This window comes from Meriones unguiculatus, chromosome 4 (genome assembly GCF_030254825.1).
Source record: "Meriones unguiculatus strain TT.TT164.6M chromosome 4, Bangor_MerUng_6.1, whole genome shotgun sequence".
NCBI lineage: Eukaryota > Metazoa > Chordata > Mammalia > Rodentia > Muridae > Meriones > Meriones unguiculatus.
Window position 1 is genome coordinate 17,585,766 of NC_083352.1, and position 245,537 is coordinate 17,831,302.

Consider the following 245,537-nt stretch of genomic DNA (forward strand, 5'->3'; position numbering starts at 1 on the left):
GGACTATGATCCTCCTGGCTGCATGTCCCCAGTGCTGGGGTTGAACCCAGGGCTATGTGCATGCTCGGCCATCACTCTACTGTATCTTCTGCTCCATCTCCTACTTTAAGCTCTCCTCTTCAGCTCCACCTCTCCCAACAGCACCATACTTTCTTAGCCACCTAGCAGAAATGGTTTGCAACTTGGATGGAATCCACTTCAAAGTTCAATCCCCAAGTGTCTTAGTCTGAGCCTGAATCTTTGATCTTTGTCCCCAGGCATAGCAGAAGCCTTAGAACTGGGCCCCCTCACAAACCTTCAGGCTTCTCAGAAATGCAAATTGTTTGCTCTGTCACCTCTCTGGTCTCCTGGCCTTGGATGAATTGTTGGCTTTCACTGGGAAAGGTTTGTTAAGTTGGAGGAAGGGAAACTTTGGAGAGTCCTAAAGAAAAACAAGAGGACAAAAGGCCAACTTGCCTTCAGCTAGCATTCTGAAGGGAGTTGGAAAACCAGCCCAGAGACCAAGGTTGTATAGATATGCCAAGGTTTTTATAAAAGTCTTTAGCTTTTCCATACATGTTTTTGTTTTCTTGTTTCACAGAAAGAAAAGAAAAAAAAAACTATAACAAAAGGGGCTGCTTATCTTGGGGTGCCAAAAGGAAGGGGAGATAAGTGTGGAAAATATCTTTTTCTCAGCTGGTGTTGGAGAAAGGAATTTCAAGCAGGGCTGGAGGGTAGAGGGTGGAGAGTGAAGCCACACAGAACCTAGAAAGTAGTCTCCAGAAGAAATGGCTTGTGCCTAAAGAAAGTTCCTGGGCTAACATTAACAATGGCTGTGTTTATATAGCGCCTACAGTGCACTCCACGCCACGCCAGCTACTTTGTTGTAGTCGCTCATTTAGTCCTTTCAACAGTCCTAAGAAATTACCCTTGAGATCTTCAAGGTACCATTGTGATGGGGGTTGATCTGACGGAAGGAAATTGGCATGGAACCCACAGGCAGGAAGGAGATTTGAGACCCACACTCAAAAGTGACCCAGTGTCAACCTAACCCATCATGCCTTCATGACTCTCGGGGCCTGCTCTCCTCAACCACTCCAGGATAAGTCTGGGTGGTGCTCGCTTGGTCTATTATCTCTCAAGGTTTGAGCCGTCTCTTCCCGAGCCATCCCCATTCCTAATCTGTTCTTTTGGAGGCTGTGCCCAGCAGAGTTTGACACACAGGTCTCCCTCCTGAGGCAGACACAAGCCCAGGAGAATGAATGCGGCAGCTCCCTTTCCCACTCCCAGCATACAGAATGAACCGAAAGTTATTTACGAACGCATTAGGTCAAACAACCTCTCACCGTATCCCCCAAAACACACACACACACACACACACACACACACACACACACACACTAATGCTAGGAACAGCCAGGGGTCACCAAATGGCGGCCAGATGGTAACTGGCTGCTGTCCCTAACTCCAGGAGCCCGAGGCAAAAGGCACAAGCGTCCCACCTGCTACCCAGGGCCTGCGGACCAGCCACTTTTTACGGAAAGCCGGGGCAGTTCCCTGCTCTTGCATCACCCTCCTTGGAAGGTTCCCCTAGCTAGCCTGGCCAGTTCCCACCCTGGGGATGAGCGTAGGGTAGGGGGGAGGCTACAGCTCGTCCGCTTCTTCATCTCTTCCTACCCGGGAGCACTAATGGCTGGAGCAGGAGTGGGTGCTCCGCCCTGGTGGGCATGGTTGCTTCCTAAGTTTACAGAGAGAGCCTGGCTACAGAATTCCTGCCTTCCTGCTAGAACCGCCGAGGCAGAGGGGAAGGGATCTGCAGGCTTGTTCCAAAACAAAGAAGGCAGCCGGCACTTTTGGGAGAGCTCCGTTTCCCTCACTTGCATTCAGCACCACTCCCCTCCTCCCACAGATCCCAGAGGCCGCAGGCCCCCTTGGTTATCTCTGGTCCTAGAGCGCAAGGGCTTTTGTCTCCCCCTCTGCCGACCCACCGACAAGGCGAGGGGCCTACGAACCCTTCCTGACCCTCCCAGCTCTTTGTTATCTCAGAGGGAAGATTACATTTCCCCGTAAAGAGACAACTGCCAGGCGCCCTCGCCCTCCGAGCAGGCCCCGGGCCTGCCGCGGTCGCCCCACCCTGTGGCCTGCGGCGCCCCAGAGCTGCCCCGGGAGCGCCGGCTCCGAGCTGGGCCGCGGCTCTGCAGCAGCCGAGCGGAGAGCTGCGGGAGAGTGGCGCTGCAGGGAAAAGGCAGGCGCCCTGGCTGGATCTGGGGACACCACTGCCTCCTCTGGGTCTGTCACCTTCTCCAGTCCAGCCTCCCTAGCTGTTTCCGGGGGAGCAGGTGGGTGGTCGGACAGCCAGCAAGTTGGCTACTCATCGTTATTCCCACTCCCCTAAACGCATAAAGGAATCACTTTGCCTCATCACCCAGTTGTCAGTGTGGATATTTTTTCAACTTTTACCTTCTACGTGCTCTTCAGGAAAAATAAGAAAAGAAAGGACTAGATTATAAAAATTATTATAATATCTTTATTTAATAAATCTAATTATGCGCAACATACACATACATACACACACTCAGAGAGAATGAATTCTCCCTAGGCATGCTTATCACTGAGCCACGTCCTTAGCCCAGTGCTGTGCTGAAAACCTCTTCTTCAAAACAGGCATGGTGGCACACGCCTTTAATCCCAGCAGCATTCTGAGGCAGAGGCAGGACTCTTTCTGAGTTCCAGCTCACCTGGTCTACAAAGAGAGTTCCAGGCCAGCCAGGGCTGTTACACAGAGGAACCCTGTGTCGAAGAGCCGAAGCAAAGCAAGCAGCCACAACAACAAACAACAGCAAAAACCCTCTTGTCCAGAATTGTCTGGAAGGGCCAGAGGCTGATGCAGAAGTTAGATGCTAGTCTGGCTGCGTGGTGAGATCTTGTCTCTAAATGAATAAAGATCTTTGCCAGAAGAACTGCTGAGATGAACTGCAATGCCCTGCCCTTAGGAAACAGCGAGCGAATGTGCTCGGCCCTCAGCGGTCTGTCCTTAGATCAAGTGGGAGGTGTCTTCCCCTGGTCTCTCTGGGGTTCCCCAGTCCCCAAACAACAGGTGTCTAGATCTCAAGAGAACCCTCTTGAGAGAGATGAGATGCCCTGCCGGAAAGCTTGCTGGAGAGGAAACACAAAGTAGAAGAGACAACCAGCAAAACGATGTTAGATAGCAAATCAGCAGATACAGCAGGAGGCAGCAGCGTCTCCAGGTGGCTGAGGGTGGCGGGGAAGGCTGTCGGGCGGCTTCTGTGAGAGAATAATTGGGCCTGACTAGGAACAGAGGGTTAGAGAGTGCGGGGATGTGCTTATAGGATATGCTTAAATATTGACAGGCGTTCATTTATTCCAGAGTCATGTCTGTTTTTTTATTTAGTTTTTTAAAATCATTCATTTGTTCAGAAAGGACTTACCGGATATTTACTTCTTAGTCAGTCGATAAATATATTCTCTCTGTACCCCACACCCCAAATTTGAACCCAGATCATCTGTGTATGCTAAGCACAAGAACTACCACCGAGCTAAACATCTGGCTTTGTTAGACATGGTGGTGGCGTATAAGCCGTTGCCTCAGTCCTCAAGAGGCAAAGCTTGGAAGATTGCCTTGAGTTTGAAGCTATATGGTGATTTATAGGCTACCCTGGGCTACAGCATAAGACTATCTCTAAAAACAAAACCCTCCCCCCCACAAAAAAATGACCCTGAAAGTCAATAAAGCAATAAACTCATCAATAGCTCTTCTTCCCACTCTTCACTGGAGATAAACAAATGTGACCGATATCTTGTAGCTTACTGCTTTGTCACCTGGTGGTCACAAAGAAAACTGTCTTAGACACTCCTCTTCAGTGGGAAGGGAGTAGTCGGATAGTTGGAGCTGTCACAGCTTGCTGTGTTGAACAGTCGGCTCACAGTGGCTTTCACATGAATAACCCTTTCGGTGTGCTTACCTTCATGACTCAGGCTGATGCTCATGGGGGAGCCACAGAGAGGCTTGGTTTTCACCAGAGGGGCGGCATGCCGGAAGTCTTTGAATGGTGGAGAAGGTGAAAGCATCCTTCACACCTGGTGTGGCATGCTTCTCTCCCTTCCAGTGGTCCCCAGCTAGACATCACATCACTGTCACCACGAACCCTCAGGAAAATTTGCAGAGCTTCACCCCCCCCCCAATTGCTAGGTGGCAAATCTACAGACATCCACCAACTAATGTAGGGTTTTGGGTGTGCTGGAATCCAGGCTCTAGGAGTGCAAGCGTATGTCGTCACTTTTGACTTACTCAGTGCTGGACGTTGAGCTCCTGCAGGCTAGGCAACGGCCCTACCAAATGTCTCACAGTCCGTAGCGTGCTTCATTGGGATATCGTGATTCCTGATGTCCAAGTAGGACCAAGAATTTGCATTTTTCAACCTTCTCCACACGATTCATGTCCACCGGATTAAACAAAGCACAGATTAAATAAATACTCTGTGGATGTATCTGGTAGGAAGGGGATTCCAGCCATTTTCCTTCAGCTTCATACCATACTGTGGGGGTTCTGGGTTGACTCTGATTAATTCCTAAGCCCAAAAAACAAAAACAAAACAAAACAAAACAAAAACCCTCCTCTCCTTTCACCACTCACTCCTTGCTTGCTTCCTGAACATTCACTGAAAGCTGGTGATTTCTGAGGCACTGTAGAATTTGCAGGGTCCATTCCAGAGTGAACCACAAAACCTAAATTATGTGGCTGGGGAAAGTTGAGATCCAAGAAAGGGGTCTGAAGGGGAAGGATGACCCATCCATCAATATGTGAGGGTCCTTCCTATTTCTCCGCATGAGTATTGTTATCTCCCTTCTACTGACGGGAAAAGTGAGGTTTAGGGCACGAAAATCATACCCCAAGGCACACAGATAACCAAACACCGAGTTGCCAAGTACAGCCTCAAAGCTATAGCCAGGCTTCCGCCCCTCCCCATGCTCTGCTCCCGTCTCCAAATTGCTGATCTCTCCACGGCCTGAAATTCGGGCGCCCTCCAGGCGATGCTCAAACCAGATCAGGCTGTTAAAGCAGTTCTGCTCGCTCCGGGCTTCTCCCGGAGAACTACAAGGCCCAGCAGGCAACTGCAGGGGGAGGAGGAGGAGGAGGGACTAGCGCCGGGTGGGAGTGAGAGAGCGAGCCCTCGCGCCTCGCCGGCGCACAGCGCTCGGAGCGCTCCTGCGGGTTCCGTTGCGGGGCGCTCGGCCGCGGGTGGCGCCGAACGGGGAGCCGGAGCGCCGGGGCAGCCTCTGCGTGCCGAGGACCCGGGCTGCGCAGGGAGCTGGGCCGCAGCGTCGGGACTGGACGGAGACCGTGCTTAGCGCATTGCGGCGACCTCGCCTCTCCCGGCCGCGAGCGCGCGCCGCAGCTGGAAGGAGCCGCGGAGACCGAGGACTTTTCTCCGGTCCCAGGGGCGCACCACAGCAGTGCTGCAGTCAGTGCACTCCGGGGCCCCGGGAGGGGCGATGGAAGCCGGGCTGCCAGAAGCGTGAGGCACCGCCGCCGCCGCCGCCTCCGCCGCCGCGTCCTGGAGAGCTGGGGGCGCAGGACCTGGGGACCCCCGGCGGCGGACCCGAGCCCTCCCGCCCGCCCCGCCTCCGGGGCACCAGCTCCGGCTCCATTGTTCCCGCCCGGGCTGGAGGCGCCCGGCTCCGAGCGCCGCCGGGAGTCTTGGCTCGGCCCCGGAGCCCTCGCGACCCCGCCGGGACCTGAACGGAGCCCGGGAACGAGCGGCCGGGGCGCGGGACACGGACACCCGCCGCGCCACGGCGAGCTCTCCAGAGGCGGGACCGCAGCGCCGAGGGAGGTAAGAGTCGCCGGCGCCCGCGGGACCGGCCGGCCCGGGCGGCCCCCGCGCTTCGCCCGCCGCGGCCCGCGCCTCCCTCCCTCCCCCGACCCCCCCCACCTCCGCTCCCTCCCCGGCGCCCCCGTCCCTCCTCCCTCGGCCGGCGTCGCCGCCCGCGCCCCCTCCTCGCGCGGGGCCCCGCCGCCGCCGCTGCCCAACTTTTCCGCCAACTCGCGCTCCGGAGCTGGCGAGGCGGCGGCGGCGGCTGCGCCCCGACTCCAGACCCCGACCCTCCCTCGCCGCCGGGGAGAAGGCGGCCGAGGCCGCGGGTTTCCCGGACTGGGGAGGAGGGCGGGGGTGGGCTGCGAGGCGGAGGGCGTGAGTGTGTGTGAGTGTGTGTGCGTGCACTCCATCTCTTTGGCTCCTCTTTTGATTTACCCCGGTCCAGCCGGTGGCTCTGGGCGCGACGCCCTGCATCTGGGATCTTTTCAAGCGTTTTTCCACCTCTGGGCAAGTCTGGGGTCCGGGATGGGGGGCTCACGGAGGAGAGGAAGTGGCGGGGAAGGCGAGCTGGTCTTGGAAGAGGCTTGAAGGAGGTGTCGTCACCAAATGGCTGATTCGGCTTTAGCGGGGAGCGAGCACAGATCTCCCCCCTTCCTGAGGGCTGCTGGGGGGGGGATGTTCCGTTTAGTCTCAGACCTGGAGGGCCCTCGGGGTCGGGCTCGTTCTGGGCGGCGGGGGAAGGGGTGAGGGCTTGTCCGGTGCGGGTGCCGAGCCCCCCTCTGCCCGCTTGTTGCTTCTCCGGCGCAGACCCCCTCCCCGCGCTTCCCGCGCCTCCCCCGGAGGTGTCTCTGGCGGAGTAAGACAGCCCAGTACCCGTAATTTTGGAGGAATTCACTGACTTTTTTTTTTTTTTTAATGGATGGGGTTTGTAATAGACATTTACCCTCCGTGAGGCAGCTGGACACCTTGGGAGTACAGGAGGGAGTTAGTTCTCTTCTTCTGGGCCTAGGAGCTATTAACTCATTTGCAAAGCATTTCGGACGGCGTTTTTCTCCCCCACCCCACCCCCCATTTCCCAGATGTAGCTGCCGCATCTGGTTCCGTTTCACCCTACACGGGTACACCGCAGCCACGTTATTAAACATCCCTCTTCCTCCCCTCCCCCTCCTAAATTAAAACTGAGATTCTTCGCCTGGTCTTCGCCGCCGCCACCACCACCACAACCCCTTCACATTTCTGGAGACATGGAGAGGAGGCTCTGGGATTGGAAGAAAGTTGTGGGTCGCCAGTGAGCTTGGATTCCTCCGCACTGGTCTCGAGTGCTGGTGGCCAGCGATGGTTTGGGGGGGGGGCGGTGAGGAGGGGGTGTTGTGTCGAAGTATCCTCTTGGGAGATGCGGGCCACAGCCCTCTGGACCCACTTGGGAGCGGCTTTCTTACCAGAGGTGGCTCCTGGGTCTGGCCCAGAATTAGCCCTGACGTGGACTGGAACCAAAGGTTCGCCTCTCCCTTTAATCGTAGCTGGAATGTCCGTCCCGTGTGGGTGGACGCTGTGGACCCACCTATCGCCACGCGCTCAGATCCCTCTCGCGGGTCCGTCCTCTGTGCGGGGAGCAGGGTGGGGCGCCTGAGGCTGGGGCAGCCGGAGACACCTTGTGTTTTCAGGGGCTTTCCTGGGGTTGCAGCTCTCAGAAGCCTAAAATGGAGTGGGGTTTGCTGTTTGAACAATGAGACAGGGCCAGGCATGGAATGGCCACTTTTTAACAACACTCATGGGGATTGGGGGTCAGCAAAGAGTCCGAAGGGTCCAGAGTTGGAGATAGGGTGGGGGGAGCCTGTCTGCGCCTCCCGCCCTTTCCAGGTTTTTTTTTTTGTTTTTTTTTTTTTTTTTTAAATTGAAAACACTTCTCTGGTTTCCTTCTTGGGGCGGTAGTTTTGGAGGCTGTAATGAAATCGCACTTTCTCTAGACATGGTAATTAAGGTGACTGTTTCCTTCGCAGATGTGCTCTGGCCTTCGCACCTCCGGGCCAGTGCTTTTTTTGGAATAGCATCTAAATTGTAGAGCCACTGCCCCGAGACGGTTGAGCAGAAAGTGGCTGTGTTCTTTCCTTGGCCAGGCTCCGGGTTTCCTCTCTGGGGCTAAGCGTCAGGGCCTCTGGGACCAGCGTGGTCTAGCCAATTACCCCCACACCGGGGTGGTGTCTCTTCCTTTCTGTGACCAAAGGCCAACAAGCTCAACCAATACCCGCCAACTGTGCGGATGGCTTGCCTCCCTCCTCCCTAAAGCCTTGTTTATGTATTTCCCCAGTTGGGACACACTCCTGAGACCCCGCTGACCCCAGAGTGCTGGGTGTTTTGGGGACTGAGATGCTCCCTGGGGCTTGGTTCCAGCAGGGACAGTTCTGTACTTCATCAGTGATAAGCTACTTGAAATATGTTGCATTTACTCGTGGTCAGAGCTGAGTGTCAGCTTCTCGATGAGCAGCCAGGACTGAGAGCCACGCGTATTTCCAGCACCAGTTTCAAAGGTATGTTCACCACGGGAGGCTGGAGGAGCGCGGCTATCACCTCGGTTGGGTCCAAGGCATCCAGTCTTAGGTTGTTTTTTTCCCTGGCCTCAGGCCAGGAAGCGAATAGGAAGGCTAAGTTGGTACCCTCTGAATGGCAACTGACAGAAGGAGCAGAGGGGTATCACAGACGCTGTTGCTGTCTCCTTACGGGAGAAGATTAGAACATATATATAGAAACTCTAAACCAGAGCCGCCTTTCTTCAGGACAAACTTCAGATGAGAAAACCGAATGGAGCATTGGTCTTGGAGACCACGACAATCTGCGGACACTGCTGTTAGTGATCACTTCTTGCTTATTTGTGATACGGACCTCATGCAAGACTCTTAATATAGATTAGTTCGTGTGAACTCGGGGCTCAGCAGCTAGCGTCTCTGAAAGCCCTTTTTCTCTCACATTTATTAAAATTGCATTTATTTGTTTATTTATGTGTGTGCACATTTATGTGGGTGCCACCACAGTGTTCCAGTAGAGATCAGATAATAGGTTGCAAGCAGTGGTTTCCCCAGAGGAGCCGGGTTCAATTCCCAGCGTGCCCATCAGGCAGTTCTCAGGAAATGTACTGTCCCTGAAGACACCTGCGCTGGAACGCACATGTCCACACATATATGTGTAATTGAAAATAAAATCTTTTTTGAAAGGGAAAAGAACCTGGCTCTCTCCTACCACATGGGTTCGAGGGATCTAACTCAAGTTTAGCAACAAACCTCCCTCCCCCAACCTCTCCCTTAACTGCTGGCCCTCCCTCCCAAAGGCCCTTTTCTGACTTTTGCAATCACTTTCATCAAAATGGCTGTTGAAGAGCTTCCTAGGAAATGTGGTAACACTTGTCATCCCAGATGACATTCAGTCCTCTGGTGGTAGAAGCATGAGGATCAGGAGTTCAAGGCCATCCTGCATGCTGAGTTTGAGGCCAGTGTGGGCCTCAGGGAGGACCCTGTCTCCTCCCTGGATAGGTCAGGTCTGTGCTGCAGGAGGAAGAGGAGTTCACTCCCAATTGAACTCACTTGAGAGGAGTTTAATTTCCTCTTGGGAAATTCCTCTTGCCATTTCTCTTCCCTGGGGCTCTGGGAAAGGTCTAGATGCCCCGGGGAGTGCAGATGCGGATCTTCAGAAAAGGTGCCTGTGTTTCCAGCGGGATTAAATGCCTCGTTTGTGGGAAGGCTAATTGCTCCCCCTTCAAGTTTGCATTGTCCTTAAATAGGAGTTCTTCGCCCCTTTGTGCCCCACCCCTCAAGCCTGGAAATAAGTAGTGTTCACCTGGGTAAGGAATTCCAAGAACATGGTGACATTCCGCTTCTGTGTCCTCTTCAACAGCTAAGCTTCCTGCATTGTTTCACTTGCTGGGTTTTTGTTAGTGTGTGTGTGCGTGTGTGTGTGTGTGTGTGTGTGTGTGTGTGTGTGTGTGTTTGAGTGTTTTGTCTGTCTGTCTGTCTGTATATATGTAAATGTAAGACTTGCATTTCTGGTCCCTCAGGCGGTTAGAAGGGGGAATTAGACGCACTGAAACTGACGGTACAGGTAGCTGTGAGCCACCTTGTGTCGTTGGTAATGAGACCCAGATTATCTTTCAGAGCAACAAGTGCTGGAAACTGCGGAGACATTTCTCCAGAGCCTGGTTGGTTTTCATAGCACCCTGGCCTCAGCCTTGAGGTACGCCTGCCTCAGCCTCCTGAGTGTGAGGTGATAGATGCGTACCCCACCCCCACACAACCATTACTAATTTTTCCAATATAAAATACATTTGTGCGCACACACACACACACACGCACACACACGAGTTTGCTTTGTTTCAGCAGTGTTGGGGATTGAACCCAGGGCCTTGCACTTGCCAGGCAAGCAGTTTTACCACTGAGCTAAACCCTGAGCCCTGTTGCCAACCATTTGGATATTTGAACAGAGATGCAAAATAAACTAGGCCGCCCTTTTAGAGAGACCCACACCCATAACCTTGGGTGTGTCTTTATTTCTGAAAGCCTGTTTCCTTCTCTCAATCCCCATGCTTAAAATATTTTTAATAAACGGAACTTCTTCATCAAAGACACACGCAAAGCATTGCACTTCTTTTTATTTTTATCTCTGTACTTAAGTATGTGTCTGTGTGTAAATGTGAGCATGCACCACAGAACTCAGAACCGAACACATTGGAACCCAGTGATTGTCTTCAGCTACAGCGGCGAGCAGAGTTATTGCCAGCCCCGCTTGCAATTCTGTAAGCAAAACTACCCCGTCGTTTAAAAATGTTGATCAAAGTGATGTAAGGGGAAAGTTCCCTCCGTTCTTACTCAAAAGGGGTTCATGCTTCTGTACCATTGTCCTCAGTTGTGGGAGTCCAGTACGCTTAGAGAATTCCTCTGTTGGTATCCAGGCTGGTTGGCCACCGGGGAATTGCCTGTGGCTCCCCCCACACTCCCCACCCCGAAAGCCTGTTCTTTTTTTCTTGCAGGTTGAGAAACCTGGACTCCCAGATTTACATGTCATGTTGGCAGTCAAGGAGTTTCAGCCTGTAAAACATTTGGGAGCTCACATTTGGATCTTACTGGCAAAGCCTAACCAAAGCCAAACAACTTCCAAATCTGAAATGTAGATGGTTCCCGACAGTTCACAGAGAGGGTCCTAGACTAGGTTTGCTTTTCTTCAGTCTGGATTGATTTCTTTTATTCCATGTTAACATAGATGCCCCCACCTCCCATGCTGAGGACTGCCTGTATTGTGAAAGGCAGTTAGGCACCCATCTTGCTTGGAAGCCTGCAGTTCCTTGGTGTCTGTTGCTTCTGTTACTGTGATTGAAACACTATAACCAAAAGTAACTTGGGGAGGAAAGGGTTTATGTCATCTTACCCTTTCAGGTAACTATGCATTGCTGAGGGAAGTAAGGGCAGGGACCTGGAACCCAGGGACTGATGGAGTCACAGAGGGGTGCTGCTTATTGGCTTGCTCAGCCTGCTTTCTTATAGAACCCAGGACCACCAGCCCGTAGTAAGCTGGGCCCTCCCCCATTAGTCAAAAAAATACACCATAGCCTTGTCCACAGGCCATTCTGGTGGGGATTTTTCTCGATTGAGGTTCCCTCTTCCAAAATGACTCTAGTTTGTGTCAAGTTGACGTAAAGTGAGGCAGCACACTTGGGGAGAGAAGAGGGCGGGGTGCATGAGTAGCAGTCCAGGAAGTTGACATGTCCAGGAGCACCATGGGAGTGTGGCCTGGAATTTACTGGGAAATCAGCCGGGTGGGCCCAGGAGCTAGGCTTGTGGAAGAGGAGCTTTATGAGATGAGGTTCATTGATTAGGTCAGACCTGACCTAATTGTTGATGGCAGAGGGACACTTGCACAGACAACCCCCCCCCAAAATACAATGGGAGCCTCCTTAAGTTTCGGGGTGGTGGTATCCTCATTTGAAAGTATATGAGAAGAAACAGGCGGAATCCACTTTAAACTGTTTGTTTAGATTTTAAGAATACTTGTATTTGTGTTTATTACTTATATTATCACATTATTGATATTTCTAAAATATCCTTTTACGTGTCCAACTTACTATGAGCAGGGCCACCCCGGGGCTGGTGGTCTTTGATTCTATAAGAAAGCAGGCTGAGCAAGGCAGTAAATATTAAAATTTGGAAGTACTGACAGTTGAACTCAGAGCTTCAAGCATGCTAAAGTGTACATGGTATGTAGTCTCAATATATATATAAAAAAATGGGTAAGATATTTTATTTATTTTTTTCCTGCTAAATGTTCACGAACCCTTTCTGTTTTTCACTTTTAGCACAGTTGGCAGGAGCCATATTTCAATAGCTCAACAGCTGCAGTATGGCCAGGAGCCACCAGATTTGCCCACTAGGTTTAGAATGTTAAGGGTGTGAGGATGGAGGGTACAAAATACCTGTGGAAAAAGAGGAGGTTTGTGTCCTATAGGAGAGTGTTGTCAAGGAGTGGCTGGGGTACAAAGAGTTTGGGGTCTTCGGAGGTGGCTGCTCTTTTGGAGAATCTGGGTTTGGTTCCCAGCACCCCTACAGGTGGCTCGCAATCTTTAACTTCAGTTTTAGGGAGATCTGATGCTCTCTTCTGGCCCCTGCAGGCACATATGTGGTACACAGATGTGCAAGCAGGGAAAAACACCTATACACATAAAATAGGTAAATCTAAGAATAATTATTTTAAAGCTGGCCAGTCGTGGTGCAGGCCTCTAATCCTAGTGCTCCGGGAGATAGAAGTAGGTGGATCTGAGTTCCGGGCCAGCCTGGTCTACAGATCGAGTTCTAGGACAGTCAGAGCTACACAGAGAAACTGTGTTCCCCACCCCCACAAAAAAAAAATAAAATAAAGATGAGGAGGAGGGGGAGGAGGAGGAGGAGGAGGAGGAAGAGACAATACTCCTGAATGCATCAGCTAGTTTTCTTTCGTCATTTTTAGACAAAGAGATTTGATGTCAATAGACTTTTTAATACCTTTAGAATTACAGGTACGAGTACTGCCCATTGCATGTTCTTTAGAAGTTACACTCCCACTTCCACACTGTCCAATTTGGTCCTTGTAACCACCCAGATATAGCCAGGACAGATATGTTAGCCTTCCCACAAGTGTGAAAACTGAGGCCGTGTGGTTGAAGACCTCTTCGCCTAGGCGACCGGGCTTTGGGATCTGGGAGCCTCCCCCGGCAGTGTGTTCATGGAGGGGGGGGCTGATGTAGAAACAGATGTAGCACTACAGGCAAACCGCTGCGCACAGCTGCCAGGCTACGGGGCACATCGTCAAGCAGTGAAGGCGGGAGGCCGTTCCTAAGGGCCCAGGTGCCCGTCTCGGGGGTTCCGCAACAGCATTTGGATTCAGCATTGGTTTGTGTCACAGCATGTCCTGCAGGTGTGCAGGGCTGTGCGTGCGTGTGTGCGCCCAGCAGCCTTTTCATTCCTGGAGTTGGTACCGGGTGTCTACAGCGTACTTTTGTTGTGCAGCTTGAGGCCCAGAGGGTAGAAGAGGGCCAGGCAGGAGGAACTCTTGTACCTCTTTTGGGCGTGGTCTGAGGGAAGAAGGTGCCAGAATAGTCTCAGAATAGTGTCAAGTGTCTGAAGCGTGTCCATCACCGGGGACGAAAGGCCGAGAGGAGGTAGGTGGGCAGACATCTCAGGGGACGGGGGGACAGGTGGAAGCCGAGGTCTGCTGCAGTCTAATCGGTCAGCTCAGGGTGACACCACCCCCTCCCACCCACCCTTTGTTGACACTAAAGGTAAAGGCTTAGTGGTCAGGGTTACTGTGGACTTAGGTTTTTGCTGTCAAGTGTACCTTTCCGGGTAACAGGCCTATACTGATTAGATTCATCTTTGGAATGTGAGGTGTGGGTTCAGAGGTGTCTTCAGGCCTGAGGTGGTGTCTGACCCCGGGACCCTGAGTGATTTGTTTCTAAAGATCTTTCTGTCCATCAGAGAAACAGAGAGTCGGGAACTTGCAATTTCTAGCATTAACTTGGATTTGTCCTTATCCTCTTGTGTATGGGAATCCACCTGTGTCCGCACCAGATGGAGAAGTAGTCTTTTTTCTTTTTTTTTTTTTTTTTTTTCGTCTTTTCTGTGTTGGAGATGAACGCAGAGCCTCCGTGTACTAGCTAACAATTGTTCTTCTGGGCCGTACCCCAGTTACGTGTGGTCACATTATTTACCATCCCCCACCTTGAATTAACAGCCCCCGAACCCCGAGTGATCGAGTTCTAGTGTCACCATTTCCTTGGGCAGATTACCTAAGTTCTTTGGCCCTTCAGTTTATGTCTTAGCAGAGGCTGGTACTGTCCCTTAGAAACAGAGCAGGAAGAAAAAGGAAGTTCCGTGTGTCGGCTCCACTGAGTGCTCAGCAAATATTCCTTCCATTTCTAGTCCCTTTCCTAAATTCAGGGGGAAAGAAGAATACGGAAGAGAAATATTTACTTCACTTTTGGTTTGAAATTATTCACTTTTTCTTTTTTCTTTTTCTTTTTGGTAAGCCTTTGGAGGCAGCTAGTGGCAGTGCATACATACTCCGCTGGCCAAGAATTTGGGGGTTTTCTGCCAGCCAAGGACTGACTCACTAGAGAGGGGCCCCTCCTGGCTTGGGGAGGCCGGGCAGAAACACCACATTAGGGCATGTTCCGGAAGCAGATTCTCCGAATAGCTTGGATGGTTTCCTGGAGCCCTGAGGACAGAAAACACCTGGAAAAGAGAGGTGGTCACCCCCATGCACAGGGCCCCGTGAGTTCTTGTCACTTGGTGGGTGTTTGTGCAGGCAGTCAATCTTTCCTTAGGACCCTTGGAAGTTTTTACATTCCACCACCACAGGCCCAGTGAGATGATGGCTTGTGGGGTGAAGGTGCTTGCCTGCCAACCTGACTTTGGTCCCCATAACCAACATAGGGGAGAGAACTGACCCCATGGAGTTGTCCTTTGACTTTTGCATGAGTGTTGTGACACAGTCATATCCCCCCCCACACACACATACAACAGTAATAAATAAAGCATTTGCAGTATCAACAAATCACCATCACAAACCCGAAAAGGTCAAGGGCTGCAGAATGCTTGGCTTTAGCTAGGGCTGGGTAAGCCACCTTTGAGTTAGCTTCTTCAGCGGCCCTTGACTCTGCCTGGGTAGGGCCTTCCTCTTCCACCTCACCCTGACTTCTCCACCCACTGCTGTCAGCCATCAGCCATCCGTAATAGCTGGAGCTGCCTCACAGCGTCCTGCTCTGTCTTCACGCCAAGTAGCCGAGAAGCATGTATGCTCTGGGAGCGAGTCTTGTAGAACTGGAGGATCCTGTGAGTCTTATCATTTTAGAGGCACAAAGAAAGACCCCGGAGAGCTGGGGGTGGATCTCTGTGGAAGAGCACTTGCTCGGCCTCTGAAAGGCCCTGGATTCCATCCCTGGCATCTTCTTATGTATGTCCAGGGAGGTGTCTCAGGATCTCCACATTCCATGTGACCTGAAGCTGTGATCTAGCACCTGCCACCTGTTTCTGTTTCTTTTCCTATCTTTTCATTCCTTCTCCTCCTTCTCTGTCTCCCTCCTTCCCTCTTCTCCCTCCCTCCCTCCTTCACTCCTTCCCTCCCTCCTTCCCTCCCTCCCTCCCTCCCTCCCTCCCTCCCTTCCTTCCTTCCTTCCTTCCTTCCTCTTCTTGTTGTTATTGTTTGGTTTTGTTTTTTAATTTTCATAGGACAACAACTGTCTATAAATAGCACATGTATGTGACAGAGGTTGAGGGGCGGGGCTCACACCAGTCCATCTACTTTCACATTGAGAGATAAAGGCCTTTTCTCGGGCCTTCACAGGGGCCTAGATACCTCTGGGAGCCTGAGCTGCAGCTGCAGCCTTGGTTGGGCCTTAGCCTTTGGTTGGCACAGCCTGCAATCCTTGGCCGTGCAGCCACGAATCCATTTCCTAGGCTTGGGATAGATGGTAAAAGCAAGTCTGGCTGCCTTGTGCTTGGGACTCTTTGGCATCTTGGGCTTAACCTCCTTAGGCTGCAGAAAGCCCTTAATGGCTTCAGCACGGTTCTCATTGCCATTGTGTTGTTTGTCTGATCTTGAGAGATTCATATCTTTGTGCTCGGGTGTCTTGGGAGTTTGAGACAGGGTTCCTCTGTGTAGCACTGGCTATCCTGGGATGTTCCGTCTCGAAGTCGAGACCTGCGTGCTTCTACTTCCCAAGTGTTGGGACTAGGGGAGTGCTCCATCACACCCAGCTTTCTTGATGCCATTTTGGGGACAGCTTGGATGTGGTGGTCCTTGGGCTTGGCCACGTCTACATCACTAACCCACCTCGCCAAAGGTACTTGGGACCTGAAACTGCCCAACATTTTTCTCAACCCTTGATCGCAGTATGGCTTTTTGGGACTTTCGAGACTTCCTTCACTTCTTCTCATATGAGTGGGGCTTTTATCTCGAAGGATGTTGTGGTGGCCTTCCCAGCCAGCTTGGCTCAAAACGTAGCTGTAGAACTGAAGGGTAGAATCCAGCTTCCCAATACTGTAACAAAATACCTGAGGCCATCAAGTGAAGAAGAGAAAAAGGGTTACTTACCTCTCGGTTTTGTAGGTTTCCGTGTATGGCTGACCGTTGCTTTTGAGCACACGTGTGATGAGAGCCAGTGTGCCGAGTTTGCTTGGTTGTGGAGAAATCCCATTCAGAGAGGCTGGATGTGAGACTGGGCTTCTGTGATCCTCTGCAAGGGCATGCCCCCAACTGACTCTTAAAGAGCTCATCACCTCCCAAAAGTGTCCCATTGGGGGAGCAGGCATATCATGGACTTAAGCCTCATTAAGACCTGTTACCTCTGATTTGGCATTGGGATAGGCTCAATTCTCTTTTGCACCTTCTGGGATTGTTAGGAGCGGGGGGGGGGGGGTGTCAAGGGCACTGCAAGAAAACCCATAGAATCAACAAGCCTGGACTCACAGGGGCTCACTGAGTCTGAACTAACAAGGAGGATCCCTGCATGGCTCTGACCTAGGCCCTGTGTATGTGTGTTATAGTTGAGTAGCTTGATGTTTTTTGTGGGACCCCTGACAGAGGGTGTGGGGCACTGTTTCTGATGCTGTTGCCTGCGTTGGGGGACCCTTTTCATCCTGCTGGGATGCCTCATCCAGCCTTAATAGGAGGGGAGGTGCCTAATCTTATTGCAATTTGATATGCCGTGTTTGGTTGAGAGGCCTGCCCTTTTCTGAAGGGAATGGAGGAGTGGATGGGGAGGGAGGAGGTGGGGAGGGAGGAGGAGGAGAAGGGAGGAAGGAAACTTCAGTCAGGATGTAATATATGAGAGAATAAATTAAATTTTTTTAAAAAGTATCATTGTAGGCAGGTTGACACAGACACGGCGCGCTTTCGTTTTCCTTTGCCCCTCTCCGGTCCAGTTTCTATAGCTGCTGTTTCTCTCCCCAGAGTCAGCTTGCGGAGGCAGATCCGGCGAAGGTGGATTATCCATGGGGGTGTGGAGCCTTGTCACCGACCTCTAACCGCAGAACTGGGATGTGGGGCTGGAGGTGCCTCCTCTTCTGGGCTGTGCTGGTCACAGCCACACTCTGCACTGCCAGGCCAGCCCCGACCTTGCCGGAACAAGGTAAGACCCCTGAACTGAGGAGCCAGGGAGGGCTACTGACATGGAGGTGATGTGGTCAACTGGAAAGACTTCCTCCTTTGGAGGAGCCAAGGGCTCCTTCGCCATCAGAGAAATGCCTAAGATACCCGGGCCGATTTGGACTTGGTTACATATACCTAAACAACTTCATCAGAGGTTGCCTGCCAGAGGAGAGGTCCTTAGGAATGCTTCCTTTCTGGGGAAACCATGTAATCAGGTCTTTTAACTCAGATGATCATGAAAAGGGTGTGTGTTGCAGTGGGGAAGAGTGACATGAATACAGACTTGGAGCAGGCATTCTCGGAGCAATGGCCTCTGGCTTCCAGAAAGCTCTTCCAGTGATACGTCTCCTGAAAGGGCGAGCAGTCACGAGCACATGCCTTTTTTGGACTTTGTCTCTCAGGTCTTATCTGGGGGGCCTAAGGAGCAGTTTGCTTTGGAGATGGCCTGTTTGAAGAACGTGGAAGAAGCACAATGGGGCAAGGGAGCATAATGAGGCCCTGCTGCCCTACGGTGTGTTATAGGCTGTCAGAAGTTGTTACTGCTTCCAAGATGCCCATGGCTTCGAAGGGACTTGGAGGATAAATGCTGGGACCTTTCTGCTATCAAAAGGCTTGAGAGTTTGGTGCCTGGTGGCAGAGAAGGTCACTGATAGAGGGGGTTAAAGGCTTGGGGTGTGCATGACAACAGTGGCTGGAATTACAAGGCTGTCCTTCTGAGCTGTCAGGGACCTGCTTGATGATCAGTAGACGGTACTGAGAAAGCTGGCAGGAGTCTATGAAGCTTTCTAAATGGTGCGGCGGCTGAAATAGGCGTGTTGTGTTCAGTGGCAGAGCCAAAGACAGGTATGAGCTAGAACATGCCAGAGACTCACCTATGGGGCTATAGGTGTGGGTATGTAGGTGCACAGTTACCACCAAGCAGTGAAGAGACAACAGACATGAAGCAGACTGTATTTACTTATATATTAAAGATTTGTTTATTTTTTATCTCATGTGTATGAGTGTTTTGTCTGCATGCATGTATGAGTGCTGCATATGTGCTTGGAGACTGCAGAGACCAGGAGTCATGAATCTTCTGGGAACTGGAGTTAGGAATGATTGTGAGTGATGAGCAGTTGTGGTGGCACACACCTTTAATCCTAGCACTCTGAGGCAGAGGCAGGTGGATCTCTGTGAGTTCTGAGGCCAGCCTGGGCTACAGAGTGAGTTCCAGGGCAGCCAGAGCTGTTACACAGAGAAACCCTATCTCAAAAAACAAAACAGTAATGATTTTGAGCTTCCATGTGGGTGCTGGGATCTCACTTCCCCCTGAAAGAACAGCAAGTGCTTGTAACAGCTCAGCTATCCCTCCAGCCCCAACAGACCGTAGTTCAACTGCACGGTGAAGTTATAACAGAATGCAAGGGGGATGGCATGCACAGAACTGAATGAAGTATATGTGGGAAGTCAGGATCCTGCTGTCCACGGGGGCACATGCCTTTAATCCCAACACTTGGAACATATCTCTGAGTCTGAGGCCAATTTGGCCTGTATAGCCAGCCAGTGCTTCACAGAGAGATTCTGTCTCAAAAGAACAAAAAGGAAAGAAAGTACAGGTCTTTTATCTTTTTGTTTTTGACATAGGATCTTGCAGTGTAGCCCTAGCCGGTCTCACGATCCTCCTCCTACAGCCTTCTGAGTGCTGGGATTACAGGTATTTACCTGTAATCTTACCTCAGGGTTAGCAAGGTACAGGTCTCCAAGGGGGTTAATGAGTGGCATTGGTGAAGTTGAGAGGTTTAAGATGTATACACAGTGGTATTGCTCATTGAGTAAATAGCTGTGGAAAGTAACACCTGGAAAAACTGGATTCAGCCGGCATGTGGAAGGCTCGTGGCTGGCTGAAGAACTTCGCATATATTGAAATGGCTCTTGCTGAGAAAGTTTACGGATGTGATCCAGTTTTCAGAAAACTGACTTGTAATATGTGGCACCAGAAACAATAGTAAAGGCTTAAATGTCACCATACAGATAAAATGTTTCCATGCAAAGTGTAAATGGTCTCATGGCATCTGCCACTGATGTCACAAAGAGAGATGGAAGTTTCTGCTGAATGTCAGTCAGAGGTATTGAGACTGGGAACCCAGGAAAGCCACTGCACTCCAGAAAGAGAACCCATGGGTTTAAGTAGTTGGATGCCAGCCCTTCTTCCTGCCACCTCCGATCCTCTCTCTCCTTTTCATCCTCATCCTCCACCCTTTCTTTCTTTCTCTAATAAACTCTTTGCAGCCCCAGGAGGAAAGGCAGGCAGCTCAGATCACACCTGAAGGACTTGTACACCGGTTCTGAGAGGCCCTCACACAAGGAGTTGTAAATGATTTTATTTTTATCATTTTTCACGTGCATTGGTGGTTTGTCTGTGTGGGGGTGTCAGATCCCCTGGGACTGGAGTTACAAACAATTGTGGGCTGCCATGTGAGTGCTAGGTATTGAACCTGGGTTGTCCTAAAGAGTAGCCAGTGCTCTTAGCTGCTGAGCTAATTCCGGTTGAGGAATTTTAAGTGGACAGGAAAAGGGTCATTGAAGCTGCAGAGCATGGATCCAACATGAGAAAGAAAGCAGAGGCAATAATGGACATTGGAGCTAGGGGTCCTAAGATCTTTTTGTTTGTTTGTTATTGAGACAGGGTTTCTCTGTGTAGCCCTGGCTGTTCTGGTGCTTTATAGACCAGGCTGGCCTCCAAGCGATCCTCCTGCCTCTGCCTCCCGAGAACAGGATTAAAGGCTCGGGAATGGAAGAGGAAGGAGTTGGGGGGAGGGGGGCACTTCAAGGCTGAAGTCAGTTAATTGAAATATAATTAATGTAGTATAAAATGTGCCAGTTTTAGACAGGCAGCTCAGTGAGTTTTCACAAACGTTACACTCTGTATAACTACCACTCCAGCCAAGAGGTTTGTTCATCCTTCTAAAAGCTTTCCCCATGCTTCCTGCAGTCTGACCTGCCTCCTGTCACTTTAATTTTGCTTGCTTGTTCTAGGATTTCATGTAATGGAAGAAGTCTTCTGGTGACTATGAATCGATTCACCTGTGATGCCCACTTGGGTCACTGTATAATTTCATTTCTCTTCTTAACTTTATTTGTCTCTGTGTGTAGCTCTGGCTGTCCTGGAACTTACTACATAGACCAGGCTGGCCTCGAACTCTTAACGAGATCCACCTGCCTCTGCCTCCAGATGCTGGGATTAAAGGCTCATGCCACCACACCCTGCTCCTGGGGTCGCTTTTGAGAACCACTGTAACTGTGAGTGGAATCGTTTCTGTTCGTGCAGTGTAAACTCTGCTGGAACCTCACAGGCATGCAGCATATTGTAGTCTCGGCCACGCCGATTATTAAGTAATGCTGCTATTGTCTTCGAAAACAATTGCAGTCTCTGTGACGAAGACTGGTCCAGAAGTTAGAAACAAGCCACCCCAGACCTTACTTGCACCGAGAGCTTTGGGGAGGCTTTGGGGGACAGGGAGGGGAGGTGGCAGCCCCTCCCTGGACTGAGCACAATCCTGGCAGTCTCTGCAAACGCCCCTGAGGGACCTGGAGGCCTGCAGTTTCTGGCTGTCCTAAAGAGTTGATTTAATAAGGGTTCCAGGAAAACCAGTCCACCACCCCTCACCCCCCCACACACACACATCCCATCTCTCCCTCTCCTTCCTTCTCCCGTTTGCCACATCTGAGTTTGTTTCAGATCAGGCTCTGAGGTTTGGGGGTTAAAGTGAAACTGGGACACAGGCCCAGGGGCAGAATACCCCCTTTTGAGAGATAAGGGCCACTTTAGGAGCTGATTTGAGCTTGAGGAAGGGCTGTTTCCGTGTATTTTTCTCTGAGATTGGGACTTGAGGGATCAGCGAGTGGTTATGTCCGAAGCTTTGCAAGGTGGTTGGGAATGGTAACCCTCCCTTCCCTGTGTCCTGGGCACCTTGGATGGAGCAGGGAGAGCGAGACTTGCAGGCTTGCGAGACTTTCCCTCCCTCCACACAAACCTGCAGCTCATAAGCGATTTAATGGCTGAGGTTTTGCAGCCCCTGCCGCCCACCCAGATTTGAGGGAGTCTGGTGGCTGGTGGAAGGGAGGAGAGGTTACATATAATGGAAAAGCTGCTGGCCACGGGCTGCCTGTGCACCACAAAGCTGGGCTTTGTCCTTCTCCTGCAGAAACCTGTGCCTGTGGGGAAAGGCTGGGGGTGCTGCCAAAATCTGGCCCTGGCCTCAGCTGCAGTTCCCTGGTAGCCCTCCCACCCCAACCCCACTGGGGGTCCTGAGCTGCCTTTTGGTCCAGAAGGGTGTGCATTTCAGCCTACTGCTGGGGAGCCTAGCTAGGTGTCAGGGTGTTTCAGTAATTGGCACCGTGTAGTCCTGCTGCTTCAGCCTGTTGGTGTGTCCTGAGGAGCAGCGTCATGGAACTGGCCTGAAACTCATGGGGGAATACACCCCCCTCACCCCACCATCCCATACACCTCCCTCCATCCCACCCCCAGCAAAACTTCTTGTGTTAAGACCCTGTTTGTTTCCAACTGGATGGTAGAGGGTTCCAGAATGAGAGTGATTTCTATGAAGCAAAAGGTATTGAATGACTCTCTCTCTCTCTCTCTCTCTCTCTCTCTCTCTCCCCCACCTCTGCCTTGCTCAAGCAAGGGCAGATGGTTTAGGTCTGTGAAGTCTGAGTTGTGATCTAAGTTGCCAGGTTTCCCTGAAGAACCCATGTTGTCACACACTTCCTCCCCAAAGGTGGCTCCCAGTGCCTCTGTAAGGTGCTCGCTAGTGGAGGCGGGTGGGAGGAAGGGAGGGGAGGGGAGGAGGGGGCTGGAGGGGCAGTGCTCGGCCTGGGAGAGAATGTGAGGGCACTCACGTGTCCCGCTCGGCAGCGAGGCCAGGGGCAGCAGAGCCGCTCAAGGCTGTGTTCTTGGCTCAGGCTTCTGCATTGCTACACCATTAGCCTCACTGATTTTCCACTCTGGCTTTGCCAGCCGCTCCCCAAAGTCAGGCAGGAGGAATTTCTCAGGGAAGAAAGAACAAACGGCTGTCCGGAGGACTTGCTTGTGGGTGGGGGCAGGGAGGGAGCCCCATACAAAGAATCAAGCCAGGATCCTGTCGAATGGTGTCTGGGACTACCTGCGGGGAGGGCAGAAGTGGAGGGAGATGGACTCTGGAGGGAGGGAGGGGGGACAGGCCGTCCGCTGCACCGAGGTGGGCAGCAGGACCTGAGCAAGCAGTCACTGCTAGGGAGGAGCAGGCTGACTCTGGGATGGGATAGATGGCCTTGGAGAAGTGAGTTCTAGGGAATCATTATCCAGGAGGTGAGGGCCAGGTCAGAGAGCCTGACCAGCAACTCACAGGGCCTCATTCCTCTAGGCTATTGGGAAGGAAGTCTGGCCCCCCCCACACACACACACATACACCTTTACTTTTCTCTTCTCCAGAACCTGGACGTGAGACAACTGTCCCTAACAGAGAGAGACCCGGCTGCTCTCCTCAGCTTTTTTGTTTAGCTGCCCCTGTTTTCTGCTTCTAGGCCATTCCCAGACTCATCTCAAACACTGTCTCTTGTCTGCCTACCCTAACCTACCCTCTTCTCTGGGTTTCAAGTAATTTAGCAACTGCCTTACCTGGGTTCCTAAGGGCCCTAGGGGCAAACTCCAAGTAATTCCATTAGGTCACAGTGGTTCTCAACCTATGGGTCATGACCCCCACGGATCTTACCCACCCCCCTTTTTTCCCATGTTTTCCATGGTGACTGCTAGACTCTGGCTAATTACCATTCCTTCACTGATTTCCATCCATGTATCCAAATATGTTCTCATTTTTTTTCCTTGAATGTACTATGTACCTTGTATATAACCATTGCATGTCCATTACACAGCAGATCTCCTGCATAGCAGGTTCTTTACATTATGATTCCTAACGGTAGCAGAAATACAGTTATGAAGTAGCAACAGAACAATTTTATCGTTGGGGGTCACCACAACATGAGGAACTGAATTCAAGGGCCGCAGCATTAGGAAGGCTGAGAACCACGGCCTTAGGAGAAGCCTTTTGGTGTCCAGGGCTGCCTCCAACTTTTTAGTTTGCTCTGTCCGGCCTAGGGTGTGACCAGGAGGGAAACAGTCGTCATCCCGACCTGGTTTTCGGCTAGCAGCAGGGTCCGTCTATACCCTTACCACAGCATGGTCCCCGCTGTCTTTGTTCGGGACCCATGCCCTGCACGCTGAGCAAGGCTTGGGTGAGAGCTGAAACTCGGTACGCTGCCCTTATCCACTGGGCCGCTGCGCTCCGGAGCCTCCTGGGATGGCTTGTGTAAGAGGTGATTCAGGGCCAGTGGCCCTCTTGGTTAGGCAGAAAGCAGCTGTTTTCCCAGATCCTGAATGTGTAGGCAAAGTGGATGAGAGGGCCTCGGAGCTCAGCAAAATGTCGACTTGCTGCCTGCGAGTCCGGATAGAGGAAAACATCAATGCTGAAATTTCAAATGGTTAATTAGCAACGAAAATTGAGTCCAGATCTTACCCCTTCCTCTGTCCTCCACAGTGGCTGCCAGACTTTGGCTGGTTACTGGCCATTCCTTCACTAATTCCCACCCATCCATCCAAACAGGTTTCTGTTTTTTTCCTGTAATGTAACAGACACCTCATATATGATGATTGCATGTCCAGCTCCTTTAGCATGAAATGCCCACCCTACCCACATTTTGTAATTCCTTGATAACATATACCTAATTATTATTTTAAGATTTAGTTTGGGTTCACACTAAGGTTTCATTTAAGAGGCTGCCTCTTTCTTGAGATTTCTCTTGTTTCCACGTTATTTTATGTGTATGGGTGCTCACGACACGCACTCAGTGTTTGCAGTTTCTGAAAAGGCCAGAAGAGGGCGTCTTCCCCTGTAACTGAAGTTTTAGATGGTTGTTAAGTCACTGTGCGGGTGCTAGGAAATTGAACCATTGAGCCATCTCTCCAGCCCCGTGTCTCCACATTGTTAATGAATCTCAGGCCCCCCTTTTTTTCAGCTTATAGTGGAATGCTTATTTTTATTCTGCTGTACAGTGTATGGTTTGTTTGTTGGCGTGTCACGCCGCCCCACCCTAGTGCCCAGGGCTTCGTGTATACCACGGTAAACGATCCTATTTATTCCACTAAAACAAAGATACGCGCAGTTGAAAAGACTTTCTTTACTGTTTGTTTGTTGTTGTTGTTGTTTTATGATGGAGGGTTCTCATGTAGCCCAGGCTGATCTTGAACTCAGTATGTAGCAAAGGCTAGTCCTACTTTCACCCCCCTAGTACTACGATTACCGGTGTGATACCATCAGTCTTTAAGAACACTGTTTTGATGAGGTATGGTGATATGTACCCTTAGTTCTAGCACTCCGGAGGCAGAGGCAGATGGATTTCTGCGTGTTAGAGGCCAGCATGATCTGTATATAGCAAGTTCCAGGATAGCTATGGCTACAGAGAAACCTTTTTTCAAAACAAACAAGTAAATAAAAAGTCAAAATGAGCAAAACAAGAAAACCTCTAACACGTTATCTTGATATGTGTTTATAATAGGAAATACAGAAACTGCAGACCCAGATAAGCAGAAAGGTAGTTTCTTAGATCCTCAGTGTTCAACAGTAATCACTGAATCTTGGTTTGTTTGATTTTTTTGTTTTTTGTTTTTTTTAGATTTTCTTTTTTCATTTCTATTAGAGAAATGGAATTTATACTCCATATATTGGCTTGTAGCTTAAGTCTGTGTTTCTACACAGATTTCTTTTTTGGTGGTAACTGCAGAGTATTGCATTGTGTGGGTTACAGAATTTTTACCCACTCTGCTATCCTGATGGCATTTATGTTTAGTAATTTGCACTGTGGCCAGTTTTTCCCCCCTCCCCCAAGACAGGTTTCTCTGTGGAGCCCTGGCTGTCCTGAAACTTGCTTTCTCAACCAAGCTGTCTTGAACTCAGCTGTTTGTTTGTTTGTTTGTTTGTGAGGATTGCCTTATAACCCTTGCTAACCTCCTGGACCTGCTGCGTAAACTATGGTGGGATAAAGTCAAGTGCCATCACTCTGGGACTAGGAAGTTGGCCTTTTGACTGAAGTTCTTACACTACAGCCCAGGCTGGCCTAGAATTCACTGTGTGACCCAAACTCGCTCCACTTCTGTGGCTCCGTTCTCCTGAGTTCTATAGTTTCACCACACCCAACTAAACACATTCTTACAAATAAAATTTGCCTCTACACAGAAGGGTATGCACACATAAGGGTGGGTACATTAAAAAATGGGTTGTGTGGAGGAGGGTGCTGTGTGCACACATGCTTCTGTGCGTATGCTCACATGCACGCATCGGGGCACAGAGGCCAGAGGTCTCTTCTGGTGTTTTGCCCATTTTGAGGCATTATCTCTCTATTGAACCTGGAGCTTATCACCAGTTAGACTTGGCCCAACCTTCCTGGTGCAGGCCTCACTGCCATGCCCTGCTTTTTACATACAGGTGTTGGGGGTTGGAGTTTATGTGACAAGCATTTCTCCAACCTGAGCCATCTCCCTTGCCTTCATTTTAAAAGTTTTTAACTTCATCACTGCATCAATTTAGTCCCCAGAAGTCACACAAGTAAAAAAAAAAAAAAAAAAAAGGCTTATTTATTATTTATACAGCATGCCAGAAGAGGGCACCAGATCTCATTATAAATGGTTGGGAGCCACCATGTGGTTGCTGGGAATTGAACTCAGGACCTTTGGAAGAGGAGCCCGTGCTCTTAACTTCTGAGCCATCTCTCCAGCCCCCAAGTTCTTTTAAGATAATATTTAGTGCTACTTGTGGCACCTGCACACCTTGCACACTTCACATCTTTACATCTTTATGATGAGCCCATGGACCATTTTTAGTCCCGTAATCAAAGGGGCATATCGAGGTTTGAGAAGTCCGGTAACTTGCCCAAAGTTGGACATTTGGTGAAGCGGAGAATTAGGATTGAAAGTGGGGCCTTACTATAATGTTTTGTTTACTTCGGTACTGTATTGTGCTATATCTTTATAGAAAACTGAAAAAAAAAAGTGAATTCTTCCTCTTTCCTTGAGATACCCGCCTAGCGTTGACTTTGTTGTGACGTTCCGAGCTTCTTCACACTGACCTTAAACCAGTGAACCCGCTGCCTCAGCCTCCCCAGATACTTTTCATCAGTCACAGGTCTGTGAGGGGCCACAAGGAAAGTGTTTCCCAAGCCCACAGCCAACCTTAGAACTAAACTTGCCTTTTGTGTACTAATCGGAAACTTCAGACTTGGGAGAGGGATAGTCAGGGATCCCCAGAGAACTAGCTGGTACAATAGAGTTTTTCCGTAGGTCATGCCTTTTTAAATGCCTTTTTAAAGTTTTTCTTTTTTTTTCCCCCCTTCTTTGGTCTTTCGAGACAGGGTTTCTCTGTGTAGCCTTGGCTGTTCTGGACTCTTGTTTTGTAAACCAGGCTGGTCTTGAACCCACAGCGATCCACGTCCATTTGCCTCCCTGAGTACTTGGTTTAAAGGTGTGTGCCACCATGCCTAGCTGCAGTTGTTTTTTTTCTCTTATTTTCTGGGAATGAGTGCTTTGCCTGTGTGTAGGTAAGCGTACCACATGCATGCTGGGTACCCTCAGAGGCCAGCTCCCTGGAACTGGAGCTTCGAACAGTTAGCTATCATGGGGATTCCGGGAACAGAACCCAGGTACTCTGCAAGAATGGCAAGTGCTGAGCCATCCCTCTCTGTCTCCTAACCAGTGTAAAAACTGGGTTGGGAGAAGGGAGGCAGAGGATTCCATAGGAAGTTTTAGACCGAATATCAAGACCCGTCTCAAAACCTAGTCGAAGCCGGGTATGATGTAGCGTGCCTTTAATCCTAGAATGCAGGTGGATTGTGCGGCCTTTCAGTGAGACCCTGTCAAAAAGAAAAAAGAGAAAAAGAAAAAAGAAACCAAGGTCGACCCTGGCATCACCGCAATCCCAGCAGAGGCGTGTGGGTCTCTGTGAGTCCTAGGTCAGCCAGGACTACATGGTAAGACTCTGTCTTTAAAAAGCAAGGACCAGGGCTGGAGAGGTAGCCCAGAGAACCGGCAGCTCTTACGGAGGACCCAGGTTCTAGTTCCACACCCACACGTGGCTCGGCACCAGCCGTAACTCTAGTTCCAAGGGACCTGATTCCTTTTCTTACCTCCTACACTGCACACATGTGGTAAGCACTCAGACTCAGGCGCACACATATACACATTAAAAACAAACAAACAAACAAGGATCAGTGAAATGGTGGGAGGGGCTATGGTAATTTAATAACCGGCTTTCCCCTCTTTTGCACACTTAGACTGTCTGTGTAACCTTTGAAAAGGAAAAGTGAAAGTCTAGGGTCCCTTCATTAATGCCTGAGTGGGTCACATCATGGTCAGGCTTAATTTTGACCAGGGTTAACTTTTTTATTGTTCTGTTCAGTCTTTCCTTTCCCCCCATCAAGACAGGGTTTCTCTCTGCAGCCCTCCTGGCTATCTTGGAACTCACAGATATCCATCCGCCTGCCTCTCTGTCTCCCGAGTGCTGGGATTAAAGGCAAGTACCACCGCTGCCTGGATTGGTTTTGGGTTCTTGAAACAAGGTCTATTAATGTAGTCCTACTTCTCTTGGAACTTGCTTTGCAGACCAGGTTGGCTTCAAACTCAGAGATTCTCCTGCCTCTCTGTCTCTGGAGTGCCGAGATTAAAGTAATTCACCACCATACCCGGCAGTACTACGTTTAACAGGCTTACAGATAGAAGTAAATAATTCATTTGGGAAGTGCTAAATTGAAGCCCATATCAAATGAAGACATTAAACCAGTGGCTAGAGAGATGGCTCAGTGGTTAAGAGCCGCTGTCTTCTCTTCCAAAGGACCCAGGTTCAATTCCCACCACCCACATGGGAGCTCACAACTGTCTGTAACGGATCTGACACCTTTACCCTAATGTACATAAAATAAAAATTAAATAAATTATTTTAAAAAGTTGACTTTATTAAAAAAAAAGACATTAAACCAGATTATATAAGGATATCTCACACTGCATAAGACGTCCCTCTGCTCAAAGTAAAGGGGTAAATTGCTCATCTGTAGGCTATATCTGATCATTTCTTTCATTATGGTTGAATATATATAGAGAGAGATTTATATTTATGAGTTGCCTTAACGATATACGGAGAAATGTATCATGAGGAGATTTTTGTCATCATGCAAACAAAATAGTGTTCTTTCAAACTTACTAGTGTGTTCTTACAAACATGCCTAGGCCATGTAGTGTGTACCTCTGTGTATATGGTATACTGCACCTTGGTCCCAGGCCACAGTAAGCCAATACAAGTTTAAATCAAGTACGAGAGAGCCTGACGCAGCTAAGGTGGACCAAGGCTGACTGGATGGGGCTGTTGCTGGTGTAACGTGAAACACTGCCTTATAGTGAGCTCTTTTTTTTTTTTTTTTTTTTTTAAGATGGGCTTACATCTACACCAGGCTGGCTTTGAACCCCCGACCCTCTTGCCTCCACCTCTCGAGTGCTGAGGTTACGCCACTACACCTGATCTTACGTCGAAATTTAAAAATGTGTATGGATGGAGGTCAGGGGATAAATGGCTGGAGTTGGTTTTTCTTCTTCTGCCATGTGAGTCCCAGGGGTTGAACTCAAGAGTAAGACCGTTCGTGTGTAATAACGGGTGACATTCTAAAATAATGATGAAAAGTGTAACACAGTCGAAGCAGGAAAAACTACATGTGATGCACAAGCCCTGGGGAACCACTTGCTGCCTGAACTCAATCCCCAGAACTTCTGTAAAGGTAGAGAAAAAGAACCGCAAAATTGCCTTTTGGCTCGCACAGGCAAAGGGGGCACTGTGCACAAACAGAATAATAATAAATAGTTTTTTTTAATGCTTTAGTACGGTGTCTAACCTACTCTGTATCACAGTTTAGCCTACTTTACCTTAACCTTGAAGCTTGGCAAAATCATAAAACCCAAAGCCTCATTGTAGCCATATCTCTGTAATTGCCTGTGATCCTAGCTACTTGGGTGCTTGAGGCAGGGGCTTGCAAGTTAGAGGCCACTGAAGGTAGAGGGTGTACCTTAGTGGCTGGGTGCTTGCTTAACCTATGTGAGGGTCCTGGCCTGAGCTACAGCTAATGCCCAACATGGCAAGAAAGACTGTGTGGGCTGGAGAGCTGGTTCAGGCTTACAACCATAAATATAAGAAAGACTGTGTGGCCTCTGAGGAGCCTAGAATATGGTCCACATTTAAAGTACTGTCTCTGCTTTCCTACCATGTTATAATTAAAAGTTTTTTTAAGCTTTATTTTTAATTGTATGTATGTATGTGCATGTGACAGCAGCCCACAGAAGTCAGAAGCAGGTGTTGGATCCCCTGAAGTTGGTGTTATAGGTTGTGGTTATAGGTTGTGGTTGTGAACTGCCAGGTGTGGGTGCTGGGAACCCAGCTCAGGTCTTCTGGAAGAGCCGTATTCATTCTAATAGCAGAGCTATCTCGCCAGCCCCTACTTGAAAGACCTTAAGTTGAATCGCCTTACGTTGGAGAGTACATGTATTTATTACATGCAATCATCTCTTCCTAGCTGGTGCGTGTTAATCCTTTTCAAATGAAGCTCCATCCTGGGCATCTGTGGTTTCTAAAACTATAAGGGTCTTTTAGAGACATTGCCCCCCCTCACTTTTTTTTTTAGTTAGGTCCAAATATATGTAGCTTAAAGCTTATCACTTTAATCATTGTTGGTTTTTTGTTTTTTTTTTTTTTTTTTTTTTTTTGAGACAGGGTCTCTAGGTAGCCCTAACTGTTCTGGAGCTTGCTTTGTAGTCTAGGCTGTCCTTGAACCTTTGTCAGTGCTCTTGCCTCAGTGTCATACATGCTGGGCTTACAGGGCATGAGCCACCACACCCACATTCACCTTTCTGTCCAGCAATCGCTAGAGCTTTCACCTTCTCTGACTGACACTGCCTGTTGACCAGCTTTTTATGTGTTATTTCATCTTAAGGGGTTTCATTGTGCTTATTTTCATAATGTAAAAATAAGGCCCTATAATTGTTGTTGTATAGCCTGGCTGGCCTGGAAATTGCTATGTAAACCAGTCTTGGTCATGTGCCCAACTCTGGGTGCACATATTTTATACATGGTGGTGGGATTTAAGGTGTGTGTGTGTGTGTCCCCAAAAGATCCCCACTCCCCTCCCTTTCTGTGTGGGTAAAGGTGGTAGGGGGATTGAGCTGGAGCCTCAAGAATTACTTGGGTAAGCGACCCACCAGTATGATGTTTTCCCCAGCCGTGGGCATTTCTTTATGGCAAAAATGGCATGCCACTTTGTTTTTATTTTGTTTTGCTTGGCTGTCCTGGATTGGATTTGCCATGTAGACCAGGCTAGCCTGGAACTCACAGAGCTAGATCCTCCTGCCTCTGCCTCCCCAAGTGCAGAGGGATCCCTCCCCAAGGGGTCTCACCAGCTCTTTAGGAGAGAGCCATTTCCCCACCCTGAAGTGGGTGGTCTGATAATGTGGGATGGGGAGGTCTCTCTGACTTTAAACACCCCCAGACTCGTGGGCTCGGTGCAAACAGACAGCAGGCACCAGTGGTAGCCTCTGTGCTCCAGCAGTGGCTGTGGTTTTGGGGGGCAGAAGGCACATCCCCAAACAGCTGATGCTGCTACTGAATGAATGAATGGATCAGCAAGTTTGGGGGACTGCAACTTTTCCTACCCAACTGCCGGCCCTTTCCTTCTCCAAACTGGAGTTTCTGAGCCTGGGGGAGGGGCGGCCCTGGGAGGCTGGGGCGTTTGGGGGCAGGGCAGTGCATTCCTTTCTTTAAGGAACCTGACGAGACTTTAAGGTCAGGGCCCAGAGAGGAGTGGGACTGTGGAGTTACCTCTTCCCTGTAGGGTCCTCCCTCTCTCTCCCCTCCCTCCCCCACACTTAATGATCTTTCCATTACAGAACCCAGACCAGGAAGTGTATGACAGGTCGCAGCTGCAGACACATGGCTGGGAGGCCTGGGCTCCCAGCCAGTAGTGGGAGGGCCCAAGCTACCGCCCTAGCAACAGGACCACCACCCTGTGTCCCCCACCGCCCGGCCGACCACTTAGCAGAGATGTTTTCTAGGCGGTCTATTACTTGGTGACCAGTTGTGGTTTTGATGCGAATTTGGGAAGTGACTTCCGGTGAAGGAGAATCTTACTGAGATTCTTAATCCTTCAACAGACGCCAGCTACTCTAACCCAGAACTGAAGCCACCCTGTATGGCCATAGAAGCTTCCGAATGGTTGGGTTGGATGCGCACGCGTGTGTCGGGAGAGGGCGTTGCTCGGCAATCTCAGCACTTCCACAAACTCCTTTCTTGCTTTGTCGAGATTCAGGCCGCGCTGGATGGATGTGGACGTGGAGCGGAGGACTTTAGCCTCAAAAGCGCAGGCTTGGCAAGCCCACGGGCCCAGGTTTCAGGCACGGCAGAGCCAAAGCCACTCCTCTCCACCGGGGATGGCTCTTCCCATTTAAAGTTGCTCAGGAAATGCTAGTGAACCCTGAACTGCCCTAGGAGGCAGTTGTCACACAGAAGTTTGTCTCCGCTGCCAGCTGTGTTGTTGGCTTTCTTCCCCGAATCTGCCATGGCTGCATTCTTCTGGTGCCAAGTGAGACATGGTGACTCCGCCCTTCCTGGAGCTGCAGGGCATCCCGCTCCTCTTCTTGGGTTCTTTTTGGCCAGTGAGCTAGGAGGGAGAGGAACAAAGTGTGTTAAGGACCCAGCTGGGGGAAGGGTTACAGAAGAAAAAATAATTTTTTTTTTCCTGCTTGGTCCAGGGTTTTATCAGCAGAGCCAGGACTTTTGCTGGGGGAAGAGGAGATATTTGGTTCCTTTGTTAATAATCACTTAGTTTCAATCCTTCCAGCTGAACTGGGCTCCAGTGGGAGGGACAGGGGACACCAGGGCTTGGGTACCATATTCCGAGGTGAACTCGAAGCCCTGACTGAACACAATTCTGATGCCCACCTTTGATAAGGTTGAAACAAAACTCTTGGCCTGAGACTCCCCAAGTAAAGTTCTGCCTGTTACCTCTTCCTCTTCCCCATCTCCTGGGGAGCTGATTTGGGGGGGGTGTCATGTGGTGGACACAAGGACCCTAGCTGTGGCTCTGGGCCATCACAGGCAGCTTCCACACTAAATTACAGTGATGAGGTGTGACGCACAAAAGACAGAAATCTTTTTTTTTTTTAATAAAAACAAAACAAAACTCCAACCCCCAAGCTCCTGGGCTCCTGAATGGCGATGGCTTCCTGTCAGGATTAGCTCGGCTGCCTGGGCATGTGTGTGCTGCCTTTCTCCTCAGGAAATACCTTTAGTAAGCCCCGGTGGAGTCCCCATGGCAACCAGAGAGGGGACCTGCTGACAGAGGCCATTCAGCCCTCCTTGTTCCTTGGCCCCTTTGTAGTGCAGCCCCTGTGGCAAGCACCGTACTTTGCACCATTTTGTCAGCTGAATGTGAAGTTTTACATTTTAATGGGCTGTTCTGGCAGCGGCCCATTTGCATGCAAAATGTTCCTTCTTGCTCCTTTCCCTTTTCTATTAAAAAAAAAAAAAAAACCCTGTCCAAACCCCCAGGTCTGGGCCCTGAAGGCTGCTGATCCAGGAGACAGGCCCGGTAATTGATTGGTGCTCCTGTTTACCCTGCCACACACCTATGCTCCCCCACTTTTTTGCAGCATCCTGTGTGCTGAGGGCATCTCTAGGGCTCCTCCTCTGTGCCCGATCCCTCGTAGAGTGATGGAGATCGGCTGGGATTCCACCGCGATTGCTTGCTCAGGTCTTGGTCTTGCTAGGCTAAAGTAAGTTTTCGGTTCTATTTCAAAGTCAAAATAACGTAATAAAAACCCTCTGCCGAGGGCCCGTGGAGTCCCGCCGTGCTGTTCTTAGTCCCTTTTAAGTTGCTTTCAAAGCCACCCCAAATTCCTCCCACATCCACAATTGCTCCCTCATTTATCTCTGGGAGCTTGTGCCAAGACTGTAAACACTCCTGGACCACCATATCCCTCATGTTACTGAGATGCAATGCCTTCTCCCTCCATTTTCTTAACCCTAAAATCCCAACCGAAGGCGTTCGACAGGGATGACCCTGAGTCTGGATTTAGTGGAGGGGAGTCCATTGGTGCCTCAGATGGCTTTACCGGTTCTGACCTTTGAGAGATGGGACACTGTATGGACCATCTTAGCAGTCAGGTAACGGGGTTAATGTAATGTACAAATGAAACCAAGTCCGGTGTGGGGGTACGTGAAAAGCCTAACGAAGGCCAGGCTTAGCGTACACATGGAGGCAGAGGCAGCATGGGGGAAGGCAGCGTCTCTAAAAGGAACCCACCAAAGTGGGGCTCTTTACCAGGTTTGGTGGCCCACACCTTTAATCCCAGCACTTGGGAGGCAGAGGCAGAAGGATCTTTTTTGAGTTTGAGGCTAGCCTGGCCTACACTGAGTTTCCGGCCAGCTAGGGATATATAGTAATAAGACCCTTTCCAAAAGTCCAAAAACAGCAAACAAGCTCTCCTGGGGCTGCTGGAGGGGTAGCTCAGTTGAGAGGGCGCTTGCTTGCCTGTGTTGTGTGAGGCCCCTTGTTCGGTCCTTAGCGCCAGGTGACGCGGCCGTGGTGGTAAACACTGGAATGTCAACGACCCTATTGAGTGTTCAACACTGGCTTGGGGGTCCCTGGATCACAGGGAAAGAAGGAAGGAGTGAGAAATGTAGGACTTCAACTATCTACCTCAGGAGTCATTTGAAGTGGTGGAGATGATTTTTGTCGGTGGTCGTGTTGTCGTCAGAGAAAGACATTTACGAGATGCAGAGTCCCAGAGTGGCAAATAGGAGACTGGGCCGCCGAGGCAGAGGCAAGGGTGATAACTAAAAGACTCTAGATTTTTTTTTTTTTTCTTTTTCCAGACAGGGTTTCTTTGTGTAGCCCAGGCTGGCCTTGAACTCAGGGACCCACCTGCCTGTGCCTCCGGGTGTGCGCCACCAATGCCCGGCTGTTATGACATAAATTACGCACTGTGCAACAGATTGTGGTTACGAAAAGCTTTGTGATGGGAAAGGGGAAACTGAGACAGTGGGAGAGCTTAGAAGAGAGAGGAGAATAGAGGGGGGAGGGAGATAGATAGAGAATCAGAGGGACAGGCAGAGAGAGAGGGGAGAAGAGAGGCTGAGGAAGTTGGCCAGGTGGGCAGGTGATGACATAGGACACGGGTGGTGACATAAGACATTGTCACGACACCCCCCCCCCCAAGAGCAGCCCAGTTGCCAGCAACTTGAGGTGGGAATAACCTGGGGATCTCATAGTGTGAGGGGACGGGAAACAGCAGGTTGTCCGAGGTCTTGAGCCAGGATCTCTCTGATGACCTCTGACCTGAGACACTGGGACAAGGAGAGGTATGACCAGCCCCCTTTGTGCCAAGTTCCTCTTCGTACTGGAGGGTGTGTGTGTGTGGGGGGGGGGTGTTATGGGCTGTAAACTGTAACTGAAGGGTGGGAAGACAGCTGTCTGCAGTGGTGACCGCTAAGAAGGACAGCAGGGAGGGCTCCCACGCTCCCTGGGTTCAGGACATTGCTGCGCTTAGGTGTGACCAGTGGATCATACATACTTGGTTTAGAACACACTTGGGATGAGAAGCATTGGGGGCGGGGGGGGGGGGTGCAGACACCTTAGGAACACGTCACAGAGAAGGGTACATCCCATCCCCCAGGCTGTCAATTGGAGGGGTTCCTTCTCGCTAAAAGCACTGTTTTTGTTTTTGCTTTCTGTTTGGTTGTTTTGAGACACGGTTTCACGATGTAGCCCCGGCTGCTCTTGACTCACAGGGATGTGCCTGACTCTGCCTTCCGAGGGCTGGGATTGGAGTTGTGAGATAGGCTGTGGGGTTCAGGAGAGGTAGCAGGAAGGAAAGAGACTAAGCCTAGAGCAGCCAATTCTAGAACCCTATCCAGGAAGGTAGGAGACGCTGGGAGCTGCTGGTTGGTGACTTTGCCACACTCTGAAAGGCAAGGAGTCTAAAGATATGGTGAAACTAAGCTGTGTGCGGTAGCTCATGTTTGTCCCAGCATTCCAGAGGCAGAGGCACCAAAAAGCTTGCCGTAAATTTGAGGTCACCGTGAGCCTCCTAATAAATGTAAGGCCAGCCTGAACCGTTCTGTCTCCAAACACAAACAAATAAACAAACAAAACAAATGCACAGTGAAGTAAACAGGTGAGCTGGACCATGAACCCTGAACCGTGGAGAGGTTATGTGTCATAAAGAACCTGGGTTCGAATCCCCAGTTCTGCTACCACTTCTACCCAGGTGGGTTGACCCAGTAAATCCTATACCTCTCTGTGCCTTGGTTTCCCTCTCTGGACTGAGGGCACCATTTACCTCGCTGTGATTGGTTGCTGTGGAGATTTGATGAGGTGCCACACAAAGAGAACTGTCCAGGGCAGATAGTACATCCCCATCCACAGGTGGAGAAGAGCGTGGTGGGCTTGGTAAGGCTGCTGTGCCGCCGACACGGTGGCCTGCAGAGCAGCTTGGCGCTGTTGTGCGTGGCTGTCTTGTGGGCGCAGCTGTGACGAAGAAGCTTCACCCAGGGCAAACATGTTGTCTCTTCTGTTGGAGTCACATGAAGATGTGGGGTTTGGGCGTGCCTTGCCTTTAGTCCAAGTTGGTTTTTATAGAACCAAAGCTGGGGAAGGACATGGTATGTTTTAATAGATTGAAATGAATCTATTATAGAATAGATTTATAATATATAATAAATGCATTTATTTATTTTTACTGGCATATACATGTGTGTATGTGCGTGCGTGAGTGCATGTGTGTGTGTGCTTGTACATCTGTGCCATGGTGTACCTGGAGTGGTCAGAGAGAAGCCTGTAGGAGTCAGTTCCCTCCACCATGTAAGTCCTTTAATAGAACTCGGGGCGGGCTTTATAGCCAGCTTTCTTGCCAACTGAGCCATTCTGCCTTCCCAGAAAGTGGTGTTCTAACACAGGATGCTTTTCTAGTTCTGCTAATTCCTGTGGTACCAGTGGGCTGCACGTACAGCCTCCACACAGGTGGCCCCCACCCCCACCCCACACCCCAGGGATTTCTTTAATGGCTGTCTCCTATTGACCGCCGTCCAGGCCGAATCGTAACAAGATTTATATGGATTTGGGCCTCAAGCCTCCCATCTTCCGCTTACACAGGGCTCCTGTCAGAAAACAGATTTAGAGTTCAGGAGATGTATCTGATCGACATACTCAGACGAGAATTACCTGCTAAATGACTGCAGCGCTTCCGGCCAGCTCCGCCATAAGCGAAATGCCACTCCTCTTGGCTTGTTGGGAAGTTAACAACCGGAGCCAAAGTACTGGAGGTACAAATAGGAAGGGTGGGACAGTAGGGCTTCAGTCACAGTGACCATGTTCTTTGGCGTAAAGGCATTATGAAGATCTTCTCCCGCCCTTGGTGGCTAACTTCTTGCAAATTGCTGAAGCATGGTATCCCTTCTCTCCCTTCTGCTCCTCGAGGCTCTGATTGAGAAGCAGGATAGGGTTGGCATATATTTTCCCCCTCCTTCTAAGGCAGTGGTTCCCGGCCGTCCCAATACCATGATCCTTGAATACACTTTCTCATGTTATGGTGACTCTTATCCATAAAACTATTTTCATGGATACCTCATAGCTGTAATTTTGCTACTGTTCACGAATCGTAATGTGAACATCTGTGTTTTCTGTCGGTCTTAGGTGACCCTTGTGAAAGGATCATTTCACCCCAGAGGGGTCGCCACCTACAGGTTGAGAGCTGCTGCTCTAAAGGGACCAGTGGTCCAGCTTGTTTTCACAGTCCATCCGTGCTTCTTCGTCAACATCAAACTTGCCTTCAGCAGGTCTCAGCAACCGAGTCGTTCTTTCCTTTCCCTGCCAGCCTCCCTCCTTTCTTCCTCCCTTTCCTGTGTGTTGCTGGTGTCACCCAAGTTGGCATCTACTCCTTCAGCTTCCCTGTTGCTGGGACACCTGGCAGTCCCCTTCTGTGTTGTAGACAGTTGTACATACAGTCTCAAGATGCAGGGTTGCAACTTGAGCCCTTTATAAGGATGCTCACAGCAAGTTCTGTCTAACCTGTCTACTCCTGGAGATGATAATGGGGACTCCGTTCAGTAGCGGCTGAAGCACGCCCAATGATTTTGTTGTTTTCTGCAACTTGCTCCCTAGCACCCCACAGACAGGGTGAGCATTGTTAGCTGACTCACAGTCAAACGTTATCAGTCTCACCAGATCACTGATGATCTAGACGCCATGCGCCTCCAGACACAGCCCTGTCTCATCTTTCGGGATGCGATGCAAGAAGAGGAGGTTTGATTTGCCATTTACTCATAGCATCCCCACCCACTGTCCAGACTAAGGACCGCCTTTGTATTTGATTCTTAGAAGTATTTTTCATTTATTTATTTTTACGTGTACTGGTGTTTTGCTTACACGCATGTATGGCCAGAAGGGGTCATTAGATCTCTGGGAACTGGCACTAGAGGTGGTTGTGAGCTGCCATGTGGGTGCTGGGACTTGAATCTGGGACCTCTGGAAGAGCACTCTTACCACTGAGCCATCACGCCAGTGCCCTAATGTTTTCAGTAAGCCTGGAGGGATATACCTTTGAGCTCAGTACTTAGGAAGTAGAGACAAGCAGGCAGATCTCTTGTGAATTTGAGGCCAGCTGCATACTGAGGCCAGATAGAACTACATAGTGAGATCCTGTCTCAAAAAAACAAAAAAAATTTTTTTAGAAGATATTTATATTTGTTTGCTGTGTATATGTTAAGGTCAGGGAACAACTTTCAGGAGTTTGTTCTCCTCGCCTGCCATGTGGGTTCTACGGATTCAACTTGGGTCACCAGGCTTGGCAACAAGTGCCTTGACCCTGAACCATCTGGCTGGTTGGTCCCATACCTTATTCTAACAGGTCACATATCAAGGGTTGGAATGCTGGCTTTAGCAGCTGAGCGATCGGATGGCCCCCGATCCTTTATCCTCCACAGCCAGTTTAGTAAAAGCAGCAGCTAGCTGGTCTCTCACAGGCTGATAGACCTGCCACTCTACCAGACAGTAACACAGGTTCCTGTCCGAATGGTTACCTTCCCATCACCTCCTGCAGCAAAGTAGCTTTCTTGATCTCTGCTCTGTAAGTGGAGAATCCATACATACATCTAAGAGCTAAATCTAAGAGTCGGTTCTGTTCTAGGTTGCTTGCTAGTTCTTAGGAGAGGAAACGTATGGCCATTTGTCGTCACTGAGAGACATTGCTCCCTGGTGTCCCTGGAATGTGATAGATCCTACACCTTAATACTGTTCAGCCACTAAAAAGAAAGAAGTATGGAGACAAACTATGACAGAGAAGGACCTTCCCACATGACACAGTCACATATAGTGTGATCATAAGACACAAGACCATATAGCGTGATCCCATTGAACAGAAAGGAGACCGGTCGTGGCTAAGATGGGCAAGAGCTGGTTGTAATGGCGCACACCTCTAATCCCAGCACTCGGGAGGCAGAGCAGAAAGATCTCTGCAAGTTCATGGTCCAGCCTGGGCTCATAGTGAATGAATTTCAGGACAGCCAGGGCTATAGAGAAAAACTGTGTGTGAGAGAGAGACCGACAGACAGAGAGATGGGGGGGGGGAGTCACTTCTGTGTATGGATTTTTCTTGATGCAGGGAGATTAAATAGTCTAAAATTAGATTTTTTGAATGATTTTTCTAACTCTGAATCAGCCCTCCATGTCTATATAGAATCTATGGATTCTATCCTTACTAATTCAATCAACCATGGATGGAGAACTTTCAGGAAGAATTTTTTTTTAATCTGTTGAATATGTATGAAAAATTAAACACTACATAGACTTACATGTGCTGGGGTTTCTGGCAGTAGACTTTGACTTACCTGAGGCAGGAGAACACCCCAGGTAATGACTGGTGTCGTCAGGAATCTGATTCCTGTGTAGGGTGGTGATACAGTGCCATGGCTGGATTCCCATGGAAAACAGGAACAAGATCGGGTGAAGTGGGAAGACAGGATTGGTAGTAGCCTTGGAGGCCAGGAGAGGTTTGGGTTAGGTGCCTCCCAGAACTCAGGAGGCGGAGGCAAGCAGATCTCTGTGAGGTTGAGGCCAGCTGGTCTACAGAGCAAGTTCTGGGATGGCTGCGTCCACACAGAGAAACTCCGTCCTGAGAAACAAAACAAAAAACGAAGGATTTGGGTCTTGCTTTCTATCCAGGGTAAGATTTTGATTAGGTCAGCCATGTGACGATGTAACCCAGAGTGTGGGCTGGGAAGAGTGTGAACTTAACATAGGTTGTACCAAGATGGCTCTAGGCAACCCAGAAACAAGAAAGCTGGTTTCTGTGGCTTCGTAGATTTCAGGAGTGAGTTTCTATTCCACGTTGGTCACGTTGGTCAGCACTGGCTGGAAATTATGGTCATGGGAAAGGGCAGGCCGCTGGCTGTTTCCCTTGGGAGCAATGCCTGTCTGACGTTCTCCTTGCTGAGTTTCTTTGGGAGCTACTTTTTGTCTCTGGGACCTGTGTGAGTAAGCTCTATGGTGCCTGAGTCTGAGAATCTGAGTTCACTGTTGACCCACGGCTGGTACAGATCATGAGCAGCAAAATATTTAACCTGTGAGATCACTTGAGGGAAACGACATTAGATCAATAGGAGGAACATTCACTGTTTTCCTTCAGGGTCAAGTCCAAGTTCTCTTGGCAAAACTGTAAACCATTAAAAGTGGAAAGAATAGTCCACAGCGGCTATTTTTAACCAGCTGTGTGTTCTGCTTCCCCTCTGTGGTGCTCTCCTTGACCAGAACACAACAAACGTGTTAGCCTAGTATCCAGACTGTACTTGCGATGGTCCCGTATTGTGAGAGAGTCCTTAGGCTGATAAACAACACTGTGGGAGCTCCTTGGAAGAAAAACCACGTTCAGCCTCCAGTGTACCCAAGGTTTCTAGTGCAGACCAATGGAGCACTTCCGAAAGAGTCATTAAAATGGTGGTGCACGCCTTTAATCCCAGTTCTTGGAAGGCAGAGAGGCAGGCCAATCTTTGAGTTTGAGGCCAGCCAGTGGTACACAAAAAACCCTGTTTTGGGGGAACGGGGAAGGGGGGAATTGAGAAGCCGGAGTGATGGCCGAGTGCTACAGAGGATCACAGTGTGGAGGGTCCCAGCTGGGCACCACATCAGGCGGCTCACAACCACCTGGCATGACATGACACCTGTGTCCTCCCCAGAGCCCCACGCTCCCACAGACACATAGTTACAAAGAAAACAAATCTGAAATAGAGAGGGGCGAGAAGCGGTGCTGTAGCTTTAGTGGCACAGCATTTGCCTAGCACATTGCAGAGTACCGGATCCCACCCCCAGCACTGCAGAAAAGGGCCAGGGGGGTCAGTTTTGGTGAGGGCCAGCCTGTTCTGTACAGTGGGCTCAAGACACTGTGGGCCAGATAGTCAGACTCTGTCAGGAAACAGAAGTCCTGGTGTAAGTAAAGGTTGGTAGGGGAAGAAGTAGGTGGATCTCTGTGAGTTCCAGGTCAGCCAGGGCTACGAAGGGAGCTGCTGGGAGGCCTGGGTGTGGTAGCACACACTTGTAATCCCTAAATGGCCAAGGCGGAAGCAGGGTGATCACACGAGCCCGCAGAGACTCTAGGATACAGGGTAAGTCTCTGACTCAGAGGACCCGAGTAAATAAATGGGTGGGGTTTAAACGGCAAAGGAGGTTCAGGAAGAAAGACAGTGAGGAGACTGTCCACGTCATTAGATCCACAAGGGGTTAACTGGGCACCTCATGGTAGCAAGCCACCACACACTCTCTCCCCAGATGATGGTGAGAACTGGCTGTCAGGAGGGTACCGAACACTGGTGAGCGCCGAGGGAGAGTGTGCTGGCCCTCAGGCAGCAGGCGGGTGGCAGGCAGAAGGAGCACCTGGGGCTAGTCCTTCGGAGGAGGAGGCCAGTCATTCATTTGAACATCCAAAAAAGAACAGAAACTTCTTTGCTTTCTGATGTGTTGGGCCAGTGTGGCTGACTGCCAGGAAAGCCAAGAGTGCGGGTCTTCCTGATGACTTGAGTGAGTGAGCGCAGCCCCACCAAAGATGCAGAAGCAGGTGCCTAGGCCTGTGTGTGGGTCTTAGTTACTTTTCCGTTGCTGTGAAGAGACACCGGGACCAAGGCAAGTTATAAAAGCAAGGCAGCGAATTGGGGGCTTGCTGACGGTTCAGAGGGTGAGTCCAGGAGCATCTTGGCGGGAAGCATGGCGGCAGGCAGGCAGGCATGGCACCGGAGCCGCAGCTCTGAGCCAGCGTGTTTTCTACAAATCGGAGGGAACGAGGGAGGAAAAGAGACAGACAGACAGAGAGATGGACTGATTGGCTGACTGGGTATGACATGGGCTTTTGAAACCCCAAAGCTCACCCCCAGTGACATACCCGGTCCAACAAGGTTTTACCTCCAAATCCATGCCAGCTAGGGAATCAAACATTGACCTATATGAACTCAAGGGAGCCGTTCTCAGCCACGCCACCCAAGTGTGGCACTACCTCGAAAAGAGGAAGGCGGGGCACGGGAGAGAGCGCGCCCCGGCCTCGGAGGAGAGAGGGTTTATGCGTGCTGGGTGTGCTGCCAGAGCAAATGGGCTGTTGTGGCAGCTGCAGGCCTGGGGCCTAACACCTGTTGGCTGGAGGCTCCCCTGAGCTGACCTCTCCTTGGCTGGCCCTCCCACAAATGCATCTGTGTTGCTGCTGGAGGGCCAGGCCCCCCCCCCCTCGCTGAGTCATGTGTACCCAGAGTCCCTGTTGACCAAATGCCTGCTGTCATCTTGGGCTTGGGGGCTGCTGGGTTTGTGAGGGGGTTGGGTGTATTTGCTAGGGAAGGAGGTGAGGCTGACAGGGCTGGAAAAGGGTGTTCCGGTGGGAAGTGTCCGTTTGGCAAAGGACTTAGCAGCATATGGGGACGGGGGCCATTGCAGACACGGGAAGACCTTTCCAGCTTAGAATGGAGGGCGTTCAGACACTGCTTAATGCTGCTGCGGCTGCTTCCTAACTTTGCCTCTTTCTTCTTTGACTTCACGGAGAAGTGGGGTGGAGGAGAAGAGCTGGGGATCTCAACTTGCCCATCATCTGTAACTGGTACATATTCCAATGCCCAGCTCTGCTGCCTGGCCCCCGACAGTGCAGTGCCCTGCGGCTCACCTAACTCCCTTTCTCTCTCCTCCTCCTTTCCCCACTTGGCTCTTCTTCCTGGCTCCCGTGGGTGGCTGCAGCCCAGCCCTGGGGAGTCCCTGTGGAAGTGGAGTCACTCCTGGTCCACCCCGGTGACCCGCTACAGCTTCGCTGTCGGCTTCGCGATGACGTGCAGAGCATCAACTGGCTGCGGGACGGGGTGCAGCTGGCGGAGAGCAACCGCACCCGCATCACGGGGGAGGAGGTGGAGGTGCGGGATTCCATCCCCGCTGACTCTGGCCTCTACGCTTGTGTGACCAGCAGCCCCTCTGGCAGCGACACCACCTACTTCTCCGTCAATGTCTCAGGTTGGTAGCAATGCCCTGCCTCCCCACTCCTCCGACTTCATTTGCTAGTTTGAAAGGGAGGCGAACCTCCTTCCCTCCTCTGCTTCAGAACGGCCGCCCACTAACATTGCTCCCTGCCCGCTGCGTGGCTTAGCTCTCAAGAGGTTGACCAGGTAGCAAAGACCTACTCCAGAGGTGCTTATGGATGCTTTAGGGGTGTGAAGAGCCTGTGATTTGCCCAGCACAGCATGCCCAGATCGTGCTAAGTGGGCCTTAGCCAGCCTCATCTTGTCAAGGCCTAGGCTTAGTGACTGGACCATCAGTCAGGTTCCTGCTGTCTTGGGAAGGGCTCAGGTACACTGCCATGTTCAAGGCTTTGTGGGGGGAAAAACCTGTTGTCTGGCTTATGGAACGTTATGAGTGCAGCCAGGCAAGCCTAGAACTCTTGATGCTAGGAATAAGCTTCCTTAGAGTGTGGCTCTCCCAAAAGCAGGATCCAAGGAAGGAAAGCTGCAGCTTCCTTTACGCCAAGATGGGGGCTTGGTACCTTCCCCCAGGCATCATTTACAACTTGTCGCCAGTTAAGGAACATGTTTCCTAGTCCCCAAGAGAGACCTGATAAATATTTGGTTAGCTGCTTCTTCTTTCTTCTTCTTCTTCCTTCTTCCTTTTCCTCCTTCTCCATCTTCTTCCTTCTCCTCCTCCTCTGTAGCCCAGTAGCCTGGTCTCAAACTCAGAGAGATCTGCTTGCTTCTACCTCCCAAGTGCTGGAATTAAAGGTGTGTGCCACCAAATATGGCCTTTTTTTTAAGTGGGATGCATCCCAGTCAGGGAGTGAAGGTAGCTATAGCTGGGCATAGTGGTCTACAACTTTAACACCAGCATTTCAGAGGATCTGAAATGAGTTCGAAGCTAGCCTGGTCTATTTCTCTACAGCGGGAGATCCTGTCTTAAAAGAACTTCGGAGGAAAAAAAAAAAAGGCAGCTCTGGGGTGAGAAATGGCCCAGCTGTTAAGAGCACTTCATTCTCATGTAGACAACCTGGATTTGGTTTGCAGGATTCAATGTGCTCAAAGTTGCCTGTGACTCCAAAATGGGGCGGGGTGGGGGGAGCGGGAGGAGTAGGCAGTTCCTAGACCTCGGGAGATCCATATTAGATTGCAGGTTGTGCATCCGACAGTTTAAGAAGTAACTTCAAGGCCCAGCATGTCTAGATCTGCCTGGGCTTCTCAAAGGCTGACATCCAAGGGGCACCGATTCCTCGGCTGCCGTGGTGGGTAGCCCGGGTGGTACTGGCTGGAATTAAATAAATGTGGGAAAAGGTAGCTGGTCCTGCTAGAGCCATCTGGACTTGTAGGCAGAAGGCAGTGCATTGGGCCAGCCAGGATGAGCACTGGGGCATGTAGTTCTTAAACTCAGACTGTCACAGAGGCAAAAATTAGAGAGAGTTGGGAGTCCTTACAGGGTGGATGGTTGTGTTGTCTGTGACTACCCCGAGGTGTTTGGATGGCAGTCTAGGGTTGCTCAGACGTGCCTCAGCGCCCCTCCTTCTTCCTCACAGATTCGCTCCCCTCCTCGGAGGATGACGATGATGACGACGACTCCTCTTCGGAGGAGAAAGAGACAGACAACACCAAACCAAACCGTAGGCGTGAGACACTGTTTTCTACCTTATTTCTTGCCTTTGAGACCCAGGAATTGAGACTTAGGGGAAGGGCCCACCGAGAGTGGGAGGAGACAGGCTCAGAGGGCCTGTGGGCCATGGTGTCTGGCCGATGCCCCTGTAGATGGCCTGAGGTACTGAACAGGTAGACGGGGGTCCTGCCTTCTGCCCGGGCCCTTGCCCCTGGGCCTGACCACTCCTGCTACCCTCATCTGTCTCCTTTGATTTTTCCTGGACAGCTGTAGCTCCGTACTGGACATCCCCAGAAAAGATGGAAAAGAAACTGCATGCGGTGCCGGCTGCCAAGACGGTAAAGTTCAAATGCCCGTCCAGTGGGACACCCAACCCCACTTTGCGCTGGTTGAAAAATGGCAAAGAATTCAAACCTGACCACCGGATTGGAGGCTACAAGGTGTGTGTGTGTGCATATCAAAGAAGAAGTAGAATAAGACACTAGATAGGGGCCTGGATAGAAAATGTGTTTTATGCCTTTATTAATTTGGTTTTGTTGTTGCTTTGATTGCCTTTTAAAAGGTGGGATTTTTTTGCTGCTTTTTTTTTTAATTTAAAAGTTTATTTAATCATTATTTCACCTGTATGTATGTATGTATGTATGTATGTATGTATGTATGTATGTATGTGCGTGCACCACAATGACCCTAGTGCCTGCAGAGGTCTGAAGAGGGTGTCAGGTTCCTGGGAACTGCAGCGTTTTGGTTTTTACTACTTTAAAAATGTTTTATTTGTGGGAGAAGGTCAGAGGAAAACCTGGAGGAGTCAGTGTGGGTTCCGAAAACCAGTCTGAGGTCGTCAGGCTTGGTCACACGTCCCTTTACCCTCCGAGTCATCTTGCCAGCCACTGCCAGCCCCTCCCTCTCTCCCTCCCTCCTTTCTTTGGTTTTTGACACAGCGTCTCTCTACTTAGCCCTAGCTGGCCTGGAACTCACTATGAAGAACAGGCTGCCCTCAAACTCACAGAGATCAGACTGCCTCTGTGTCCCGAGTACTGGGATTAAAGAAAGGCATGTGCCTGGCCCTCTTTAACACTTTTGTTATGTTGTTATTTTTCTTTTTGGCTTTTTGAGACAGGGTATCTCTGTGTAGCCTTGGCTGTCCTAGACTCACTTTGTAGACAGGCTGGCCTCAAACTCACATCGATCTGCCTGCCTCTGCCTCCCCAAGTGCTGGGATCACAGGTGTGTGCCACAACACACGTCTGTTTTTTTGTTTTTGTTTGTTTTGTTTTGTTTTGTTTTAAGATGCCTGTTCATTTTCTTTCTTTCTTTTGCACTTTTAAGGACCTTTCTCAGGACAGATTACTGGAAATGAAATTATCAGATAAGAGAGTATAAATATGTTTTAATACATAGAAACCCCCCCCCCTTGCCCATCTCCTTTCCTCATCCTTCTGCTCCTCCATTGTGCTTACTAAGCTTGCACCATTGAGTTAGGTCTTCAGCTCCCAAGTCCTAAAAGGGAAAACCAGTCGCCTTCCTATAAGAGAATATGAAGTGGACAAACTCAGCAGACATTTGCCAGGAAATCAACAGGTGAAAGTGTCTAGCTTATTGATACCATTAGGCATTTCCTGTACTGACAAGCTACTTCCTTTCCCTTCTGGGCCAAGTCCTTTGTATTTGTAGGAAGAACATTTTTAGAGTCCCTTTTCTCTTACCTTCTTGGCTTTTTTTGTGAGACTACTTTTCTTCTCTTTATACCCCAGACCGTACTGGAACTCCCAACCCCCTTTCTTGTCTTAGCCTTCCAAGAGATGAGATCACAGGCATGTGCCACCATGCATAGATTCTTGTTGCTCTTGTATAAGAAAAGTAGGAGGAGCAACTAGCCAGAGAGACGGCTTAGTGGCTAAGCGTGTACTGCTCTTCGAGATGACCAGACTCCTGTTCCCCAGCACTCACATCAGGCAACTCACAACCACCTATAACTCCAGCTCCAGGGCTTGTGTGGGCGCCTATGCGCGCACATGCACACACACACTTAAGTAAAAATAGATCTTTCTCTTTATTGTTTATTATTCAGTTTGTTTTTGTTTTGAGCCAGGTTTTCTATGTGTAGCCTTAGCTGTCCTGAAACTCCATCTGTAGACCAGGGTGGCCTTGAACTCACAAAGATCCACCTGCCTCTGCCTCCCGAGTGCTATAGGCATGTGCCATCACTCCAAGTTCTCTTTCTTTCTTCCTTTTTTCCTTCCTTCCTTCCTTTCTTCCTTCCTTTTTTTCTTCCTTCCTTCCTTCCTTCCTTCCTTCCTTCCTTTCTTTCTTTCTTTCTTTCTTTCTTTCTTTCTTTCTTTCTTTCTTTCCTCCTTCCTTCCTTCCTTCCTTCCTTCCTTCCTTCCTTCCTTCTCTCTTTTTCTTCTTCTTTCTTCCTTCCTTCTCTCTTTTCTTTCTTTTTCTTCCTTCTTTCTCCTTTCTTCCTTCTCTCTCTTTCTTTTCTTTTTTTCCCCTTTCTTCCTTCCTTCCTTCCTTCCTTTCTTCCTTTCTTTCTCTTTCTCTTTTTCTCTCTCTCTTTCTTTCTTAGAAAGAATATGGGAAAGGGTGACCTCAACCTACCAAGTACTTTTGTTTGCAAATTACAGTGCTTTAGCTAGGACAAGGCAGCATTCTATCCCATAAAGACTTTGTAACCTCGTGAGAAGACAAATGTCAAAGGGCAACTGTGCTGAACAGCTTGTCACAGTTCCTCGGTGGTTGAGTACAGATTTGACCAGAGTCATCCAGAAGAAGAGGCAGGGTTTTTGTTGTTATGTTGTTGTTGTTATGTTTTGTTGTCATTTATTTTGTGTGTACATGTGGAAGCCATGATGGAGATCATGGGAGGATTGTGGGAATAATTGGTTGTCTCCTTCCACCATCTGGGTCCTAAGATTCAGGCTTGGTGGCAAGTACCTTTATCCACTGAGCCATCTTGTCCAGTGTCTTCATACCATGCTAGTTTAGTTTGCAGGATGTGTTCAGAGTGTAAGCGAACCGAGAGCCAGTCCTACTGTGCTTTGCTTTGGCTAATGGTACAGCACTGCTTGCCTCTGCTGCTCCCATACACATCCTCCCCCAGACCCTCAGCAAAGCCCCTCGTCCGTGTCCTACAGGTCCGTTACGCTACCTGGAGCATCATAATGGACTCCGTGGTGCCTTCTGACAAGGGCAACTACACGTGCATCGTGGAGAATGAGTATGGCAGTATTAACCACACCTACCAGCTTGATGTTGTAGGTAAGGCTAGGGCCAAGGGGGCAAGAGTCAGTTAGAGGAAAGGGCAGGGTGGGAAAAGGCAGTTGAGGAGTCTGAGGCCTTAGGATGGATCACAGGAGGATTGTAGGAATAATTGGTTGTCTCCTTCCACCATGTGGGCCCTAAGATTTAGGCTTGGTGGCAAGTACCTTTATTCAGTGGGCCATCTCGTCAACCCTGAGGAGGTAGCTTTTGAAACTTGCCAGCAATGAAATTGATGAACACTGATGTAGTTCAGGAAGAAGATTCTGGTCTGGGAGATCTGGGGAGGGTCTAAGATGCTGGAATCTGGGGGTGCATCTCTGTGTAGACAAGAGACTTAGCTGTGACTGAAAATGTGTGTGTGCAGGGCTGGAAGAAGTGGCATCCCTTCCCCCAGATCAGGTTGGAGGAGCTGGAGTTTAGCAGAGGCAGCAGGAAGGGTGCTGGGGAATCAGACAGGGTAGGTCCTACCTCTGTCAGCAGTCGAGGCAGGACCAGGCCACTGAAGATTCTTAACATGTCCATCCTTTCCTCCATAGAGCGGTCTCCTCACCGGCCCATCCTTCAGGCAGGGTTACCTGCCAACAAGACTGTGGCCTTGGGCAGCAACGTGGAGTTCATGTGTAAAGTGTACAGCGACCCACAGCCTCACATCCAGTGGCTGAAGCACATCGAGGTGAACGGAAGTAAGATTGGGCCAGACAACCTGCCGTACGTCCAGATCCTGAAGGTAATTTTCACCTCATTCTTGGCTAGTCTCCTGGGAAGGGGACCAGCTGTCTCCCCGGGGCTCGGTGTCTGGGATTAGGCACTCAGCCTTACCCAGAAGGCACATACTCCATCTTGGTAGGAATCTAGCCACAGGCTGGTGACAGCGGAAGATGGGGTGACCTGGGAACAGAGGGTGGAGTGGGTGACGCCGATTGCTGGTTCCTAAAGAGCCTGGAGAGTGACTCGGGATCTTGGGTCAGCTACTCAAGGAAAGCATTAAAACTCCTGTTTGCTCGAGGCCTGGGACCACAGCCTTCCAACAGCAAATGTTTCCCAGTGTCAGTCCTGCTTGTTGCCTAAGTTACAGTCTTTTGGCGAACGAGGTAATTGATAAGGGTGTTGCTGGAATAGCTGGAAAAGCAAATGCCACCTGTAAATTCTAAGCCGCCTGAGGAGTAATGGCATTCTCTTCCTTTTTCCTCTCACTCCCAGCCTCTCATTGTCCCTGAATGCTCCATTAATCCAGGGAGGCAATTGGCTAAGTCTCCAGTGGATCTGGCTGCAGGAATAACCAGAAGTTAGACCTCATCCTCCCCTGCCTTGGCTGTCCTGCAGATTTACTGGCTGTCCCTTCTCTTTGCCACTGGTGCTGAAAACATTCTGGAACAAAGGGGGCAGCTCTAGCTTTGGGCCTTGGAGCTCTTTCTCCGATTACAAGTTCCCACCCCAGTCTTGGTGGGGGGTGGGGGGTGGAGTTTAACACACAGCGAATATTTGCTTTGGGACAGTGACCCCTCTCCTCCCTCCCACACCCTCCCCTTCCCTTCCTTTCCTTTTTCTCCCCCCCCTTCCATTGCCCTTTTTCTTCTCGGTTCTCCCTCCCCCTTTCCCTTCTGTTTTACTGTTTCAGCCTTCCCTCTCCATCCACACTTATTTAGCAGTTTCCTTTTGTTCCACTCAGAAGACTGTAGCTCTCAGCATCTCCCTTGCCTTGAAGGCTCCTTGGGCCCTGACAGAAAGTTACCCAGGAGCCCAGCGTGGCCACATCTCAGTGTTTGCCCAACTGACTGGTGTGTCATTGGTTTGTTCCAGCATTCGGGGATTAATAGCTCGGATGCAGAGGTGCTGACCCTGTTCAATGTGACAGAGGCCCAGAGCGGGGAGTATGTGTGTAAGGTTTCCAATTATATCGGTGAAGCTAACCAGTCTGCGTGGCTCACTGTCACCAGACCTGTGGCAAAAGGTAACGGGGAGATGGACGGGGCCCTATACCGGGTACTTGATTTAGGCCCCACACTGCTGGGGCAGGTTGGGAAGTCAGCCCTTCCTCCTACTGCGTTCCTAATGCCCAGAGCCATGGAAAAATCCCTGGCTTGGGGGGCCTGGTTTGGTTTGGTACTGTGTGCTTCCCTCTGTGCCTTATGGATATGTGGTGTGTGTGTATGTGTGTGTACTTGTGCCTATCATGGACTTGTATGATGTTACAAATGATACTTCAGACTGAAGTTTTCAATGGTGGCTAAGAGGAGGTATCTTTCAAACCAGTATCTGCAGGTCCTGTGTGTCTGGTGCGTGCGTGTGCATGTGTGTTGGGGGTGGGGTGAGATTGCCTTTCTTTTCCTGCCGTCTGACTGTCTTTATGTAAAACCAAACAGCCCCCCACCTGCCAGGTCCCATTTCTCCATGCTGCCCACCGCCCGCATGCTTGGCTGGGCCAGCGGCTGCCAGCGTCTGGTGAAGGGTAACCACGCCGTCGTCTCCCGAGGTCTGCGGAGCGCCTCCCTCAGGGCCTCACTCTTTTCCTCTAACAGGTTTCGCTGCCTGGTGGTTTTATTTTTGCCTTGTTGCAGGGAGATGCTGGGGATCATTTCTTCCTGTGGTTTCGGTTCCCTTCTCTGTCCCCTCTGCTCCTCCGCCTCTCTGAGGTCTCATGTCTCTGTGCTTGTCCATTTTGCTTCCGTCGTCTCTTCTAGACTGCTGGAGTTAATACCACCGACAAGGAAATGGAGGTGCTTCATCTGCGGAATGTCTCCTTTGAGGATGCGGGGGAGTATACGTGCTTGGCGGGTAACTCTATCGGACTCTCCCATCACTCTGCATGGTTGACCGTTCTGGAAGGTATACACTGCACCGATCCTTTCCATGTCCTGCCTTTGCCACGGTGCCACGGGCGCGGCGCATCCATTACAGGGCCGGGGAGAGCCACAAAGGGACAGCTCCCATCTGCTGCATGCCCCTTTTGCTCCAGCTTTGAGGCACATGGGGGGTGGGGAGTGTGGTCTTGGATTTTCAGACACAACTGTCTGGCTCTCCCTGATCAGTGTAATGAATGCATGAGCTCTGGGTTTACCTTGCAGCAGGGCTGCCTAGCGCAGGCTCCTTCCATCCTTGAGGAGAGCATCCATTTTGGTACTGAGGGTTTGAATTACGGGGTCTTCTTTAGCCATTCCCAAATGTGTCAGCAAGAAAGGCCCTGGACCTCTTCTCCTTGAATACAGGTCCTTGGCCAGTAGGAGCATATGGCTTCATGGAGTGTTGCTGGCCCACTCTTCACTCTGCTGCACTTTGATTGGCATACCTGGATGGCATATTTGGGCTACCTTAAGAAAGGCCTGTCTTAGCCACCTAGGAGGCCTAATGGTGTCCATTTGACTTCTCTGACCCACCTCTCCCGGCCTTCCCCTCCCAAGTGGGGAGGTCTGTGTCTGCCTACCAGCCAGGAAGGAAGGAGCCCTGTAGCCTTGCCGGGTGGTGGGCTGGTGACCACAGGGCCAGGTTGGTTTGTGCCTGCATGTGGCCTGAGCGCTGTTCTTCTGTGGCCGCTAAGTGCGTTCCCTCTCTGCTCCTCCTTTTGCCTTGGCTTGGCCCGAAGTCTCACTCACCACCGCTAGCAGAGACGCAGCCTGTCTTTATTATTGTCGTTCAGTCTGTGCTCCCTGAGTCTTCATTTCCTGACGTTGGGGGAAAGGACAAACAGGACACTTTCCCTGTCATCAGCTCTGTCGTTTCCTTGTGGGGCCGGGAGGACTCCCAGAGTGTCACTTTTTCTTTGGCTGACTGAGGTTTTGAAAGGGGTGGGGACTGGCGGGGGGGGGGGGTGTTTCCGTGCGGGGCCAGGAGCTTCCGGTAGGCAGACACTGTTTCTTGTGCTGAAGGGAAAGGAGACTGACCGGCCAGTTGGAACTGGGATATGTCATAGTTAGGATTACTGTTACTGTGGTGGTGAGACCCATGCAAGTTGGGAAGGAAAGGGTTTATTCTGCTCTTCCATATCACAGTTCATCATCCAAGGCAGAAACCCGGAGCCAGGAGCTGATGCAGAGGCCGTGAAAGGGTGCTGCCTACTGGCTTGCTCAACCTGCTTTTGTGTAGCGCCCAGCACCACGGGATGGCACACCCACAGTGGGCTGGGCTCCTCTGCCATCAGTCAGTAATTAAGAAAGTGCTCCACAGGCTTGCCGAGAGCCCATTCTGATAGAGGCATCTTCTCATCTTAGCTTGTGTCGAGTTGACATAAAACTAGCCAGCACAATAGGAATTCTACACAGAGGTGAAAGAACGAATTAAAATGATGCCCCCCTACCCCATCTCACATTTCCTTTTATCTAGAGACATAGCTAGGCTTTAAATTTATTTTGCCTACGTGTCATCCATTTACTCGTCTGATCTAACAGAGGTGACAGGTGTTTAGAAGGACACAGGATGGCTACCATGAGCATTCATGAGGCGTCACTCTGAGGGCCACTCCATGTTTTGTGCTTTGAGGACTGTCCCAGTCCCTAGGACATGACAGCCTGTCTCTGTGTGATATATATGCACAGCATTGAGGTTCTGGTACCCGTCTAGCCCAGGAGCAAGCCAAGCAAGGAGGTCCTGGAATTAATGAGTACTAGGCTCGTATAGCGGGATAGTCTAGGCTTTACCTTCTCTGGGCTTAAAGATGCCTCCGAGGTCCCAAAATGTCTGGTCCTTTTGGATGCCAGAATCCCAGTCTTAGCTGGGAGCCAACCAGATTCTCTCAGGGGAAAGGAGCAGGCTTTGGGTTTCTCACGGGACATCCCTCTCTGAGCAAAGCACTGTGACCTGCTGACCCCCTGTCCACTGACTCAGCCCTGGAAGAGAGACCGGCCGTGATGACGTCACCGCTCTACCTGGAGATCATTATCTATTGCACCGGGGCCTTCCTGATCTCCTGCATGGTGGGCTCTGTCATCATCTACAAGATGCGGAGCGGCACCAAGAAGAGCGACTTCCATAGCCAGATGGCTGTGCACAAGCTGGCCAAGAGCATCCCTCTGCGCAGACAGGTAACAGAAAGTAGATGGGGGATCTGCACGCTGACCACTGCCTCGCCTCCGGGGCCTGGTCCGTTTCCTCCCCTCCCAGCTCTTCGTCATCCACTCCTTTGGTTGGACTTTGCTCCATCCTGGACCGGACACAGGGGAACATTATAAACTAACTCTGGCTCTGTGCCTGCCCACCCTGTACCCCGGCCACAGAGGCCTCATTCTAACACCTGAGACATGGTGAGAGGAAGTGGGTTAGAAGGTCCAGGTGTGCGACTGAGTAACTGTTCCTCAGAACACTGCTGACCCAGAAAGTGTCTTAGAGATCAGGAACCCCTTGGAGGGAGAGTTTTTATAGAGCACTGAGACAAGAAAAGAGCTGTTATATGGTGCACACCTGTAGTCCCAACACAGGAGGCAGAGGCAGGTGGATCTCTGTGTGTTTGAGGCCAGCCTGGTCTACAGAGTGGGTCCAGGACAGCCAAGGCTACACAGAAAAACTGTGTCTCAAAAAACCAAAATAAATAAATAATAATAATGAAAATGCAAAAGCCATTATAATATTATAAATCAGCAAGCTGGAAGAGGTATAGGTGGGTAAAATGGAGCCCAGAAAGACTTTTGGTTTTTTGGGACAAGATTTCTCTGTGTAACCCCAGGAGCCTTGGAACCCGCTCTGTAGACCAGCCTGGCCTCAAACTCAGAGATCACCCACCTTTGCCTCCCAAGTGCCGGGACTAAAGGTGTGCGCCACCACCGCCTGGCTCCAGAAAGACTTTCTGATGATAGAAATTACTTAGTCATGGAGCACCTGCGCTTACGGGTGGTTTGGTTTTGTTGTGTTGTGTTTTTCTCACCACACTGTTTAAGTGAGAGCAGCAAGTCTATGGCAAAAAGCTGGGGATCTGGGAGGAGCCAGTGACCGCTTCACCCTCTCCTTGCTAGAAGGGTGACCCCACTCTTTCTTACAGGTGTCAGCTGACTCCAGTGCATCCATGAACTCTGGGGTTCTCCTGGTTCGGCCTTCGAGACTGTCCTCCAGCGGGACCCCCATGCTCGCTGGAGTCTCTGAGTATGAACTTCCTGAAGATCCGCGCTGGGAGCTGCCTCGAGACAGGTAACAACACCACTGTCATATTCTGCTGAGGGCCCCCACACTTGTTCTAGGTGTAGAAACTGTGTATGCTGAGGCCTTCTAGGTACTTGCTACTTCCTGCTCTTGGTTGAGTGAAATACCAGGAAAATGGGGGATGAGCTTGGCCTATAAAAGTTTGACCTTCCTGGGTGGTGGTGCCAGCACATGCCTCTAATAGCAGCACTGGGGAGGCAGAGGCAGGTGGATCTCTGTGAGTTCGAGACCAGTCTGATCTGGTGTGATCCAGAGTGAGTTTAAGCTAGCCAAGGCTACACAGAGAAACCCTGTGTCAGAAAATCCAGGAGGAAGGGGTAGTTTGACCTTTACCAGCGCCGCCTCTCCCTGTTTGTCCAGCCCTGACTGTCACTATTTGTTTCCCACTCAAGACTGGTCTTAGGCAAGCCCCTTGGAGAGGGCTGCTTTGGGCAGGTGGTGTTGGCAGAGGCCATCGGGCTGGACAAAGACAAACCCAACCGCGTGACCAAAGTGGCTGTGAAGATGCTGAAGTGTGAGTGATGATTCTGATTCCTGTCAGGGTAGTCTCTCCTTTCTGAGCAAAGTAGGTCTGGACCAAGTAGAGGACATCCTGTGCTGCTGTCATCACTCGCACCAGCTACACTGCCTGAAGGGCTAATCTGGGAGTGGGGGAGGGGCGGTGGCGCACCCAGCATTTAAATCTCTTGTTTCTTGGTGTTGCCCTGGGCTCCGGTGCTCATCTTAGTCCCATAACTGGCTGCCTTTACTCACAGTTATCTCTAGCCGCATTTCAGTACCACGGGGTGGTAGTCTTGGCTCCTGGGTGGGAAGTAGTAGGAGGGAAAAAGCAAGTCCTGGAGAAAGGGGCTTTCCTCCTGCATCTGCACCCCTCCCCCACTGCCCCCACCGTCCCAGTCCTTAGCTGTCCTTCCCATCTCCTTCACCTCCCTCTTTGCTCTGTATGCGAAGCCGACGCAACGGAGAAGGACTTGTCGGATCTGATCTCAGAGATGGAGATGATGAAGATGATTGGGAAGCACAAGAATATCATCAACCTGCTGGGAGCGTGCACACAGGATGGTAGGTGGCTGCTAGGGTCAGGTCTGGGCTCTGGGCATCGGCTGAGACACTGGCTTGGTGGGGCGGCGGGAGGTGGGGGAGGGGCGTTCATGTGTTTCTAAGGGGCCGGTCTGGCCTGATTGGCATTCACCTAGATTGAGTGTGTGAATCGGAATAAGGATATTGGAGTCTACTATTAAGGCTCCTGTCCTTGGCTTTCTGGACAACACTGGGAAGAATCCTTTCTCTGGCCTTGGGCAGAATGACTTCTCTGTCCCCCTCCGGTGGAGGCAGGAAAGAGGGTTTATGCTAGGCATGGGACACACGTGGACTGTGACAGTAGGCGAGCCTTCCGTTGGTGTAGCTGCACTTGGGAGCCTATTGCCTGACCTGTGGTCTTTGTGCTCTCAGGTCCTCTTTACGTCATCGTAGAGTACGCCTCCAAAGGCAACCTTCGGGAGTACCTGCAGGCCCGGAGGCCTCCTGGGCTGGAATATTGCTACAACCCCAGCCACAATCCTGAGGAACAGCTGTCTTCCAAAGATCTGGTGTCCTGTGCCTATCAGGTGGCCCGGGGCATGGAGTATCTTGCCTCTAAGAAGGTACCGAGCCGAATGCATCCCTTCCCACAAAGGCAGGGTGGGGCTGAACCCACTTAGCACTCCAGTTTATGTCTCCATGGTCCACAGCTGGCCGGGAGCTCCTGGTCCTTCTGCCTCTGGGTGCCTTTCCATAGCTGGCTCTGGCTTAGGAATGTTAATCCCTTAGAGCTGTGGGTGCCTGACTGTCTGTGTCTGTCTGTCTGTGTGTCTGTGTGTATCTTGTTAGGCTCTCAAAAAGCTGGGAGAGCCCTTGTAGCCTTGGGGTCAGAATGATTTAGGTTGGAGAGGTTGCAGTCAATGTAAACACTTACTGTATAGACTCAGACACCTTTGTTTTGTTTTGTTTTGTTTTGTTTTGTTTTTCGAGACAGGGTTTCTCTGTGTAGCCTTGGCTTTCCTGGACTGGCTTTATAGACCAGGCTAGCCTCAAACTGAGAGATCTCCTTGCCTCTGCCTCCCTGAGTGTTGGGATTGCAAGTACGTGCAGGCAGCTATTTTGCTATTTTTCATTTATGTTTTTCTTTTTGAAATTAAGGTGCTGTTTTTAACAGAGGCCAACCTTAGATTCATCATGTAGCATAGGCTGGCCTTAAGTTTGTAATTATCTCGCCTCAGTCTCTCAAGTCCTGGTATTATAGGCATATGCCACTGAACCCAGCTTTATATTTATTTGTTTGTTTATTTGTTTGTTTGTTTATTTAAGATTTATTTATCTGCTAGGCATTGGTGTGTTAAATCCTTTAATCCCAGCATTCAGGGGTCAGAGACAGGCGGATCTTTCCAAGTTTGAGGCCAGCCTGGTCTGTAGAGAGCAAATTTCAAATCTATACAGAGAAACCCTGTTTCGAAAAACAAAAACAAAACAAGTTTATTTATATGAGTGCTCTACCTGCGTGTACGCTTTTATGACAGAAGAGGGCATCAGATCCCACTATAGATGGTTGTGAGCCTCCATGCGGTTTCTGGGACTTGAACTCAGGAGCTCTGGGAGAGCAGCCAGTGCTCTTCATCTCTCAAGCACCTGTATTTCCTCAGCTACAAAACAAGAGTGTTTATTCCTGTGTAGTAGCATTACTGTGAGGATAAGATGAACTACGCCTGTGAAAGTGCCCGTCACAGAAAGTGCTCACTGTATCTTTGTTTGAACTCCCTTCCCACTGCAGACATGCTCTGCAGGACAGGCTCGGCACCCATATCTCCACAGACCTAGCCTAAGCCCAAAGGGTCTGTTTTGCGGTTGTAATTCTCAAGGTTAGAGGTTAGGATGAAGAGAGAAGGCTTTGGAGGCTTTGCTAAAAGACTGCAAAGGCTGCAGTTGAAGGTGTCTGGAATTAACGAATACTTGGGGGGGGTTCTAGAGGGTATGGGGGTGTCTACAGGGTCTGGGGCGTGACCAGAGGGCATGTGTGTGGGCTAGAGGACCTGTGAGGCAAAGTGGTCCTGCCGCCTGCTACACAGTAAGTGCTGGAGTTGAGGGTGCTAGGTGGCTGAGTGGCAGTTCGGGGTGGTCACCCCTCCCTGCTCTTCCCTCTACAGTGCATACACCGAGACCTGGCTGCTAGGAATGTCCTGGTGACCGAGGACAATGTAATGAAGATCGCAGACTTCGGCCTGGCTCGGGACATTCACCATATCGACTACTATAAGAAAACCACCAACGTAAGGGTCTCGCGTGGCCTGGGCCCCACGCCGCTAGGCTCCTGCCCACTTCAGTGCCTCTGCTCTACTCACCTAGGGTTCCGTGGTCTAAGAAAAGGGGCTGGAGGGTGGGCTGAGAGTGTCTGTTCCATGCCCGGGGTCCTACCTACCTGTCCCCTCACCGCCTGGAGCCATCATCTTCAGTTCATCCCATGAGTCATGTGTGTCAGTACCCCCCACACACACACACACATGCAATGCTGCATTGCAGGGCCGGCTGCCTGTGAAATGGATGGCACCTGAGGCATTGTTTGACCGGATCTACACCCACCAGAGCGATGTGTGAGTTGGAGAGGCACACTTATCTGGGATACACCGGGGAAACAATCCTAACAGCCCTGCATCCCTAGGCTGATGAGAATCTCATTGGGTGGTTCAGAGTGGGGGGCGGGGGGAAGCAATATTGTTCCATCGACGACATGGTCCCGCCTTCCTTGCCCCTTGCCGCCCCCTTGTCTCCTGTGTCCCTCCACCACCACCACCCCTGAACTTAAGGGCTGTGTTGAAGCAGGAGAGGTTCAAGATAAGCACCTCCTATGCTGACTTTTCAAGAGGACTTGTGAAAGAACCCCCAAGGGCAGCCTCACCCCGTGTTGTGACAGTGGCACTGTGCTCTCCTGTAGGTGGTCTTTTGGGGTGCTCTTGTGGGAGATCTTCACTCTGGGTGGCTCCCCGTACCCCGGCGTGCCCGTGGAAGAACTTTTTAAGCTGCTGAAGGAGGGTCACCGAATGGACAAGCCCAGCAACTGCACCAATGAGCTGTAAGTGTGGATTTGTGGGAAGGTTGGGAAGGGTTGGTAGTTGGCGGCCATTTTCGTCCATGGTTGGCAAGCTGGGTTGGAGGCTGGGGCAGACAGGGTTCCTTGGGCAGCGGCTCATGGGCGGTTCCTGAGGTTCGAAGCTGGGCCCAGAAGGAAGCAGGAGCACGGTGGGCAGGGGGTGAGAGAATGCTCTGTGTTTGGAGGAGGTGGTCTTCCTGACCATCCCTCCCCAAGCCCCCTGGCCCACTCTGCTGTTGCCCTCCCCATGTGACCATGCTGTCCTGCCTCAGGTATATGATGATGCGGGACTGCTGGCATGCGGTGCCCTCTCAGAGGCCTACTTTCAAGCAGCTGGTGGAAGACCTGGACCGCATTGTGGCCTTGACCTCTAACCAGGTAGGGCTTGCCCTGGGCTGGAACTTGGGCCATCGTCACCCAGGCACCTAAGGGGACAGTGTCGTAGGAAGGGCCGCTCACCCTTCTCTCCTGTCACAGGAGTATCTGGACCTGTCGATGCCTCTGGACCAGTACTCCCCCAGCTTCCCTGACACACGGAGCTCCACCTGCTCTTCAGGGGAGGACTCTGTCTTCTCTCACGAGCCGTTACCTGAGGAACCCTGTCTGCCCCGACACCCGACCACCCAGCTTGCCAATGGAGGACTCAAACGGCGCTGACTGCCAACCCTCTCCCAGCTTCGTCGTCACCCCCGTGTCCCTTGTCCACAGTTCCCTGCTGGACACACTGCCTTTCTCCTTTGCTGCTGGCAAGAGCCAGTGCCTAACTGAGGCCTTCCTGTGTGGCCGACCCCACCATCACCCCCCTGGCACCCCTCTTCCTCCTCTTAGCCTGCTGTGTGTGAGAGGGGCCAAGAGGCGGGTGCTTGATGGTAGCCACGTCCTCCTTCCCAAGTGTTGGACCAAGACCCACCCTGCTGCCTGGCACTGCCTCGAGGTCTGGGGAGTGGAAGCAAGTGGAATGGGCGTGCACTCGGGAGCTTACAGAGTGTTCTTCTTGGCCCATTGGCCCCGTGCGATCTGGTGGCAGGGGCCTTGGGCCTGCTGAAGCAGTGAGCTTTCTGGTCAGGCCTTAACCGAAGGCGACCTCTGCTGCAGATGGATGGTACCAGTGGCTTCTTAATTCCAATATTAATTTGCTTTGCTGACCAAATACCTGGTACCAGAAGGCAGGGAGGCCGAGATTGGGAGCAGTGATGCCCTTGGGCTGAGCCCTGGACTTGGGGCTCTGTACATAGCTATGAAGAAAACACAAAGTGTATAAATCTGAGTATATATTTACATGTCTTTTTAAAAGGGTCCTTACTAGAGATTTACCCATTGGGTGAGATGCTCCTGGTGGCTGGGACGCATCAGTCGCTATATATTAAAAACAAAAACAAAAAAAAAAAAAAAAAAGGAAAATGTTTTTTAAAAGGTCATATATTTTTTGCTACTTTTGCTGTTTTATTTTTTTAAATTATGTTTTAAACCTATTTTCAGTTTAGGTCCCTCAATAAAAAAATTGCTGCTGCTTCATTTTTATCCTGGGTGTGTGAAAAGGGAGCAGATATCCACTGCAAAGGAAGGAGACAGGGACTGAGGGGCCATGACTGTTGGCACTGCGTGCTTCATTTCCTCATGACCACCTCTTCCTTCTGGAATCATGCGTGAAGACCTCCCAGACAACCCTTCTATCTCTGATGCTTTGGGAAAGAAGATAGGTACTGAAGGCCGAAGGCCAACAACCACAGGCTTGTTTTCCTCAGGATGAGACCAGCCAGAGAATAGAACGGAACAGAACCCCAGACGCCGTGCGAGTGAGCCTGTGCATCCGTGACAGAAAATTTGTCACCCAAAGCTAGTTCTGTATTCGGGTGTTTTGACTTTCCCAACCGACTTTTTTATTTTCCTCTCCCATGTGTCTCTTCCTCCCTGGGTCCCTGCCTGCTAATCAGGTTGCATCTATAGTTTTTCCATCCCTCCACGAAAGGGAAAACTCATTTCTTTTGGTTTGGGTCTGCTTGGAAACTTACTTCTGCCACCTGCTGGTTGTTAGCGGTACCTTATTCAAACCAGCATCACTCTGTCCTTAGCGCTTTTTGCTGGGTTGTTGCTGAATAACAAACAGCTCAATAAGCTTGCATCCTGTAGGGGTTAGGCTGCTACTTTAAATACGTTCTGAACTGGGCAGCTTTGGTAGCTGTGGTTGGGTCATCATCCTAGAGTTCTTACCACTGTTTGTCTCTGTGCACATGTAACTAACTGTCCAACAAAATATTACAGGTGGTTTTTATGCTGAAAGAGAGTATAATTTGGCAAAGAGGGCCAGGAAATGAATTTTAGCTCAAACTCATTTGCTTGGAGACCCTATCATAGTGTCTGTCTTTGTTAAAATAGTGACCAGAATTTCTCCCTCAGCTCTGCCTGACTCAGTATTGTGTGGATGGATGGGAGAGTCTATAAGGGATGTACATGACTCGAGGAAAGGGACTAGGAACTATACAGCACTGAAGTTCTTGCTGTTACTATTCAAATTGCCCACAAATATCCCCAGAGACAGGGACGGCTATCAAATAAAAGACAGTGAAATTGACCTGAAAGAAAATGAAATGGCTGTTTTACTTAGATGACCAGACTGAGTCTCCTGGGAAAGGGAATCAGCGCATATAATGAAGATGTGCCCTTAGAGCACTGCATCTTCAGTCTGGTTTCCCAGGGGTTAAAATATGGCCGAGGCATCGATCGATACTGCCTTTCCATCTTTTCTAATTGCCACAGGCTAAAGATCATCAGTCCCTTGGCTCTGTTAATGTAATATATTGATTTCAGGTAAGTAAGATTGAACACAGATGAAGGAATCTGCCTTAATGGTAATGAACTCTCCGTGTTGATCAGCTGCCACTGGGTGGAGCCAGCAAGCTAAAATCTCTCTCAGTATTAGGGAATGAGCCAGTCTGCTCCGAAGTAACAGACCTAACCTGCAAATGGGAGTCTTTGGCCTGGGTGGAGCATTGTGAAACCCTGGGCATGACCAAGATGGCTTGTACGGGACTAGACCAGACACAGGTGCAGAGCTATACTATTATAAATGCCAACAGCAACTACTGTAGCAGGATTCTGGGTAAGACGTGAGCCGTGTCTGATGTCACTACAGGTGCATGTTGGGGCCAAAAGATGCTCGCAGTGAGATTGCTAGCAGCTGGTGGAGCCAGAGCATCTGCAGCTGCAGGGGAGGGGCGAGCAGTGAGGGAGAAAAGAGGGCTATGAGGCAACACTGTGTGGCCGTCCATCCCCTTAGCTGGTAGAAACCAAGAAGGGAGAAGACCAGCAAGAACCCTGAAGTTGTCTGGACCTGTGACGAATGCCTTTAATCCCAGCACTCAGAAGGCAGAGGCAGGCAGATCTGAGTTCAAGGCCAGCCTGGTCTACGTTGTAAGTTCAAGGCTTGCCAAAAATGCACAGTGGGACTCCTGTCTAAAAGAAAATTAAACGAACAATAATACTGACGTTTTGAAGGACTGGAACAGGTTCCCTCTGACATGTCAGAGCCTTCAGAATTGTCTTTACTGTACTGCCTCCCAGACACATGCGTGTTCCAGTACATAAAAGTCGTGCATTCAGTGGCCATGCCACCACACACTCCAGGGTGTGCCAGAGCTGTGTGCTGCTCTGCCTGGAACTCATCCATGGGGGAGCATTCCCATCCTTGGAATCTGCAACTGTGGCTACTAATCATTGGCCAGAGCATTGCCGGTGAGGTTTCAGCCTGTGGTTATGACCAGGTGCCCCAAGTGTTAAAGACAGAAATGTTGATGCCATCTCTAAAGATGGGTAGAAAGATGTATCAAGTGTCTCACTAGCCTAGAAGTTAACAGAAACAGCGAGTTTGAGGCCAGTCTGGGCTACATGAAGCTATCTTAAAACACACACACATGCCTTTAATCCAAGTGTGCTGGGGCAGGGAGGCAGGAGCATGTGAATCTATGATCAAGGCCAGCGTGGTCTATCTACACAGAGAAACCTTGTCTGGGAAAACAAAACCCCGCAAATGAACAAGAGGAAAAGTACCGGACTTGGTAGCACACCTTTAATCCAGAACTCAGGAGGCACAAGCAGGTAGATCTCTGTTAAGTTCAAGGCCAGCCTGGTCTACATAGTGAGTTCTAGGCCACCCAAGATTGCATAACACACGGGTTCATTAGCCTGCAAAAATCAGTTAAGGGGCAACACAGAGTAGGACGTCCTCCATGACGGGAGCATTGTGAGGTACGTGTTCTGCCCTGGGCCCTAGTTCAATTGCTATCATATGAGACTAAGCATGAGGACTAACCAGCACTGGGTGGCCAGTGGTAGGCCACACCTTTAATCGCAGCACCCTGAGTTCAAGGCCAGCCAGGTCTACAGAGAAAGTTCTGGGACAGCCAGGGCTACGCAAAGAAACCTTGTCTTGGGGGGTGGGAATCTGACTTAACTGCTTGGTAACAAGTAGCAAGGGAATGTATCAAGCCTTACTACCAGCCTCTGTGACAGGCTGACCAGCAAAAACGTGCCCAGCCCAAATGGTGACGCCTTGATTATGTGCTAGAACAAGTCCACCTTCCAAGTTCCTGTGGCCTCTACGGGCACAGGATTATTTTGTGTTTTTTCAAGACAGGGTCTCACTAGGCAATCCTGGCTGTCCTGGAACTTCCTATGTAGACCAAGCTGGATTTGAACCCACAGAAACCCAGCAGCCTGTTCCCTGAGTGCCAGAGTCAAAGGCGTACACCAGCAGCAGCCACCAGCAGGTGTGTGAGTGCTTCACTTGCATGCATGTGCACCGTGTGTTGGCTGTTCCCGTGAAGTTCGGAAGAGGGGGCTGGGTTCTGAGGAACTGGAGTTAGAAGTGGTTGTGGGCCACCATGTGGGTGCTGAGAACCAAACCTGACCCTCTGTGGGAAGTAGACCCATCCTGGCCCACTGGCACTCAGGGCACGGTTCTGCTGAAGAGTCCCCCTGCAAAGGCTGGTCAGGTGCTCTTAAAGGTAGTTTGGGAAATCTCCAAGTTCTGACTAGGGATTCCAAGGCACATGAGGCAGAGATGTCCAAGGTGCCAAGCTGACTCCATTGTGGAATACATTTCCTCTTAAAAGGTCCGCACCCAACTGAGCCTAGTGGCATAGGTCTATAATCCCAGCTATTCGGGAGTTTGAGGAGAGGGAGGCTGAAAACTCAAAGCTAGCCTGGGCAACTTAGACCTTACCTTGAAATTTATTAAAAGTAAAAGGGTGAGGGATACAGTCCAGTGCTAGAGCACTTGCCTAGAAACCACAGGGCCCTGACCTCAGTCCCCAACACTGGACCCCTCCCCAAGGGCACACAGGCAGGAAGCCATTCAAGACAACATGGTAGGAGTGGTTTTACACAATGTTTAGTAAGATGACACAATTATACAGTATAGACTGCAATTAAGCTTCTCTAAATGGCTTGAACTTGGTGTCACAGCTCGCATCTCTGGAATGGTCACGAGGCCTCCAACGACCTAATGGCTGATCCTATCTCAAGCCAGATGGTCTTAGCTAGAATTCCTTCATGGACACCACTGCTGAGGGGCAGTGACTGGAGAGAGTGGGCTCCACCTCCACAGGGTCCTTAGGCTCCTTTTGAATTCGCCTTGCTGTTCTTTGAGGTCTTCTGGGACTTGGCCTGGAGGATCTAGATACAAGGCAGGACTTCAGGCTTTGGTCACAAGCTGCTTACATTCTTCAGGCATCCCCTTTTACCTTCTTGGCCAAGCTAATGGCCACATGCCTGTGGTCCCCCGCCTGACTGTAATCCCTGTCCCCAGGCTGTCAAGGTAGGAGAAAAGGCCTGAGTTCCAGGAAAGCTTAAGCTTCAGAGTGAACATCCTGTACCCCCAGCCCTCCCCAAAGGAAACAAAGAAACAACTAGACAGTGTGGCCACGAAATCAGATGTGTGTCAACTGCTTTGGTAATAAAGGTGAAGACACAAACAAGCATGGGCCTCGGGCTCATTCTCCGAATGCCTACCCAGCACAGGCTCACAGGCTGTCATACACAGCTCATCTGTCCCCCAGCCAGCCCCTTCCACTGGGTGACCTTCCTGCTGCTCGCCAGTGCCATGCTTTCTCCCCCAAACTACTTCACCCAAATGGGAGAAGTGGGCACAGATAGTTCTTATTTACATGTATTTTTCTAAAACTAATTGCTTTCCTGCTAGTATTTCCTCACATTAGGAGCCTCTGTAAACTACATAACATGTGGAAACTATTAGCATTTAGCACATACACACACAGAGAAAAAAAAAGGCCTGCCTATAGCATAGCTTCTAGAGTTTACATGTCACCGCTACATCGGCGGTGAGGTTTGGGGGTTTTTGTTTTGTTTTGTTTCCTTTACTTTGGGTAACAGGTAAAAAGATAGCAATTAGGAGATGACTGGAGTCCAGCCTACAACTTCCTGTTTGGATGACAGGAAGAACTGTACAGTGTTCTGTGGTACTTATGACTCTGGTGTCTTGGGGCCCTTACAGATAACTGGGGAGAGCAGTTTCTCTGAAGATTACTTACTGCTTCTTTGGAAACAGTTGCTGGTGGTGTTTTGGCTGATGGTGGTGCTGGGGGCACTTGTGTAAATTCTTCATCCTGAAACAGTAGAACTGAGAGATTAGTGATTGAAACCAATGCAAGCTAGGATATCTACCGTGAATACCAGGAACTTTTAACAACTAGGGTTTGAAAGGTAAAAACCTGAAACTTACATGTCATCAAATAGTTGATTTAAAACATTATTTTTGGCAGTGCTAGGGATGGGAGCTGTGGTTTCACGTTTTCCACAAGGCGGGTGCCAATGAGCAACATGCTCTGTCCCATAGATTGAACTTTCTGAAACTAGATTCATCATCCTAAGAGATGTTCTTTATTACCAAGTAGCACTGCACCGAACACAGTGAATTTCTGCTCTACTGGGAGGATTAGAAATGCAGATAATTGGCTGGTGTGTGCACCTGTCATCTTGGCACTTGGGAGGCTGAGGCAGGGATCCTTAGCTACAGTCAGTTTCCTTTGAGGAAAACAAAGTCAACATTGAAAACTTTTTTTCTTTAAAGCTTAATCAAGTAGAAAGAAAGTAACTAACCTTAGTTTCCTTTAGTTGAGGGGCCGGATCCTCAATATTCTCCTTTGACTCAGGGGGACTAGATGACATCATGAGAAGCTTTGCCTTTGGAGCCTGGGGAAATATTGTGCAAGTGTGAACTGTTCTGCCGAGAAACTCTTGTAAGGAATTATGTGCCTTTAAGCAACCTGCCTTCTTGCCTGCCTCTCTCTCTCTCTCTCTCTCTGTCTCTCTCTCTCTGTGTATGTCTGTGTGTGTGTGTGTGTGTGTGTGTGTGTGTGTGAGACAGAGGCCGACAGGGTCTCGCTATGTAGATCTACATGGTCTAGAACTCACCTCTGACAGGATTAAAGGTGTGTGCCCGATTACATATTTCTCTATTTTGTTGTTTTGAGATGCATTTCATGGTGAAGCCTGGCCTGGAACTCACTAACTCTATAGACCAGGCTGGTCTTGAATTCACAGAGACTGCCCCTGCCGCTATCTCCTGAGTGCTGGGATTAAAAGTGTGTGCCACCATGCCTGCTAGATTTTTTTTTTTGGGGGGGGGGTTACATGGTATATGCTCCTGCAATAGCAAGTTAGTTTCTGAATTCTGAGCACCCTATATACAAAAGCTGAACACTATATAGATTCTAGGACTTGAAATATTTAGTTCTAGGCCAGCCAGGGCTATATGGTGAGACTGTCTTTAAAAAAAGAAAAAAGAAAGAAAGAAAGAGGGAGAGAGAAAGAAGGAAGAGAAAAGGCAAAAACAGTGGCCCATGCCTTTACCCCAGCACTTAGAAGTTATAGTCAGGGGAGCTCTATGAATATGAAACCAAGTTGGTCGCCACAGTGAGCTCCAAGTCTATCAGGGCTTCTCAGTGACTTACAAACCAAAACAAACAAACCCCCCAAAACATAAAACAATTCAGCAATTCTGATCTTAATGTCAGTCAGAAAAAAAAAAAAAAGGTCAATGGTGGCATGCACATTTAATCCCAGCACTCAAGAGGCAGAGGCAGAGGCAGGAGGATCTCTGAGTCCAGCCTGGTCTACAGAGTGAGTTCTAGTACAGCTAGGGCTACACAGAGAAACCCTGTCTCAAAAAAAAAAAAACAAAAAACAAAAAACAAAAACAAAAACAAAACCAACCAACCAACCAAGCAAACAAACAAAAACCCTACAGATGAGAAAAATACTGATTTGAAAGAAGGGGGGGGAAGTTAACATTTTAAGTTAGCCCTTATTTGCTTTAGAATTTATAGAAATTTGGACAAATGAAAGGAACGAAAAATAGGAACAAATGGGAAGGAAAAGGGACCATTATATTAAGAGAAGTGTACTGGGGTTGCTGATGAGAAGTACTAGACGTCAAAGCCATTAACCTAAGTTCCCAAGGTCTTCTGCCCTGCCTGGAAGACACTGGCGGAGAGGCCTGTCATGAGGCGAATCCAGCTTCCGCATCAGTTTACTCACCTCTATACTAGGCGGTAGTTCAATAGGCTTTGGCTTCACATCTATCAGGTAGAAGGTACGTGACAGGAGCAGAAGAGAAGGAGGGACATTCTCCTTCAAGTGGAGGTCCAGCCACTGGGGAATGGGAGATAACCAAATATGGAGTGAGACCGCTGTAGCCAGAAAGGACTTGTGGTCATCTATTGCTTCCCTTGTGGCTTTTCTCAAAGCACACTGATAACCTGCCGCACGACAATAAAGACACCAAGCTGGGAGAGGTGGCGCAAGCCATCAGTCCCACCATTCAGTGAGGCAGAGTCAGGTGGATCTCTGTGAGGCCAGCCTGGTCTGCAAAGCAAGTCTACGACAGCCAAGGCTACACAGAGAAACCCTGCCTCTAGAAAAAAACAAAATAAAGAAAAAACCCCATCAGTCTTCTGGCTTCTAGTCCTGGGCAGGTACCTGGTGAACACTCAAATTCTCCATCCAATTCTGGATCCAAATAGCCCAGTTTTTTCTCAGCAAAAATGGTGTGTGTGAAAGGATAAACCAGAAGCCTGCAATCTAGACATGGGAGGCTGAGGCAGGATGTTGAGTTCAAGGCCAGCCTGCACTACATGGCGAGAGCCTGTCTCAGAATAATAAGCAACCTTATTAACCAAAGAGGTCAACATTGGAATAAAGACGTGATATAAATTTTAAAGCATGAACTTGCCCAAGTTTTTTGTTTTGTTTTGCTGTTGTTTTTGGTTTTTTGTGACAGGGTTTCTTTGTGTAGCCTTGTCTGCCTGGACTCACTTTGTAGACTCACAGAGATCCACCTGCCCCTGCCTTCCAGAGTGCTCGGATCACAGGTGTGTGCCACCTCGCCCAGCTGTTTGTTGTTTTTTTTTATTTTTGCTTTGCAGCCCAGGCCTTTCACTTGAGTCAAGTCTCCTAAGTGCTGGGATTGCAGGCCTGGGCCACTATGTCACAACTGTCTTGTAAAATCCTGACATAATGAGCAATGCTGTTTCCTACTGTGTGTGTAGTGTGGATATGAGCGTGAAGGTCAGAGGATATACTTTGAAAAGTATTCTTTCCTTCCAGCATTGGTTCTGGAAACTGAACCCAGGCATCAGGCTTCTTTCTTTCTTTCTTTCTTTCTTTCTTTCTTTCTTTCTTTCTTTCTTTCTTTCTTTTTAGTGTTACAGTTTATTAACTTTGAAAAATATGGAACGCTTCACATATTTGTGTGTCATCCTTGCTCAGGGGCCATGCTAATCTTCTCTGTATCATTCCAATTTTTAGTATATGTGCTGCTGAAGTGAGCACGGCATCAGGCTTTTCTGACAAGCGTTTTTATCCTCATTGAAATACTCTGAAAGTGATTCGTTGTCTGTAGGTGCAATACTGCCCCCTTAAACATTTGGACGTGTTTCCATTGTGTAAAAATGCCATATTTTATTTGATAATCTTATTAATAATCTCTGGAATAACTCTAATCGTTAAAAATGGTGCTGCACAGAAAAGCATTTAATCCCAGCACTCAGGAAGTAGAGGTAGGTAGATCTCTGAGCTCAAGGGCAGCCTGGCCTACATAGTGCTTTCTAGGTCAGCCAGGCGAACATAGTGAGATCTGTGTCTAAACAAACAAAACAGAACAAAATATAGGCTAGGTGCAGGAGAGGTGGCTCGGCGGTTAAGAGTGTGCACTGTTCCTGCAGAGGACCTGGGTTCAGCCAGCACCCATGCCAGGCAGCTCCCAGCAGTCTCTACCTCCAGCTCCAGGTGGCCATCAGATGCTCTGGTCTCCATGTTTCCTGCTGTTTTTCGGGACAAGAGCCTCATGCCCTCTACGACCCAGGCTGCCCTTGAACTCTTGGTGAAGCTTATAGCTCAGCTTCTGGAACACTAGGATTGCAGATATCAGCTACCAAGTCAGGCAGTGTATGTGATTTTACCTTTAGAAAGATGATGTAGTTTGTCTCCATGGAGTTTTTATTTTTTAACTAGCAACGCCTAAAGCGAAGTCTGAATTTTGCCATGAATGTGGCTTGTCTTTGTTTTCTTTTCTTTCTTTCTTTTTGTTTTTTCAAGACAGGGTTTCTCTGTGTAGCCTTGGCTGTCTTGTAGACCAGGCTGGCCTCGAACTCACAGAGATCCACCTGCCTTTGTCTGCCTGAGTGCTGGGATTAAAGGTGTGTGCCACCACTCCTGCTCCAATCTTCTTTTTCTTTTTGTTTGTTTCTTTGTTTTCATTTATCTTATGAGTCAGGTTAAAAAGTATCTTTCTTTTTTTTTTTTTTATGACAAGGTCTCATTCTGAAGCCCATACTGTCCTAAAACTTACTACATAGACCAAACTAACCTCAATTCATGGGACTTCCTCTGCCTCAGCTTCCCACCACTGGGGCTACCCTCTATAAATGTTCATTCTCCAGTTACAGCTCAGCAGATAAAATGAACAAGGCTTCTCTGCTGTGCAAGGTATAACTGTGCTGGCAGGGGACCACAGAACTGGCGCCAAGCACCTATCAGTTGGAAGCACAGATGCTGTCTCCCCTCCTTCACATGCATTTTGTCCCGTCAGTGGGCTTGCAAAGCAGACATCAGCACATGAGGTCTGTGAGTGGAAGGGGAGAAGGCCTCGGTGAGGAGGGCTGGAGTGCTGCTTGCCTCTGTGAGCTGCTGCCGCAGTTGTTCCTCTGTGAGACCCAGGGACCTCATCCCCCGGGCCCGGCATGCAGACTGGAGCTCTGACACCATCAAAGCCTTCACCCCTTCCTTGGCAATTATCTGAAAGAAGTGTAAAGATCATTATATCTTTGGATTTCAATTTTACTTAATCCCTATATTCCAGAACAATGGAAAGAACCCCCAAATCTGATGCTTTGGTCCTCTGTCCCCCTGCACTGAGTGCCGCAAACCAGCAACTTAGGAAGGTGACAACTGAGACACCACTGATACTGCTCATGGACAGACTGTTATATAACCACTCCCAGCATTTTTATCAGTAAAGTATGTCCCGTCTTGGTCTGGTTCTTGTATGGTTGTAATGTCTACTTTTCCTTTTAATTTTTAGGGCTTGTTTGGAAAAGAAAAAAGAAAAAAAAAATCCTGTTGTGAAAAGCTTCCCGATACCATTTATCCTGTATCTCAGTGCTGTCTCCTCTACCCTCACCCCCAAAATGGCCTGAGTTTTCTGGTTCACAAGATCCCCAATAAATCACAATTTCTGCATGGTGTGATCCCAAACTACAGTTCTCCTGGGACCAGTATAGTTCATACCAAAGCTCTGAAAGCAACATCCTAAATCTAAATAGGGCCAATGCCCTTGTGCCTTCCCTGCTTTGGGAAACCTGCTTCCCCAAGCAGAATGCCACAGCAGCTGATTCAGATTCAGGAAACAATCTTTCTATCTTTTAAAAGAGCCTAATTAGTAGTTACCTCCCAAGCAATGCCTTCTGCAAGATGGCTGGACCTTGGTTTTCCTCCTAGCACGATGCTCTGCCACCCTCTTTTTACCAGACCAACTCACCCTGCAGAATATTCACTTTGGTACCAGTTCCTCTGTAGAACAGAGGTGTGGTGTGTGTGTGTGTGTGTGTACACACTCTCGCATGTGTTAAAGAGATGAAAGTTGCTGCCAATAATCCACTGAGCCGATATTTCCTTCTAACTACTTCAGATTAGTCCTAGCTAATACATCCAAGATTACTGGATGCTTACAGTGGCCTTCTCAAGAAAACAGATCCTGATACAACAAACAAATAGTAAAATGAGTAGTGAAAGTTGAAGTTGTCAAAGCAATGCTTTTGTAAACCATTCATTTTACCAGAATGACTCTATGACAGACAGAACATAACCCATGCCACCCAGGCACCCTCAGAGGCCTCCTGGGGCCCCTGTTGCTGTGGTTGGGTTCTTACTTCATCGTCTGCTTTTATAGACTTCAGTGTCATCAGGAGCTGGAATCGGAGCAAGTTGTTTGTTCCAAAGGCCTGCAATTCTAGCAGCTTGCACAGGGCAACCAGCTGGGGCCGATCTAACTGTTCCAGTGCTAGCTGGTCCTCGAAGAGTTTGGAGAAGCCAACTATCTCCTTAGTGCTGGGCTTGTGGCCTGTTTGGAGCTGCGCAATGGGACAGAGGCTAATTACAATGAGCTTCTTACCTAACAAAACCTCCTAACAAACTATTTGAAAGGGATGTCAAGACTCTCTGTGTTGCACAGAAGTAGATCCAGTGGTTCACTGAGAATAAAGAAATGCCTAGTTGTGGAGTGTAGCTTAGTGGGAGGCTGGGTACTTGCCTTGCATGCATGCTAGGTTCAACACCCGATCCAATAACTACCCCCCCCCATCTTTCTAGAGTCAAACTTAGTCACTAGGAAAATCAGGAGTATTTCAGCTTGTACTCATCTTTCTTTCTTTCTTTTTTGTTTTTTTTTTTTCTTTCAAACTACTCTAAATGTTTAAGCATTGTATATTTATAATTTAGATATGTGGCATTTCAAAGATTCTGAACAATCTGGATGATCTATGATGAACCTCCAGCCCAGAAGTCACTGGCCTGGGATGAGGCCCCGACACCTGTTTTACATAGGAGGAAAGCTTCGAAGAGGCATCTCCCAGCTTGGCTCGGTTCCTCTTTGCCATTTCTTTCATTGTTTCTTGAAGGAATTTTGCTATTTCCAGTTTGGCGGCCATCTTCTTCTTCTGTTTTTCTTCCTTAACAGAAGAGGAAAAAGGTTAATTGTAACTGTGGGTTGGTAATGAGAAAAAAGTAACTCCCACCTTGCTGTTGTGCATCCCCATAACGCATCCTGCATTAACACTATCAGCAGACAGGCCTGATTAAGTAAGTTTGTAAGAACCAGAACACTTTCAAGGAGCTTCTCTTTAACTTGTCTCCTTAATCTTGCATTTTCTCTCTCATTAATACCATGATGATAAGCTTCAAGGAGAGGCTCTGTTATTAAGTGCCGTTACGACCTCCCAACCTCATCTAGGCTGCTACTTAAGCCAAACTCTAGTACACAGCCCCAGATTTTGCTCTACAAAACATACTCAGAAGCTAATTCTACGCTAATCAAACTTGCAGAAAATGTGTAATATTGTGTTACGTTCAATAAGAGATTTGAAAAAAAGCACTATACAGAAGAGAATAAAATACATTGTTTGTTTGTTTGTTTTGAGAGAGGGTCTCTCTATAGATCCCTGGCTGTCCTAGAACCTGCTATCTAGTCCAAGATGACCTGAAACTATAGTCCACCTGTCCCTGCCTCCTGAGTCCCTGCCTGCCTGATTTAATGTACATTCCTAAGACAGTAGTTGACCAGTAGTTGCTGATTCAGAAATGCGGTGGCAGAATTTTGGAATGATCATGGTCAAAATGCTGGGTACAGGATAGAGAGAAGCAGATATCCCCCCCCCAGCCCTATCTTCTTGTATTCAAGAACACTTTCATTGGAATGCTGTGGGTTGTTTCTAGATCCTGATTATTTGAAATGTGAAGAAATTAAGGCCTGCAATTCTAGCAGCTTGCAAAGGGTATCCAACTAGAGTTTAAGTAAATTAAACCATCTTCAGGCAGTTAAATATTATAATTTGATTTTCTGCTTTAACCTCAAATTAAGGTCTACGGGGATAGCTCAGTGGTAGAGCTCTTTCGAAACATGCCCAAGGCCCTGGATTCTATTCCTAACATCACTAAAAGAAAAAAAGGAGGAGCCAGGTGTGGTGCACACCTTTAATCTGTGAGTTCAAGACCAGCCTGGTCTACATAAGAAGTTCCAGGACAGCCAGGGCTGCATAGAGAGAGAGCCTGTCTCAAAGAAAACAAGAGGTAAGCACAAAATAGAAAAAAAAGGAACTTTATCTCAGCTCTACCTTCAATTGCTTATTCTTATTGTCGACTTCATGATTTAGGCTCTGTTTACTTCCTTCTTTTGGCTCTGTCCCTTTCAGTCCTTCTGCCAGCAAAATTATGTTCCTAAAACACAGATCTAATCACCCACTACTGCTTAAGTTTTAGCTTATTATTCACATTGCCAGAGGTGAAGTTCAAATTCCTTAGAGAGGGTGAGGCTCTCCCACCTGACGACATCTTTTGCTTGTGTCAGGTGGCTAGGTCCCTGACCAGACAGACTTCTGCCAGACCTACAGACGGTGGTAACATTTCACCCACTCACTGAGCCTCAGCTCCAAAACTCCTTCATGAAACATTTTCTTTCTTGTGTTTTAGACAGCATTGTCTAGTACACTGACTGAAAGACTGCATTGTCCCTCAGACGCCTTTATGATGTTGTTGAGTAGAAACACAGAGCAGCAAGAGTAGGAGAGCTTCTCTTCCAGGTTAACCCCTTTGTGGTCACTAAGGCACCTTCCCTTGCTCTCATGGCACTGAAGATCTGTTTGGCTGAATAAATCATAGCTAGTGCTCATTAACCAAAGTAACAGTAGATGTTTATTTCCATTATTATTAGCATTTATTTATTTGGTTTTACAAGACAAGGTTTCTTTGTGTAGTCTTGGCTATTCTGAACTCCATTTGTAGAGTAGGCTGGCTTGGAACTCACAACAATCTGCCTGCCTCTGGCTCCGAGTGCTGGGATTAAAGGCGTGTGCCATTATGCCCACTCATTGTTATAATTATTTTAAATAAACCTTTTAAAGTATTTTTAGTTTATGTGTATGGGCATTTTACCTGCATATATGTCTGTTCAAATGGACCAGAGGGCATGAAATATCTTGGAGCTGAAGTTAAGCATGGTTGAACCACCATAAGGGTGCTAGGACTTGAACCTGGGTCCTCAGCAAGCTCTTAAAACTCTGAGCCAAATCTTCAGCTCTTTCTTTGTCTTTTATTTTTTTATTTTGGAATTTACTATGTAGACCAGGTTGACCTTGGACTCAGAGCTCCTTTCTACCTTCCTTTCTTCCTTTTCTCACTCCCTCTCTTTTTTCAGCAGTTAAAATACCTGTAGAAATTGCGCACACCTTTGATCTCAGCACATGGGAGGCAGAGGCAGGCAGACCTATGTGAATTACCGGACAGGCTGGTCTACGTAGTGAGACCCTATCTCAAAAACACCAAGACAGAACAAATATATAACAAAATATAGTAGAGATAAGACATTTAATAAACAATAATGGAAAAAATAGATATCTACATAAAAATCCTGACACCGGTACTACAAATTTTCATTAAAACAAAGTAGGTTATATTTCTGAAAACAAAATGCAAAGCATTTTAAAACTTCAAAAAAAAAATGGTAGAAATATTTAACTTGCAGCTGATGAAATGGCTCAGGAGTTAAGGGCACTGACTTGCAGAGGACCCAGGTTCAGTTCCCGACACCTACATCACCTGCTGTAATACCTTCTGGTCTCCTCAGGCACCAGGTATGCATGCGGTACACAGATATACATGCATGTCAAACACCTTTACCCATAAAACAGAAGTGGCCTCCAGTCTGTTAATCAGTTTTCAGCTGTAACTCTAAAGACTTGGTCATTTTAAGTGTTTGTCCTATGAAATGATGAACCACAGGTATGGGATGTGGTTTCATCATTTGCCCATCACAGGCAAAGACTTGGGATTTATTCATAGAAATGAAAAGAAACACAGAAAAAAAAAATCTAGCTCCATTCCCAGGAATTAGGGGTTGGGAGAAAGGACACAGATTTGGGAGAAAATATTTATAAAGTATATATTTGATAAAGGACTTGTATACAAACACAGAAAAAAGCAGCCAGGAAATGGTGTAGGCCTTTATTCCCAGCACTTGGGAAGCAGAGGCAGGAGGATCTCTGTAGGGTCCGGGACAGTCTAGTCTACATACTGAGTTCCAGGACAGCCAGGGCTACACAGAGAAACCCTGTCTCAAAACAACAACAAACAAAAATGTAAAACAAGTAACCAAACACACAATTATAAAGTGGGCACAAAGGGGCCATGGAGATAGAGTAGTGGCTAAGGTTCCTGCTCACACAGGCACAGGGACCAGAGTTCCACCTGCCTGTAGTCCTTCTCTGTGGGACATAGCAGCAAAATGGCTAGCTACACTAGCCAAATCAGCAAGTTGTGGGCTTAAGGGAAAGACCCTGACTCAATATACAAGGTGGAGAGCTGATAGATATAAATCATAGCCCTATATAAGGTGAACACACTTGGGTACACACACAGGTACACCACACACACATATTTTCACACACATACACACACATACCACCAACGGGGGTTAAAATAAATGTGCACCTCCACAAAGAAGTTATGGAGCTGACGAAGAACCTAACCACTGCACACCAATGAGAATTGTTAATACCCAACATATATTATAACATGCTGGGGATGTCAGGGAACAGCATTCGTAGGTGGAATGCAGAATGCATGGCTGCTCTAAAAGACAATTTAGCAAATTCTTATGATGTTAGATATAGTCTGTGTGCAATAACTCTTGCTCAGTATTAAAAAAAAAAACCTGAACACAAATACTAATAGCATTTTTATTTATAACTGCCCAAATTAGAAGCAACCAATTTCCAAAAGGTGAAAGGATAAAAACAAACAAACAAAAACCACAAATACTTGTAGTGTATCTTCTCATAGAACTTCAGTATTCATTTCTTTAATGCAATGAATCCTGAAAGTGGGTTACACGTGGCTGTGAACTGCCGCATGGGTGCTAGGAACAGGAACAGGCTCCTCTGCCAAGAGCAGTTAAGTGCTCTTACCCACTGAGCCATCTCTCTAGTCCCTCATGGCAGAACAGTAAATGCATCCTGCTACGTGGAAGAATGCAGGCTGGAAAGTGTATGGTTCCGATTACACGGGATTCCGGAAAAGGCAAAGCTACAGAGCCAAACAGCTACAGCTGCCGCACTGAGAAGAGAAACAGCAGACACGAACAGGTGGAGGGCATGTCAGTTTCAGAACAGCGAGAGTATTCCGTGTGGCACTGGGATAGTAGACAGGACAGTGCCACAGAGTGCCAGAACTGCACGCCACACAGAGCGAGCCCTAATGTCACTTACGTGTTTCCGTTCATAACAGCGTACCAAGTATTAACGTGCACCACACTGAAGCAAGCTGTCACTAACATGGGGACCCGGGAGAGATGGGATATGGGTGGGTGAATCCCAACTTTGGACTTTTGCCCAGTCTTCCTATGAACCTAACAAACTGTTCTAAAACCAAAATCTGTTTGTTTGTTTGTTTATTTATTTATTTATTTATTTTTTAAGTTTTAAAATCCTGTATACCTTTTTCGATTCACTTTCAAAAGTTGATGGCAACATGTCTGGGAAGAACTTCAGGAACACTGGTATCAAGAATTCCATAAAAGGTACAATTATGAACACCACAAATGGGACCAAGCGGAAGACATCAGCACAAGTTCTCAACAGCTGAAGAGACAAACACACAAGCAACGTTACATATGCAGGACATGCCCAGACTGATCCAACAAGAACCACCACCAAAACACAGTGTGTGAAAACGAAGGTTTTCCACAGCTGGAAAGCTGGAGTTTTCTCTTCAGTGTAGCTCTAAATGTTGTATCTATGGGTTATCCTCAAAGAAACCTGACAATCAATATGCATTAATGTATTTGTTATGGGTCCATATTTTGATAACACAGCATTAGTTAAAATTAAATTTTTCCTTTTTGAGATTAGGGGTATTTACTATATTGCCCTGGATGAACTTAAACTTTTGAGCTCAACTGATGATCCTTCTGCCTCAGCATTCCTAGTACCTATGATTAATAGTACATTCTAGATTAATAGTTTAATTAATTCTAGATTAATTAAACTATTAATCTATAGTTAATTAAACAGGGGCCTGGTGGCACATGTCTATAATCCCAGCACTCGGTGGGGGGGAAAGGGGGGAGGCAGCGGCAGGCATATTGCTGTGAGTTCAAGGCCAGTCTCATCTACAAAGCCAGGATACCAGGACAGTCAAGGCTACACACAGAAACCCTGTCTCAAAAACAAAAACAAACAAACAAAACCAAACTAACCCAAAACAACAAAAAACCCAGTGTGTTCTATTGTACTGTTTTAAAAATGTACATTTTTACATTTATTTAATATATTAAATATATATGGGGGGTTGAGTCAGGATTTCTCTGTGTAGCCTTGACTATCCTGGAACTCAGGTCTAACTCTGTAGACCTGGGTTTGAACTTGGAGATCTTACTGCCTCTGTCTCCTGAGTGCTGGGATTAAACGTTGTGCCACCACTGCCCAGCTAGAGCCCTTGCTTAGATGCTCAAGGCCCTGGGTCTTACTCAACATGGCATGAAGCTTTGGTTTCCAATCAGTAGTTATAATTTCTACTTTAGGAGGGTGGGAAGCCTCTGCATCAAACCCAGCATGCTAAGAAAGTTACTTAAGGATTTTTAAAAATGATTTTATTACTTATTTCTGTGTGTCTGTGGATATGCCCAAGAAAATGAGAAAGGTGTTAAGTTTCCTGAAGGTGGAATCCCAGACAGTTGTGAGCTGCCAGACGGGGTGCTGGGAACTGAACTCAGGTCCTTTGCAAGAACAGTATGTGCTCTTCACCACTGAGCCATTTCTCCAGCCCCAGTTAAGGATTTTTAAGATGAAGTTTTAGTTCATTTCCCATTTCCAATATGATTCTTGCCTACCCGTCGCCTCTCTCTTCTGCTTAGCACCTGTCCATGCAGCAGCCTCCAAACTATTCTGGCAGCAACTTTGGTGTCAATCCAAAGTAAATAGAATCCTCTGTAATAGTATTTAAGTTCATCCATGATTTTTTGTCTCAATGACCGCTTTTCTTCTGTAATCTCTGTCTCTGCTTCTTTGGTAGGCTCAGGGCTTGTCACTTTGGGCTTTTCTGGGGTTTTCTCCAGCTGAGGTTGTAGCCAGCGAGTTGATGTGTGCAGTTTTTGTGTTAGTCTAGTTCGTAAAGGATGGACTTTGTTGCCTGGCAGACTGGGATAGGAGTACTTCCTGCTTCCATAGTTTTTCATACAGGTTGTACGTAAATGAGAATCTGGCAAGTGGAGAAATGCAAGTGATGGGGAATGAGAGCAGGAAGGATAGACAAAATGGGTAGGCAATCTGGAAAAAAGGATAACATTCTTTCAGTGGGATTTATTATTACAAACAACAACAAAAAAGATATTTTATCTGGTTAAAACAATAAGCCTATAAGCAACTGATACTTATTAGTGGATGAGATCCATTTGTGTGTGTGTACATGCATACTTGTGTTTTGCTGCGGGTCAACCTTACACATCCCAAGAATGTGCTCTACCTCTGAGATACAAGCCCCCCACCCCAGCCCCCACACCCGCTCTAGCCAGAAATACAATTTTTTTTTCTTTCTTAAACTGACATTGAGACAGAGTTTCTCTGTGTAGCCCTGGCTTTCCTGGAACTCCCTCTGTAGATGAGGCTAACCTGGAATTCAGGGATCCGCCTGCCTCTGCCTCCCAGATGCAGATTAAAGGAGTGGACCACTAAGAAGACATTGCTGGGAACTGAAGCTAAAAGTAGTCCACACATGCTAGGCAAGTGTGGACCACTGACCTGGATCTATACACAAACACTTCACTTTTTAAACAGCTGAACTGTGTTCAATCATTGAACATGTTCTTATGAAAAATATTAATAAGCTAATTCTGAAGAGTAATTTGCTACAGCAAGTTAGAAGTTCTGCTACTATTAATTTAAACATCTAGGGGCCAGTGAGATAGTTCAAAGGTATAAAGGCACTTGCTGTCAAACCCTGGTTAAGTCCTTGGGATCCTGAGGGTGGAAGGATAGATATAACCGACTCCTCCTACAAGTTGTCCAAAAGGGTGCCAGGGGATATGCCCTTTTTAGCAATTAAATAACAAAAAACTTAAAGCATCTTATTAGAAAAAAAATCTACTTGAAAACATTTCTTTCAGGACTGATGTCTAATAGTATTCTCTATCTACTCTCATAAAGAAAATGAAAAAGATCTGACTTGTGCTATTGGCTACTCTAACAAAGAGTGTTTGAGTGAAACATCTTCATGTCTCTGTGAGGATTAATTAATCATGTTAATACTGCATCATCCATGTGTCTACAGACTCCCACAAAGTGATGCAAAATAATTCCCCTAAAATTCCTCGAGAGCACTTAAAAATAAGAACTAGAATTAAGCACCCTAACCAATGTTTTTTTTTAAAGATTTATTATTATATATTTTATATATATACAATGTTCTGTCTGCGTGTACACCTGCATGCCAGAAGAGGGCATCAGATCTCATTATAGATGGTTGTGGGCCACCATGTGGTTGATGGGAACTGAACTCAGGACCTCTGGAAGAGGTGCTCTTAACCTCTGAGCCATCTCTCCAGCGCCAACCAACCAATGGTTTTTATACTCTAATACTGTTAAACTAGAACAGAAGATCTTAATAGGTAGCAACAGGCAGCCAGTCAGTCAGAAGTCAAGAGGCAGAAGCAAGTGGATCTCTGTGAATTGGAGGCCACCCTGGTCTCCATAGTAAGTTCCAGGACAAAGTTACCAAGTGAGACCCTGTCCCAGGAACAACAACAACACCTCCACTCCCCTCCCCACAAAAAACAAAACAAACAAAACAAAACAAAACAGGAAAGAATGCTATTGACAAGGAATTGGTTGGTTTTTGTTCTTGGCTAAAAGATAGCTTTTCCCCATTTTTTAATACAATTTTTGAAACATATCAGTGTATACATATATTCTTTAAATCGCCAAAAGGGAAAATGCAGAATGAATGTGCAAGCGGTGGGTTTTCAGTCATATTCTTCTGAATACGTAAGTGACATGACAAGAGGAGTTAGGCAGAAACATGTCCTGAGCTGAGCTTGTTCATGAGCCAGTCACCTCCTTTTTACGTCTGAGGTCCTCATGTAATATTCATCAACAACAGAAATGCCACCCTAAAACTGCTTCATCTATTTTTCCTTTATCACAATCTACAAAAATTACTCAGTTTGCGCTCTAAAGCAGTTTAATTTTAAATGTGCTCTTCCTAAGAATGTATTTAAAATTCAGCAAGGTTTTGTGTATGACACCAATCCTTTTGTTGGTTTCTTTTTTTTTTTTTTCCCCCTTTGTCTTTTTTTTGAGACAGGGTCTCAGTATGTACCCCTAGCTGGCCTTGAACTCAGAGAGCAGCCTGCCTCTCCCTCCTGAGAACCGAGACTAAAAGCATGCAGCACCACATCTGGCCAAAAGCCAATTCTTTCACAACACATATTTTCCAGATAGATGCATGAGTTCATATACATACTTGTGGGAAATTCCAAGCCTTACCTTGTCCAGAAAATAGCTAAGAATGAATTATAACTGTAGAAGGCCATATTTATTTTTTGTTTCATCTAACCAAGACAGAGACCTGGGCAAAAGAAGTAAACAATTTAGTATTTTTAAAAGGCATCGATTAAATACCAGAATTTGGGTGTTTCTTAACTAATGAAAGGGCAAAAATTTGCATATTCAAGGTGTAAAATTTCATTCTAGTTCATCTTCAACAGCCACAGTATTTTCTTAGCTCTGGGTTTGAAAATGGTACTTTTGCGATCCCAACGCACAGAAATGATTTCTAAAATGATCGTGAGGACGATATGGCCTCCAAAGGCTTTTTTATTTCTGGTCAATAGTGTCTAGGAATCTGCTACGACAGTTAAGAGGAGAAAGACATCTTTATCTGTAACCAGAAAATACAAGTAGAAAAGTACACATATTGGATTCATTTACTACCGACCTAAAAGCCTAGAAGTGTTCACTAATTTCATGTGTGAACAGCGAAGACTTACTAGCAGTACCTAGCCAGGGCTCAAAAGCAGCTGAAAACGGATGCCATCCTAGTGTGACTGGCTCTTCAGAGCCCGAAATAAGCTCTGTCCCTTTAATGAAAACCGTTCTCCAGCCCGAGCCTTCAGCTACTAGCAGCGACTCTGCTACCTCGCAGTCGCGCCGAAAGGAGGTCCCTCCTAACTTCCCCCGTCCCACAGAAACCTCCGCCACAAAGCTGACGTCGCCAACCGGGCGCAGCACCTCGGAAACCGGCCCCGCCGCGGACGCCGCTCCTCCGGAGGGGCCCGGGCCTGTCGCGTAGGCTCCCCAGCCCTCGGGCCCCGGCTACCGGCCGCTCCCAGGCAGGCGGGCCGGCGTTCTGGGGGACCCCACGCTCGGCGCTGCGGGGTTACCTCTGCACCCCGCGCTCGCTGCACCGGTGCAAAAGGCGCCCTCGGCCGGCGGCCTCAGCGGTACATGGGGAGGGCTGCTGTGGGTCTGGGGGTTGCTGGGGTGGGGTTAGGTACACCGTAGGGGCGAACGTCGGCAGGGGTCGGAGTTCGGGGTCAGGTCGGGGAGGGGGTGACGGGGGACGCCCGAGGCAGCGGGAGCCGGCTGCAGGACGGCTGGAACCCCCAACCCTACCTTCCCAGTTCCTCCCCGCCCCCGAGCTGGAGGGGCCGGAAGCTCAGTCTCCATGGTCCCACCTCCTGCGCCCCGCCTTGTGACGTCACTCCGAGTGACGCCACCGCCACCCAATGAGCTCTCAAGTTCTGGGACGGGCTCCCGTCCTTCAGGGCAGCCCCTGCTGGGTTGGAGTTGGTTTGGGGAGCTCAAGCTGCGCCTCCCCCCGTCTGCCCACGTTCTGTGGACTGTGGCCAGCTCTCTGAGAACTCCTTGAAGGAGAGCTCTACCGGACTAACGTCTGAGAGTCGCCGCGGTAACCCGGCTCGGGGTCACCCTTCAGTCTCCGAAACCGTCTGGAGGTCTCTGGTTGGCCGAGGAGATCGTGGGGTCCTGGTGGCAGAAGGGGCAGCACGGAGAAGGAGGAAACCTTTCTTTCACCGGGCCGAAGGCTGGAATGCTGCTGAAATCTTCATACGGAATTGGAATTTTACTAAAGGAATTGGTTTCATAACGTTGTCGCTTATCATTAGTTTCTGTGTAAATTTCAACATTTAAAATATATCCTACAGTAGTTAAGATAGGCATTGCGGGTTTTTAGTTCCTAGGGTGGGCAACTATGCCATCTTTGGAAAGTGAAACTTCTGAACTCATTCCTTTTTTTTCTCAACTTCTATTTATCTTTTGAGACTCTTACGTAGCACAGGCTGGTCTGGAACTCAATAGGTAGCAGAAAGTGTTCTTGAACCCCTGAGCCTCCTGTCCTCCTTCCCAGTGCTTGCATTACAAGTGTGCACTACTACAGAAACCAACTTTGGCTCTTCATTTTTTTTGAGACAGTGTTTCACTATGTAGGCCTGGCTGGCCTGGAGCTTAGTATGTGCATTAGGCTCGCCTTGAATTCACAGAGATCTGCTTGCCTGGGCCTCTCGACTGCTTGAATTTAAGGATGTGTACCACCATATCCGGCTCAAGCTTTCTTCTTTTCTCTCTTTGGGAACTGTGATGGTAAAATTATGAGCTGTACAAAATAGAATAACTTTTGAGGGCCGGGCATGGTAGCGCATGCCTTTTATCTTAGTACTTGAGAGGCAGACGGGCAGATCTCTGATTTCAAGGTCAGCGTGGTCTACAGAGTGAGTTTAAAGACATCCAGGGCTACACAGTGGGATCCTGTTTCAAAAGAACCAAAAAAGAAAAGAAAAGAGAAATGCAGGCCGCTTTTAATCCCCAAAAGTATATTTCAACTAAACCAAACGAACTGCTTAAAATAAGCAAAACTTTTCCGTTTGGCCGCTAGGGGTCCCTTTGTGCATGTCTGACAATTTTCCACATAGGGGTTTCCTTTCACAGTCGCTCTTTAAGAAGAATTAAAATATTACAAAACATAACCCACTCCTTCTATGCCTTGAGACAGGGTCTCATTATGTTGCCCTGGCTAGCCAGGAACTCACTATGTAAACTAGGCTAGCCTCGAACTCACTGAGCTTCTCCTGCCTCTTTAAAGAAGTGTGCCACCGTGCCAGGCTAAAGCTTTCCTCTCATTTTTTTTTTCCCTGAAAATTCTGATGGCTAAATTATGAGTTCTACAATAATTATTTTAACATTGATTGCATGCAGAAACCTCATTCACAGTGAGGTATTTTATACTGGAAAAATTCTAATCTGTGTATTATATTCACATATTAGGCACAGTAAAATTTATTAAATATTAATAATCCAGATGAACTATCCCATACCCAATATTTAAAACATAAAGTAGATTTTCTAGTATGGTCACAAGTTAGCAATCTAATTCTTTTTTTTTTTTTTTTTTTTTTTAAGGCACAGGCCACCATGCCCAGCTAAGAATTTATTTATTTATTTTATTTCTTTATTTTACATATGAGTGCTCTATTTTGCATATACATCTGCATGACAGAAGAGGGCACCGAATCTCATTATAGATGGTTGTGAGCCACCATGTGGTTGCTGGGAATTGAACTCAGGACCTCCGGAAGAGCAGACAGTGCTCTTAACCTCTGAGCCATCTCTCCAGCCCAGCAATCTAATTCTTAAAAAAAATAAAATAAAATGAATGTTAAGAACCCTTCTTGTGTGCCCATTGTGGTGGCTTATGCCTTTAACCCCAGCACTCAGGAAAGAGAGGCAGGCAGAGCTCTGTGAGTTCCAGGACAGCCCTGGCTACTTATGAAACCCATTTGTTTCAAGCAATGTATGCTTTTTCCAGTTTTGTATATTTTATCTATAGAATTTGACAATTTGGTGTTCAGGATATCTCTATTTATCTATATATCTATATATAATTTTTCCCAGAAGAGAAGCCCCCCCCAAATTTTACCACCATATTTTGGAGACCTAGTCTGTTCCTGTCTTGATAAGCTGTTTGTTCACTTACTACTGAAAAGAGTAAGCATGTGTTGAACCTCAGATATATTAGATGCTGATAACATAAAGCATTATGTGGGCCTATTTCCCAAAATAAAATCTCTAAGGACATAAATGGAAAATTCAAATGCCTGATCAAAAAAGCAAGAGCAATATTAGGAGGTGGAGAGTGGAAAGGACTGGGGCAGAGCATGCTAGGTTCCAGTCACACCTTTGTTTACCTTTTTTATGTTATAGATTTGCCTATTTATGATGCAATCTTGGCTTCTTTAAATTGTAGTGACCACAAAGGATAGGCTTAAATAGTGAAGAGCCTGGTCCGGCAGTCCTTGTCTGTAATCTCAGCTACTGGGTATGTTGAGGGAGGAGGATTGCTAGAATCCAGTTGTAGCCTGGGCAACATAGCAAGCCCCATCTCAAAACAAATGAGTAAAATTAAATAGAAAATGGTTACAGATTAGCTAGGAGTGGTAGTTTATGCTTATAATCCCAGTACTCCGGAGGCCGAGGATGAAAGATTGTCTTGAGCTCAAGGCCACCCTGAGTTAAACAAGACTTTACAGATGAACAGTAAAGTGGGCTAAGGAGCTGGCTAGGCTAAAAAGGTCCTTGTAGTGGCACCAATGACCCAGAGTCCAAGGCCTGTAACATGTCTGGAACCAGCTCCTAAAAGTTTGTTTGTTTGTTTTGTTTTTATTTTTCTAGATAAGGTCTTTCTGTGTATCAGAGCCCTGACTGTCCTGGAACAGGCTGGCCTCGAACTTAGAGATCAGCCTGCCTCTGCCTCAGGTGCTAGGATTAAAGGCATGCACCACTGTGCCGGGCTAGTCCTTTGATATTAACAAAGGCAAAATAACACAAAAAATATGAACGTACTGGCCCCCTGAACGGTGGCACACACCTTAATTACAGCACTTGGGAGGCAGAGGCAGGAAGTATGTGAATTTGAGGGTCAATCTGGTCTTTAAAAAATTCCAGGATAGCCAAGTATCCTGTCTCAAAAATCTTGTCTCAAAAATCTAAGAAAAAATATCAATGGAATATTTTCAGTACTGCCCTTGGTGTTAATAGTTATGTTAATAACACATTTAGTGCCCATTAAAATCACTGAACTGTAGAGATTTTTAAAAAACTCTTAGGTGGTGGGCTGGAGAGATGGTTCAGTGGTTAAGAGCACTGGTTCTTGCAAAGAACAAGTTCCAGCAGACCTGACACCTCTTCTTACCTCCCTGGTGTCCCAGAATGCAGAAGGGGCACATATGCACTTGAGCAACATATTAATAAACATAAAATTATAAAATCTTTTAAAAAATTCTGAGGTGGCATTTGAATAGAAAACACACCAGGAATTCCTAATAATAGCCAATAGCTCAAGCACTGTAGTCTCCATGGCGAGCACGACACTTTGCAGTGACAGGGTTCTGTAATTCTCAGAACAGAAAGCAAGAGTGTGTCGGTTTCCTCATCTGATCGTTAGGCATGTCTCCTTTGTAAGTTCTTGTTTCTGATTGAACGTTCTAAGTCGTTTCCACCAGGCCCCAGGAAACTACATCTGCACGCCCCTTCAAGACTGTTTCCCGGGTCCTGTCATTGTTTTACTCGTATTTCCTAGAATGGGTGGGTGGGGGGTGGGGGGTTGCGGAGCACGGCCTCCTTCCTCTCGCTCTCGGGTGATCGCTCTGGGACAACTACCCCCACGTCACTCGGTGCGGAGGTCTGGCCCGGAGCAGCGCCGGGCCCCGGCACGTGACCCGCCCGCAGTCCTCGCTGTGGCCCGCGGCCCGGGATGCAGTCGCGCTGACGTCCTCCTGGTTACCCACAAGCCTCTGTGCCCCGGTGCGGGCAGGAAGAGGGCAGCCGGGTCCAGTGCCTGCCCGGGAGGTCGGGGTGCCTTCCGAGCCGGACGCGGACGCTGCCTGGCACCCCCCCGCCGTGCTTGCAAACTGGCAGCCTCCCGTCTCTCACCGCGGCAGAAAGGGAGACTGGCCCGGCTCAGGCTCTCGTCCTAAAAGTGCTGCCCCGCGTCGGGACGCGGGGGGCCAGGGCGCTGTGCTGACAGCTGTCAGGCTGTCGGCGCCTCGCGAGCCTCGGCCCTCCCCGGCCTGCGTAATCGCGTGCGGGGCAATCTTCCCGACACCTAGGAATCGTAGAGCAGGGCCACTCGAGTACCATATGGCGTCTAGTACGCGCCGCCGCTTAGTAAGTATTAGCCTCGCAGGCCCGACCTGGCCGCCCCTCCGCACCAGCCCTTCCTGTCCCTCTGCCTCATCGCCTGCGGTCTCGCGTCGGCTCCAGACTCTCGCGCGCCCCTCCTCTCCGCGGCCGAGGAGCCTCTTCCTCCTTCGCTCTCGGCGCCCGGCCCCGGACTGCATTTCCCGGCAGGCGCCGCGGCCCGTGGCCAATGGGGAGCCTAGGATTTGGCGGCGGCGGCGCCGAACGGGGCGGGGGGGCTTTGTGCGCGGAGGCGGCGGCGGCGGCGGCGGCAGCGGCGGCAGCGGCAGCGGCGGCGGGAGCTGGCGGCGCGGAGGTCCGGACGGAGGCCGAGGCCAGGGCTGCGTGCTGGGCGCCTGGGAGAGGTGTGCAGCTTCCGATTGGAGTCCCGGGACCCCGCTGCCTTTCGGGGCCGCCAGCCTCCGACTCGTCTCCGGCACCAGCAGCTACGCGGCGACCCCCGTCCGGCCGCCTCCCCTGCGCTCCGCGTCGCCCGCAGCCTTCCGTCTGCCCGCAGACGAGCCCGGCCGGCCGGGCCGTGGCCCTCCTCAGTGCCGGCCGCCATGGCAGGGGTGCTCGGCGCGGGGGAAATCTAGTCCGAGGATTTCATGCGGCCTAGCTCGGTTCCCTCTCCTGCGCCCGCCGTCCCGGCAGCTGCCGGCAACCCAGCCCCACTTCGGGCCTCCGTGTCTCTCCTGTGATCCTACTGACACGGCCGGGGGGTTAGAATGGAACAAACTGAAGGTAAAGTGCTTGTGTGTGTATGTGTGTGTGTGTGTGTTGCGCGTCAGGGTTGAGGAGGATCCTTGGGTGGGGGGCGACTTGAGACCCAGCACCCGAAAGGAGTGAGACCCTGTAAGGGGAGGGGCCGCGGATGACCTGAAGGGGTTGGAGGAAGGAAGAGCAGATGGTAAGGTGGGTGTGGAAGGAATTGGGAGGTGGGGCAGGTAGGCTTGGGATATGTATGATGTAGTGGTGCTGAGCTGGGAATTGGGAGTAGAGGTGGGATGGGGGCGGGGATAAGGATGGAAACGGGGGAGGGGGAGGGAGAGAGAAGAGTTAGATTTGAACATTAGCGACCTGATGCAAATTAGTGTAGGTCTGGAATGGACTCTGGAAACTAGGAGAGTTGGGGGAAAGAGATAGGGTTGATGGGAAAGGGAGGTATCTTCTGGGAATCAAGGGAGAAACAAGTGAATCAAAGTGGAGGAAAAGGTAAGATCAGGAAATAGGGATGAAAAATGATTGTGTCAGGGTGCAATAGGAGGATAGGAAATAGACGCAGGAAACTGAAAGACGTACGATTGGGCTAGGAAAGGACATTAGCTGAGTGTTGGAAGGGATGAGAATTATCGACCAGGCTACACAGAGTGTGAGGAAAAGGATGGGAATTATTGAAGTGTTAGAAGGGAAAGCCTTTTGTTCCTATATTTGTGTGTATTCTGCCTTGTATTTCAAGGCTAGAGAAATAGAGAAGCTAGTGGTTATGGGGTTGTGATTGTTGTGAAACGAGGGAGGTGTGGGTGTTACTGTTCTGAGAGATGTGTTTGTGTTATGGTAGGGAGGCAGGGAGAGACATGGCCATAATTTGATGGTTTTGGTGAGGGAGTGAAGACTATTCAGATTTAAAGGGGGCAGGGGCAGCCATGTTTGCTACCAGGCACTGCAGTGTAAATAAATTCCTTTTCCTCTCCGACATATGCGTGAATCTGGAAGCGACCAGTTCACACTGTTACACCTCCCCTTCTATTCATGAACTTCTCTTACCTCTTGGGTCATTTACAATTACTCATAACCACCAAAGGACATAGGGATGTTTTCCATCTTGTGTGTTCTGTTGCTTCTTTCTTGTTCCTTTTCCGCCTGGTAGCAAAAGAAGGCATACTGATAAATTGCACTGTAAAATTTAACCCTTTTTATAAATTTAAAATTAGATATTTTTTAAAACTAACTGAAAAAGTCATTGCTATCGTATTTCAAGCATGATTGTGAAAAGTCTTAAATGTTGATTGGTTTCAGACACCTCAGAAAGCAAGTCAACATTTTTTTTTTCCAATTCTTTAAGTAAACAAGGAAATTGCCTTGGTTATTTTACTTGGAAAGGGGTGGGGAAGATCAGCCTGTTGTAGATTATCTGCTAGCTGAATTTAGAATTTTGGAAAATTAGAAATGTTCGTGGTGATAGGTGACATGCATTTGTTAAAAATACTGCATTTATTTAGCTTTCCCCCACCTCTTCCCTTTGCTTTCATGTAGCTAGCTCAATACAATCTCCAAATGCCAGGTTAGCACAGCACTGTGATCTGTGCAGTAGGCATGTAATCCTTAGTTGCCAGCGTTTGGGGGGATGGGTGGATGAGAAGTTCTGTCACTCTCAGGAACGCTCCAGTAATTCTTTAATGTATTCAAATATATCTACTTGTATGAGCTGAATAGTTTCCAAGGGTCTAACAAAGTAGATAAATTAGGTGAAATCTATTTTCTATTAATATTGAAAAGGATTCCATATGTGTCTTACTTAAAATAATTTTAACTGTGGTAATCCATACGTTAGCCCATGTGTTAGTATTGAAACTGTTTTCTAGTAGCAGCAAGTTCTGTTAACTATATGATGGGCTCAGTCCATTTGTCCTTCATATTGATTCAACAAATCTTAATAGTAATGTTCTCTCAGTTTTTATTGTTTGGTAGAAAATTTACATTTAATATTGTTGGAGTGGTGCTTTCCTAGGTTAGATTGGCATAAATGTCAGATTTTAACTTGGGGTATTTTGATTGACAAGTATATACTCTGATTACTTTTTTAATTCCAAAGACAAGTTCCATTCAAAAAAGCCATTCTTCATGTACTCGGAATTTATTTGTTTTGATGGAGGTATTTTATTTGTATTTCTCTCTTGGTTGACATATTATTTGTAATTAGTAAACTTGACATGCATGAACTATTAGTGCCTCCACTTTTAGGAAAATGAGCAATTGTATATTACAATAGAATACATCTGTTTGGAAGTTTGAATGAGCCCTCTTAGAGTGTTCTGTTCTGGGTTCCTTGGACAGGTATCCATTCAGTGAAGAAGGCTACTGTATTTATCAAACACCTGAAATCCAAATCTGCGTTGATTACTACTGTGCTCTTCATCAGCCCACTTGGTACTTACAAATTTTTTAATTATTTTGTTTTTTGTGTATGAGTGTTTTTATCTGTATGTATGTATGTATGTATGTATGTATGTATGTATGTTTGTAAACCACATGCATGCCTGGTGTCCACAGAGGCCAGAAGGGGGTATCAGGTCCATTGGAATTGAAATTATAGATAGTTGTAAGCTGCCATATGGGTTCTGGGAATTGAACCAGAGTTCTCTGGAAGAGCAGTCAGTCAGTGCTTTTAACCACTGAGCTGTCTCTCTGACCCTGATGCCTTTTATTTATTTACTTATTGAGACAGAGTCTCATCATATATACCAGTCTGGTCTCAAACTTTTAATATAGCTGAGGCTGACCTTGAACTTTGTTCTTCCATCTATCTCCTAAGCATGCTGATAGTATAGACATGTGCTAGCATATCTGGTTTATGAAGTGCTGGGAGTCCCACCTAGGGACCAACTAAACTATATCTCCCCCTTTTTTTTTGGAGTGACAAATTAACAGATAGTTTCTGGAGTTTTAAAATAATAATCATAATGTACAGTGACAGCTAGTAGTTATGCTAATGCAGGGTGCTATGCTAAGTGCCCTGAATGTATGATTTCCTTTTATCCTTCCAACCATGGACAGTCAGGGCTGCACAGAGAAACCCTGTCTCAAATAACAAAAACAAAACAAAACAGAATTCAAAAGAACAGAATTCAAAAAAGTGCCCTAGTTATCACTATAACTGCTTAGACATGTCTTCAGTGGCCTAGACCGTTTCTGTGGTTTCACCTGACATACATGAGATGGGCTCACAATCCTAATCCTAGAACCCAGGCCTCTACTGAGCTATACCTTGGCCTTTTCTTATTTAATTTTAGTCGCTCAGGCTGGCCTCAAACTTGATATTTTCCTGGTTCGGTCTTCCATGTATCTGAGGTGATGTGTACACAGCACTGGTTGCTGTTTTGGTTTACTCAGTTAACAGGCATATGGACCTACAACTTTGTTTGAGAGTCCAAGTAGTGAACCATTATTTGGAATACTACCACTTAGGCTAACGTGTTTGTTTGGTTGGTTGGTTTTGGAGACAGAGTCTATTATGTAGTTCTGGGTGGCCTGGAACTCCGTATGTAGGCCAGCCTGGCCTCGAATGCACAGCCACTCACCTGCCTCTTCCTCCTGAGTGCTGGGGTTAAAGGCATTCAGCATCAGGTCCTGGTCCAGCTAAATTAAACCCCCCCTTTTTTGCATTATAAGAATAGAATTGCTTCATAACAGTCTGTGTGAATGGAAGATAAATGCTCTAGCCTACGTTATTTTACAGGAGAAAAAACTGAGGCCTATAGAAGTTAAGGCCAAGGCTTTGGTGACAAACCGGTGACTTGGAACTCAAGACCACATTACTTCACTTCCTTACTAAGGAAGCATTTGACTGTTCTTTAAAGCTCAAGGTGAGAGGGAATGTGCTGAGGTCAGGCAGCAGTTAGTGTAATGAATTCCAGGGACTTGCAGTGAGGCAAGGGGTCATGCTTATGTTTTGTTTTTTTTTTCATACTTTGGCAAAAGCAGACGAATAAAATGTTTTAATGTGTAAAAAAATTATATCCAGGCTATCTTGAAGTTTGTGCTTTGTGTAATCAAATAGGTTTTGACAGAATTTTCTCTTGTAATAAGATTGTCAATGAAATAGTTAGCAATGAGGGCAAAAAACATAAGTTCAGTCCTGGTCCTAAGTAAAATTGGGACACTGGTCATATTTTTTCTTCCTTCCTTCCTTCCTTCCTTCCTTCCTTCCTTCCTTCCTAACTTCCTTCCTTCCTTCCTTCCTTCCTTCCTTCCTCCTTTCTTTTCTTCCTAATGAGCTGAAAATACTCAATTAAAAAACAGTTTTTAAAACAACGCAGGCTGGTTATGGTGGCCCATGCTTTTAATTCCAGTGCTCAGGAGGCAGAGGTAGGTGGATCTCTGTGAGTTCAAGACTAGCCTGGTCTACATAGTGAGTTCCATGATAGCTAGGGCTAGAGAGTGAGAGCCTGCCTCAATAAAATACATACATACATACATTCATACATTTATCTCAGGAAATACTGGTTTTCTTTTTTTAATTTGTTTTCTATTGAAAAAGTAGGTGACCATGAATTGATATTAATGAACTCCCTTGAACTCACTGTGTAGCCTAACTCATGCCTTTTTCTACCTTGGCCTCTCAACTGCTAAAATTAATTACAGCCCAACTTACTAAGTCTCTTAAAACAGTCTTACCTGTTGTAGATACTAAAATGAAAATTATTATTTTTAAAGGGTTTCTTGAGGTTTTTATTTGTTTTTATGTGTATGAATATTTGCTTGAATCTGTGCACTGTGTGTGCAGTACCCCTGGAGGCTAGAAGGTGTTGGATGTCTTGGGAGTGGAGTGTCAGACACTTGTTAGTTCTCATGGGTGCTGGGAACTAAACCAGTCCTCTGGATCAGCAGCTAGTGCTCTTAACTGCTGAGCCATCTCTTCAGCCTGGACTCATGCTACCATTTCTTTTCTTTTCTTTTTTAAAAGATTTATTTATCATTTATACAACATTCTGCCTGCACACCAGATCTTACTGTAGCTGGTTATGAGCCACCATGTGGTTGCTGGGAATTGAACTCAGGACCCTTGAAAGAACAGCGAGTGTTCTTAACCTCTGAGCCAGCTCTCCAGCCCATGCTACCATTTCTTAAAGTTTATAAAGCCACAGTGATTATGTTTTATTGGCATAAAGTTAGATCACTGGACTCTAGTCCAGAAATACAGAATTATCAAGAAGAGTTGTCAAATATGAAGCCAAAAGTGATAAAAACACTTAGAATCCCAATACTCAGGAGGATCTCAAGTTTGAGGCCAACCAGATCTAAACAGTTAGAGTTTATCTTAACAATAACACACACACAAAGAGTTAATTCGTGTTACTTAGATACAGTGTTACATACACTGGTCATAAAAGGGAATAAGTGATAGATATAACGTGGATGAGTGAATCTAGACCAAAAAAGAAAATATATTCTTTGATTCCAAACAAAAGTCAAATGTACACTACCCCATCCTGATAAGCACATCAGTCCCAAGAAATTAAAATTGTTAAAGCTTTAAAATGATTTAGAACTTGGTATTCATAAAAATCTGTTTTATAATGCAATGATGTTTTTAGTTTAACTTTAGAGAAAAAAACAGTATTTTTGAAGCAACTCAAATGATTTAATTTTTGTTAATAAAAACACATCTGACATTTGAGTTTTTAAATAACTAATGAACTTTATTTCTTTAGGCTAATCTTTTCATCAATATTAATAAGAAGGGGCCTGTGGATGAAATGGCTCAGCAGGTAAAGGCACTTGCCACCAAGCCTGACAGCCTGAGTTAGATCCCTGGGACCTAAATGGTGGAAAGAGCTGATTCCTGCAAGCTATCCTCTGACTTACACTGACACGCACACAAATGAATTTAAGTTTTAAAAAATAAAAGGAATAAATTTACCAGCCAGATGTACTAATATGACCTAACACAAAAAAATTTGGTGTGTGTGTATGTGTGCATGTGTGTGCATGTGTGTATGTGTGGGTGTATGTGGAGGTCAGAGGAACACTTGTGGGGTTGCTATTTTCCTGTTCTGAGTTCCAGGCATCAAACTCAGGCAGTCATGCTGTCTGGGCAGGCATTTGACCCCTGCACAATATGCCTCGTCCTGTCTAGTATTTTTTAAAAGCTTACAGTTTCATTTTCATTTTTACTATTAAACTTAGGAAATATGTAGTAAGGCTTTAAAATACTACTATAGCATGTATAATACCTATGTAGTATGACATGGAAAAGTAAAAACCAGATTTTAAATTGTGTGAATTAGAAAATGCAGTTTTTACTGGATGTGTGTTGTTACTCCTGCAGTACATTTGCCGTTGTCAAGATTCTTGAAAACGCTCCCTGAAAGAGGATTCCAGCTTACTTAAAAATTATAGATGTGGCTTTGTTTTTCTGTTTTTGTTTTTGTAAGATGGGGTCTTCAGTAGCCCAGGCTGGCCTTCAGTGAGCTCCCTCTGTAACTGGGAGTAGCCTTGAACAGGTCACCCTTTTGCCTCTATTTTCCAAGTGCTGAGATATGGGGATGTGACACTATACTGCACTAGATAGGATTTTTTTTTCTTTGAGATGGTCTGTCCTCAGCCTGTTATGTTGAGGAGGCTGGTCTTGAACTCCCGATTTTACGACCTTCATCTTCCAGACACGCATCATCACGCTGCACTAGATGCGGATCTCAGTCATCAATGTTGAGGAGAAAGCCAATGGGAAAATGAGAAAAAAAATCATATACATCGTAGTTTGCATTTAATCTATAGAATAACATTTTTATGTTGCCTTCTTGGGTTGTTTTATAAATACCAAAACAATAACTGCATATTTTGAATGAATTTGAAAGCACAATAATTATTTAACTCACTAGTGGGATGGTTTGAAATTTCCTAGATGCCTCAGACCAAAAAGACTATCATGTAATATAGAATAAGTTTTCAGATTTCACTCTACTTCAAAATAACTATTTTTTCAAAATTTATTTGTTTTTATTGTATGTGCATTCATGTTTTGCCTGTATATGTCTGTGTATGAGTGTAGGGTCCCTTAGAACTGAAGTTATAGACAGTTGTGAGCTACTATGTGGGGGCTGGGAATTGAGCCCTTGTCCTCTGGAAGAGCAGCTGAGCCATCTCTCCAGCCCCAAATTGTTGTTTTTTTTTTTTAAATGAGCCAATTTTTTTTTATTTGTTTGTTTCTTGTATTTGGAATGTTCTTCGGTGACATACTGGGCCTGATACTGTGTTTGCCATAGCCCTTCAAAGAATATGACATTCAATTTACTTTTTCAAGATGAAGTTCTTAGAATCAGTCAACTTTTACTTTGAAGTCTTAATACCTGTTCAACATTGCAATATTATAGCCAATGTTGAGGGTCTTAAATATTTGCCCTCAAGGGCAAGCACTATCAGCAGCGGCACCGTCAGCTTTTTCTAAATGTCTGCAGAATGCATTCAGGTAAGTAGGCCAGTTGGCTGGCTTTTACTTCAGCTAGTTTATCTGTCGGCCTTCGTGCCTGCCTGCCTGCCTGCCTGCCTCCCTGCCTACCTGTCTGTCTATCTGTCTGTCTGTCTAGTTTTTCTTTTCATTTCTTTTGAGACAGGATTTCTCTATAGCACTGGCTGTCCCGGAAGTGGCTCAGTAGTCCAGGCTGGCCTCAAACTCAGAGATTCTCCTGCCTTTGCCTCCCAGGTACGGGGATTAAAGGCATGTGCCACTGCTGCCATTTATTTATTTATTTTTAAAATTTATTTATTTTATATACATGAGTGTTCTGTTTTCATGCACACCATGCACACCAGAAGAGGGAATCAGATCCCATGACAGTTGATCAGGAGCTACAATGTAGTTGCTGGAAATTGAACTCAGGACCTCTGGAAGAGCAGCCAGTGCTCTTAACTGCTGAGCCATCTCTTTAGCCCTGTTTATTTTTTGAGACAGGATTTCTTTGTGTAGCCCTGGCTGTCCTGAACTCTGAGCTCTCAAATGCAGGGGAAATAGTGTCTGCCATAGTTCTAGATACTTTGAAGTCAAAGACAAAGACCGGAGGTCCCGTGACTACATACAGAAGTCTGAGGCCAGCTTGAGCATCTTAGGAAGAGTACATCTTAAACAAAAGGAATGCTGGCGAGGCATAATGGTGCACACTTTTTTTTTTTTTTTTTTTTTGTTTCTCTGTGTAGCCTTGGCTATCCTCTCACTCTGTAGACCAGGCTGGCCTCAGATTTGCAGAAATCTTCCTGCCTCTGCCTCCCAAGTGCTGGAACTAAAAGTGTACGTGTGCTGGGTGATGGGGGCATGCTCAGGAAGCAGAGGCATGCAGATCACTGTGAGCTGGAGGCTAGCAGTTTGGTCTACACACAATGAGCTCAGACCAGCAAGGACTACACACTGAGACTGTGTCTCATGGGGAAAAAAGCCTGAGTAGATGGCTCATTGGGTAAAGGTATTTTCCACTCAAGGATAACTTGACTTTAATCCCTGTAGTCCACATTGTGGAAAGGAAAGAACTGATTTCCTTGAGTCCTCCTGTGTCACAAGTTCTGCCTCCAACACACACATAAATAAATGCAGTTTAATGAGTAAAGCAAAATGTTTTGATTCAGATTTGATTTATAAACACCTTATTAAAAAAACATACATGGACAGTGTGTTCTACTCACCGTACGCAGTGTAAGAGATTTGCTTTGATCTGACTGACCTTTATCCCAGTAGTTGTTGTGCAGTTATGTTTGCTTTAAGCCACTCTAGCAGAACCGCGTGTGTATTGGGGGGTTGGTATACGCACTATTATACGTGTACCTGTGCGCACACGCACAGAGGTTGGGCGCCCTTCTCTACCGCTCCCTGCCTGTTTCCTCGGAAGCAGGGCCTCTCCCCCTACCTGGAGCTTGCATTCTTTTTCTGGCTGTTAGCCAGCAAGCTTTCGACATCTCCCTGCTTCTGCCTCCACAGTACTGGGGGTTACAGACGCGCATCTGTGAGGTCATGCCTCACTTGTTACTTGGGCTCTGAATTGGATCCTCAAGGTTGTGCGGCAAGTGTTGTCACAGCGCCCTCTCTGAGGGCAGCTCTTCAACTGGGGCAGTGGAGTTGAAGGCCCAAGTTGAGGTCTGAGTTCTTACCCCCATTTTCCCCTACCATTGAAGGTGAATGCTCTTGTTGGGTAGAGATGGCTACGTGGAGTTGTGGATCCCCAATTTGAAGTGCTCAGGTGCCAGACTATGGCAGGCAGGTGGGGAAACACTTCTTAAAAACGAAGTATTGGAGGCTGAGGGTGCAATGCTTTTCTGTGCATAAAGAGGCCTTAGATGTGATTTTCAGCATTTCAAAAGAAAGAAGATATCTGCAAACGAGGTTGTCTCTAATCACACGTTTAGTGGATAAAGAAATGAACTCACTTGGCCACCTGAACAGAAGTTGAAAATGTCGGAGCAGCGTCTGCACTGGCTGTGTGGGTGTTCTCAGTGAGAGAGTTCATGTTGGTACAAGTATGAACAAGAAGTTAACTTTCCAGTCCAAATTCACCTCCACTGTTTTTACTGTAGCATCTGCGTCTTTAACTGCACCAGTGCTGAGTGTTGTGATGAAACAAATAAGCTTTGTCAATTTTGAATATAATTGAGCCTAAAATTGTGAAGAGGTAAAACTAGTGAAACAAAACAAAACAAAAAGCTTTTGCTTTATAAAACTATGGAAAATACCCAAACATCTTTATAGGAAGTTAAAAACTTAGTTATAACTTTTAGTTTGATACATTGCTTAGTACTTTAAAACACCTGTTATTTTTATCCTAATTTTTTTGACTTGAGGCTAACAGAGAATCCAAGGTATAAGAAAGTAAAATTTGAATATTTATAAAAATTTAAGAACCAACTTGAAGTGGTGACTCATGCTTTTAATCCCCTAGCAGGGGGATCTCTGTGAGTTTAAGGTCTACATAATTCCAGGAGAGCCAAGGCTACATAGTATAAAATATACTATTTATATTTTGTGTACAAATATAAAAATAAAAATAATAAATCTATAAGAATTTTAGAAACTCTTACTATTTTAAGAGTTTTCAGAGAAAATCAAGAAAATATGCAAATGGACTTCTTGATTTAAAAAGAATAGACAAGATGGCTGATAGAAGTCGCTTGGCGTGGGGCTGGAGAGATGGCTCAGGGCTTGAGTGCCTACTGCTCTTGGAGAAACCTAGGTTTGCTTTCTGACATCTACCGGGCTACAGATGCCTGCGAGCCCGTTCTAGGGCATGCTGTGCCCATCTGTTACACGTGCAGTGTACCTGACACACTCAGGCACATGCACACATAAAGCAGATATTTTAAAAAGCTGTTGCTTCGTTTGTAGTAATTTCCATATGAGTCAGTGCTCTTGTGGGAAGAAGCTGGACAAAAATTCAATGTATATTCTCAAGTGGTAACCATGTTTGTTATTATTTGTGTAGTCAAAAACAAAGCAAGGACCACGCAGGTGGAACTGAATAGACAAGGGAAACTGTCTAATCAGTAACTGGACCGTCACAAGGTAGTCAGACAGTATCGTCGTTTAGTCAGAAAAAAATCCGAACTCTAATCCCGAATGTTGAGTGGAATCATAATCAAGTGAAAACAGATTGAATTTAATAACAGGGTTTATGGTTAAGTGAAATAAGATATAGATTTAAATTTTTTTCTCATTAACTAATTATGTTCCACTTCATGCAGGTCACTTCTGATACAGGATATTTTAATCTGTTAAAAATCAGTTTCTCGGGTGCTGGAGAAATGGCTCAGAGGATAAGAGCACTGATTGCTCTTGCCAAAGGTCCTGAGTTCAATTCCCAGCAACCACATGGTGGCTCACAACCATCTAAACATGAAATCTGGTTCCCTCTTCTGGCGTGCATGTGTACATGCTAACACACATTGCATAAGTAATAAATAAATCTTTAAAAAAAAATCAGTTTCTCTTCTAGCAGCACTTTGGTCTGTTTGGGATGGGGTTGGGGACCCACACCGTGTAGTCCAGGCTACTCTAGATTCTGAGCGTTACATTCCAGGGCTGCAGCACACTGTAAGTAGGAGATTTCAAGCGCAAGTTTCAGGAACTATTTAAGGCGACAGCAACAAAGCTAACCAGATAATGGAGTATCATAGTTATAACTTAAAAATAATATTTTTGCTCTGTTTTTGAAAATATAAAAAGAAAAATTAGAAAAAAATGTAGAACTTTGGACATGTTTTGCTTAAATTTTATGAAGCAGTAGTCATGCTGATCTTATACTTCTGAAAGTTTATGTAGATAAGCATTAGATGTAAATTGCATTTAATGTTTGATATTACAAATGAAAGTCACTAAATAATGCCATATATGTCCATGTCAAAATAAAAGCCCAAGCTATACATTTGTATATAGACATCTAGGAGGAATGGCATCTCCTTCCATTCTTTGGAGTCATTTCATATACTACATCACGTGGTTTAATCCTCACATATCAAACATGAAATGGGATAGCGCCATGGTTAAGGACCTGGGTTTGATCCCCAGCACCCACATGGTGACCCACAGATATCTGTAACTCCAGTTCCAGGGGACCCAACACCTTCTGGACTCTGAGGGCAGCAGGCATGCAGTGGATGCAGAGTCATCCATACAGGCAGATCACCCAAGTAAAATTAAAAAAAAAGTCTTCTCCTGACTATACAATTCAAGTCAGTATTAATAGTGCAATAAGGCCAGTATTAATAGTGCATGCTTTTACTCTGTGGACAGTCTGCTTGTTTCTGTGTTTACCTGACATTTTATTCTAGCACATAGTATGATTGCTTAAACGTTCGTGTATGTGATTTCTTTCTTTTCTTTTCCCTTTTTTTGTTCTTTTGAAAAAGGGTGTTTCTGTGTAGACCAGGATGCCTTTGAACTCACAGAGATTCACTTGCCTCTGCTTCCTTAGTGCTGAGATTAAAGGTATGTGGCACCATTCCTGGCTGATTTCTTTCTTGCATCACGGTATTTGCCCATTTCTTCAGAGAGTTCACAACTAACTTCATCTCTATAAGCATATGAGGGTGTTTTTGTGAGGTTGGCTGAAGAACAGCACTGTGCGGTAGAGCTTTGGGGTGGTGGAAAGAACTGAATTTTCTTTTGAGATAGGGTCTCCAACCCAGGCTGCCCAGACTTGCTGTGTGTGTACTTCTGACTATGGTCATGTACCACCAGGAGCAGCTAGGGACTGGCTTCTTTGCCCACCCTCCCCCTAGATTTTTGAAAAACTGTAAAAATGGATATTATGTGTGTAATGTGTCTTTGTGCATGAAGATGCCTGAATAGGCTGGATGGGGGCATCTGGAGCTTGAGTTACAGGCAATTGTGAGTCACCTGACATGGCTGCTGGAATCTGAACTCTGCTTTTTTGCAAGAGTAATGAACTCTTAACCACCGAGCCACCTCTCCAGCCCAGGGTCTTTTGCTTTGGCGTTTTTTGTTTTATTGAGACAGGGTACCACTGGCTGTCCTGAATTCACCCTGTAGACCAGACTGGCCTTCAACTCACAGAGCTCTTCCTGCCTCTGCCTCTGTTGGGGTTAAAGGTGTGCACCACCATGCCCAGCTACACTGGAACTTTTTCATCTTCTTAAACTGAAACTCTAGGTTCATTAAGTAGTGCCTTTGTTGTCCAGCTTAATCCCCTTCCCTCACTTTTTTTTCCAGACAGGGTCTGTATCTTGAAGGCTGGCATCAAACTTGTGATCCTCTTGTCCCTGTCTCCCATATGCTTTGGTGACTATTGGCCTTTACAATCATATATGGCAGATAAAACTCTTATTTGTAAAAGATAATTTTGTTTATTTATTTACTGTGTGTTATGTGTTGGTGTGCACATGTCATGGCATATGTGTAGAAGCCAGGAAATAATTTGGGAGTCTGTTTTCTTCTGCCATGTGTATTATGGGAGTTGGACTCAGGTTATTAGGCATGCTAACAATTGCCCTTATCTGTAGAGTTATCTTATGGGTCCCCTAAAATTCTTTATTTTGAAACTTACTTATTTTATGCTTAGGTGTGTTGCCTATATGTATGTTTGTGTGCTCTAAGCATGCCTGGTGCCTGCAGAGGTCAGGAGAAGGCATCGGATCCCCCGGAACTGTAGCTACAGGTGGTTGTAAGCAGCCACCATGTAGGTGCTGGGAATTGAACCTTGGCCTCATCTAGCACAACCAATGCTCTTAACCACTAAGCCAACTATCCAGCTCCCCTACATTTCTGTTAGTCAATGGAATTAATAACAGCATATAGACTGCTGAGCAATAAAATGGTTTGTTTGTCTGTCTGTCTGTTTATTTGAGACAGAGTTTTTCTGTGTTGCCCTGAGTGTCTTGGAACTTGCTTTCTAGAACAAGCTGTCCTCAAACTCAGATCCCTCAGTAAAATGTTTGAAGTGTAAAATGCTTGCCTTATGTCTGTATATTTTGGACTAGTGTGTACTTATAACCCCTGTACTTAGGAAGTAGAGGCAGGAGGATCTGGAATTTAAGTTCATCTTTAGTTTTACATTGTGTTGGTTACATGAGACCTTTTCTTAAAACAATTTTAAAAACAAACCAAACAAAAAGCCAGCATGATCTGTGTGAAAAGGATTTTGTTTCTATTTATTCATATACACATTTTTTTCTCCCTCCCTCTGCTCCCCCATCCCATTTCTTTCTTTCAAGAGAGTCTCATGTAGCCCAGGCTGGTCTGGAACTCACTTTGTAGACAAGGATGACATGGAACTTCTGGTCCTTCTGTCTACCTCCCAGTGTTAGGATAATCAGTATATGCCACCACTCCCAGTTTTATAGGTTGCTGAGGTTCAAAACTAGAGTTTCCTGTATGCTAGTCAAGAACTACCTATTGAGGCAACTATCTTGTTTCCCATACAATTTTTTTTAAAAGTTTTTTTATATGTGTAAGTATTTTGTCTGCACACACATATGTGTGTATGTATATGTATGTATGTATGTATGTATTGTCTGTCTACTGTGTGCTTGCTCGTGGAATTCAGAAGAGCGTGTCAGACCCATGGGGTTGGAGTTACAGATGTTGTGAGTCTCCATGTGGGTGCTAGAAATTGAACCTAGATCTTTTACAAAACAGTGCTCTTAGCCACTGAGCCAACTCTCCAGCCCCTGTACATTCTTGAATGATGAGGCAGTTATCTAAAATGTGAATGAAAGCCTTTTTATTTCGGGAACATAATTGTATGTCTGTGGGTGTGTGCTCATGTGTGTCAGTTGCACTCACCTGTAGAGGCCAGAGAATAGTGCTATAGTGCCTTCCATCATTTCTCCACCTTATGTTTTTGAAGATGTAATTTATGTATGTGAGTATCTGCATGTCAGCACCACCTGTGCTCAGTGCCAGAGGAGGTAAGAAGAGTGTGGGTCTGGCCCCTTAGAGCTAGAGTTGTAGATGGTAGAGAGCCCCTTTGTAGAGGCTGGAGCTAAACCAGGCTCCTGTGCAAAACCAGCAAGTGCTCTTAACCCATGAGCTGTCTATCTAGGCCTCCCTTCCCCACTTTATTTTTCTAGACAAGGTGTTTTTATGTAGCCGTGACAGGCCTGCATTTCCCAGAGATCTGCCTGCTTCTGTCTCCATCTGCGGAGATCCTTCCTCCATTTTCAAAGTAAGCAGCATAGTCACCTTCCATAGTTCTCTTCCATGTACTGCTTTATTCACGGGATCCTTGGGTTATTTTAGGCCCCATGGAGTAATACAGGATTAGTGTGTTTGCACGATTATGCTTTCTGCTCTCTGTGAATTCATTCAGCAGCAGCAGCTTCTGTATTCATGTATGGTACTAGGCAGAGGATGTGGAAATAAGTGCAGCCTGAGTACTAGAACTCACAGAGATCTGCTTGCTGCTGCCTTCCCCTTCTGAGTGCTGGGCTTGAGAGGATATGCTACCTTGTGTAGCTCTTACCAAGAGTTGCTTCTCTTCCATATCCGAAGATGGTACTACCACACTTTGCTTTTCATGATAAAGACATCAAAATTTGCTGCTTGTGGTGATAAAAACCTTTAATCCGTGTTCTTGGGAGGGGAAAGCAGAGACAGGCAGATCTCTGAGACACTGTCTTGGAAATAAACAAACAAACATGAATTTTAGATGTATGAACTGGCTAGTCTGTCAACAGTGAAGCTCTACAAAAGACACTGCAAACACGTATGATTTTTAGTGTTTAGGACAGAGCTTGTATTAATCTGTAATTAATACAAAAAGTCATTTTTATTTTTTGGGAGGAGTCATTTTTACTAGAGGTCAAGATTCTGATATTTTTATCAGTGAAAGCATGACAGTTTCTTCTAATCCCATTAATAGAGACTCATTTTAATATACTGATATAAAAGACAGAACCGCATAATTACCCAGTATGAATTGTAGCACACTGTCAGTAGTTCCTATATGCTTGAGAATTATTAGAGTCATGTTAGAGTAGAGAAATTATGTAAGATTATATAAATAGTTAATATTTCTTAAAGGATATTTTTTAGTCAGTGACTCTGATCTGACATATTTTTGTTGTGTATCTTCAGCATTATTTTTTTTCATTTCTTCATTCATGTGTGCATGCATCGTACACAAGTAGAGATGATAAGATAACTTTTGGTAGTTGATTGTCTCTTCCCTGTGGCTTATGGGAACTAGAGCTGAGGTCATCAGATTGGAGGTGAGCACTTTCTCACTTTCCCTATTTTCAGCATTTAATAAAATGCCTTCTAGTTTTTTTTTTTTTTTTTAATGAACGTATTATCAGCTAAAGTAAAATTGTATATTAAAACCATAGAAAAGGTTTAAAAGTAATTGGGGTAAAGTTTTTTGGTTGTTTTTGTAGTGATCTGATTCTTGCTGATAGGCTTTGTGCTGGGCATAGAAGTAATGCTGCAGATGCTTTCCAAGCTTTCTGCACAAGTTCTTTTAGGAAGAAAGCAAATCTCCCTGGGCATGGTGGCGCGTGCCTTTAATTCCACACTCAGGAGGCAGGAGCAGGTGGATCTCTGTGAGTTCAAAGCCAGCCTACTCTACATAGTAGATTCTAGGCTAGCCAGAGCTACATAGTGAGACCCTGTCTCAAATAAACAACAACAACAAGCAAATACAGTGTTAGATCCGTTGGTAAAGCATTTGCCATACAAGTATGAAATCTTGAGTTTGCATCTCCAGTACTGACATAAAAACCAAACCAAACCAAACCAAACAACCCCAACAATTTCAGCAGTTTCACCTGTGACGGGTGTAGGATTCCTGGGAGCTCACCGGCCAGCTAGGTTCAGTGAGAGACCCTGTGTCAATAGATAAAAGGGAGAATGATGTAGGAAAGCCTCTAGTGTCTGCAGGCATGTGCAGAGCGTGTACCATCTCACAGGTGCACACAGTTAATCTGTAGAGCCAGTTCTAATTTATGTTAACAAATATCTGGTGGCATCTCAGTAACACTTATACTTCATGGTAATAAAATAGTTTGATGGTTAACCCAGGCCTGTGTCCCTAACATACTTTTCTATTAGAATTGATTTATTGGTGATATGGCAGGTACTGTAGTTAGTTGTGGGTCTTCAAAGAGAATTTATTCCAGTGTTTTTAATAATGCACTTCATTTTCCACTTAGTTTCTTGTACCTACCCTTCCACTCCCAGTTATGTGATATGTTTTCATTAAATGCATCTAACTTGATTTCACAGCATTTAAAGAAAAAAATTTCAAAAATTCAGCTCACTTCATACTTACAATATTGAGAAGCTCAGGAAGTTCTTTTTTTTTTTAGCCTTGGCTGTCCTGGACTCCAGGCTGGCCTTGAACTCACAGAAATCTGCCTGCCTCTGCCTCCCTGAGTTCTGGGATTTTGGTGTGTGCCACCATTCCCAGCTGCTCAGAAACTCTTTGAGGTGCTATCTACTGTCAGCCTTCAGAGAACCGTTGAGTTCTTCTGAGCCTGTAAATGTCTGCTATCCCACATTTCACTTTCTTAGCCCTGGATATTTCCTGCCAGGAGGGGTGGACTCTGTCTTGTTTATCTTTTTATCTCTAGTGCTCAGGACCTGACAAAATGCTGCCTGCTCTTCCAGGAAGTGATGTGCTCTCCTCAGGACTGGTCTTTAAGCTCCCCCTCAGAGTTTCCCTTTACTGCCTTTCTCCCCAATAGTGTAAGCTGTAGGAGAATAGGGCCTTGTCTGAACCTTCAGCCCTCTAATGTTAGACCTTCGCTCAGTGTCTAACCAGTAGACACTTGTTTTCTTAGAGAAGTCTGAATTGGGTGGGGGTGGGGGAATACCCGGGCTGTGATGCTTGCTTTCTTTCCCATTTTGGCAGCAGCAACATGGGAAGGAAGGTGGAGCTGACATGAGCCTTCACTGCACCTTCTATCAGACTATAGAGGGTAATTGACAGCAGCTGGTGTCCAGAATTGATGTAGTGAGGTATTTTACAGTTCTTTCTTAGGGAAATGTTTTGAGATCATGCTCACTTTAGCGCGCGTGTGCGCGCACACACACACACACACCTCTTCCCTTTACTTCAAGATAACTAGGTACTTGGTGTTGTGGTGGAATGGAGGAGACACTTGACTTGGCTTTAGAGGGTATGTGATGTCTAATATAGCCTCAGTGGCTCTAAAATGCATGAATGGAACCCTGAGACTGAGTGGTAGATGAGAAGGAAAATGGCAGCATGGTGGAGGACAGAATGGGAGGCCTGGAGCACCAGCAAAGGTGGCTGGAGCTGTTTAGGCAGGTGCCACAATATGATGTGGCTTCAACTGTTTGGATATGTTCTGAGGCATAGAGAGTCTTATTACGGTTAAATGCTGCTTTGTTTGTTTTATTGAGATAATACGTGTGTGTGTGTGTGTGTTGCCTGCATGTATGTGTGTGTGCAATGTGTATTCTTTGAATTCATTGAGGTCAGAAGAACAAAAGGAGATACGGACAGTTGTGAGCCACCACGTGGATACTGGGATCCAAACGACCTACTCTAGGTCCTCTGCAAGAGCAGCAAATGCACATAACCTCTGAGCCACATCTTTCCAGTCCCAACTTACTTTTTTTTTCCTGTAATAAAATACTATGGCCAAAGGTAACATGGCAGAGTTTATTTTTGGCTTAGTTCCAGGGGCTAGCTATCCATAGTGGCTCGAAAAGCATGGACGTAAAAGTGGGAATCTGGTTGATTACATTATATCCCCAGACAGGAAACAGAGAGAACAAGCAGGAAGTAGGACAAGGCTTTAATCCTCAAAGTCCACCCCAGTGATGTCCTTTCTTTAGCAATGTTCTATACCCTAAAGTGCTATAACCTCCCCTAATGCCACCTACTGGAGGGCGAGTGAGTGCTCAGATATGTGAGCCTTTGGGGAACATTTCTTATTCAAACCACACATGTCTTTTTGTTTTTAAGTACTGTTTATGCTGTAAATAATGGATTAGCCATGGAGAGTGCTGGAAACAGGCTCGTGAATTAGGAAACGTGTTCTAATTAAGACAAGGAATCATAAAGCATATGCAGTGAGTGGGAGAAAGCAGGAGGGTAGAACCCAGCTCTGACCTGGAACTTAAAGCCTGTGGGTGTTGTTTATTGTCACACAGTCAAAACTTACTGATTCAGACAGTCATATGTTTTACACTCTCTTTGCTTTTGTTTTTTGAGACAGTGTCATTCTATGCATTGCTGGCTGGCCTGAACTAGCTATGTAGACCAGGCTGGCTTTAGAGATCTGCCGCCTCACCTCCTGAGTACTGGGATTCAGGTGTTTAACACCATTCTCCTCTGGCCTTGAACTCTAGATCCTAATGTCTCAAGCCTTCAGAAAGTGCTGCGATTACATGTGTACCACCATCCCAGCAGGGATTCTTAGTAATGTGTAAAGAATGAAAAGTCATCTGGGTTAGTACTCAAGCTCAGGAGGCAAAGGCAAGTGGATGTCTGAGTGTAAGGCCAGCTTGGTCTACATGGGGAGTTCAAGCCAGTCAGGCCACATATTGAGACCCTGTCCAATAAAACAAAGAAATACAATAAAAAGAAAAAATAGAAATCCTTTCCAGTCCTCACTAATAGAGATCTCCTGTGGTGAGTGTGCTTTTTCTAAGTATTATTTTTTACCTTTGAAAATTATTTTATGTGTATGAGTATTCTGCCTTCCTGTGCATCTAGGCGTCACATGGTATCCAGGGAGGTGGTGAGCCTCCATGTGGGTTCTGGGAATCAAACCCAGGTCTTTGACAAGTGCACTTAACCACAGAGCCAGGTCTCCAGACCTTGTTTCACCTTTTATAATAGCTCTATAATCTCCATGGCGTAGCGTGTGTATGCTGAGGAGCTCCCATCTGTCTGTCAGTCTATTGAAACTGTCTCTCTCTCTCTCTCTGTAGCCTTGGGTGTCCTGGAGCTCCTTGTGTAGACTGGGCTGGCCTGGAATTCATAAAGATCCTCTTGCCTCTGCCTTCTAAGTGCTAGGACTGTGAGCACCATTTCGGGCTCAGTGCTGCCTGTTTTTATCTACATTGTGAACATTTATGTCAGCACTGTTTCCTAACTGGTTCATCTCTTGCTGTCCTGTTGCGTGTATGCAGGGTCTGTGACTGCTCTGATTCCATTTTCTATCTATCCCCTTCTGCTACTTCACCTTTTTTAATTACTGGGACTCAACGATAAGTATAAAGCATTTAAAACACATTTACCATATACATTGGAATTATACTGTGTTCTGTCTCCATGTACACCTGCAGGACTGAAGAGGGCACCAGATCTCATTATAGATGGTTATGAGCCACCATGTGGTTGCTGGGAATTGAACTCAGGATCTTTGGAAGAGCAGCCAGTGCTCTTAACCTCTGAGCCATGTCTCTAGACCCCTGTAGGAGGTTTTTTGAGATGTAATAATGCTTATTAAAACCCACTCTTTTAAAATTTTAATTAATTTTGTTTTAGACATGGTCTCGCCATATAGTTAGCCTGGAGCTTGCTTTGTAGACCAGACTGGCTTTGAACTCACAGACATCTTTTTTTTTTTCTTTATTAATTACACTTTATTCACTTTGTATCCCCCCTGTGGTTCCCTCCCTCCTCCCATCCCAATCCCTCCCTTCCTCCGCCCTCTGCATGCATGCCCCTCCCCAAGTTCACTGATAGGGGAGGTCTTCTTTTCCTTCCTTCTGATCCTAGTCAATTAGGTCTCATCAGGAGTGGCTGCAGTGTCTTCTTCTATGGCCTGGTAATGCTGCTTCCCCCTCAGGGGGAGGTAATTAAAGAGCAGGCCAATCAGTTCATGTCAGAGACAGTCCCTGTTCCTATTACAATGGAACCCACTTGGATACTGAACTGCCAAGGGCTACATCTGCGCAGGGGTCTTAGATTATCTTCATGCATAGTCCTTGGTTGGAGTATCAGTCTCAGGAAAGACCCCTGTGCTCAGATTTTTTGGTTCTGTTGCTCTCCTTGTGGAGTTCCTGTCCTCTCCAGATCTTACTGTTTCCCACTTCTTTCCTAAGATTCCCTGCACTCTGCCCAAAGGTTGCTCATAAGTCTCAGCATCTGCATTGATAGTCTGCAGGGCAGAGCCTTTCAGAGGTCCTCTGTGTCAGGCTCCTGACTTATTCCCTCTTTTCTCCTTCTGATGTTCATCCTCTTTGCCTTTCTGAATAGGAATTGAGCATTTTAGCAAGAGTCCTCCCTCTTGATTAGTTTCTTTAGGTGTACAGATTTTAGTAGGTTTATCCTATATTACATGTCTATATGAGTGAGTATATACCATGTGTATCTTTCTGCTTCTGGGATAGCTCACTCAAGATGATCTTTTCCAAAACCCAGCATTTACCTGCAAATTTCATGATTTTCTTGTGTTTTTTATTGCTGAGTAATATTCCATTGTGTAGATATACCACAATTTGTGCATCTATTCCTCCACTGAGGGGCATCTGGGCTGTTTCCAGCTTCTGGCTTTTACAAATAAGGCTGCTATAAACATGGTTGAGCAAATGTCCTTATTGTGTACTTGAGACTCTTTTGGGTATATGCCTAGGAGAGGTATAGCTGGATCTTGAGGAAGCGCTATTCCTCAAGTTGTCTGAGAGATCGCCAGATTGCTTTCCAGAGTGGTTGTACAAGTTTACGTTCCCACCAGCAGTGGAGGAGAGTTCCCCTTTCTCCACAACCTCTCCAGCATGTGTAGTCTCTTGAGTTTTTGATCTTAGCCATTCTGATGGATGTAAGGTGAAATCTTAGGGTCGTTTTAATTTGCATTTCCCTGATGGCTAATGAGGTTGAGCATTTCTTTAAGTGTTTCTCTGCCATTAGATATTCCTTTATTGAGAATTCTCTGTTTAGCTCTGTACTCCATTTTTTAATTGGATTACTTGATTTTTTGCTGTTTAACTTCTTTAGTTCTTTATATATACCGGATATTAGTCCTCTGTCAGAGATAGGGTTGGTGAAGATCCTTTCCCAATCTGTAGGTTGTCGTTTTGTTCTGATGACAGTGTCCTTTGCTTTACAGAAGCTTTTCAGTTTCATAAGGTCCCTATTGATTGTTGCTCTTAGAGCCTGTGCTGTTGGTGTTCTGTTCAGGAAGTTGTCTCCTGTGACAATGAGTTCAAGGCGCTTCCCCACTTTTTCTTCTAAGCGGTTTAATGTGCACAGACATCTTTTTCTCTCTGCCTTTCCAGTCTCTCACAGACCTCTTCCTCTAAAGCACTCACCATCATGCCTGGCTAAAACTCACTCTTTCTAAGTGTACAGTGGGGTGACTTTTAGTGTATTTACAGGCTGTACAACCATCATTTCTATATCCTGGGCATCACCCACCTAGAGGCCCGATTTCCATTACACATAAGATAAAAAACTTAAACAAAAACCTCTTTCAAAATACGAGGCCTAGTGCTGTGTGTAGTCTGGCTACCTGAGGCTGAACTGGGAGGAGAGCTTGTGCCTAGAATCAGGAGACCCTAGAAACTTCAGGAACTAGACATGATTTGCTTCTTTTGTTGGTGGAAAGTCAGTAAAGTCACATAAGACTACAAAGTGAATATATCTTTCCTTACTTATTTATTTCTATTAAAAAACTTAATTCCATTTATTTGTGTGTGTGCATGTAGTCAGGGGATATCAGGTAGGAATTGGTTCTCTACCCCAACCTGGACTGAACTCAGGTGGTCAGCCGAGCCATCTTTCCAATCCAGCTATTATTTTTATTGTTTTTTCAATTGTTTATTTTTCAGTCAAGTAGGTTTTCCACTTAAACTCAGAAATCAGTCTTCAGCTTAGATTTCTTTTTAAAGCTACTTGGAAAGTACCTTTGGTGAAGATCCACAGATAAGGTTACTAATAAAGAACTTAAGTTCTCATAGAAAAAGGCCTTGGTTTCTTTGTGGGATAATAATGTTTTATTAGTATGATTGCTAGAAAGTCATTCAGGGAAAGGTTTCCTATTAATCATAGCCTTTAACTTTCAGAGTTAGCCTCAACCAAAATGGTAGCCATTCATCCTTCCCTCCTTCCCTTCCTTACTTTATCCTTCCTTCCTTCCTTCCTTCTTCCTTTTTTCAAGATGGAGTCTCACTATATAGCTCCTGCTGTCCTGGAACTCACTATGTAGACTATAATGGTCTGGAACTCACAGAGATCAACCTGCCTCCTCCCAATTGCTGGGATTAAAAACGTGTGCACTAAATCTGCTTGATAGAAGTTCCTTTTAAACCACAATTTTTAATGTCCTCAAATCGTCATTTAAAAAGCCACAGGCAAACTAAACAATTGTAAAGTTTATGGATAGATAAATGCCTATAGAGATAATACCATTATATAATGGTCTGAACGCATATGTGTTTGCACTGCCATGAGTTTAACAAATTGAGAGAAAGTACTCAAATTTTAGGCAGAAATTAGATATTTTTATCCAGATTTTTATGTATGTATACATAAAATGTCATTGAAAGCAGTTCGTTTTGTTTGTTGGCAAACAAACAAAAGCATTTTGTTTTGTCTGTTCTCTCAGGGGGTAGGATGATCTAAAGACAAATGGAACAACCACTTCCATTTGTTTGTAGTTCTCCACAAATATTTCAAGCAAGATCCATTTTGTTTCAAAGGTTGGTCTTCTATTGAAGTTACTGTGCCAAATTCCGGTATTGCCTTTCATCTCTGGGAAGTAGATGAGATGCTTATCAATTCTAGCTATTTTTTTGTGGAGGTAAACATGGTTATTCATTTCCTTTTTGGTGATGCAGAGGTGTGGTCACATTCTTAGAATCCTGTGGGTTTTCTTTCTTTCTTTTTTTTTTTTTAAGGTTTCACTGCCATTTGTAATGATTTATGACATTAAATTATGAGTAGAAACGAAGACCCATAAGATCTTCACATGGGGGAGGCTGAGGCAGGTGGATCTCTGTTCAAGGTCGTCCTGATTTACATGTTAAGTTCTTGGACAGCCAGGGCTACATAGTGAGAACCTGCCTTAAGATGAAACATAACTGAAAAAAAAAAAAATCTGCATGAGTTATAGAGGAAGAATGTTAGTTTTTAGTATAATTTGGACCCGATGCAGGGTGCAGAACTTGACTTTTCTCCTTCTGTTCTTATTTAATAGCTGCTGAGTGGCTTACAGTTTTAAAATAGGTATAAAGCAAAATAACACACTTCCATTATTCTACATGCACATTTGTTATGTTACTGAAAGTTAATTTTAAATTATGAAATCAAAGTGGGCAATACTGAAATTGTTTATTATTATTATTAGCAGCCCTGGCTGCTGTGGCACTCATTCTGTCGACCATGCTTGCCTTGAACTCAGAGATCTGTCTGCCTCCACCTCCTGAGCCCTGGGATTAAAGGCATGTCCGACAATGATGTTGATGATGAAGTTTTTTTTTTTTTTTTTTTTTTTAAGATTTATTTACTTATTTATATGCTATTCTGTCTGCAGGTCAGAAGAGAACACAGTATCTCATTATAGATGGGTTATGAGCTACCATGTAGTTGCTGGGAATTGAACTCAGGACCTTTGGAAGAACAGCCAGTGCTTAACCTCTGAGCCATCTCTCCAGCCCTATTTTTATTTGTTTGTTTGTTTGTTTTGTTTTTGAGGCAGGATCTCACCTTATAACTCTGGCTGTCCTGGAACTCAAAGAAATCCTCCTGCTAGAGCTGTGGTATCAAGGGTGCGAGTCACTACACCTCCTTCAAAATTTGTAGTTTAAGGTCTAAGCATGTGACCCTGTAAGGTAGAACACAGCAAATGTACATCCTCCCAGAGAAGATTGTTGTCCTAACTATATGTTTAGCAAGCTGTTAATGCTTAGATTGTATTCTTATCTTAAAGCTATTCACCTAGAATACATAATATGGTTATTTTCTGTTTCTGTGGATTGATTTAAGAATCTGATCACTTCCTCCCTTCCTTCCTTCCTTCCTTCCTTCCTTCCTTCCTTCCTTCCTTCCTTCCTCCCTCCCTCCCTCCCTTCCTTTCTTCCTTCCTTCCTTCTTCCCTCCCTCCCTCCCTCCCTCCCTCCCTTCTTCCTTCTTCTTTCTTTCTTTCTTTCTTTCTTTCTTTCTTTCTTTCTTTCTTTCTCTCTTCCTCTCTTTCTTTCTCTCTTTTCTCTCTTTCTTCTCTCTTCTTTCTTTCTTTCTTTCTTTCTTTCTCTTTTTCTTTCTCTTTTCTCTCTTTCTTTCTCTTTTTCTTTCTCTCTTTTCTCTCTTTCTTTCTTTCTCTCTCTCTTTCTCTCTCTCTCTCTTTCTTTTGAGACAGGGTCTTACTCTGTAGCCCTGTCTGGCTTGGAATTTACTTTGTAAACCAGGCTAGTCTGGAACTCAGAGAGATCCACTTGCCTCTGCACCCTGAGTGCTGATTAAAGATGTTATCATGCTCAGCTTGATAATTCTTTTTAAAATTATTACCCTTCTCATGAATAAATTGAGAGAAAAATAAGAGTCTACAACTTTAGTTGATAATTTTCAATTTTCTCCTCCTCCCTTCCCTTTCTTTCTTTTCTCCTCTTCTACCTTGAAACTGAATGGACAGCTGCAACATAATTTTAAAAAGCATTCATCAGGCTTATCTCTAGTGCAAGTACATGTGTTTGTGTATATGTGCATGTTTGTTCATTGTATTCACACATAGTAGCCAAAGGTCAACGTCAGTTTCATCCTTTGAGGAAGGTTCCTCAAAGAAACAGGGTGTCTCCTAGAGCTCGAAGCTCACCCATTTGGGTAGGTTTGTAGGCCAGCAATCCCTCGGTGTCTACCTGTGTCCTTCCTAGTACACCTGTGCTCTGCTTTTTACATGGGTCCGCATGTTTGCCCAGCAAGCTTTTTACTGACTGAGCTATCTTTCTAGCACCTTGCCTTTTTTAAAAAAATATTATATTTATCTGTTTAGCATGTGTATGTGCATGAGCACATGTGCATATGCATGAGCACATAAGTGTTTAGTATGTGTATGTGTGTAGTATACATGCAGAGCCTAGGGCCAAAGGACAACTTGTAGTTGTCAGTTTTCTTCATCCACCACGTGTTCCAGGAATTGAAACTGGTGTCATTAGGCTTGGCAGGAATGCCTTTACCATCTCACTCGCCTCTGTCTGTCTGTCTGTCTCTTTTTAACTTTCGAACATTAATAAGAGAAATAATTTTTCAGAAATTGTGTAGCAATTTTACTTACTTAAAAGTACAGATTACAGGATTAGAGATGTAAATTCTTAGTAGTACTTGCTTAACATGCACAAAGTATGAGGTTTGATACCCACCTCAGCATAAAATTAGGCTGTGGTGGCCCATGTATGTAATACTGTCACTGAGGAGGTGGGGGCAGGAGGATTGGAAGTTTAAGGTTTTCCTTGACTGCAAAGCATGTGTGAGGTTAGCCTGGGCTATGTGAGACCCGTCCTCAAAAGGAAGTATAGATGACAACGGGCAGAAGATGTAAGCACAACTATTTAGTTTCCTATAAAATTGTTGTCTCAAGGAAGGGGAGTGTGGAAATGTTCAGTACGTGGAGTGCTTGGTTTCTTGTTGGATTTTACTTCAGATATTTAGGAAATGGGAAATACAATTTCTCTTAAGAAGCTGATATTATGCAAAGTGTGTATTTGAAACCTGTTTTCACTGTATATGGGACTGTGGTTTTAGCTTTTCATTTGAAAAGTGAAAAGCCAGGCTTGGTGGTGTATGCCTTTAATGCCAGCACTCAGGGAGGCAGAGGCAGGTAGATCACTGAGTTTGAGGACAGCCAAGGCTACACAGAGAAGCCCTGTCGAGAGAGAGAGAGAGAGAGAGAGAGAGAGAGAGAGAGAGGATAATAATAGTATTTTTATAGAGAAATATTGGGGAGGACTTAAAGTAACAGATGTGAAACGTTTAGGTCATATTGATACATAGTAAATTATTGGTGATAGGTGATATTAACTGTTTGGTAAAAATTTAAAAATACTCACTTTATGTGTCTGAATGTTTTGATTACATGTATGTATGCAAACTAACTAAATGTATATATACATATACACACACACGCGCACACACACACACACAGTGCTGGGATCAAACCTGTGGCTTTGTACACATCAGGCGAACATTCCACCACTAGGATACAGCCCTGTTTTAGGTGCACTGTCCTTCCCTGGGTTTATTTAGGTCACAAAGATGTCAGAATTTTAAACTGTTTGTATAGAGTGGTTTTAATACAGTGGATAAAAAACTCCCTAAGTTCCCAGCCTGCCTTTCATAGCCTTGGTGCCTCTTTGCGTCACATTGTTTCTTCCTCAAATGTCTTTTTTTTTTTTTCTCTCACAACAATGGCAATACAATTTGATTCTTGGTCACCTTCTGTTTCACACTACTTCCTCTATTTTATAAGTCTTACTCATGAGTCTTACTAAAGACATTGCAGTGCCTGCAGAGATGGCTCAGTGATTAGGAGCACTTGTTGCTCTTGCAAAAGATCTGGGTGCGGTTCCCAGCACCCACATGGTGGCTTCCAGTGGTCTGTAACTCCAGTTCTCAGGGATCTGAAACCCTCTTCTGACCTCCATGGGCACCAGGCTTGCATATGATGCATATACATTCATGCAAATATTCATGCACCTAAAAATTTTAAAAATACATTGTAAAATGCTTTAGGTCAAATTTTTTTTTCAAGACTTTTAATGTATCCTTGGCCATCCTGGAACTCACTCTGTAGATCAGACTGGCCTCAAACTCACAGAAATCTGCCTGCCTCTGCCTCATGAGTACTGGGATTAAAGGCGTGCAATGTGATCACTGCCCCATCTCCTCCTCCTCCTCCTCCTGTTTTTTTTGTATACAGTGTTGTACCAAATAACAGTGAAGAGCTGCTGAAGGCTAACTATTCCAGGTACTGTCCTAAGCATTCTTTATGGGTTAAGTGTCATTTCTTCCAACAACACTGAACAAGGTAAACCCACAGTTCTAGGAAAAAAAAAAAAACCTGAAAGGTTAAGGGTCTGGGAAACGTGGCCTAAAATCATAGGCCCACATGCCTTAGAGTTGGGCATTGAGCCCAGCAGTGTGTGCCAGTCAACACAGGTGGTTTCTCTTTCGTGAGGTTCTAATCCTGGCATCAGTCCATATGCCTGCTGTTGGCAGGTTGCTGCCTGGCTCTTCTGTGTATAAAAACTACTATAGAGTGACATGTGTAGTTCCAAAATACCTCCGAAAAAGAAATTATCAAAAAAACTGACTTTATTCTGGGTGTACTAGCACATGCTTTTAATCCCAACACTAGGAAGGCAGAGGCAGGTGGATGTCTGTGAGTTTGAGGCCAGTGAGAGCTACATAATAATGCCCTGTCTAAACAAAATGAAACAAAACCTGGTTCATGGACTGGCAAGATAGCTCAGCAGGTAAAGGCACTTGTTACGAGTCTTGACTTGAGTTTGATCTGTGGACCCACAGAGTGGAAGGGCAGTACCAACTGGAGAAAGTGGTTCTCTGACCTCTGTATGTGTGCATACAAAATAAAACTGTAAAAATCCAACTGTTTTCTCAATTTTTACTTTTAAGAAATTTAAAACTTTTTTTTTTTTGTGGCATCAGCCTTTAATCTCAGCACCCTGGAGGCAGAAGCAAGGGGATCTCTGAGTTCAAGACTAGCCTGATCTACATAGTGAGTTAGAGGCCAATCAGGACCACATAGTAGGACCCTGTCTTGAATTAATTAAGAAAGAGGAAAGAAAGGAAGGGAGGAATGAATGAATGAATGAATGACTTTTTAGCCAGTTAAACTGAGCAGGTCCCTTTTTTGATGGGGCCTGGTATGCAGTGGCTGCAACAGCAGCGACTTTGGTAGTGCTTATGTCTGTTGCCTGTATGGGCTGCCCTAAGGGATCTTGGAGACATTGGTCATTTTGTCTGATTTCAGTGCTGTCATTAAACTAAGCTCCAGACAGGTATGTGTGGTGCCTTTGGGGAGCCCCAAGGCACAATGGCCAGCTCATCATGTGCTTCCACACCAGACTGCAGAGTAAGGAACATGTGATAGAACCGAGTTCCAGTTGTCCCTGGCTGCAGGGTCAAATCTAAACCCACTCATGGTGCCCTTGACACACCTGACTCTCCTCGGCTTTAATGTGCTGTCCTGTATCCCACCAAATTGTGTTGGTAGTAAATCTCATATACAGTTTGTCTGAAAACAAACAAAAAAGCAAAAATAATGACATGGCTTTTCTAAGAATAAGGAAATCTCTTATAAGGTTAGTGTTGTTATTATACTTCTGAAAATTATTAGCTGCCATTGGGGGTGTAGATAGAGTAAGTTATATGGCATGTGTAAGGCCTTATGTTCAACTCCAGCACCACAAACAAAATTACAAACGAAAAAGATTGTGTCTCATAAAAATGACAAGGAAGCTGTACCACAATAGCACAGTAATATGGGTGCCTAAAGAAGACTTGCATAATGACATACTGATAGGTATGTTAACTGGCAGGGGACATTCTCAAAGGGTCCTGTTTTTAGACTATCTGCAGGCAAATAATAACTGCTGAGAGATGCAGAATTATTTTTCCCAGAGATGAGCCTCTATTTGGTTACCCAGCATCTGTCTCTATATCTGTTACATGTCTATGTATGTATATATAATCACAGGTTTAGAGATGAGAAGAAAACTTAGTGGAGTCAGTTTTCTCCTTCACGTTTATGTGGATTCTGGAGATCATACTCAGGTTGTCAGGTTTACACAGCCAGTGCGTTTAATTTCTGAGCCATCTTACAGGCTCCATGTTTTATTTATTCTTAGATTTGGGAAAAAATACTTCAAAGTTTATGCTGTGCTGGCATATCGCATTCTGAGCCACGTAATCATTGATATCTCACTGTGGTTAATATTTGCTAGTAACTCATTTAAAGTAGTCATTTAAGATGTCCCTCATAAGTCTTGGCCATTTAAATTCTTGGTCCTTGGTTGGTGTGACTGTTTGGGAATGATAAGGAGTTGTGGCCTTATTGAATGAGGTTCGTCACTGGAGTTGGGCTTTGATGTTTAAAAAAACTCCATGCTGCTCTCTCTGCCTCCTGCTTGTGGATCTAGATGTTAGCTGTCAACTGTTCCTGTCGTCATGCCTTTACTCCATAATAATGCACTCTAAACTTATGAAACCATAATCTCAATTAAATGCCTTTTTTTTTTTTTAAGTAAGGTGTCTTGGTTGTGGTGTTTTGCCAAATAATAGAAAAGTAACAAAGACAACCTCCATTATATTTTTATATATGTATATATTTCTATTTTATATTTTTAATATGTAATCTAGGGTGACATTTAAACTGCTGTCTCAGTTGAAGAGTCTTTCGTGAGCTCTTAAGTCTTAGAGTAGTTGGAGTTGTTTCCAGTCGTGGTGGCACATGGCTGGAGTCCTGGCATTTGCAGCCTGCGGGCTGCATGTCCCTGCAGTTGGAGGCAAGCCTGTATAGCCAACAGCGTGAACTTCGTTTCTCTTGAGCGCATGGCTTCCACCAAACCTAAAACTAGCTCCTGAGAGAAAGCCTTTGTCTAACTGCTTCGACAGAATGCTCTCCTTGCCTGTCATTCACCTCTTTGCTTCTTAACGATCTTGAAGTTCATGTTATGTGTCCTTTTCTTTCCTAGGCCATGGGGTTTGTGTCTTTTGCCCAACATTTTCTCAAGTATTTTTCTGAAAGTTATACAGTTTTAACTTCGATGTTTTAGTTTGTGTCATTTTAATTCCTTCTGTTTATTATAAACATAAAGATTGAGGTTCACAACACATCAAGGGAGTTGAGTTAGTCCCTTTTGTTGAAATTGTTGTTCTTTCTCATTGAATTACCTGGGGCCAAGCGCAAGAGCCACAGCTGTCAGTTGTTTTAATTATTTTCCTATTGCAGAGAGCATTTCACATTTTTATCATTCAGTTGGCTTCTGGGCAAGTGAAGTCATGTTGAAGGCTAGTATACTCAGGAAGTTGGCAAGCAAGTGGATAACAGTTACATTATTATTATTATTATTATTATTTTTGATTTATTTATTTATTTTCTGTGCATGAGTGTTTTGCCTGAATGTATGTCTGTGTACGACATGTGTTCCTAGTGCCCTTGGGGGACAGAGATGTTGGATCCCCTGGAGTTCATGGATGTTTGCAAACCACTCTGTGCGTGCTGGGACCCAAGCCTGGGTCCTCTGCAAGAGCCCTCATGACCCTTAAACTATTTTTCTAGCTCCTTTAATTCATTTACTTATTGAACCTTCAGAATGACATTGACTGACACTTTAGAGTGTGCAGCTCAGCAAATGTGGGCAGGTTATTATTAGGAGACTCCTTATAGAGTATCCCCATCCTTGTATACTGTATGACATGGTAAGGGCCATAAAGGGGAAAGAGCAGGCTTTATGAGAGAGTGTGATGGACTTTGGAAGGCCCCACTGAGGGATGATGTGTGGTCCAGACAGATAAAACATTGTGGTTACAGGTTGGGACAGTGTTCAGCCAGTAAAGTGTTTGTGGCACGTGCGAGAGCCTGAGTTCAGATCTACAACACCTATATGAAAAGCCAGGCACAGCAGCACATACCTGTAATCCTGGTGCTAAGGTGGCAGAGACGGAGTTGCTTTTGCTTACTGTCCAACTAGTCTGCCTAAATGTATGAGCTCTATCTGTCTCGAAAAATAAGTTGTAAGAAATTAAGGAAGACATCAGATGTTGACTTTTTATCTCCATACGTATGTGTGAGCTTATGTCTGCACACACATGTACCTGCATACACAAATATGTATAAACAACTAAAAATTTTAAAAGTCTAATTACAAGTCTGGCATACTGCTGCATTCATATATCTCAGCTCCCAGGAGGCTGAGCCAGGAGGACAAGTTTCAAGCCCACTCTGGGCTGTCTCAAAAGAAATGGGAGTAGGGGGAGGCTGGAGAGGTGGCTCACTGGTTAAGAGCACTCGGTACTTTTCCAGAGGACCCAGTTTCGGTTCCCTGCACCCACATGGCAGCTAACAACCTTCTATAACTACAGTTTCAGAGGATCCAAAGCCCTCTTCTAGTCTCCAAGGGCATTGCATGCTTGTAGTTCATGGACACACTCAGGCAAACACCCATGCACCTTAAAAATAAATAAGTAAATCTTAAAAAAAAAAAAAATCCGGATTGCAAGAATGAACATGGCACATTTGAAACACCAAAAAGAAGCCAGCAGGTGTAACAGTAGGGGGTCTTGGTAAATGCTGAGGCTTCTGGGCTATTGATCATGTTGTTATTGCTCTATATGGCAGTAATACTGTTCACTGAAGTAAGCAACAGCAACAGAAACATGGCAGGTGTGGTGATCCATCCTTTGCATCTCAGCACTTGGGAGGCAGAAGCAGGTAGATTTCTGTGAGTCTGGTCTACACGATGAGTTTCACCATCCAAGACTATACAGTGGGACTTGTCTCAAAACAGGAAAAACCTAAACAGAATAAAATACGTTCATCTCCTTCCCACTGTACCTCGTGTGACACATAGCTAGAATGCAGAGTCTTGTGTGTGCTAGGTGTGCTGACTGCATACTCACACCTCTCAAATGGTGTACTAACTGAGCTACACCCACAGCCTTCAGCGTGGCATTTTTGAGGGTCTTCCTCGTTGACTATAGTAATTGTTCATTTTCCTTGTGTGGGTTTAGTTAGTTTTCCTTGTTGCTGTGACCGAATGCCTGACATGAAGCAACATAAGGAAAGGAAGGTTTGCTCTGGCTCATAGTTTCAAAGGGTACATTCATCATGGTGGGGAGAACATGCAGCAGCTGTGGAAGGAGAGGTACTCGGGAGGACCAGGCAGGGATGACTAGGGAAGGGATGGAGGGGGGAGAGAGAGAGAGAGAGACTCATCCTCCCCAAAATGGCTTTCTCCAGGTAGCCTGCACCTTCCAAAAGTGACATAACTTACTAAAACAAGGCCACCTAGAACGAACCAAGGATTTAAACATGTGAGCATTTGGGGGATTTCACATTGAACCCATAGCAGCAGGTATGGAATAAGAAAGCCGAGTGCTCTCTCAAGAAGAGATGCAATGACCGGACAGTCAGGAGTTACATATGTAGGAAATAAAACTCAGTGATGTGCCATGATTCTTGGGCGTCTTGCTTGAACAGCTAACAGATGTGCTTTCTATTGGAAAGACACATTTAGATAGAGTACAAACTGAGAGTTTCAGATGTGATGAGTGCCTTTCTGCTGGCATTTGTATTACATGTGGAGTATGGGGGGTGGGTGAGAAGTTTCTACGGTAGGAACATCAAAGCCACTTTCAGTCAGGGATGGTACCGTGGAGGAGATCTCAACTTTACCAAGTTTCAGCCAGCTTCTGTTGGCTGCACTGACTAAGAACAAATCACTCAATTTTAAAAAATCCTTTCTCATGTGAAATGGAAACATTATTTGCTTTGTAGAGTTAAGTACGTGCCATGTGATAGTGAGTCCACGGTTTAAAGCTGTTTGGCTCTGTGGATGCTCAGAAAAGTTGGTTCACACGCATGCAGTTTGGATTGAGAGGAACAGGTTGTGGAAACCCATGAAAGGCATGGAGGAGATTTGCTCTGTTAGGAAGCTGTAGTGTTTCTGTTTGCAAGTTAGACTTAGAGAAGTCTCATTTCAAGAACTGTTTTCTAACTGCTGTGAAGAAAGAAGTTAGAGGGAAGACATCTCATCTCCATAGCCAGGTGCGGCAGCTCTTGCCTTCAGTCTCAGCATTTGGGAGGCCAAGGCAAAAAGATTGCCATGACCTCAGCCCCGGTCATCTTGGACTACATTCAAAATAAAACCAAAGAAGTATCTAGAAAAATCAGTGGTCATAGTTTAGGATAAGGTGCTGAGGGCTGTTTTGGGTTTTGAAATTAGTATAGAAGTCAAAGAATAAATAAAAAAAAAAAAAAAAAAGAAAGAAACTGCCAGGTGTGTTGATGCAGGCCTTTACTTTTAGCACTCTGGAGGCAGTGGCAGTTAGATATCTGAGTTCAAGGCCAGCCTAGGCATAGCAAGTTCCAGGCTCGCCAGTGCTACACAGGGAGATCCTGTTTTAGAAAAGAAAACATAACAAAATAAGAAACTATAGGATTTGTTCAAACTGTTTTTTATGACTTAACAGTGAAGGAAGAATAAGTCACATGTGAGTCTATGAATTGTTATCTGGGAAGCTATAAAACAGGCAGAAGCCGTGACAGATATGATCAAGAAGCAAAGTTGAGTCAGAGAAAGACTTCCTTTCAGTCCTGAGAGTGTAACTCCTGGGGTTAAAGTATGGCTGTCCTCATGTCATCAGTTTCTATATGGCAAAGAACTGTGAAAAAGAATACAAGATTAGAAACAGGAATTTTAGTCCTCAATCCAAATCATTGATTAGCTTGTGGCCCTGGTAATACCTGCATCTCTGGTATTCACTGGAGTTATCCAATAAGAGAAGCCAATGCTCATCTGCCTCAGCAGACTTCCAGAGTTGTTCTACAGATCAAATACGGATACATATCAGGGCTGGAGAGATGATGGAGAGGTTAAGTGTACATGCTGCTCTTGTGGAGGATCCAGGTTTGGTTCCCAGCACCCATCTTAGACAGCTTACAGACCCCTGTAATTTCAGCTCCAGGGTTTCTGGATGCCTTCATGGGCACCTGAGTCACATGTATATGTGTGTACACACACACACTTTTAAGAAATGCTTTACAGATCTGGGAGTGTAGCTCAGTAGTAGAGCAAATGTTTAGCATGTACAAGGCCTTGGGTGTGATCTCTAGCACCCTCAGTACATTAAAAATACTATTGTGATTGCAACTCCCCATGTAATTATAAGATGGTTATGCCACTTCTCAGTTCAAACTAAAACAAAAATAATTGTATTTAGGGCCAGAGAAGGGAAAATAAGAAAAATGTCGAAATTTTTAACTTTTGTTTGGTGTTAATGAGATACATGTATCTGGAAACTTGGTAGACTGATTTGGGAGACTCATTTGGAAGCTTATGTCATCTATGACAGAGATCACAGCTAAAAATGCAGGTTGCATCTTGTTGGATGTGAATATTTAACATGATTTTAGGTTGAAGAATCAACGATAGGGTTTTACTTCCATCTCTGTGGTGCTCTATGTGTAGTAGCAGAATTCAAAGGCACCCTGTAAGTTTAGTCTACTGCTACCCTTTGCTTTGTGGTTTTGGCAGTAGCCCCTCACTCAGGCCTTCACACTCTTTTATGGGAATCACAATACCTAACTACCTAGCAGGTTGTTACAAAGGGTAATGAAATAAGGTAAAATACCTAGCCCAGAGGAGATACCAAGTGACAATGCTTACGCTGCACCCTTACTGCACCCTTATTGCCTCAGTGGAGAGCAGTTCTGGGAATTTGATTTTGTTGTCCCACATGGTTTTTTGTTTTCTTAATCTTAATCTTTACTTTTTTTTTTTTGGCTCTGGTTGTCCTAGAACTCATTGTGTAGACCAGGCTGATCTTGAACTCATAGAGATCTGCCTGCCTCTTCTCCAGATGCTGAGATTAAAGGTGTGTGCTACCACATCTGGCCAACATTTGCCTTCTTATTAATTGTTAGCAATTAAAAAAAAATGTCTCTAGTTATTTGTTTGCTGAGTAGAACAAACAGCTGTAAAAGTGGATGGTTATAGCTCAAAAAGAATATTGTTAGGTTTTATTTCCCTCTGATTTACTGTTTTGAGTTTGGTGTTAGATACTACTTGAACCGAGATGCTAGACACTGTTAATTAATCATTGAATTGAACTAGTCTATATGCCTCAGAAGCCTTCACAATATTCCGAACAGCTAAAATCATCTCATCAGAGTTCATATAGTAATAAAAACCTGTTTGTTCTGTAGATGAAAATGTAAAAGTAGTATATGAACTATTCATTAATCCTTTATCTGGGTGTGGACTTGTCCAACCTTCTGACAAGACAGGGTGGTCTTATTGCAGACGCTACATTATAACATTGTTACACGGTGTGGGTATGTCTAAATACCTTGTAGTACATTGTATTATTGTGTAATAAACATATTGATGAGCAGCAGTGGTCTAACAAAGGACTTGCATCAAAATCGGGGATGTGGTCTTAAAATACTCATACTTTAACCCCTTAACACACATACTTATTAAGCTGGAATCTTAAGAATAAGACACTGACATATGCATTTTATAATGATTCTGCTACGTATGCCACTTTTAAAACAAGTAGATAATGTACGAGTGTAGAGAATTAGACATCTTTACACTGTTAATATGATTTTAAATTGATATAGTATGGCCAGTAGAACACTTTGCAGCTAGATAAAGTTTTTAAACCTGCCCTGTATGAATACACACATGCCCAGATTTAGAGTTTGAATTTTTTTTCTTCAAGACAGGGTCTTCTTCTATACAGCTCAGTTTGGCCTTCAACTCAAGATCCTTCTCTCTACTGCCTCAATCTTGGGATGACAGGTATATGATAGTGTACCCCACCGAAGGAAACATTCTTCAATTGCTGCATGTGCTAGTACATGCCTATATATCCTACTACTCAGAGGCAGAAGTAGGAGGCTCTTGAGTTTAAGGACAGTTTAGACCACATAGTGATACCCTGTCTCAAAAAGTGTTTTTTTTGTTTTGTGGACATGTTTGTATGCTGAAAACTTGTAAGCAGTTAATTGGTTTCTAGTACACATGTGGTTGACTGCTACAGTTTACTGCATAACCATTTCTAGAAGGAAGTAGAATTCTGCAGTGGTGGCTTATGCATTTACTTCCAGCACTCAGAGGCAGGGGCAGAGGCAGAAAGATCTCCCTGAGGTTGAGGCCAGCCTGGTCTTCAGAGTGAGTTTCAGGAAAGCCAGGACTATACAGAGAAACCCTGTCTCAAAAAAGCAAAAGACAAAACAAAAAAAATGAAAATGTTTTAAATTTGTTAAAGTTGCTATGAAACTAAGCAGGACTTTTGCTGTGTGTGATGGTGTGTTTCTATAAACCCAGTACCTGGGAGGATGAATCAGGAAGCTCCCCGGGTTAAGGACAGCCCAGGCTCCATGGCCTATCCTATTTGCTTTATGTCTGAATTATATAGGTTTAATGCCTGCATATCTGAATGTGAAAATTAGGTATAAAACGCTTGTGTAATCTTTATCAACTGGTTGACTTCTTGCCTATTAGAATTTTAATACTTTTTAAATCCTCTTTTCAATTTTAGGCTCGATGAGAGAAAGGGAAAGTTAAGGATGCTGGAGCAGAACAATGGATTTCTCTTTCTCTTTCATGCAAGGGATCATGGGAAACACAATTCAGCAACCACCTCAACTCATTGACTCCGCCAACATCCGTCAGGAGGATGCCTTTGAGAACAACAGTGACATTGTTGAAGATGGTGGCCAGACACCCTTCGAAGCTACTGTGCAACAAGGTTTTCAGTACCCACCTACAGCAGAAGACCTTCCTCCACTCACAAATGGCTACCCACCGTCAATCAGCTTGTATGAGACGCAAACCAAATACCCACCATATAATCAGTATCCCAATGGGTCAGCCAACGGTTTTGGTGCAGTTAGAAACTTTAGCCCTACTGACTATTACCATTCAGAAATTCCAAACACGAGACCACATGAAATTCTGGAAAAACCTTCTCCTCCACAGCCTCCTCCTCCTCCTTCGGTACCACAGACTGTGATTCCAAAGAAGACAGGCTCACCTGAGATTAAACTAAAAATAACCAAAACCATCCAGAATGGCAGGGAATTGTTTGAGTCTTCCCTCTGTGGAGACCTTCTAAATGAAGTACAGGCAAGTGAGCACACAAAGTCAAAGCACGAAAGCAGAAAGGAAAAGAGGAAAAAAAGCAACAAGCATGAGTCGTCCAGGTCCGAAGAGCGCAGGTCACACAAAACCCCCAAGGTAGAGCCAGAGGGACAGAATGTAAGTTGAAACGTTATGTGTTAACTTTTATGATCTTTCCTGTGTACTGGAAATTGGAAGTCTTTTTATGTTTTTCTCTTCAAATATAAATATTTGTAGTGTGTTCTTGTGATCATTGGTTAACTAAGGTGCTTGGAAATATAATGAATAAATATTTGGTGAGTAGATAAAGAGAATTATTAGTGAGGAAATATTTTTAAAGTGTTTAACAGCAAGAATCTTATCTCCCCCTCCCCATTTGGGAGTTGGTTTCCAAAACAGGGTTTCTCTGTGTAGCCCTGGCTGTTCTGAAACTCATTCTGTAAACTGGGTTGGCCTGGAACTTGAGAAATCCACCTGCCTCCGCCTTCTGCTTATTTATTTATTTTTTATTTTGAGAGGCTCAGTTATTTTTACTTGTTTATACTAATCTCTTGGTTTTGGAAAATTGAGACAAAAAGCAAAGAGAAAGGGGATTTTATTTTAGGCCAAATTGGCTGGAAAAGCTTAGATTTAACACTTGTTTTCCAAGTGTTTGCTGCTAACTAAGCAGAGGTAGGAGAGCTCTGTACAGTAGAACATCCCCTGGGCTGTGGCTCGCACCGTTAATTCTGATACTCAAGACAGATGCAGTGGGTTGGTCTCTGTGGATTAAAGGCTAACCGATCTACATAGCCAGTTCCAGGCCCGCCTCAAAAATAAAATACAATAAGGTCAGATGCTGATTAGGTCTTCAGGTAGAGTTTTTATAAAACCCCACACGTACTGGTGTTTCTATCTATTTATCTGTCTATCTATATCTATGTTTTTTTGAGGCAGGGTTTCTCTGTGTAGTCCTGGCTTGTCCTGGACTCACTGTGTAGATCAGGCAGGCCTCAGACTCGGATCTGCCTGCCTCTGCCTCCCAGTGCTGGAATCAAAGGCGCTTGTCACCATGTCTGGCAGGAAGATTTGTTGTTATTTGTCTATTAATTTATTTTTTGGTTTTTTAATTGAAAGGCATGAGCCACGATATTATTAAAGATTATTTTCATATCTGAGATTGATTGTGAATTTCATGGGCAATAAGAGAATAATAGCAGGTACATAACAGATCAGTTCTAACTTGAATGAAGAGTTTATAATACAAACTACAGATATTTCCTAGATATGCATTTAGAAAGAAACTAATAGATGTTTATTTTGTGATAGCTGTCTGCTTTTATAGTTCATATATTTGAATAAGTTAACTTATTTTGTTTGGTTCAAAGAAAGAATACTTGGTAATTGAACATTCCTTGGATTGCTAGATTCTATTTCATATGACTCAAATGTGATTTTCTTTCCTTTTTTTTTTTTTTTTCTGGGTAAAGGTTGCAGACGGTCTAGGTTATCACGAGTCCAAAGTGTGGTATTTCACATATTTTCCAATTTTCTTATTCATTTAATACATATTAATTGAATATCACATGTCAGACCCTGTTCTAAGAATTGAAGGTGTGACTGTGAAAGCAAAGCAAAAGATGTCTGCTCGCAGGTGCTTATATTCCAGTTAATTTATATGTATATATGTATGTTTGTGGGTGTGGGTGTTTGCTGCCAAGTCTGCATACATATAAGCAGATAAGTAGTATATGTATATACATACCACCACACACATGCATATATATGTTTATATATCTATGTATGTATACACACATTAAACGTGCACACAAAGGTTTAGAGTTTGTCACATGTTATGAGAGAAATAGAATGAGAAATTAAGAGTAATCAGAGACACTCTAGTTCTATATCTGTGAGAATGAAGGTTTTAGAATGAAATGCTTTCTTTAATAAAAAATATTTTTTAAGTTTATGATTGTTTTGCTTGTATGTATGTCTATGTACCAACTTAATACACTGCCTATGGAACCAGAAAAGGGCGTTGGATTCCCTGGAACTGGAGTTACCAACAGTGGTGTGCCATCATGTGGGTGCTGGGAATCAAACCTGGGTCCTCTCGAAGAGCAGCCAGTCCTCTTCACCACTGGACTATCTCTCTGGCCTCTATTTCCATCCCTCTCTCTCTTTCTCTCTCTTTTTTAAAAAAAAAATTTATATATGAGTGCTCTGTCTGTGTGTATACTTGCACGCCGGAAGAGGGCATCAGATCCCATTAGAGATGTTGTAAGCCTCCATGTGGGTGCTGGAAATTGAACTCAGAACCTCTAAAAGACCAGACAGTGCTCGTAACCACTAAGCCATCTCTTCAGCCCCCCCCCCATTTCTTTCTCCTTCTCTCACTGCTTACAGTGTTGCTCTCTAGAATGCTCTGTTTTTCAAGCATTTGGTGTGGGGTGAGGGCAGGGGTGTGCGTGCACGTGGCCTGCCGTGCTGCACGTGGGGAAGTCAGAGGATACTTAGGGAGTAGCTTCTCCTCCGCTTCCGTGTTGCTCCCAGGAGTTGAGCTTAATTTGTCTGGCTTGGCAGCTGTTTGACCAGTCCTCTCGTGTGTTCTTGGGTCTATTCATGCATGTGTATACAGGTGCCCTTGGAGCCAGAAGAGGGCCTTGATCTCCTGGAGTTAGAGTTAGAGGTTGTTGAACTTGGGCTCTCTGGGCAAGCAGCAAATACTCTTAACCAGTGAGCCATGTCTCTGACCCCCTTATGAGGTTCTGTAGTGTCTTACATGACTTTTTTGTTGAGTTAACAAGTGGAAGGATAGAAGTTAATTGTGCAGCCCAGACACACACTGTAGCATTGCTTTTTAGCCTAGCCTTGCACAGGGTAGGCACAGCTGTATCAGTGAGCAGTATTCCCAACCCCACTGTAACGTTTCTTGCCTAGACATTGTGAAGAGACATGGTAACACAGTGGCTTTGGGGAATCACAAACTTTCAGAAGATCTGAATTTGCCTTTTTTGTGTATTAGTTTTTGAGAACTGCCGTACTGGCCTTGAGAACATTAGGATTTTTTGTTGTTCTTTTGGGGAATCTGATTTTGCTTATATCTTTGAAATTTATTTAGCTAATGTTGTGAAAAGCTTAAATTCTGCCAGAATTTTCTTATTTATTTATTTGCTTTTTCGTTTGTTTTTAATTTCTTTATGTTGTGTATGTGTTGATTGCACGTTTCAGCTACTTAGAATAATCTTGATATGAACATAACTGAACAGTATTGATATGAACATAGCTATCTCTCTGACATCGGTCTTTCTATTTGAGGGTACAACGAAAAATGGAATTATTAGATCATGGAAGAATTTTGTTTATTTTTTCATATAATTAAAAAGAAAGAAAAGAAATTTTACTCCGATTCTTTCCTGAAAAATAAATAGATCTTCCCGTGTAGGATCAACTATGAATATTTTAAAAGCATATATACCCATAACCTCACAAGTTTCAGATGAAGGTGAACAAGATGTAACGAAGAGCTAAGTCAGTTATCCTTTACTTTGCTGCTTTCCTCTTACTTGGTTGTTGGCCTTTCACAGCTGAAGGAAGACGTCCTCTATTCTCAGAAGCTATCTGATGGCATTTTCTAAATTCTTTCTTTTCTTGACTCAGAGTATTTGACTTCATCATTCTTTTGAGCAGAGTCTCTTCTTGGTTGCTGTGTAACTCACTGTGTAGATCAGGCTGGCTAGATAAAAGTGTGTGCCACCATACCGAGCTTTGACTTAAAAAAAAAAAAAGACCTATTAATTTTTATTTTAGATGTGAATGTTTTGCCTGCATGTATGTCTATGTACCATGTGCATGCAGCGCCCAAGAAAGCCAGAAAAATTTGTTGGTTCCTCTGGAACTAGAGTTAAGGTACAGGTGGTTTTCCATCCTGTGGATACCGGGAACTGAACCCAAATAAGAGCAACAAGTGCCTTTAACTGCGGAGCCCTGCATTTGACTTTTATTGGCCATTTCTCCACATAAGCCTGTCACTCTTAACCCTTACCTCCTCCCAGTCTCCCTTTTCCTTCTAAAATGCGGTCTGTCTATTCCAGGTTGCACTGCTCTTGAATGACTGTAGCCCTCCTTCCTCTTGGCCGTATGTGCGGGTGTTAAGGCTTGCCCCAGCACAAGTGGAGAACAGCTTTTCTTAATTAAGTCTGTGATACTGTGCATCAAGTTGACCCACTTCATCTTATTAGCCCAGAGATCTCTAAATTCCTGCTGGCTTTCTGTTTTGCTCCCAGGTGAGCACATTTGTGCGGAGTTTCCTCTGTTAGTGCGGCATCATTTCATGGAGTAAGGGAATTTAGAGTAAATCCTGGGCTTTCTTTTCTCTTGCCACATCTTTCTTTTGAAAATGACTGAAACTTTCAAATGTTTGTAAGTGATTTTGACATTGTATCAAAACAGCCTGAAAGAACTGCCAACAACTGAGTCAACTGTTTCTCTGTGTAACCCTGGCTGTCCTGGAACTCACACTGTAGACCAGGCTGGCCTCAGACTCAGAGCTCTGCCTTCCTCTGCCTCCTGAGTGCTGGGACTAAAGGTGTGCGCCACCATGCCCTCTTTTTACTCACTTGCATGTGCTCATGGCAACACCACAGAAGCATCTCACAACTAACTTGGGCTTGGATTACTGCAGTGTTCTAGTTAAGCAGGTCCTGCTCCCCTCCTGCTTCCTTCCAAAGTATTCTCAACATGTTAGCCAACAGCATCTTTTAAACAAAAATGACTTACTAGTTGTCTACCTAAACCTCTCCAGTGGCTTTTCATTGCACTTAAGATGAAATATAAATACTTCGCCATGGCTTACAAGGCTCTTGCAATCTAGCCTGCCCTTCCATTCCAATGAGCGTCACTCCTCCTTGAGCAGTGGGTTAGTGGGTGTGGCCTTTTAAAAACATTAACTAATTAGTTAATTATGTTAGAGTGCATAGGTGTTTTGACTACATGTGTGTCTGCACTATGTGTAAGCCCAGTGCCTGCAGAGGTCAGAAAAGGGTGTTGAATCTCCTGGAATTGGAGTTACAGACACTTGTCAACTGCCATATGGGTGTTACACATCAAATCTGGTCACGAGCATCCAGTGCTCTTAACCACTAAGCCATCTCGGTAGCCCCAATTGTTGTGACCTTCAGATGTCTACCTTTTAATCTTGGGTCTTTATTATTGTTGTGTTGCTGTGAAGAGACACCACAACCAAGGCAACTCTTATGAAAGAAAACATTTAGTTGGGGGCTTGCTTACGGTTTTAGAGTTAGTCAGTGATAATCATGGTAGGGTGCAGACAGGATGGTGCTAGGGGAGTAGCTGAGAGCTTTATGTCCTGATCAGCGGGCAGTAGGCAGAGAGAGAGAGAGAGAGAGAGAGAGAGAGAGAGAGAGAGAGAGAAACATTGGGCTTGGCATGGGCATTTGGAACCTCAAAGCCCACCCTAGCAACACACTTCTTCCAACAAGGCCACACCCATTCCCCAAAGGCCACTCCTCCTTAATCCTTCTCAAATGGTTCATTAGCAGGCGATGGAACATAGGAGTTTATGGGAGCTGATTGTATGCAGATCACCACACCCCTTGCTATTTCTTCTTTTTTGCATTCTTACCCCACTTTTTACTAAGCCAACTCCTCTTCCATTGCTTCTCAAATTATAGCCTCCTTTCTTAGAGAGGCCTTGAGGTCAGAGCTATCTCTTTTTATAAGTATATGGCCTTATGTAAGCCATCTGAATTTTATTCTCTGAAAAGAAGTTAAAACAAAAGCCAAAACTACCAGGTATGGTAGTGCACTGCTTAAATTCCAGCACATGGGAGACAAAGACAGGCAGATCTCTTTGAGGCCAGCCTGGTCCACAGTGTGAGTTCCATGACAGCAGGGCTACATAGAGAGACCAAAATAAATATATAAATAAACAAATACACATAAAAGACCCCAAATTAATAGATAAACCTTTTACTTATAAAAATTATTTACTTTTTTTTTTTTAAGGCAGCATCTCATTAGCCCTGGGTGGCCTGAGAAAATTTGCTTTTTATAGAAAATGCAAGTAATACAAAAGTATAGATTTTTCTTTTAGCATCTCTTAACGTCACTGCCAGAGCAGATAATTAATCTTATACATTTGTGTCAAAGCTTTTTAAGGTGCACATATATATGTATAGATTGCTTTTATACCACAATTTAATCACATTTATTTTTGTGTAACTATATTAAAGGTTTATTCATTCATTTAGTCATGCTTGTGTTTGTTTGTATCTATATGGGCCATGTGCACATGAGTGCCTTTAGAGGTTGGAGGCCTTGGCTCCCTTGGAGCTGGAGCTCCAGGCAGCGTGAGCCTCCAGATGTGGGAGCTGGAACTGAACTCTGTAGGAGCAGGTGCTCTTAACTGCCGAACCATCTTCAGCCCCATCTACGTTGTCTCCTTGTGTTGCTTTTATAAGCAGGACTGCTATGCATATCTTCACACATTTTTTTCTTCTCAGCGCCTTTCAGAAACTATTTTAGAAAATTTCCTGGACAAGAGTCTGAAAATTTAAGACTCTCCATACATATTACCAAAGTACTTTCCAGAAAATTCCAGGTTTACCTCATGAGCTGTTTTTAGTGTCCTACTTTTCCTTCGATCTGATAAATTTAAAAAAGAAAACGGCTGGTGAGATCTCATTGAGTAAAGGTGCTTTCTGAGAAAGTCTTGATTCCTGTGTTCAATCCCTGGAACCCACATGAAGGAGAGAAACAACCCCCAAGTTATCCTCTGACCTCTGCACACACATCATGGAGTAATGGGTGGGGCAGGCAAGAGAAGTAGAGTTTTTAAAAAGGGAGAAGCCAGTTTGCTTGCAACATTGCTGTTGAGGTGATAGCGGAAGCACCGAGAGCTCTCCTGTGGTATGGAATGGAAAAGTGCCTGTTGACACAAGGCACCGTGCACGGAGTAATCTGTCTTACTCCATCAGTAGTTACATCCTTCATGCTCTTTAACATTTGGTTTCCTTTGATTTTTTTTCATATAGCTCAGTTCTTAGGTTTACTGCCTCTTTATTCTATCCCCTACATTTTTCTGCCTAGAGACCAAATGAGAGGGTGGACACTGCACCAGAAAAGCCAAGAGAAGAGCCAGTTCTCAAAGAGGCCGTCCCGGTGAGTGGCTCGTTGAATACTGTGACCAGGTATGGCGTCAGAAAAAGGTGGCAGGGCTGGAGAGATGGCTTAGTGATTATGAGCCCTGGAGGCTCCTTAGAGGACCCAGGTTCGATTCCCAGCACCGACATGCTATCTCCAATACCAGGGGACCCAACACTCTCTTCTGACCTAAGGAGGCATTGAGCACATTTATTACACTTATGTGTATGTTGCTCGTATGCAGGCAAAATATTCATTCATACAAAGTAAGATAAGTAAATCTTAAAACAACAAAAAAGACACGACAGCACAGCGACTGATTCTTAGCAGAGTGCCATTACAGCTCCACAGCTTATCTTTATGTCAGAAAATGCACTGAAAAAAATCTTTGAGCCTTTTAGGAATAGATGCTTTCTATGAATTATTTTCCTTATAAAAACCCTGATCATTTTGTTTTACTGAACTCTCAAGACGCGTTCTTATTAATTTGGCAACAGAAACCAGTAGTCCTGTTTTCAGCATTGAGGATGAGCTTATTATTTTTTCCTCATTCTTCTTTTTTGCTAGTTATAGACAGCGATATCAGAGAGGATATAATTGAAGATGACTTTTACATTGTAAGCACTTAGTGTGTTCATGGTCATGAGTGTGGATGTGTGTATGCCGCAGCTTAGAGCTTGGATGTCAGAGGGCAACCTTGGTGTCCTTCCACCTTGTTATGGATGTTGTTTCCCCCCCTCTTCACCCCAACCCCCGGGTGTTTGCTAGGCTGTCTGGCTACCTCTCATCTCCATAGGAACACTGGGACCTGCTTTACGTGGGTTCTGACTCAGCTCCTCATGCTTGAGTAGCAAGCCCTTTACCCTCCGAGCCATCGCCCCAGCCCTGGAAGCGCTTTGAATGTCCTTGATGCATAGTTCTCTCCCTTTCCCTCCCTTGCTACCTTTCTTCCTCTCTCTATCCTCCCTCTTCTTGCTTTCCTTTCTTCCCCTGCCCCTTTTTTCTTTTGTAATGGAATTTTGTGACATTTTTCTGTAGGTTCCTTCCTTCTTTCTCTCATTCTTTTCTGATGGAGTTTTGTGACCTTTTCCTGTAGGTTCAGCCAATACTGTCTTCTGTTCCAACAACAGAAACGTCCACTGGTGTTAAGTTCCAGGTCGGTGATCTTGTTTGGTCCAAGGTGGGAACCTATCCTTGGTGGCCTTGTATGGTTTCAAGTGATCCCCAGCTTGAGGTCCATACCAAAATTAACACAAGAGGTAAGACAAGTAATAAATAGACATTAAGTAACAAATTTGCAATAAAGAAAAGTGAACATTCAGTGTTGTATGTGAATGTAAGAATATACATATATATTATCTGACATAAGAATATGAATCTTTATCAGATTTTTATTTTTTACTGTGATGTGGTTTTGATCCAGGGTCTTATACTGTAGACAAGGGTGATCTCAACCAGATAGTACCATCTAACAATCCTGCTTCTGCTCCTCAGGGTTTTCTCAGTTTTTAATGACAAATGAAATAATTTTGGTCATTTTAAACTGGCAGAGAACTTCCGTACCTAATGTCTTTATTATCTCACCATATAGCCTGGCTAGTCTGGAATTGGATTCATATAGTTCAGGCTGGCCTGGAACCCAGATGCCCATCTCCATCTTCTGAGTGATGAGAAATGCATGTGTCATCATATCTAGCTCTTTTCATAACTTGAAAAAAAATTGTGTGTGTGTTTACATTTGTATATGCTGGTGCCACAGAGACCAGAGGAAGACATTAGATCCTCTGGAGTTGGAATTGCAAGTGATTTTGAACTGCTTAGCATGGGCACTGGGAATCAAACTTGTGTCCTCTGAAAGAGTAGCAAGTGCTCTTTGGTGTTGTTTGAGACAGGGTTTCTCTGTGTAGCCTTGGCTATGCTGGACTTGCTTTGTAGACCAGGCTGGCCTGGTACTCAGTGACCTGCCAGCCTCTGCCTTCCTGACCGCTGGGATCAAAGACATGTGCCCCAGCTCCCAGCAAAGCAAGTGCTCCTCAGCACTGAGCCAACTCTCCAGCCCCCAGTAACTGTTTCCGCCTTAGGACAAGGGGTTGAAGTACACACAGGAGGTGAGCATTCTACCACCAGGTTTTAGCACCAGCCTTTTGGTTTGTTTGGGTTTTATTTATTTATTTATTTTTTATAAAGTTATTTTTTTAAAGATTTATTTATTTGTTATGTATACAATATTCTGTCTGCATGTACACCTGCATGCCAGAGGAGGGCAGATTTCATTGTAGATGGTTGGGAGCCACCATGTGGGTGCTGGGAATTGAACTCAGGACCTCTGAAAGAGCAGCCGGTGCTTTTAACCTCTGAGCCATCTCTCCAGTCCCCCTTGTTTGTTTTTTAAAGATTTGTTTTTATTTTAGATTATTTTGGGGGTATGTGCACCATGTACCCACATAGGCCAGAACAGGGTATATTAGTTCCATTGGAGCTGGAGGTACAGGCAGTCGAGAGCTGCCTGCTGTTGGTGCAGAGAACCAAACCTCTGTCCTCTCTATGAGCATTATGTACTCTTAACTGCTGAGCCCTTTCTCCCACCCCTACACCACAGACCTTTTCATTTGTTTTTAAAAATTTGTGTTTTTGTCCCCTGGGAGATGAACTTCTGAGAATACCTGAGGGATTATCTTAATTACGTTAGTTGATGTCAGAATAGATGTGTGCAGTGTCAGTTCCCTGGGCATAGTATCCATGACTATATATAAAAAAAAAAGTTTCTCAAGAAAAAAGAAAAAAACCTCAAAGTAGGGTGTGGCATGGTCCATACTTTTAATCCCAGCATTGTGGGAGCAGATGTAGGCAGACATCTCCAGTGACTGCCAGGCCAGCCAGAGCTGTCTCCTAGTAAGACTGTCTCAAAAATAAGTAAAGTAAGTAAGTAAATAAACCTAAAACAAAAATGGAGAATGTGAGCTGGGCTGTAGCATGCATTACTTCATTATTTTCTGCTCAGTGTGGCTGTACTGTGAGCAGGTCTCCAAAGCTGCTCTGAGTTGCTTGATATGCTGGACTGTAACTGCCTGGGCTTGAACTCACTGTGTAGTCCAGTGCTTGAGCTTGCAGTCTTCTTGCCCCAGTCCTTCTAATCTAAGGTCCATTGTATGTGTCTCCTGACGTTGTTTATAATTTCTTTCATGCTTCCTTGCCTTTTTTTTTTTTTTTAAGATTTATTTATTTATTATTGGCGCAGCATTCTGCCTGCATGTGGGCCTGCGGACCACAAGGAGGCAGCAGATCTCACTATAGATGGTTGTGAGCCGCCATGTGATTGCTGGGAATTGAACTCAGGACCTTTGGAAGAATAGCCAGTGTTCTTAACCTCTGAGCCATCTCTCCAGCCACCTGCCTTGTCTTAAGGACCCTAATCTTACTGGCTTTCATACATCATTATTTTAAAAAGCATATTAGTAAGTGATTAGAAATTTTATATGAGTTTAATGTATAGGCTAAACCTATTTTGAACTATGCTGTGTTTTGTTTGATTTTGTTTTGATACAGAGACTCATTCTGTATAGTCCAGGCTGTTCCCAACCTCATTACCCTTCTGCCTCATAATTCTGAGCTCGGGGATTACAGATTGGACTCATCATGCATAACTTGGGTGAAGATGAGTTCACTCTGGATTCCTATGAGAATCATTTTCACCCAAATAAGTACTTTTCATTGAATTAAATTTCACACTGCGTTTATCTTCTTCTGTTTCATTCATGACTCTGTAAATAGACTTGGAAAGCCTTATGTATTTGATACAAGTATGACTTAGATCTAGTTATAGTGAATAATCTGACCTTAGGAATGTTGCAAATTAAGAAAAGTTATATTCTGTGTGTACTTTGTCTAGACATGTTTGGTTTTGACCAAAACATGGTATGTAGTAGATTCCTCAGATTCTTCCACCTGAAAGTGATTTACTGAGTTCTGTAACTGTTTAAGTTGTCTAATATTTACACCAATAAGGATATGGGAGGTGTAAGCTGAGGTAAAAACCTGTTAGCTCAGTGAAGTAACTTGACTTTATACAGAACTATATACAGAATATGTCTTTACAAGCCTGCTTCTATAGCTAAACTGCTAGCTCCGCAGAAATCTTTCTGTCTGTGTTATTCTTCCGTCCTAATCTACCTTTCTCTTGAGCTCCTCCAACCCCAAAAGGGCTCCTCTTTTTCCTAGAATTGTTTTACCCGTGTCCTGCCAGCTGATTCTCTGTTGTCCCTGCAAGACCAGAGAGAGAATTCCTATCTCTTAACTGAGAGCTCAAAGGTCCTATTGCTATATTAGAGGTTTCTAGCTCCGCCCCCAATCCCTGGGCAGGCTGAACCATGTCACCATCATGGTGGGAGCCACCAAGCCAAGTCAGTAAGGCCGAACCATTTCACCTATATGGTGGGACAGATCAAGACCACCCAGCTGACTTTGCCATAGAGCAAAGACCACAGACCTCTCCCAAGCAACTTGCCTTAAATAGCAGGGACTTTCCATTCTTTACTTTGTTTGTTTGTTTGTTTGTTTGGAGGCTTTCAGAGACACACCCAAACTGGTTCTCTTCAGGACACACCTAACGGTATCGGACATCTATTTAAGTTTTTATATTTTGCTAACACTTAGGTTTTGAATGTAAGATAATTAGATATCCTGAAGTTGAAAGAAATTTTGGCGTATACTTAATTCTGTGTACTTGTTTTATGAACACACCCTTGTCATGTATTGAATTTTTCATTATCTGAGACAATTTTTTACCTTATCTATTTTTTGACATTACACTTCCTTCTTGATACCGGTTCACTATCATTGGGAAGAGAAAAGTATGTGTTTAGGTCTTGTAGGTTTGTGGGCTTTACCCTCCTGGCGACGCTGGCTATGTAGCCAAGAATCTCTAAGCACAGCAGGCAGTGTTATTCATCATCTTTCATCCTGGTAACAAGTGCCATTCAAGGATGAGGGTGGGGCGTGGGGGTGGTTTTGTTTGTTTGTTTGTTTGTTTGTTTTGGGGGGTACTGTATTAGGTGGCTCTGTGAAATATTTTTTTTAAGTCTCTTTCTCTTGAGGCAGAGTCTCCTGTAGCCTAGGCTGGCCTCAAGCTTGCTATGTAGCTGAAGATTATGTTGAACTTCTGATTCTCCGTCTCAGCCTTCTACTGGAATTGCAGTCATGTACCCCCACACTTGCCTTATTGGGTCTGAGAATGGGACTCAGGGTTTTTTTTTTGTTTTTTTTTTTGCATTCAAAACAAGCACTTTACCAACTGAGCTACATCTGTAGCCTACCTATTGAGTATTTTCTTCTGTGATGCTCACAGCAGCTGTGCATGAGGTATATCCTCTGTCTCAGAAAATAATAAAAAACCACCTTATTTTATAACCCTTGCTCTACAGCTCTTACCAGTTGAATCCCTGCTCTGTAACTAAGAGAAGCATTTATAGAAAAAGGGTGTTAGGTCAGAGCTCGTGAAGTACCTTGGAACTCTCATGACTATGCAGAGAGAACATGGCGGCTTATCCAAGAAGACTAAATCTTCTGAAATAACTCCTGTCCATATCCAGGGCTCAAGAGTTTTCCAAATGGTACCATGTAAGAGTCATGGCTCTCTGTTGTAACCTGTAGTGGTGTAAATAAAGACACAGAGGCTTTTTAGTATTTTAAAGCTTAGGCCTTTTGGCTAGAGCAGTCTCCTAACCAGCTGTCTAGACTAACCCGACTAATCCTAGGACTGCATCCTGCCACATGGCTAGTGCTACCTCTGCTCTGCTCTGCTCTGTTCATTCACCTGTGTATGCTGGGAAATTTCCCTCCTTTGTTTTCTTCCTCCCAGCATCATTGTCTATTTGTAGCAGTTCTGCCCCCACTTCCTGCCCAGAAACTGGCCATCAGCTCTTTATTGCAACAACCATTAGGCAAGTGAGGAAGGACAAATATTTACAAAATATAAGACTAGTGATGAACCACAGAAATAGCATTACCAATATCCAGCTGGTACTTAGCTCTCTGGCTGGTAAGCCGTCTGCCAGTTTAGTCGTCAGCAATTTAATATGCAGAGACACAGCTTCACACAGTGTATGCCACCAGCAACCTTTTGAGATTAAGGAGTTTTTACATTTTTCTTTAAAGGTTTATTGAATTTTTAAATTCTTGTATGTGTGTGTTGGGGTACGTGCGCATGCCTACAGGTGCCCTTGGAGGCTCATGTCCCCTGGAGCTGAAGTTAGAGGCAAGTTGTGAGCTCCCTGAGGAGCGTTGGGAACTGAACTTGGGTCTGCTATGAAAGCAGGTGCATTCTTCACTACTCAGTCATCTCTGCAACCCCAGGGGTTTACACATTTAATTCATTAATTCCTCTGCTAGTCAGACAAATTCATCTACGAAATGTTTTACTTTAGTGCTAGAAAATTTGTTTATATTACTCTTAGTAATTTGAGAATCTAGAATTTAAAAATCATTCATGTTTTGATTAAAAGCATAAATTTTTTTAATCTTAATCTTTCTTAATGTTTTAAAACCTAATAGCTTTACTGAAATATTCATATAGTATAAAATTTAATCATGTATTTGTTTGTTACTTAAGGCAGGATCTCACTGTGGAGTTCTGTCTGGCCTAGAACTCCCTGTATAGACCAGGCTGGTTTAGAACTTCCTGCCTCTGCCTGCTGATAGTAAAGGTGTGTGTACTGCTAAGCCTAGCTCAAATTTATCATTTTATTTAAATGCCAAAATTTAGTGATATATTTTTTTTAAGATTTATTTACTTTTTTATGTACAAGAGTGTTCTATCTGCATGTACACTTGTATGCCAGAAGAGGGCATCAGATCCCAGTATAGATAGTTGTGAGCCACCATGTGATTCTGGGTATTGGACTCAGGACCTCAGGAAGAGCAGAAAATGCTCTTTAACTGCTGAGCCATCTCTCCAGCTCGAATTTAGTGATTTTTAAAAGTCCATTCAGAGTTGTGCTACTATCACCACAATCTAATTTATGGATTTTACCATTTCTTCCCCCCCCCCCAAGAAATTTTATGCCCAACAGACATCAGTTGGAATCCTCATACACCCCGAGGCTGAGCTGTCAGTACCTTTCTGCCTCTATAGCTTTACCAGTCTAGTGGCTTCTTTCTCTTAGCATGGTTTAGAAGTCCATCCATGTTTTAACATGTACTTTATCACTTTCTCTTGCCAAATACTATCCTGTTACAGCATACAGTACAGTTTTAAATGAAACAGTTTTCTCAGGTTTCAACCAAGACTCAGATTCTGTTGGGCACGTGGTTCCTGTGAAACACTCCGTGCTGCTTCACAGCTAAGCCATTTTGTACAGTATATCTTGATCATACATCGTGGTGGTTGTTTTCTGTTTTTAGTCAGATTATTGCCTTGGACAATGTGGTTAACAATCCTCACACCATTAATAATAAGAACTCTTTACAAGTATGTGTTAAAAGATGTTTAGACCACATTTCTATTTTAAATTGTATTTCATTGTTTAGTTCTCGTTGTAACTTGAAATTAAATGCTTCTTTTACTTTAAAAATATTGTGTGTTATTGGGAAGAGCAAAACTGAGTATAAATGACAGAACCCAAAAGGTGTCCATAATCTCATCCTCCATCTGAGTAAATACTATTAAAATCTGAGGTGGGCTGGAGAAGTTAGGAGCAGTTAGTAGCACTGATTGCTCTTCCAGAGGACCCTGGTTTACTTCCCAGCACCCACATGGCATCATTAACTCCTGTTCCTGGGAATCTGATGTTCTCTGTAGGCCTCCTTGAGTACTAAGAAGTGGTGCATAGACATACATGCAGACAAAAAACCCTCACACCATATCTTAAAATAAAAACAAATTTTAAAAAATTTGAGGTTATTTTTCTCACTGTATATTTGTAATTAACAGACATTTAAGTGAAGGTTTTTGTTATGAGGTGTTTTCCTGAAAGGGAGTTGTTTTTGTTTTTTGAAATGTCTCATTATATTGCCTAGGCTGGCCTGCAACTTTTGGTCCTCATGCCTTCTGAGTCCTATACCGTGTAACACATACTTTGACTCTGTATGTATGTATGTAGGTATTTACCTGTGTGAATGCACCAAGTTGGAAGAGATTGTTGGCTTCTTACTCTATCACTGTCTACACTATTTCCTTTGAGTCAGGGTCTCTCACTGAAGTTGTAGCTTATCTGATGACCAGAAAGCTCTCCCTCTCCCCCGAGTCCTCCTGTCTCAATTTGCTGCTGCACAGGTTCACAGGCGCATGAGGTCATGCCTGGACTGCTCACTGGGTGCTGAGGAGATGACTCACATCCTCATGTTTTAGCAGAAATGTGCTTATCTGCTGAGCCATCTTCTCTTCTCTCAGCCTCAGACCTCATGCGCACTTTCCTCCCTCCCCTCCCCTCTGTCCCCTTCCCTTCTTCCTTTCTTTGTGACAGGGTCTCATTATATAGCCCTGGCTGGCCTGGAATTTGTTATGTAGACCAAGCTAGCCCGCAGCTCACAGAGACTTGTCTGTCCCTGCTTCCTCGGTGTTAGGAAGAAAGCATGTGTCACCCACCAGCCTGTTTACTTTTACCACGGCAGTATTGTTAGAGTTTTATCTCCGCATTATTTTACTTAGAAATGTTATATGTATGGGTGTTTCGCTTGCGTGTATGTATGTACACCATCTGTGTGCCTGGGGCGCCGAAAAGAATATTGCATCCTTGGAGTTGGTTGAGTCTCTATGTGAGTGCTGAAAACAGGGCAACGCTCTTAACTGAATCGCCATCTTTACAGCCCCTACTTTAAAAAAGGATTTTTATTTTATTTTATTTTATTTTATTTTATTTTATTTTATTTTATTTTATTAACTTTGGAGTTTTATTTGGTGGGTCTCTGTGTCTAGAAGAAGGTTTTGGGTCTTGGTGGTGGTGACGCGTGGCTTGTGTGGCACGACAACACGGTGGGGCAACAGGAATTTGATTAATCTTGGAACGGCTTGCTAGCGGGTCAGTGCAGCACAGCCAGGCATTCAGGTTGTTCACGCATGGTGGTGACTTCTCAAACACCTGCCCACAGGACACTCCCTCCCCCGTGACGCCCTCATCTTCTTTAGCGACGCCCGATGCCGGGTGAGGTCGCCGCATGGCCAGGTGCAGTGATGTACATTCAGTCATGGCGTGTGGCACTTTGGGGTGGACAAACAGCGCCCCACCACCTTGTACTCCTGAAGTGTGCCCAAGACTTTCCTGGCAGCCATCCTCTCATGCCACCATTCACAAAAGGTTTCTTAAAAACCTTTAAAAAACATTTTAAAATTTGGGGTATGGTATGTGCACTTCAGTACAGGTGGCCACCAAGGCTAGAGGCGTGAGATTCCCCCCTGGAGCTGCCTGACATGGGTGCTGGGGACAGACTCGGGTCCTCTTGGAAGAGCAGTAAATGCTGTCCACCACTGAGCCATCTATCTCCTGCATTATTTCTCGTATGTAAAAACAGTTCTTCTACAAATATAACTTTTGACAGAAAGCCTAGAAAATTTAGTCAACTATTCAGAGATGTACACATTTGCTTCTTCAGTCTCCATGTCTTAAGGATTTATTTTATTTTGTTTTTCTTTTGCCTTTTAGACTTGTGGGTGGAAAGAACTGAGGATTGAACCCAGGCCACTCTATAAGTGCTCTAACAATGAGCCACACCCCTAGTCTTTTTTAAATTGTGTTTTAAAAAAATGATTCGTTTATGTGTTTATGTGTTCGCCTGCATGTGTGTATAATATGCACCACATGTGTGGCTGGCGCTCGACAAGTCCAAAGATGGTTGTCAGATCCCCTGGAGCTTGTTATAATTGTGAGCTGTGGTGTTGGGATCTGAATCCAGGTCCCCTGCAAGAACAGCAAATGCTCTTAACTGCAGGGTCATTTCTCTAGCCCCTTATTCTTTCTCTTGAGACCGAGTCGCACTAAACTTACAAAGCTGACCTCAGATTCTTAACCTTTCTGCCTCTGCTTCCAGAGTAGCTAGTATTACAGGTGTATCTATCATCTTTACACACACACACACACACACAAAGTTTTTTTTTATATAATAGTCTTTAATTAAAAACTTTTTTGAGATTTATTATGTGTAGTAGTGTTTTGCCTGCATATGTACCATATGCATGACTGGTTCCTGCAGAGATCAGCAATCATAGGATGCCCTGGAACTGGAGATTGCATGGTCTCCAGCCATCATTTGGGTGTTGAGAACCCAGGTCCTCTGCAAGAGCCACAAGTGCTCTTAACCACTGAGCCATCTCTCTAGATCCTTTACAGTAATTAAATATTTATTTTAGATTTAGTTTATGTATATGAGTGTTTTGCTTGAGTGTATATATGTTCACTGTGTGAGTACATTGCCCACAAGGCCAGAGAAGGCATTGGATACCCTGAAACTGGAGTTACGTGTGGTTGTGAACTGCCAGTTGATGCTGGGATTCCAACCTGGGTCCTCTGGAAGAGCAGCCACTGCTCTTAACCACAGAGCCACCTCTTCACTACAGTTCCCACATTTTTTTATTGATCTGATGCTTTTTCTGAAAGATAGTATTTTAAAAATTATCTTTGGTAAAGGAGCTACTTTTGTTTTTAAAAAGTGAAAGCCCTTTTCTAAATGCAAAGTACAAGATCACTTAGTATCTTTCTAGATGTCGTAATAGTGTCATGTTGTCATACTAGTTTTAAATCCTTCTTTCAGTTTGCATGTTTTTTTAATATTTATTTTTCACTTTGTGTGTGTGTGTGTTTGTGTCTGTTTAAGAGAGATGGAAGGAGGGAGAGAAAAAGAGAAAGAGAGAAAACCAGCAGAGGGCATCAGTTTCCCTGGAGTTACATGTGGTTCTGAACCTCCCTTCCTGGGTGCCAGGAGTATACTCTGGAAGAGCAGCCAGAGCTCTTGACCTCTGTCTGAGCCATCTCCAGCCTTACTTTGTACTAGTCCATCCTGTTCTGTAATGGTGGGCTCAGAGTGCATTATCTTAAGCAGTTGATGATTTGGTTCCAGGACCTCTCTTCGTTTTAATAAACTAAGGACTCCAAGAGACATTTGCAAGAGGGTATAGTGGCATATACCTTTAATCCAGGAAATACTCAGTAGAATAAGGTAGGACATCAAGTTTGAAGTCAGCCTGAGCTAAGTAACTAGGCCCCATAATCTCAAATGAAGAGCTTTCATAGTTTTCGTAGGTTATATCTAATACTATTTAATTTAGAAATTAACTTTTAGTCACTTAAATTATTTTATGTAATCATTAATTATGTTGTTCTGGAAAATTATTTTTTAAAAAAGATCAATGGGTGCTGGAGAGATGTCTTAGAAATTAAGAGTACACGGTATTCTTAGGAGGCCCTGAGTTTCCGGCCCGTCGTCAGGCAGCTCACAACTGACCAGCTCCAGGAGGATCTGTGTCCTTTGACCTCCAAGGGCACCTGCACTCACAGGCACGTATCGCCACCACACACACAAGTAAACATACTTCAAAATAAAATCTGAAAAGTAGTAGTTAGGGGCCAGTAAGATGGCTCAGCACTTGCTGCCAGGCCTGGGAACCTGGTCAGTACACAGAACCAACATAGTGGAAAGAGAGAGCCAACTCCCAAAAGCTGTACATGCGCGTACACACGAGTTAATAGAAGAATGATAGTGATTTAAAATATTTACAGATTTTTAATGTCTGGCTTGAATGATGGCACTGAATTTTCATATTCATCCTACATTTAGTTTGTTATGCTTTGTTATTTTGGTTGCAAACTGTGAAGATATGCATAATAGAAAAAGGGAAGAATGATTGAACAGTCTGTTCAGATCATTGAAAATATTTTTCTTTGCTACACCAAAACTGAACAGGTAAAAGGTACGTTGCAGTGTACAATTTGAAATTATTTCAGTGAACATTTGTACTTTGTTACATTAAAATCTGTTGGTTCAGCATGGGTGCAGTGGTGCACACCTGTGATCTTGGCACTCAGGGAGACAGAGGCAGGTGGGTCTCTGTGAGTTTGAGGCCAGCCTGGTCTACAAAGCAAGTCCAGGAAAGCTAGGGTTACACAGAGGAACCCTGCCTCAAAAAAAAAAAAAAAAAAAAAAAAAAAAAAAAAAAAAAAAAAAAAAACAAAAGAAAAAAAGAGAAAAAGGAAGGAAAAGAAAAGAAATCTCTTGGTTCAGTCAGGTGTGATGGTAACACTTTTAACCCCAGCTCTTGGGAAGCTGAGACAAGTATCTGTGAGTTTGAGTCCAGCCTTGTCCATATTGAGTTCCAAGCCAGTCAAGAGTACATTAGACCCTGTCTCAAAACAAAACAAAACAAAAAAACTAGTTTTATATTGTCCTTTGGGTCTTTCACCTCAGTGATTTTGTGTGCCTGCACTGGCCATTCAAAACACTGCTCAAGTGAGGTCTTTCGTGTGCTAGGCGCTCCTTTGTAGCTGTTCTTTAAAGTGAAGGACCTGCTCACACCTGCTCCCTATCCGGGAACTCAAAGTGCACACCACTGCGTCTGGCTAGACAGGCCTTTCCTTTTAAGATACTCATCATGTAGATGGCGTTCTGCCTACAGACACGCCTGCTCTCCAGAGGACACCAGATCCCGTTATACATGGTGGTGCTGGGAGCTGAACTCAGAACCTTTAGAAGAGCAGCCGGTGTTCTTAACCTCTGAGCCATCTCTCCAGCCCTGGCTAGATAGTCTTTTAAATTTTTTTTTTAAATTGGGAATAAAGTAGATTCAAAGAGACAATGACAGGTTTTCCAGAATTTCAATAGTACTTGAAAGATCAAACTGTATCATTGATAACAAATCATGTTTTTCTTGGAATAGAAGCTCATTCCTGAGAGATCCTTACCACCTGTTCACATTTGAACAGCTGCAGAGAGGCCCATTTTCTCGCAACTGATTCTCCCAGCGCACCACCAGATGACCATCCTTAGTGCTTCTCTCCAGGCAGCCTTCACTGTCCTGGATGCAGAGGTGTCTCACTTGTTTCTATTCTTTTCTTATTGCAGAGTATTAAAGAGACACAGACTCAAGGCTAAAATTTAGGAAAATTGATAGTTTTTGCTGCTTTATTAAGGACATTGCATAAAACCATTATTCTTTTTAAGTCACCAGTGTATATGACAGTGAAGTCCCCTGTAGCTGAGTGTAGTTTTGTGCAGTGTTTGTATAATGCCAGATTTTTTTTTTCTGTTGTTGCTTTTGCACCTGAAATGTAAAGAGAAATTATGGTGGTATTGTTAGGACATTACTATAGGGGTCACAGGACCCCTAAAACAATCACATGTTTTTAGAGCTGGAAAAGTGATCTGATCAGTACTTGGCCCTTAAAAGCCCAAAGAAACATGTAAGGTTGTAGAAGGAAACGTGTTTATATTCCAACTTGTGAAAATTTTGGAGACAAGTAAAAAATAAATTATGTAATCAAAGTAATAAGTGGAGCAATTAGCAGAATTTCACATTTTTTTCTCTTAAAACTTGCTTCTCTAATTTTAATCATCTGGAATGATTTTATAGTAGCCATTAGTTGTGAGTTTACTGAGTGTTGTAATATATCTTTGGGCAGTTTGAAATTAATGTCCAAGTTTTAATGGGAAAAATACAGAAAACTGTATTTCAAGGTCCCTTTGGCAAAGTATATGTGGATTTTTATGTCCTAACATAATGAATATAAATTTTTACTTACAGGTGCCCGGGAATATCATGTCCAGTTTTTTAGCAACCAGCCAGAGAGGGCGTGGGTCCACGAGAAACGGGTACGGGAGTACAAAGGTCATGAACAGTATGAAGAGTTATTAGCTGAGGCAGCCAAACAAGCCAGCAATCACTCTGAAAAGCAAAAGGTAATGAGCTAATACTTGATAGTTTGTTTTGTTTGTTAGAATCAAGATGGAACCCAGGGACTTCCCCATGGAGGCAAGCAGTCTGCTGCTCAACTGTCCTCACTGTCCACTGATCCATTGTATAGCTGGCCATAGTGGTGTGTGCCTACAGTCCAATCTCTCATTAGTGAAGCAGAAGTATCACTTCAAAGTTTGAGGCCAGCCTGGTCTACATAGCAAGTTCCAGGCCAGTCAGAGGCCCTGTCTCTAAAAACATAGTGAATAAATGGTTGTATGTGTCGTGTGACATTATGGTACTATTAAAAACTGTGGGAACTGAGTTGTAGGTCATTTGGTATGTGCTTGCCAGTGCACATAAAGCTCTGGATTAGGCTTTGTTCCCAGTAAACTGGGCATGGCTGCACATCCAGTAGAGGCAGATCAGAGCTTCAACTTTTGCTGCACAGAGTTTAGCACTAGCCTGGGATACACGGGATCCTGTCTCAAAAAACAAAGACCAGTTTTATAATCTATTGTGAATTTATGTTCACCGACCCAGTAGATATTAGTGATGCTTATTTCGCTAAGGATTGTAAATAATTGTTTTGTATTTGTGTCTCCTTTATTCTATTAACAGTTATATTTATTAGAGATTTTTAAATACTTGATATGAGCCTGGAGTTTGCAGCATGCATAATGCCAGCATTTAGGAGGCTAACATAGGAGAATCCAGAGTTAAGTCAGTTTAGGCTAGCAGTGAGACGAATGCAAAACCCAAAGCCAAATCAAAGAAAGGTTTATCTAGTACCTTATATGAAATAGTATCGTTTAAAGTATTAATATGTTATCTAAATCTTCATGATAATCCAAATAAGGTATACATTTTCTTTTCTACAGATCAGGAACTAAAGTGCAGAAGGCTTAAGTTACTGGTTCATCTCAGACCACAAGAGTTATAGATCCAGGAAATGTATTTGAAGTGAAATGGATTCTTAATTATATATACTTTATGGATTTTTATTTATTGTTTTGATATGGTTATATTTTATTTATCTTATGTTACTGGCATATTTATTATAACCAGTGCTAGGCTTCATAAAGATAATTTTTTTCAAGTATATTGTGCAATTAATATAGGTTCTTAGAATTCTGAATTTCTAATTTTTACACCTGCTATATATTGGCTAGGAGTGAGGTCATGTGTTATTAATCTCAGCATAGATGAGGCAGGAACAGGCAAGTCTCTGAGTTCATGTCTGGCCTGGTCTGAATAGTGAGTCTTAACTACCCAAAAATACCAACTAAGTTTTATCAGGGGATTAAAAGAATAATAATAAAAAGGAATTGTAATTATTATATTTGTTTATTTATTTAAAACAGAACAAAACAAACCACAATCCAGAAGCATTTGGAGCCAGAGTGATAGTTGTGAGCTGCCTGCTTTGGGTGCTGAGAAGCAAACTCTGGTCTTCTGGAAGAGCAGTATATGCTCTTTCCTTTTTTCGGGGGGAGGGGTGCAGGGTCTCCCTTTGTATTCTTGGCTGTCCTGAAACTATCAGGCCGACCTCAAACTCACAGAAATCTGCCTGCCTCTGCTTCTGCCTCTGCCTCCCAAGTGATGGTAATAAAGGCTTCAATACATACTGTTAATGCTGAGCCATCTCTTCATCCCCACACAAAGGATTTTAATTAATTTTATCAGACTTTATTTTAAAGATTTAGACATCAATATCTACCATCTCGTAGTCTACCTTCTTTTAAAAAAATGTATTATCACCCTTTTTTTTTTGAGATTGGGTCTCACTATGTAACTCTGCCTGGCCTGGAACTTGCTTTGTAGTTCAGGCTAGCCTTGAACTCCCACAGATCTGCCTTTCTCTGCCTCCTGAGTCCTGGCATCAAGGGTGTGTGCCATTCTGCCCAGCTCTATCATCTTTATTTTGTGTATGTATGTATAGCTCACCTTCCATGATGTGTATGCGGATGTGGGGGATTTGTTTCTCCAGTGTGGGGGAATTGTTTCTCTTCTGCCTCGTGGGTTTCAGGGATGGGTAGGGAGGCTTGGAGGCAAGTACCTCTTCTGAGCCATTTCACTGGCCCCTATCTAAACAGCTCTGAGTTGCTTTGCTCTTCAGTTTCAGTTAGCTTCTTTGGTCATCTCACATGTCAAAGCTTTCTTACCCCCCTGCCAACCCTGAACCTTAGAAAGAGTCAACCTCTGTGGAAAGGCATTCAGGGTTTGTGTAACACTCCCCATAACCTATCCCTCCACCCCCCCTACAGACTCTTTCCTTTGTTTTGTTGTTTCCTTGGATTTTTGCCCTCTTCAGAGACTGACCACACCTCCAAATGTAGGCTGGCAGCAAGCTTTGCTGTGATCTGCACAGTATCTGACTTAGTTGACTCCATATGGAAGGAAACAGCAACTCTGCAGTAGTATTTAATGTTAAGTGTTATTGGCCCCTGAAAACAAGTTGTTTCTGTAGTCTTTCTTCTCTCCCAAATATGATGCAGGATGACAACTCCTTTTTGGAGGTGTTTGCTCAACAGAGTAGTCAATAAAGGAGGTAATAAATAAAAGAACAGTCCCTCATGCCATTTAATAGAGTAATACTAGTTTATAATAGCATGAGATCAGCACATTGCATTTATTTGTTTGGAGAATCTGAAAATATTTATGTGTGCTTGAAAAAAATTGCAGGGTGTTTGGAAAACGCATGCTGATTTTAATGTGCCTGTTGGACTAAAGCATTTCACATAATGCCTCTATCTTTTATAAAGATTCGGAAACCCCGGCCTCAGAGGGAACGTGCCCAATGGGATATTGGCATTGCTCATGCAGAGAAAGCATTGAAAATGACCCGAGAAGAAAGAGTAGAACAGTACACTTTCATCTATATCGATAAGCAGCCAGAAGAGGCTTCATCCCAAGCAAAGAAGAACGTTACCTCCAAGACTGAAGTCAAGAAACCCCGAAGACCAAGATCTGTGAACAGTCAGGCAGAACAGACCAGTGCTGGGGAGGTGGCCTCCTCACAGCCAAGTACTGACCTTCGAAGACAGAGCCAGAGGCGGCACACCAGCTTGGAAGAGGAAGAGCCACCTCCTGTTAAAATAGCCTGGAAAACAGCAGCCGCGAGGAAATCCTTACCAGCTTCCATCACAATGCACAAGGGGAGCCTAGATTTGCAGAAGTGCAATATGTCTCCAGTTGTGAAAATTGAACAAGTGTTTGCTCTCCAGAATGCGACAGGAGATGGGAAGTTTATTGATCAGTTTGTTTATTCAACGAAGGTACCTCCTGTTCTATAGGGGCTTGGGGAATGGCTCTAAAAACCACTTAAGAATGTAATTTAAATACCCCTTGGATCCACTGCATTTGAAGCATCCAGTCTCGTTTACTGTGGGTAAAAAGCTATGTTCTTCCCCATTTCCCTCTTGTAATATTTCCATCTGTAGTAGATTAATCTTGAGCAATGCAGCCAAAATTGATCTTAGCTCCTGAAAGTCATGGAAAAAAAACTGGGCAGTTTGCCTGTTTCTAATTTGTAGAGTTAGTTTTCCTTTGTTGTAAAGTATGATTTTTATTAAAATTTTTCTTTTATCTGAATTAACCGTTGTTATAAAAAAAAAAACTACTCGAATAATTGTGCCTGCTGATCTGTTTGATTGTACCAGCAGTAGTTCTTTGTTTTGTTTTGTTTTGTTTTAATTTTAACTACACAGTTCATTTAACTCAATGTCCCTAAACATTATTTCAATATGTAGTCAGTGCACAGTGTTTGGTGAACTGTTTTTTACTTTTTTGTTTTTGTTTTTGGTCATCTAAGTCTTTGGAATTGACTGTATAGCCTCCTCCACCCACCTCGCTCGGGTTTTGTATAGTCCAGGCTAGCCTAAAACTGTGTAGTTGAGTATGACCTTGTAGTTCTGATTCCCTTGCCTCTACCTCCCAAATGGGATTATAGAGATGCAGCATGCAGCAGTGTTAGGGATGTAGCCCAGTGCTTCACACTCATTCGACAATCTTTGTACCAACTGAGCTGTATCTGCCAGCTCGTATTTTACATCTTAATGGAGACTAACCACTCTGCAGGTCAGCCACATGTGCCTACTGTGTTGGACCGTGCAGGTTTAATGAGTATTTCTTGCATATTCTTGAATGTACACATTGTGATTTTTTATCAATAGTGTGTTCCTCTGGCATGGCTTGGTAGCACATGCTTGTCATCCCAACACTCTGAAGGAAGAGGCACAAGGAATTAAGGCCAGCCTGAGCTACATAGCAAGACCTTGTCTCAAAAAATATAAATATGGCTGGCCATGCCTCCGCCAGGACTCCTAACAACTGTACCTATTCCTTGCTCAGGACTTCTCTTAATCCAGCTTGAAGCTATCTGAGAAAAGGCCACATTTAGCTTGGCATTGTTCTGCCGGCAGTTTTGTTAGATTTCTGTTAGCTTGGGATATCTTGTTGAGTTTTCATTACTATGGTGGGCCAGTAATGAATTATGGTGTGGAAAGGGTAGTTAATAGTCTAGATAGGCTACTAAAGACCTTTCCATTTAAGGCAGTTAGTCTTTGGCTTTAAGGTGTCAGACTTCTTTATAACACTGGAATATGTACACACCTTCTAGCCCACTCCGTAATTTGGGGTTTGGGGTTTTGATTTAGTTGCATCTTGTGCGTGTGTCTATTAAGGAGTTCTGTGCTTTTTTTCCCCCTATTAGTATAGACATACACACATTAAAGTAATTGATTAAATATATAGGGATGCTTCATTCTTAGAGACTGTCTTAGAAATGTTGAGAGTCCTCTAGTATCTCTTTCTGCCTGTAGGTTTATAGTAATCTCAGTAGCACTAAGTTCCATGGAGAAGCTTAAACTACAGTCTCTACTTCGTTCCATTTTCCTTTTCCTTTACTTTCTCCTTTCCCCTCCTTTCTCGTGTTCCCTACTTTCCTCTTTCCCATTTTCTTTCCTTGGCCAGAAGAGGGTGTCGGATCCCTTGGGGCAGTTGTGAGCTCCACAACATTGGTGTGGGGACCAGAACTCACTCCCCCAGAAGATCAGCAAGTGCTCTTTACCACTGAGCCATCTGCCCAGCCCTAATGTATTTTGTTGCTTTTGTTGTTGTTTTAGTTTTTTGTGACAGGGTTTCTCTGTGTAGCCATGGCTATCCTAAACTCGCTTTGTAGACCATGCTGTCCTTGAACTCACAGTGATCCACCAGCCTCTGCCAGTGTGATTATTTTGATAGCAGCATTTGCATATTGTTTGAATACAAATTGCCTTTATTCTTAGCGCTAGTTTTATTTGCTTCTGTATGAAAAAGTACACCCGAAACCCTAATACTAGTAAAGGAAGCTCAAGATAAAACGTCATCTTTTGGGCTAGAGAGATGACTCAGCCCTGAAGAACACTTGATGCTGTTGCACAGTTCTGGGTTTGCTTGCCAGTGCCCACGTGGCGACTCACAACTATAACTCCAGTACAGAGAGGATCCATGGCCCACATCCTAGTCTGCAGGCACTAGGCATGCGTGTGGTACTCACATGCAGGAAGAACACTCATACACATAAAATGAAAATAAATCTTTAAAAACAAATCGTCTTTTGAAAAAAATAAACATAACACTCTTAAATTACTCTTATTTCATTACATTAAAAATATCTAAATTAAGATCTAAATTACCTGTACCTACTGTCTGTCTGCTCCACATTACTTACTTTTTCTAAGTATAAATGGCATTTTTCTTAGCTAAAGGTAATCTCATCTCAAGATACATTGACCTTTCTGCCTTTGTAGTAGATGACTTTACCAAATGACAGTGGTGTAAAGAAAGAACTTATTTAGTCTAGGAATTAATTTGTATTTGACAGAAAATGGGGGGGGATGCAGGTTTATTTATTAAGGATATTTATCACCTGGACATAAGGCAAACAGTTTTTATTTTTCTTTCAAGTGATCTCATTGTATAATTAAAAATCTGTCCTGATGACTTAATAAAATTTTTCTGATAATGACTAATCGTAATTGACAATACACATTTGAGCAAATTATGATCATGTTAAACCATCTTTATAAGCTCATGATACTATGTATCTGCTAATCACTTGTTTTTTATTCTGCCTCATTTTAAAGGGAATTGGTAACAAAACAGAAATAAGTGTCAGGGGGCAAGACAGGCTTATAATCTCTTCACCAAGTCAGAGAAGTGAGAAGCCAACTCAGAACACATCATCCCCTGAGACGACATCTGGTTCTGCAGGTGGGTATGACTGAGGGCTCCCAGATCCATCCTGAAAGGTTCCTAAGAAACTTTCATTGTCACAGGGAAATGGTGGTGAATGGAAGCCGGTCATAATGACACACTCGTAACTATTTCATAGTGAGAATTGTTGCTTTGTGTGCTAACTGTAACTCTAGTCCCAGGGGATCTGATGCCCTCTTCTGGCCTCCATGGGCACCAGGTATGGTGCACAAACATACATGTAGGCAGAATATTCATAATTTTGATTTTTTTTTTCTTTGAGACAGGGTTTCCCGGTGTAGCGTTGGCTGTCGTAGACGCCTTTTATAGATCAGGCTAGCCTTGAACTCACAGTGATCCATCTGCTTCTGCCTCCCAGACTACTGTGATTATAGGTGTGGGCTACCATCCCCAGCTCATTTGATTTTTAAAAGCAATTACTTTAGTAGGAAATAATGAATCAGAGCTAGAGAGCTTTAGTCATAGTTCTTTTCCCTACAGGAATTTAAATATTAGCGCAGTTCTATAATTAAGAGTATAGCTGTAAATTGTATGCTGAGTATGGCGATGTGCATGTAATCCCAGCCAAAAGAAACCAGCAGCATCCTAGCACAAAAAAAAAAAAAAAAAAAAAGGTGGGGATGGGGCAGGGCTGTGAATTATGAACATGTCTGAGTGCTTTCTCTCTCTCAGTGTAGGACAGCAGCTTACCCTTCAGCAGTGGTGGGCGTTCTCATCCTCACCATTTGCTGCTTCAGCCTCTGTTGGGAACAGAATTGTTGGTAGATGTGTGCAGTGTTAGTAGCTCTGAGACTCAGGATCCAGCTACTCCAATGTAACGTTCTCCGACTCGCCGATACCCTGATTCGAAAACTGAACAGTATTATTCTTCCTTAAAAGAGAAATTGCCTCAAGTAGGAAGTGGGTAGCAGAAGCAGGTAGATCTCTGGAAGTTTGACACCAGTCTTGTCTACATGGCAAGTTCCAGGCCTGCCAGGGATTACAAAACAAAGTGAAAGGAAACAACAACAAAAAACAGGAAGAAAAATGCCTTTATTTAGTAACGTTATGCATGTGGAAGATTTAATTGTGCGTGTATGTGCGTGCATGCATGTGTGCTTGCACACACGCCATGGCATGCCCGTGGACCTCAGAGGACTACTTCTGGGAGTCAGTCTCTGAATGTGGCTCCTGGGGATCAAACTGAAGCCAGACCTGACAGCAAGCACCTGTATTCACCTGATCAGCCAAAAGCTGTTTTTAGAACGACTTAAAAAAATGCATCTTAGTTTTAACTGATTGTTACAGTTGTATCATAACAACAATGTTATATGAATGATAGGTGAATATTCTGTGTGGTGCTTCATATAACCAGTAAAAATAGAGAGCTGTAATCTCATCTGGAGAGGCTTTCACGATCATCCCAGTTCTAAGGCCAGTGTAGGTAGCGTAGTGAACCTTGTACCAAAATAAAAAGCTACGCTGGGGAGGGAGCCATGTGGTGGCTCTGCTTTTTCTCCAGCACTCAGAAGGCCAGGCAAGAGGATCGCTGTCAGCTAAAGTCAGCTTGGGCTATTCCAGGACTGCGTGGCCTACAGAACGAGAACCTACCTTAACACGTCTCTCCCACCCCTGTAGGCTGTTCTATAGGTCAGTGGTAGAGTGCTTGCCTGGCGTGCAGACACCGGCCTACGGTCAGTATTTAACTAAAAAAGAACATCTTAATTAGCTTGGTCATTTGGAATCTTATCTTAGAAATAAGAGCTTATTTCATTTTGTTCTTTAAATGATTTTGAGTTCTAAGAAATGATTTTGTAATATAGGAAGAAAAAAAACAACAAACTGTTTCAGATCTGCCATACATTGGCCATTTTGCACACTCCTGTGACCTAGACGAGTGGATTATTTTCCCCCACACTGACCAGTTCTTAGTCACCTGCTGAGCAACCTTTTTGTTTGTTTTTGCTTAGTTTGAGACAGGGTCTTTCTACATAGCCCTGGCTGTCCTGGAACCCACTCTGTAGACCAGGCTGACCCTGAACTCACAGAGATTGCTCTCAGTGTCAGACCCTTCAGGTTTAAGCTTCCCTGCTTCTGGTTTCTTAGAGGTAGAGTGTCCTGGGAAACCCAGTCTGCTGGGACTCACTACCCTTTGTCCCACAACCCAGGTTGGGCATGGATGCCAGATGGCTATAGGACTTGGGGTTTGTGAGACAGGATTCTCCCACTGTTGCCCAGGCTGGCTTTGGATTCCAGATCCTTTGGCCTTAACCGCCAGGCCTACCTGTCTACAGAGTTGCTACTGCTCCCTCCTCTGGTTGAGACATTTGCTGGACTCGGGTGAGCACTTCATTGAAGCTTACCAATTTGTTACTAACGACATCCCAGATGTGCAAACAAAGTACTGTATAGTTTCTCTGCCCTCCTTAGGTCTCTGTCCTTCCGGGCTCTTTCTGTTTCCTCATCTGGATGTTCTCCTACTGCCATAGTTGAGAGGGTTTTAGGAGGCTTCAGTGCATACAGACGATCTGTCATTCATTTAGGCTCCAGCCTGTCTCTACTTCTTGGGCTTTGTCCTTGTTGCCACTATCCTCTGCCTAGCAGCCCATCAGAAGTTGTCTCATCAGAGTAAAGGAGAGATCTGCTAGCATGTGCTTGGAATCTCTGTGCCAGGAACAAACACAGCAAATATACAGTCATACCACTTAGAGAATTAGAAAAGATTTAGGAATGAAAGGCAGAGATCAAATACATACTTCTTCCTTTATAAAAAGGTGACATTTATTTATTTGTTTGTGTTGTGCGTGTGTGCCACTGTGTGCACAGAGGTCAGAAAAACTCCTTGGGTCTGTCTTTTCACACTGCGGGTGTTGGGACGGGATTGAACTCAGTCCTGGGGGCAAGTGCCTTTACCCACTGAGCCATCTCACTGACCTAGTATACTTCTTGCTATATTGTAATAATATAAAAGAATAATATAGTATGAATATAATAAATATAAATATATTTATAAATATAATCATATAAAAGAATTAATATAAAGAATAAAATAATATAAGATGTACTAATATCAAAGACTCTTCTGGAAGAGTCAGGGTCTGGAAAGTCAAAGTAAAGATATCTTGAATCAGTGGTAATCCTGGCAGATCTGTGATGGGGGAGAGAGTTATTTTTGTGAGTCAAATCTAAGTAAAATATAAACTGTTATAAAAACTGTCTTAACAGCCACCATTCAGAAAAGATTTGGGCCAGGCAATGGTGACATATGCCTTTAATCCCATATACAGCAGTCAGAGGCAGGTGTGTCTCTGTGAATTTGAAACCAACCTGGTCTACAGAGTTTTGGGACAGCCAGGCTACACAGAGAAACCCTGTTTTAAAAAACAAAAGAAAACAGGGAGGCGGAGATCATGGAAAAAAGACTAGGACTAGTTCTCTAAAAATAGGAGATGCGGGATACAGGTCAGGGAACTATCATTTATGGGCACTGGGCATGGGCTGAATCAGGCACAAGAGCAGAGGGAGCTGAGCTGGGAACTGAGGGAGTAGCCTGTGGCAGCAGGTCCGCTGTTTGCATCCTGTCAGCAAGTGACTTAGGCTTTGCATTGATTGGCCAGAATGTAATGTTTGCTTTGTTTGACTATAACAACAACACAAAACCTTTTAGGCTCAACTGTTCAAATAGGCATATCAGTTCTTAGAGCAATTTTGTTAATTTGTCTTACTGTAAGTGGGCTATCTAGATCCTTATGGACACACTTACAGTTTCTCGAGAAGGGAAAAAATACATTCTTCATTTAATACTGGATACTTCTTAAGTGTCACAGCTTTTATTAATGGGTCGTTTTTCTTCCCTTTAGCGATTAAACATTCTGTCTTTGTATAATCTGTTCATTATAAGATTGAAGTTCTGCTATGAACTTTTTAATTTTTTTAAGTAGAATGTTCTTATTTTTTGAACTTAGAGAAGAGCTATCTGATTTCTTCTAAACACATTGAAGTTAGTCTTTAAGTCCTTCAGGGATGGCTGCTACAGCTTTGAATTTGGCTTTGGTTTGTCACCAGTGGTAGTTCATCAGCATATTGTCTTCTTAAATGATCACCTCGTTTTTCTGTAAAGGTAATATTTAATAGTTTTAGGGTCAGAAACAAGATTTGTTTCCCATAGAAACCATCGTGTCATCATCTTAGCTGCAAGCGGAAAGTTCTTGAGCTTTTATTTTAAAACTTAAGTACATAAACTGTGTGCCACTGACATATTTCTGTGGCTTAAAGAATGATATTCATGCTAGGTTACTACATTGTTTTCCAAATCTTCATCTCCTACCCCTTTAGAAAATAAGTAGAAAAATTGTTAAGTGTTTTCTCTGAGTAGCCTTGGCTGTCCTAGAACTCCCTCTGTAGACCAGGCTGGCCTTGAACTCAGAGCTCTGCCTACCTCTGCTTCTCAAGTGCCAGGTGGTGTGCACCACTACCACCACCTGGCGAGAATAATCTTAAGTCATGTTGCTTCAGCCTCATACAGGTCAGGGTTGGGGCTGTGGCTCAGTTGGTAGAGTGTCGGCCTAGCACACGTAAAGCCGGGGTTCAGTCTCCGACACCACATAAACTAGCATGTTGGCTCATGCCTGTGCTCACGTGGTGCTCAAGCCCACCACTTGAGAGGTAGGAGCAGAGAGGTCAAGAATTCATGATCACCTTGACTGTGGCGTGTTGTCAAGGCTAGTCTACTGTACGTGAGAGTCTATCTCAAGACAGATAGATGCGTAGCTACATGGGTGATGCATAGATCCTGTCAGCAGTGAGACAGTCCAGTGACTGTGGTGTTTAGTCCGCACTGTTTACCAGCCTCCGTGAAGTCGCTCTAGAAACAAGTAGGTTGGTTGGTTTGTTTGCTACTGCTTCTAGGTTGTTTTCATTTTTGTTTTTCTAGGTAGTACTTGAGTATTGATTATGTACTAAGGCATGGATCTCTGAAATCCTCAGCTGGTTTTTGAGGGCAGGCTCTCTCTTGCTTTAGTGAACATTTTTATCAGTTTAAGGACAGGAGTCGAGAGTAAAGAATGGTTCCAGAACCTTCATTGACTTCTGTAACTGGATTGTGACTTTGGTGCTAGAAGCAGATTAACTATAGCTCTAAAATATACTGTTGCCACGATGCAACTAAAGCACTTGCCAGCAAGCAAGAGGACTGGAATTCAGATTCCTTGAACCCACATAAGTGCCAGCTGAACATGGAAGCCTGCCTGTAATTCCAGCCTTGAAAGGTGGGTAGAGAGACCAGCTGTATTCGTGAGCCTGGGTGTGACTGGTTCCTGACAGTGCCTTTACCTGCATGTGCACAAATGTGCACATACACACCTGTGTGAACATACCCCATACACATACACATGAAAAGAAAAATGGCTGGTAAGATATTCAGTGGGTACCTGAGTTTAAGTACCAAGTTCCGCATGGTGGAAGGAGAGAACCTCCTTCCACAAGTTGTGCTGTGATCTCACACTGGCACTGTGGCATGTGCACACACACCCACTCCCACAGGTACACGAAATAAATAAAATGTGGTTCTTTTTTAAAGGGGGAAAAAACCATAGTATTGCCAAACTACCAATACTTTTAAAACTTAAGTAGTGGGACTTTTGTTTTTTTAAACAATTGTACTGTTAAAAAATCTTAGATCAGGCATGGTGCCTCAAGCCTTTAACCCCAGCACTTAGGAGGCAGAGACAAGGAGTTACAAGCTACATAGTGAGCGCGACCCTCTCTCAACACAAAAAAACAAAACCTTAAGCTTATTATGCTGTTTAGCATGAAAAATATCAATAATTTACTCTATAGTTGTTTGTTTGTCTTCCCTTTTCCTTTTTTGAGATTAGCCTCACATGACCCAGCTGGCCTCAAATTCACAATGTAGCTAAGAATGACCTTAACTTCTGACCCTCATGACTCCATCTATAAGTCTCCTGGTTTGTGTTGTCTGGGAATCTTATGGGAGGCTTTGTGCATGCTAAGCAAACACTCAACCAACTGAGCAGTCATTTCCAAGGCACAGCAAAGGCTCCATGTGATAGTCAAATTAATAGTTGTGTTTGATCACATTTTTGTGCCGTCCTGTTTTTTGTTTTTTGTTTTTGTTTTTTTTCCTGGCTTTTTTTTCCTAGTTGTTGTAGCAGTAAAATAACTTACACAAGTGTACCAAATGCTGTTGCTGTTTATATATAAAATCTGTTCAACTCACTTACGGTGGAAAATGTGTGCTATAGAATGAATTTTTAACCAGTTGTGTATGTGTGTGTGTGTGTGTGTGTGTGTGTAGGGTAGAGGGTATTTCTCTCAATTGATTTTTGATAAAGGTCTCTTGGCTAGACTGGCTGGCAGCAAGGGACCATTCTCCGCTCCCTCAGCACTAGGATTGCTGGGGCTCTGCACTCACTGCCTGTGTTTGGCAGGGAAGGCCTGTGTGCTGATCCATTCAGCCTCTTCACCCCAAGTTACACTTTCCATCTGTGTTTAACCGCCTTCAGTAGTGTACTGTGCCTCTGCTGCTTTGGCCTGACTTTAAAACTACACTAAACTAAAATTCCCCCTTATCTGTGTAACTAGGATCCTTTTAGAGCCCATTCTCAACTTATTTGAGCTATTAAATAATTTTGGTTCCCAAGTATATAAAAATTTTTTTTAATGACTTCTAATTAAAATTCTGTAAGTAATGTTTTTTTTTTGTTTGTTTGGTTGGTTGGTTGGTTTTTTTGTTTTAAAGGTCAAGAATCTGGTCAGATCTTAGCCAAATGAGTCTAACAGTTCTTAAATATGTTTTTGTTTTTTGTGTGCTTAAATCATCTCTTAGGCCCAGTAGAAAAGAAGCAGCAGAGAAGATCAATCAGGACTCGATCTGAATCAGAGAAATCCACCGAGGTTGTGCCAAAGAAGAAGATCAAAAAGGAGCAGGTTGGCTTCCTACATGTAGAGAGTTAAAGCGTGTCTGTAATGTGGTGGCTTACCTCTTGTCACCAAAGAAAGATTCTCCCCACCTTGGCCTCCTTCCTGAACTACTCTTGCCATCTGTCCTGGTGGGTTGCAGTGGCGGCTTCTCCAGCAGCTGTCCTGTGATGGTGCTTCAAGCATTCTCACAGAAAGCAGGGCTGGGAGAGGGAAGCCAGCGATGAGAGACCCTTACATTCATTTTGATATTTCTGTTGTAAGCACAATGAGTTCATGTTTTCATGATTTTACTTGGAACCACCATCATCGAGTTCCCTTTTTAAAACTTTGATTTTTGGTTTAAGCTGCTGGTATATATTGTTTTTATTTTTTAAACAAATCAAATTAATTTAATTTATATTCTTATATTTAAGAAGCAGGTAATCATAGATGATCTGGTTTTTCTGTTGGTATCACAGATCTTTTGAAATGTTATTTTTCCCATGGAATGGCACTCATCTGGAATCAAACTGTCAGATAAACAATATTCAAGTAAAATGTGTGTGGGGAGGGGACTACATTTTGATCGACTGTGTTCAACTAATGTAATCAATGTAGTAATATACATGTTAATCACCTTTTCAAAGAATTCTGAGAAGTGATTCTATAAATTAAAAACTCACAGAATTTTTTTTTAATTAAATAAATGAATATCCATCTTTAGGTAAGCACGTTGCCACTGAGCTGTGTCCCCAGAATATTTTTTTCTTTCTTAGTTTTTTGAGACAGGGTCTCACTGTGTAGCCCTGGCTGGCCTGGAACTCAATATATAGATGAGGTTGGCCAGGTATTCACAGAGACCCCCTGCCTTGGCCTCCCCGTTTGCTGGGATTACAGGTGTCTGACACCACAACCAGCTGTAGAGTATTTATTTTTATAGCCCAATCACCTAGTATTAAAAAAAATCCAGAATTAGTTCCAGTAAGTTCAATATTTTAAAGCAATTTACCCTGGAAGAGTATGTACTTTTTTATTTAAAATCTTCATAATTTAAAATTTTCAAATTTAAAAGCTAACTTTGTGGGTGCTCTATGGTATCACAAGCATATAAAACATTTTTTGAGAATATTTAGCTAAAATTTCAGTAATATTTGTTATTTATCATATAATTTCCGTACCTAGGAAATTAAAAAATACAATCCAAGTCTGACATCTATAGTATTTGTTACCAAAATGAAGTTGTGACTTTGCCACCTGGTTCCCAAATTCAGTCTGTGACCAGTTAGCTTAAAATTAATAAAAGATCGAGCAAAACTAATGGGACAAATTGTTACTGCCACTGTGTTATATATAGTCAGTAGTAGAATAATACCAGTGATTGTTTAGAAGATTTTATATTTGTACAACTAATTGTATCGTACAAAAAACATTTCTGTTGTATGTTTTTTTACCTGTTGTAAAAAAAAATAAAAAATTTTTAAAAAGCTTAGAACAATCCTTAAATATTTACAAAATGTGTTTCAACATGCATATTTCACATCTTAAGGAAACATAAATTCCATCCCAGCCTAAACAGGAACTTCTGCAAACAGCATCTTTTCCCTATTCCCTTGGTTCAGTCTTCCAGTACCACGTGTTTTACATAGACATTGGCAGAATAACTTCTGATCTCGCTCTCCTAATGTAGGATCAAGACACTGTTCATAAGACACTCAAGAAAGTGCTATTGCAATATCACAAACTTATTAAGTTTGTTCTAGCTGCACAAGTATTGAGCTTCCAGCTGTATGGAGCCATGTAGCACTCTCTACAGAGAGGGTCCTGATTCCCAGCAACTTAGCTGTGAGTGCAGGCGCGGAAGGGTCTTAAAGTGGCGTGAGTTACATTAACCTGAGTATCATAGTAAGTAAAAATTTATCCTAATGTCTTTGGGGCGGGAGGGGTGCATAGGAACGTTGGGGCTGGTCGCAGAAACAGCCCCTCTCCTGCCTCCCAGACACTGAGGAAAATACTCTCATTCTCTTCAAGTACCAAGGGAGTGGTGGGAAGTCTTTGCTGAAGAGCATGTGGCTGTGTGTCTCACTCGGTATTCAGCACAGGCAGCTAGGATTTAAGCCCCCTGACCTTGAGACAGAGAGCTTGACCCAGAAGATGGGACTGGATTCAGATTTTCAATAACATGGATCACTCATTACTACTTAGATTGATGAAAATGTCATTTTTTTCCCTCTTTCTTTTAAAAGTGAAAACTTCTTGTTAATGCTGTGTTTTTCTGTTCAAACAGGTTGAAACAGCTCCCCAGGCTGCCCTGAAGACTGGATTACAGAAAGGTGAGTTACTGTTAATGACACTGCTTTGCAGTCCTTGATTAAACCAATTTTTAAGAATAATTTATATGTGCTTCATGTATTTTTGTCTGTCTCTGTAAATCATTGTTGCTATTCAATGTGAAATTTACCATCTGTGTGTGTGTGCGCATGTGTGTGAAAGAGAGAGAGAGAGAGAGAGAGAGAAACTTTTAGAGTTGATTCTATTCTGTACCTCCACATGACAAGACTTTCTTGTTTGGTAAATTAGAGGACACCATGTAGGCGATACTGTTTTCAACTTTCTCCGTGAGGTTTTGGGATTTCACTGGCTTATCAACTAGGGATGTGACGAATCCACTTTTTTGGTATTCGACTGAATACCGAATAGTAGCTATTAATATTTGTCAAAAATGGACGGGCAAATCAGACAGGACAGCTTGACTGGGGAAAAATGTTGCCACACTTATTTTTTACAGTGCTGTACAATCCTTTTGTAAATTTACCCATAGCATAACTATGGCCACTATCAGATGACCATATGTGAATCTCTTTGAGATATGCACAAAGTTTAAGAAGCCTTAAACTTCTATATGTGTTTTCTGTGTGCAATTTGAGTATAGTACAAACTCCATAGCATGACTCATGCGATTTTGGTGAGCTCAAACTGTGTTTAATACCTGTAGTTTACTCTGGGCAAATTGCATTATTTTAAAATAAATAAAATAAAACACCAGCCTCTCTGCATTCTCGGGGAGAAGTCTGCAGCGATGGTCTCCGTGGAGATCCTCAGCAGAACTGAACGCCTCTCGGAGGGAACACTGCTTGGCGGAGCTCCAAGAAAAGACATCGCGATCGCTGCGAGATTAGGAGGCCTGATTGCGTTGTGTTTCCACCATTCCACAGGGTCGGCGGACCGAGGAGTGCAGGGCTCTGTCAGATTCAGTGACAGCTCCGTCTCCGAAGCGAATGAGGAAACTGTGGACTGAGATTCCTGTACAATTTCATCCCAGAAACTCCAGACTTGTAGTCTCCGTCCGTGCAAGATTTCTTTGTCGGCGGCTCGATAAAGTTCCTTTTGTTTTGATTTTGCCAATCATCATTATTGGCATTCTCTGGCCTGGTTTCTTCTTCAAGACTGAACAATTACTTTAACATTCAGATGATTTCTCTTTTTTTTTTTTTTTTTTTCTTTTTTCTTTTTTTGTCTGAGCTGGATGGGTACAGCTTAAATCATGGGTCCAGCCTAAAAACCACCATTAACTTACCCTGATCAATTCCAACATGGACTGTTTTGTTTTTTGTTTTAAAATAAAGCGTCATTAATACACATCTGCAGGGTTTTGCCAAATGGCCCAAACTGTATACATTGCAATCATTAAAAGCTCTTATTATTTTTTTTAATATTAGTGCCGTTATCATGGAGAACAGCATGACAGCTGTCTTCAGCGGTCTGTCATTTTTCTAGCGTTTTCAGAAACTCATCGGAATTGGCGGTACCTGTGTTTCCCTTCGAAAGCTTCTCAATACAGCACTCCTGTTCCTCTGTTAAAACTCCTTGTTAATTCAGTGATCTTTTAGGCCAAGGAAATACTTTGTGGTGGTGTTCTGGTTCCACACACCAGCAATGAAAGAGATAGATTTGTGTACTTGTGTTTTCTAATCCGCGTTAACACGGGCAGGCACCCTTATTTGTAGCTGTCAGGAAGCAGTCAGCGCAAACTTAGTAGGCCGGGATGTGCTCACAAGGTTCCAGTAACCCGAGCAGTCTCCTGAGGCCCACAGCTTCCACCTCAGAACATGGCTATACACCAAGCGCTGCTCCCACTCAGCCTGTTGCGGATCTTCATGGCCTCGGGAGACTTGTTTCTCCGGTCTCTCCTGGACTGCACACTTCACCATAGCTTGCGGGGCTGATCTAGATGTCTGTCTGTTGTATGGAAAGTTTGGGGGGAAATCTAAGACACAAACTGTGGGTGGAAATATTAACCGTCTCCTTGGTTCCTTGGTTTTCACCGTGCCTGACCTGCACATTTCATCGTGGCTGTCTCTGTATAGCCTACCGCATTAGCCCAAGAGATTGTTGCTTTGTAACTTTTTGCACTATTGTTTTGGCTGGATTTGTATTACACGCAGTTTTAAAAAAAATTTTCCACACTATTCTCTGCCTTTTTTTTCCAAATATGTTTATTCCTTCCCTTACAAAGTCCAGAGTTCTGCAGCTCCTCGTGAGCTGTTGCACGTGAACACTGATTGTCCATTACAGCCCTCAGTAATGTGCCTCGCACACGTCACGCCGTGTGCGTGTGCTGCAGCACTTGTTAATGGCCACAATAAACGCCGCTTTACCGAGAAAGAGCAATTATGAAAATCCAAAATTTATTCGGGGACAATAATCAACTGAATTGCAAAATTGGGGGGGTTGGAATGGCACTATCCGTGTACGAATCGAATACAAATCAAAGATTTGTCACATCCCTAATAAAACAAGATGGAGATGTCTCTACAACCATATCTGTAAACTACGCTGTGTTGGGTTTCATGTCTTCCCCTTACAAAATTGAATGGTTCTCTGAATTGCTCCAAATCAATTGGCTGTCCTTCAGTTTTGATAAAATTGATGTCTAGATTGGAACTTGGGCTCTGTTGGTGAAAATAGTGATAGAGCAGAACTGAATTTAATGTTTCATAGAGCAGCTGTAAATTAAATCACTACCAGGAAGTCAGAAGCTTGCAAAGTTTTGGCTGGCAACTTCAGTGCTACAGAGAGCTGTGAATTCCCCCCCCCCCCCCCAACACACTTAAGATGAGTTTGGGGAAAGAAAATACTCTTCCTACAAAAAAAAAAAAAGAAAAAAGAAAGCAGTAACCCTAAGTACTATTTTAGGATTAATTTCAGTGTGTTGTGTTAAGGTGCCAGCGAGATTTCAGATTCCTGTAAACCTCTAAAGAAGAGGAGTCGCGCCTCAACTGATGTAGACGCGACTAATTCTGCGTCCAGAGACACATCTGACTCCGACTCTAGAGGACTGAGCGATCTGCAGGTAAGTGGGCCTGGGCTCATGGCTCTTTCTGCTTTGCCAGCCACGGTAGCATGCTTCCATGCGGGAAATCAGGGAAAGGGAAACATGCTCACAGGAGGAAGCAAGGGTGAACTGACTGTCATTAACTCTTGCTCACCATGATAACTCAGCTTACCTGTCTGGGTAGGTCGTCCTTCTTCATTGCAACTCCATATGCACCTCTCCCAAAGGGGAAGAGAGTGACCTTCCCCAGTAAAGAGGGTGTATATGTGAGTAGCTGCACTCTCCTGTTAGAACGTCTAGACAAGCTTTCAGGGTCCGTTGTAGGAGAATGTCGGGTAGTCAAACTTCTAAATCTCTAGACCCAACCAAATGAGGTGCTTCACGTGGTAATGGTCAGCTTTGTTTTAAGGGGGGGAGGGGGGGAGCAGGCATGGTGGCATACGCCTTTAATCCCAGCGCTCAGATGGTAGAGGCAGGCAGTTATAGGCCAGCCTGAGGTATATAGAAAGTTCATAGAAAGTACAAAGGACAGCAGAGCTACAGTGTGAGATGTTGATATATTATTATAATAACGCAAACAACAAAATCAACTCTTTGGGAAAAAAGACAACAACAACATGTTTTTGAGACAAGACCTCACTGTCTAACCCTGGATGGCCTGGAACTTTCCATGTAGAACAGGCTGGCCTGGAAAGCAGACACCTGCCTACCTCAGCCTCTCTAATGCTCAGGTTAAAAGTGAAGCTTGGCTAGGAAAAAAACATCCTTTTGGTTACTTGTAACTTATTTGTAGATTTCTTACATAACCAAGGAGTTTGGTTGTTGCTTTTCAAACGTTAGCTGCAGTTTCTCCAGGTGACAGGTAGATGGCATTCCTGGGTTGAAGCAAGAAGGCAGGCAGGCTGGCCTCTCCCAAGGCAGACTTGAGTCACTTTCACCAGATTCTGCATTGTGTCTAAAGGAACTGTTTCTCCTTTATCGTGTGCTGTTTTCCAAATAGGTCAGCTTTGGAAGACAAGTAGACAGCCCTTCAACTGCTGCTGACGCAGATGCTTCCGATGCGCAGTCGGTGGACTCCAGCTTGTCACGGAGAGGCGTGGGAAAGAGTAAGAAGGACACCGTGTGCCAGGTAGGCAGGTAGCTCTTCAGAAACACACGGCGCAGTCCTGTCAGCAGTATCTGCACCTCCTGTATCATGCATCATGATCGTTATTACTCCTGTGGTTGTTGTTACACTGCTTTAAAGCTGTAGGTCTAAGTGCTGTTTGTGGTTCTCCCCATCCTGAACTGGAAGATTTGTCATTCATATGCAAGTGTCAGTCCTCACTGGGTTTCTGTTTTGTTTGGAGACAGGATGGCCTTGTCTGGTCTGAAACTTGCTCTATAGATCAGGCTAGCCACCATGCCCAGCTACCTATTCCTTTTTAATTTTTTTTTTGAGTTCTTCAATTTTGTTTTGCCTCCCTGAGGTACATGCACCACATGCTTGCCTAGTGCCTGAGTTGGTCAGAAGAGGGAACCCGGAGTTACTGATGGGTGTGGGAGCTCCACGTAGGTGCTGGGAACCAAGCATAGGGCTTCACAGAGAAACCATGTCTCAAAAAACACTAAAGAAAAAAAAAAAAGAAATGCAAATTCAGGGGTCCCTTTTTTAGACCTCCTAGGTCAGAATATTAGGACAACCCGGTGACCTAGACTTCAAGTACGCTGGCCAGTTCTGATGCTCCAGTTTGACAGTTGCTGCTTCTTGTTCTTACAGATCTGTGAAAATGTTGGTGATTCTCTGGTTTCCTGTGAGGGCGAGTGCTGCAGACACTTCCACTTGGAGTGCCTGGGGCTAACTGCAGCCCCCGAGGGAAGGTTCATCTGTGAGGAGTGTGAAACTGGTGAGCTGTGCCCTGGAGGGCTGGGTAGGGGACCTGTGCTGGTGGTGCGTGGTGTCTCTCGTGACTCTGTGGTGGAGCCCTGCGGCCGCCCGCCCTCCCGTTGGCACTTCCGCCGATCGAGACATCATCTGGTACCAAGCTTTCCAAGGTCAAAAAAGCAGTCCAAATTCCTCTCACAGTGTGCCAGCCAGTGATGGGGGGGGGGGGCAAGATGAATTTATTTTCTTTGTTTAGTATGTGAGTTGGGTTTTTTATTTGAGCTTAAAATTTGAATCTGTATATACTTGATAAACAGGTTTAAAGTCCTTGAGTAGACTTCAACAAGTATCAATTGAAACTGTAAATATTTAAACATAATAGTTAATATATAGTTATTATAGTAAATGTTGAAATATAATATAGTAAAATAAAGCTAGTTGTCTTTTCTGTTAATATGGTTATAGTAAAAATGTAATTGTTATTACATATTAATGCTATTAACTTTTTGTTTGTTTGTTTGTTTGTTTGTTTTTAGAGGCAGGGCTTCTCTGTGTAGTCATGGCTGTCCTTGAACTCACAGAGATCGACCTGCCTCTGCCTTCCCAGTGCAGGGATAAGGGCCTGCACCACCAGGCTAGGCCTGCTATTAAATTTTTTAAAACTTGGTATTTATCATTTATTTCTTCTCCTGTTACGTATGTTCTGACACCCCTTATACTGTAGAAAGAAATGTGCTAGGTTATGTTTCTTCTCTGATACAGTCTTGATTCTGTTTAAGCTTACGGGAAGCAGAAACTAGTTGTTCAGTCTGAAACAGCACAACTAGTTGTCTTACTTTTCTTTTGCTGTGAAGAGACACTGTGACCTTCTTAGGGTATCGGTAAGGAGAAAGAGTTTAGTAGGGTGAGTTCCTGGTCAGTGTGCTGAGGAGCACCTGAGCAGGCAGGCAGGTGTGGCCTGGGACTGGAGTGGTCAATTAGAGTTTACATGTTGAGACTGTAGTCATGGGGTAGAGAGAGCTAACCTTAAAGCCCTTCCTCCAACAAGGCCACACCTCCGAATCTCTCCCACATGGTTCCCCCAACTGGGAACTAAGTCAGGCATACTCTTTATTTATTTTTGTCTCAGTGTTGGTAAATTCTGTTTTTCTAGGAATTTTCCCCATTGATACAAATTTTCAGATTAGCAAAAGTACAGTAATATCCTTATAATTTTTTTAGTTATTTACTTACACATTTTAATAGTTTATTTTTATTTCATGTGCACTGGCATTCTGCCTGCACTGTGTGGGGGTGTCAGTCCCCTGGAAGTGGAGTCACAGTCACTTTCAAGCTGTCATGTGGGTGCAAGGAATTGAGCTCAGGTGCCCTGGAAGAGCAGCCAACCAGTGCTCTTACCTGCTGAGCCATCTCTCCATACCCCCTTAATAATTTTTTTAATGTTTGTAGAGTTATTGTGGTGTCTGATTTTTCACTTCTGATACTAACAATATTGAAACTTTTTCCCTTGTTCATTTGTATCACTTAAACCAGCAGTATTAAATTTGCTAATTTTCTGAAAGAACCAGATTTGACCAGTCCCCTCAGTGAATACGGATTTCACCTCATTTTAAAAGAATATGTTTCTGAGCTTGTTTGGTGGCACACACCTGTAATCCCAGCACTCAGGGAGGCAGAAGCAGGCCGATCTCTATGAGTTTGAGGTCAACCTGGTCTACAAAGTAAGTCCAGGACAGCTAAGGCTACAGAGAGGAACCCTGTCACAAAAAAAAAAAAAAGTAAGAAAAAAAAAGAAAAAGAAGGGGAGGGGTATTTTTACTGAGAGATCTGAGGAGATGACTCAGTCGGTAAAATAGTAGTTGTGTAATTATGAGGACATGAACTTGAGGCCTAGTATCCTTATAAAAGTTGGGTATGGCTGCATGCCTGTATCCTAGCACTGGGGAGTAGAGATAGGAAAACTCCTGAAGCTTGCCAGACTCAGTGAATTCAGAAGTCGGTGAGAGGCCCTACCTCAGAAAATAAGGTGGAAGGCTATTGAGGAACACTAGATGTCAGTCTCCACATACAGTGTTCACCGAGACACACAAAGACAAATACACATACAACAAGTGGGTAGGTGTAGGTAGAGTTTTTTTGTTGTTGTTTTTTTGTTTGTTTGTTTGTTTGTTTGTTCATTTGTTTGTTTTTTCAAGTTGTAGAAGTCTGGCTTTGGTGAGGAGGCCTAAGATAGATCTTGGGTAACCCAGGCTGGCCTTGAATTCCTGATACCTCCTTCCTTTACCTTTGAAGTGCTAAGGTTTGTAGCTTTATGATTTTAATTTAGCCATGTTTTTACATTTTTAAAATTCACTTGAGGTGAATGGTTGTTTTATCAGCATATATATATATATATATATATATATATATATATATATATATATATATATATATATACTATGAGTGTGCCTGGTGCCCATGGAGGCCAGAGAGGGCGTTGGATGTCATGGACCTGGTTGTGAGCTGCTGTGAGGGTACTGGAAATCAAACACAGACCCTCTGGAAAAGCAGCAAGGGCTCATGAGCACTGAGCCATCTCTCCAGCCCCATGATTTTGTTGCTGTTGTTTTGTTTTGGGTTTTTTGTATGCTAAATTCTGAAGGTAGGAGTTTTTCTCAAGGGCAGCTCTTTGATATCTGTAGCTACTTACGTAAAAGGAATATTTAGTTTATATGGAGGCACACACCCATAATATGAACACGACGGAGATTGAAGCAGGAGCATGGCAAGTTTGAGGCTGGTCTGGGGTACATAAAAAATCCTTATCTCAGAAAACCAAGTGCTGGGATATAGCTCAGTGTTAGAATACTTGCCTAGCATGCCCAAGGCCCTGGGCCTGATCCCAACACTTTGAGTGGTGTAATGAATGAAATGAAATATGCTTTAACCTTTTTTTTTTTTTTTTATCAATTTTCTAGGGCAGCACCCATGTTTTTCATGTAAAGTGTCTGGTAAGGATGTGAAACGTTGTTCTGTTAATGTTTGTGGAAAATTTTATCATGAAGCCTGTGTCCGCAAATTTCCCACTGCCATCTTTGAGTCAAAAGGATTCCGCTGTCCCCAGCATTGTTGCTCTTCCTGCTCTATGGAGAAAGATATCCACAAAGCAAGTAAAGGTAACCAGAGCCAAAGAAGGAACGAAGTGTTTAGAGTGCAGTGTGAGTAGTACGCTCAGCACGCCTTTGTCAGCGATAGCAGGCTTCTCGGTTTATCTCCACGCTTAACAGCCGAGCTGCACAGTTGAGTCGCTAGGCAGAGGCCACGTTGTCCATTCAGACCATTAGAAGTAAGTTCTGGGCATTCAGCCTACACTAAAACTTTCTTAGGTATAGACACAATATCTATACCAAAGTAGACCCTGATTCCTTTGGAGGATCCCTAACTGACCTTAGGCTTACATCTAGGGCTGTGAAGAACAGAATGACAGTGTCAGCAAAGGAGAGCACTGTAACAGCTGTAAGAAGTTTCATGTGGCGGGGGAGCCCTCCTCCCAGTGTCCCAGCCAGCATGCTGTACATCGCTTCTTGACCTGTCTTCACACAGGCCGCATGATGAGGTGCTTGCGCTGTCCAGTCGCCTATCACTTTGGAGATGCGTGTGTCGCTGCTGGAAGCGTATCTGTGTCCTCCCACACTCTGATCTGTAGTAACCATTCCAAACGGAGTAGTCATTCTGCCGCTGTAAACGTAGGCTTTTGTTTCGTTTGTGCCAGAGGTGAGTGTCAACCCATTTTATCTCCTTGTTCTGATTCATTGGCATAGTTCTCCATTTAAATGTGTCTCTGCATTGGAGAGAACTCCAGCTGTCTCATGGTCTTATGTCCAGAGAGTGCTGAATCCATCCTGTTAGATATATTACTAAGAGAGAACATTCCAAGCAGACATCCAAATTGTGAGAATATTAATTTTTCCACAAGCTAAGCTGACATCTGCATTTAAAAAAGGCCTTCAGCTGTGTGTGGTGGTGCACTTTTAATCTTAGCATTGGGGAGGCAGAGGCAGGAGGATCTCAGTGAGTTTAGGCAAGGCTCAGTTACATAGCAAGTTCCAGGCCAGCTGAGCCTGTGTAGTAACTTCTTGGTCAGTGTTTCTGTTTAATACTTTTCACTAATCAGAAGAGTATTCTCTTTTCTACTTAAAGCAGATCCGTCCTGCCTTGTCATTGTCAGTTGATTGGGAGTGTCATGTGGAAAGCAAGGCTAGCTCATTTCTCAGTTGTTGTATGTTTTCATCATTGAGGGCCTGATAAGATACAGCCAAGAAAACACATGTGCTAGTTTAGTTAGGAGCAGCCATGTAGAGTTGTTTACATGTGTGAAATTGATAAACTTAAAACAGTATTGTGTCCTGTGACTAACAGAGGAGGGTGATATTAACAAACTTAGGTTCATGGTGTGTCTTCCTCGTCCTTTGCTGTGACAAAACCAGTTTGCCATAACAAAAGCAAAATTAAAAGAGAAAGCATTTAATTGGGAGCTTACTTACAGTTTCAGAGGATTAGTCCATAACCATTATGGTGGGAAGCATGACCCCTAGCAGGCATGGTGCTGGAGCAGTAGTTGAGAGCATGTATGTTATAACAACAACCATAAGGCAGAAAGTGAGCTAAGTACAATGGCTTCGGCTTTGAAACCTCAAAGCCCTATAATGACACACCCCTCCAACAAGGTCACATCTCCTAATTCTGTCAACCGGAGATCAAGCATTCAGACATACAAGCCTGTGGGAGGAAAGGGAGCATAATAAGGAAACATTGGACCAAAGCAAGACCGAAACCCAGCAGGGCAAACTCCAAACTGCATCTCCATGTCTGATGTCAAAGGGCTCCTCAGATTCCCTACTCCTTCACCTTTGTTGACTGCAGCGCAAATCTCTCTCTTGAACTGCTTCCACTGTTTGTAGCTCTCTTTGGCATACATCCCAGGACCCTGGCATTTCCAACATTTTGAGATCTCCGATACAATCTAGACTTTCACAGCTTCACACAGTGGCCTCTCTGGGCCTCCATGCTGGTACTCCCTGTCACACACCTGGCCTCAACATCTTTCCTTAACAGTGGAGGGAGATTTTACAGCCCTTTACTGTGTATTCCTGCTTTTAAAGCCAGAACCGTGGAGCCAGAACTACCAAGTTCTGCTACTGGACTTGGGAGGGGCCCTGGCCCGTTACATTTGCATAAACTTTGATTTGTCAGAGTCTCTCCATGTTGAGTAAGCTTTCCTTGGCTTTAGAAGCAGAAGATCCCTTAGACATTTCCTTTTTACAAATTAGAAGCTTAGCTGAGTGGGGTGCCTGAGGGCACCACTTTCTTTACTCCAGTTCGAATCGGGCCTTTTTTAAGCTTCTCATCTCTGAGCACAAGGCTTGGCTCTAACATTTAAATTTCCTCATACTTTTGTTTTCTTTAGTTGTATATTTTATATTTCTTTTCTTTTCCCCGCTTGTTTTTTTCCATTGTAGATCCCTACAAAGTAATCACCAATAACCACAATACACAGTCAATACTAGGTTGTCTTGAAATTTCTGCTGATGACATTAATCCAAAACTCTTCAGTTTAGTCTCAGCAGATTCAAGACGGGCAAAACCCAACCACATTATTTGTCAAAATATCACAAGAATAGTCTCTGAGCCACATGCTTAATATCCTTCCCACCTGAAACATCATGAGCTGATGTTCCACAGTCCACATTGGTTTTACCACTACTGTTTCCAAACTCCTCCTGGGTTGGCCCGTTAAGTCCCATGTACAGCATTCAACCTTGATTTCTGCATCCCAAACCCAGCGTGATCAAGCCTGTCACAGCAGTATACCGCTCTCTGTTACCCCCTTCCATCATAGTTACTGTTCTGTTGCTGTGAAGAAACGTGGTACCTGGGGCAGCCTATGTGAGAGCTTAAGCACTTAGGGCTTGCTTAGTTGTCGGGGAGCGTAGCAGGAGGCAGCCTTGGTCCTGGGGCAGTAGCTGGAAGCTTCCACACTGAGTCAACCACCGCAAGGGAGAGAGAGCACAAACTGGGCCTAAAGCCACCCCAGTGACACAGCTGCTCCAAGGCCACACCTCCGAACCCTGCCCAAGCATCCCCACCAACCGGGGACCAGACATTCAAGCACATGAGCCTCTGGGGGCCATTCTCATCCAAATCAACTTGTGGTACAAGTGAAATATAACTTCATTGGCTATGATTCACTGTCCATCTTTATCTTGGCTTTATTATCGTTAAATTTTTTTGTGGTTTAGTAATCATAAATGCATTTTTTGTTTTGTTTAATAAAAATGTTTATTTTTTTTAATAATTTTTTTTTTCATTTCCCTCTGTGTGATATTTGACAGAACTACTAGATGTATCAAGTCTATTGTGTTGTATTTAGACCTTGCTGAAGAACAAAACTTTGTTTTTTGCTTTTGGAGCCAGTTAATTTGTTTAAATACTTTACAGTTTTGTTTTTTGTTTTTTTTTTAAGTTTCCTTTCTATTTTTGGGTTTAAGGTGAGTTCTATCTGGAGGCTGATCTTAAATTTGTGAACTCCAGTGATTCCTCTGCCTCAACTTCCCAAGTAGCTGGGACTATAGTTATTTTATGTACCATGCCAGCTTATAAAGTATAATAGCATAGGATGAAAGTGGTTTTGCTTTCATATCTCTAATTTAAAAAACAAAAAACAAAAAAAAACAACAACTTAGAAGATATAGGCAGTGAACAGTTTCTGTAGCCAGCTGGATTCCTTACCCTGAGGCTTTCTGCCTGCCTCAGTTTTCTGAGTGTTTATGCTGTCTACCATCAGAGTAAGGAGCACTGATGTTTTTGTTTTGATTTGCTTGTTTGCTTGTGGTCTGGGGATTGAAGCCAGGGACCCATACTAGACAAGCCTTTACCACTCATGCTTCTCCCAGCCTGAAGCTAGAGTGGTTACAGTGCCCTGCTTTGAAGCCAAGACAGTCATTGCCACATTGTTAATGGCGACAGAAAAGAGGAGAGGGTTCAGATATGCAAATGATAAATAAAAAATTATCTCTGTCTTCTGTTACTGAATAGAGTAGTGATGAGAAAGGACTCTCTGTATGTCTACCTGAATGTGTGTATAAGAACCATGGGTGTGCACTGCCTACAAGGCCCATAAGAGGTTATCACATACTCTGGAACTTGAGTTAACGGTGGTTGTGAGCTGTCATGTGGATGCTGGGAATCAAACCTGGATCCTCTGCAAGAAAGCCAGTGCTCTTAACCTCTGAGCTCTCTCTCCAACCACAAACTCTGGAATTACAAATTGGATACAAAGCATTGGAGACATTCAGACAAATCAGTGACAGTGAGACCCTGATGGCATGAAGCCCTTGTTGCTTTGCCAGCCTTTTCTGTTGTGGCTCTTCCAGACCCTTCATAATGGTATACAAAAAATTGCCAGTTTGTAATAGTATGTTAGCTTACTTTGAAGCATACTCTGGGTGCAGGTCAGTCAGTAATTCTATTTATTTGTTTATTTATTTATTTACTTACTTATTTATTTTTGAGGCAAGGTTTCTCTGTGTAGGCTTGGCTGTCCTGGACTCGATTTGTAGACCAGGCTGGCTTCAAACTCACAGAGAATGGTCTGCCTTTGCCTCCCAAAATACTAGAATTACAGGCATGCACCACTGTGCCTGGCTCAGTCAGTATTTTTACCAATATTTGTGTTCTATGTTTCACTTGGTAATTGATTGTTTTGTTTAGTTTGTTTCTGAGACAGGATTTCACTATGTAATTTTGGCTGTCCTAGAACTCACTATTTAGACCATTGCTAAATAGTGCCTCCCATTGCTGGGATTAAAGGCATGCACCATTCTACCTAGCTATTTTGCTTTTTTTTTTTTTAATTGATTGCTCTTTAAAAATATTTTCAATGTAAGATGTAGAAATGTGTACTTACAGAGACTTTTGCCACTTCATGAAACTAAACTGATACTCATTAACTAAACACTTCAGGAGAATATCCATGGGACAAAGCCCCATCATTTGGAATCAGAATCTGTTTATATCTGGTTATACTTCATCTAAATGCCCATACAGTGAACTCACGCATATTTTAACTGTATAGAAAATTAACTTTGTATTAGAAGAAAAACTCCATTTTTTCCTCATAGCATTTTACAAAACTTTATTCTAAACATATCAGATGTTTGAGATTTTTAGAAGGTTTAAATCAAAGTCTTTTAAAGTATGTAAGCCAGGTGTGGTGGCACGTGCCTTTAATCCCAGCACTTAGGAAGCAGAGGCAGACAAGTTCTGTGATTTCTAGGACAGCCTGGTCTACATAGTGAATTAAAGGGCAGCCTGAACTATGTAACAAGACCTTCTGTCAAAAAAGCCAAAAAGGAAAACAGATGTGCAATCCTTAAAACATTAAGGGCACCTATTTTTAAATAGACTAACTATAGTAAATTCTTATGCCCAAAACCCCACCTTAATAATTTATGTTTTAGTAGTAAAAAATATAGCTTATTTTCTGTTTTTCTAACCTTGTTACGAATCTTTCCATCCTCGTAAAGTTTTTTTTTTCTTAGTTCTTAGTTACTGGCTGTTTAAAAATCATTAGCTGAGACCATTGAAATGGCTCAGGGGGTAGAGTCACTGGCTGTCAAGCTTGCCAGCTTGATGTGTGACCCCAGGGGTGTACTAAGTAAAAGGAGAGGACACACTCCTACAGCTTGTCCTCCAGCCTCTGTTTGCCTGTGTGTGTGCATGTGCTCGAAAGAACACACTAGTTCATTAATTCACTAATTAAAAAATAAAGTCATGAAGCTAATTCTTAAGGACTGAAAAATCTAGAAATATTTTTAGAGGCTTCACACACATCCCTAGCCAACTTGAAACACCATAAAAAAATACTGAGGTTTCTTCCAGTGCAGTTTATATTGTTTAAATTTTCATGTATCTTGAGTGCTATATAAAATTTTAAAAAGCCTTAATGTTGTATACCTTTCTTTGTAACAGAATAGGACAGGATTTTCTTTTTATTTTAGTAATAATAATAGCAGTTTATTTTGCATATGTAAATCACATTCTAATAGAGACAGTTTGAAATAATTGCCACAGTTGCCTTAGGAAGTAGCTCCTGTTTTAGGGAATCTTATGAAAGAAATGGGAGATAGAAAGACCTGGAGAGGACAGGAGCTCCACAAGGAGAGCAACAGAACCAAAAAAATCTGGGCACGGGTCATTTCTGAGACTGATACTCCAACCAAGAACCATTCATGGAGATAACCTAGAACCCCTGCACAGATGTAGCCCATGGTAGTTCAGTATCCAAATGGGTTCCATAGTAATGGGAACAGGGACTGTCTCTGACATGAACTGATTGGCCTGCTCTTTGATCACCTCCCCCTCAAGGGGGTGCAGCCTTACCAGGCCACAGAAGAAGACAATGTAAACCACTCCTGATGAGACCTGATAGACTAGGGTCAGAAGGAATGGAAGGAGGATCTCCCCTATCAGTGGACTGGGGGAGGGGCATGGGTGGAGATGAGGGAGGGAGGGTGAAATTGGGAAGGGAGGAGGGGGGAGCTAAAGGTAGGATATAAAACTGAATAAACTGTAATTAATTTAAAAAATTTAAAAAAGAACACTGAAACCTAGGTTGAGTTATTTATCTAAGGGCATAGGCTGGTGACTGGAGAGATTCTACTTGACCTTCCTCATTTTTTCTAAATAATTAATGTGATAGAGTTCATAATAATGATATAGTAGAGTTTTATATATATATTTTGATGTATAGCTTTATAGATAGTTTCATGTTTAAATAGCTAGTAAAGTATTTAAAATCTTTCTAAAAATTCTTCTCATATATTGCATTTCAACCACAGATCCCTCTTTCTCTTCTCCTTCCAGTCCCCCTCACACACATGTCTTCTCCCAAGATCCATTCCTCTACCATTTCCCTTCAGAAAAGGGCAGGCCTCCCAGGGATATCCCCCAAACATGGCTTATCAAGTTGCAATAAGACTAGGTGCCTCCCCTCATACCAAGGCTGGATGAGTTAACCCAGTAGGAGGAAGAGGGTCCCAAGAACAGGCAAAAGAATCAGAGACAGCTCCTGCCCCCCCCCCGGTACCCTAAACTATACAACTATAACATATATGCAAAGGGCCTAGGTCAAACCTATGCAGTTTCTGTGATTGACTTCAGTCTCTGTAAGCCCTATGAACCCTGGAGAATTGATTCTGTGGGTCATTTTCTCCTGGTGTCTTTGACCCCTCTGGCTCCCTGAGCTCTACCTAGTGTTTGGCTGTGCGTCTCTGCATTTGTTCTCATCAGTTATTTGATAATCTCTCTGATGGAGATTGTGGTAGACTCCAGTCTACAAGTTTAGCGTAGTATCATTATTATTAACTTTTTTTTTTCTTGTTATGTTTGGTTCTGTTCTAGGTCTCTGGGTTATCCAGCCTCTGGTTCCTGGCACTGCAGGCAGTGTCAGGCTTGAGCTCCCTCTCTTGGTATGGGTCTCAAGTTGGACCAGTCATTGGTTGGCACTTTGACATTTCTGTGCCGGACTTTTCTCATTTTAAAAGTCTCTTTTCTTTTTTTTTCTCTTCCTTCTTTCTTTCTTTCTTTCTTTCTTTCTTTCTTTCTTTCTTTCTTCCTTCCTTCCTTCCTTCCTTCCTTCCTTCCTTCCTTCCTTCCTTTCTTCCATCCTTCCTTCCTTCCTTCCTTCCTTCCTTCCTTCCTTCCTTCCTTCCTTCCTTCCTTCCTTCCTTCCTCTCTTTCTTCCTTCTTTCTTTCTTTTGTCTTTTTTCTTTCTTTCTTCTTTCTTACCGTGAGTGGATACTAATGGATAATTTTCTTGACATTACATATCTTTTCTTATAAAATTCCTGTGTTAGTAGCAGTGTCAAGTTCCATTTTGTCACCTAGTTCAGCCATTTTTTGAACCCATCTCAGTGGAGGGCAGCATCAAATGAAGACTACACCCGTAGGAAAACATCAGCGGGGAGCCTTCTAAAACAAAGCTCCTTCTTCTTAAAGTGGTCCCTGCACGGCAGACTGATACCCAACAGAGGACTTAACATTAGAATGACAGTGCCTGGGTAGAAAGTGGCCAGCAATTGCATCATAAACCTAATGGAGGTACTGGGAACCAGTGTGCCACAGTGGACCTCATGTATTCTTCTAAACAGGATAAGTACGCAGATGGAACTTTCTATAACTATTTAAGGCGGCAATCACTTTCCATGATGGAAAAACAAAACTAAACTAAAATGGTTTGCACTCACTCTTCAGCAAAACTCAGGGAGGTAGGACTCCTTCATTTCACACACTCCCGTCTCTGACTGTAAGGCTTAGACGCATAGTAGGTGCTGATTTTTCCCCCCTTATGGAATCATGGGTAGTTTCATGGCAGCTCATCTCTTTCTGTTTGTTTCATATAGGGCTGATAGTTCAGGACCATTCAGACCCCATGTTCAGTTCATATGCCTATAAATCCCACTACCTACTGAATGAATCAAACCGTGCTGAGTTGATGAAATTACCTATGATTCCTTCTTCGTCAGCTTCCAAAAAGAAATGTGAGAAAGGTAATAATTAAAATAGTTTATCTCTTGTTCTTATTTTTGCCTTTTTCTTGTCTCTCTTTGAGTGAAGGGGCGGGGGTTGTATGCCTGTCAAGTACTGCCTGTTGCTTTCAGTAGATTCTGCCTTGGTGGTTATGACTGTCTTCATATAACTACAAAATTATCAAAAAGGGCTTAAAATAATTCTATCATCATAAATTTTTATTTTTCTCCCTGAGTCGATTTTTACACATTGAAACATGTAGGTTTTTTTGTAATATAAAGATTAGAATTTTACTTAACATAAAAGACTAAGGGCTATTTCTCATTTGCTTGATGTAAAACTGTCATTCATATTAGACTAGAGTAGTCATGGCGTAGTTTGTCATCATGTGTAAGCTAAATAACGAGAAAGGCTATTTAGAAAAGAAAGCCACGGCAACAGATACTGGGAAAGACTGTTTCTAGAACACATTCTATTACTGTGTTACTTAAATCTATCGTTAAGATGCTGTGAACACAAGCATCCTTCTCGTAGGAGGGGGCTGGGGGTGAGGGCACACCCCAGATACTAGCAGTGGAAAGGTAGTCCGGTCAGAGTCCTGATGGATAGGTTATTCTTTAAAAGATGAACTAAATGTATTCTCCCAATCAGATGTCATTCAGGAAAGAAAACCATCTGTACTTAACTTGCCAAAGCCTGCTTGTAAGAAGGGCTTAGTGACTTCATGTTTGATTTGGGAGATTATTATCCCAGAGGAAACAGCAATGATTTTGGAAGGTATGGATAATATCTTCCAATGTATTAGCCACATGTTTGGATAATACATTTGCTTAATATGATTCAAGTTCAGAACTGACAAATCATCACTCATACCTAATATACTATGTATTATTAAAAATAGGTTTTTGTTAGTATTTGTTATTTATGCTGCCAGTTTGATCTATCCAAGTGGCAACTAATAACTGAAAGGATGATACCTAAGCAAGGTGAGTAGAGCCAACCAGGAGTATTGAGAGAGAACTGGGCTGTGTTTGGGTTGTGTGCTTTCTGCTGAGGTCAGCCTGCCTTGCCTTATTAGTGATACCATACGCTTCCAGAAGGTCGGCAGGGGTCCACATTACTCTTCAACAAGATAGAATTAGTCTGTCAGTACATTTGTAAAATTAGATTAACTCAGTTGTTGTTTTGTTTCCAGAATTCAATATTAACCTTGACATCAATTGAAATTATTTTGAGCCCTCTACTTAGCTTGAATGATAAATTTCCTCTTATATCTGGAAAACAGTTTTGCTTTTTTTGTTTTGGCTTTTTGGTTTATTTGCATAGCACCAAGGTAGAGTGTTCATGTTTTTGTTTTGTTTTGTTTTTTTCTACCTCCTTATATATTTTGAACATCTCTATCATGATAGTTTTCACTGATCCTAGGTCTGTATTTCCTCTGAAATAAGACTGAAAATTTAGGACCATTTACATTAACACTAAACATGACTAGCCTTTTCCACAGTGGTGTTAACTGTCACATGTCCTCTGAGGCTGTCTACAAGGCACACCTCTTTCTTGGTCATTCCTTTCCAATAGACTTCAAACATCTAAGGCTCTACTGGTGGTGGTGGTCACCCCTTCAATCCCAGCACTCAAGAGGCAGGGGCAGGCGGGATCTCTGTGATTTCGAGGCCAGCCTGGTCTACAAAACTAGTTCCAGGATAGCCAAGGCCACACAAAGAAACCCTGTCTTGAAAAACAAACAACAACACACCCAAAACAAAAACATCCAAGCAGCTGGAAAATTGAATCAATTAATTCCCAATGATACCTGTAGTCTAAGGGGAAAAGGGCTAATGACTAAGTCCAGGTTGGCAGAGGAAATACAGTTCTTTGGTCCATCACTGGTTGTATGTAGGGTTTGTTTTATTTTGTTTTCATGTAGCAGTTAGATATTTTAAAGTGCAGGAAGACAAGAGTTCTGGAAATCTTTAAAAGCCTGGAGCATGTAATTTGATAGAGGCTCTGAATCTTTTGCCTGTGAGACTTTAAATCTGTTTACTTGTTGGTTGTAGAACTGACTTGTCAATGGGAATGCATTCATTTGTCTCAGTGGTTAACTTTTCTTTTACTTGTTAATATTCATACTAGGAATACTGAACTCTGCCCTCTCCCATTTTTATTTGTTTTCATTTAAAGCATTCTGTTTGTTGCACCTGTTTTGGTTTTAAAAAGAGAGGGATTAGTAGGAACATAAAAGGACATGCTTGCCTATAGTACTTCATTCTTCACTGAGAATTATGTAGTTTTGTGCTATAAAGCAGTGGTTCTCAAAACTGAGTCAGAAAAGACATACAAAGAAAAATTTAAGATATTTTTGGAAAATTAAAAAGTTATATATTCATATAATATAGGGCTCTATGAGTTTATATTTGGCTGTGACTTACCATTCAGCATGATGATACTTGCTTTGCTTTTGGATCTTAGTCTCTAGCAGTTATGTATTTCTTTGGTCAATACAGATAGGAGAGCTGGGCATGGTGGTGCACACTTAAAATCCCAGCACTTGAGAGACAGGCAGGAGGATCACCAGTGGGAGGTGGGAGCTACATGGTGAGATAGAGTCCATCTCCAAAAAAAAGAGGAAAATTGTTACTTTTGAAAGTCAGGTTTATTTTTGGTTGGTGTGATTTTGAAAGTGTGGGTCATAATTAGGAAAAAGGAGGACCCTGGTGATGAAACAGTTACAGACCACTGCTCTATAGCGTGTTTTCTTGAGACATAATGACACTGTAACTACAAGTTTGAGAATCTGTGTTCCAGTTTTGTATTATAAGAAGAAAGTAAGAACCCATCAACTTACTGATTATTTTCATTCTTGCCTGATTTTATTATAAAAGGCTTTAGTTAATTGTGGCAATGGATTAAAATACAAAAATGATTATTGCTTTCTTAGCTCTAAAGAACAAAAGAAAGCTATTTGTTTAAAAACCTGTTTTCAAATCTACTTGGGCTAAAGAGTTTCTGTATCTCTTGTGATATTTTATTTAGCTGACACCTCATTTCCCAGTTGCTCATATTCTAAAGGAGCACAGGGATGCTTTTGGTCCTATTCAAAACTCCGTATTTCTAAAAACTGGGCATTTCATTTGTTTCCTATTTTAATCCACCACTCTGGATATGACCCAGTCCCTTTGTTTTTCCCATTTGAATAAAATCAAATGTACTTAAGAGATAACTTTCTCCTTTTCTTTTCTCTTTTGCCTTTTTCCAGTTACTAAGGCTGTCTGTTTGTTTCAAGGTGGAAGATTGCTCTGCTGTGAATCGTGCCCTGCTTCTTTTCATCCAGAATGCCTGAGCATAAACATGCCAGAAGGCTGCTGGAATTGCAATGACTGTAAAGCTGGCAAGAAACTGCATTACAAACAGATTGTTTGGGTCAAGTTGGGAAATTACAGGCAAGTTTTCCAAGGACAAATAGGAAAGGATACTGTTCCAAACAGGTTCCTAATCTGCGTGTAGTATATTTGTACATAGGCAGAAAGACGGGCTCGGCTCCCTGGACAAAAGGTTTGGTTTGGGTTTTTAGGGGATTCGAAAGGTTATGTTGCCCTTGGATTTTTGTTTTTGCTTGACTTTTTCTTTGCGAGTGCGTTTTTTATTTTTGTTCTTAGATTCTGAGAATTATTTCATACTAGTGAATTATGTGCTACTAAATTTTGGAATGAAAGGATTTACATGGAGAGTGGAGATTATGTTTTCTTTGTTTTTAGTTTATACTGATTTTTAATTTCTTTTTCTAAACATTTCTTTACTTACTCTATGCATATGTATGTTTTGCCAACCCATATGTCTATGTATCATGTATGTACTTGTCTGTGGAAGCTGTGTGTGTACATATCATGTGTGTGCTTGTCTGTGGGAGCCAGAGAGAGGGCATCAGATCCCCTGAGACCCAGTCACAGGCAATTGTAAACCGCTATTTGAGTGCTAGAAACTGAACATAGGTCTTCTGGAAGAGCAATAAATGCTCTCAGCCACCTCTCCATTTCCTTGATCTCTAGTTTCTAATGAGATATCAAGAGTTATCTTATCAAAGTAGATCATTTGATTTGTTATTGTTTTGTTTGTTTAATTTTCTGAGATAGAGTTTTTCTGTGTAACAGTCCTGGAACTTGCTTTGTAGACCAGGCTGGCATCAAACTAACATCCGCCTGCCTCTGCCTGTGTGCTGGGATTGAAGGTGTGCGCCACCTCATGGTCAGTTCGATTCTAAACCAGGCTTGTTTTGTTCAAGCAGTCCTAAGCTATGTGCAAAGAAAGTGCATTTTTATTTTATGTGTATGGGTGTTTTGCCTGTATTGTGTGCCCAGGGAAGCCAGAAGAGGGAGTTAAGTTCCCTGGAACTAGAGTTAGAGATGGCTGTGGGCACATAGGTGCTGGGAATCTAACTTGAGTTTTCTAGAAAAGCAGCCAGTGCTCTTAGCTGCCAAGGCACCTCCCCAGGCCCTCGTTAAGACTACTAATAAGCCTCAACTGAACAGTTGTATTGATATTTGTTGTTGTTATTGTGAGACGGTCTTACTGTGCAACTCTGTCTGGCCTGGACCAGAGATCCGCCAGACACTGCCTCCAGAGTACTGATATTAAAGGCTGTCCCACCACACTCAACTTGCCTTTTTTTTTTTTTTTTTTTTTTTTTAAAGACAGGGTCTTACTATATAACTCTGCCTGGCCTCAAACTTGGTTTGTAGACAAGGCTTCAAACTCACAGAGATCCACCTGCCTCTGCCTCCCGAGTGCTGGGATTGCTGGGATTAAAGGTGTGCACTACTGTATCAGGCCTTGATAGCACACTAGGACTATAAAGAAAATACGTTTCTAGATAATTGAAGTATACTGTAAATGTTGTGTCTAAACAGTTGTGTATAAACACTGCTCCTGGCTTTGTTGATAGAGTTTCTGTGGTTTGTTTGTTTTTCAAACGGGAGCTGGAGAGATGGCTCAGCAGTCGTAAGAGCACAGACTGCTTTTTCCGAGGATCCAGGTTCAATTTCCAGCACCCCTCTGGCACTCACAACTGTCTGGAACCTCAACTCCTGGGCCCCTGACGCACTTTTCTGATCACCATAGACACCTGGCACTCACAAAGGGCACATACATACATGTGGGCAAAACACTCTTACACCTAAAAACAAATCTTAACAAATTATTGCAGGTGCTTGTGCACATGTGTGTCCCACAGTGTGCATGCGGAGTTTAAAGGACAGCTTGCAGGGGTCAGGCTCTTTCTACCGTGTGGGTCCCAGGGATTAGACCCAGGTTGTTGTGATATCTTACTACTCCTCGAGCCAATTTTGTGTGTGTGTGTGTGTGTGTGTGTGTGTGTGTGTGTGTGTGTGTGTGTGTTTTAGGTGTAGGTCTGGATACAATGTAGTCTTTCGCCTTTTTTCTTTCTTTCTTTCTTTTTTTAAAGATTTATTACTTTATTTTACATATGAGTGCTCTATTTGCATGTACATCTGCATGACAGAAGAGGGCACCAGATCTTATTATAGATGGTTGTGAACCATTATAGATGGTTGCTGGGAATTGAACTCAGGACCTCTGGAAGAGCAGACAGTGCTCTTAGCCTCTGAGCCATCTCTCCAACCCCCTTTCTTTTCTTTTTTTTTTTTTTAACTAGTTTGGTTTACTGGGAACAGATTCTCCCTACAGGTTTGCCTGTAAAGTCATGACGCTTTTATCTCAGCTTTCCAAGTACTGTGATTACAAGTGTGGCCCACCCTATCCTGCCCTACAACGTGTTCTTAACACTGGGAGGAAGACACATCTACTGCTGAATGTTAATGGTCTCGGTGACAAACTTTAAGGGGACATAGTTTTCTAACCCATCCTGTGTCTGTTAAGATGAGTTGATTCTGAAATGCTAACTGATATGAAGCCTGTTACATCAGATCAAGAGGCGGTTTCCCTGGTTGATGAGTCAAGAAATACTGATTTGCATGTGCTACTTATACTTTACTATAGCAATAGTAAAGGATACATGGTTTGTTCTCAGTATGGTCCCTTTGGCTGCCAGAAGCAATCTTTCATTCCTTGAAAGATAGTCTTCTGTACCTGGGAAGACACTAAGTCAGGTTTGGGAAGTGTGAATTTTCTACAGTTAAAATGGGCTGGAATCATACTAGTTAACCTCTCAGCTCCGGAGCTGGGAAATGGGTCCATTGTCCTTATTAGACCTTATAAGTGTCTAATATGTATCGTGTGTATGTAGTGTATATGTGTGCGTGTTCATGATAAATATTTTATAAATTTAAATGTTAATCTTTTAAAGAGAAAAACTGCATTGGGCAGTTAGGGTCTACTTTGTTTAGCCTATGTTCTCTATTTTGTTAATTCATCAACAGTTTTTTGTTGTGGTGGTTGTGGTTTGGGGTGTGGTGGGGTTGAGACAAGGGCTCACTATGTAGCTCTGGCTGTCCTAGAACCCACTACATTGACCAGGCTGGTCTCAAACTCACAGAGATCTGCCTGCCTCTGACTGGGACTAAAGGTGGGTGGCACCACGCCCGGCTCATTAATAGTTTTTAAATGAGCAGATTAAGTACGGTGCATTCTAGAATTTGAATGTATCTTGCGAAATATGAACCTTTTTTGACTCTCAATGGATGGACAGTGCGATTTTTCACTTTCTCACTTTTTTCAGATGGTGGCCTGCAGAGATCTGCAGTCCCAGGTCTGTGCCGCTGAACATCCAGGGCCTTAAGCATGGTGTTGGGGACTTCCCTGTGTTCTTCTTTGGTTCCCATGACTACTATTGGGTACACCAAGGCAGGGTGTTCCCTTACGTTGAAGGAGACAAAAACTTTGCTGAGGGACAGACTAGCATTAACAAGACCTTCAAAAAAGGTAAGTTGGACCATGCTTACAGCGACTCTGAGCTAACACTCCAGTGCATATTTATTTGCACATGAGGTTTCTGCCTTTTGAGACTGTTCGCCAGGCATAGTGATTTTGCATCTAAACTTCCCATGACATTAGGGCCATGTTTGAGATGGCTAAAACATGGAACTCTGTGCTGTTTGCAGTGTCTCTTAATCAGGTGAAACTCCATTGCCACAAAGGAGTAGGGAAGGCTTTCTAGGAAGAGCTTAAGACTGTGGCAACATGACCTAAGTCTACCTGAGAGGATGAAATTAATTTAAATCTAGGACAGGTTACACAAGTCTTTATAATGGGGTCACTTAGAGGGCTTTGTCGTTAATCTAAGACCTCTGTTCTGAGGCATGCACAAAGGATAGTATTTGATAGTTTCTATCTTGATTTATTACTCTAATGGTTGTGACTGGTGATTTTCAGAATTTGATTTTAAAAAGTAAACCTCAGGCCAGATGCAGAGCATTTGAAAAGTGATAGATTTCTCCCCCACATCCCCCTTCTTTTGCTTTTTTCAAGACAGGGTTTCTCTGTGTAGTCTTGGCTGTCCTGGATTCTTGTAACCCAGGCTACCCTGGAACTCACAGCAATCCACCTGCCTCTGCCTCCCTGAGTCCCAGGATTACAGGTGTGCGCCACCACACCCACCTAAGGTGGTAGAATTTAAGTTCTTACCCTGACGTTCTTTGTATTTTGATAATGGCTTGCTCTACTTGTCAGCACTGGAAGAAGCTGCAAAACGTTTCCAGGAGTTGAAAGCACAGCGAGAAAGTAAGGAGGCTTTGGAGATAGAGAAAACCTCAAGAAAACCCCCTCCCTACAAACACATCAAGGTGAGCATACCCTCCCTGAAAGCGAAAGGCCTGTGACTTGCAGAAATGTTCGCTGGTGGTCATCTTCGCCTTATTAAGCCAGTAGTTTGTGTAGCTGCATCAGTAGGAACCCTGCCTACTTGTGCTGAGGACTGGTCTCTGCCACCTACCTGTGGTGCTGAGGGCTGGGTCTCTGACAAGCTGTCCCACACCGGGGAACCATGGCTTGTGTGAAATTCTGTCCTGTTCCTACTAGATTATCCTGCAACCAAATGGGATAGAGATCTTTAGCCTTCACAGCGTATTTGTTTTCTCTTAATTTCAGGTATTAAATTTCTATCAGCCTATGGCAATCACAAAAAAAAAAAAAAAAACCCAAATAAATGAGAATTGACATCAAGCTTCAACACTTTCGTCTAGTAAATAGACATAGTTATTAGTCCTAGTTTATTCAGGAGAGATTAAGATGAAGAGCTTTCCTTAGAGTCATGTCACAGTGCTTTGATGGTTCCCTTCGAGCTGCTCACAGATACTTACCTTCTCTCTCCCTTTCTCTTGCTGCTTTGTCCCCTAGGCTAACAAAGTAATAGGAAAGGTGCAGATCCAGGTGGCTGACCTGTCAGAGATTCCCCGCTGTAATTGCAAGCCTGCTGATGAAAACCCTTGTGGCTTGGAGTCCGAGTGTCTGAACAGAATGTCCCAGTATGAGTGTCACCCACAGGTGTGTCCTGCTGGGGACCGCTGTCAAAACCAGTGCTTCACGAAGAGGCTCTACCCCGAAGCAGAGATCATCAAAACTGAGCGGAGAGGCTGGGGCCTCAGAACCAAAAGAAGCATTAAGAAGGTAATGTGGAGGCCGCACGCAATGGATGGCATAGGCCAGTGCCCACCTTCTCTTAGGATGCGTTAGCCCTGACACAGCGACAAGAAGCAAAGCTACTTCTGGCAAAACATTTGAGACTTTTCACAGTTGGGCACTCGTTAAGCAAAGAAAGAGTAGGATAAAAAATGTCCATAAACTGTGAGTATTATTTGACGAGCCTTAAATAGAAAGGGCACTGATGTTTTTGTTTTTGAATTTTTAAAATTTTTTTAGTTACTAGGTGAAATGACCCATACTTTCTTATTGCTGTTCACGGTGGATAAACACGTTGGAGAAGTAGGTGAATTACACACCGGGGCAGGCACTAGCAAACCCAGGGCTGCTGCAGCCTCCTGGCTCATTAGCCAGTCTGACCGAGTCACGGAATCATTAACTTAGACAATGATAGTCCATTGTCTGCGTAGTCAGAGCTTGTTACAGGCCTCACACTCTTGTGCAAGAGTGATAGAAGCAGTTAAGATAATAGAACTTTATAACTTAACGTTCGTTTTCACACCTTGGGACAGTTTTTTCACAAGAATCTCCTAGCATAAGAAATACATACCAGTTGGAGAAATAATTCAAAGCCAGATAGCTTAAAAGAAAATTGGAAACCTCGTATAATTCTACTATTCAAATAGTGAGTCTCAGCTGTTAGAGTGCCTGAGCATCTCCTGAGGCTCCTGGTAAGAAACCAACTCTTGGGGAGGGTGGTGGCACATGCCTTTAACCCTAGCACTTGGCAGGCAGAGCTCTCTGAGTTCAAGGTGAGCCTGGTCTACATAGTGAGTTCTAGGGATAGCTAGTGAGACACTGTCTCAAAAAAAAGAAAACAGAAACTAACCAGGGTCTGGAAACCAGCAGTTAAAAGCATTTAAAAGACCGATTTTGGCTCCCAGTACCTACATGGTGGGTGGCTCCCAAACATCCATAAGCCCAGTTCTAAGGCGTCTGATGCCCTCTTCTGACCTCTGGGCACCAGGCACATGTGGTATACAGACAGACAGACATACGAGCAAAGGACTCCTACACAGAAAATTAAAAATAAATTTAAAAAGTGGGGATTCCAGAGAGATGTGTCGGTGGTAAGGCTGCTTCCTGCCCTCACAGAGGAGCCGGGTGACAGAAGCATACTGAGCCTGGCCGAGAGTGACGATAACCGGGTGGTATTAGGACATGAGCTGAGATAGGTAGCCAAGGGCTGGGTCTAGAGGAGTGCTTTAGGGAAGAGCTACCGGAAGACGTTAGTAGGGTGACTTGATTGACATGGCAGATTGGTTTTCTATTGCTGTATAAAAGTATTACCAGAAAACTAGCAACTTAAAGCTGGGTGTGGCGCCTCACACTTACTCCCATCACTTGAGATGGCAAAGCAGGAGGGTCGCCAAGAATTTGCTGGCCTGGGCTATATAAACCTGTGAATTCTGGCCTAGCTTTAAAAGTAAGACCCTGTCTCAAAACCGAACAAGTAAGTAGCTGAAGAGGCTGGAGAAATGGCTCAGCAGTAGGAACACTGGCTGCTTTTACGCAGGACCTAGGTTCCATTCCTGGTACCCAGCATCCACGTGGAACTGCAGTCCCAGGAGACCCAACAACCTCTTCTGGCCTCCATGGGCACCAGGCATGCTCACGGTACACAGACAACAAGCACACACGGGAGTTAAAAACTTTACATGTGATACGTGTTTTGTTATCACAGTTGATACAGGTCAGGGGTCCGGGCAATGCGCAGCTAGGTTCTTCATTTAGGATTGCAAGAAATCAACCAAACTTGGGTTCTCGGCTCACCCTGGGAGGGACCTGCTTCCCACCTCACCTGTTAGTTCTAGAACTCCATTCCTTGTTGCTGTGGTCTGAGCGTTCTTGTTTTAAGATTTACACACACGTGTGTACACACACACACACACACACACACACCCTTTTGGCCAATAATGACCGTTAGTGGTTTTTCCAGTTTCTTGCTACCTGGAGTTCCCAACATAGGCATGAGAAAGAGACTCCAGTTAGCCTGACAGACACTGAGATTGTAGAGGACAAGGTCTTGTCAGCCCATGCATGGCATCACTGCTGCTACAGCCTTGGGGAGGGGAATCCCAGGATGAATGGCAGCATCTGGGGCAGCCTCAAGAAGCTGCCACACTTGCTTTAAAAACTAACCGCCTGGGGTGGGGAGAGCTTAGGAGCCGTCTAGGAGAATAATGCGGGGCACAGGGCTAACAGGTCTGCGTCACTGTATGACTCTCAGCCACCTGAAAGGAGAACTGAGGAGGAGAATTTGTATGTGGAATGAAAATCTGTTAAATAGTAATCACACACTTACTTGTTTCTCAAAATGTTCATTTTCCTCTGGGGAGCTTGAAATGCTGGTGCATCCTATAGATAATGTAGTTTCCCTAGACTGAGTGAGCATGGCTTTTGAGGTGAAAAGCTAGTGATTATATAACCTAGGAGCTGACTACCTTGTATTTACTCATGAGTTTATCACTTAAGACAGCTAAAGCAACCATGACAATACCGAGTTCTCGCAAGGATATGTAAGTCCTGACTCCCTTTTATATCGGTGGTAGGAGTATAGATGGAGTAGCCATTGTCAGTAGTAGTTTGCCAGTGTCTACACACATACCCTTAACTGTATTATACAAATCTCCCTCCTCGCTATTTAAGCCAGGAAAATGAAAATCTGTAATCTCGTGAAAACTCTTCCCAAATGAGCACAGTAACTGTATTTATAATAGCAAAAATCTGGAAAGACTAGCCAGTCTTCTTCAGTGGGTAAATGATTAAACAAATGCTAGTACGTCCCTCCTAAGGAGACCTATGGAGCCGTTAGAGACAAATGAAACACACCGTGGGTGATCTCCTGAAAAACAGCTTGATTTTTTAATTTAATTTAATTTAATTTTGTTTTATTTTATTTTATTTTGCCAGTCCCATGGCTAGAGAGATGGTTTAGTGATTATGAGCACTTGCTGGTCTCATAGAGGACCCAGGTTTGAGTCCCAGCACCCACACAGAACTATCTGAACTCCAGTTCCTGAGCATCTGAAAACCTCTTACGGCCTCTCTGGACACTACACACACACACACATATACACACACATACACACTCACACTCTCACCCCCTCTCTCGCAGGCAAAACACTCATACACATAAGGTAAGAACAAATCCTTAATTATTTTATGTGTGAGTGTTTTGAAAATGTATGTGTTTGCATTCTGTGCCTGCTTGGTACCTGCAGAAGTCAGAAGAGGGCATCAGATCTCCTGGAATAAAAATGCATCTTTAGGAGCTAGAGAGGTGGATTAGCACGTAAGAGCATGGCCTACTCTCCCAGAGAACCATGATTTGATTTCCAGCAGCCACATGGCAGCTCACAGCCAGGGGACCTGCTGCTGTCTTCTGGCGTCAGAGGGCACCAGGCACATGTGGTGCAGACACGCATGTGGGCAGAGCACCCATACACTTAACGTAAGGAAGTAACTTAAAAAACAGTTTCAAAAGATCATATATCATTAATTCATTTATATACCATCCTTGAATGGCAGAGTTACACTCATAGATTGGTTTGGCAATGGTTAAGAAGCCAAAGTGCTGAAGTGATAAAGGATGGCTGTGGCCATCAAAGAAAAACTCAAGGCATCTTGTGGTGCAGATACAATCTTGAACATGGTTGTGGGGTGACAGGGCCCCTGTCTGAGTGAGGTGTGTGTCCCCGCGCAAGTTTTCTAGTGTTACTACTGTTACAATTCTGTAAGATGTTAGTGTTCTGGACGTCTGAATGAACAGTACAAAGACTTTGCATTTTTTTAGCTGCCTGTAAATATAATTGCTTCAAGAGAAAGGTCTAATGAGCAAAAGCATACCCTCTCTGTTTCGGATTCAGATCATTTCCATTTCCTATCCCTGACTGCCACCACCCCTCGCCCCCCAGCTACAAACTGTTAAAGGCTTGTGATTACAGTGACAATATTGGCTTCAGTTGGAGTTAGCTTTACCCACGAGCTCGTGACATGCCACAGGTGCCACTTGGGGTACAGAAACAGTGTCATCAGCAAGCAAAGGCAAGCACGGTGGAACCTTTCCAAGCATTGGCACAGCACCGTCACTGCCACCACGTGCCTATGAATAAGAAGCAGCCATTTCTTTCTAGTGTTGAAGTTGTGTTTCCAAGACTTTTCCTGCTGTGTAGGGGTTAGGGCGTGTCTGTGCCTGCCTGCAGCCTCCAGCCAGTGTTGTTCCTAAGGTGCTTTCCTGACTATAATGTGTCTTAGTTAGCATCTTGGGGAGGAAAAGGTTTATTTTCAATGGTAGACCATGGTGAAATTAGGTCTGGGCAAGAACTGGCTCAGTCAGCTTGCTTTGTTTGTTTGTTTGCTTGTCTTGTTTGGTTTTTGTGGCGGTTTTTGTTTGTTTTGTTTTAAGCTCTGGCTGTCTTGAAACTCAGTCTGTAGAGACTGCCTCTCCCTCCTGAGTGTGGTGTTAAGTGTGCCATCACTGCCTGGCCAGCCTGCTTCCTTAGACCACCCAGGACCACTTGCTCACGGGTGGCCGCTCACAGTGAGCTGGGCCCTCCCACATGAGTCATCAACCAAGAGGTGATGGAGGCATTTTCTCCCTTAGGGTCCCTCCCCAGATAGCTCAAGCTCCTGTCAGGTTGACAAAAGGCAGCTGTGATAAACTTGCTGCTTGATAGGGTTTCTCGCTGGCCTGGGTCTTCTCCAAGTAGTCCGGCTGGCTGTGGTGCTTCAGTGGCTGCCTGCTCCTCCCTCCCATCTCCCCATCACATAGGATTTCAGGACTGCCTGGCCTCCTAGTTTCTGTGAATATGAGCTCACCAAGCCATCTCACAGCGCTGTGATTTTTGTCCATCTGTTTTGTTTTTCTATTTTAAAAAATTGCCTGAGAAAATGGGCACAGACAGCTGCACACAGCTGTACACCATGGTGCTCCATGGAAGTCCATCAGCGCGCCTCTCACTCCATCAAGGGGTTCATGGTGTCAAACTCAGCTTACACACTAAGCCATTACTCGGAGCTGTGTTACTGTTAAGGCAAAATCTCTTGTGCCCCAGGCTGGCCTTGAAATCAGCACGAGGAGGACTTGAACTGTCCACACCTTCGAAGTGCTGGGATGATAGGCATGTGCCACCACACCGAGTTCATGTGGCGCTGGGGATTGACCTGTGGCCTTATACAAGCTAGGCAAGGTTCTGGTTCTGCTAATTTCATTGCGTTCCCAGCCCCCCAGGATTCTTTAGTTAACTTTCTTGTTCATACATGTGGTGTTAAGATACACATGACAGTATAGTAAGCCAACTTTGCAGTAACGTATTGAATGCTTCTCTGCAGGGTGAACTTGTGAATGAATATGTTGGTGAATTAATTGATGAGGAAGAATGCAGACTTCGAATCAAGCGAGCACACGAGAACAGTGTAACTAATTTTTATATGTTAACTGTTACCAAGGTAAAATTGCTTTTATTTTTTGATAAAAGGGACTTTTTCTGTTTTGTTCATAATCTTATGCTGGACTCATTTTCTCTAAGTAAAACATGGTGACTGACTGCTGAAAAAGTAGTCAGCGCTATGATTTTATTAGGTGTACAGAAGGGACTCCATAGTTATGAGACTCCAGCAAGAGGGAAATGCTAACCACAGCAAGTGACCCTGTGGACTGGAGTTGCTGGGTTCTAGTCCTAAACCAGAGTCAGTGAGAAACCTGGTTTCTTTATCTCTGTCGGAGAAGTCAACTCTGACTTATTAAATACTTTGAAATCACTGATTAGCCAAAACCTCCAAAATGTTCTGTGTATTTATGAAGCTTTAAAACGAAATGACACACGGGTTGGAGAGGCGACTTAGTCGTTGGGAGCATTTGTTGCTGCTGCGGAGGGCAGTTCCAAGAACCGTGTGCTGGCTCACAGCAGTCTAGAACTTGAGTTCCAGGATGTCTGACAGCATCTTTTAGTCTAAAGGCCCTAGAGGACACCAGTCACATGCAATATGCCGGCAACACATTCATACATGTGAAACAAATGACTAAAAAAAGGATGTTGTCATAAGAAAAGTGGCAATAAACTACTAGTTAAATAAAACTTCAGCTAGATATTGTGGCATATACCTCTACTCCTGGTGTTAAAGCAGGAGGATCATAAGTTAGAAGCCAGCCTGCAGAAGACCCTGTGTAACAAGGAAACAAAGAGCATACAGTCATTAGGCTGAGGTCTTTGCACATTGCATTGCAGCCATGGCCTCATGTATGTTAACAGTCCTTACAGAGGGCAGGAAACCCATGTCTGGGTGCAGTTCGTTTGTTTGTTCAGTACACTGTCACATCTTAAGGACCACGTCTACGACCCGTGTTCTGTGATGTTCCTAAAAGAGACCTACTGTCATCATGGCTCAGTGGTAAAGATTGTGCTGAACGGATGTGAGGCTGTGGGTTTGAGCCTCATCACAAGCAAAAACGACAGAAAACCACAGAATACAGTAAAAGAGATTGCTGGCCATGGTGGTGCATGCCTTTAGGCCTAGCATTTCAAAGCAAAGGCAGGCAGATCTCTGAGTTCAAGGACAGTCTGGTCTTCATAGCAAGTTCCATACCAGCCAGAGCTACATTGAAAGACACTAACTCAAAAAAAGAAAAAGGAAGATTATTTTGAAAGTATTTTAACACTATGAAGTTATGTCATTCTGTGAAAACTTTACAGCTTTCACGTGTTTCACAGGCAGAAATTCAAGGGCCAGTTTCATGCTGTCGTCAGCGCCCCTGCGCTCAGTTCAGTGAAACATGCTGTAGGTTCAGCCTTAGGCCTCACCCACACTGTTAGAGTCCAAACTGAGGGAACCTAACCATCCAGTGTTCTGTGTGTGCTGAGCTGAGGTGTAGGAGAAAATAAGGTTGGGAACTGTGAGAAAGGACCGGCTCCTGAGAGCACAAGAGGTGAATGGGTGTCCATATCCAGATGATGGAGAGCCCCATTTTCCCTCTCCATCTTCATCTAAACTCGTCTATCCCACAAGAGTTTTACCTCTTGCTTAGAGTGGGAAACAAAATACTTGCATCGTTGGTTCTGAACCGCATAGCTCTGTGATCAAAATTACCTAGCAGGCTCAGTGATGCATGCCTGTAAATCCCAGCCCTCAGGGAGGCAGAGGCAGGTGGATTGCTGTGAGTTCCAGGCCAGCCTGGTCTACAAAGTAAGTCCAGTACAGCCAAAGCCACCCACAGAGAAAACAAAAACAAATACTAAACATGTGGCTGATCTTATATTTATTAGAGTACCTTCAGCAGCTCCGTGAGTGCAGTTTCTAGAGAGAAACTTTAAAAATCTGAGGTACCCAAAGAGAGAGCGTGGTGACTACATTTCAGAGCTGCCAGTTGGCACACACCAGCCAATAATAAAGGCTGCTGTCTTGTGTCCCCTAACTGAATGTTTCTAAATGTGCTTTGTATTTAGTTTATGTCAAGTTACCCCTCCCTTTCTTTTTTCCTTTCTGAAGGACCGTATAATTGATGCTGGACCAAAAGGAAATTATTCTCGTTTCATGAACCACAGTTGTAATCCAAACTGTGAGACGCAGAAGTGGACAGTGAATGGAGATGTTCGAGTCGGACTATTTGCTCTCTGTGATATCCCTGCAGGTAGAGTGGCAACTCGCTGTCCAGGGGCCCGCTGCCGGGGAGCTCTGTCTTGTCGGGGAGGAATGTTAGCCTTGAAGGCTGTTTCAGTGTTTATTCAGATCAGAGACTGGGTGTTACTTGCTAATGCGGTAAGACTACATCTGAAGAGAAAACTTATCCAGCCTTCATGCAAAGAGGACAGGGCAGAGTGTGCGTGCCACAGTGTGTTCAAATGCACACCCGTCGCTTTCCCAAATCCTGCTGCCTGCACATGTAACCACATGGCCTAGCTCTTGAATTCTTTTTAAAGCATGTGAAAGTAATTAGCTGTGGAGACTTCGAGATGGCTCAGCAGTTAAGACTGTACTTGTGCTTCAGCTACAGGGGGTCAGACAGGCACCTACACATACTCAAACATATACATAATTACAAATTATGCAAATAAATCTTTTTTTAGAGTAATTTGCTTGTACCAATATCAGCTGATTTTGTAGGCATTATTTTTTAAAACTTTTATTTACATCTCTTTTATCTTTTTCTCCCTAAATTCATCCCAATCCCTTCCAACACCCCAACACCAGGTAGGAAAGAGAAAGCGTTAGTGGGAGAGGGGTCGCAGTTCTCTTAGTTGCTTCCTGCTGGTTAGGGTCGCCAGGATCCTTGGAGCCAGTCCAGGCCTCGTTTCAGGAGATCTCCAGCTTCTCGTCTCACAACAGCAACCAGGAGCAGCAAGGGGGAAGCAGCCGCAGCCTTGTTCTTTCTCAGAGCTCTGCACTCTCTGGGCTCTGGCATTCTCTCTCCAGAGTCCTCGGATTTAAACTGTCAGCAGCAAAGAGCCCCTCTCAGAGCCTGCATGAGGCAGATAGTCTGCTGCTGTGGACCATCGGAATCAGTCCCACATCCCATACCTGGGACCAAAACAAAGCCATGTTTATATCCACAGCATGGTTTCTTTTTCTTTCTTTTGTTTACAACTCTGAAAGACCTTCTGTTTCAGATTAGCACTAGGAGCCTCAGAGGCCAGTTGCTGCTTTGACTCTCCTTCCCCACTCTGCATCTCGACAGAACCATTTAGTCTCTCAGGAAGTTTGGGGAATTGGTAAGAGCAGTTCAGGAGCTAAGGCAGGTCAGCTTTGAGGCTCTGGTTGCTCTGTCTGAAGGTGCTCAGATTTGAGCTGGGGTCCCTGAGGCAGTCACATGTGTAGTGAGCTGCAATTGCCTCCGTTCACAGTGGAGGGTGTTCCTAACACTATCACGGTGACACAGCCATGCCATTTAGAACCTAGAGCTTAGGCCAGAAGCCCTAGGTCAGAGGTCACATGTTCATAGTCCTTATTTCACTTTTTTAACCACTTTTGTAAAAGGGTATGTCATCCTTTTAGAATATTGCTTTGACGTGCTCATTGGTGGGTGGGGATTGACACACACACACCTTTTCTATCATTGTTTTTGGTGAGATGGACATTGAAGGAGGAAAAGGCTTTAAGATTGTGTTGTTTTGGGTATGTGTATATTTGTGCACACCCAGTGCCCATGAGGAGAGGTGACAGCTTCTAGGATTCGCTGTCTTCCGCCACGGGATCTGAACCCGACTCAAGTTGTCAGGCCTACATGGCACTTTCACCCCCTGAGCCATCTTGCCAGCCTGGGACAAGTCTTTGTGTCAGAACCATGTGTCTGCAGTAAAGTGTCTGGCAGTATTTCTTCCTCATGACGTCACTGAGATTTCTCTTCTCTTGTGTTTTAGGGATGGAGTTAACATTTAATTATAACTTGGATTGTCTGGGCAATGGCAGGACAGTGTGCCACTGCGGAGCAGATAACTGCAGTGGCTTCCTAGGAGTACGGCCAAAGGTCAGTATGCAGGGAGCCCAGCCAAGGGCAGGGAGTGGCTGTGCTACAGCAATTAGCTTATGACCTGCTTGTTTGCGGGGGCCTGGCAGACTTAGAATCCGGCTCCTCGGTCAGGTCGGTCAGGGCTGCTCTCTGGTGGAGCTGATGCTGTTTTGACACAGATCTCCAGAGTGCTTACCGGCCTGGAGCTCGTGTGTTATTGAGGATGGCCTGGGATTCCTGGTTCTTGAGCCTCAGCTTCCAAATACTGGGATCATAGGCTTACGCTGCATACCCAGCTTGCTGGTCTCCCTTCTTAATGACGCTTGTGTTGGTGAGGGCTGGTAGGTTCCGCAATGTACTCAAACCCACTGAATTATACACTTTTAGACTGTTGAATGTTACCTGGATGTGGTGGCTCAAACCCATAATCCTAGCACTTGGGAGGCAGAGACAGGAAAATTGCTGTCAATTCCATGACAGCCTTTAAAAAAAAACAAAACAACAGCAACAACAACAACAAAATCCTACTTAAAAAAGTGTATGTTGTAGTATGTAAATTATAGGTCATTGGGAGAAGAAACTCAGGTTGTCTGAAGTCTGAACAGTATACAAGTTAAAGCAACTTGTAGTTAAAACCAACCTTCCAATTAAAACAAAAGAAAACAAGAGCTCAGCAGCCAGGACTCTTCATTAAAGTGGCATTGCCTTTAAGTGCTGCATAGCAGTAGCTGACAAAGTATTGCCATCGTGCTCTGGAAAGGTGGGCACCTAGAAGTCCAGCTACTTGGTTAAGATCACCCCTCTTAGGTTGGAAAGATGGCTCAGTGCTTAAGAGCAGTCACTCTCCTGGAAGACCCAAGTTCAGTTCCCAGCACCCACATCAGGCAGCTCACAGTCATCTGTGACTCCATCTCCAGTGCTCTGGGACTTTCTGCCTCACGCACCCCCCCACAGACACACATGATAAAGAACAGATCTTTAGAGATCATTGAGCTTCCAGATGATTAAACCAACTGCTTTGTTATGGGAGCAGCCAGTGTGGGCTCCAAGCACATCCGCATGTCCCTCCAAGGGACAGCTATGGCGCCAATGGGCAAGGATGCCATGGTGTGCATGGGGGGTTGTGTGGAACACAGCCCAGCTCTGGAGAAATGGCCTGTGTCTGGGGGTGTGCAGTCTCTGTTCACCAAGGAGGTCCTCACTGAGGTCAGAAGCTTGCTGCTGCTGCCTGTGCTGTTGCCATGGCCCCGTGTGAGGTCACTGAATGGCCCAGAACACCAGTTCTAGAAGGCCGCTTCTAGGCCTCAGACATCACCACTGAAATTGAGTGATGTGCAGCTGATGAAGGCTGGAGATGCGATGGGAGCCAGCGACCACACTGTGGACGTGCTGGGCAGCGCTCCCTCTTCTGGGCCCTTCAGCCAGCAGGCGTTTGGCCCCAGCATCTAACACCCTGAACCGGAGTGCGTGACATCACAGTGAACCCCGTGTGTGGTGCTGAGTGATCTGTCTGCAGATTGGCTGCCTGTTGTCTCGGAGCCACATTTCTTCCTCAGTGGGTACAAATGGGTCCTGGCTTGGTCTGTGGGGACTCAGCACACCCTCCCACTTGCTGAAGATGTCAAGGCCTTCTGGCTGCTCCTGCTTCTGCTACAGTCTCAGCCAAGGCTATAGAGTCAGAGGAAGATGCAGAGACTGGTTTCTTGACTAATTACTCTAAAACCCACCAACTCAGCCATCTTAATTTGAGGAATGCGAAGGCCTACCTCCCTCTACCTCTCTTTAAAGCAGCTTGTTTAAAAAAAAAAAAAAAAAAAAAAAGAAGGAATGGAGAAATGGCTCCTCAGTGCTGTGCTTAGGAGCACTAGCTACTCTTCCATAGGACCAGAGTTCAATTCCCAGCACTCACATGGCAGCTCCCAGCTGTATATAATAACTTCAGTTTCAGGGGCTCTGACACCCTCACACAGACATATATGCAGACAGAACACGAGTGCACAAACTACATAAAATAACATAAAAATAAATGATTTAATGATAAATGCGTGCTGAAGTTATTGCCGGGCCCACTGCTGCCTGCATTGCACCCAGGCAAGTGCCTCAGAGAGGCCAAGCCAAACCCCAGATAACAGTGACAAGCCTGTCTTACTGAAGTATTGTCTGGGGTTAGCCCTTCTGGTATTTCTAGGTATGTGCAGAGATGCAGATGAGGCCCTGTGCTCCGCACTCCTTTCCGGGCAAAGCTTCATTATGTGGGCTGAACGTGGTCTTTCTTTTTCACCAGTCTGCCTGTGTATCAGCAACTGATGAGAAGACAAAAAGTGCCAAGTTAAAGAAAAAACGGAAAATCAAAACAGAGCCAAAGCAAATTCATGAAGATTACTGTTTTCAGTGTGGGGATGGTGGAGAGTTGGTCATGTGTGACAAAAAGGACTGTCCCAAAGCCTACCACCTCCTATGCCTTAACCTGACTCAGCCACCATACGGTAAGAGACCTTCAAGCCCTCGCTGCTTCAGTTTTTGCCATTGGGGTGTGACTCGGGATGCTCTCGGCCCTCTTTAATGGAACTGTGAAATAAGAAACATTTAACAAAACAATCACTCTGATCAGAAATCTGTTTCCATGCAAAATGGATATGCCTCATGGGGCAGCAAGGACGATGTCTGTAAAGTCTCTAATTAAAGAAGGCCGGGTATGAGCCAGGTGCCTCTGTGCACGTCATTAATCCCCGCACGTGGGAGGCACAAGCCAGTGGACCTCTCGTTGGTCCAGGCCAGCCTGCACTCTCTAGGCAGACCATGTTTCCAAAACCAAAAGCCAGGGTGGTGACACAGCCTTAATTCTAACACTCGGGAAACAGGTAGCAGGCCAGCAAGGCTCCACAGGGAGACCCTGTCTCCAGAGAGGGCCATGGTCCCTCCTGGGTTTCTCCTGGGTTATCAAGAACTAGGCTAACAGGTGCTCTCCCTCCTCCCCAACCCCTGCCTTAGGAAAGTGGGAGTGCCCGTGGCATCAGTGTGACGAGTGCGATGCCGCCGCCGTCTCCTTCTGCCAGTTCTGCCCACACTCCTTCTGCAAGGGTCACGAGAAAGGGGCCCTGCTGCCCTCTGCACTAGAAGGCCGTCTCTGCTGCTTGGACCACGACCCTGCGTCTCCCGTGTCGCCAGAGTACTGGAGCAAGATCAAATGTAAATGGGAGTCACAAGACAGTGGGGAAGAAGCCAAGGAGTGAATGGTGGTGACTTCCTCCCTGCTGCTCTAAGTGGAAGAAGAAAATAGGACACATTGAAAACCGAGCGGGGCTGGTGCTCTTGCCATCAGACCACCTCGCCAAGGGAAAACGGGAGCCAGTTCACGCGGGCTGAAGCGGCTGGTGGTGTACGGTTTTCTATCTTGTTTTGTTGCTTTGGGGATAAGTTTGTGGGCAGTGAAATCCCCTTGCTCCTTTCTCGCCTTTTATTGTGCTTCAGTGTCTTTGCAACTAGCGAAAGAGGTGTCCTCATATCTAGAGCTGAGAGAAAGAGAAAAGATCAACGTAAACCCCAAGATGTAATCCTTGGTTGTATTAAGCAAGATTAGCCATTCCTTTATTTATTTTCATTTTTAGGAATTATGAGAAATAGTTCAAACAATCTAACCTCTGTGTGTGTGTGTGTGAGAGAGAGAGAGAGAGAGAGAGAGAGAGAGAGAGAGAGAGAGAGAGAGAGAGTGACTACCTTTATATACCTCTTTACAGAGCTGTAAGTTGGCTAACTTCTCTTTCCTTTTTCACATGCCTTTTCTAGTGTCAGAGAAGGCTCTTAGCAAATATTCAGCCTGGCATCTTGGAAACAAATGCCTTGACAGCATTTACCTCTGAGGTCTTACCTAGGCGGGCTTCCTGGTGCAGTAACTATAGAAACGTGTGGGTTTGTCTTGTAGGGAAACGGAATGAATGCATTCACGGATTCTGAAATGTCATCCATTTACAGATTTTTCTGATGCCTTTATGGTACATGAATGCCTGAGAGAATGTTCATTCCTGTCGCTCTGACACACTGGCAAGGAGCTAAAGAAAGATAAAGGCACAAACCAAAAGTTAGATCATATATGCACCATTTTCTGACCAACTTAAAGCGGACTCCAGTCTGACTTAGAATTTAAGGGCATTTTATTTTTCTGTCTTTCCCTCTGCCAATCATGTTTCCTTTGCCATCTGATCATTCGGTCATGTTCCCTGTAAAGCTATGTAATTGAATCTGAATTCTATTTTAATAGATTTCACCCCTAACTTAGGGGTGATAAAAGTAGACAGAGACATGCCCAAGTTCATGTCCACAACTTCTACCTAGTATTATGCAGCACTCAGCCCTGTCCCCGCTGAGGAGGGGCAAGAACTTCTTTTAGGGGTATGTAGAGCCACGGAGACGCACTTGTCTTACAAAGCACTGTGAGCACTCCCCAGAGAGCCAGTGTTGCAGGCACAGCTGCGATTTGGAGCAGTACAGACCCAGGCAAACCAAGGCGTCTGCCCACAGAGCTCACTGGCTTCTAGCACTTAGGAATATATCTCTTCCAGTATTACTTGTATGGAATCATGTCGGACAGTATAACACTGCACTAAATAGAAGTCTGGTGTCACCAAGACACGTGAACTTCCTCAGTGAGTTTTAACTACTTGCTGTCCTCAAGAACCTCGTACTTCCCTAACACGGGGTGGAAGACCCTCTGTGGCACCCTGTGGTTGTGTTAGGTGTGTTTGTTCCTTTTTTAATTTTTTTACAGATCAGTTCAGACCTCTTCTCTGGACAAAAGAAAGAGGAATTTTGTGCCTCTTTTTTTATATGTAATTGTGCAATTTATAAACAACAGACACTACAGGTCCTCTCTCTCAGCTCCTAAACTGCCGTTTACCTGGTTGTAGCAACTGTAGCCCTGCTGGTTAGCAAGCCCACGGGCGGAGGAAGACAGGATGTCCCACGGCACCCGAGCAGTCACCGTGAAGCACAGCCCACGCAAACACTAACCTTTGCTCTTGAGCAATCAGGAAGTTCGATGTCCTTTAAAAAATAATGTAAGACTATCTGGGTTTTAGCATACTAAAATTTTTATTTTATACAAACATGTTAAACATTTTTTAAGTCACTGATAATTGCAAATGTAACTCTTGTGAGAATAATGTCCAGTATGAAATTGTATCTTGTTTCCTTTTTGACCTCATGCTTTTTAGTATCTGATAACTTTTATATAGTAAGCCCGAGGATGCATCATGTATTTACTGAATGCCTTAGGCTGAACTATCTCTATTTTGCTTCTCTGGTGTGGCATATTTGTTTTTATATCTATGAAAGAACTTTGCACTTTTCAGATCTTTTCTTTTTTGATGATTAATAGGCTTGTTCTACCATTTCAGAAGCCAAGTATGAAAAAAAGTAGTTGAGCACAGCCCACAAGCTTTCTGTACTCCACGCCTGCCTCTGCTGTGCCCGTGCAAAGGGCCTCTTCCTGCCGCGGTGGCCGCTGTCATAGAGTTGAAGGTTAAGAAAGCAGAAAGCTCCCAGGCAGTGTGGGCGCACACACATGCTCTCCTGTAATGTGTCAGTGGCTTTTCCAGCACACAGCGCTGGCTCACAGCCTGGGGCTGCCAGTTGTTAGCTTTTAAACATGCATTGGGTATACAGCATTTGTGGCTGGTTTGGTTCAGCCTAGAAGGGAAAGGACTAAAAGCAGCACGGGCCAATGGTGGGACTGTTAACCTCAGGAGGAAGACGAGGTTCCTGATGATCAGTGTAAAGCTTTTGAAGTCTGAGTGGAAAGAGCTAGAGGTGAGAGCATGGGCCTGGCACAGGCCTGGCACCTTGGAGGCTGCACTGGGTTTCCACAGTAGCTGCCTGTGCCCGGCTGAGCAGGAAGGGGCGAACGCTCTTTACCGCCCTGTGCTGTGGCCACCATTTACTTCTTCAGTCGCTAGTCAGTGTTGGAGTTCAGAGTGGAGCGGGTTTTATCTTCATTCTCAAAACCTAGCTTTCCTAAGCTGTAGAATAGACTGTTTTCTGTGTGTTACATAAATAATATATATATATATATAAAACATATATATTATATGTAAAAATGAGTTAGGAATGTATTTGAAATAAAAAGATAGTCGTGGAAGGGGCGCTGCCGCCCGCTGCTCTCTGTCAGTGTGTCCTGCCGAGGTGTTTGCAGAAGTGTGTAAACAGCGTGGCTCCGAGACCGGAGTGTCTGTCTGCCGAGGTGAAGCACTCGCTGGGCTGGTGGGCAGCTTTCATGAAGCAGTTTCTTGTTGGAGTTCTTCCTTACACGCTGTGTTCTCTTAGGGTCAAAGCCAGACAAAGACAGTGTGAAATCGTGTCACCTCTCTGAATGTGGGCGCTGGCTGTCCCGGACCTGCTGCTTAGCCTGTTTTATTTTAAACACAGCACTTCTCTGACTGCGCTCAGCTGCCACAAAGCTGGGGCGCTGCCAGCCACCTGCCATGTCCTAATGGGAAAACATGGCCTGTATGTCTCCCAGCTCGACGGCTTGTCGTTGTTGTATTTCTCATGAGATTACAGTGGCATTGCTTTATTTCTAGACTTGAATTATTTTTCACATGGCTATTGCATCTGACCACACGTGGTCTCTGCTTATTTGTAACAAAAAAAGTAGACCTTGGTCCATTTTCAGGTGGACTAAAGGAGAGACTGTAGGCAGCTTTGCAATGGATTAGCAGATATAGGGAAGGAAGACATTTGTACGTGCTCAAATATCACCAGTTTTTACCTTGGGTGAGGTGCTGGGGGTCTCTGGAGGAAGGGATGGCAATGGTGAGTGTTTATCACCTGGAGCACTGAGCCCTCTGCCTCATTGAATTCAGGTTCTTCAAGCACTTGAGACTCCTGAGCTGCTCATCACAGTTCCCTTTTAAAATTATGACAGGAGAAGCAGCACTTTGTGTACTGTCAAAAATAAAGCTCTTCCCGGGGGCACAGGCGCTTAGGTGTGGCAGCGCCTTTAAGGAAGAGGCTGATGTCCTGCGTGGGGCATCAGCAGTTTTAGAAATTACTTCCTATGTTCTTATTTTTTTTCTCCTTGTTTGCCTCATCCCAAAGTACCTCTTCCTTTTAATATATGCTTGTGTATGTGTGTGTGTGGGGGGGTGCATTCATGTTATACTCCTAAAATGCTATCCATAACCCGTTTCAAAAAAACTTTTCCACCATGCATGGTTGCACACGCCTTTAATCCCAGCACACGCCTGTGAGTTCAAAGCCTACATGCTGGGCTCCAGGACAGTCAGGGCTATGTAGACATACCCTGTCTCAAAAGGGGAGAAAAGGAAGAAATTCTGTTGTTTGAGTTTTGTCAATCCATTGCAAAAGTGGCAGATGTGAGCACTTATACCTGTGGGGGAGGGGAGTAAAAGTATTGCTTGTCCTTCAGTAGGCTCTGAAAGTCATTTGCCTGTAAGTTAAAGGGGAAAATAGAAGTTGCCAAAGTCAGTATTCGGTCCTTGATTTTTCTTGTGACGTCACCACAACTGCTAATGGATGAGAAGCGCCCCAGCTTCCACTGTCCCCTTCCCTGCTGGCTGACCCTTGCTGTGTGCAAATGGCTTTCAAGTCTCTTCAGTTTGCCTAGATATAGTATTGTCAGTCAAAAGGAATGAGGAAAATTTACACTTACTTTGTTGTCAATTAACATCTTATTTTTTTGTTATGTATTCTGTGGTAACTGTCTTGCCACTAATAACGTAACTGATTACAGCTGGCTAAGATGGTCTTTTTATATACAAACATTTGTGTATATTTTGAATTGATATGGCAAATTCAGTTGTATCCACTTGAATATTATACAATAAACAAGTATCTGCAGATTCCCGTCTTCATTCTTTGTGTTCTTTGAATAATGTTCTTGACAGATTGTTCACATCCGTATGTACCTGTAAGAAACTCTGTAGAGCCTGTGAGATGTTATTTTGCTTAAACCACTTGAGTCCTTACCATCAAAGTGTGAGCATCCACCCAGCTCTAGTTGCTGTGACCTGGAGCTCCTGACACTAAGGGATTAGTGCTCATCTTCCGGAAAGATTCTACTAGAGCATTCCTTTGAGACATATTTTAAGGATTTTGTTTATTGACCAATGTCTTATTGCAGAGTATGAGCCTACCAGTCTTGGTTAACCTGTACATAGATGGCTCACTGTTAACTAGTTGTAGTGTATGTAAGATTGCCTGTAACAGTCAAGCTTCTAACTGATGCATACTGATGGGACAGTTTTTGTACATTGTATTTCCTGAAATTTTGCCTTTTTAATTTCACAGATGCTTTAGAATTCAAATGTGTTTTCTGCTTCTGTAAGAAAGAATGTGGAAAGGTTTCTAATGGCATTTCACTGATTTCAGGTCTTGCTTGAGGTTGACTTTAATAAATTGTCCTGTATGTTCTACTTAACTACATGGGCTTGTTCTTTGCCTGTAATTTCATGGTACAGTTTACTGGGAAATGAGACACAAAAATACACCCACCCACTCTCAGCCCGGTTCTTCCCCTTCAAGTGCTGCTAAGAAACGGTTTCTTTAAAGTGAGCTTCCTGGTCTGCTGTTGTGGAGGGTCTCGGAGAACGGCCTTCCTTTCCGTGTCCTCTAAGCCGATAGGGCACCGCGCGGTTGAAGGACACGCTCATCCTTGCTTTGAGACCCAAAGGTGACCTGCTGGGTAGTCGGGTCGTGCGGGCCACCGGGGCACGGCGCCCTCGTGGCCTCCGCGGGGCGGTACCCGGAACCGAGCCGAGGCCTCTCAGTGTCCTGCCCGCGAGGCCCCGCCGGGCGGCCCCCTCGGAGCTCGCCAGGGGGCGCTGGGCCCGGGCGGCCCCGCTGCGCCGGCGGAGCCACGTCAGCGTCCGGCCCGCGCCTCGCCCGGGTGGCGGCATGGGGACGGCGGCCCTGGGAGCCGAGCTGGGCGTGCGGGCCCTGCTCTTCGCGGCCTTCCTGTAAGCGCCCGTCCCGCCGCGGCCGGCGTCCCGGGGCGCGGCGCTCGCGGAGCTGCGGGGCGGCGGGGCCCTCCGCCGCGGCCGCCCGTCATTCCCGCCCCCTTCCCGCCCAGGCTGACCGAGCTGCTCCCCCCGTTCCAGCGGCGGATCCAGCCCGAGGAGCTGTGGCTCTACCGGAACCCGTACGTGGAGGCGGAGTACTTGCCCGCCGGGCCCATGTTTGTGCGTGAGCTGCCCCCGCCCTCGCCCCCCACCCCCGGGGACGCCCCTGCCCCGCGCGGGCCGGCCAGGAGGCGACCTCGAGCCGGGCGTCCGGTGGGCTCGCCCGCCCCAGGGGAGGCCCCGTGGGCGAGAGGGCGCGGTTTACCTGCCGTGTGTTCTGCCCAGGTGATCGCGTTCCTCACGCCTCTGTCCCTCATCTTCCTGGCCAAGTGTCTGAGGAAAGCGGACGCCGCTGACAGCAAGCAGGCCTGCCTCGGTGAGCGCCGCCGAGGACCTGGGGGGAACTGTACCCTAAAGTTGGTCCTCTCCCGCTGTTACCCCACGGGGCAGAACAACGCTAGAGCCGTGAGAGCGGTGCACGCGGGCACCGACGGCTGCGCCCCAGCCCTCCGGCTGCCGTGCCCCTGGGCCAGTTTCTTCGGGACAGGAGGCACAGTCGCCTTTGTGTTGGGTTCGGGTTGGGTTCCACCCCAAGCAGACAGTCCTAACAGTTGCTTTGCTTCCCAGCTGCCAGCCTTGCCCTGGCTCTGAATGGTGTCTTTACCAACGTGATAAAACTCATAGTGGGGAGGTAAGTGAGAACACTCAGCCCTCCCTCGGGCCCCATCCTGTGCTCAAGCAGACTGAGCTTTCTTTTCGCACCCGGAACTCTCTCCGCCCCCCACCCCCACCTTCCCCCTGCCTGTCCTGACTGTGCCACCTGCTGTGTCCTGTCTTGACTGTCCACAGCTGCGGCCTCTAGCATTCCTACAGTGTGCTTAGTGCTAAGATCGTCAGCCGCTCACACCGGCCACGCGACTAAAGCGTTTTTTCTGAGCACAGTGACTATCGGAATCACATTACGTTGGTTTGCCGAGGGTACTGCGAGACCAGAAGTTAACAGAATTACTGACGTCTACCTCAACTCAGCAGTCCTTCCTGGAGGAGCGAACTGTCTGTGCTTGTTCTTCCAGGCCACGCCCAGACTTCTTCTACCGCTGCTTCCCTGACGGGCTGGCCCACTCGGATTTGACTTGCACGGGAGACAAGGATGTGGTGAATGAGGGCCGTAAAAGCTTCCCCAGTGGACATTCTTCCTGTATGAACTTCACGTGACCCGCTTGTGTTTTGTTTAACTATGTGTGTGCATGCTGTAGAGTCCACAAGGTGGCTGGCACTAGAGCCCCTGGAGATGGAGTCCGTGGCGTGAGTGGCCACGCCTGAGTACGTGCGCTGGGAACTGAACCTAGGTCCTCTCAAAAGCGCTTCACTGCTGCTGAGTCAGCTCCCAGCGCCAGGAGGCCTGCACGCCAGAAGAGGGCAGCAGGTCTCATTATAGATGGTTGGCGGCACCACGTGGTTGCTGGGAATTAACTCAGGACCCCTGGAAGCGCAGCCGGTGCTCTTAACCGCTGAGCCATCTCCAGGCCCGCCAATATGTACTTTTAAAAATGACATTTAACAGGAATGAACCATCTCTTACTGGTCACAAAGAAAAAATATTTATTCAAGCTACACTTCGGTGGCTGCTGAGCATTTTAGATTCTTACCTTTGTAGCTCCCAAGAACCCACTAAGGTATATCCTGTTACTTTTGTAATTCCCATTCAGAGAGGAGGAGTCTACAGCACTGTCCATAGTAACAACTTTTATTCCAGAATCTGTTCTTACTTATACTAACTCTGGGACAGAAAACAAAGTCCTTCATTTCCCTGTAACTGAGGGAGACAGCCTGCTCTTGCCCCCTGCCCCGGCGTGGACATGGGTGACAGGGCTCCCACTCAAAGACAACAGGACTCACGGGTTGACCTTCCCTGTTCTAGTTGCGTTTGCTGGTCTAGCCTTTGCTTCCTTCTACCTGGCGGGAAAGTTACACTGCTTCACACCACAGGGCCGAGGGAACTCCTGGAGGCTTTGTGCCTTTCTGTCGCCTCTACTCCTTGCAGCTGTGATCGCACTCTCTCGCACGTGTGACTACAGGCACCACTGGCAAGGTGAGCAGTTATTTATGCCAAAGTTTCTGCCTCACCTGCTTTAACCCTCGAACCTGGCCCAGACGAGTGGCTTACTGGGTCTCATCTGCTGAATGAATGAGCAGATGAGGAAGTGTGGACAGCCCGTGCTCTGTACTGAGCATGTGTGTTTATAGCCGGAGGACAGAAGGTGACTTCTGGGTGAGCGAGAGGGCTCGGCGTTAAAGGCACTTTTTGCACAAGCCTGTCAACCTATGTTTGATCTCTGGGACACACATAAAGGCTGCAGGAAAAACTGGATTGCAGAGTTACCCCCTCACCTCCACACACGCACATAGGCAAGCACACTCCCACACACAAACTTTAACTCGTGTATGCTCTATATGTGCATGCGTGTGTGCAGGGGAACATGACCAGTCACAGGGGAGCTGGGCTGATGGCCGGAATCGCCAGTCATCCTTCCTGCCCTCCACGACACACGGGTTACACATGCACATATGGCCACGCTCGCTTTTTATGTGGGTACTGGGGGTTTGAACTCAGTTCCTCTTGTTTATGCAAGTAAGGATTCTTTCCTGCTGAGCCAGCTCCCCAGCTCCCAACTGTTAACCCACCCTCACCCCGAGCCCCGCCCTATGAGACAGGGTTTCACTAGGTAGCCTTGGAACTTGCTATGTAGACCAGACTGGCCTTGACCTCCCAGAAATACAGCCTGTCTGCCAGGTGCTGGGCTAAAAGGTGTGCGTCACCATACACCAGCTCCCTGGATTTTTAAGGACAGGATCTCCCCCTCTAGCCCAAGTCTCACAGTGAATGAACAGTAGTGAAAACAAGTCAATGACTAAAAACATACGAACACGCGTTACTCTTCTCTGTTAAAAAAAAAAAAATTCTAACTCAGCCCATGCTGATTTAACTAAGTGTGCTTTGATTCAGTGTTTAGAGAACAAATTGACCAATAATCTTGTAACTGATAAAATGAAGACACTCTGTAAAGAAACTACAGACATGGTAAGGGCTTTTTTTTGGCCACAGGCAGCATAACCTGGAAGGCCAAAGTCCCCTGTAGGTGGTGTCTAACGTGAACATGGGCTAAGGGGGGCTACTTTCTCTCTGCAGATGTGCTGGCTGGATCCATGATTGGAACGGCGCTCGCCTACATCTGCTACAGGCAGTACTATCCCCCTCTGACTGACAGAGAATGCCATAAGCCATTTCAGGACAAGCACAGACTTCCCTCTTCACAGAAGCCCAGTGAGCCTCACCACTTAGATGTCTAGCTGAATCTACCTCAATGAAAAACCTCCAAACTGGATGCCATGCACAAGCCAAGATTTCTGGCTTTTACCTCTTCCAGGGTAAAAGTGAGGACACAGCCACACGTGTCTGCTGCCACAGGACGGTACCTTCCCCCCCTCCCAAGCTAGATCCTGAGGAAATCCCTGGCCTGGCCTGGTCTGGCAAGGGAATCTCTCTCACTAGGTTAGTGAATCTGGTCCATTGGATTGGTTTTCCAAGATCTAGCATCTTTACGTTAATGTAAATGTCACTCCTGAAGAGACCTTCTCACAAAGGAGGCTTTTCATGACCCTTCTTTATCCTGGAAGGCTTAATTACCAAACGTAATCTTTGTCCCTTATGAATAAGGGCAGTGCCAGTCAAGCTTTGATTCTGTTTACTTTCTGTGGTAACATTCCATTAAGCCTTAAATAATAAAATGTCCAATTTTGGCCAATTTTTTACTTTTTTACTACATCAAGAAAGAAAAAAATATATGGATTATCTAGAAGATAAATGTATCTTTTCCTGCCTTTTGTTCACAAAGAGACAGTCATGGCTGTCCAGGAACTTACTGTGTAGATCAGGCTGGTCTTAAACTCAAAAGAGATTTGCCTGCCTCTGCCTCCTGAGTGCTGGGACTAACGGCATGCACCACAACTGCCCAGCTGTAACATACTCTTAAACATATTTTCAATGCATTTTTTTTTCCCTCAGAACACCTGGTACTTTAAGAACCGTTCAGGGTCTAGGAGATCAACGCTGGGTTCTAATCTGACATACATAACTAACTGCTGCTATCTGTTATCAGCTAATATTTATAGATCTTAAAGGAATGCTCTGTGTTTCCTGTATCTATAGACACTTAGAATTGCCAAACTTTAAATTCTGAGCTACACCTGTCCATGACAACGAAAACATTAGCTAAGGGAAAATAGCATATATTAGTTATTTGCCTAAAACTTTGTTTTGAACTTATGTTCTGAACGTAAGAAAAAAAATGCCTACTACATTGATTTTTCTTGATGATAGATAAGGCTACACGAATGTAGGTAACTGGTCAATAGTTTATTTCAGCATTTGCTAAAGTTTTAAATATAATCACATAGAAAACAAACATTTCAAAAGTGCAAATATCGGAAAGGTAGTCAGTAAGATTCATCTCTCCTTGCAAACATCTCTCACTATTGTGCAGCCAGGAATATGTACAAAATGCTGTTACACTAAAGTTTAAAAACAGCCTTGGTCAAGAGATTGTACATGATACAAATGATGCAGTGCAAATCTGTAAACACAGGTCCCTAGCCACCTTGCTCGCCCGTGCAATACACAGCATGATAACACCGTCAGTGGATGGTGAGGTACAAGCTCTGAGTTATTAGATGCCCGGGTTTCCAGGAAGAAGCCTTTCTCAGTGCAGTGGTTTATCTAGCTTTGCAGGGCCGAACTGCCCGTCTTTGGTTACAAGACTCAGTCTTGGTTGTCCTTTGGTTTACTCTTAGCCAGTTACAATTCTGCTAACAAGAGTAAACAAATTTGAAGACAGCAACTTCACAGAAACTTACCATTAGTATTTAATGAGTGCTGTTTAATTCCCAGTAATTCTTACTCGAGGGATACTATAGAAAAATAAAGTACTCCACACACCTGGAACTTCTCAGTAGCTTGCCTCTCCACCATTACCCATAAGCAGAAAGGCAGGCCAGGTTTCACTGTATCCTGTGCTTGCCTCTCTAACCTCCAGGGTACCATGACTAACCTCCCCTTTTCTGTACCAAAAAGCGTGAAGAGCACTGCCATCTGAGTATTAAATGCTGTGCTTCTGGATATCATGATAGGTTTACAAAAAAAAAAAAAAAAAAAAAAAAAAAAGACAAAATCTGAGGAGTTGGTTTGAGGAGCTTAGAGGACCACCATGAACAGAATGAAGATGACAGCACATGCTGAGGAAGGGGAAAGAAAGCCTAAAGCAGAGTGGGAAGCAGAAGCCTTGGGGAAAACTTAGTGTACAATCACTCTTGTTCCTCGAGACAAATCTGCCTTCAACTGTCCAGACTCAGCTACCAGTGCACACAGCTGCTCCTCAGAGCCCACGGATAGGGTTTCCTTTCAGAATGTGGTCTTTCCCCACATTGGCATGCTCAACCAACACTGACTGTCTACTGCAAGTAAACACTGATGATTCCTTAGGAAGCAATGGTGTTTATGTCACAATACTTCCTTTACTCAAGCAGAAGTGGCAGGTAACTTAAGAGGTGTGACTAAAAGATCTCATCGACAACGTGAACAGTCAGGAAAGGCCTCCGAAATTCAAGTTGTCCAACTTTTACAACTTCACTTCAAAATAAGTGTTCCCAAGTAATTTCCTTAACCTCACACCGGTTTGGAATATGATATAGAAAGGCAGGCAACAACTCATACAGTCCTCAGGTTTACAGGAGCGGAAGCAGCTCTAAGAACAACAAGCACCACCAGTGGTTCCTACGGTATGCCTATCTGACAATGTTCCAAGCAAGCTATACTGTTAGTCAGCTCCAGCCTGTTCTTATAGACTATACACAGGAGAGAAATGGGGGCCATTTCCATATCCATTTATGTTTAGCCTTCCAGTGCAGAGAACAAAAAAATGACTGGACCTCAAACTACCTCTAAATCTTAAGAATATACTGGTCCATTTTCTAAACGTAAGGAGTAAACCTCTCTAAATTTTTTTCTAAGCCCCCAAACAGCCTGTATTCCTTTCCATGTCATAAACAAAGTGCAGCCGTTAAAGCATTAAAAGATGTTAACTCCCGAGCTACGGAACCTGGCGAGTGTTTAGGCAAAGCCATGAGTCTTCTGTCTGCTTTCCACTAATCTCCAAGAAGGATTATCTTCTAAGCCCCTGTGGAGTAAGGCAGGCAACATGCAGGATGTGATGTAGCTGAGAAGAAAGCTGCAGCAACAAGCATGTGGATTTTCAATGTCCATCTATAGGAGAGAGTAGGAAAGAGGTCACAGCAGCTCGGTCAGGATAACCAGCCACCACAGAGAATGCGGCAGTCTAATACAGACTCTCCAAGTCCCCATCTGGGGGCCTAGCCCCCAGGACCCCAAGCCCAAGATAAAGATATGCACCAATCCTTTTCTAAGTGGGCTACTGGACCCTTCCTATGAACTGTGATCAGTGCCCTCTAGTTGAGCATTACCTAAATCATGGGGATGTACACAAATCTGTATAAGGAGCTTACGGCTCCAATGTTCCTTATAACGTGAACATTTAAACACTTTACTGCATTAAAACTTACATGAAGCAGCCACAGATGGGTCGTTTTTACTGTAAAGGCTGATCAAGGAAGACGCCCTGGGTTTGGTAGATCTCTTTGAGAACTAGCAATACTGTATCTTCAGATTCCCTGTGAAGAGAAAAACTTACAATGAGAAAAGAAGGAATAGTCTGGTGCCATGTGCTTTTCATTTATCTATACAAATACCCTGCTTGGCTGGCTTGATTTACTTATTTTTAACTATTGCAAAAAGATGCACCTTAGAGGTACACTGTTAGCCATTGGTTTGCAAGGCAATGTGGCAAAGCATTTGTCTGGAAACAGGAAGAGGTAAGGGTCCTGGCACCTTCCCTCATAAAGGCAGTAAATGACCAAGAGAGTTCACAGAGCCTTGCTTGCCTGAGACAGGGTCTCACTCCAGCCAGTGCTATCCCTGGAACTTACTCTACAGCTAAGGTAGTTTAGAATGCACAGAAACCTTTCTACCTCTGCCTCTTGACTGCCAGAATTACAAGCATAAACCACCATACCCAACTCCATTGAAGGTATTCCTGAAAAAAGTGGGGAGCTATCTAGTTGATCACCTTTGTTTTTAATTTTTTTATTCTTTGTTTATCTATTTGGGTTTTTTTTTTTTTTTTTTTTTTTTAGACAGGGTTTCTCTGTGTAGCCTGTCCTAGACTTGTTTTGTAGATCAGGCTGGCCTCGAACTCACAGAGATCCGCCTACTTCTGCCTTCCGAGTGCTGGGATTAGAGGTGAGCACCACCACATCCGGCTCACCTTCATTTTCAAACTTATGTTTGCTTTTTGGAAAAAGCAATAAAATTGTTTGACCCAGAATTCTAAATCTATCAAGTAGGGTTAGAGATATGGCTCAGTGGCTAGACAGCTGGCTGGGCAAGAATGGGAATCTGAGTTTGAAACCCAACACTCAGGGCTGGAGAAATGGCTCAGTAGTTAAGAGCACGGGCTGCTTTTCCAGAGGTCCTGAGTTCAATTCCCAGCACCCATATGGTGTCTCAAACTACCTACAATGGAATTCAATCTTCTCTTTCTGGCATGCAGGTATCTTATAGAACACTCATAAAAATAAAGAAGTAAATTTTTAAAAAGAAAGAAAAAGAAAAGAAACTCAGTACTTACACAGTCTGGTCGCTTATAACCCCAGCCCAGTGAGGGGGCTGAGGCAGGAGGTTTGCTAGGACTTTTTGGCCACTAGCCTAGTTCCAAATGCATTGAGAGATTCCATCTCAAAGTAACAAAGAATGACAGAGCAGGACACTAGTGTCCTCCTCCCCTGGGCACATAGGTATACCCCGTACACACACAAAGGGAAAAAAAAAAAAAAAAGCTTAACAAACTCCTCAAGGGAGACAAAGAGATAGCTCAGTGGTAGAGTAGTTACATGTGCTGTTATTCATCTGTGATCCCAGTATCCTCCGGTGAGATATGAGGAAGAGCCAGGACAATCTGTGTGTGGGCTCTGAGGCCAGCCATCCTCTAGTGTGTAGCTCCGTGGCAGAAATGAAAGGCCAGGCCTCAGCAAAGTAGAAAGCAAGAACCAATTCCCAAAACATGTGGTTGTCCTCTGACCTCCACATGTGTGACAGAACGCAAGTGCTTATACTCATGCACACAAGATAAAGTAAAATACCTTTAAAAAGAGAAACTCTGCATAAGAGAACTCTAACATACTCAAATTGTATGTAAACAGATCAGGAAAAGGGGGTCTGAGGACAGCTGGCTTGGTGGGTAAGAGTGCTTGCAAAAGTAAAAGCAAGAGGATCTGCCAGAATTGGCACACACGTCTAGACAGGAAGACCAGACACAGTTCAGTTATACACAAGGAGTTGGCACAGGGAGGGCAGCAGTACAGCCCAGGGTAAAGGCAGACATGGGCTTGACCTCGAGCTTAATCCCCAGGACCCAGAGTAGAGAGAGAACTGACTCTCAGGTTGTCCTCTAATTCCACCAGCATGTCATGGGAACCTTCACGTGTGTGCGCAGACACAAGCAAAACACCAATGAACAGAAAATGTAAACTATAAAGAATTTAAACTGACTGTGCCGGCCCCACCTTCAACCCCAGCACTCAGAAGGCTGAGACAGGTGAAACTTTGAAAGTTTGAGGCCAGCCTGGTCTACACAGTAAGTTCTATGACAGCCAGAGCTACACAGGGAGACTATTTCACCCACACTGGGCACCTCACAACTGCCCATGACTCCAGCGTCAGAGGATCTGATGCCCTCTTTTGACCTCTGTGGCAACTGGACATACCCATACACACATAATGAAGACTAAAAGCCAGGCGCAGTGATACACACCTGTAAGCCCAGCACTCAGGGAGGCAGAGGCAGGTGGATCTCTGTGAGTTCGAAGACAGCTTGGTCTAAAAGGTGAGTCCAGAATAGCCAGGGCTACACAGAGAAACCCTGTCTTGAAAAAACAAGAAAGAAAAAAGGAATAAAATAAGACAATATAGTAGAGAGAGCTCAAATACAAACTAAGAAGAGCACACGTGCATCTCCTATAATAACTGTCAATCAATGCAAAGTCTCAGCATTTCAATACAAGGAGAATAAAGGTATGGGAGGGTGAATGAGAATGGCTCCCATAACTTCATATTCAGGAATATTTGATCCCTAGCTAGCACAACTGTTCTGGGAAGAACTATGATAGGAGGTGTGGCCTTGTTGAAGGTGTGTCACTGGGTGGGCTTTGATGTTTCAAAAACCCACACCCAGACAAGTGTTTCTCTTTGTCTGCATCTTTCAGATTAAATGTGAGCTCTCACCTACTCCTTCAGCACTGACCGTGCCTGCCACCACCGTGCTCCCCTACCATGACGATAATGGACCAACTCCCTGAAACTTTAAGCAAGCCTCCATTAAATGCTCCCTTTTATATGCTGCCTTGGTCATGGTATCATCACAGCAATAAAAAAGTAACTAAGGCAGAAGTGAAAATAAAGGGTATAGGTAATTTCCAGATAAGGAAGTAAAAATGGCCCTTTTATGTCTATCAAGAGACTCAACCGTTTCCACAATAGGAACAATTGATTTAGGGGTGGTACACACCTTTTATCCCAGCAGGTGAGAAGAAACAGGCAGATCTATGAGTTGGAGGCCAGCCTGGTCTCCAGAGTGAGTTTCAGGATAGCCAGAGCTACACAGAAATACCCTGTCTTCAAAAACCAAACAAAGAGAGAGAGAGAGAAAGAAAGTGAAAGAGAAAGAGAAAGAAAGAAAAAGAAATGAGAGAAAAAGAAAGAAAAGAACAAAAGAAAAAAGCAAGAAAGAGAGAGAAAGAAAGTGAAAGAGAAAGAAAGACAAAAGAAGAAAGGAAAAAAAGAAAAAAGAGAGAAAGAAGGAAGAAAAAGAAAAAGAAAGGAAGGAAGAAAGGAAGAAAAAGAAGGACGAGAAAGAGAAAGAAAACAAAAGAGCAAAGGAGAGAAAGAAGGAAGAAGGAAAGAGAGAGAAGGTGAGAAAGAAAAGGAAAGGAAGAAAAAAGAAAGGAAGGAAAAGAAGGAAAGGAAGAAAGAGAAAGGAAAAGAAAGAGAAAGAAGAAAAAAAGCAAAGGAGAGAGAGAGATTAAGGAAGGAAGGAAGAAAAGGAAGAGAAAGAGAGAGAAAGAAAGAGAGAAAGAGAAAGAGAGAAAGAGAGAGAGAAAGAAAGAAAGAAAGAAAAGGAGAAAGAGAGAAAAAGAAGAGTTGTCAAGTATTAAGCCAAGAGTGGTAAACACTGGATCCAGCACTCAGGAAGATAGAAGATTTAGAGTTTGAGGACAATCTGTTCTAAACAGTGAGGCTTTATTTAAAAAAATAACACACACACACACACACACACACCACACAGAGAGAAAAACCCTGTCTTGACAAAACAAGAGAGATAAAGACATAAGTGAAATGCTTATGAAATAAGTAGAAATAAGTAGAAATGCTGATCATTCACTAGAGAGGAATAAATTATATACACAACACGGATAGATTTTGAAATAATTCCCTTTATGGAAGCTAAACCAAAAAAGGAAATAGATTCTGATTTTGTGGTTTGAATGAGAATGACTCCCAAACATCCATGTTTGAATACTTAGTCCCTGGCTGGTGGAACTGTTTGGGAAGGATTAGGAGGCGTGGCCTTGTTGGAGCAGGTGTCACTGGGAGTGGGCTTTGAAGTTTTGAAAGTCTGGCCATTCCCAGTTAGCTTTCTCGCTCTGCCTCATGTTGGCTGTTGTCTTAAGATACAAGCTCTCAGCTACTGCTCCAGTGCCATGCCTGTCGTCATGCTCACAGACTAACCCTCTGAACCTCTAATTCTCAATAAGCTGCTTCTTTTATGTTGCTTTGGTTGTGGTGCTTTGTCACAGCAATTGAGAAGAATTGGACTCCAAATAGATGTCCTATGCACACTACTGTACAGTAACAAGCAGATCAGTCCCTGGAGATGTGGGTACAGGGAGAATTACAATGGAACACAAACTTTTCAGTGATGGGTATTGTCACTTATATTGATTATGGTAATGGTTTCACAGATAACGAAATTCACCAATTGTAAACTTGAAGTATCTGTATTTATTATATATCCTACAACCAACAAATTGTCAACATTTTTAAGTTGATAAGACTGTGTTGGAAAGGGGACTGGGGAGATGGGTCAGTTTATAAAGTGCTTGCTGCACTAGCATAAGGATATGGGTTTGCATGTCCAGAACATAACTAAAACCTCAGTACTTGGAGAAGGAGGACCAAGGAGCACTGAATCAGGCCTATCCTAAAGCTCAATGACCTGCCAGTCTAGTTTAATCAGTGAGCTCCAGGTTCAGTCAGAAACCTTGTCTCAAAAAAATAAGGTCTAATCCTTAGAGAAAGGCACCGACATTGACCTCTGGCCTCCATATACAAGTGTGCACAGTACACATGTGCCTGCATACATGTGTGCGCATGAACATGTCTATCTATCACACACATGTACACAGAAGTCTATTCTTAAAGAACTATTTACAAACGGCTAGGGGAAACATTAGTATGTACATGGTGAGAATGTAAAAATGGACAGTCTGAGCTAGCAGGATGACTCCGTGAGTAAAGCATTTGCTGCCAAGCTGATGACCTGAGTCAGATCACTGGGACCCACATGCATGCAGAGACACAAATTACTGTGCAAAATGCTTTTGTAAAGGACAACCTTGGTTTGGCAGCATTTACCAAATATTAAAAGTGCATATGGCTTTATGCCCGCAGTTCCATTTGTGTGTACTGACAGACTGCTGAGCAGATGAAGCAACATGAACATGATATAAAAAGTAGAAAGAAACCTAACGGTCTGTCGGCAGAGGACTGGCCATACAATTGTGATAAACTAATGAAGTGGAATGCTGTGTCTGAAAGAATGAAGAAACTTGAGAAATATCAGTAGATAAGATAAAAGAAATGTCTACCATGTACATTTTTTATTTTAACATTTTTATTTATTTTATGCATATAAGTGCTCTATCTGCATGTACACCTGCTTGCCAGAAGAGGGCACCAGATCACATTATAGTTGGTTGTGAGCCACCATGTGGTTGCTGGGAAGAGCAGTCAGTGTTCTTAACCTCTGTGCCATCTCTCCAGCCCCCTACCATCTACATTTTTAAAGAAATCTTTTTCTTTGTTAAAAGAACATGATAGCTGCATGTTGGGGAGGAGACTCAATAGATTGATATGAGATGAGATAAAAGAACTTTTTTTGGTGTTTCAAGACAGGGTTTCTCTGTGTAAAAACCTTGGCAGTCCTGAACTAATTTGTAGATCAGGCTTTCCTCAAACTCACAAAGATACACCTGCTTCTGCCTCACAAGTGATGGAATTACAGGCATTTACCACTACACCTGGCCTTTTTTTTTTTACTTATTTATTTTCCTTTGACTTTCAAACAACTCAGAAAAATTTTTTACAGATTATGAGGGGCCATTATTTTTTGTCTAGCTTTTTGGACTTTGAGATGGGATCTCATTCAGCTCAGGCTGGCCTCAAACTGGAAATTCAGCAGCTCAAATATGGCCTTGAGCTCCTGATCCTCCTGCCTCCATTTCTCACGTTCTGGGATACAGGCATGTACCAACATTTCCAGCTTTAAAAACAATTTTTAAATTAAGTTTAGTTCTGTAATAAGCAAACAGGCAGGGCCAATGAGATAGCTCAACTGTAAAGGTACTTGTCACCAGGACTGACTAACTTGAGCTTAATCCCCAGGACCCACACAGAAGAGAGAACTGACTCCCACAAGCTGTACTGACTCCCACTTACATGCTGTAGAACATGTGTACACACGTAATTGTTTTTAAATAAAACGAGCAAAACATTTTAAAGAGATGGCATTTAGCTCCTTATATCATTGATCATATAAAGATGACACTTATTATATCAATTACTCCTCTATGAGAGTTCCATAGAGGAATTCCCAAAGCATAAAACAAGAAAACAATAAATTGAATTAATAAAAAGAAAAACAAATAAACAACAATAAACGAGGCCACAGCAATCCTCCTGGCCCGGCCTCTCTTAACAGTACTGAAATTACAGGCAGCGTCTTTTAGAAACACTTCTCTGTGCCCCATTCCTTCTTTTTCTGGTTTTCTTTTCTTTCTGTTTCACTGATGATGAAATTGTTTTGTTTTAGACAGGGTTTTTCTGTGTATCCCTGGCTATCCTGGACTCATTTTGTAGACCAGTCTGGCCTTGAACTCAGAGATCCACCTGCCTCTTTGTTCCCAAGTGTTAGGATTACAGGTGTGTGCCATTGCACCTAACACAAAATTGTTTTGTTTAGCAATCACCACTACTCTGATCTACTCTCCATCAGGTAATTAATTATATTTAGTAATAATACATGTGACTTAGCTACTGTAAATGCTTTTAAATGGATTGCTTTCTTTTCTTCCTTTTTTTTTTTCTTTTTCTTTTCTTCCCCTTGCTGTTGTAGAGGAGCAGGATTTTAGTGGGGAGCTCCAGCTGCCTACACACTGAAAACCTTCCAGACTCAGTATCACAAATACTAGAGTTCCAGACATGAACACTCACAGTAGCTTCAAAGGATACACTTTAAAGGCCAGGGTAAAGCTGGTGCCAGTACTTCTGAGACCCCACTCAACAATGAGGAGCAAAAAAGGAAGACTAGATAAGGATACAGCACACAAAACAAAAAATACAAGCCACTTACCAGTAGCATAGATGGCTTTGTAAAGCAAATAAATATTCATTAAAACTCTCGATGGGCTTCTCCTGTAACACATAGTCAATGCGCTGGCCTCCATTCAGCATTCCCACATTGATAGGAACCTCTTCTTTACCTTCCACAGGAGGCTCTTCTGGGTTAGCATCTGGATACACAAGAGCCAGTAAGAACCTAAGTGCAGGACTGCAAAAGTGACTCAACTAGCCTGAGGGACTGAGCTCCTATCATCAGCACCCAGACACCCACAAAGAAACCTGGACATGGCCACACACGCCTGTGATTCCAACACTGGGGAGGCAGAGATAGGAGAATCCCTGGGTCTTGCTAGCCAGTTGGTGAGCTCAAAGTTCAGTGAAAGACTGTCTAAATAAACTAAGGTGAAGAAAGATGGAGGAAGACACTCTAGCCTGCACATGCTTGTACACCAACACATACACACTTGCACCCATATGTACATGTATACATGAAGATGTATACACACACACATAGCTGAAAGATTAAATGCTCCCTCAGACCCCACATTTACTGTATGATAAGGTGCTCTGCTTAGACAGCTCTCTTCTGTCTTCTTCCTCTTGACTTCTTTAAAGCCCCTTGACCACACTAATTTTGTTCAATTTCTTCTTTTTTCAAAAAATAATTTATTTTATGTGCATTAGTGTGAAGGTGTCAGATCCCTTGGAACTGGCATTACTGACAGTTGTGAGCAGCCATATGGGTGCTGGGAATTGAACCCAGGTCCTTTGGAAGGGCAGATAGTGCTCTTAATCTCTGAGCCATCTCTCTGGCTCCTCAGCTTCTTCTTTAGATTGACACACTCATCACCTGTACACCCATGAGTCAAGTGTATTGAATTTTATAAACTAAATGCAAACAATGATAGACCCTGTAGGGAACTGAGTATCCTAGCTAGTTCTCTGATACAAACACACATTCACCTTATATAAAGTAAGGTACTGATGCTGGAGAAATGGCTCAGCAATTTCAAGCACTTGCTGCTCTTGCAAAGGACCCAGCCTTAATTCCCAGCACCAACATCAAGTAGGTCACAACTCCCTATAACACCAATACCAGGGGATCCAATGACCCTGGCCTCTGAAGGCATCAGGCATGTATTTAGTGCACATATCCACACTCTCACGCATGCACACATATACATAAAAGCAAAAACAAGCATTTAAAAAAAAAGTAAGGGGGCTATAAGTTGATTAGACAGTTAAGCACACTTGCTGATCTTCCAGAGGATCTAAATTTAGTCCCTAACACCCACGTTGGGCAGCTCACAACTGAATGTACCTTCAGCATTAGGGGATACAGTACCCTTTTCTGAACCCCACTAGCAGCTGTACACACATGCCATACTTCACACAAACACACACAGTAATTATTTTTTTAAAGTAGGAATGTCACAGAGTAGACTTTCTGGCCTGAAAGTCATTATATAGCCCAGGCTGGCTCTGAACTAACAAAGATCACCTGCCTCTGCCTCCTAAGCACTGACATTAAAACTGTGTGTGACCCACCATGCCTGGCACAGAGAAGACTTTTAATAAATCATTCCCAAATCCAAAGTGGGAAATGTTTCAAGGGTAGTTAATGGCATCTCTTGACATTTTCCTCACATATACTATTTCCCTAATTTCTAGCTATTAAAAAGTCAAGAAAGGTTGGCATAGTTCAAGGGCAACTGTAACTCATAGACTAGATCCTACATAATTGAAGAGGAAAAGAAAAAAGGTCATGGGCAAGAACTCCACAGCATGGCATCCCTCCTCAGGTAATTTCTAGTAGTGTCACTGACCACTGGGCTTTTCTGAACTGGATTCAGGCTCTGCCTCAGTTTCTTCGGCTGTCTCTGGAGCCTGTAAAGCAGGGTATGGGGCTCTGGTGAAAGACTTCCAGGCCATCCGCAGGGAGCCCAGCAGGTTGTTCTTCAGGTCCATACTCATTCTGGTCAAGCCCTCTCTTAGTTCTGAAACATAAGTGAATAAAAAATGCTACATGACATCAAGTTTAAGGTCCAGCAAAGAACAGAAATAGTTCCATTTAGTTGACACTCATTGGAACATCCAGAATTATCGAGTTCTATACCCAGACTCACCTAAGTGCATCCGCTTCCTGCCTTTATGATGTGGAATCAGCATTGGTTCAAATTCTACTCCTGGGACCACCATTGGTTCAATCCTATATGCCACAGGATCAAACTACACAGGAAAAAATAACAGCTAAATATTTATCCCTAATAAAGAAGACAGTCTGAGGAACTATGTATCTTAGGTAAAAATAATTACATTTTGTAAAAAGGTACAGTCGTGGGCTGGGAGGTGGCCCAGTCAATACAGTGCTTGACCTGCAAGGGGACCGAAGTCTGATTCCTAGACTGTATTTAATCCATAAACAAACAAACGCTAGCATAATGACAAATACTTGTAAATGCTAGCACTGGAAAGGCTGAAACAGGCAGATCCCTAAGGCTCACTGCCTGGCCAGTCTAGACTACTTAGCAATTTGCAGGCCAGGCCAATTGGAGCCCCTGAAAAAGAGAGAAGAAGGAGGAAGGAAGGAAGAGAGGAAAAAAAGAAGGAAGGAAGGAAGGAAGGACGAAAGAAAGGAAGGAAGGAAGGGGGGCTGGAGAGATGGCTCAGAGGTTAAAAGTGCTTGTTACTCTTCCAAAGGTCATGTGTTCAATTCCCACATGGTGGCTCACAACCATCTAAAATGAAATCTGGTGCCCTCTTCTGGCATGCAGGTGTACATAATAAATAAATCTTAAAAAAAAAAGAAAAGAAAAAGAAAAGGAAGAAGAAAGGAAGAAAGAAAAGAATGAAGAAACAAAGAAAGAAATAAAGAGAAAAAGAGAAAGAGAGAGAGAGAAAGAAAGAAAGAAAGAAAGAAAGAAAGAAGAAAGGAAGGGATAGATAGATAGATAGATGGATAGGAAGAAAGGAAAGAGAGAGAAAGGAAGAAAGGAAGAAAGAAAGAAAGAAGAAAGGAAGGGATAGATAGATAGATAGATGGATAGGAAGAAAGGAAAGAGAGAGAAAGGAAGAAAAAAGAAAGAGAAAGAAAGAAAAGAGAAAAAAAAACAAAAGAAAAAAGGAGAGCACCTGGCAAGTGGTGTGCCCAGGGCTGCCCTCTGGCTCTTACACATAAATATGCACAGTTCTCCTTTCTAATTACTTCCTAGCTCTGGCTGACCTGGAACCCACTCTGTAGATCAGGCTGGCCTCAAACTCAGAGATCCACATGCCAGCTGCCTCCCAAGTGCTGGGATTAAAGGCATGTGCCACTGCCACCTTCTTCCTAATCAGTAACTTCGAATAACTTCTTCCTAATCAGTACCACTAATTGTCTAATTACTAAAGAATAATACAGAAAAGCAAATCAATACAAGACAAAATTACATGATTCCATGCTGTTTGCTAAGAAACCCTAGTATATAGGTAAAACTATATGGCAGCTATCCATTGCTTACAGGATGGTAAATATTGAAGAAACCTTTGCATGTGGGAAATTTATAATTAGGATCAATTCTTCTTAATCCTCGGACAGTAAGAAACATTCCAATTGGGGATCCAAAGGCAAAGAATATTTCTGGCTTGTAGTTGAGCCGGGGGTATTTTACAGATACCTGTAAGAAAAGAAAAAAGCCATTTCTCATTAATAATAAGTCCTATCTACCAATGACAACTAATAGTAAAAAAAGAGTATGTTTACCTGCCCAATGCCAACATCTGGATAGTCACCATTTTCCTTGGGGATGTTTACCTCTGAAGCTGATGTGGCTGGTCTATTAACACTCTAAAAAGAATCAAAGAAAAAAATAGTTACATGAAAAGACTATGCACTGGAAAAAACTGCTAATGTCAAAGGAAACACATTAATAATTTTAAGTGGTCTCCTACAAAACAAGATAAAGCTGCTGAGCAAACCATAGTTGCCCTACATGATGAGCTGACTCCCTGTGTGTTTAAAAATGATGGATGGGGCTGGAGAGATGGCCCAGTGGCTAAGACTGGATTCTTCCAGAGGACTTTGGGCTTGGTTCTCAGCACATACACAGCAGCTCACAACTGTCTGTAACTGCAGTCCCAGATAATCTAATGGCCTCTTCTGATTTCCACAGGCACCAGGCATGTATGAGGTACACAAACACACATGCAGTCAAACAAATAAAACCAAACAGTAAAATAAATCTTTAAAAAATACATAAGGTCTGAGCATGGTAGAGCACACCTTTAATCCCAGCACTTAGAAGCAAGTATATCTTTGTGAGCTTAAGGCCAGCCTTTTCTACAGGTCAAGTTTTAGGCCAGGTAGAATTACAAAGTGGAACCATGTCTCAAAAAACATATTAGTATAAACAAATAAATAAATGAGAGCTGTACACACTCATCTTGGCAGCAGCTAAAATTTCAGGCAACCATATGATAGACGACAGCAGAGCACTGCTAAATTCTATAAAATGTATGCCTCTGTAATCAAGGCAATCTGATGTCTCTCTAGGTGTTGAATAGAGTACAAATACTGGATCAAGACTTGCGTCTTTCCAGATGTGTTGGTGCACACCTTTAATCTCAGCACTCAAGAGGCAGAGGCAGGCAGATCTCTGTGATTTTCATGTTAACCAGGGCTAAAGAGTAAGTCCCTATCTGAATATGAGTGAAGGAATGAATGAATGTGTGACTTGTATCTCAAAAAGAAAGGGGGCATTCCACTAAAAAGTTAAAAAGAAGGCCTGCAACTAGAGGTAGTGGTTCATGCCCAGGTTCCCAGCACTCAGATGAGGACAAGGAACACTCCCTGACCACACACACACACACAGTGCACATGCACACCAACACACAAACACAGGCATGTGGGTACAAATACAAATGCACATGTACATACACACACATTCATATACACAAACATGCACACACCCACATGTACCCACACACACAAACACAAATTCATACACAATAAGGCAGAAGGGACATACACAGATCTTAACATGCAACATTTTGCTAAATGAAAAGAAGCAGTCCTATAAAAGGCTATATATGTATAATTTCACTTACATGGAAATTTACCACAAGTAATAAAAGCAGAATAACATAGTGACTGGCAGCGGCTGACAAAGGGTGAGGTAAGTGAGTAATGGAGCATGACTACAAGTTGGTATGGGATTTTCTCTAGAGGTGATAGAGAGATGCTAGAATTAATGGTATGGTTATAGAAGTATGAAAGACTAAAAACAACTAGATTTTATACTTTAAAAGGTTAAATTTGCTGGGCATGGTGGTGTACACATTTAATCCCAGCACTTGGGAGGCAGAGGCAGGTAGATCTCTTTGAGTTTGAGGACAGCCTGGTCTACAAAGAGACCAGGAGGACCAGGGCTACACAGAGAAACCCTGTCTGAAAAAAAAAGTATGGTATGTGATATGAACTTTAACAACACTGTTATAAAGATAAATCAGAATGGTAGGAGCTCTAAGAAGAAAACTTCTGAAACCAATAGCATTTCTAAAGATGCAGATAAAGAAAATGGGTTTAATTTCCAAAAGGGCCAAAGTCTAACGATCAACACTGCTTAGCTAGGTAGCACACATCTGTAGTTCCAACAATGTGGCTCACAAAGGAAAGCAAAAACCAGGTAAGGTGGTTTTTGATCCCACCACTTGGGACGCACAGGCAGGAGGATCTCCATGAGTTCAAGGCCAACCTGGTTTGAGTTCTAAGACAGCCAGAGCTAGATAGTGAGACTCTGTCTCAAGATGAAAAAGAAAATCCCAAGAGCTTGAGGATAGCTTCAGTAATACAGGGAAGCCTTGTCTTATCAAAACATAAACAAAAAACAAGCCAGGCTGAGCTTGGTGGTATAGTCCCAGTTACTTGAGAAGCTTGAGGCAAAAGGATCTCAAGTTCAAACTGAAGCATCCCTGGCCTACAGAATGAATTCAAAACCAGCCAGAACTTGGTGAGATACTGCCCAGTTTTAAAGTAATTGCCTAGGGTGTGTAAGGCCCTAGATTCAATCCCCAGTATGAAAAAAAAAAAAATACAAAAGCATTGCTTGGTTAGCACAGTGTATGTCTCACAAAGCACAAGGGCACACCGTCAGTGTCAAAGAACTGTCTCAGCCCATCAAGCAATTTTAGACACATACCATTGAATTTTTTCTGGCCCTGAAATGGTTTAGTATCTTCTTTCTTGGTCCTAAGGGAATTCCCATTTCCTGAAGATCTCTGTCTGTACATAAAGCCTAGGCATAAAAACAGATTTGTTTTGTTTATTTCTAGACAAAATAAAATCAATTAAATGTTCTAGATTCTAAAAGGAGTCACTCTTGTTCTTAGTTCTACACTGAGCTGGCTCCCTTAAGGTATAGCCTACAAGTAACTTTGATAAAGAAAACCTTGTCAGCAGGGTGAGGTGGCGCACGCCTATAATCCTAGCAGAGGCAGGCGGATCTCTGAGAGTTTGAGGCCAGCCTGGTCTACAAAGTGAGTAAAGCACAGCAAGCAAGGCTATACAGAGAAACCCTGTCTTGAAAAACCAAAAGAGACCTAGGAAAGCTGGGTATCTAAAGGCTTCATGATGGGTCACTTAGATGTCAGTTATCTGGGACTGTGCTCCTAAGGGACAAAAGCCAGGAGAACATTTGGACAGCACAGATATATAACACAATAGAGTAACATCAAAATCTCACATAAATGCCACTCATTTCAGTGGGGAAAGGCTTCCTTCTCCTTTGCAGTTTTAGAGCACCATGTACTTTTCCTCATCAATTTTTAGTATAATTTTAATTAAATAATGTGCAATTAATGTACCTTTCTACAAAACTACCAACACCAAAGTCAGTAGCCAGGTTTATCTTCCTGATCATAGGGGGCAATTAAATATATGCTAAGTGAAGAGATGTTCCACAAACCAGAAAAAGCACAACTAAAAAGGGAAAAAGAAAACACCAACAGTACAGCTCTTCAGCTCTAACGGGAAATAAGACTCGGGACAGTTCCTATCCATGCCAGGGCTAGCTTCTGACTTACATTTTCTCTAAGCTTAGCCTGCTTTAGATCATACTCTAGTACAAGTGCGCATCAATATGGATCATCTGATCTGTGTGCTCTCACATAGCAATATGATAAAAGCAGATAAACAATGCTAAAGATCATCATTAGTGGTGAAATATTTTAAGTGAAAAGCTTCCAAAGGTCATGTTCTTGGTAAGCACGATGAAGATAAAAATAGTGAAAATGGCTTGGTATAAAATACAAAAGCCTATTCCTACCAGAGCTTCTTTATCAACTTTCTCCTTCTCGAAGACAGTGAGGAACTCAGAGAGTTGAAGCTTCTTCAGATCTTCTTCTAATGTTGGTACATCTCCTCGATCCTCACCAGTACTTAATGAATCCTAAAAATTGTATCATAAAACTTATTATTTGTAAATTCATTTAGTTTTCTTTATTATTAATACTATTTTATAATTTGAAGTGTACCATGTAAGATAGTCCCAATAATGAATCAACTTTACACTTTGCTTTGTTCTTGAGACAAGGTCTCACGTAGCCCAGGCTGACCTCCAACTTACTATGTAAATGAGGATGACCTTTAATCCTTGATCCTTCTGCTTCAACCTTCCAAGTGCTGGGGTTATAGGTAAGTAACACCACACCCAGTTTTAAGTAAGTATTAACTTACACAAAATAAAATAAAACAGTGACCACCAAGTTTTTTTTTCTTTTTTCCTTTTTTCTTGTTGAGACAGTCTCACTCATTATCTAGGTCTGGCTGGCCTGGATCCCGCTCTATAAACTACACTTGCCTCAAACTCACAGAGATCCATCTGCCTTTGCCTCCCAAGAGCTGGAATTAAAGGTGTGTGTCACCACACCTGCCAAAAATGTATTTAAATTACTATCAAAATATTTTCTATCATTTTTAACACCCTGAGCTCTTATTAAGAAACCATAACTTGGGGCTGGAGAGACGGCTCAGAGGTTAAGAACGCTTGTTCCTCTTCCAAAAGGTCCTGAGTTCAATTCCCAGCAACCACATGGTGGCTCCGAACCATCTATAGTAAGATCTGGTGTACAGGAAGAATGTTGTATAAATAATAAATAAATCTTTAAAAAAAAAAACATAACTTGGCTGCATGGTGGTGATACATGCATTTAATCCAAGCACTTGAGAGGCAGATAGATCACTGTGACTTCAAGGCCAGCTTGGTCTACAGAGTTCCAGGACAGCCAAAGCTACACAGAGAAACCCTTTCTCGAAAAAAACAAATAAAAAAAGAAAAAGAAAAAAAGAAAGAAAGAAAAAATAATAATTTAAAATAAAACAGTCAGAGCTAGAGAGTCAGCTCAGCGGTTGAAACACTGGCTGCTTTTCCAGATGAGCTGGGTTCAATTCCTAGCAGCCACATGGCAGCTCACTGTGTGTAACCAGTGCTAGGGGATCTGATGTCCTTCCTCTTCTGGATTCTGAGAGCACCAATACAAGTGTGGTGCACAGACATACATGAAGGAAAAACACTCATACACATAAAACTTTGAAACTCAGATGGGGAGGCTGGAGAGACGGCTCAGCAGCTAACAGTTTGTTCTCTTGTAGAGAGCCTGGATTTAGTTTCTAGCACACACATGGTTGCTTACAACTTCGGTTCCATGGAACCTGATGCCCTCTTTTGACTTTCAGGGGCAGCAGGTTCATGCATGATGCAGATGGGTACACACAGGCAAAACAGCTATAGAGGTGCCGGAGAGATGGCTCAGCGGTTACAAGAACTTGTTCTTCCAAGGACCCAAGTTCAGTTCCTGCACCTACATGTTGGCTCACAACCATCAGTTCCAAGGGATCTTGTACCTTCTGATGCACATACAAACATGCACACAAAACACTCATATATGCAGACAAAATAAATATAAACAATAACTATATAAAAAAGCTATATATATAAAAATAAATCTAAAAAACAAAACAAACAAAAAGATATAAAATAGTCTAAGACAGAGCCCAAATCCTGGAAGAACACATGACCCAAAGGTTCACTGGACACTTCCAAAAAGAAAAAAATAGAAGAAACTGTCTACCAAATACCAAATCAATACTATCAATGATCAATGTTCCTAGGACTTTATGAAGAGAAAGGTTTCAACATTATGTTTCCTGCTGGCTGTCACACATAACTTGTATAAACCATCCAAGTCACTCTTCATATCCTCATACGAAATCTCCAATTAGCTCAATGATTACAGTTCTACTCAGGCACCAGCAGTGCATATTTACAAAGAGAAGGAAGACACCTATGCTCATTTTACAATATGGCAGTGATTTGTAGATGCAAAACACTATCTTGCTTCTATCACCCAAGAATGACAAGACACAATTACCAGACTGTTAAGATAAATGTACATTTAACATTAGCATGGCAAAAGACTAAACTTAGCTAAACACAAAAAGCTTAAAAATTTAAAATTTTTAGTATGGAACACTACAAAAGAACCTATCTAAACTTCCAAATTACCTTTTCACTGTCAATATCCCCAAAAGAATCTTTCTGATTTGTTAGGATATCAAACAATATAAGCGAACCTATAAGTAAAATAGAAGAAGGGACAATTTCTAAGACATTGGCTGTCTTTTATACAAAAAGTTATAAAGCCAATTACAAATATAAGAAAATCAACACAGAGAACTTTCCAATTTACCACCACCCTTCCAACCCCTTCCAAATTCTTTATTACAGGTTACTTGCAGTTCTCTGATTCTGTTACTGATTAAAGATATTGTATTTCAAAATGTGATAGTCCTCTCTGGCTACAGAGAATTCATTTGTTACCTAAACTATGACCAGCAATGGATACACCCCCTTTGAAACCAGGGTTCCTCTGCAGGAAAAGTGTATATATTCGGTTCATTTCAGAAGCTACTGTATCCACAATAGTCTGACAGTAGGTGGGGCTGTTGTAGAAGAAGACATCCAGAATTGTATCATTAGTGAAGTGTCTGAGCCGATTAATGCTGGGCAGGGTTATCCTCTGCAGATCTCTGAAGGAAGAAAAAAAAAAAAAGTTATTTTGAGCAGGAAACCTAAATCTAATCCACTGCTACTTTCTAGTCACTATTTAGCTTCTTCTCCTATCAAAATATAGAAAAGACATAGGCTTAAAAATATGTTCAGTGAAGCAAAAACAAAACAAACAAAAAATAGTAATGAGGTAAGATAGTGACATGCCATGTCATGCAAGCAGATCTCTTTTGAGTTTGAGGCCCACCTTGTCTACATAGCAAGTTCCTGGACAACAGAAAGAAACCCTGACTCGAAAAACCAAAAAAAAAGGAAAACAAAAGAAAAAGAAAGAAGAAAAAAAAAAAAAAAAAACAATGACATCATTCATCATTTGATGTCAGTGCACAGACTTTGTTTGTTTGGATTGCAGTTTAGAAAAAAAACCTGATAGTGTATCACTTTGTAGCTCAGGCTGGCCTTGATCTTGTGATTCTCCTGTTTCAGCCTCTCCAGTAATGGGGTTACAGGTGTACATCACCATCCTCGGCATGGATTTCAGTTTTAAATATGTGTGTATGACTATATTTGTATAGTATATACAACATCAGACACTGGAAATCTGAATTTTTTCCCCATAAAAACTGCCATTTATTTCTGAAGTTGCCAAAAATCATCATCAAGGCGTCAAAGGGGTGCCCAAGAGACAAAAAGGCTCAAACACTAACTGGGGTTGCCAAAAGTTTGGATGTCACAGGAAAGTGTCGTCCCCTGGTCAGCTCCCCTCCCCATCCCCCACGTCCAGTTTTTCTCAGGGGGCAGAGGGTTGGTGACTTGGGAAGAGGTATGGGCCCCAGGATGGGGAGAGACACTGGAAGAAGGCTCTCCCATCTCATATGCACACACAATAGTAATCTTATAGGGAGCAGAAACTGGGAAAGCTGGCTGATCCAAGCTTCCCCCCGCCCTAGACTTGGAGATCTGAATGTTAATTAGAAATGTTCCTCTCTTCTTTTTATCTTTTTTGAGACAAGGACTCTCTATGTAATCATGGCCATCCATCTGGAACCTACTGTGCAGATAGGCCTCAAACTTACACAGATCCGTTTGCCTCTTGAGTGCTCAGAATAAAGGCATGTGACACCACTGCCTGAAGAGGGTGTTGAAGGCCCTAAAACTGGAATTACAGGCAGTTCTGAGCCACCTTGTAAGCTGCTAGGACCTGAACTTGAGTCCTCTGCAAAAGTAGCGAGTGTTCTTAACACACTGAGCCACATCTTCAGATATTTTTCCCCAGAGAGCTGAGGACTGCACACAGGACTTGAGCTAAATCCCAAACTCTACTAGGTACTATATTTTTTAATCATAAGACAGTTTATACTTATTACAGATTTAAAATTGAGTCCCCTTTTCAAATATCTACTGATGTATATCAATTAACTAAATTATTATCTTTGAACAAGAAAGCAAAATAAAAAGTAACATTTAAAAAAGGAAAATTAGAGGGAGGGGCTTATGGGGGAATACAAAGTGAATAAACTGTAATTAATAAAAAATAAAAGATAAAAAAGGAAAATTATAGCTCAAAATAAGTGGTGGTTCCTCATTTCAAGAAATTAAACATCTAAAATGAAATAAAAGGGTTACCTGGCAGTAATCATGCACACCTTTTTGTTTGTTTATCTATTTATTTAGGTTTTCTTGAGACAGGGTTTCTCTGTGTACAGAGATCCACCTGCCTCTGTCTCCTAGTTGTTGGAATTAGAAGCTAGCATGTGCCACCACACCAGCTAATAATGCACATCTTAACTTCAAAAACTACGGTGAAAAAAAAAACAAATTTTAAATAAATTCCCATAATTATATACATATCTAAGATGAATCCAAACAGATTTTTAGAGCTAAACATGAAATATATATATAAAATAAAAAATTTCTCTAAGTACAAAAGACTTAAGGAAAATCCTACAACACAAACTATGAAGCATGACTACAACATTCTCGAAGCAGAAATGCGTACCTTAAATTTCAAACTAGGAGACTGTTTCAAAACTCCAGGCAGGAAGGGGCAAATGTGCAGTGCGAGATGGAGCTGAACAGACTCACAGAGACACTCCACTTTTGCTTGATCTATCTCAACCTTTCACCATGTCTAAAGGTAAAGGGGGCTGCTCATTATCAGTCAATGCAGGGACGGGGGAAAGTTATCACTATGTTCCACTACCATTTTACCTAGAAGCATTTTTAAAAATTAGAAAAAACTACTTGCAACTCCAATGATTTCAAGAAAATCGCAACTTAAACGAGCATTTTAACCAAAGTAGTCTGAGAGAAGCAACAGCTCTCTAAACGAAACTTTAAACTCATGCAATAACTTCTCAGTTCCCTTCTACATAATTCCCAGCTGTTTTTGAATGTGAAGTTTCTTGAGCCATTCTCGGCTGTGAGTTTGAAACAGTCAATGCTTATTCTGTGTTCTGCAGACTGTAATTATATATTGGCTTGTAGGTCTCACAGGGGGATAAGTATGGTGATGAGAGCCTTTAATCCCAGTACTCAGGAAGCAGAGGAAGGTGGATCTCTGAATTCAAAAGAAGCCTGGCCTACACAGGGAGTTCCAGGACAGCCAGAGTTAGAGAGAGATCTTGTCTCAAAAAATAAACAAAAACAAAAAAGAAGGCTCGGGGTTAATTATAGATTAGAGGGGCTTGTGTGATAGCTCAGTAGATAAGAGAACTGGCTTGTTGCAGAGGACTAGGGTTCGACTGTCAGAGCCTACATGGTGGCTCACAATCATCATAATGCCAGTTACAGAATCTGATGCCCTTTCTAGTCTTGGGCACCAGGCACACAAGTGATGCACAGATAGACATGCAGGCAAACACTCACGTAGAAAGAATAAAAATAAATAAAGTTCAAAAAAAGTTACAGAATGCAGTCAGTAGGTTATTAGTTGATGCAGTCTATTTATAACATTAATTTTCACAATGGGATGGAAAACATTTTAGTTGAAAACTAAATGTTCTCTGCAAGTTTTAGTAAACTGTGACTAGCTTCTAAAACTCCAATCAACAACCAATCAACACTGGTTTTTAAAGTTAAATATTAAGAACATTATAAGGTCTGGCATGCTTGCATACAAACCTTTAATCACAGCACTCAGGAGGCAGAAGCAGTCAGATCTCTGGAAATTCAAAGCCAGCCATATATCTTTATCAATATACCAAGTTTAAGCCAGCCAAGCTACATAGTGAGACCCTGTCTCAAAAGAAATTTAAATATTTGTTTCTACACATAGATTAGTGCTGATTTCAATCTTGGTCACAAGTGCTCTTCTATAGTGGGCAGCAGTTAAATCAGATTGGTAACTGGTCAAATGCTAAGAATAAGTGACTGTTGGGCGTTCAACCTACATGAGGCATCCTTATCAACACCTCTAGAACTTAGGAAACAATGCAGAAGAGGGGCAGAAATAAATACAAGAGGAGAAGGAATGCTGTGAAATCCCATCTTGTGGACATAATATGGCTGTTGCATTCACGAACTCACTGCAGTTATGGTTACACAAGCACAAGGTCAAGCCAAAAAGATCAATCAATATTCCATCAGGCAACAGTAACCAGATTAAGTGAGTTACACACACACACAAAGAAGACATGACTGTGGGAAGGGGACCTGTTGGGAGATTAATGTGGTTGAGAAGTGCTGGAGTGAATATTATCAAGATGCACTGAATATATGAAACAGTCAAAGAACAAATAAGAGATTTGTTTAAATGTGTGATGGATGAGGACATGGCTCAGGATGCTTGCCTAGCAGCATGTACCAAGCATTACATAAACTATGGGTGGCATGACTACAGTCCTAGCACTGTGCAAGTCTAGGCAGATCAGAAATTCAAGGGTTTTAGAGACAGGATCTGATACAGACCAGACTGACCACCTTGAAGTTGCTGTGTGCTAAAGATGACTTTGAACTGTTAGTCCTACTTATACTCCCACATGTCAGGGTTACAGACATTTGCTACCAAACTAAGTATCTTGATCATTACTTGTTAATTATTTTTTTGAGAATGCTGTGTATAAATGTAGTATGCATAGCAGTACATTTTGAATAACTGATGTACTGAATAAATTGTACATATTTAAACATAGCATATTCAAGAGGTTTTTGTTTTGTCCTGAAATTCACTATGTATACCATGCTGGCCTTGATGTATACCATGCTGGCCTTGAACTCAGAGATCCACCTGCCTCTGCCTCCAAAGTGCTGTGATTAATTGTGTGTGCTACCATATCAGCGACAATTCTTTTCTTTTAACCAGAGATATCTAAAGATAAAGGTCTGACTATCACTTAATAAGACATCTCCAAAATATATACAGTGGTTGCTTCCGTAGCACGTATACTAAAATTAGAATAATACAGAGAAGATTAGCATGCCTCCTGTGCAAAGATGACATAAAAATTCAAGAACTAGTCAGGTTTTTTTTAACCACAAATTTGATCTGATATATGCCAAGCACACCTTTGTATACTGGTATGTGGGTGAGAACACAGATCCATTATAGAAAAAAAACTGTAAAATCATAAAAACTCCACATTGAAGCTGTATATGTTAGTACAGCTGTATGTAGTAATCCCAGTACTGGGAAGCTAAGGCATGAAGATCAAGACTTCAGAGTCAGCACAGGCTACACAGTAAGACCCTGTTCAAAAAATGAGGATGTGAGCTGGGAGAAGGAGCTAAACCTGCAGCATTCACCAATCAATAAACCTTGATGCTGGGATGCTGGGATGCTGGGATGCTGGGACATGGCTTTGTAATAGACTGCTTGCCTGGGATGGATTGATTCTCAACTCTGCAAAACAGAAAGCACAAACAAGAGAGAGAAAACCCACTTAATGCTGAAAATTCTGAAGCAACTGAGGACATGGCTGTCTTACAGAATGACTATGAGGAGGTTGGTATGCATTCTGTTGAAGTACAGGGCAAGGAAAAAACAATATTAAGTTGAAGTACCAGAAAGGTGCTGCTTTTATGGGAAGCTTAATCTTTTTGTTTTGGTTTGCTTGTTTTTTAAGAGAGAGTCTCTCTATATAGTCCTGACTGTTCTGGAACTCATATTTATACTAGGCTGGCCCCAAACTCAGAGAGATCCATCTGCATCCACCTGCCTCTATCTCCTGAGTGCTGGGATTAAAGAGATGTACCACCAAGGCTAGCAGGACAATGAGGTGTGATCAGTTAATTTGTACATAGTAGCGTATGTGCTCAGTTACTTACCTATGCTTTAAATATGAATGATTTGTCATTGACCCAAGTTGTCTATATCTCTGATGGGATTTAAATAAAATTTCCATCTTTAATTTTTTAATTTTAATACATAATCCGCTATAACAGAAATGTCATTAAGCATGATGACAATCAGAAAATATTACAATCATAGTTAACAATTCAAGGGTATAAGGGACTCACATATCCACTCCAGTAGAATGCAAAGGACTGTGCCAGTTGACTGGAAGAAATTCTACCCTTCCAATCTGCTGATTTTCTTGGGCTTTCTTAAAATGTGTCTGTAGCAGGTTCAAGGAAACACTTCGAAAATCATTAACTAGAAAAGAAAATTAACTTATGCATCAACAGTGAAGCAATGAATACAGACTCAGGATGCAACAAAACATACAGCAGCATTCCTGCCCACACACCCTTAGAAAACACACTGACTGGAGTCAAAGTAACTAGCCTCAGAGAAACTCAGACATTTACTTAGGAGATATTCATTTAATATAAAGCTTGGGTTTATCATTCAAAACATTTTACCAAAAAAACTGATGTCAAAATTGTCTCAATGGAATGGTTTCACTTTTTAAATCCCTTGACTCCATGTCAAAAGTTTTGCAGTCATCCTATATCGTTATCCTAACTCTAGTTGTTATTGTTTTCCTATGTTTGATTCCTCACGTGTGTTTAATAGAAATAGCATCAGCTAGTTCATCTAGCCACAAGTCTCAGTAAGTAACAGCGCTTGCCACCAGGCCTGATGACCTGTAGGCCCATGTGGTAGAAAGAGAACAATGACTTCTCCAAGTTGTCCTCTTACCTCCACAAATGTGTTGGGTCACATTTGTGCCAACACACAAATGCAAGTAAGAAAATATAATTTTTTAAAATTTAAAAATACTTTTAAAAGAGAAATAGTTGCAGTTTATTGTGAAATAAAAAGACAGCAGGGAGTGGTAGCTCAGACCTTCTATGCCAGCACTTGCAAGGCAGATGCAGGCAGAACTCTGTGAAATGCAGCTGGCTGGTCCTCATAATTTACTCCTGGCCAGCCAGGGCTATACAGTGAGAAGCCATTTCAAAAAAACTAAAAAAACAAAACAAAACAAACAAACAAACAAAAAAAAAAAACAGGGGAAAGGACAAACAGACAGTCCTAGAATAGAAATAGGCTAGTGAACTGGGAAGACAGCTGCTTGAAAGCCAGAACTTCCAGTGCTTTAAAAGCCATTAGCCACTAATTTTTATATATTTTAAAATTATTATTACACAGGTGTAGTAGCACATGCCTTTAATCCCAGAACTTGGGAGGCAGAAGCAACCAGATCTCTTTGAGTTCGAGGCCAGCCTGAGCTACAGAAAGAGTTCCAGGACAGCCAGAGATACATCATGAGACCTTATCTCAAAAAAAAAAAAAAAAATGTAATTTTTATTTTACTCATGCATGTATGCTTTGCATGTATGTCTGTACCATATGCATAGCCAGGGGAGGGCATCAGATCCTCTAGAACTGGTGTTCAGAGAGTTTGTGAGCCAGCATTGTAGAGAGAGTTGCTTATCTGTCAAACTGCTTTGTTATTTATCGAAAAAACACTTTTTCACCCTGGACTTCACCTGGAGACAGAAAAGAGGAAGTTTCACCAAGTTCCTTAAAACTTGTTTGTGTGACCTTGGACCATATCTGCTATAGGGAAGTAGTTTTGGAAGTTCCACAAACTTCTTTTTGTATTGATGTGACTTGTTTTTGCTTTGTCTATAAAAAATTGTGGAATAAACCCAAGCTGCAGTCTTACTGACAGCCCTCTGGAGCCAATCCCGTGTGTAGTGTGATTTGTTTTAACTATTTCAATCCTCACTCCCCACTTGGGTACTGTTGGACTCTGCCTGTGGGCTCCAGCACAGCATGTGGGTGCTGGAATCAAGCCTTGAGCCTCTGAAAGAGCAGCCAATGAGTGCTCTTATTTGCTGGGCCATCTCCCCAACCCCTAATACAATACATTTTTTTAAAAAAATAAACTGTTGTTCAACATTCTTATCACATCAACCTTAACCTGACAGAACATAATTCTAGTTTATTCAGAAACATTACCAGTAGAAGGGAACTCCCAAATCTAACAGACTTTGAATACCATCAAGCTCTGAAGATACTATATTCCAGATTAAATTATATTCATGACTTAAAGCTTGAGGTTTATCAAGAAGTTTATTGTGTTATGAATTACCACAATGATAAGTTTCTATTATTTACTTCAACTCTCATCCATATGGTTCTCTCTAAATTTGGTTATAAATAGGCTGTTTAAATCACTGAACAGTTTCCCTGGGATTATAGGCTTATTCACTCATGGAGCACCAGTTAAGAGTATTAGGTCTCTGGAAATTCCTAGCGCTCAGGTCTAAGCAGGGAAACTCCACTCCCTCGCACTATCCTTAGCTGCACAAATCTTCTTATGTTAAGACAACAGACTAAAAGACAATGCTTGAGCCTCCTCACAGGAGATCATGCTCCTCAAATGATCTTGCAGGCTTTGCACACCTACCACACTGAACAATGCTTCGAAAGCGGAGGTCACAAGCTGGCCCAATCCCATGGACTACAAACACTAAGTGATCTACTTGTAAAGGCTCCCCTAGAAATAAAATTGAAAAGAAAAATTAGAGACATTACAAATACAACACAATTAAAGTAAAAATAGATCATATATTTAACCACCTAGTAAAAGTACACTAATTTTACTTCCTACTTTTTTTCTTTATTTTTTTGGCGACAGGGTCTTACTATGTAGCTCTGGATGGCTTGAAACTCACTATGTAGACCAAGCTAGCCTTGGCAATCCACCTGCCTCTGCATCATGAATGCTGGGATTATAATTATTCTTAAACAAGCCTCTGAAGTTGTTTTTCAAGTCTTAAAACTATTTTAAAATAGCTATAAGCTATAAACAAAAGTACAAGAGAATCCCCCCACCTCACTCCGTGCATGTTTTACTGATCTAAATCGGTTTGTTTTAGTGTTGTGCTTTTAACAAAGGGCCTGTCCTGAGCTGATCTTGAATGGAGACTAACCTTGAACTAATCCTCTTGCCTCCACCTCCCAAATGCTGGGATTACAGGCACAGGTCACCATACTCAAGCTACAAATTCAACTTTTAAAATAATCATATTGAACTTTACTATGCTCTTTCTTCTTGGATGTGTTAACACACATATATTTATTCTTCTGAACTATCTGGAAGCAAAATGACTCCATCACCAGGTTTCATGCAACATACCTCTCTAAGCCTTCAATACATGCATTTCCTAAGACTGTACCTATAAATAACAACAGTACAGTAACCAAATCCAGGCAACCAATCATTGATATATTCCTCTTATCTAATTATTCCACTTTAACCAATCACCATAATATCTGTCATGTTTTTAAAGGCTGAAATTTTAAATTAATCTTTGCTGGCTTTTTCCCTTTGGATTTGTGTTACTTTGAGGATGAAGAATGTCCTTTCATTATGTGGGCTCATTCTAATTACAACTAACATCACTTCATCTAAATTTTGTCTTTTGTAGGGTCTCATATAGGTTAGGGCTGACACAAATCCAAAGGGAAAAAGCTACAATTTAAAAGAATAAACAAATGTCAGAACATAAGAAAAATAAATGCTTAACATTACCACAATGGATATCAACAGGGATGCTCTCAACTCCTCTTTTTACTGATCTTGGTCGACCTTGCTCAGTGGATGTTGAACCCCATTCATCAGACCCTGCCACTGGCTGGTAATGCACCATGAGCTTAAACAGAAAAGATTAGAGCAATATAGTCTGCGTTACCTTGTGATTCAATACACTGTGAATGACAGAACACATCGTGTATGCATCAGAGAACAATGAAGAACAAGTCCTGTCTTCCTAGGACAGGACTGACATTCAAATCTGTCCTCTGACTTCAACAAGCAAGCCCACATACACACATACACTGTATACAAATCAAACACACACAGACACACTACACAATACATACATCACACACATATAGAAACTTCTTACGTAGAAGCTGGAGTAAATAGTGACTATATGCATTAATAACTTTTGTAACAATGAGTCCAATATGAGCTATGCCAAAGGTTATTCTATGTGGCGTCCATAGAACAAAAGATCCATTGTTTTCCTTAGTGATACACAACACACTTTACTTTACCTTTGGGTTGTGTAGTACAATAATTTCTCTGTTTGGAGATTCTAGTTTCTTTTTCCATTCATCCAGAGTTACAGCAAGCATGTATGTTTCCTTAAAGAAAAAATATTTTATATTAAACTTTCTAACAACTTTTTCTTAAACCTTAATTTATTAATGAATTCCAATAAAAAATAATTTCCAACTTAAAGTCATCTTAAAATTCCTGGTAGACTGGTGCTGAAGAATGAATCCAGGACCTTGCACATACTAGACAGGCAGTCTACCACTGAACTGTATCCCCAGCTCATCAACAATCTTTTACAGTGATCAGCAGCCATGTGTGGTGGCCTGTAGCAGTGAACCCAGCATTTGGGAGGCTACAACATGAGTATTACTATGAATCTGAGCCCAACCTGGGCCACACAGTTGAGTCCCAGGCCAGCCTGAAATACACAGCAAGATCCTGTCTCAAAAAGATGTGGGTGAATTAGTAGAATGCATGCATAGTATGCAGAAAGGCCCATATTCTATCACTACCAAAGTGTAAACCCAAGGGTAGGCATGCATGCCACCATGCAAGGTGGTAGAGGCAGGAACATCAGAAGTTGAAGTCATCTTCAGCTACCTGTCAAGTGAAAGGCCAATCTAAGGTATGGGAGACTCTCCCTCAAGAAACAAAATGAAACAAACCAAACAAATACCCTTTCTCAAACAAAAAACAAACAAATTATTGAATAAAAACAAAACAAATAAAAATGCTACTTTAAATTCTACCACTATTCATACTGACATGTATGTCAATAACAATCTATTTCAATTTCAAGAAAAATGTATTTCTCAGAGCAAGAATAAGACAAATTGGGGCTCAGGAATTAAGAGCATTTGCTGCTCTCATAAACGACCTGAGTTTAATTCCCAGCACTCACAGGGCAGCTCACAACCATCCATAACTCCAGCTCCAGGGGCTTCACACCTTCTCCTCGCCTCCATCACTGCACTTACATGCAGGTAAAACACTCATTAAAAGAAAAAAATTTTAAATTGCTAGGCATCATGACACATGCCTTTAGCACTAGCACTCAGGAGGCAGAGGAAGGCAGATCTGAGTTTGAGGCCATCCTGGCCTACATATAGCAAGCTCTAGGACAGCCAGAACTACAAAGACACCCTATCTCAATAAAACAAACAAAAATCTTCTAAAAATTATTTCAAAAGATTGCCTTCTGTCATATTTTAGATGTCAACAATAATTACCATTAGAGAAACATTTTTAATTAATTAATTTATTTATCTATTTATTTCTTTTGTTTTTTGAGACAGGGTTTTTGTAGCCCTGGCTGTCCAGGAACTCACTCTGTAGGGCCTCAAATGTATAGAGACCCACCTGCCTCTGCCTCCTGGGTACTAGGATTAAAGGCATGTGCCACCACTACCTGGCTAGATTTAAATTTAGAAGACATAATACAATGTCTATAAAATTTTAATTTTCTTTTTTCTTTTCTTTTTTGTTTTGTTTTTCCAGACAGGGTTTCTCTGTGTAGCCTTGGCTGTCCTGGCAGAGCAGGCTGGCCTCAGACTCACAGAGATCCACCTGCCTCTGCCTCCCCAACACTGGGATTTCAGGTGTGTGTCACTTCACCCAGCTCTTAAATTTTGAAATTAAAACTTTACTCTGAAACTAAGCATGACATAGAAGCATGCAAACTTTTCCTGGAAGTTTCACATAATATGTTAGAAGAATTTTTTAAATGCCAAATTATGAAAGGGGAAAAAAATAAAGAAAGCAGTAAGTAAAATAAAGCAGAGGATTACCTCCAAAACTTGGCTGAAGCTCTCTGAGTAGGGAACATATTTACTGTCTTTGTCTCCCTTGTAGAACCACGTGCACCGCCTCACCTCGGAGGGGAGCTCATCCCAGTACACAGCATAGCGCATTCTCTCCCCTAAGTGAACATCATATCTGCCCCCATCCGTGGGGACTACTCTCTCATTACAATCTTCTATCAAGAATTGCAAAAGAGAAAAGAAGTACAGTATGTCACAATAACTTTCCCAAAACACAAATGTAAGTTACAGTCCAAAAAATCATGTGAAACTAAACAGTTTCTACTTGGCTACATATTAAAATAAACAATTTATTTCCTAACTTTTTCTTTTCTCATATCTTTTTCATGAACTACTTTTCGTATGTCAAACCAATTATATTTTAATCAAAAAACATTACCTAAACAGTTTTTTTTCTCTTTGTAAGACAATAATACCTCTTACATACACACACACAAACCCACACACTCACACAGATACATAAATTTTTCTGAAGTTCTTGCTTCAGGGATCAAAAGGTAAATTAATGACAATCATGATGGCATACCACAACTAACACTATTGTTACATAAGAAAAACAAAAACAAGTGACATGTTAATTCATTCTGCAATGTGACACCGTACCCTATATACATACATTCTCATTCTGAGTAAAAACTAAGACACGGACTAGAATACAGAAAATACTGGGAAATTATGCAGAAATTTAGTACTGTTTTAAAAGAACGAACATGGAAAAATTCTAAAATTTAATTTTAATAGCAATCACAGTAAGGGCCATTCCTTCTTAGTTTGAGAGAGATTAGAATCTGTTAAAAGTAACCGTTTTCTTCCTACCAGAGCCATGTGCCTCTTCCAGCTGTTGTGAATCGTCAGAGTTGAAAGGAATCCAGATCTCCTTAGAATCTGTTACCTTACAATAAAACCAATGTGGAGAAACTGGTTCATACAAGCTGCTAACACCCATGTCTAGCAGCTCAAAGGAACTACAGGAGTTTGGTGATGGGGACGGGTCTGACTGAGAGAGCTGCTCCTGCTGCGATTCCTCTGATGACATTGCGCTCTAGGAGACAAAATAAAACCATCTGACTTGTTTTGCCTTGTCAATGTTCACATACACACATACACACACACACACACACACACACACACACACACACAAATGGTTTTGGAAGCCATTCTCGAAAACAACAAGTTTTTAAAGTAACATAATTCAAAACAAAAAATACAAAATTGGAGAGGGAAACAAAGTGTTCAGCTCCACCGTTCTGCACTGAGGTCCCAATTCTCTTTCGAAAACTAAAAGGTTTAATCATACAATAAGCTCTTTAACCCAGAAATTTCAAAAACCACAGTCAAAGCTGATTGCAACAACATACTTTACCACAATTTTCAGCCTAAACGTAGCACAGCAAAGGTTGAAAATTTACCACTTCCAAGTGTGCCACATAGTAGTAACAGGTAGATTTCAGATCCCTAGTCTACATTTCTATTACACGTTTACATAACTATTGGAATCTTAAAATGCAGAAAATGGAACGAGTCGCTTAACCATTTTGGTTGGCTCTCCAAGTGCGCTTCAACAGGGACTGTGACACATTTAACGCCTCGAACAGAAACTTTGCCTGCAGCCATAGCTGCGCACCGGCCCTCGGAGACGCTGCGCCCAAGTTTCGGGTGGAAAGTAACAAGTGACCTCAACTGCCCCCTTCACGAAGGATGACCGTCGAGCTCCCAGCGATCCAACACTGAAGCATCAGGCTCACAGAGGCAGAAACTAAAGCTCCGCGTGGGCAGTGGGTGAGCCGCATCCCCGCCCAGCGCACGCTCGGACCGCAAAGCCGAGCTCCCGAACAAACGCTCCCGGGGCCTCCCCGTTATCCGCGACACCCCGGCCTGCCCTCACCGCCCGACCGGCTCCAACCAGGAGCTCCGGGCTTCGAGTTCGGGGTCCACGCTCCTCACGCCCCGGAGGCCCACGGAGGCCCCGGGGTACGGACGACACCGGAGCCCGGCCGCCACTCCCCCACCCCGGCTCGCCCCGGCCCAGGACCCCGCGCGGACCTGGACTCGCTCGTCAGCTCCGCCTCTCGCGCTCTCCGCCCTCTCGGAGGGAGCCGGGGCACATCCCAACCCGGGCGGGGCGGGCGAGCGGGCGGAGCCTGCGGCCGCGCCCCAATCCCGCACCGCGGCGCCCCGCGGCGCTCCGGCGGCGGCGTGCGGCGCTCCCGGAGGCGTCTGCCGGTCCGGGTTAGGGCCTGAGGCTCAGGAAAGACCGCCGAAGTGTCGCGAGATGTGCGGAGACTCGCGCGAGAGGTGGCTCCTCCGGCGGGCAGGCGTCGCGTCCCGGGCACGCGCAGGCCACGCGCTGGCGGTGCGGATGGGCTCCCGCGGGGTGGTCTCGGGTGCGGAGCTTTGAGGGAGCGAGCTGTGGAGGTGACATTCCAGGGCCCAGCGCTACCCAGAGTGGGGAATCGGGCATCCTGACCCCTGGTGGGTCCTGGCACCATCTGGAGGGAGGCAGGGACTGTGGGGACGCGGGGATCGAGAGGCTGGAGAGCAGCTTGGGCGCTGGCGTTGCCCCCAAGCTTGTCCTTTGGGGCGTTGGTTCCTTTTATTTGGGTTGAGAGGTTGCCAGAAGCTACCCTGAAAGCGTACGAGGTGAGTGTAGCGGGATCTGGAAGCTGCGAGAGGCAGAAAATGAGGTCTGTTTGCCCCAGATGCTGGAACGTGAAGGTGGTGGCTATCCCAGCCATCCCAGGACTCTGGAGACTGGCAGGGCTAAGTAAGATACGGTTTACTGGGGACGCGCCTGACTAGCAGGTGAAACAGGATGGAAAAACAAGATGCTTCACTGTTTTCTAACTGGATTGTAAGGCAAAGTCTCGAAATTTTTTTTCAGAAACCGAGAAGGAACTGAACGTGGACTTTTATCACATACTTTCTGCAAATCAACAGCTACACACAAATATACGCACGTTTACCGAATACCCTTCCTGTGTGGTGTCTTTTGCTTTGCTTTGAGATGGTCTTGCTAGATAGCCTCATACTGGCCTCCAATCTTTAAAAACCTTGACATTTATAATGTGTGTGTGGCACGCATGTGCCGCTACATGTGTAGAGGTCAGAGGACAACTTGCAGGGGTCAGTTTTCCTTTCACCGTAATGGTCCTGGGGATCAAACTCACTTCCGGTCTCGAGGGATTGTATATACTTAGGTGGTTACTTTAGGCCACAGCGGGAGCCCCAATGTGTATGTGTGGGTGTCATTAACCCTGGGGCTTAAAAAAACGTTTCGCATTTATTTTACTTTGTGTATATGTTTTCCCTGCCTGTATGTATATCATGTGTGTGTGCCATCTGTGTAGGTCAGGAGATAATCAGATCCCCAGGCTCTGGAGTTGCAGGCGATTCTAACTTTGATGCTGGTCCTCTGCAAGAGCAACAAATGCTCCTAACTGCTGGGACAGCTCTTCAGGTCTTTTCTTTCTTTCTTCCCCCATCCCCCCTTAGTACCAGAGATCAAGTTCAGAGCCTTGTGTATCAGGCAAGAGCTCTGCCTCTGAGCTATATATACACCTAGCCCCCAAAGTGATACTTCCATAGTAAGTTGAGATTTGGAATCTGAAAACATTAATAAAATTTTCATAACCTGATAGCATTGAAATTCATCAGTCTATCTTGGACCTGTGAGTTTTGTTATTGCTTTAATTTTAAAGTAATTTATTATTTTCTTTTGAGATCGGATCATAGGTATCCCAGGCTAGCCCCCAACTCACTATGTAGCCAAAGATGACCATGACTTTGAACCTGCGATCTTTATAGTTTCATGAAAATAGTTCTGCTTTTGTGACTCTTGGAAGCATCTCCAAAATCTCCATCGGCCAGACACACCCCTCCCCCACACCCCCTCCCCCGTGAACTCTAATCATTTCTTGTGCCTACTCTGAACTTGGAACACAAAATTAGTTAGCACAATCTGTTCCTGAAGGAGTTCATAGTCCTATCAAGAGAGATAACAGGATAGCAGGCACCTTTACCTTAGTGAATGCTGTAAAAGTTGCAGGCTCTACATACATTGGTAGTAATCAAATATCCAGGTATATGTCAGAAGTCCTCTTTCAGTAGGTGCTTGGCAGGATCCAAGAATCTGATGTATATGTGTATTTAGAATCAGTACTTTAAGTGCTCCAGATGATTTAGATCCAAGTAGTTTGTATCTGTACTTCGAGAAACACATACTGCCTCAAACTAAATAAATTTTAGGTTCCCCCAAAGGCTAAAGAAGTAGCTAGTTACATTTATGATAGCTCTCATAAATAAAAACTCACTTGATTTTTTTTTCTGGCTACTGATAGGTTATGTTTAAATCTTTCTGTTAAGTATTTATTTTCATTATTTTTTACTTATATGTATGTATGTGTATCTGAGTGTACACAAACGTCAGAGAGCTGGAGTTACAGGCTGTTGTGGTTGTGAGCTTCCTGGTGTGAGTTATGGGAGTTAAACCCCACCCAGTCCTTTCCATGAGCAACTGTTCTGTTGTTATAAAGAAAGAAAATCCCAGTCATTCTGTTTTACCAATGAAGACTCAGGAGCCAGATGCTAGGGTGAAAACCTGCTAGCTCAGGGAGACAGAGAAAGCACCCACCCTTCTGGACATCCCAGAAGGAAAAGGGACCTTCTCTCCAAGATGCCTTGAATACCCTTCAACTCCATGTCTCCTTCCTGTGTTTACTTATGTTCACTTCCTGTCAACTGGTTGCTTGCCCCACCTCTTGACCTAGGGTTAATATTATTTAATCCTGTTTACAGAAAGCTCTTGGAATAAGGGTGTGTGCTAGGTATTCAGCCACATACACAAACCACAACTAGAAACAGGTTTTCCCAGTGCACAATCTTGGGGTTCACAGTGGGATCAAATATTCTGCAACAGTGTTCTTAACCACTGAGCTGTGTCTTCAGTTAGTGTGTGTGTGTGAACTGTGAAACACGCTTCTAATTTTTTCCCTTTCAATATTCTAATGCAGAAATCAGGTAAATATTTTGGTTCCTGTGGCTGGAAGGTCTTTATTGCAAGTAATCCGCTGGCCTGCTAACAACACAAAAGCAGCAGAAACATTATGGAAACTTGTTTCCACAAGAGATGGGGAGTTAAAATTTGGTCTTAGGTAGTTGCTAACCCATGATCTAGACCAAAATGTAACATTAGCAGCTAGTAAGGTTCCTAAAGAGATTTATACCCAATGTTGGAATAACTGCTAGATTATCAAATTTAATTCCTATTTCTCCAGAATAAACCATATTTCATTTACTTCACGATTTTAAACATTTATTTATTGTGTGTAGATATGCATAACACAGCATGTATGTGTAGTTCAGAGGCCAACTTGTGGGAGTCAGTTCTCTCCTTACACCTTATGGTAGCACCAATGAAAATGGCTCCCTCGGCTCATATCCTTGAATACTTGGTCACCATTTGGTGAAATTGTTTGGGAAGAACTGGGCAGTGTGGCCTTGTTGGAGGAGGTGTGTCACTGGAGGCAGGCCTTGTATGAAAAGCCTAGGCTGTTCCCAGTTTTAGCTCTCCCTTGTGCTTCTGGGGAGTCATGTGCTTCTAGGTCAGATACTGCGCTAGGCTGTGCCTGCTCAGCTGCCGCTACACTCCCTGGCATGATGGGTCATAAGCTCTAGCCCTCTGAAACTGTAAGTCCCAAATAAGCCCTTTCTCCTATAAGTCGCCTTGGTCATGATATCTTAGCACAGCAATAGAAAAGTAACCAAGACTCACCTTTATGTGGATTATGAGGACTGAACTCAGGTTGTCAGGCTAAACAGCAAGCCCCTTTACCTGCTGAGCCATCTCTCTGGCCCTCAATGCATTTTGACTTACAGAATTTTCAACTTATGAGTTTATAAAGTAAGTCAGATATGTTTACAAGATGAAGAAAAACATTTTTAAAGAGTGCCTTACAGGGTGGAAATCTGACCGTTACTATTCTAGCTAGTAATTAAGGTGGTCAATATCTACAGTGTCACATATCTAATATATATAGTATATGTATATAATCATATGCATACTGCCTCTCACACACATATATCGTGATAAGGGCAAGCCATCGCTGTCTTCTCCCCCAAACTCATAGCCCCACTCTAATTAGGACCATATCAGACAAGTACCAATGGAAGGCCAATCTACAAAAATATAAGACGGTAGTTCTCAGACTGTCATGATCATCAAAAACAAGTAAAGCCAGAGAAATAGCACAGCTAAGACACCCCGAAGGAGACATGACAAGTACATGGAATATGATACGCTGCATGGAATCTTGAAAGAAACGAAGAAGAAGCAGCTCCTGCAATGGTGCACGCCTGTAATCCCAGCACTCAGGGAGGCAGAGACAGAAGAATTTCTTGAGTTCGAGGCCAGCCTGATCTACAAAGTGAGTCCAGGACAGCCAAGGCTACACAGAGAAATCCTATCTCAAAATAACCACAAAAGAAAATAAAAAGGTCAGATGAAAGGGGAGGAGGTCCTCCCCTATCAGTGGACTTGGAAAGGGGCAGGGAGGAAATGAGGGAGGGAAGGTGGGATTGGGAGGGAATGAGGGAGTGG

General features: G+C 44.3%; 5 protein-coding genes and 3 non-coding genes across 44 annotated transcripts; 5 read left to right on the forward strand and 3 right to left on the reverse strand.

The window, feature by feature from the left end:
* Positions 1-5,172: 5,172 nt before the first annotated feature.
* Positions 5,173-59,727, forward strand: Fgfr1 (fibroblast growth factor receptor 1). Of its 12 annotated transcripts, none has more exons than XM_060381521.1 (18): positions 5,173-5,834; positions 17,280-17,457; positions 42,828-43,094; positions 44,635-44,724; positions 44,976-45,148; positions 47,843-47,966; positions 48,506-48,696; positions 49,770-49,920; positions 52,788-52,990; positions 53,935-54,080; positions 54,485-54,606; positions 55,044-55,154; positions 55,545-55,735; positions 57,272-57,394; positions 57,645-57,715; positions 58,057-58,194; positions 58,485-58,590; positions 58,690-59,727. In XM_060381521.1, the coding sequence occupies exons 2-18, from the start codon at positions 17,367-17,369 to the stop codon at positions 58,867-58,869; spliced, it is 2,478 nt and encodes an 825-aa protein (XP_060237504.1). In that variant the 5' UTR covers positions 5,173-5,834; positions 17,280-17,366; the 3' UTR covers positions 58,870-59,727. The 12 variants fall into 12 exon arrangements, with proteins under 12 accessions (XP_060237504.1, XP_060237505.1, XP_060237507.1 ...); XM_060381522.1 differs by having other exon boundaries at positions 52,788-52,984; XM_060381524.1 differs by having other exon boundaries at positions 44,635-44,718.
* A 3,858-nt stretch (positions 59,728-63,585) lies between these two features.
* Letm2 (leucine zipper and EF-hand containing transmembrane protein 2) lies at positions 63,586-81,244 on the reverse strand. 13 transcript variants are annotated; one of them, XM_021660348.2, is made up of 11 exons: positions 80,688-80,816; positions 80,037-80,118; positions 77,387-77,822; positions 75,993-76,136; positions 71,319-71,456; positions 70,659-70,859; positions 69,406-69,525; positions 66,769-66,882; positions 65,329-65,421; positions 64,761-64,835; positions 63,586-63,885 (listed from the first exon to the last, which is right to left on the reverse strand). In XM_021660348.2, exons 2-11 carry the CDS (start codon positions 80,099-80,101, stop codon positions 63,823-63,825), a joined length of 1,449 nt encoding a protein of 482 aa, XP_021516023.1. In that variant the 5' UTR covers positions 80,102-80,118; positions 80,688-80,816; the 3' UTR covers positions 63,586-63,822. The 13 variants fall into 13 exon arrangements, with proteins under 13 accessions (XP_021516023.1, XP_060237532.1, XP_060237526.1 ...); XM_060381549.1 differs by lacking the exons at positions 63,586-63,885; positions 80,688-80,816 and adding exons at positions 63,913-64,019; positions 81,165-81,244 and having other exon boundaries at positions 77,387-77,754; XM_060381543.1 differs by lacking the exons at positions 63,586-63,885; positions 80,688-80,816 and adding exons at positions 63,913-64,019; positions 81,165-81,244.
* LOC132653904 (U6 spliceosomal RNA) lies at positions 67,954-68,061 on the reverse strand. Its single transcript, XR_009591728.1, has one exon. It is a non-coding gene; the product is annotated as a U6 spliceosomal RNA (small nuclear RNA).
* Positions 80,858-203,171, forward strand: Nsd3 (nuclear receptor binding SET domain protein 3). Of its 9 annotated transcripts, none has more exons than XM_060381512.1 (25): positions 85,390-85,730; positions 88,800-88,892; positions 123,161-123,879; positions 130,834-130,905; positions 131,984-132,146; positions 144,611-144,765; positions 147,526-148,038; positions 150,889-151,015; positions 157,845-157,945; positions 160,203-160,248; positions 163,138-163,268; positions 164,251-164,379; positions 165,010-165,136; positions 168,072-168,269; positions 168,697-168,867; positions 176,556-176,702; positions 179,939-180,122; positions 183,374-183,576; positions 184,324-184,436; positions 184,990-185,259; positions 190,627-190,743; positions 192,781-192,922; positions 194,649-194,755; positions 197,022-197,223; positions 197,729-203,171. In XM_060381512.1, exons 3-25 carry the CDS (start codon positions 123,205-123,207, stop codon positions 197,968-197,970), a joined length of 4,335 nt encoding a protein of 1,444 aa, XP_060237495.1. In that variant the 5' UTR covers positions 85,390-85,730; positions 88,800-88,892; positions 123,161-123,204; the 3' UTR covers positions 197,971-203,171. The 9 variants fall into 9 exon arrangements, with proteins under 9 accessions (XP_060237497.1, XP_060237495.1, XP_060237499.1 ...); XM_060381516.1 differs by having other exon boundaries at positions 190,627-190,710; XM_060381515.1 differs by having other exon boundaries at positions 179,966-180,122.
* Positions 114,709-114,840, forward strand: LOC132653827 (small nucleolar RNA SNORA70). Its single transcript, XR_009591670.1, has one exon. It is a non-coding gene; the product is annotated as a small nucleolar RNA SNORA70 (small nucleolar RNA).
* Positions 203,172-203,559: 388 nt separating the features above from the next.
* Positions 203,560-213,910, forward strand: Plpp5 (phospholipid phosphatase 5). Of its 2 annotated transcripts, XR_009591321.1 has the most exons (8): positions 203,560-203,709; positions 203,823-203,931; positions 204,097-204,187; positions 204,439-204,502; positions 204,885-205,009; positions 205,733-205,903; positions 207,002-207,364; positions 213,205-213,910. XR_009591321.1 is itself a non-coding variant. In XM_021660347.2 (7 exons), exons 1-7 carry the CDS (start codon positions 203,648-203,650, stop codon positions 207,160-207,162), a joined length of 783 nt encoding a protein of 260 aa, XP_021516022.1. In that variant the 5' UTR covers positions 203,560-203,647; the 3' UTR covers positions 207,163-207,617. The 2 variants fall into 2 exon arrangements, 1 of the variants encoding a protein (XP_021516022.1); XM_021660347.2 differs by lacking the exon at positions 213,205-213,910 and having other exon boundaries at positions 207,002-207,617.
* On the reverse strand, positions 208,208-241,133 carry Ddhd2 (DDHD domain containing 2). 5 transcript variants are annotated; one of them, XM_060381536.1, is made up of 18 exons: positions 240,986-241,133; positions 239,759-239,984; positions 238,910-239,097; positions 237,119-237,208; positions 236,592-236,712; positions 235,464-235,553; positions 233,119-233,254; positions 227,473-227,681; positions 227,158-227,225; positions 224,920-225,042; positions 223,795-223,890; positions 221,361-221,444; positions 221,119-221,274; positions 219,745-219,847; positions 219,445-219,615; positions 217,629-217,788; positions 210,448-210,555; positions 208,208-210,130 (listed from the first exon to the last, which is right to left on the reverse strand). In XM_060381536.1, exons 2-17 carry the CDS (start codon positions 239,976-239,978, stop codon positions 210,474-210,476), a joined length of 2,097 nt encoding a protein of 698 aa, XP_060237519.1. In that variant the 5' UTR covers positions 239,979-239,984; positions 240,986-241,133; the 3' UTR covers positions 208,208-210,130; positions 210,448-210,473. The 5 variants fall into 5 exon arrangements, with proteins under 5 accessions (XP_060237519.1, XP_060237520.1, XP_060237518.1 ...); XM_060381537.1 differs by lacking the exon at positions 240,986-241,133 and adding an exon at positions 240,828-240,964; XM_060381535.1 differs by lacking the exon at positions 240,986-241,133 and adding an exon at positions 240,474-240,492 and having other exon boundaries at positions 238,910-239,094.
* LOC132653910 (U6 spliceosomal RNA) lies at positions 232,028-232,130 on the forward strand. Its single transcript, XR_009591734.1, has one exon. It is a non-coding gene; the product is annotated as a U6 spliceosomal RNA (small nuclear RNA).
* Positions 241,134-245,537: the final 4,404 nt, after the last annotated feature.

What these genes read in the sequence shown, in the direction of transcription:
- Fgfr1 (XM_060381521.1), top strand. Translation starts at nt 17,367, where the DNA reads ATGTGGGGCTGGAGGTGCCTCCTCTTCTGGGCTGTGCTGGTCACAGCC. An exon ending in CCCGACCTTGCCGGAACAAG is followed by an intron (nt 17,458 to 42,827) that starts GTAAGACCCCTG and finishes GGGTGGCTGCAG; the next exon opens with CCCAGCCCTGGGGAGTCCCT. An exon ending in AGTATCTTGCCTCTAAGAAG is followed by an intron (nt 55,736 to 57,271) that starts GTACCGAGCCGA and finishes TTCCCTCTACAG; the next exon opens with TGCATACACCGAGACCTGGC.
- Letm2 (XM_060381543.1), bottom strand. Translation starts at nt 80,101, where the DNA reads ATGAAACAAAAAATAAATATGGCCTTCTACAGTTATAATTCATTCTTA. An exon ending in CTATAAAAGCAGACGATGAA is followed by an intron (nt 69,526 to 70,658) that starts GTAAGAACCCAA and finishes CACTTCTTTCAG; the next exon opens with ATAATTGCCAAGGAAGGGGT. An exon ending in AACTACCGCCTAGTATAGAG is followed by an intron (nt 65,422 to 66,768) that starts GTGAGTAAACTG and finishes ATATTTCCCCAG; the next exon opens with GCTCCAAAGGCAAAGCTTCT.
- Nsd3 (XM_060381514.1), top strand. Translation starts at nt 123,205, where the DNA reads ATGGATTTCTCTTTCTCTTTCATGCAAGGGATCATGGGAAACACAATT. An exon ending in ATCACTCTGAAAAGCAAAAG is followed by an intron (nt 144,766 to 147,525) that starts GTAATGAGCTAA and finishes TCTTTTATAAAG; the next exon opens with ATTCGGAAACCCCGGCCTCA. An exon ending in GAGGACTGAGCGATCTGCAG is followed by an intron (nt 163,269 to 164,250) that starts GTAAGTGGGCCT and finishes TTTTCCAAATAG; the next exon opens with GTCAGCTTTGGAAGACAAGT.
- Plpp5 (XM_021660347.2), top strand. Translation starts at nt 203,648, where the DNA reads ATGGGGACGGCGGCCCTGGGAGCCGAGCTGGGCGTGCGGGCCCTGCTC. An exon ending in CAGCAAGCAGGCCTGCCTCG is followed by an intron (nt 204,188 to 204,438) that starts GTGAGCGCCGCC and finishes TTTGCTTCCCAG; the next exon opens with CTGCCAGCCTTGCCCTGGCT. An exon ending in ATAAAACTCATAGTGGGGAG is followed by an intron (nt 204,503 to 204,884) that starts GTAAGTGAGAAC and finishes TTGTTCTTCCAG; the next exon opens with GCCACGCCCAGACTTCTTCT.
- Ddhd2 (XM_060381534.1), bottom strand. An exon ending in GCTTCAGCCAAGTTTTGGAG is followed by an intron (nt 237,209 to 238,909) that starts GTAATCCTCTGC and finishes TTTTTCTTTAAG; the next exon opens with GAAACATACATGCTTGCTGT. An exon ending in CAGATGTTGGCATTGGGCAG is followed by an intron (nt 221,275 to 221,360) that starts GTAAACATACTC and finishes CTTTTCTTACAG; the next exon opens with GTATCTGTAAAATACCCCCG.